This window comes from Triturus cristatus, chromosome 12 (assembly GCF_964204655.1).
Source record: "Triturus cristatus chromosome 12, aTriCri1.1, whole genome shotgun sequence".
In the NCBI taxonomy this organism is placed as follows: domain Eukaryota; kingdom Metazoa; phylum Chordata; class Amphibia; order Caudata; family Salamandridae; genus Triturus; species Triturus cristatus.
In genome coordinates, this window is record NC_140595.1 from 306930365 (window position 1) to 307218722 (window position 288358).

A 288358-nucleotide genomic window follows, 5' to 3' on the forward strand; every position below is an offset into this window, starting at 1 on the left:
AATAGACCCAAATGAGGTAATGAAAAATGTCTTAATGAAATGTAACGATAAGTTATTGGCTTGCCTGAATGAGGATTCCACAAGTAATGAAGTCATTAATGGCTTCATTGCTATTACAAATCAAATCAAGGAGGAGCTTACAGTGACAATTAAAAGTAAGATTGGTTCCAAGAAGAACGAGGGCTGGTTTGATACTAACTGTACTAGGGCCCATAGGAATCTCAAAAAGGCTCTCCACTTGGAAAAAAAAGGCAAGCCCAGGATTAGAGAGGCGCGAAAAGAGTACAATTATGCCCTAAAAGAAAGAAAAAAGGCCCTTAAATTGGAAGCATGGACGGCTTTACATGAAGCCGCCCACAGTAGGGATACTAGCGCCTTCTGGAAGGTAGTTAATGCCCCTTTTTTCATTTCAAAAGATACAGCCACAATAGAGGTGGCAATAACTGAACTGGAGTGGATCGACCATTTTTCTGCCCTGCATAATGACCCCAACGTTGGACCCCAGACCACTTCTGAACAGGAAAGTGTTCAAGTGAATATAGGGGGGCAGGGTTCACATCTGTATTTCCAGCATGATGAGGTAATCCTTGCAATTAACAAAAGCCTGGGTGGAAAAGCCGCCGGTCCAGATGGCGTCCCAGTTGAAATTTTTAAACACAATCTGGAAGTCTGGGCCCCATTGTTGACACAAGTTTTTAATGCATGTGGCCCCGCCGGCCTCCCCCCCCCACATGGTATGAATCCATATTGGTACCCATTTTTAAAAAAGGGAACAGGTCTGATCCGGCCTGTTATCGGCCAATATCCCTGTTGGATAGTACCGTAAAAATTGTAGGCCGAGTGATCCTAAATAGATTACAGGACTGGGCGGAGGAACAGGCAGTGCTAAGTGATTTGCAATATGGGTTTCGTAAAAAATTAGGCACAATAGAGCAAGGCCTTAATCTCAACATTTTAATGAATAAATATATTAAAGCCAAAAATGGTCCAATATACCTTGCTTTCGTTGACTTGTCATCAGCGTTTGATTGCGTCATACACAATAAATTATGGCACATACTCGAGGAGATGGGCGTGGAGGTGGATTTGATCTCCTTTTTAAGGCAGTTATATCACGGGGCCAAGGCGCAGGTTCGTTATGGGATAAAGGGGGAATGCACTAGACACTTTAAAGTGAGGCGTGGTGTGAGACAAGGCTGCGTCCTTGCTCCATTTCTTTTTACGCTATATATAAATAGTTTGGAAAAGGTTTTAATACAGGAGTGCAGGGACCTACCACTAGTTGCTAAGCGACCCATCCCTGCATTATTATACGCAGACGATGCGGTCTTAATGGCTCGTACGTCACAAGGATTACAAAGGGTTGTAGATAGTTTTGCAAATTTTATGTCAGAGAGGGGCTTAACCATTAATTCATCCAAGACACTTATAATGAATTGTGGGACTAGATGCATAAAGCCCCAGACCATTTTTATTGATAAAAAACGGATCGAATGTACTAAAACATTTTCCTACCTCGGCATCCTTTTCGAACGTAAGGGTTCCTGGCTGGAGGCAGTCCGAACTAGAAGGCTACTATTTATAAGAACCCTTTCTGCCCTTTACAACTTTAGTAGGAAAATGGGCAGACGACCAACGGTGGAACTACTAAATATATATAAAGCTAAATGTGTTACTGTAGCCACATATGGAGCGGGTGTTTGGGGATACATGGATGTATATCCCATCCAGGTAGTCGAGAATATTTTTTTAAGGTTTCTATTAATGGTTCCAAATAGCATTTCCTCTTTTATTTGCCACACAGAATTAGGGCTGACATATTTGGAAGACACCATAAAGATTCAACCGATTCTGCTGTGGCATAGAGTCTGGACAATGGAGGAATTGAAACTTAATCGCTTGATTATCACTGATTGTATGGGTCTTGATGGAGTGAAACAAGTTAAATGGTTGCTTTATGTTAAAACATTCCTATATAATCTGGGTCACCAAGAATTTTATGATGATCCTACCACTATGCTCAGGATATCTAGGAAGGACCTCAAGAAAGAGTCCTTAGGTTTTCTTAATGACCAGAGGCTCTGTATAGAAATGAACAAAAAAACGGTCCAGGCGCATAACCTTATTTTAACATCTTTTAAATTGCAACCATACCTAGACCTGACAGTATCTGATTATGAAAAATTTCTTTTAACTCGTTTTCGTTTAGGCATTTTACATAGATTAACTAGCTTCCCTACAGCTAATGATTGGTCAAATGTACTGTGTAAATGTCCTTGTGATGATACGTCAGGTCAATCGACCATTCATGTGGTATTCTTTTGTAAATTTTATTCAGCGCAGAGGAATTTATGGATTATTCCTCTGTTAAAACTAATGGGTTTGAGGCAATGTCGTCCAGCCCTTATAGTCCTTCAACAGTTGGAGACACCTTATGTAATGGCCTCTATATCAACCTTTTTAAAAAATGTTTTTAGGTGCAGGAAATCGATCCAAATGTAATATGTATTGATATAATGTGTTTTTTCTCTTTTTAATTGGACAACTGTTTTAACTAGCATGTAAATATATGACTTTTAAGAAGTGTTGTACTGTAATTTTTGAGATGTAATGTTTTGCACTACTTTGATCCAACTCTGCACACTTAAGCACTAGCACTTTCCCCCTCAAAGACAAATGTATTGCTCCCGGGACAAATCTTATACCCTATATCGCATTTTGTGTCAACATGGTACTTTATGACTACCCTATTTTATCTTTTTTATGTACTCTTATAATTTTTAACGTACCCTCATGTATTATTGATATATTTGCACATGTGTAAATATTCTGTGAGTGTATTCTTTTATGGTGAGATTTTTCACACCGAATAAAGATTATTTGAATTGAATTGAACTGTCCGTATTTATTTATTTTCCTGTCTGTATTTATCTGTGAAAATCAGTAAAAACGTAAAACAGGGAGCCTTAGTTATGAAGACTCTTCCCACAATGCCTCAATGTAAAGTGCGTCACCAGGAACAACCTGACTGAAGCCTCGGAGACGTCACCGAAGGACAGGAAGTAGTGATCTGGCTCCTTGATAAACAGGGCCGGACTGGCCGTAGCGGGCACCGGGCAATCCCCCGGTGCGCCGCACGGGTGGGGGCTGGTTTTGGGCCCCTGAGGGACGTTTTTAGTTACAGGGCCGTTTTTGCATCATAGCTGCAAAGTCGGCCCTGTAACAAAATCGGCCAAAAAACGGCCCTGGCAAAGAGCTCGGCAGCACCCCCAAGCCCCGGAGGTGAGGTGAGGGGGCCGGCCGAGCACTTTGCCAGGTCCGGTTTTTGTACCCAGTCCGGCCCTGTTGATAAATCATTAACAATCCTCAACAAGTTCATAAATAAATCTGAAATTAAAGGGCCAAGTTAATTACTTTTAAAATCCCGCTTGGAATGTAAGATTTTAATTAATCACTCATCTTCAGATCAGAGTGGACTGTTGTATCTTATCTCCAAAATATATATAGCTGTTTTGTCTTTGTCTTGTGCAAATGTGCCATGGTCAGTTGAGCGACCAGCCCGGACAGACCTGTCCGAAGACTGAGGTAGGAAAAGGTTTCTGGTCACAGCTTCGCTATTGACATTCAAACTAAGCTGGTGTTTACAGTTCAGTGGCTGTATATTGTGCCAACAGGGCCGCCGTAGGCTGCTTGTCCTATTAGCTGTTCTGGTCACACCTGCCAAATGACCTGATGACCCTCTTGATAATGAGTAACAATGTGGGAAAGAACAACCTAAGGGAATTTAAGTCCTACCTGCAAAGAGGATCTGCATTAACCTTAGTTAAGGTGATAATAATAACAATAATAAAATAATATTAATAATAATAATAATAATAAAATAATAATAATAAAACAAAAAAACGATAATATCAAAACTGCAAGAACAACCATAATAGTAATAGAACTAATAATAAAAATAATAACGCTTAAAACCATGATGAATTGTTGCTATATCCTTCTCTAAGCACTGCAAATAGTAAACTGTACTAATACATTATAGCTGCCTCTGCTGCTCAGTCCAAGGCCATCCACTCAGGAAAGAATGAGCATTTGAAGCCGTGGTAGTATTTCCAGTTATTTCATTCATTTAGAATTGTTTCATTTTGTTTGGCTAAAACAGCTAAATTGTCCAAATTTAGGAAGGACGTACCTGCTGAATTAGCACGTCTGCCATTGACTTGGGTTAGTATTCCAAGGAAACTTGTTATAACATAAACCCAAAACCATAGCCACACGCATTTCTGTCAACTTGGAAATGCCCAGTGCCATGCTGGGCTTGTAACAAGTGGTCATTTAAAAAGGCTGGCCTTCCTGCTCTTTTCAAGAGTTAGTGGGCAGCAGGGCTTGCACGGTGGCACGCGCCATTAGAGTAGCTCAGATGCTTCTATGTGGACTTCCTATATGAGTAGTTGGCCATTGGCTCAAAGGCAGGGGCGTAGCTTGGTCAGTAAGATTTAGGGGGTGTGATCATCAGATTTCCCAACAATCACGCTGGCACATAATGTTAAAATACATTATAGACAAGCAGGGCACAGGAGAGGGGCTTAAGGGGCAGCGGTAAGAGAGAGGAATGCAGATTGGTAGGGGTGCTAAATGAGAAAATGCAATTTGTTTTATGAAATACCCAACATTTTTGCACTCTTTCCAAACAGAGAGAGGCTAAGAGTGTGTGTGCATTTTTGTCTGTGTGTGTACAAATTTGTGTCAGAATCTGCCAGACACCTTACCATACCCAACTGAAACCACCTGGACCCCACCATTTATCACAAAATACATTTACTAGAGGGGTGTAACGCCACAAAAACACCCCCTGTAGCTACGACCCTGCTGAGGAGGGCCAGATCCATGCCAGTTTCTCTGAATAACTACTTAGTAAATGATTCTCATTAACATATACGGTATTTAAATATACATTATGTGGTTATCCAGAAAGTCTAGCAATTATCCGACTCCAGCAGACCAAAGGCAAACACCGATATCATAAGCAGCATTAGCAAAAATGAGTATAAAAAACAGATTGGGGATACTGGGTACCAAGTGGAGATTGAGGAGTGCTATTTAAGAAACGAGGGGTGAGGGCAGGAAATGTGTTTTCCCTTGCCAGGATGAAGACTCAAGAGCTGGTTGTGGGTGGCTCATAACAAATGGCAGGATGAGTGGCCAAAAGGTAGCCTGCCAAATATTCCAGTAGTAGTGCTCTTCTGCACAATACATAGAACCTAAAGAAAACTGGCCGGGCCAGGGGAGATGCGATCATGTCGTAAGCGTCTTCTTGTCTAGCCATCTGGCCTGAAGGAACTCAAGAAGGATGGCCCCAGAGCAGTCCAGATGGGAGGGTAGAATCCTAGTCAAAACCAAAAGTCTTATTAGAATGAGAATAGAGTTGGAATCCATAGGAAAAGCACATTTGATACAACTAAAGTAGTTTATAGCACAGACTAAATCTAAAGGGACATGAATGTTCAATCAACAATAATGGAAAGTTTGTTTCCCAAATGACAGGAAGAGAACATAGAATGGTGACTAAAGTGGCCTGGAACCCAACACTGAGTGCTAGAGTTGGGCTCCATGGCTACCCCAATGGAAGTCAAGGTGATGCGATCCATTCTTCATGTTCAGGGAGTACCTAGTCAGGATCTGGGATGCGGACTGGTTCATGGCGTTGAGCAATGGCGTTTGTAAACCTGGTTCTTTCTTGCCAGTGGTCGTTGGCGCTGTTCTGGTTGCTCCTCGTCCACCAGTAGAATGGCTTGCTCAACATGTCGTTATACTTGGTGAAGCCCAATCATTATAAGGTGCTTTCTTTGTGGTGATTGTGAGTATATCGAGTGTTGCCTGTGGCTACTTTATAGCTTTTTGTGCTCAGTTGGACTCACCAATGTGTAGCTTGTGTTCGGGTGTTCCTTGTAGTGATATTTAAGACATTGTTGTCTGCTGGTGTTTTTGCCAAAAATAATATTTCTTTAATACTTTGTGGGTTTTAACTGTTCACTTATTTCTGGTATTTTTCCTTTGTTGTTTAAAGTTAACACTGTAAAGATAAGGACCTGAGTTTGTAAAAAAATGCTCTTGTGCACTAGCACTATGCGCTGAAAAGCTGCGCAATAACGTAACTTGCCTCTTGTGTGGCTAGGAAGAAGGGAAGATGTGTAACCGTGTGGCGAAAACACCGGTGTATAACATCAAATCTCCTGAATGCACCCCTGCCGAGGAGGCCTCATGTCTGAAGACGCCTTCCTTGAAGCTTGCACCACGAGTCTTTCGCCTATTTGTGGAGCTGCTAGCATGATGTAACAGTATAGTTGCATCCCTAAACCTCCCAATTACCCTGAAAAGGGCAGTGGAATTCTTAAATTAAATAGGGAGCGTACTGAGGAAGCCACCACCCAAGAAATTTCACTGATAGGATGACCCTTTAAATAAATTTAGAACTGAATATAGCCTCTAAGGAATTAGGAGTCAAAGAATCATTAAACTTTATAATCAGGGTGATCATGAAATGAACCATGGTAGGTGAAGGGTGTGGAACCTCTCAAAAATGATCAGTAACCAACAGCTGTGAACCATGGAATAGAAGAATGGAGCTTCTATGAAGTGGATAACTGGAGTTGGTAAGTTTCAGATACATTTGTTCAGAAATGCCAAATGCTCCCGGAAAGTGTGATCTAAGTTTACAGGAAAGAATTTGGAATATAATCACACTCTATCTCCATGGGTGCCGCTCGTGGAGGAAACTGACCTTTGCCCTGGGAACATTGCACCGAGGACTGCGAGGTCCAGCAGCCCTCCGCTTCCTTCTGCTGCTGCCTGCCTCTTCCTCAGGACCCGCCCCTGGACATCGATCAAAAGCTCGCGGCCCCCGCTTTGCGGTTGCCGCTCGTGAAGGAAACTGACCTTTGCCCTGGGAACATTGCACCGAGGACTGCGAGGTCCAGCAGCCCTTCGCTTCCTGCTGCTGCTGCCTGCCTCTTCTTCAGGACCCGCCTCTGGACATCGGTCAAAAGCTCGCGGCCCCCGCTTCGCGGGAGCCGCTCGTGGAGGAAACTGACCTTTGCCCTGGGAACATTGCACCGAGGACTGCGAGGTCCAGCAGCCCTCCGCTTCCTGCTGCTGCTGCCTGCCTCTTCCTCAGGACCCGCCCCTGGACATCGGTCAAAAGCTCGCGGCCCCCGCTTCGCGGGAGCCGCTCGTGGAGGAAACTGACCTTTGCGCTGGGAACATTGCACCGAGGACTGCGAGGTCCAGCAGCCCTCCGCTTCCTGCTGCCTGCCTCTTCCTCAGGACCCGCCCCTGGACATCGGTCAAAAGCTCGCGGCCCCCGCTTCGCGGATGCCGCTCGTGGAGGAAACTGACCTTTGCCCTGGGAACATTGCACCGAGGACTGCGAGGTCCAGCAGCCCTCCGCTTCCTGCTGCTGCTGCCTGCCTCTTCCTCAGGACCCTCCCCTGGACACCGGTCAAAAGCTCGCGGCCCCCGCTTCGCGGGAGCCGCTCGTGGAGGAAACTGACCTTTGCCCTGGGAACATTGCACCGAGGACTGCGAGGTCCAGCAGCCCTCCGCTTCCTGCTGCTGCTGCCTGCCTCTTCCTCAGGACCCGCCCCTGGACATCGGTCAAAAGCTCGCGGCCCCCGCTACGCGGGTGCCGCTCGTGGAGGAAACTGACCTTTGCCCTGGGAACATTGCACCGAGGACTGCGAGGTCCAGCAGCCCTCCGCTTCCTGCTGCTGCTGCCTGCCTCTTCCTCAGGACCCGCCCCTTGACGTCACATCTATATTCAGCGCACACTTTTCCGCAGCGCGGATCGCAGCGCGGGCAAAGCCCGGGACAAGGGCGGGCCCGTCTGAGCCCGTCAGAGACCGACTGAGGCCGGGACGGGGCACCCCTCTTGGTTCTGCTGTTGAACAGGTGAGCCAGTGAGTGTTTACAACTTCATTGCATAGTTGACCAAGACTAAATCATCTATCCTCGGGTGCTATCGGATCACTTTTCTGTGGTGTGCTGATTTGCTGTTATTTTCTTACGCTAACAACTGATTATGGCCACTGTCGGCGCCAGAAAGGGCGGGAAGTCTGTGATTGGGACCGGAGTAGTTGGAACTCTGGACAGTTTTATAACCAGAGCTGCCTCAGTTCTACAGAGGGAAATCGAACTGACAGAGAAAAGACTGTCTCTCGACTTAGTCCTTGACAAGCGCTCCTCACTGGGCAATATTGCCTCTGCCAAATCACCGGCAGCAACCAATCACTTACATGCATTAGTCCACCACACAAATGTCTCACCGTTGAGTGGGAACGATAATGTGGATGTCGTAGTAAATAACAGCGTCTGTACTGTGACTGACCCCGGTGACTCTCCTCGTCCTGTCTCCTCAATTGCTAAGATATTCGAAGGCACCACCAGATCTGGCCAATCCATCCACCCCGATGCCACCTCTATTAAGTTGCCGGAGAAGGCGGTGAAACGCAAAAGGGGCGGCCAACCAGCGCCGACCAACAAAAGACCTAAAGTACAAAAACGGACTAACGTTGGGACATCTGAACCTGCGCCTACTATAGACTTGAAGGGTGACCGTCCCGAGGCAGCACCGGGCCCTGTCTGGAACAATGACTTTTGGCAAAAGATGGAACAGCTTTTTACTGCAATTTGCCGCCCTATTTGCAACAGACTCGATTCCTTAGAAAATGGTCTTACTAATTTGGAATCTATGATCACTTTATCTATCAGGTCTAAGGGCACAGGGGGCAGAGGGGGATCCACAGAAAGCTCTGTTGAGACTGGTGTCTCTGGTGTCTCTGTCCCAATTTTACCAACTGCTCTGACAACTATTGCAGATCAATCTACTGTACAGGGCCAGAGCCAGGGATTGCCTATTGTCCCCCAAGTAGCTGCCCACGTCCCAGTCAGTATAGGGAGCTCTAGAAACAGAGCGAGCCCTGTAACTTCTAACATACTTAATAATCCACCAACTAAGTTCACTGGGCCCGTCCAATCTCCTAGTAAGCAGCCACAGCCCTCCCTCGATCTGAAATTATCCTGTTTGGATCTTCCACCTGAATCTGCACCATATGTGGTGATCCTTGCTGGTGTTCCCACCCTGAATCAAGGATCAAGGGAGTCATTCCTTGATTTAAAAAACAAATGCATGCACTGGTTAAATTGCCATAAACCCCTTCCGAAACCGTGCTCAAGTGAGTTCTTATTCGCCAGGAGAATTAACTGGGTTGGTCATAGAGCCAAAGATGTTCAAGGAGATTGTGTAGTCATCAATTTCAGGAACCCAAACACGGTCAGATACATTTGCACATTCCAGCCAGGCCCTAATTCTAGCAACCATTCAGTAATCAGAGCTCTCCCCCTTACCTATTTTTACCCAGGACTGTATCATCGTAGTACTAATAATTTAAATAGGGGAAGGGTGGATACTGTGCGAACTGATAGGGTTGGTTTACTCCCCTTAGATCCTAACACAACCCAAGGCCTAGACCGTCCCTGTCCGCCCATGCTTGAAGCTTTCTACCACCCCAATAGATACAGCACCCTTGAGCAAGTGGATTGACGTTTGAACTCTAGTATCTCGAAACCGGCCCTAATCCCAGGGAATAAGCCAGAACTGGAAGGGTTGGCAATTAGGCCCTTGTGGGAAACTACAGAGAGGGCTCTGAGTTCATCATCAGCTATTAACCCCGCTGCTGACCAGATCCCACTCCCTAGTAAATCAAAGACAAGTCCTTGTTTTCTATCTTGGAACGTGGCAGGTCTCAAGAGTAAACTGGACTGCGAGGACTGGGGTGCTTTTATAGACGATTTTGATATCTGCCTGATGCAAGAGACATGGGCATTGGAAAATTTGCACAGGGTAGGTTTCGCATCTTTTAACATATTGGCTGTAACAAGTGGTAGGGGTAGACCCTCAGGGGGTCTTACCACCTGGGTGGCACTCCATCTGGGTGCCTCGGCAAGGCAGATCCACACCAACTCGAAAGATATTCAATGTACCCTTCTAGTGCTGCCAAATAATATCCATTTGGCTCTTTTGAATGTTTATTCAAGACCTTCCCAGGGCGGTCGGGAATCTGAGGTCATGGAATCGCTTAATAAATTTATCCTGACCCTGGACCCAGAATATTCCGTGGTCGTAGGTGGCGACTTCAATTGCCAATTCGAACCACTCTGTGTGTCGGTCTTAGACGATCCAAACACAGAGAACGAATACCGAAATATCCCCGATCCTATGATTCCAAAGGTCAAAGCATGGTCCCCTCTGGCTCTCCAAATCTCCGCTCTCACCCTTTCCTTGTCATTGAAGGCTTGCAACGGGAGATTCGATTCTGACAGACCAGGACGAGCTACCTTCAATAGGGTAGGTCATACTTCCATTCTTGACTATATCCTTATTGAAACCAGATCTTGGGACAAGGTGCTTGACTTTAGGGTGCTAGATCGAGATGACAGCGATCATAATGCTTTGGCTGTAACCTTCAAACTAGGCTGTTGGGGTATGAGCACCTATGATGTACCACTTCCCACCACTGCACAACTCCCCATACTACACAACAACAAACGAAGGGTGAGATGGCCGCACATTGCCGTAAGTCCGAACAAAATTTCAGAAATTTACAGCCTTGCCCTCCCTCACCTTGTGGAAATGTCTGAGGTGGAATTATCTCGATCTCCAATAGTACATGCAACTGGACCCACAGGCATTCACCTACAGCTTGTAGATAAACTCTCGAAGGAGTTTTGTCTGACAGGGCCCGTGAGGCCCCACTTGCCCAAAAGGCAACCGTGGTACTCTGCTGAGTGCAGGAAATCGAAGAGTGAGCTACTTATCACTATCAAAACCCTCGATAGAGACAGGATCAAAGTAGCAAGGACCAAACATAAACAAACTCTAGAAAGGGCAAAAAAACACTGGGAGTCCGACATCTGGGAAGAATTAAGATCTACTTTAATAGCGAAGGATTTTAGGGGCTTCTGAACAACCGTTAGCAAAGGCAGGAAAGAAGCAGGAATGAGCTAATTCCCAAATATAGCCCCATATGTATGGGAAGCTCACTATGGAGGTCTTTACTCAATCCCCAACATCAACACTCCTCCTTCGCCTACTTTTCCTCCCAGATCCACCACCCAAAGGGAGGCTACAACGATGATAACTTTAAAGGAGGTGGAAATGGCCATCCATCTATTAATACCCAACAAAGCACCGGGATTGGACAAAATCCCTGGCGACCTCTACCGCTCTGAACCAATGATCTGGGTGCCATACCTTTGTATCCTATTTAACTCCATTCTGTCGGGAGGTGATCTACCAGAGTCTTGGTTAGGCGCGGAGATCGTGCCTATATTTAAGAAAGGCTGCCCTCTAAAACCATCAAACTATAGGCCCATCAGCTTAATCGACATTACTCAGAAGCTCTTTGGGCGTATAATATTGGACAGACTCCAGGCCTGGGAGACTGAAAATAACATCTTAAGTTCACTGCAAGCAGGATTCAGAAAGGGCACCTCCACCGTGGACCAGATCTTCCGACTACAGGTCATACACTGGAAGACCGTGAGTTTAGAGGGTGGCAGCCTCTATCTCATTTTTGTTGACCTGAGGTCGGCATTCGACCTGGTCCCGCGGGAAAAACTGTGGAAGGTGCTTCTGGCTCTTAATGTCCCCTTGTATCTTTTGGACATCGTTAGCAGACTTCACACACAAAACTTTGCCCAGGTTAGATGCGGCAAACATGGCGAGCTTTCTTCCCGTTTTCCCGTAAATCGTGGAGTCCGACAGGGATGCGTGTTGGCACCCACATTATTTTGTCTATATATCAATGGGCTCATCAAGCACCTGGAAGATATTAGGGATATAGATGCGCCCAGACTTGCCACGGGTTCGGTGCCAGCGTTGATGTTCGCTGACGACACTCTTTTGTTATCGCGAACATCAACTGGCATCCAACGCATTCTGGATGGCTTTGTGGATTTCTGCGCAGAAAGAGGCCTAGAGATCAATTTGGCTAAAACCAAATACATGATCCTAAATCCCCCTAAACACACTCGGCCAAACCCAGTCCTGAATGGTGTCTACCTTGAGCGGGTAACTACATTCAGTTATCTGGGGATTTTATTACAAGAAAACTTTGGTTGGGGTGGTCAAATTGCAAATTCTGTGTTAAAACTCGCCCAAACCACCGGGGGAATATCACAAGTATTTAGGGGTTCGGTCTCCAAACCAGTGTCCCCAGCATTAGAAATGTATAGGACACAAGTAAGAGCAGCCTCCATATATGGATCAGAACTGTGGGGCCATTCCAGAATACACAGCCTGATCGGGTCGGAAAACTCATTCGTGAGGAGTCTGTTGGGCCTTCCTTCTAGTTCCCCGCTGACCCCTATCAGGTTGGACTGTGGGTTACTACCCATGGAACAAGTGGTAATGTTGCGTCCATTGATATACTGGAAGAGACTATGGTCAAACGATGAGTTGGGATTTTACCGTGCGGAATTTAAGGGAGTCTGGTCCCAACTGAAGAGCAAGAATATCCCCTGGCTGAGATTCGTCAGGGATTCTTGCACCAAGATTGGCCTTCCTGAACTATGGACCACTCCAGAGGTCTCATGCCTGGTCCTACCCAAAGCAAAATTGGTTGAACAGTTCAAAAACTACCATCTTGCGCGATTGTATGAATGCCCTAAGATCGGCAGGCTGACGGCCGCGTTCCTCCAAATTAAAAATAATTACAGGAAAGAGGAGTTTTTAGACCTGGTCAGTCCACCGGCCGTGAGGAAGCTTTATTGCCAACTGAGAATGGGTTGTCTCCCGCTCAGGTCATTTACATCTGGATGGGATGCCAACAAAATCACTGCTTGCCCGGCCTATAACTATATACTGGAGGACGAAAAACATGTCTTCTTTTTCTGCCCAATATATCTACCCCAAAGGAAACGCTGGATTAAGCCCCTATGTAATAATCTTGGTTTCAGAGAATGCGAAAAAGCAATGAGAGTCTTAAAGTATGACACTAAACCCCCGATAGTTTTTGCAGTCTCCCGGTTCCTCAACTCTGTTTGGTTATTACGTAGGAAATTCTTATAATCATCCATCCTGTCAAATTTTTTTTTTTTGTTCTACTTGAATGTACTGCAATATTTTTGAAAATGATTGGATTGGTTGTGTTTTATATCTTTTCTTTTATTGTATTATCTATTGTGAAATTGCTTGTTGCTTTTATGGTCATTGAACCGAAATAAAGTTTTATTGATGATGATGATGAGTGTACGTAGGAGAAGGATTCTGAAGATGATTGGGAACTTCTAAGTCTTAGAGAGATTCTATGTTACCATACATCTTTCATTGCTCGACAAATTCAACTGCAGCTGGAACCATTGGATCAACACGTGGAAAATCAGGGAAAGGATGACACCTTTGGAGACAAAAAGGTGACATCTTGCTGACACTTTTTACAGCTCGGTTATATGAAATCTCGACCAGAGCCAGATAACTTGTCCAGTTGTTGTGAGTGGCATTAAAAAACATTGCAAATATTGTTCCAGGCAATGTTTTGCTCTTTCAATGTGGCCATTGGCTTGAAGAAAGAGCTCTAGAGTTCTTTGGATGCCTGGAGCAAAACAAAGTGCCTTCATGAAAAGGGGAAACATATCGATGTCCCTTATCAAAACTTGTAGTAGTCGTGAAGGAACAGAAAGGTCCTCTGCATGGAAAAGACATGTACCCCTGCCCCTGGAGCCCAGCTGCATTGTTGTCCGGATCTCTAATGCTGATTTTTTTTGTCATAGGTGAACACGGATGATGTGTGTGCACAACGACATAGGTCCGGGACACCCAAAGCGCTACCCTCATAGTGGTGGAAGGCTATCGCCTCCAGGAGCTAAACAGCACAAGCGCGGTTGTGGTAGCCTACCACGGAGTGATCAGCAGTAGTGAACAAGACCTTTTTACCCTGTGTCACTGGAGTAAGGCCTACAGGCTCACTTTCCTTTTAAAAGTCCTTCTGCTGTGTGCTTAACTCGCCCATTGCCTACATCAGGTAGTTGTGTAGTGCAGAACAGTGCAGGAGTACTGACCCTGCACTGGTTGTATGTGTGCCTAGGGAGGGTACAGTCCAGGGATAGAGCAGTACTGTGCAGTGCATGCCTGGTTAGTACATTTACTGGGTGTGTATATATGCCCAAGAGGAATACATTACAAGAGAAATGTAGTGTTGTGAAGTGCATGAGTAGATAAAGCACGTGCTGGGTGTATGTGCACTCACGTGGAGTACAACACATGAAGGCTGAAGTGCTGTGCAGCACACACAAAGTGAGGGTGTGTTCTGGCCCTGTGAGTGTTTGTAAAGAGCACACCCTGTTTAAATATAGAAAAGCTTCAGGGCTGAACAGTATGCGCAGACTGAGTATGTGTGTTGAATCGATGTGTACATGTAAGGTTACAATGCATGGAGAAACAGTGTTGACCAGAGAGTGTGCTGTGGATGTACACTATGTAAGTGTGCCTGCAAAGGTACATTACATGGGGGACCATGGGTTCTATTTTGGGAAGCCCATGCCTGCCAGGTGAAGACATGAGAAGGAGAGGAATTCCCCCTAAAGATTTGTGCATTGCTGAATTCCTGTGAGTTCAGTGGAAACACACTGGAGAGAAACCTTTACATTTCAAAAGATTCCTCTTTGATTCATTGATGGTCCACAAGGAAGAGGCCTGGACACATCTCAGAAAGCAAAACGGGGCTGATAAGGAAACCATATAGAGTAGGGCTAGGGGTCTTGAATTAACCCTTTGATGCTCATGTCACTATGGCTGACATCCTGTTGTGAACTTTGGTCACAGCTTCGAAGTCGGGCAGACATCTTTCATGAAGGAAGAAGAAAGGGGGAAGTGCCCACTTCAAAAGAGGCAGAACCCCAACATAAACCTTAGTCATCTGCCAAGCAGCTAGATGGGCTGTGTGAGGAGGGGAAGCTCTGCAAGGCTTCTGCCTCTGATCAGGGCTAGGAGCCAAGGCCTGCCAGCCTTCCTCCTGGGTGAGGGGACGTCGCCCAGGGAAATCAATATCACCTCGAGCAACAGCGCCTTCATGCTTGCCAAGACTAGTGTGCCCTGCGAGGAAGAGGAGAGCATTGAAGGGAGCAAGGTCCATTAAGAAGCCCTACCATGAGGACTCCCTGTGCAAGGTGTATGGATTCTGCTGTGCACCGATCGGACAGTAGCCTGTGTGCAGGATTATTTTCACTGACCCTTGTATGCCAGGAGAGGCCCGCCGTAGACTGAGCCGTGTGTTGAGCAGCATGTGGGTCTTGCTGCACCCGTACCACTGCTCTGTGGTGACCCCGTATGCCAAAGGGGTCCACCTGTAAAGTTACTGCTTCGAGGCGTGCCAAGACTTGTGACAGACTGGGCCAGGGTGCTTTTGCTGGAAGAGCCTGTACCCCCATCTGGGTCTGCAGGTACCAGTGTTGCCAAAGGACTTGGGCTGCCACTCAAAGCATAAACAATCAACTGGTTGGACATGCACTGCAAGGGATCTGCCCCTGCCTGACAACAGAGGACTGCCAGAGAGGCCAAGAACAGCATTGCACCCTCACTGGTTCCATTTGGGAGCTGTACAAGGGATTTTACCACTCTCCTTTGAGTAAAGTCATCTTACCGCATCTTCCTAAGGTATGAGGTGCTCAAAACCTCTGGCAGCACCACTCAGGAGAAAGGGTTTTTCACCACTGGGTCCTGCTATGTGGGCCGGTAGCAGCCTGATTTCTCCGAATTGAGCAGGACTTGTGAGTACAGTCAAAGTTTGCATTCCCTGGATGCGGCCATCCGTGAATGGGATATAACCCCAAACAAGTTACATAAAGGAGAGTGGAACAGGGATTTGTCCAACCACTACTAGAGGCTGGACCTCAAGAGACCTTGATTTTTTGTTTGTAGTGTTTGCACTTTAAGTTAGGAGTCATGTTCACTGACCTGTATCTACACCCCCTCCCCCCCACCAAAGGAGCCTTGACTGCTTGACCACAGCTACCACTGAGAGTTAAGTGCATAAGGGGTAGTAGGCCCAGTGCAACAGGATCCATAGTAAGTCAGGCCCTGGGATATCAGGAGTAAAAGGCCTCAAACGCCACGTTTGGCTTGGGCCTCTGAAATGGGTTCTGACAGGTGGCCAAACCATACAAACTGAAAAATCAATGATAAATCTTCCGGTCATTGTTTCTGCAGAGGCTTTGTCATGAATGAGAAAAGTGGTCCATCTTCCAGAAAGTATCTATTGTGATAGTTACAGCTCTGCAAGTTATAAAGCTTGAGCACACCATAATCTGGTAAATCGTAGCGTGTGTATGGCACATGAGGAGGAATACAAAGTTAGACACTGTTCACCCAGGACTGCATTCTGTGGTTCCACTTCCACCATTCTTGTCTTGTTCTCCAGACAGCTTGCTGAAATCACTTTGGGTGATAGCAAGCACAGAAACGCCAGGGAAGTACCCACAGTGCAGTTGTTCAGCCAAGTGCACAGTGCTGAACTCAGAACACTCAGTCTGACAACATAAGTGGTGTTTCTTCATCTTCAGCACACAGAAGGCCTCTGTAAGCTCTCAACTCTATTCTTGGAAGAGAGGTAACATTAGCTTCCAATCACAAGATGCCTCCCTTCTTCACAAGAATGAACTATTGAGAAACTTTCCCTCTCCAGAATGGATTAGTGGCATTCACACAGTGTTTAAGTGTAAGAACGGTAACAAATTGAATGTTCCACATTATCATCTTCCTGTGTATACAACAAAAGTAGCAACTATTGCGCTTTTCAGAGATATAAGCTTCAACAATAAACTTCTTGGATGGGTCATGATGGAGTAGAATAGGCTGAAGACTTTGGAAGCTCCCTCATCCAGCGTATCCCATGAAAATCCATTTTTAAAGTTCTCTTTCTTGAGGATCCTAATTATGTTAATGGTTCATCAATCAAAGTCATCAATAAATGGACTATAAAAGTTTGCAAAACCCATGAAGCACTGTTTTTCTTTAACGGTAGTGGGAGGAACCTATCAGGAAATGCTTAGATCTTTTTAGGGTCCACAGATATTCCTCAAGGCAGTAGGAGAAATCCAAGATGCTCTATTTGTTCTTTTTCAAATTCACATTTCTTGGGTTTACAGAAAGTTGGCATTGACGCAACCAGGAACGAACTGAAGTTACATGAGTTGTGCAATTGTCAATTGCTTGAGGGAAAATGAGTATTGCCACATAATGATGTGAGATGTCAGAAAATATGTTGAACATAAATCTTTTGAAAATCTTCCAGAATATTGCATTAGCCAAAGTGCATAACTCAACATGCACAAGGAGAGTGCGAAAAATGGCCTTTCACTCATCCCCTGGTTTAATTAGTAGTCCCACAAAGGTCGAGTTTGTTAAACATCGTGACTCTTAATGCACTTTCCAGAATATCTTTAAGTGAGAGTAAAGGGTATCTATCTTTTACAGCAACCCTGTTCAACCTCTAAAAGTTAACACTGGGACTGATATACTTTGTCTTCCCCAGGAACAAAAACATTGAAATACTGGATGGGAAGGTGGAGCAACCAATTAGATGACTTTCCCAGAGATACTCCTTGATTGATTTCTTCTCCATTTTGATCAAAGAATAAGTATTTTCAAAAGAATCTTTTACTGCCTTTGTCTGAGTAGGTATGGCGCAGTCAAACTCTCTGTGTAATGGTAAAGAAAAACATGCAGGTGTTTCCGAGATTTCCAAATAGTCTTGATAATATAGTGGTATCTAATTGAGACAGGCTAAAGTCAAGGTTCCAAGTCTTTCTTGTGAAGTGTAGTTTCCACCAATCAGTAGGAACTGCACATTTGTGGATGACATAAACTTTGGACTGGTGGCAGACTTATTACATGCACCATGCAGGATATGTTGTCCCTTAGACCAGCTAGCTCACTGTGCCAGCGCAAGCTCCCTAACCTAACATGCATTGGCCGCGCGGCCGTAAAAGTAACGCTGCGCGGCCGCGAAAGCCATTGCGATCACGGTGAAAGCGAAAGTGATCGCGATTACTCGCTCTGTGCTCGCAAAAATGAATTTAAAAAACGTGAGTGGTGCGCAAGCGCACAAGCAAAGGGAAAAATTGCTGTGCACGTCACGCGTACTTGTGCACATAATAGCACGTGGAGTACAACACATGAAGGCTGAAGTGCTGTGCAGCACACACCAAGTGAGGGTGTGTGCTGGTCCTGTGAGTGTTTGTGAAGAGCACACCCTGTTTAAATATAGAAAAGCTTCAGGGCTGAACAGTGCGCGCAGACTGAGTATGTGTGTTGAATCTATGTGTACATGTAAGGTTACAATGCATGGAGAAACAGTGTTGACCAGAGAGTGTGCTGTGGATGTATACTATGTAAGTGTGCCTGCAAAGGTACATTACATGCGCTGGCTCAGGCGAGACCTGAAAAGGGAGCAACTAGTTCTGGCAACTACTGAACATTATAACCCTGACACCTTAGGAAACGTGGTGACAGATCTAGAACCTTTCACTCATACATTCATGCTCTGTCTTTCTCACAGAAATATGCAAAGAATACACAGAGGGACGTTTTAAATGCTTATTGAACCAACGTGATCCTTGTATAGAATATATGCACTGGAATGATCATTAGACAGAAGCAGATAAAAGTTATATCGAGCATTAAGACAGTAAATAGAATGAAAAGTTCCACCATCTTGCGGAAACAGCATATATATGCAAACATATAGAAAATAATATAACAATCTGACGTACTCCTATGCAGACCCTAACCTACATGTCTAGGGTGTATGTTCTGCCAAAAATCCCCTTACTGGATGATTGTAATAGGGCGAAGCCGAACGAGAAAACAACCGGCAGGTCATCCAAGGTGATCGACATGCTGTCCCCTCTTTTTTCCCATCAGCAGACTGAGTGGATCCCCTCGGGAGCGCAGTCTCCCTTCATGCAGGAAGAAACTGGACACCGTTCCTTTAACTGGAAAGGGTTCGCCTACAGCCTCGCCCACAGCAGTGACGAAGAAGAAGGCGGGGTTGATATACCAGGAAATGCGCTACCGCCGGTGTGCGTGGACACCAGAGAAGGAGAGGAGGACGACGGAACGAAGAGTGAGAAAGAGATTCTGGACAGGGGAGCGGAGAAAGAGGAGGGAGCCTCGGACAGCAGAGCGGAGAGCGAGGACGCGGGGCTGGACACCGGACGGAGGAGAGAAGGTCGGAGGACGAGACCACAAGAGGAAGGAGTCTACGAGTTACGAGAGCCAGGAGGCCAACGACACCGTGAGCCGCCCAGCCACGTTCCCGGAGGAGCGTGGCTCTCGCAGGTACGCGAGCGCTTCACGGGCTGGGTGGGGAGAAAGGGTGGGCGTCCATAAAGGGGGGGATAAGGGGACGTCTGGGCACTTAACGTTGCTGTGCTGCTGAAAATCCCGATCACAACCCTCCCTGAGCACCCAGTCACACGCTTCTTGACCCCTTGTGCACAGAGTGTTCCCTCACCCCCTTCCCTATCACTATCAAGGAAAGACAGAGTACTCACCTCTGGTTCTTTTTGTGTTTTCCGAGATCCTGGGCGATAAGCTACCCTCAGACGACCAAGCCGGCCCGTATTGGACCAGGACCCGGGAGAGGAAGGATCACGGCGGGAAGGAAGGAACCCCGAGAACGGGCCACAGAGACTCCCCTACCTTATTACCGACCCACCCTCATAAGAAAACGTGTGCATAAAGCAATAAAGACTCTAAAACCTCCAATACGCTCTCCGGTGTTATCTTCCCCTTCACAACTGGTGGAGAATGTGGGCACACTAGCCATCTGTACCCCAACGATGGACTCACTTATTCAGCATCTGGTGAAGGGCCAGGACCAACTGAGCTGGGTCGTAGAACAGCAATTGACATCCGCCCAAGCCGATAGAGAGACATTCAAAACAACGGTGACTGCCCAATTGGAGGGCTTACACGAAATATTACGGACACAGGGGGTCCCGACGACAAAGGAATCTCGCATGCCTACCCCGGGACCTTCCGGGATCTCCCTCCAGAAATACACAGCCGGGGAGGACCCAGATGCATTTCTCCTCAATTTCGAGCGTGTTGCCCAGGCTGGCAGTTGGCCATTCTTTTTGGCCCCTTTGCTTACAGGGGAGGCCCAAGCAGCTTATCAGGTGGCCAATCCGGGAGGAGTGACTCCCTACGCCGAGATCAAGAAGGTGATCCTCGACCGCCTAGGACTAGACGCCGAGGCATATAGGGTAAGGTTTCGGAAAGAACGAGGCACACCGGGGGAGAACCCTAAAACGCTGTTCTTCAGACTGAAAATGGCTGCCGATAAATGGCTGACACCAGCCACTAGTACCAAAGAAGACATAATGGACTGGATATGTCTAGAACAGTTTTTGGAAGCCTTACCCTATAATACCCAAAAATGGTTGCGCCAACACCCTCGTCTCACCACCGGACAAGCCATGGAAATGGCTGCCACCTATGCTCGGGCCCAGCCTAAACAACCGGCATGGGAACCCGAGAAGCCAAACCGCCCTGCCGGGACCCGATACGATCGGAAAAACCGCCCAGAACCCTCAAAGATTCCCTCTCCGCGGCCAGCAGTGCCAACGTTCAGAGGTCCCCAGTGCTTCGAGTGTGGGGCCTGGGGCCACATCGCCCGACTATGCCCACGACGGAAAATGGCGGAGGAGCCCATGGAGGTCGGCTACGTCCCCAGATCGATCCTCTATACCGCCGAGTTGGGGAGTGCATTCCATGTAAGTGTACGGGTGAATGGGAAGACCTTAAAAGCCCTACTAGACTCAGGTTGTCGACAGTCCGTTGTACAGGGAGAATTTGTACGATCCCACCAGATCCTCTCTGACACGCAGGTACACGTCAGATGTGTGCATGGAGACATCAAACCATACCCAGTCGCCATCATACCCATTGGCTTGCCCGACGGCCTACTTTGCTCCGCCAGGGTGGGAGTGCTAGAGTCCCTACCGGAAGACCTTATCCTGGGAACAGACAACCCCAGGTTTCTGGACTTATTCACTAGAACCTTGCAACAACAGGCCGCATAATGGGGCACGAGGTCGGTCCCTGGTTTCCCCCTCTCTACTCTGACCACCCCCGAGCCCTGGGTATTGGACAGGAGTTTTAAGTTTGCACAGGCGAACGATGCCTCACTAGGCAATGCATGGGAGCAGGCTCACCGTGATTAAGATAACCCCGATCCATCATTACCTCGTTTTCTTATAAAGGAGGGACTATTATACAGACAAGGAAACAGGGAAGACCCCCACCAGCTACTTGTCCCGACGACCTTTCGAGAGCAGATCATGTTCTTCTCCCACTCCCACTTAACGGCAGGGCACATAGGAAGCGAAAAAACCACACAGAATGTGCTGCGCCACTTCAACTGGCCTGGGGTATACAGGGATATCAAGACCCACTGCCAGGCTTGTGAAATATGTCCAAAAAAAAACACCCATCGCCACCCAGCGGCACCTCTCCAGCCACTTCCGATCATAGGAACCCCGTTTGAACGAGTGGGGATGGACCTCATAGGACCCCTGCCAAAAACCTGCAGGGGAAACCAGTATGCGCTTGTCATAGTCGACTACGCTACCAGGTTCCCCGAAGCGTTCCCCTTAAAATCCCCTACATCCCATCTCATTGCAGAGCGCTTCTTGGAATTCTTTTCCAGAGTAGGGTTCCCCAAAGAGATCCTAACGGATCAAGGGACTCCGTTCATATCCCGCTTGCTGAAAGAGGTGTGTGGGCTTCTTCAGCTAAGGCAGATCCGTACGGCAGTCTACTATCCTCAAACCGACGGCCTGGTGGAGAGGTATAACGGGACGCTGAAAGCCACATTAAAGAAGATGCTGACGGTGAACGGAAAAGAATGGGATCAACTCCTCCCCTTGGCCCTATACGTCATAAGGGGACAAAGACAGAGCAGTCTCGGATGCTCCTCATTCGAGATGCTGTACGGACGACAACCACGGACGCTCCTGGACATGACCAAAGAGGCCTGGGAGAAGGAAGAAGGCGAACAGGAAAGGGGGATGCTCGAATATACGAAAGCCCTAAAGTCCAAAATAGGAAAACTGAGAGATTTAGCCTACTCCAATTTGGAGAAAAACCAGAAGACCCAGAAAGCCTATTATGACAAAGGCAAGAAGTGGAGACGATTAGACATCGGTGATTGGGCTCTGGTCCTCCTTCCCTCATCCACCAGGAAGTTCCAAGCGGAATGGAAGGGGCCATATAAAGTGGTGAGGACTATATGGAAAACCAGCTATCAGCTCCAAGTTACCGTTCGGAAGCAACAAACCTATCACATCAACTTGCTGAAAAAATGGATAGGACCCCCACCAAAGCCGGCCAACCTGACCCTACCGATGCTTGCCCCTTCCCTCTCCACTCTGACTGACCTAGTGGTGAATGACGACCTTACGGATCCGGAGAAAGAGGACCTCCGAAATGCCTTATTGCCCTTCGCCACCCTCTTTTCGGATCAGCCGGGCAAAACCTCCTTGACCGAACACCGCATTGAAACCGCACCAGGCCGGGTCATTAAACAGCGCCCCTACCGCATACCAGCAGCCAGGAGATCAGCCATACAAAAAGAAGTGGAGACCATGCTGAAACTGGGGGTGATAAGGCCCTCGAGGAGTGAGTGGTCCTCCCCCATCGTCATGGTACCAAAACCGGACGGGAGTACGAGATTTTGTATGGATTTCAGAGCCCTGAATGAAATCTCCTTGTTTGACGCCTACCCCATCCCACGTATTGATGAGCTGATCGAGAAGTTGGGAGACCCCAAGTTCATCACTACCTTAGACCTACCCAAAGGGTACTGGCAGTTACCCTTACGCGAAGAAGACCGAAAGAAAACCGCCTTCGCCACCCCGGACCGACTATACGAGTTTACGGTATTGCCCTTCGGCTTACACTGAGCACCCGCAACATTCCAGCGCCTTATGAATACCGTGCTCGGTGACTACCAGTCGTTTTCATCCGCCTACCTCGATGATATCGTGATTTATAGCACCGACTGGGAACTACATTTACACCATCTCCGAACCATTTTAGAGGCCCTACAACGGGCGGGATTACACGTGAACGCAAAAAAATCCCGGGTGGGATATCACAAGGTGAGATACCTAGGGTACGTGTTGGGACACGGCATGATAGAGCCCCAAATAGAAAAGCTCAGGGCGATAGCGGAAACCCCATTTCCCAGAACCAAGAAAGAACTGAGAGGATTTTTAGGATTGATAGGGTATTACCGTCGCTTCATTCCCCAGTTTTCAGAGATAGCTACTCCCCTCACGGACACACTCAAACAAGACGTGAGGTCCCAGACCCTACTAACTATGTGGAAAGCATTTAATGCCTTGAAGCGAGTGATCACCACCAGTCCCGTATTGTCCTCACTTGACTTTTCCCGCCCGTTCGTTCTTCACACCGATGCCTCTGACTATGGCATTGGGGCTGTCCTCTCCCAAAAAAACCCGGAAGGTACCGACCATCCCATCTTATACATCAGCAGAAAGTTGTTCCCACAAGAGTTGAAATACCCTACGGTTGAAAAAGAGTGCTTGGCGATAAAATTGGCTGTCGACAAGCTGAGGTATTATCTTGAGGGCCGTCCCTTCACCCTTTTCACCGATCACGCTCCCTTGCAGTGGATGAGCCGCAACATCTCCCTGAATCCGAGAGTGATGCGTTGGTTCCTCTCCCTCCAGCTATTCTCATTTACAGTACAGCATAGGAAAGGCTCGGAGAACAACAGTGCCGATTACCTCTCTCGCAATCCTCTCCCCAATCGGGAGATTCCTAGGGGAGAGATGTGTAATAGGGCGAAGCCGAACGAGAAAACAACCGGCAGGTCATCCAGGGTGATCGACACGCTGTCCCCTCTTTTTTCCCATCAGCAGACTGAGTGGATCCCCTCGGGAGCGCAGTCCCCCTTCATGCAGGAAGAAACTGGACACCGTTCCTTTAACTGGAAAGGGTTCGCCTACAGCCCCGCCCACAGCAGTGACAAAGAAGAAGGCGGGGTTGATATACCAGGAAGAGCGCTACCGCCGGTGTGCGTGGACACCAGAGAAGGTGAGGAGGACGACGGAACGAAGAGTGAGAAAGAGATTCTGGACAGGGGAGCGGAGAAAGAGGAGGGAGTCTCGGACAGCAGAGTGGAGAGCGAGGACGCGGGGCTGGATGCCGGACGGAGGAGAGAAGGTCGGAGGACGAGACCACGAGAGGAAGGAGTCTACGAGTTACGAGAGCCAGGAGGCAACGACACCGTGAGCCGCCCAGCCACGTTCCCGGAGGAGCGTGGCTCTCGCAGGTACGTGAGCGCTTCACGGGCTGGGTGGGGAGAAAGGGTTGGCGTCCATAAAGGGGGGGGACAAGGGGACGTCTGGGCACTTACCGTTGCTGTGCTGCTGAAAATCCCGATCCCGATCACAACCCTCCCTGTGCACCCAGTCACACGCTTCTTGACCCCTTGTGCACAGAGTGTTCCCTCACCCCCTTCCCTATCACTATCAAGGAAAGACAGAGTACTCACCTCTGGTTCTTTTTGTGTTTTCCGAGATCCTGGGCGATAAGCTACCCTCAGACGACCAAGCCAGCCCGTATTGGACCAGGACCCGGGAGAGGAAGGATCACGGCGGGAAGGAAAGAACCCCGAGAACGGGCCACAGAGACTCCTCTACCTTATTACCGACCCACCCCCATAAGAAAACGAGTGCATAAAGCAATAAAGACTCTAAAACCTCCAATACGCTCTCCGGTGTTATCTTCCCCTTCACAATGATCCAACTCCATTTCCTGGTGGGTAAGAATGTAGGACCCCGTCTTGGTTACAAGTTAGGCATGCCCTACGGAGAGTTTTCTGCTAGGCCTCCCTGGGACACATGACACTTGGTGATCATCAAAGTGGGCCCAGCAGTCCCTGAAAGAAAAACAATAATCCTGACAGAACTGAGAAGGCATGGAAATGGTCTGAGTGACCGATTTTGTATGGTTTGAGTCTGAGCAACCAAGTACTTCCAAAACTCACAGCATAGCTGGACGAAGCAATTATATCAAAAGATAGCGTTTCATTATTCCAAAAAACACTTGCAATTGAGTAATCTTTTCTTACACAGGGCCAGATTTTTGAAGGTGCGTGAACATCCTAGCAACATTGGAGGTGAAATTGCAGTTCTACATTGGCATGGATGCACTGCAGGGTATTAGGTCTCAGACATAAAGTTGGCATCCCTAACTGTGTTGAGTTTCTGTAGGTAGCAATCAAGTTATACCTGAAAGGGGTGGAGTAAAAGGGTAAATATAGAGACAGTTAAATACAAATATCCCAGTCACAATAAAGATGCAATGTCCATTAAGTATTATTACTTAATTAAAATAACAAATCTTAGGAACGCCTTGAAATATATTTGGATGCATAGAGGAAAATGTAGAACCACGTAATAAAATAAATACACAAAACTTCAACAATGAAAATACGTAGGAAGACTATGCACCCGTGTTAAACATAAAATATACTATCACACTCACTTCAAGATCACAAGTGGTGTGCTGCTCCTAACACACTATGTAAACAATAAGAATCAAAAACGGTCACCAAGAAATCTAATGTCTAAGTACGGTTTGTTATCACTACCTGATCAGGATCTGTAGACAATTTATGAGAACCCACAATATCAGAAAATCATTTGTCTAAAATTAAAGAGGATTTTACAAAATTGAAATATGGATTAAACGGAGAACAGGAGGTTCAGGACAGAAGGAGAGAAAACAGGTTGAGGAGATTACCAGGTGAAATATGAGAAAGGTAACATTAGGAAGAAAACCTAGGAAAAAGAGGAGTTTTTGTTGAAGTTTAAGCAAAGAGATGCTGTTGACTTTCTGCTGTCATCTGTCCCCTTGCCCTGCCCATCATTGCTGCTGCACTCCTCAAGGCTTCTAAATCCTCATCTTTTTTGAGCTCCTCCAGAAGTCTATTCAAACGTCTTGTTCCTGCAGTCTATGCTATGCTCCTAGTATCTGTGTTGTGCTCTTACAGTTTGTGGTGTACTCCTACAGTCTGTTCATCTGCAGTATGGGCTGTACTTCTTCGGTCTGTGCTGTTCTCCTCCTGGAGTTTCTTTCAGGTTGTGTTCCCGCAGTCTGAGTCATGCTCCTGCGTTATGTGATATGCTCTTACAACTTGTGTTGTGTTCCTACTGCATGTTCTCCCAGTCTAAGCTGTTCTCCAGTAGTTTGTGCTGTGCTGGCTCCTGAAATCTGTGCTGTGCTTCAACAGTCAGTGCTATGCCTGTGTGGTTTGTGCCTCTATTTTGAGTTCCTGCAGTTTCTACTGTGTTCCTGGTGTCTCCGTTATGCTCCTGCCACCTCCAATGTTCTACAGCAGTCAATGTTATGCTTCAGATGCCTGTGCAGTGGTACTCCCTGCTGTATTCCATTAGTCTCAACTGTATTCCTGCAGTCTTTGCTGGGCTTTAGCAGTCTGTCCTGGGCTCCATGGGAAACATACATTACAACCCAGTCATTACAACGCACTACCTTTACAATGCAGTCATTACGACGCAACTGCCTTTACTTCGCATGCCATTACAACGCATGTCACTACAACGCATGCCATCACAACCCATACCATTACAACGCATGCCATTACAATGCATTTTAAGGTAAGTAATGGAGATTTTTTTGTTTTAGGGTGGGTATGGATTTTGGGGTAGATGAGAATAGTAATTTCTACTCCTACACTAACCAACTCTTACCCTACTGTTGCACTCACTGGGTTAGGAATAGTAATTTTTACCTCTACACTATCCAACACTTACCCTACTGTTGCCCCAAAAGTTTTGTACATTGTAATGGTATGCATTGTAACGGTATGTGTTGTAATGGAATGCGTCGTAATGGTAATTTTTTAAAAATGAGTTGTAATGGCATGTGTTGTAAAATCATGCAATGTAATGGTAGTTGCGATGTAAAAACTGCGTTTTAAAAGCATGCGCTGTAATTGTTTGCGTTGTGACATCACATATTCGTGCTCCATCCATCTGTGTTGTGATCCTACTGTCTGTGATGTGCCACAGCAGTCTGTCCTTCAGCTATCTCTGCTGTGAACAAGCAATTTGTGCTCCTGCAATCTGTGCTGTGCTTCTGCAGTCTCTGCTCTGCTCCTACAGTTTCTGCTGTGCTTCTACTAGGTGCGACTCATAATAATAATAGAAATAATAGTAATACATTTTATTTATTACCATTTTATTTTTCAGCAAGCCGTCCCGAACTATGTGTCAGGATGGGTGGGGCCAGGGCTGCCGAGTGGCAGCAGCATGGAGCTGTGCGCTTTAAAATGTGTATGGCTCTTTGGCCGGCCGTCTTGGGCCAGCCAGCCAACACATTTTGAAGTTCTCTAACCTAGCTGTCATAGACAGTTGGGTTACAAAAAGCTCAGGTCTCTAGTGCTCTTAGGAGCACTAAGAGATCCTGCTCTATCCAATCCTGGCGCTGCTCTCATGCTGTGAGAGCAGCGCCAGGATTGGGTAGTGCAGATTCTTGGGTCAGGAGCTTCCAGGAAAGAAGACATCCGAGGGAGGATGACATTGTGCAGCCAGTTAAAAAGGTAAATCAAATTTTTGGTGTGCCCTACCACCCTCAATACAAGCCAGCCACCACTGGCTTCTACTAGCTGCACTATGCTACTACAGTACCCTGCAGTCTCAGCTGCGCTCATGCAGTCTGTTCTTCTGCAGTTGTGCAGTACTTCTTTCGTCTCTGCCGTGCTCATGCAGTGTGTGCTTTACCTTTAGACTTTTCTGTGCTCTTGTAGAATGCTGTGTTCTAGCAGTCTGTGTTGCACCCCTGCAGTCTCTGTTTTGCTCCAGCAGCTTGTGATATGATCCTTAGGTCTCTGAAATGGAAGCACTTCTTAGGCGGACTAATGCAACTGAAGGCCAATCAAATGCTGAGCTTCTGGAATGAGGCTGATGAGCAAATGAATGGGTCCAAAGCCCCTCTGTGAATATTCCTTTTTTAAAATGTATTTTTTACATGTGCTCTGTATACGTAGACGGCTGTCTCTAGGTCTAAAAAGAAATATAATACAAATTAGGCATGTTCAGTAGTAGACATCAAATGTAATCAATTTTCCCATAGTAAATTGCCGTAATATATGGAATTTTAATCCATGGTCAAACATGCTTTGCAGTAATAAATTCTAAAAATGATAACGACACAATCAGATGAAACATATTCACTATTTATAAGAAGTCGACAGAAATTTCCATATGTTAGACATTGTTGAAAACTAAGAATTATTAAAAAATCAGATGGATTGTGCAAAAGGTGAATAAAGATGGGCAGTCTTCTAGGAGCTATAGAACTCTTCGAGTACATGACCTGACTGGAAGTTGCCCCCAACTGCTCTTGACCGAAGTGAGTATTTGCAAGGCGGTGTTATGTGGTTAATTTACTTGGGTTCAAGTGTGGTCTATTCACTTGGTTAAGTTGTTGTTTGGAGTTTTATTATTTAGTTGTAACGGACATCCATGGAGGAAAGACAATACCTCAAGAGTTTCTTCTGGGCAATTTAAGTTTAACTTCACATCTGGCACAAAAGGTTTGCTAATCATCGGCAACAAGTAATGGAACACATTCTCCATACATGTAAATAATATGTTTTACTATACTCAAATAACAGCGACCTTCTTTACATTCGCATGAAGGTATTAAAAGAGAATGCTAAAGTGTCTGCGTGTACTTTGGACTTTACAGTCATTGTTATAAGATGTGACGTCACGTTCAGGTTTGTGCACGGAAAATCTTGAGTTTCAGAAAAGGCACAGTGAAGGTTGATGTACCAAACGTGCACGCCCTTCGAAAGCTTTGTTTTGTATAACATGATTTTATCAAAAATAACAAATGTGCTTGTTGAGGTCTTTTGGAAATGTGTCATTGTTCATCAACAAATGTTGATATGAGTTGCCATAGTAAAAAAAAATTGCTGTGCTCAGGACTACTTAAGTTTTTTCTCACTCTTTTTTCTAACTCTTTTTATTGGTTTCTAGCACATATACAATAACTTCAACAAACAAACATGGAAACTGCGCTGAACCCGTCCCCCGCAAGCTCATTCGACCATTGATGGAGCCAGGTGAGTTCGCCAGTGCCGTCCAATATGTCTCAGCGATGCGGTGAGCGCAAGATAAGTGCTTTTATTTTTTTTATTTCCCCTATCCCTTCGGTGTCGACTTCCTCCCCTTCACGCCGCCACACTGCTCTTACCTGTACCGGCCGCGCCTGGCAGTAGCATCCAGGGCCAGCTTTAGAACGGTGCGACCGGTGCAGCTGCACCGGGCGCTGCCCTGGAGCGGGAGTACTGACCTCAGGGGGCGCAGTGTTTAGCAATAACATACGATTTAAAAGCACCTGCTGCAGAGTTCCATGTGCCTCCAGCTTTCAGGCAGCAATAAAAATGTAAAGATAACTCTTCTGATTATTGTTCCTGCTAGAGAAAGAGATCGGAGTTTTGTCTAATGGCAGTTTTGACTCACCATAAAGTAGCGCATGCCTGCTGCGAAGAACAAATCTGTAATTTATGTGGCTAGCTGAGTGGATTAGTAAAGCCAGCCTCTACAAGCGCTTTAAAACAAATGAAATGTATTTGAGAGAGGGACTATGGAGAGATGAGGGGTACTTTTGACGGGTGGTAGTGAGGGAATCAGAGGAGGAGGTCATGTGGATGGGTGCGAAAAAAGATTGTCGCACTGGGCGCCACCAGCGCTAAAGCCGGCCCTTGTAGCTCCTCCGAGCTTGAAATACTAAACCCTACAGCAAAGCTCAGACCGCTTCCCTCACATGACAGATATTTTACCGGTAACTTCGCTGTTTGGCACTGCTGAATGGGAAATTTTGCAGGAACATTTTCAATGTCCGACCACAGCAAAATGGCATTCGCCCTGGTCAATCCAGGCAACTACAATCTTCGAAATGGCTAAAAATGACAGTTTTCCACCGATCAGTCAGTACAAATTCTACTGTAAAATTGCCCTATGACCATTGCTCAAGGATGCTGAGGTTCCAGATATGTACGACGTTAGCAGATGCTTATTAATGTAGTGCATTATGGATATTTTAATAAAGTTTAAAATGTGGACAGTTTCTCGTGAAGAGTGGGATGTGTAGAACAACTCGAGTAATGTATCCAATATCTTAGTTGACAGACTAATTTTTGCTACAGCAATACCATCAGAAGAGTCTTTGGTTTTGGAATCTGGATTTAAACCTTGTTTACCATATTATTGGTGTACTTCTGTTCAGAAGTCGACAGGTTTCACCTACAGTGGCATAGGTTGAGTAGTGCTTTTGAAGGCTGTGTACTGCACATGGCCTGGTTTATTTATACACCGAAAAGGATGGTCGTTCTGAGAAGGAGGTCTGTGTCTGTTAGTAGGATGGCTTTGCCAACACAGAAGCAGACCAGGCCTGTCCTGTACATACCACTTGTCACCTTAACAACGCACAATTTTTTGCAATTGAAAGATTTATATGTGAAAAATTCAAATAGGAAGCCGCATGGCTCTCTTAAGAGGTGAAATGGGGCGCATTTAATATATATTTTTTTTTAAATATACTTGTTTGTATCAGGTTGAGTGGCAAAAGAGCCGAAAGTATCCGGCTTGGAAATATAAAGATATGAGGGCCCACAGGTCCATGTTTGTGGTTATGGAACCCCTCCCCTTTTCTGTAACCGCTTCCCATTGGTTGTTGTAAAGTAACATTGTCTGCCTGAACGCGATACACATACAGTGTCTATGTGTATTTAAAGGAGCCAAGAACATGCACGGCCCTTGTCCGGGAACTCGTCGCCTGGTTTCTAATTTCATGTCACCACTTTGTTAGGGACATCTCACTGGGTGAATAATTTATGCGTCGCTGCTCTTGTATTACGGCAGCGTGAGTCACTGAGAACCGGCGGCATGTCGACTCTGGGCCTGGCAGGCACTTTAACCGGGGTAGAGGCGCAGTGACACAAGAGGCCTGTTTGCTTAAATGCTTTCAGGTGATATTCTGAAGAGGAAAGTCAAGGGTGAGTGTCAACCATGTTCTGAGAAGTCCATAATCCCCTCAAGCACAAATCCAACCCTCCTCTTTCCTGTGATAACATGCAAACACAAAGTAAAGACCGGTGCATGGCTGGAAATCAGAGTAAATTGAGCCTATCGGACCAACTCTTGGTGTTAGAGGCGTTCTGAAGGCTCCAGAACATAAACAAAACAAACTGGATCCATGCCGGATTTTCAGGATAACCACATATTATGTACATGCATTCAATTTAGAATCGGTCCATGAGAGTGTATTTATGTTTAACGTCTGAAAGTTTCATAAGGACGTGCAGTCACACTCAGCGCTGGGAGGCCTCCAGGTAGCCATGCGCTTTATAAATGTTCTTTTCATTTCATTTCATTTCTATCCTGGACGTGGTTGGGTGCACACACTCCTGTAGAACCTGTTCTATGCTGGGATCTTAACTTGAGGCGGCCTCACCCACCGCCCTTGAATTTCTCTGGATAAGAAACCTTGTCAAGGTCGTCCGTGATGCTACCCCTGGGCTTGCAGTTGGGACCCTGGCACTGCCCTTGCTACTCCTGGCCTCTGGGGGCAACAACAAGAACTTAAAGTACACAGAGCTTGGAGAGTGTTCCTTTCCCCCTCTGGTAATGGCCATGGCTCTTCAGCAGCAAACACAACGGTGTAGGGGTGACCATAGTGGCGTAACGAAACTTGAGGGGGTCCCCTTCAAAGTACGTCTAGGGGCCTGCCCCAGACTTACGCAGAAGTTCTCCGGACAGGGTACTGTGCTGAGGGGCCCCCCCTCTAGCTCCCCACCGTGCGCGGGGGGGGGCTTTGTTACTCCATTGGGTGACATGTGACGCCTGTAATGGTATCGGGGTAGGAGGGTGTGTTATGTCAAGTCCTGAACCCCTTGTATTTTGATGAATCGGAGCCCATGGTTTTCATATTCAGTGGCTTTGTGGGTGCAATGATCAGTCCTGGAGATGTGTTATGCCATGGTAACTTCTTGGTAACTTAACACACAGCAAAAATGATTCCCGCTTAACCGGTGTTTCTTCACACTCCCAATCTGACAAGTAATTACTGACCCAGCATTATTCCAAATATATTTATTCCAGTTTCATAATTTTTTATACTGTTTCCAAATAAAGTGCAGTTAAAAGTGTCTCATTGCATAATACTATCTCTAGCCTGCTATTTCTTTGCCTTTATGGGGCTAGAGGACACAAAAGGAGCAGAAAATACCAAAAGTGAAAAGGCCCTTAGAGCAGAGCTTACTTTCCAATCAAGTGGGCGCCTTCGTTGTTCCCGAGACCAGGCACACGCGCCAGCAGATGGCAGCTTATGTCCAGTCCCCTGGCGGCCACCAAGTGACATCCAACTATTTGTGTATCTATCGCTTAGTCTGATTTGGTGGTGTCTGAGGGTAACCATATAGTCATTGTGCCATTTATGTCCCCTAACCTACCTATAGTAATTTTTAGTTGGTCAGCATAAATATCAGCTAATTAGTTCCAAAAGTAAAAACCTCACGTAAAAGACTGCTTTTATTTTGACTGGCATAATTCTACTTTTAACGCTTTATTAGGAAGGGAGATTTGTTCACACTTGGTTAGGTGCAGGGGCGACATTAGACCCGCACTTTGGAGGGGGGCTAACAGGGGTGGCCGCCATGGCCCGTGGATTTGGATAGCGGGGGCGGGCACAGGGAGTCGCCGGGGTTGCGGGGTCAGTTGAGGGGAAAAATAAAAAACAAAAACGTACATTTCCGCCGGCAGGGTCCCGCGTCTCTGGTCCTGCTCCTGCTTTCTATTTCAGGAACAGGAAGCAGGAAGCCAGGCTCACTCCTCTAAGCCAACTAGAATGCTGCAATGTAGTGTTGTGATTGGTCTGAGCACTGTGATGTGCTCAGCCAGGGGCTGTAGGGGTGTGCATGTTCTCCACGCAGGCTATAATGTTGCCTGCTTGCAGAACGGGAGAGTGCGCATGACTGTTTGGGAGGCCCGAGAGGGCCGAAGAAACAGTCATTGCGCACTTGGGAGTGGGCATACCACTCCTCCCCTGCCCTTCTCCCTGAGCAGAGCAGCCCTGCCCACGCACCCACCCGCAAAGGAGACATAAAATGATAATAGCTTAAAGTTATTATCAATTTGTTTCCTTTCCACTGCTCGAAAGCAGTGGGGCGACACTTCTCAGCCATAGCGGAGGAGCCGCCACTGGGGGCTAACACTCTTAGCCAGTACTGGCCCTATTACTGGTCGCACACAATGCAACAGTCTTTTTTGGCGCCCCCTCCCAATCTCCTCCTTCTCCATAAATTTGCTCCCTACCACTCACCAACAATGCACCTCATCTCTCTATAGCACCTTTCTGACAAACATTTCATTTTTTTATATCGCTACTCATAGTTTACTCACACTCAGTTCTGTGATCTGCATGGTACACATTCTTTGTAGCTGTGTGGGTGACAGGAGTGCCCAGGTGAGTGCATGGTAAGCGATGCAACAGTGTGAGAGTAGGGTAAGAGGAGTGACTGCAGGGCGAGTGAGGTGACCATATGAATTTGGGCGCAGATGTAAGGGCAGAGTGGGACAAATTAATGCATGGTTAGTGATGAGATTGTTTGAGTGAGATTGCAGATTGAGAAGTGAGGGGGACAGGTAAGTGAAGTGTTACATGAGTGCAGGGTGAGTAGTGTACTTTTGTGACTGCAGGGTGAGGTACAGTGTGAACAGCACAAGTACGTTGTGAGTGCAAAGTGATCACTGTGAGTGCAGGGTGAGTGGGTGAATGGTTTGAGAGCATGGTGATCAGCGTGAGTGCATTGTGATCGCTGTGAGGGCAGGGTGAGTGTGAAAGGGAAGGGCGAGAATGAGGAGTGTGTCTGGAAATGCACCCTGCACTGAGACACTTGAAATAATTCCGCATGTTATTGATGGCGGCATAGGGTTTAAGATGCAAGTTAAACTATTGCTATTATGGCATTAATAAGGCATTTAGGGTGGCGAAAATAAATAATGTGCTGATCCTGCAACAAACTTCCAGTCTTATTATTAGGGTTGCCAGATCATTATTTTGATGCCCCAGACGGTACAAAAATAAACAGTCACCTAAAGTCGTATTTTCAGCACTTATCTGTGCATACTTCGAACAGCAAATATAAATAAAAAACACTTTTAATTGTGTTCTAGGGCTGCCTGAATGATCCAAGTAATTAAAGGAAACAAAGACAGAAAAGTCACATTACAAATGAATACATACTTTTTATTTAAAACCCTATTTAGTCAAGACAAGGTCTTTGCAGGCTCTTTAAACAACACATAGCTGGCATTTTTCTTTTGACAACCCTACTTTATACTCCTTTTCATGAAATGCATTCTCACACTACGGCAGTAAATCTAAAATACAAATGTAAGGAATAGGCAGAATGGGTGCCCAGGGGGTACTGGAATGAGAAAAAAAACTAAGCATCGGTAACCAGTTTACAAACGTATGTAAATATGCAAATGGTCTCTAAAGACCTGTGAAAAACTCGGGCGTTCCGCAGATAAGACTCTAAACACTGCCCAACCGAGCACCCAGCAGCCTGGGCTGAGACGCACAACGGAGGGGGGGAGGGGCTGCTGAAGCCCTTTCAGCCCAATGGGAATTGCTCGCCTGGTCAGGTGTCGCTTTAGCGCAGACCAGATATGAACTTGGACATTCTGCTGTTTCAGGAATGATTCACTGATATGAGATTTGGAAATGATTCATTTTCCATGGAGAATGTGCATTAAGTTCCAGGGGTTTGTTTGCAGAGCTGTTGCCAATTGTTCCTCTGTGCTTCCTTGGTGCGGCCTGCATGGCCTGCTCTGTCACATTTGGTGTGGTTGCTGATGCCTGTGGTAAATCTGCAAGGCAAATATTTGCCAAGGTTGGTGACTGAGCGAAATGAAACACCGCTTCCTCCACTTGTGTGTGTGGTGAGAGTGAAATGTAAGGTAAACATGTTTGTAGCATTCTACAAGGACATCAGATACGAGAAAAGCTGAACGTGCAGATTCCATGGCATTTAAACTATTTTTTGGGGTGTCACAACAGGTAGAACCTGTGGATCTGGGTTTCCTTTATGTTGTCTTCCTATTTTCAGCTTTTTAACGTGTGAGCAATTCATAGCAGCTTCCAGCAGAAACGATTTGTATACAGGGTAAATCTGACCTTCTAAATATTGTGTGCATTTCCAACCAATAGAAGGTGGTAACCGATTTTTTATGTCTCCAGTATCCAGTATTGGACTGGCCTATAGGGCGGCCAGGCAGTGTCTGATAGGCTGGTCTGACAGATCATTGTGTGGACCCTTTTTTAACAGTTTGTGGGACTGTTTTATGGCGGGTGGGACGATTTTCTCACTTGGTTTCCCTGATTTTACCAAATATTGCCTCCAGTATACACAAATGCAGGCAGTCTTCCATACCTTGAACAAATTGCATACAGCCTGTCTTTACTGTCCAATACTGGCCTAATTTCCAAATGTGGGCTACTTTTTTAACTATCTGGTATGCTAAAGGGGGACACATTTAGTGCCCTGGCCTATTTTTTGTCCCAGTCTGACCCTGCCAGTTTCACAGCTTATATTGAATTTTGTTTATAGTTTTCTATTACTTCATGACTCCACTGTCCTTTGAAGGGCAGGGAGGTCAGTCATTTGACCAAGACCTCATTAGCCAAGCACAATTTAAATAGATTTCTTAAATACCACAAATATTGATCAGATGTAACAATCACTGGCTTGCTTTGTTGGTTGTATTGTTATGTAAGTATTTGAAAATGCTAATAATTTTTTTTTTTTAAAACAGGTTTCTTACGCGCTCAATAATGTAAAAAACGGTGAAAAATGGAACCTTGTTGATGTAGGTGGGGATAAAGGCTAACCACTAGAACACCTTTAATCTATTTTCTATACATCACCAAGAAAAAATACAGAATGGTTACGTTTTCAGAATATAGGGCCTTTTTTTATCATTGGCAGGCTGAAACTAGTGGTTGAAAACTACGCATCAAAATGTTCTACCTGGCGAGTATTTTGGGACGGGACGGATCTGCTAGTCTATCACAAAATTAATGTTTACACAGCAACACAGAACCTCCTGCCTTATGTATATTAATGAGATAGGCTGCATTTTGTGACAGTGTATGGACTGATTTAAATGAAGGGCTGTAGGTCTGTGGAGGACAGCAGATCTCCTGCTCTGCACTTGCACTCTCAGCATGAGAAATGTTTTTTTTTTTTTAATCTCTTTTTATTAAACACACATCGGCAAATAGTACAGCACAGAGGATCGGGCAAATTATACATCTCGACATGATTCGCATTCCCTTTGACCGGGCCTTGTACTTCAAGTTTAGAGTGGGGACTTTACCTGTAGGCGACCTAACAGCCCGGTGGAAATCATCCCTCCAGTCCTCCCCTTTCTGTGCCCTTTGTCCCACGCGGGTCGAGACGGTGGCACATATTCTTTTTGAATGCCCAGATTATTGTACACCTTGGAGGCGCTGGCTCAAACCACTGTGTAGACTTTTAGGCACTTGCCAGCACATTGTGGCCCTACGCATCTTATTGTCCGACAAATCCACCTTGGTGGTTTGTGGGGTGTCAAAATTTCTAAAGTGGTCTTGGTTGATTCGTATAAAAAGGCTGTCAGTCTCAATTTAATTCTATTTTTAACTGTATTTTATTGGATCATGTCACTATTTTTTTTTTCTCTTTTGTATATATTGTAATAACTGTGACTATTTTTACTTGTTGTAAAGCTTTTATGATATTTATATATCGAAATAAAGCCTATCAATCAATCAAACATCACAGTACAGCTGCGTGGAAGGATATACACACATTACAAAGGAGAGGAACATTACGGGGAAGTGGGGTCTTCTTGTTGAGAAATGTTTTTTTTTAAACAGCCTGTGCTTTAAAGAAGCAATTCTGATGCTGGGAATACATCAGCAAGAGCAGGTAGTAGTCCTCTGGATCTGGGTCAGACTGGGCCATAACAAAGTCAGGCAATGCCAGAAGGGCTGGACTGACAGGTCAGTGTGGGGGCCGGTTTATCAGGCAATTGTGGGCCGGTTTTATGGTTCTGTGGGCGGTTTTTACTGTTTATTTCTCTATTACTGCCAACGATGCCTGCAGCAAGCACAAATGCATTCAGTCTCACATACCTTCCAAAACATCTAATCAGTGTGTCTTTACTTGTTAAAAACAGCCCTGATTGCAAATGTTTGCCACTTTTTTTTAGCTATCTCATTTGCTAATTTGGGCCACAGGAACTGCTCCCCCTTTCTGACTCAACTGCCCCCCCAACTCTGGGCTCGGAAGTTTGTGACCACAGCTGCTTTCACAAACCATCATTACATCTCATTGAAACTTCTCATTGTGACTTGGAATAGGAAGTGGATTCACTTTTCAATTCCTGTCTTGTTTGCATTCGAAAACGGTCACAAAATCCCGCTGGAAAGACTTTTCCGACTTGTAAAAGTGTTTGTCTACATTATAAAAGGTATTTTGCAGTCATAAACCACGCATTGCAAATCCCAGGCATTGCAATGGAAAAATACTTTTGCAAATCAGGCACATAATCTTATGAACCAATGATAAACACACCAACAAACACCCTTTAATACAGACTTATCGCCCATGCACAAACACAACCACACATACGGCCATTCGTGCACACAGTCCAACAAACGTACAGGCATTCATGCACTCAGACCAATAGATTTATAAACACCCATGCAATGCCAGGCAAGCACACAGACCATGCACACAGGCTTCCATGCATTTCGACCAACCAAGCAGTCATTGGTATAGGGTGCAGCGGGGATCATGGGTTGATGTGCACCAGGAGAGTGCAGGTGACAGTGGCCAAGGGAGCAAAGATTTCTGTGTACCAAGGAAGTACACATTGACCTGAAATAGTAGTCTGCCTAACTGTAAAACTGGGGCAGGTGCCCCGGGGGTACATTAGGAGATCTATCTCTGACATGTACCACTTTTTGTGTCTCAATGGAGCAACTGTTGATGTGCAGTTTAGGTTCAAAGGGTTGTTTCTGGAGGCACAGGATGACGGACTATAGGGACACAGGAGGTTATGCAGACCGGGGGATATTCTCAGTACAACACTTTAACGGTAATCTGCAGCCCTCTCTTATGCTCCTGCGGGTGATTGCAGTTCTAGTTTTAAATCGCGCGCTTTCTTTATCAGGTTTCGTTTTCCAAGCAAAACATACCTTTGGCCTATATGAAGTTCACACTTGCACCTATTTCCTTGTTCCTGCTTTCAAAACAGTACATCTTTTGTAATGACATTATGCAAGCGAGTAGATAAAATAAAATAAAAACTTCCTACGTGAAGCTTTTACTATGTTCGGCTCTTACTATGTTCGGCTCAAACTTTTTTCGCTGGCAATGATTTTATTTTCTGGTATATGTGTAATAATGTGTTGTAATGGGATGTTTTCAAGATAAAACTCACCGAACCACTTCTAAATTGGTGATTTATTTAAGGGAGGCAATAAAGTGACATCGACAGAGGCTTAAAGAAACGACTGGCTCACAAATGCATTCTATAGGACATTTTTACCCTGACACCAATGAAAATAACATATGCTACCTTATCAGCAAATTCCACGTCATGCTTGACACTTGCATATCTCCCTTGAGTCTCCAGTCACAAATACGACAATTAAACGAGCGCTTGTTTCTAAGACTTGAATTTCCAAATCCTTACCCAGGAATGAATTTGCAACTCTGTATTCAATAAGACAAACATAAAAAACGATTTAGTATCAATATAGAGCATAGCGGCATAAAATGGCCTCAAGGGAGGCACATGTGGTGTCTTGGCCGCTCCTGAATTTTTATCCAGTGTCATTTGCCACTCTGGGACTGGCTCTTGGACGTTTGCCGCTGCAGGTTTGAGACTGCAAGTTCTATCAATCAAAGTATTACAAAGTCAGGACCAGAGAAAAATGCGTCACGTGATAGGTCTACAAAGGACTGCTATTTATTGGGGCGTGTTTTGCCACAGCACGCAGTGCGATGAATAACAGAGGTTACAACTGCACTAGCTAAGTGATGTTCGTTTTCATAGATGGCACCAGACCCCGTGTAATGTGGGACTCATTCAGTCAGTCCTACCTTTCTTATCCCTCCTGGGCCGTATCATGAACACATGCGCTGACTCGGGACAGAGCGCGTGCTTTTTCTTATGCGTTTGCAGTGTCTAAAGTGCATTCATCTAACCCAATATTTCTCTGAGTTAGTGGCTAAATCTATCTATCTATCTATCTATCTATCTATCTATCTATCTATCTATCTATCTATCTATCTATCTATCTATCTATCTATCTATCTATCTATCTATCTATCTATCTATCTATCTATCTATCTATCTATCTATCTATCTAACATTTTTTAAACATTTTAATTTCTTTTTAAAGTTTTAAATAGCGCAAATTAGACCCTACACATCGGGTATCAGAGTGCTTTACATGAGCACCAGTTTCGTTACAGGTGATGGAACAGGTTAGACACAGAAAGAAGCAGACCCTTCTCACTGTTTCTGAGGTCTACGGTTTGAAAATCAAGCTCTAACCTGGAGAAATATTGGGTGAAATTAATTAGTTTTAGACACTGCAGGTGCCATATTATGATGGGTGGCGCTGGCCCAGGCAACAGCAGAGACGCTTTAAAGCTTGTGCAGAATGGGCTATTGCCCAGGGCCTTCATCTTCTGAGCTGTCTGTCCTGTCTAGAGTTCATGCCAGTGGCGGCTACTCCACTGTGGCGGAGGAGCGTCGTCCACTGCTTTTAAGCAGTGCAAAGTACGAAGCATAAATGATAATAACTTTAAGTTATTATCATTTTATGCTTCCTGCTGCTTTGTGGGCGGGGCTGCTCTGCTCTCGGAGCAGGGCAGGGGACGAGTTGTTCGCTCACTCCTAAGTGTGCAATGACTGTTTTATTGGCCCTCCCGGGCCACCCAAACCAGTCATGTACACTTTCCCTGTTCTCCGTACAGGCTGCATTACAGCCTGCATGGAGAACATGCTCACTCCTCCAGCCCCTGGCTGAGCGCCATGTCACGGCACTCAGACCAATCACAGCGCTGCATTGCAGCGTTGTGATTGGTCAGGGGAGCCTGGCTGCTTACGAATCAATTCAATTCAAAGGTTCTTTATTTCGGCCATGTTGGCCATAAAAGAGTACAAGATAACACTTAATAAAAACATGGTTAAAAACCATTAACATTTTAAAAGATACATTTCATAGGAACATTGGACGTCTTTATAAAAATAAAAAAATAAATGTATTTAATCATTAACATTCAATGTCAATTAATTGGCGCCGCTTCGACCACATAGCTAACAAGAACTTAGAAAGTGCAAAGACAATAGGACTTGATGAGTCGGACTTGAGAATTCTAAAAGCAGGTAAACAGTTTTTAAAACCAAGGTTTTTACAAAGGGGAACCAGTCAGTGCCTCCTGGATTTGATGTATGCAGGGCAGAAGAAGAGAACATGAAGTTCATCCTCTACATCACAACTACACCCGGGGCAGGACTTATTTGCTGTAACTGACCAGTTGCTAGTAAAGGCTTTTAAGGCTAAAGTGCCATATCTCCATTGTAAAAAGAGTTTCCTTGCCTGAAGCGGAAAAACAATATCCATGAAATTCTCAAAGAAATAGACGTTTTTGACAGTTAGAAATGATTTAGTAAGGGTACCAATATTAGAAGCACATATAATGGAATTCAGGTGTTTTTCCTTAAAAATCAGAGTAAGGGACTTACTCGAGACTTGGCAACAGGAGCTTTACGTGCTATCCGATAAGGGCAATAATCCCAATCTTAAGAATTCATGTTTAATAAATGCCAACCAGGGGATTTTCCCAGAGCTACTATAAGTTAATATCTGCTTGAGCTCTTGCCTGTAATATGACAAATCTGGTGTTGCCCATAGCCTGCACCAAAACCTTAAGGGCTTTAGTGCTAGTTCGTCTTCTATTGGTCCTAGTCTCAGATCTAACCTGAGGGGGAGGAGCGGAGTCCCCTGAGGGAGTGTCAGGAGCTGCCTAATAAATTTGGTTTCTATTTTTGCAATGGTTGAACCACTGAAATACCCCCACAACTCCCCACCATAGAGGGCTGCAGCCCTTGCTTGGGTCTTATAAATCTCCAGGGCTGGGCTCACTGGCTTGTATGTCGATGAGTTAGAGACCTTAAGGATACCCCCCGCCAACTGTGACAATTTCAATTGTGATTTGACCTGTTGCGGACCCCAGGAGAGATTCTCTTCGAGAGTAACCCCCAAATATTGAAATATCGTGACCCTTTCCAGCCTTACACTTCCCAGGGTCGGGCTAGCACGGGTGGAAGCCGTAGGATTAAATATCATGAATTTTGTTTTATTGACATTTATGTCCAGACCACGAATTCGACAAAAATCTTCAAAGCCATTCAGTATACGTTGGATTCCCATGGGGGACTTAGAGAGAAGGAGCGTATCGTCGGCGAACATGATCGCCTGAACCCTCCTACCTGCCAACCTTGGGGCATCATTGTTTGGTACATTTTCCAGATGAGCAATTACACCGTTGACATAGAGTGAGAACAGGGTTGGTGCCAAGACACAACCCTGTCTCACACCTCTGCCAACCAGGAACCTTGATGACAATGCCCCATTCCTACCACATCTAACCTGGGCAAAGTTCCCCTCGTGTAGTCTCATCAGTACCTGCAGAATTTGTTGCGGAACACCAAGATTGTTGAGGACCCCCCAAAGTTTGTCCCGTTGGACTAGGTCAAATGCGGACCGGAGGTCCACGAACACCATGTAGAGGCTAACACCCTCAGTCTTTGCCATTTTCCAGTATAATAGTATCAGGCGAAAGATCTGGTCCATGGTGGACGTGTTCCTCCTGAACCCTGCTTGAAGAGGAGTTAGAATATCATTTTCCTCTATCCACGCCAGCAAACGATCCAGAACCAGCCGTGCAAACATTTTTTGCGGGACATCTATGAGGCTAATAGGCCTATAATTGGCTGGGAGCAGGGTAGAGCCCTTCTTAAAAATCGGGACAATCTCTGCTCCCAGCCAAGTATCCTGGACTTGCATGCCTCTAAGGATTGCATTAAAGAGGGTGAAGAAATAAGGGCCCCAAATCCCTGGTTGGTGTCTGAATAAGTCCCCCGGGAGTTTGTTCAGCCCCGGAGCCTTACCCACAGCAAGTTTGCCAATCATACGAGTTACCTCCTGCAGGGAGAATTCTAGTACCTCTGGGCAAGTGGATGAAACTAAAGGTGCCAACACAACATCCTTTGGCTGATTGTCTGAATATAGGGCTTCAAAGTGTGCTTCCCATGCCGTTGGAGCAATGTTAGGTTCTATTGCTGATCTGAGTTCCCCCGAGCCTGTACTAACTAATGACCAGAATCTACGGGCGTCCCTAGCTTCCAGAGCAGTCGTTAGGTTAGTCCACCTGTCCATGTCCCAGTCTTTTCTTGCATTGGCCATTACCCCCTTATAATGTAATCGCAAGTCCCTGAGCTGGGATTTGCATGTTGCCGATTTGACTGCCAAAATCAACTTCGACTTAGCCTTCCTGCAAGTGGAGTTGTACCAGGACGCAACTGGAGTTCTTTTCTTCTTTGCTGAAGCCAGGGGATTAAGAACTTCAGCTAGATTTGAAACTAAGGCCGAATGAATAGACCTTAGCTTTTCATTATAATCTGGGATAGGGACTTTAGTGAATAGGACCTCGACCTCCATTAGTCTAAGGAGGACAATATCATATAGTTTGCCTAAATCATCTCGTGATTGCAATAGTTTACCCCATTTTACCCTACGTCTGTTATTAGAGAGCAACAGCCCTTCATCTGGGTCATTCGGGTCCAGCCTTAAAATTTCAGTTGGGCCTAAGGGTTTCATTTCCAAGCATAATGCATTGTGATCGCTATTTGACCTTTGGATTACCCTGAAGTCAACAACTCTAGACCACAACCTTGTTTCGACCATAATATAGTCCAGGCGTGATTCTTGGCCCCTCTTGTTAAAGGTACAAATCAACGGAATGTCGGACGGTGTACGCCCGTTACAAGCCCTTAAAGAGTTATTTAAAGTAAGGGCCAAGATCTGGGTCGCCAACGGAGACCATATCTTTGGTCGGGGGGATTGGCAAGGTGGAATAGCCCAATAGTCGTCCTCTCCCATGAGAGCCCGTTCGTTAATTCCCAAGAGGGGCTCTTAGTGGCAATTCACATCACCAGCTACCAAGAGGTGGCAGTCACCTAACAGTGAACTAAGAAAATTAGATAATACACCTATAGTAGGCGACTCAGAGGCCAGACTTACAGGGCGCGAATACACGTTCGCAATGGCTAACTTGAAAGAATTGGGCCATTCGATAATTATGCATTGAACATCATCGGAGTATGTAAGCAGATTCTCCGCCGTACAACCCAGATGGAGTGCGACCCAAATAGTGAGACCGCCTGAGGGTCTTCCTTTCCCTCCCCACCTAGCAGGGACATGGAAAGTGGCAAATCCTACTCTGAAATGTTCATCCCTGGCCCAGGTCTCCTGGAAAAGACAAATATCGTGTTGGTCCACCAGGGCCCCCCACTCTGTGCAGTGTAATTTATTCGTCAGACCTGCCACATTCCATGATAACATTTTTAGAGGCTTCAGAGGAATAACATTGTTAACAATTGGATCACTACCAGTTACATCACTACCAATTGCAATGCTGCCCACATGTGCTTCTCCCAGAATATTCAGTTCTGGGGTCTGTAGTATGGAAGGCAACACTTCACTCCACGGTACCTCGGGAGCCAGCAACATGTTGGACGCCTGCAATTGGGTAGCGAAATCCATGGAAATGGTAGTGGTAAGTGAACCGATGCTAAAAAGCTCTGGTATTCCATCTGAGTTTGAAAAAATTTAGGATGGGGCAGGAGATGTTCAACTTAGTGTGCCATAGTCAATCCACCATTTCCAAGTTGCTAAACCGGTTATGCGTGGGTACATTACACTGGTCGACTAATCGCCCCTGCCATCCCCTCTCTGATTTTCTTCTATCTGCATGTGTTACCCAAGACCATCCACCTCTACCATCCAGTGATTCAGGATAGAAGAATGACAGAGGAAGGGAGTGGATGGTTGACCCACTGATATTGTGACTCCAACTACAAATGTGCTTCACAGTATGGGGATCCCTGAAGTTGATCAGCACGCAGTCACCTGTGATAGTTTTGGGGCTGCAGCCCACCCAAGAAACCCTACGTACCATCAGAATTTCACTAGTAATGTGGAGGGGTAATGGTCTATTAATATTAAGCCAATGAGTTACTTTATTTTTTTGTGATGCAAACGATTCCTGGGTTGAATTAGTTATCTCGGGGATCCCCGCCAGTACAACCAGATATGGACTGGTTTCCGGCGGTAAATCAATTATAGTGGCCCCCTGAGATCCCACCTGAGCCGGTATCTGCCTAGCTAAGTGTTGGGGTAATGGGGGCGTGAGATCAGCCCTTGTTGGAATTTGGACTTTATTGACATTTGAGGAGGGCAGCTCTAATTGGGACTGGATATGATCTGATCTAGCTGCTTCGAGCACAGGATTAGTTACAATATTATCCACTCTCGGACCAGTTGACTTTATGTTGGCCAGAATACCACTTAAGGCAAATTCTAGTTGAGAAAGCTGATTCTCAATTCGGCCAAGTCTCTCTTCTAGTGGTCCAGGTGTAGATCGCCCAGTTTTGCAAACAAAAGATCCTCTGTCGTTTATATTCCACTAGTGGGCTGAACGACTTCTGCCTCCTTCGACCCTGAGCTCGATACGATTGGTGTTGACAGGGCGTGCCTAGTCGGATCACTGAGGACATTGCACCCATTAATGGGTGGTATTACAATGCCATCGCCCGTCCCTTTGACCCATTTCAACTTCCTAGTACGAGATGAATTTGTGGCTATATGCTTCCTCTTAGATTTTGGCTTGGCACCAGTATGTCTCTCCGTAGGATTCCGGATTCCTAGGTTCTCCGAGGAGCTGGCCAGAGTAGGGGCATCATTGTCCGTTGAGGACTCCGTTGTTTTTGAGCTCAGGATTGATGCTGTAATCTCATTGTCTTGCGAAGAGAGGGGGGATTGAACAAATGCCTGGGCAAGAGTCAGATTAGTGCAGCCGTCGTGCTCCGGTGTGCGCGCAGCGGCAAAATGACCCATTGAAGAGCGTTTGGCCATAACAAGATCTTGCGACACTCATCTCTCCATAAGGGTTATCCCCTGATCAATCACTGAATTGGCCCTAGTAATGAAGTTATCCAAGGTTCCTGTTAATTGGCCTCTAGCAGCTGAAGTTTTGTTCCTCAAATTGCGAGCCATGGTAATACTAGTGAGAAGTTTTCGCTCGCTTGGTTCTTAGGCTCTGCAGAATATAGAGTACGTACTTACAGCAAACAAAAGAGGAATGGCCCGGTCTGGTCTATCTCGGTCTAGAATGGGCTAAAACGGGCCCGCCCTTAGCCCGGGCTTCGCCCGCTCGCGTCCCGCGAAGCGGGGGCGGAGGTGGTATAATACCTGTAGGCAGTGGGCGGAGACACAGGGGAGAGGACACAGCTGTGCTGGAAACCGGGCTTTCTGGTCCTCGCAGTCCCGTGAGCTTCAACAGTCCACAAACACCAGAGTAGTCCTTCTGCTGCGAGCGGCTCCCGCGAAGCGGGGCCCGCGAGCAGTATTAATCAGCAGGCAAAGAGTGGAGACACAGGGAAGAGGACACAGCTGTGCTGGAAACCGGGCTGCTGGTCCTCGCAGTCCCGTGAGCTTCAACAGTCCACAAACACCAGAGTAGTCCTTCTGCTGCGAGCAGTTTACGAATCACAATGCCGCATTGCAATGTTGCGATTGATCAGTGGGGCCTGGCTGTGCTTCCTGTTATTCGAGTCAAGACGAGGAGTGCAGGAGCAGAGATGCGGGACCTGGTGGCAAGGTAAGTTAATTTTTTTTATATTGCGTACCCCAACCCCCTCGGCGACACTCCCCCTGTCCCGTCACCTACGAGCCATGCCGGCCACCATTGGTTCATGCATGAACTCCGAGAAGATCTGAGTAATATGTTTTGAGTTTAGACAACTTACATGCAAAATAACAGGTGTTCGGCTCTGTGCTGAGCCAGCCCATCATAACACAACCAGGTGCATAAAAACAGTCGCTCAGCTGTGCGCCACCTCAGCCTTTAATGTGCAGGGGCTTGTAGACACATAATTATAAAGGAAAATTTGAAATAAAAAGTCCAAATCCAAATGGGTGTTAGTTAAAAAGTCAGGACTGACTCAAGGGAACCCTCAAAAGTCAAGTTAGCAGCCATGCTTTCAATATTTTAGGAAGAATTCAAGTTTGACCAAACCCACCCATGTAACTTGAAGCTGACACACATACTTGACCAATACTTCAGCAGCAGGCTGAGTTGTCTTACCAGCATAGGGTGCATGTGCATTTAAGTACACCATACACACATAGCTGTCATCCTGTCATCAGGCCCCATATCATGAGAGTGGCTTTCAGGGAAATTATCGTTACGTCACTTGAGAGAGGAGGGCAGGCAGTTTGACAGTTTGGCGTGTGCGACACGGAGGGATAGTTAACAGCCTCCTTTTATGCTTTTAAGTCTTGGTGCCGGGTTCACTGAGGGAAGACAGAGGGTGGAGGATGAAATGCTGTTTTGGCGCTCCGAGCAAGTTAGATGATCTCAACTCAGACACACCTGGCGAGGTAAAGAACACCAGAAGACGGATGCAGGCGCCACGCCTTCACCCAATGGGTAGTGGGAACGGCCGTGACGATGCTTTTCCGCTGTGCGCCGATCTGACCGCTTGAAGTGCAAGACGTCACCTGGGATTCTCCCGGATTTCCCTTTCCAGCCACGCCACTTATAACATTTGAGAACTAAGCCTTGTGGATTTCGGAGTGTCCTGGGGGCTTATGTTTCTGTTGGACGCGCGCATTTCTGACCTGATACCATTGCCCTGAAGCTGCAATCCTGCCGTGAGTGGAACGGTGCTTCTAAAGTGTTTTCTCGGCCGGAGGGCTGCCACCTGAACCGCATAGCCGTGAGGGGAACGGCGTACGAAGACTCCAACACCCAGAATCCTCTGCTACGGGCGCTCGCCATCCGCATCATCAGGCAGCGCCCGGGGGGTCAAAAGGCGGTCACTGAACCCGCAGCGCGGGACGCGCGCATTTCTGACCTGATACCATTGCCCTGAAGCTGCAATCCTGCCGTGAGGGGAACGGCGTTTCTAAAGTGTTTTCTCGGCCGGAGGGCTGCCACCTGAACCGCATAGCCGTGAGGGGAACGGCGTACGAAGACTCTAACACCCAGAATCCTCTGCTATGGGCGCTCGCCATCCGCATCATCAGGCAGCGCCCGGGGGGTCAAAAGGCGGTCACTGAACCCGCAGCGCGGGACGCGCGCATTTCTGACCTGATACCATTGCCCTGAAGCTGCAATCCTGCCGTGAGGGGAACTGCGCTTCTAAAGTGTTTTCTCGGCCGGAGGGCTGCCACCTGAACCGCATAGCCGTGAGGGGAACGGCGTACGAAGACTCCAACACCCAGAATCCTCTGCTACGGGCGCTCGCCATCCGCATCATCAGGCAGCGCCCGGGGGGTCAAAAGGCGGTCACTGAACCCGCAGCGCGGGACGCGCGCATTTCTGACCTGATACCATTGCCCTGAAGCTGCAATCCTGCCGTGAGTGGAACGGTGCTTCTAAAGTGTTTTCTCGGCCGGAGGGCTGCCACCTGAACCGCATAGCCGTGAGGGGAACGGCGTACGAAGACTCCAACACCCAGAATCCTCTGCTACGGGCGCTCGCCATCCGCATCATCAGGCAGCGCCCGGGGGGTCAAAAGGCGGTCACTGAACCCGCAGCGCGGGACGCGCGCATTTCTGACCTGATACCATTGCCCTGAAGCTGCAATCCTGCCGTGAGGGGAACGGCGTTTCTAAAGTGTTTTCTCGGCCGGAGGGCTGCCACCTGAACCGCATAGCCGTGAGGGGAACGGCGTACGAAGACTCTAACACCCAGAATCCTCTGCTATGGGCGCTCGCCATCCGCATCATCAGGCAGCGCCCGGGGGGTCAAAAGGCGGTCACTGAACCCGCAGCGCGGGACGCGCGCATTTCTGACCTGATACCATTGCCCTGAAGCTGCAATCCTGCCGTGAGGGGAACTGCGCTTCTAAAGTGTTTTCTCGGCCGGAGGGCTGCCACCTGAACCGCATAGCCGTGAGGGGAACGGCGTACGAAGACTCCAACACCCAGAATCCTCTGCTACGGGCGCTCGCCATCCGCATCATCAGGCAGCGCCCGGGGGGTCAAAAAGCGGTCACTGAACCCGCAGCGCGGGACGCGCGCATTTCTGACCTGATACCATTGCCCTGAAGCTGCAATCCTGCCGTGAGGGGAACGGCGCTTCTAAAGTGTTTTCTCGGCCGGAGGGCTGCCACCTGAACCGCATAGCCGTGAGGGGAACGGCGTACGAAGACTCCAACACCCAGAATCCTCTGCTACGGGCGCTCGCCATCCGCATCATCAGGCAGCGCCCGGGGGGTCAAAAAGCGGTCACTGAACCCGCAGCGCGGGACGCGCGCATTTCTGACCTGATACCATTGCCCTGAAGCTGCAATCCTGCCGTGAGGGGAACGGCGCTTCTAAAGTGTTTTCTCGGCCGGAGAGCTGCCACTTGAACCGCATAGTCGTGAGGGGAACGGCGTACGAAGACTCCAACACCCAGAATCCTTTGCTATGGGCGCTCGCCATCCGCATCATCAGTCAGCGCCCGGGGGGTCAAAAGGCGGTCACTGAACCCACAGCGCGGGACGTGCCCGGGCGAAGCCCGGGCCAAGGGCGGGCCCGTCCTTGCCCGTCACTGCCCGGAGTAGACCGGACTGGGCAATCCCCCTTTCGACGCTTTGTCATCACACGCGCTAAGGTACTGTTGATCTTCTTCCTCCATGAGACTTATTGCGAGGGATACTGTTTTCTGAGGCTGTATATTTGGATGGTTATTTTTTTTTATTATTTCTGTTGTGTTTGGTTCCACACCAACCAACCTCCCGGCTTCTATTATGCCACCAAAAGATATCAAAGGTAGAGTGGCTAATGTACATCTCACTGGAATGATGGACCAATTTGTAACAAAGGTTAACTGTGTTATTGACCAGGAAATTTTGCTCCTGGAACGCCGTGTTTCGCAGGACCTTGCGGCAGACAGGAGGTCCTCTATGGGTCATTTCGCCAATGCGCGTTCCCCTGTACAGCAAGCTTTTAATCATGTTGCCATTACTGGCTCTGATGTGGATCTCACGGGCCAGGACTTGCTACCCAGTGGAACAGTTGCTGCTGCTTCCTTGGAAGATCAGTCTATGGCCTTTGATTCTTTGTTAATCTCTCCTCGCTTGTTGCCGTCTGCCTCTAGCACAGTTCCAGAGTCTAGCACTAGGCAGCTGCGAGAGAGAAACCCCGGGGCAATCCCTAAAAATAAACAAGGGTGTTCCTCCATTAACGGTGGGAAGGGCAAGAATAGCAAAAGAAAGCAAAAACCAGTAAGCCACACCGGAAAACCTAAAATACCTCCTGCCGCCCTCGAGCAGCCTCTATTGGCGGCATTGGCAGATAAAGTTGCTCCCCCACTCCATTTATCATCTACTAGAATGGTGTGTCAGGATGCTATTGGGGGGACGAGTGAAGTGGTTGAGGGAAGGGCTTCAGACCTATTGAATATACATGATATATATGAAGCAATTAGGCTTCTCCTTCGTCCTATGGAGGACAGAATACACAAGCTTGAACAACACCTACTTAGAATTGAACGTGGTCTTGGGGTACTGACTGATACTTCGAATAATATTTATCAATCTGGGGCCCCGAAAACATCGGATTATATTAGAGTAGAAAAAGATCCGGTGGTCCCCCATGTTCAGTCAGTAGTCCCCTCTGAATATCAGGCATCAACTGTAACTAACGAGCCTATATTAGTTCCCGATCACAGGAAACCCACACAGCATAGTACAATTCAACCAAAAGAGGATGTTAGGATATCTACACTTAGGACCCCAAGTGGGGCAAATATCCCTAACTTGCCACCTGAAACTTCCCCATTTGTAGTAATTTTAACAGGGGTCCCCGAATTGGGCAAAAACGAAGTTGAGTCCCCCACAAACTTGAGGAACAGGGTGGTGCACTGGCTCAATAAAAATAGACCGCTGCCAATGCACAAAACATGTAAAATACTCATGATAAGAAGGGTCCCACGGGTAGGCCACTTGGCAAAGAATATAAGGGGGGACTGTATCCTAATTAATTTTAATGACCCCAAAACTGTTGAATACATCTGCAACTGGAGATATCCTAGTCCAGGAGTATCCATTAGAGCCCTTCCCCTGACCTATTTTTATCCCCCTGGTCATTTCACGGATGCGTGGACGCTTGTTCACCGGAATAGGAGGGGTTTTTCGCAAGGGGGCTGGCCTAAACCCCCACTGCCACTAGATTTTATTCCTATGGATAATCGATACAGCAGCCTAGAGGCTGTTGACTGACTACAGGGTAATGGAGGTATACTAAACAGCTCCCTGCCCCCCTCAGGTTGCTGTACATTAGAATCTATTATACCACCAGAACACCCGGGTTTGGAATCATCTACTTTGGCAATTTCACCTCAGAGGCCCATTATTAGCACTGATTATCATCAAGACCATCCCTTAAGTGCCTCAATTCCCCGGGAAAATCTCTCTAGTCATTTAAGCTTGTTTCTTGGAATGTGGCAGGTCTACGCAGCAAGCTCTCTCTCCCTGACTGGAGTGATTTTATCGAGGAATACCATCTATGTATGTTCCAGGAAACCTGGAGCCTCGAGCCATTGTACAAGCCGGGGTTTTGTTGCTTCTTTGTACCAGCTACCTCAATTGGCCGTGGTCGCCCCTCTGGCGGACTCATGGTATGGGTTAGGGTAGAACTTAATCTTAGGATCACCCTTAATAGCTGCTCTACACCAGATATAATGAGACTTACCATTAAAGGTACTAAGAGCGGCTATACATGGGAATTCTTTAATGTTTATGCCCGAGGAACCCAAGGGGGCGCTAAATCCTCCACTATCACAGCCCTTTCAGATATGCTTTCTACTTGTCCCTCTGATTCCCTCTTATTCGTTGCCGGCGATCTTAACTGTTCATTCGAACCGCTTGCTATAGACGATATTCTGGGAACTCACGATGAGGACACTAGATGGGGTATTCCCTCACTTTCTCTTAACCCTGTAAAAAGATGGTCCCCGGTTGTAATTCAAATAAATGCTCTAGCATTAGAATTCGGGCTTAGAGCTGCTAATGGGCGTACAATTTCTGACCCAGCGGGTGCAAATACTTTTAATAGGGTCTCTTGCCAAAGCAGAATTGATTACATACTGGTCGACAGGAGGGGATGGAAACTTGTTGTTGATATGATTGTGATACCATCAATCAATAGTGACCATAACCCTTTGTCCCTCAGTATGCGGGAGATGTGGCACAGGCAAGAGCAAACCCCCTCATCTGGAATGCAAATGACAACTAAGGCACTCCTGCCCTCTAATTGTAATAGGTTCCTCAAATGGCCTAAATTTATTCTGTGTAATTCAAAACTAGTTACCCTGGAGAAAATCCTTGCTGACCAGACCGTCAGGCTTTCCATAGCATCTAGGGACACGGCTGGCTATACTGCTGTAGCCAAAGTCTTTGAGGGAACTATGGACTCGATTGGTATTCTGTTTCTTGATCATAGGAAAAAATGCAAACCAAGTGTCAAGTCAGAAAACAAGTGGTTCAATAAGGGCTGCAGATTGAAAAAAAACAGCCTGGTCCTCGCTATTAAAGCTAACAATCCGGGCGAGGTCAGGCAAGCGAGGCTGCATTATAGACAGGCACTCACATCTGCTAAGAGGGACTGGGAAGAGAAGCGTTGGGACTGTTTAAAATCTGCGAGCCACTCAAAAAATGAAGAGCTTTTTTGGTCCATAGTGAGAAGATCTACTAACCACGACCAGGACCAAATTCCCAACCATATTACGGATAGGGAATGGTTTGACATTTTAGGAATCTATATGTAGAGGTGGAGCATACGGTGGACCCTTGCACTCGAACGGGGTTTATAGCCACGCATCCAGATCAACTTTTATTCTCCAGGATTGAGAAGAAAGAGGTTGAGACCGCCATTAATAAAATTGTACCTGCAAAGGCCCCGGGACAAGATGGTATCCCGGGTGACCTATACAAAGCCAACATTGATGGATGGGCTGCGTATTTTGCGATTTTTATTAATGCTTTGTTGAAAGGCTCACCGGTGCCCGAATCATGGAAGGCAGCTGAAGTAACTCCCATTTTCAAGAAGGGCTCTAGGGGGGTCCCAGCGAACTACCGCCCAATTAGTCTCATAGACTCTGGACAGAAATTGGTCGGTTGGGTCCTCCTGGAGAGGATCCACTCTTGGGTGGATGAAAATGGCATTATGACAAAGTTCCAGGCAGGCTTTAGGGCCTGCACTAGTACAATTGACCAGGCCTTTAGGCTAGTGCTTCTATATTGGAAGGTGGTCACTATTGGCAAGGGCGCCCTTTACCTGGCGTTTATCGATCTTAAGACCGCCTTCGATCTAGTTCCCCGCGATCGCCTGTGGCTGATCTTGGAGGAGATGGGGATTCCACCATATATCCTGAACCTTCTTATTCGGATGCATGAAGATAACTTTGCTCGTATCAGATGGGGGTCTCAGGAACAGAAAACTGATAAAATCCCGGTGAATAGAGGGGTTCGCCAAGGCTGCGTGCTGGCACCCACGCTCTTCACACTGTTTGTGAACGGCGTAGTCTCTTACCTGCTTGAAGTTGAAGCTGATGTCCCCACTCTGGCAGGTGACAAAGTCCCCGCCCTTCTTTTCGCGGATGACACGCTCCTAATATCAAAAACACCAGCAGGATTGCAGAAGCTTTTAGATCGCTTCTCTCTGTTTTGTGAGTTGAGAGGCCTTGTCATCAATACCTCTAAAACCAAACTCCTCTACTTTAACCCAACCAGATCTTTTAGATCCACCCTGACCTTGGATGGGAAACCACTTGAGCGTGTCAAGGAGTTCGATTATTTGGGGATTAGAATCTCTGACAGACTCAAGTGGCAGCCCCATAGTGATAAAATGGTGTTAAACCATAGACGGGTTGTTGGAGCCTTGGGAAAGGAATTTCGTGCCTCCACTACTAAACCCATTGCTCCAGCTCTGGACATATACGCTGGAAAGGCGGTAGGTAGTGCTCTCTATGGCGCGGAATTATGGGGCTTTTGTTGTGTGGATGCCCTTGTGACCAAGGAAAATAGGTTCTTTAGGGACCTTGTATCACTCCCAAGGGGTACCCCGACGAAACCATTATTGAGCGATTTTGGTAGGCGCTCTATTAGAGATCTAGTCACTCTCCGTCCTCTGTTATATTGGGCGCGGTTGTGGCGTACCCATGAGCTCTCCAACTACGCCGACGGCCTAAGGGAGGTCATGAATCTGCGAGGAGCCCACAAAATCGAGTGGCTCACGCATATCAAGAAGCTCCTGGTCGCAACAGGCCTCGCATCCGATCAGGATTTGGGGGCACCATTATCCAAGGAGGTAACTAAAAGAGCTTTTTGGGCATGGGTTGATGCTCTGGAGGCAAGAGACCCCAATCCTGGCAGATTGACAGAGGCATTCCGTCAGCACAAGCTTACGCCCTTCTTAGAACCCTATCTGGACTTTATCACGAAGCCTAAGGACAGATCACTCTTCATTCAGTTTAGGTTTGGGTCTCTTCCCCTTCGCGACCGTACCAGCAAGTGGAATCCCCCGCACAAGACTCCCCTGGATTGCCCAACTTGCTCGGGTGCTATTGAAAATATCTCCCACTTCTTCTTCGCTTGCCCAGCATATGCGAAACCTAGAATGAAATGGCTTAGGCCTGTCTGTCTGCAGTTAGGAACAAGGGACCACCTTGCTGCATTGAGAATCCTTAAAACGGACACAAATACTACTATAGTTTGCGGGGTGGCTAAATTTTTAGGCTGGGCATGGCTGATCAGGCAGAGGCTAATTAGCTCCAGTTGATTATTCTTATCATTCTCAAAGCTGTGAAAGTTTAATACATTTTTAAATATTTATTGTATATAAAGTAAACAGACTCCTTTATAACATGTTTTTAAAATGTATTTTTATGAAATTGTGTTTTATGTACTTTTGTGCTTTTATGATATTTTATGTCGAAATAAAGCTTTGATTGATTGATTGAAATTATTTCAGCCAAAGGTTCTAATCATGATGGGATATGTAGATCCTGAGATGCCAGCATGCTTGGTGCTGTGGACTAAAAACAGGACTGGCTAAAGGCCACCCTTAAGAAAATACTCCAAATAACAGCTACCTATACATGCATGATGTGTGTGAGCTAGCATCACTCAATGCACTGGGGAGAGAACTTCAAACTCTTATCACAACAGCCATGCCTCCATTTTGTACATGACTTCAGCAGAACTCTCAAGCTTCCAGGCTCTAGGAGTGAGTAGCTCATTCAAGGATAGTTTTTTTCTTTGCAACGCAGAACTTGTAGCCCTGGGTATGTAATGGGTAAAACAAACACTGAGTACCTGGAGTAGCCCGTTCCTGATTGTTTGTGTGGCCGCGGGGGGACCAACCATAATCTGCAGCCTGCCTAGCAGCTCGTACACCGCCAACGTTGCCATCCACTCGCCAGGAGGCGCTTAAATTTCGGCCAGGGCTCCCGCAGCACGGGAGCCCGTTCCTGATTGTTTGCATGGCCGCTGGGGGGGGGACAGACCATGGTCCCAGCCTGCCTAGCGGCTCGGACGCCGCCAAAGTTGCCATCCAAGCGCTAGGAGGCGCATAAAGATCTGACAGGGCTCCCGCAGTGCGGGAGCACGTTCCTGATTGTTTGTGTGGTCGTGGGGGGACCGACCACGAATCCCAGCCTGACTTGCGGCTCGGATGCCGCCAACATTGCCATCCACGTGCCAGGAGGTGCTTAAAGTTCAGCCAGGGCTCCCGCAGCGCGGGACACCTGTGGGCATGCCTGGGTGAAGCCCGGGCCAAGGGCGGGTACATCTGCACTCGTCAGAGGCTGGGCTGGGCCACCTCTCTTGGTTTTGCAGCAGCTCCAGCGGGGGACAGAGCCTGGGTTGCATTATGGTTTCCGGCGGGGTTCTGAACTTGGACTATCAGAACTGAGGAACTAAGGTAAGCCCAGGGGGGCGTTTGCCTGCTGTGGACTGTGTGGACTGTGTGTAGCCAATAGGGAAGGGGGCCGTTCGTTAACTACTGTGGGCACGGTCTCTTTGACCCTTGTCTCAACCCAGCCCTCCTATCACACTATTACATTAACCTCTAAACTCCAGGGAAGGTTCTTGTTCACCCCTTGATTCAGCCCACTGTAGCGGCCCTGCTAGTCTTGTTACCGGTGTCCTTGCCTGCCCGGCCAAAAAACTTGTTCCTTATTCAGTCTGACCTCATGGGGAAGCAGAAGCACACCACAACAACCCAATTGGCCCCTCTAACGCCCTAGTACCTGGTCAGGTCTCCGTGCCAAGTACTGTGGATCAGGGAGAGCTGTCTGTAACCTTTCCACCCTCACCTGGTCAAAGCAAAAGCCCCAAAACCCAGGAGAGGGGGAAGGGATCCAACAAGGCATATCCAGCGTCTGTCGTTCTGCCGAGATTTGGGCAGTTGGCTACTTATCCTGAAGCGGCAACAGTATCCTCCAGAAAGGATGTCCAGGGGGAGGGACCTGGTAGAGGCCTGAGGGCAGTGGCTAAACGCAAATGCACGACATTTGGGGCCAAGACAAATGTCTTAAGGCGGATCCTCCAACCTCAAACCATCCAGGAACAGGAGCCCCGTCGAAAGACGAGTTGGCAGCAATGCTGGGTGCCTGTGTGGGGACTCTCCTGGAAGGACTAGATACTAAACTGGAACCCATCAAGCAGCGCCTCACTTTAATTGAGAAAGAACTCTCCTTTTGGTCTCAACAGGACAACAGGGCTATTAATATAACTGGTTCTGCCCAAACGGTCCTCCCAGGCCGATGTGTAAACACGGCTCAGGGTCAACATATCCTGAAGGCAGAATCAGGGGAGTCTGGTCAAGAAGGCGCTGTTAATAACTCTTTGTGCAGGAGTGCTACCAAACCTACTCCCCCCTGCCCCAGTGTTGTAAATTAAGGCAGAATGTGATTAAGCATTTACTGAAAACATTAATGCTTTCCCTTGCGATCATGTTTTCTTCGTTATGTTGACCGAAGTCCGGACTCCATTTTGTATTGACATGCTGCCATGTGTTCACCACGAGGAGAGTCCGACCTCTGTGTTAGTTGCTCTTGTAATCTGCCTAGCAACAGTTTATAAATAGCTCCCTCTTGTCCGTCTGGCGCATGCCCAGACTTGACCACATCTGTTATAATTAGCCTTGCTTGACCATGTCCTTTCACGGGCTCAAGGAGTGTGTTGGCTCCGCCCATGTATTGATTCAGTATTGAGAATGACCATAAATGGTAATGTTCTTCGACCTCATGTTGTATCCACCCACTCATGAGCCCCTCTGTTGTGTATAAAAGGGGACTGTGTACGAATGTTCTTTGTGCTACTCCATGCAATACTGAAGAGTGTTGTGTGGATTGTAGGACCACCCTTAAGGGTTAATAAATGCTGTTTTTGTACTTTGCAGTTTCCGTGCCAACTTCCTTATAGATTCCGTTACAGGAGAGCGAACCCTTGTGTCTTGCGGGCCTAGCTGGGGCCTGTATTCATCAATTGGCGCCCGTCACGTGGGGCTCATCGGCGACTCGGATGCTCGAAGGACTGGTCGCGACGAAGGTGAGGAGTTTGGCCGGGGACGTGATCACTGCCAGCGGCGTCTTAGCCCTGGCATCCCGAGGTTTTTCTTCCTTCCCTTCCGAGCTGACCGTCTGGGTGGCGCCGGTCATCGACTGAGACCTCTTCTGTCGGTCCTGCCGTGAGAGCCGTTTGGGCGATTGTGGAGCTTGGCAGTTGGAACCTGGACTCTTGATTGGTAAGAACCGTTGTACGGTACTTGCTCCGAGTTTTTGAAGCCTGGGTTGGCTATTTGAGTTTGATGGATGATGACTAGTCATATTTTGAATTTGTCTTTGTGAAAATATATGCGTTGCAACACATATAGGCAGGTAATGTGGAGAGATTTCTCCGGAGCTGTGTAAACTTTGAACGGCGCAACGATTAAGTGCCATTTTTCCTTATAATATTGCATATTTTGCATTATTCCTAGCATGCCTGCTTTTAGCGCACTCCGTAAGTGGTGCTGCTGTTTTGGTAACCGGTTGAACCTCGAGGAATCTGCTCCAGCTCCCCCAGAGGGGACTCCTAGTAGGGATATGTATGTGAAGCATGGTCTTTCTTCCATAATGTACAGCACGCTATGGAGGAAATACACGAGGAAGGATCCTGAGTTGCGATGGCCTTTGTATGGATCGTTTGATATACGTAAGATTGAGTATGTGGAACAGTGTATGTGTAAGCGACGTGCTCGTCAGGATATGTTTGAGTGTGTGCGATTATGGGTGAAGGAAGTGCGTGAGCGAGAGAAACGTGAGAAAGCGCTGTTTGATAAGGAGCAACGGAAGAATGACCATGTGCGAGCGCAGGAAGCGAAGCGTCGGGAGGACAAAGAGTACACGGACAGACAAGAGAAAGAGCGTAGGCTACAGGTCTCGGGTCAATATGTCGTTCGCCAGCCACTTTATCCTGTCCTTAATAATCCTGATGATGATTTTTATTTACTAGATCGCTCTCCGCCCCCTTATGTTGGCGCATCTGCTCCGCGGCCGCAAGATTCTGGCCCGGCTCCGGGTAAGGTAGACACACGGTCCATGTTATCGGCCGAGCATATGGCTGAGCTTCGGAAACTTTCCCTCCGTGCCCTTAAGGGCAAGATATCTAAGGAGGAGTTGTTCCATACTTGGGGGTCGTGGCAAGATAGAGAGAGGGTGTATTTTCTGTCTCATTTCGCAGATGAAGTAATTGCTGCTTTCCGAAAATATTCTAGTGTCCTTGAGCCTGACGAAGTGTCTTCGGATGCCGGAGCATTACGTAATGGTGTTTTTTCTCCCCCTAAGGCTCCTGAGGCGGCTTGGCGGTTGTTCGCTTTGCGGGACGAGGTGCTGGCCCTTAGAGAGAAAGCACGCCAACAAACGGAGGAGGAGAAGCAGTCGGATTCGTCTGCAGCAGGGGGCCACCCATCCGCCTCCCAGTCAGATAAGGATGACATAGTGCATGCTAAACCAATGCGAGAGGCGGCGCCTTTGTATGTTCCTCCTAAGGGAGCAGGGACTAGCTCGGATATTAACTCCGCCGATGCAAGGGGATATTTTGTATATAATTGGGTTTACACTCCATGGCATAGGGCCGATGTTATGGCATTAAAGAATGCGCTGCCTGACCCCCGCAAGAATCCAGCGGCCTTCTATGAAGAAGTCGAGGGGGCCTTGAATTCTTGCATTATGACCTTAGCGGATATAGACCTGTTCTTTGGCCTTATCCTACCGCCGGATACGTGGCGCTCTGTCCGAAAGGTAGATGATGCGGTTGCCTTCAAGGCCCGGTGGTCTGACCTTGAGGATGAGGATAGGGAACGGAAGCCTGCACAGAAACCACCCCAGAATATTTTAGATCTCCCCGCTGCTATTGTGACTAAGTTGAAGACGATTATCCCCCCTAAAAAGATTGACTGGAATATGTTAGCTGCATGTAAACAGAAAGTTGACGAGTCAGTTGCGGACTTCTTTACGCGCTTTGAGGAGACGTTTCATGATTTTAGTGGCCAGTCGCTTACTGACGACACGGGCCGCCACCTTTTCGCGGACAAATATGTGGCTAATCTGCTACCGGCAGTTGCAGCCCGGCTAAAAGCGAGCGAGAGTTCCTGGTCCTCCGCGACGCCGACGGCCCTTCTGACTATCGCTCAGTATTATGAGCGTCAGGAGCACGAGGCGAAGGGCCAGGAAGAGAAGAAATCGAAAGACCTCAAGACTAAGGTGATGTTAGCACAAGTATATGGCCCGCCCCGACGGGGTAATAAAAGAGGACGGGGCGGATCTTATGGTCCCCCTCCGGGCCGATCTGATTTGAATAGGAACCAGTGTGCATATTGCAAGCAATTGGGCCATTGGGCCAGGGATTGCCCAGTGTTGCGTGCTTCACGTCAGGGGCATACTCCGGGTGGCCCGAGAGGTAGAGGGGGTTCCTCGAACTTTAGAGGGAATTCTAATGACAATGCCCGTTTTGATACTGCTGGGCAGCACCGAGATAGCTCAAATGTTTTCGATCGCCAGCACCAGTATCATGTATCGGACATCGATCGATCAGGATATCACGATTCGCAGCATGCATAGGAATGCGTTGGATGGGGGTCTGAATCAGTTGAGGTGCCGGTCGATCAGACGGGTCCTTATGTATCGGATGAAGTTTTAGGTTCTACTGATCAGTTCCTAGTAGATACAGGAGCGACACGTAGTGCATTGTCTAGGTACTTGGTTCCGGGGGCTCCCCCATCCGGCTCAGTGGTTACATCGGTAGGGTTTGACGGTACGCTCTCCCGAAGCCCTCTTTCACAGCCCCTTACATTTAAGGTTGATTCTTTTTCTGCGCCCTGTCCGTTTCTGCTTGCTCCGTATACACCGGATAACATTATGGGCCTTGATATGTTAAAGTACTTTAGGGCTACAATCCGCTGCTCCCCTGAGGGTGTGAGGGTGATCTTGAATGACAACTACCCCCGGTCTGGGCGGATGTGTACGATATCAGAGGATGCGTTGTTGGCTACCCTCCCCCGAACTTTATGGGCGACTTCGGACACAGATGTGGGACAAATGGTGATTCCTCCGGTCCACATTAGCGTCCAGGAGGGGGCGGTGTTACCACGCCTCCCGCAGTATCGTATTTCCCAGGAGGGCGAGGAGGCTCTCATACAGATTGTGCAAGACTTGATCGCAGTAGGGGTAGTGGAAGAAGTTCCCTATAATATCTGTAACAGTCCGATTCTCCCAATTTTGAAAAAGGACACGGATGCAAAGGTCTATCGGTTCATAATTGATTTGAGGGAGGTAAACAAGATCGTGATACCTCAGTACCCGGTGGTTTCTGATATCACGACGTTGCTTACCTTGGTCCCGCCTACGGCGACCATGTTCTCAGTGATTGATTTGAAAAATGCCTTCTTTTCTATTCCCATTCACCCTGATAGCCGATTTCTTTTTGGGTTCACATTAAACAATAGATCTTATCGTTTTTGTAGAATTCCCCAAGGCTATACAGAAAGCCCTAGTATTTACAGTCAGGCTTTGAAACGACAGTTGGATTCCTTTGTTTTACTCGAGGGGGTCGCCCTCATTCAATATGTCGATGACATCTTGTTGGCGGCTGACACCCTGGAATTGTGTGAGAAAAGCACGCTATCCTTACTTTCCTTTTTAGCCTCCCACAATCATAAAGTATCTAGGAAGAAATTGCAATTCTGTAGACCAAAGGTGACTTATTTAGGTCACCTTTTGTCTAAGGAGGGGCGTGCACTCACACCAGATCGTATCCAAGTAATTTTGGACACACCGAGACCATCCACGCAGAAGGATGTGCGTGCATTTTTGGGCCTTGTTTCTTTTTGTAGACAGTGGATATTGGGGTTTTCACACATAGCTAAGCCATTACTAGCTCTTTTGACAAAAGACACGCCTATCCCAATCCCTTGGTCAGATGAGTGTGATGCTGCTTTTCAGCAACTGCGACAGGCCCTTTGTTCAGCACCAGTGTTAGGGACCCCTGATTATGCAAAACCCTTTTCGTTGTATGTGCATGAGAAAGATGGATGTGCATTGTCAGTTTTAGTGCAGATGCACGGCGATAAGCAGCGCCCTTGTGCATATTTTTCGGCTGTGCTTGATCCTGTCGCCCGAGCATTACCAGGGTGTTTTCGCTCGGTAGCGGCGACGGCTGTGTCAATACGCCAAAGTGAAGGAATTGTGTTGTCCCATAAATTGTTGGTGTTAGTTCCCCATGCTGTGGATGCCCTGCTTAATCAAACAAAGACGCAGCATTTGACCAGTGCCCGTTTAACGGGATATGAGCTGACGCTTTTGGCTCCTCATATTACGTTGAAAAGGTGCGTGACATTAAACCCGGCCACATTGTTGCCATACCCCGAGACCCAGCCTGAGGCACAGAAAGCGCATGACTGTATTCTTGTGACTGAGGAACAAACAAAGGGTCGTATTGATCTCCAGGATACGCCCTTTTCAGATGTAGATGGAGAGTTGTGGGTAGACGGATCATGCCTGAAGCTACCAGATGGTACGACTTCAGCAGCGTATGCAATTACCACATTACACACGATAGTGGAGACAGCACGCATACCACAGAAATCAGCTCAAGCAGCGGAACTGATAGCATTAACACGAGCATGTGAGCTCAGTACAGGATTATGTGTGAATGTTTATACAGATAGCCGCTATGCCTTCGGAGTAGCGCATGACTTCGGTCTACTCTGGAAGGAGAGAGGGTTTTTAACGTCACATGGAGTACAGATAATGCATGGAGAGTTAGTTCATAATCTTTTAACTGCATTGACATACCCAAAGAAAATTGCTATCGTTAAGTGTAGCGCCCATAGGAAAGTGGTTGATAAAGTTGGAGAAGGGAATGCGTTAGCGGATCGAGTAGCACGGGAGACTGCGATGCAGCCCGGCGCTACTGCCATGTATGTAGTAAAGTCACAGGTGGAGAAGATGGCGTGATGCGAAGGAGGAAGTGCGAGAAATGCAAAGGACCGCTTCTGACAAAGAGCGGGAACAATGGGCTAGCGAAGGAGAACTGGATGACGAGGGTTGTTGGAGAAATAAACAGATGGATAGATGGAAGTTACCCACGGCTTTCGTACAACCTATGGTTCAGATGGCACATGGGCTAGCACATGTTGGAGCTTCCGCAATTGTGAAATTGCTTACCCAAGTCTGGGAGCATCCAGAGATTGCTAGCACGGCAAAGAGGGTGGTGCAGACCTGTATGATCTGTCTGAAGTATAATCCAGGGAAAGGCACTCGAACTCCAGCAGGAGGATTTGCGAAACCCACTGCACCCTTTGAGGTTCTGCAGATGGATTACATCCAGCTTGAGCGCTGTAACAATTTGAAGTATGTTCTAGTAGTGGTTTGCGCTTTCAGCAAATGGGTTGAGGCGTACCCTACGAAAGACAATACTGCAATGACCACGGCGAAGCTACTGCTAAAAGAGTTTTTCCCTCGATACGGCGTCTGTAGACTTCTGTGGAGTGATAATGGCCCTCACTTTGTAGCGGATGTTATAAAGTATGTCTTGAAGGGCCTAGGCATCACCCAGAAGTTCCACGCCGTGTTCCACCCTCAGTCTGCCGGACTAGTCGAGAAGTATAATGGTACACTGAAGCTTAAGATCGCCAAAATCCAAGCTTCAACGTCTTTGACTTGGCCAGACGCCCTGCCACTGGCGTTATTGTCAATTAGGTCAGTGCCACACTCTCGAACCGGCCTTACGCCATACGAAATAGTATTCGGACGCCCAATGAACATTTGGGGTCCACCAAGGCCTAAGGCTGTGTATGATGTACCTTGTGTAATGATGAGCGATTATCTGGCACAGTTAACGGATAACTTGGTTTCTATTCATCAACAGGTCCGAGAGGCGCTCCCTGATCGGTCTACCGGCGAAGGACATGGTCTCCGGCCTGGAGATCATGTTATGGTGAAGGTCTTCGACAGAACGAACAGTTTGGAGCCGAGATGGGTAGGACCTGAACAAGTCCTCCTTGCAACGAGGACGGCTGTGCGAGTCTCGAACCGAAAGAATTGGATCCATTCCTTGCACTGTCGAAAGGTACCGCCCGGATTGGTGGAGTCTGCCGTGCTGACCGATCAACGAGAAATCCTAGCAGCAGAGACAGGCCGTGCTGCTGAGCCACGAGACACTGAGGAGCTCTTTCCGGACCATACGACTTCTGGAGGAAGGCGATATCATCTTCGACCAAGGAAGTAAGGTTTCCAGTGCCGGGACATACTGTCAGAACGGCCCTTGGGTTAGTGAAACGGAGAGCCGATGAGGCAAGGGGGGGGGATCAGCCCTGCATTAGTGTAGTGACACCCGTCTTGGCCCGCTGGTGAAGAAATCAACCGCTGCCCAAGGGGAAGAGTTCTGACAGACTTTTTAATTTCAGGAAGATACCAGGGTATTGTTTCTTTTGACATGGAGAAGAAGAAAATCCTTTGTGCGTTGGGGTTCATGCTAACAGTAGCTATTGTTGGGATAACCACATGGTTTGTGGAGGAGGTAACTCCTGCTCGGAAAACACTTGTGTTGACAACTCCGGTGCCTGAGGAGCACTACTTTTATACATTACCGTATCAAGAGTTGAAGCATCGACAATCTTACTTGAACAACACTTTCATCCAGATGCTGCATCATACCCACGTTGCTACGAACGCTACGAACTGTTGGATATGTGGGATGATGCCGGCCCATCAGAAGAAAGGAGGTACGCCATTCATACCACTTCCTTTCTCTCATAATGGCTCTTGTAGAGCATGGTACACTTTGCTTTTTGCCACTCGGAAACCGACAGTGGGTCGATTGCTTTTTAGACTTAATAGAGAATGCCATCAAGACAAGAATGGGTATCCACAAGCGAATGGGACAATTTGGGAATGGGAAGAGTACCGACCGGACAATGAATCCATTCCCTATATCTTCACGAACACCAGAGACACTGTGGGGAAGGACAAATTCGTAATCCAAGTAGCACAAGCTCAAGCGGACTTGTGTGTCCAGAGTGTGGGTTTTATCCCTGTTGGTGTCAGTGATTGCATAACCGTATTGAATATTGACGGGCTGAACAACAGTACCTTCCTAGCGTCCCATAATACTTACTTTGTATGTGGAAATAAAGGTTATTACCGTTTGCCGGCTGGGTGGTCTGGGGTATGCTATGTATCATTCCTATTACCTCCTGTATTCCTAGCACCCGCTTCATATCATAAGGATTTGAAATTGTTGAATAATGTGACTATAAATAGGTATAAACGTACTCTATCAATTGATGATGTGGATCAGACCGATACCAGCTTGCAACAGTATATTGATTTCAACTTAGGACTGTTTTTCTTTGTTGGAGCCGCTTTGAATAGTAGGAAGATCCGAAGATTGACAAGAGTGGTAGAAGCTGTGACCAATCAGACTGCCGCTGCTCTTGGGAATCTTACGGAAGAGTTACAAATAACTAGGATTGTTGCGTTGCAGAATCGTATGGTATTAGATGTAATGCTAGCTGATTGAGGAGGAGCCTGTAAAATTATTGGAAGTAGCTGCTGTGTGTTCATCCCTGATCATACGCCATCCGTTTATAACGCCATTAACAAGCTGCATAAAATAGCAGCTGAAATCCACACAGAAAACGGCACTTGGTCCTTTTCTGGATGGTTTTGGGCGTTGGTTACTGCCTGGGGATGGAAGGTCTTAACTGGTCTCTGTATTATTATAGCAATTCTGTTCCTTTTCTGTATGTGTATTCAATGTGGACCATTGTGCTGTTCTGTATGCATTTCATTCTGCATTCCAGATAAGAAAGCTGTTGCCGATGTTGCTCACCAAAAGGGTCTAGCTAAAGAGGTTAAAGGAATGATGATAATTGACATATATGATGATTATTCTTGGAAGCCGGATGTCTTCAGTAAATGCTGAAAGGGTCGTCTGTTGTAAATTAAGGCAGAATGTGATTAAGCATTTACTGAAAACATTAATGCTTTCCCTTGCGATCATGTTTTCTTCGTTATGTTGACCGAAGTCCGGACTCCATTTTGTATTGACATGCTGCCATGTGTTCACCACGAGGAGAGTCCGACCTCTGTGTTAGTTGCTCTTGTAATCTGCCTAGCAACAGTTTATAAATAGCTCCCTCTTGTCCGTCTGGCGCATGCCCAGACTTGACCACATCTGTTATAATTAGCCTTGCTTGACCATGTCCTTTCACGGGCTCAAGGAGTGTGTTGGCTCCGCCCATGTATTGATTCAGTATTGAGAATGACCATAAATGGTAATGTTCTTCGACCTCATGTTGTATCCACCCACTCATGAGCCCCTCTGTTGTGTATAAAAGGGGACTGTGTACGAATGTTCTTTGTGCTACTCCATGCAATACTGAAGAGTGTTGTGTGGATTGTAGGACCACCCTTAAGGGTTAATAAATGCTGTTTTTGTACTTTGCAGTTTCCGTGCCAACTTCCTTATAGATTCCGTTACAGGAGAGCGAACCCTTGTGTCTTGCGGGCCTAGCTGGGGCCTGTATTCATCACCAGGCCGTGCCCGCTCCCCCCTTCAAGGGAAAATCCACAGGTGAACCGGACAAGGAGTGTGGAAAACCAAGGTGGTAATACGTCCAAACAGAGGGAAACTGCTGGACTTGAGGCTATTATTTCAGCACCAGAGGATTTGGATAGACAGCATGCAGGCCCAAACCACATCCACTTACCCCCTGAAGCAACACCCTACGTAGTAGTTTTGGGAAACGTTCCAGTGCTGAAGCCAGGTTCCAGGTGGAGAGAAACATCATTATGGTACGATGGGTGGCCTGGATAGGAGGGTCAAGAAAGAGCAGCTATGGGAACTGTGTGATCATTAACTTTAATCAGCTCCACCTAGTAGAGCGAATTCTCCATGCGCCTAATGCTCATGTTTCCACAGGCCCAGCCATTTAGATAACGGCCCTTTCCCTTGGCTTCTTTTACAGACCGAGGTTCCCGGAACAAACACAAAATCCACAGTTCGCAAGGAGACTCTTGAGCACTGCATCTCACGAGCAGCACCAGGCCTCGCCGCCTGTTCCAATCTTTAACGCCTTCGCCCCCTAGGGCCTCCTTGATGACTTTGATTGACTGGGAGGACCCGGGTCCCTGCTTCCCGTTACATTTTCCTCATGCCCGGATCGCATAAACCCAGGGGAATGAGAAACCTTGGGCTTGATTCCAGGGATACAACACACCTTTCCCTCATCTCCTGGAACACAGCCAGTTTGGCAAGCAAGTTCCCAGTCCCAGTATGGCGTAGCTTTGTCCAGGCGTTTGACAATATTTTCTTGCAGGAGACCTGGGCTGTGGACAATCTCTTTTTGTTGGAAGGGTATAAATCTTTCTTCGTCCCTGCAAACTCATCTAGCTCCGGATGAGCTAGGGGGGACTAATGGTCTATGCATCTCTTAGGCTGGAAAGTTGAATAGTTGAACTCAAGCCTGATCATCAATGGCTGCAGGCCTTGCTTTTCTCACGAGGGTCTAGTAGTCTGTTGCTCTTAAATTTTTATAATGCTGTTTCTTCCTTTCCTGAGAAATGTAACATAGCTCGATTAGGTACATTTTTGGATGGCTTTAGTCCCTACATGAGTTATACCACTAACATTGTGCTGGTAGGTAATTTTAATGTTCACCCTTGTGGGGATCAAAAAACCCAGGTTTAGGGGTATCTGACTGTCCACGCTATCCGGGAGGGCATTTTGAAAATCACGGGCAAGGAGATCCTCTTAACACCCTAATATGTGATTTTGATGGACTTCATCCTTGTCTCCACCCCCTTATTCGATTTAATATCAGATTTCACAATCAACACAAGTATTTATAGCGACCATAACCCTCTTTGTCTTAAAACCAGATGGCTTGCTCTAGGTTTTAAGAAGGGGAGTAGGCGTGGAGGTGCCCTACAGCCCACAGATGGGGGCATGAGGCTTAAATGGGCACAGATCACCCCCGGCCTTTTTTACGAGTCCGTTTTAGCCAAGTGCCAAGCGGAAATCTAGATCTGTCTGGCGGCCCAGTGGCATCCGGACACACAAGTGGTGAAAGCTTTTGAATCCATTTCCTGCTCCATTGCTGACCTACTGACGACCCCGCCCTGAACAACCAATGAGATAGGGCCCCAAGATGGTTCGATATACCATTTTCTCGTGCTGCTAGGTCCCTTAAGGCGGCCTTGCATGCTGTCCCAAGAGACAGCGGTCTAGTCAAAACATGTAAAATACAATACAAAATGGCCCTTAAAAAACAGAAAGAAACCTTGGAGGAGGAGGCCTGGGGAAAACTAATGGAACCTATTACCATTAGGAACAGCACTGAGTTCTGGGGCATTATCAACAGCCCATTCCTGGGAGTAGAGATGGCTAGTGCTCTCGATGCGCACATTACAGAGGATGATTGGGTCAGCTTTTATGAGGGTATGTTAGGGGGTACCACAACCCAGATCTCTTAGTGACTACATGAGTAAATGAAAGGTCCCTACTAAGTCTCGGAGAAAGAGGTGAGGCGGGGAATAACGGGCATGACGCAAAACAAGGCCCCTGACCGGAACGGCATTCGGCCCGACTTTTACATGTCCAACATGGAGTTCTGCGGCCCCAGTGCTTACCGCTGTTATTAATGCGGCTGTCAGGGGTGGTTGCCCAGCCTCATGGGCCACCTCCACCGTTGTCCCCGTTTGAAAAAAAAAGGGAATAGAGAAAGCACACACTGTTATAGGCCCATTTCTCTGTTGGACTATATGGTCAAGCTGGTTGGAAGAATCCTGTTAGATAGACTGTCCACCTGGGCTGTAGAGAACAACATTCTGTCAGACACTCAATACGGGTTTCGTTCTGGTCTCTCAACTATAGAGCAATGTCTGAACCTTTTCCTGATAGTGAACAAGTACACGGTTGCCCACTCTGGCACTGTTTTCCTGGCTTTCATGGACCTCTCTTCCTCATTTGATTGCATGAATAGAAGCAGGCTGTGGCAGCCCCCTGCTCTCCTTGGGTGCGGACAAGGAAATAGTCCTTTTCCTACGGGATCTTCATCTAGATATCAGGGCGGAGGTGCGTTACTCTGGAAGTATGAAGACCTCACGCTTGTTCCCTACCAGGACAGGGGTAAGACAGGGTTGTATCCTGGCCCCATTTCTATTCAACATATATACCAATGGCCTAGAGAAGACCCTCCTAGAGATCAGGGCGGATTTTCCGCAGGCAGGACGGCGTGGTCTTCCCGTCCTGCTGTATGCAGAGGATGCCGTCCTGATGGCCAGGACGGAACGGGGTTTACAATTGTTAATAAACTCCTTTATTCAGTTTGTGGGGGAGCAGGACCTCGTGGTTAACAACTCTAAATCTTTTATCATGCAAATAGGGGCTCGCCCGAGTAGGCCATACACCTTTATGGTTGGGTCATCTACGGTCCCAAGAATGAGTGTTTTCTCTTACTTAGGAGTCATTTTTGATGAAAAAGGGAAGTGGGGGCCCCAATTCACTTACAAGAGAAATTATTTCTCCAGAGCGATTGCAGCAATATTTAATTTTACAACTAGACTAGGGAAAATACCTATGGGAGCCCTATTAAACCTATATAGCGCCAAGTGTCTCTCCAAGGTATTATATAGCAGTGAAATCTGGGGATATACCAACACAGAGAACCTCCAAATTGTGGAAAATAGGTTTTTGAGATGGCTTCTGTTGGTTCCTCAAGGCCCCCTTCGTTCACAATACATGAGGAGCTTAGCACGAAATACATAAATGAAATGATAGCGATACGTCCTTTCTCATTATGGTTAAAAATTTGGGCAGGTGAGGGGACAACACGAAACAAACTCATCTTAAATGATTGTCTGGCCCTTGATCACGCCGCACGAATATCATGGTTGAAGTATATTGAAGACTCCTTAACATGCGTGGGGAGACGTGATCTTTTACTAACCCGGACCGGATAACCAAGAGTGATTTGAACCCTATAAAGGTGAGCTTCATGGAGCAGAGGGTTATGGCAAGGGAAGACCGGGAGCTCCTAAAGCCTAGTGTACACCATTTTATCATGTTAAAAACTACCAAGACGGCAGAGCCTTACCTACTGGGATTCATAAATTCACATGACAGATTTCTGCTCACGAGGCTCTGGTTTGACCTTTTCCACCTCCTTCTTCATCTTCCTAGGGGCTGTACCAAGGGCCAAACCTTGCAGTCCTGTGGCCGCGATGGTCAATCTCCACAGGACAGGACTCATTTTATGTTGTCTTGTAGTTTTCATGAAACCCCTAGAAAGTCTTTTATAATTCCAATTTTGAAAAGAGCTAATTTTGCCCAAGTACGCCCAGCTTTTATTTATCTACAAATGCTGACAGGCAGCGCTGTGTTCTATGTACTTGAATTTTTTTATTCTGCTATCAGACTTAGGTCCAGTTGTGATTAATTAACCTGTTTCCCCGAACTGTACCCCTTGCAAAGCCCATGGTGTCTTGTTTTTATCAATGTAGCATCTATGTAATTCATAGTTAGTGGCCTGCTTGCATTTCCATTGGCACAAACTATTTTAATCCACCGGCTGCATGGGTGTGGTTTGTTTTTATTTTTATTTTCACCAGATGTATCATTGGATTTTATATTTATTGTGTGCTTTTATGGTTTTAACACTTGAAACCGAATAACGATTAATGATGAGACTCTGAGTACCAGAATAAAGAGAAAAAACAATAACTGGAGTGGGTGAGGTACTCAAGGATGGAATCAGGACACTTGGAAGCTCTCTGTGACAGATTTCAAAGGGTCCCGTGACACCTGTCAGCCATCTGCGTTTATTCATTTATTTTATATTATTTTTTCCTAGGGCCACTTCACCAGTTGGAAAAAGGGTGATTTACTTGTAACATTAACTGCTGATGGGCATGAGCTTAAAAAGCACAGCAATCAAAAAGCTGGCAATAGTGGGAGGGAACATTGGGGTAGGTGGAAAGGGTGAGGAGGGCTAGAGCAGGGGAAGGTGAGATGGGAGCCTCAGTGAAGAGTAAATAGCACACCATCAGGCCAAGCCAATAGGCTGAACCAGCAATCCCCACCAAGATGGACACTGTAACGGATGGAATAGAGTCCTGGGTGTGGTTTTTTCCCTGAAGGGCAGTCGCTTTATCGAAAGCTCTTAGTTAAGGTTATAGCTGCCAAATACTAACATTTTCAGCTCGTCCTGGCTTTTCAGCAAATACCACAATGCATTTTTTAAATTGTATTGTGCCTTTAACATTGTAATTATGAGCTTAAATATAATTATGTCTATGCAAATTGCTACTGGCAGAAAGCCAGGAGTGTCCCAAAGTGTCACATGGGGCAAAGGGCCAATTGGCAGACGCGGACAGTAATTTACTCAGTCCTGAGAATTTCTCTGCAGTCTGGTCCTACTAATTTTGCATTCCACATCTTAAATGATGGACTAAATACAAAAATATCAGAATCGTAATGGAAAGAAAAAGACAGTAGTGCCTGAGCCACTCCGAGATCTCTCAAGTTTCCTTGGTCAATTTTTGCAAAGCTCATTCACTCCAGTTTGTTTTTTTTTCTTTGCATTCTGGTGCTAGCGGTCCTTTTTACTGCCTTTTGAATTCAGAACTACAAGTACCAGCATACAAAGATAAAAACTGGACTGGAAGTGGAACTCATGCACACTCAAGGAAACTTGAAAGCCCTGCTCACTCTGGACACCATAGCATCACAAGAGCATGTTCTACTCTTATCCATATTAATGCTATGTTGTGTTATGTTATTCACATTTGTGGACTTTCACCCTACCAAGTTTCCTAGATTAATCTGTGAATAGCTGCACAAGGCAAGGATTTTTCTTCGATTTCTGGGACTTGTAGTTTTGTTTATTCAATTATAAAAGTGAGACTAGTAGACTGAAAATTCAAAGAGAAAATCTGTACTGGAGCAGCTCATCAGGAATGGACCTGGGAAACTAGCCATCTATGGACCTTTCAAGTTTCCCAGTCCATGCTTGAGTAGTTTATCCAGCCTGTTGATCCCATTATAAAATTAGGACTACAAATCCTACTGAGCAAAGAAAAAGTTGGACTTGTTTAACTACTCATGCATGGACCTGAGAAGTTAAGAGTTCTGGATTCTTAAAGCTGTTCTTTTTAAAGAATGGTGTGTGTCTCTGAAATGCACCGTTCTCTCACTTTCTGCGTCATTGTGTCTGACCAGGGCTGCTCTAGGGTGGTGTGACCGGTGCCACCGCACAGGGCGCTGACTTCGGGAAGCCATTGTTTTCAAGTACATTCTGATTTTAAAACCACCTCCTGCAGCGTTCCGCGCCTCCAGCAATTTACAGGCAGCAATAACAATGCCAAGATAAGGCTAGTGATTAACGGGCCTGCTACAGTGAGATCAGAGTTTTGCCTAGGGACAGTTTTGACTCATCTAAGGTGGCGCAGGTAGGGTTAATATGCCTTCTACAAAGCGCGTGTAGCATGCAAATCACAAAGTGTATATTATGTAGCTAGTTCAGTGGGTTACTGCTTTTATAAGATACTTTTGTTACTTGCACCTTATAGATTAAAATCCTAATATAACTATTAACTGTCATCAAAGAGCTGCAAATGCTGTGTTTATGCTACTCCAGACCAAGCATTTTTAAACTTTAGTGTCAACCTGTTTGAATGACATGTGACTCTTGCAACTTATGAAATATTGCCAGTTGAATGATGTACACAGGTATGATTCATTGTCTCTGTGTAATGTGTGTGTGATGTAAAGTGCTCTGACACCCTAAACTGGTAGGAGTGGCTCTATAAAACAAAAGAAATGCATTCGTGAGAGATTAGTTATGGAGAATTGAGGGGCTCTGTTCGTGGTGAGGGAATCCGTTGAGAAGGCGGTCAATGGGGTCCGTCAACAAACATTGTCACATGGGGCGCCACCAGGCTAACGCTGTGTCTGACGTCCCTGTAAGGTACTTGCGAGAGATGGCACCCCTCACCTCAGGGCTCTCTGTTGTGTTCCGTGTTCTCAGCCCCTATGCTGTCACGCGGAGGCCTTGCTGGTCGGATACAGAGCTGTTGTCTCCACACAGCCCTTCGTGTTGTTTTTCAGCGGAGGCATGACCTTTTTCAGTGCTTCAGCGAGGAGGAGAGAAAAAAAAACTTGAAAACCCTGAAAAACCCGGCGCTCAGAGGCTGTAATTGCTGGGTGGCACCTGCAAGACATCTTTCGAGAGATTAGAAGTGATGACTGGAATGAAACAACGGGGAGCGGTGGGAGGAACCCGCAGCCACATTTCCAGTTATTGCAGGTGGTGACGAACTTTTAATTGGACGGCTCGCGCGTTGCCTTACAAACCGTCAGTGTGCAGCAGGTCAGGAGACTTGAGGTGCCGGGCATAGAGCTTCCAAACCAGGTGAGCTGGTACCACAGGCTGCCATCTCACAAGGAAGTCAGGAGGCTTCTGAACAGAACAGGGAATGGCCAACAGAGCTGTGGGGAGCGGGCATGGGTCGAACCAATGCGACACAGGGGGACAGGCTCTGTACTGGTCGGCCCCTGTGACGTAAGGCAAAATGATGGGGGTCCCTCCTCTCAGAATGTGATGAGGAGCTGGGCGAAAGGGTGTTCCCTAAAGTACAGAGGGAGGGCACCCCCTGCGCTACAGGGGCTGGATGACCTGCATTGCTCCACTGATCAGCCCTTCCGGACTTACAGGGCACCCCCCCCCCTTTAAAAAAATGTCATGCCAGTTTGTTTTTTTATAGAGCACTTAATACCAAGGTCATCCTTAATTTGTACAAATGGGGGCACCGGGCACTCGTTGCAAAGGGTTATTATTAATACTGTATGCTGACCCAGAACAAGAACTAGAAAGGCAGAAAAAAACGAAAAGGGAGAACGAAAGAGGAAGAAGACATTAGGAAAACACAAACCAAGGGAGAAAAGAGGGATGAAAAAGAACCTTCAAGAGTGAAATCAAGTGATAGATAAAGTGGGATGGAAGAAGAAAGAAGCAGAAGGTGGAATCGTGATTAGGCAGCCTTGGTAGTCAGGGACCCCGGCCGCCTTCAGCGCTGGTGGTAGGCTCCTCAGAAAAACTTTTGGGCCTTATGTTTATTATATTTATAAATTGAGCACTGAAAGTCATCCATGTCTGTCGTCGTCGCTTTCCCAGTTTTGGCAAGAAACGGGGGGGAGGTACAGGCAGTGCTTAATCTGCAAAAGTATAAGTGCTGTGGCCCAAAGTTTTGCTCCCAACCCCCCTGGCAGGTGCGCCCGAATGGTGAATACCACAGCTACATAGTCTTGATTCTACCTCATACCTCTTTTAACCACCATTAAACTCTCCCTGCACCTTTCTTCTCTCGCTCTTTCTGGTTCTTTTTTCGTCCCTGATTTCTTTCTTTGTCACTGTTTTTTTTCATCTTTCACTTCCTCCTTCTTTTTCTCTTTTGGTTGTTTGTTTCTTACGGTGAGTCAAAGTCTGACGAGTTAAAAAATGAAAACCAGTGGGCCCTACCAGAAGCCACCGGCTCAAATTAACCACTGGCTACAGGGAGAAAATGTTATTTGCCAATGATCACATAGCAGGTCAAATGAGAGGCCAGGGTCTGAATTCATGCCTCCAATGTCACTGGCAACAGCTACATCACATCTGCTCTCTGGTTTTCCCTAGGCTGCCCTGACAGTTAGTCACAAATATCTGCATCATGTCTTGGCTTAACCTTCCATGGAAGAAATACTGCAGCAAACTTGGCCCAAAACGAGATGAAACAAACTACTTGATTAAGGTAGTCAAATGTTTTGTTTGCATTCTAGGAGCAACAGATTGATATTGGCCAATTCATAGCCAATAAAAGGAAGGTTGGGGCTTGTAGCTGCACATCAACCATCCGCCCAACTCAAGGTCACCACATCAGTTATGAGAATGTTGAATCTTTCTCTGAATGTGCAATTTTGGGTGATGATTAATTTGTAAACACTAATCATTTTTCTGATGAACATAGTCATAGCTGATGAATTAATAATGTTGCATTTAAAACAATTTTAGTGAGAGGATTAGTAGAGGGTTTATTAACGTAGTTTAGCTATGACTCATTTTCATTCTTTGTAGCGAATATCACAAGATCAGTCGCGAAAAACTGTATACAGGTTGAAATGTATGCTTAACTAATGACATTTGTTCCTCTTCTCTGAACCTCTGTTTCTTTCTGTATTTTGTTCCTAATTACTGCAGTGAATTTCGACATACGTGTACCTCACCAGATTCCATATGCATCCATACTATTTTGTGTTTTTTCTTTTCTTTTTACTTACTGTCACTTAATGCTGACTCAATTTGATCCATCATATTCTTAATATTTACATATAATAAATGTTTCTCTGTGTCCTGAACACCTGGGATTGCTGATAGCATGAAATCTTTCATGCTAACATCAATGTGGTAATGCTGACTATACGTAACATTGACTTGATGCCTTTCTATCTCCCTGTACGTGCCACTCATGGATGCCAAACAGACATTTGTTATGTAATCTTTACTATACCCCCTTGTTGTCCCATTCCCAAATGGTGACTCCCTCTGTTACCTTTTGTACACTTCACAATTTCCCGGCCCATATTAATTTCACCAGCCTTGAAAAAGCTCCAGGCCTGTGTATCGGGAAGGCGCGAAACACGTGTTGGCTGATGTATTTTCTTTGAAATCTGGTTCAATATTTGAACCAACAATTTGTATTTGTTAGGAAAGCAGTGTGTTTGAAATACAGCAACATTGTTTGGACAAATGATTCTCTCTCCGCAGTATGAACAAGAATATTACAAAGTCCGATTGGACCTCTAACCCTCTTAGGGATACTTATTCTCCAGTGGGAAAGGAGATTCTCCTACTTACTGAGACCAGTAGGGAAAACTAGACTCTTAACGTAAACATAAAAGGGTTTGTGACACCCAGAACGAGACACCACAACCTTCAATACGTTATTAATTATTTGTGTGAAAAGTGATCATGGACAATAGAATTGGCTGAGAGCATAAAATTGATTACGAACACTGGAGTGATGGTAGTGAATGAATGAGGCAATATTTTAGCTTTACTCATGGATGGCCATGAACATCCCCTTGTGTGAATGTGAATCTAACACCCATAGCCGGGTCCTCTGGCCCCATCCCCTCCACCACAAATTATTCTTTTTTATTCTTCTCCAGGTCTCTAGGAACTGATTACTTGGTAAATGTATTGTTTATGCCAGATACATCCTAATTGAGTGTTCTCTTGGTGTGCTAGAACATAGCCACTAGGTCACACAGTGCATGTTTGGAGCAGGCAAAACCTCTTTTGCCAGCCACACACTCTTCCTTCCTCAATATCCGAAAATTCAGCCACAACTTGATTGGAAGTCATTTCACAGTCAGAGAAAGCCCTCGCTGTTGTGCCTCCAGCACTCAATTCACCTATTATGTTCTAGGGGTCAGCTGCCCAAGGCTATGCCTCTGTTCATATTCTAACATCATTCATGTATTTTGTGTTGTATCTGCTTGCATATTAACCTCGAGTTTTTTTAGAGTTAGTTTAAAAGTCTGTGCCTTTTTCCTCTGAGGGATTTGATTGTGGTGAAGTTATGCTTTTGTGAGGTCTTGGCAATTCTAGAAACCATAAAACTCAATGTGATTGACAATGGGCTGCTGCCAAATTGCTAAGGATGGAGAACAGAAGCCCTTGGAAGAGCAACATCATAGCCATACTAGAATGCACTCTGCTCCGTTACTTTTTGGACATGGGAGCTATGGCCTTCCCATTTTCTTCACGTTGGAACTGTCCATAAGAAACCTTTGGTGTACTGATAACTGTGAAGTTGAACAGAACACTGAAGATGTTCTCAATACACATCGCCATAGATCAGCGGAGTTCAACCAAGGAACTACAAGGTAAATTAAGGTAAGATTGCTGAAGCCGTTCCACTGCCTAGTGATCACATTCTCCTGCATCAACAGACCATAGGATCATTTTTTGGAACCCCCAATATGCCCATTTCCAGTATGTACTACCCACCATTGACAGTGAAATTGCAGTTCCTTTGGTCACAGTCATGGAAGTCTCCAAGGCAAGTTTGGCAATAGCCTAACCCAGTCTGCCTCTGCAGATGTTCTGAACTTGGTTGGCCTTAGCACTAGCTGCTTACAGTGTTCGCCGATTGAACCTAAGTGGTCCAAGGTGGGCCCTCCATTCCTTTTCTTCATACTTTTAACATCTCCGAGTCAGATCATACCCTTGCCTCCTTCATCTGCAAGGTCTGTTTCACCTAGTTTGGTGCCATTGGGATAGTTTTTGGTTAGCACTTCTGGATTTTAAATAGAATAGGGGCAGTGGCTTCCTCTGTGTATGAAGTTTGATGAACATAGAAAGCATCCTACTTCATGAAGAAGTTTCAAGTTTTCTTACTTCACCGAGGCTACCATAGTTTCACTTCACTCACTCAAGAGTAGTCCTGGCAACAGATGTACTTTCCACAATAGATATGATGCCTCGCTCCTCAGACTTGTGCCTCCTTGCTGTCTCCTTGTAGCAATTCAGAGCACATCCTTGCATCTGTCCTCTGCAAGGTCTGTTTCACCTAGTTTGGTGCCACTGGGATAGGTTTTTTTTAGCACTTCTGGGTTTTAACTAGAATAGGGGCAGTGGCTTCCTCTGCGTATGAAGTTTGATGAACATAGAAAGCATCTTACTTCATGAAGAAGTTTCAAGTTTCCTACTTCACCAAGGCTACCATAGTTTCACTTCACTCACTCAAGATTAGTCCTGGCAACAGATGTACTTTCTACAATGGATATGATACCTCGCTCCTCAGACTTGTGCCTCACTGCTGTCTCCTATCATTTCAGAGTACATCCTTGCCTCTTTTATCTGCAAGGTCTGTTTCACCTAGTTTGGTGCCACTGGGGCAGTTTCTTTTAGAACTTTTGGGTTGTAACTAGGAGAGGGCAGAGGCTTCCTCTGCATATGAATTTTGATGAACATAGGAAACATTGTACTTCATGAAGACGTGCAGTTTCCTACTTCAACAAGGCTACCATAGGTTCACATCATCCACTCAACCTTAGTCTTGGCAGCAGATGTCCTTTCTGCCATGGATATGATACCTGGCTGCTCAGACTTGTGCCTCCCTGCTGCCACCTTCTAGCAATTCAATGTTCAAAAAAATTCTATGATATCTCCAGAGCCGAATCCATCAGTTACCATTGGTTTTGTTCCACAAATTGACTTTCTAGAAGATTTCTTTTTTAAACTGTGGTGTGTAACAGACATTTATTAAAAGAGCTCTGCGGAAGAGGCAGAACGCTGTGAAACAAGTGTTGGTTCAGTTTCTGTTGGCTCCTTCTCTGGCTGTGTTTGATATATAGGTGTGTTCTTTCAATTAGATAATCTCTGGGATTTCCTTGATCTACACATGATCATTTTGGCATACATACTAAATGTATTGCTTGGATTGGACCTATAACCTCACCTTTTACTTTTGAATTAAAGACATCAGATATCTTCACTCTTTGATCTAGAATAAGCAACATTAATGGATGGGATGAACGCTATGCAAATTCCCCATTGCGCAATGTTGGAACACTATACTCTCAGCCTTCAACAACGAGGGAAATGGGGACGTAGACGATACTCGCCCGGTTGAAACATAGTGCGTACGCTAGTGGTCCTGGATCACGGGGGATACGATATCAGTAGATGGGAATCACCACCTGTTAGGAGCCACAGCATAGTTGTAATCTGACGTGGAGGACCCCACACCCCTTCCTGGCAGAATATCCACTGACGCAACACTGCCCCTCAGAATTTCTATGAGTCCGAGCCCCACCCTGGCGAACTTCTTTACTGCGAAGGCGGAGATACACCGTCCTACACACAGTCCATCAAAGATTATCATACTTATTAATCAATGGCAGCCCCCTTTTCTTCTTTGTTTTTAGTACGTTGTTAGTAGATGTTCATTAGATAGTATATGCCTTATTAGTGCATTCCCATTTCCTCTCCTCCTGTTCTTTTGCGAAACTCCTCTGTTGGGTATTGAAGCAACTCTACATTGATTTCCACTACGTCTACTGACGCTTATATATTGTGTATTATCGCATTATTTAAGATAAATCATGCTAATTCATAGAGCTAGTGATTTCAATTGCGAACTAGCAACATGCAGAAACGTGAGCAGGCGATCATAGCGTTGCAAGGTTTATTATTTGTTGGCGCTGCATTGAGAGCTATGACACATTCTGATTATGCCTCTGTAATGTACAATGTTGATCTACATAGTGATCTAATATGGTTGTGGTATGCGGATCTACATGTTGCTCTTGATTATTCTGTATTGTCATGTAAAGTGTAACGAGAAGGAAAACAATTAAAGAAAAAAACAATAAAGATATATATATTTTTTTTAATGGATTGCGATGAACTGTGAACTGAAGTAATCTACATGCCTATCTTCATGCATGCAGAGACAGAAATTCTAATACCTTTTGGAGTATGGTTAATCAAGCAGATCACTGAGAACTAATAGCTATTAACGCTAATATTGCAGAATCCACCTGAGCTTTGTTTCTCTGTGCAAAATACTCAGTAAACAAAACTGAAGAAGGTGACTTAAATAACACCAGAAAAACGGTGTGAATAAGTAAAAAGTTAAGAGGGAAATATTGCATTACACCAGCTAGAGGGACTAGAATTTGAAAACCAGTGACCATATTGGGCCAGGATATATAGTAGATATCCTTCAAAAAAGTTGCAAAGAAAGTGCTCCTGGTCCAAACAGCCTCCCCATGCTTTATTTATAAAAAAAAAAACATAGAGTTTTGGCCAGAAACACTTGCACAATTGTGTAATTTTTCATTGGCAAAATTGATTATACCAGTCTCATGGATGGGTGAAATGGTGCACCTAATCTATAAAGGGGGAGATCAGGCTTCTCTTGAAAATTACAGTTTAATCACCCCTAGATAATGATACCAAGCACTTTGAATCCCTTCTGCTAAAAGATTTACATGACCGGGCTGTCAGCCCAGTTAATTCCTTCCAATCAAACAGGCTTTTCTCAGGATTCAGGGAAGGCTTGCCCTCTTGTTTCTTTTTGAAAAAGCGCTACTGATGAAAAGTTCACTGTCTGTAACTTTTGTAGATTTTAAATTTGCCTTTTATAGTGTGCCCTGAGAGCAACTCTGGGTCGAATTAGTCAATTAAGGGATCTCCAAAGGACTACTTAAATTAATACAACTTTTATAGTTACAGGTAGAGGATGCGGCCTAATGGCTAGAGTGGTTGACCCCGAAGCAGGGGAACTGCGTTTGAGGTTTAAAACATCAACAGAGTTTAAGCAAGGCTGTGTTGTTGCTCTGCTTCTATTTAACTGTTATCTAGCAGATCTCTCCATTGCAATGGATCAAACAGATTCTCATCCACCAAAGTTGGGCAGCAAATTTATTTCTCACCTACTCTATGCTGATCATGTGGTCCTATTAATACAGCCCAAATTAGCCTACAAAGACTCCTTACCTAACAGAGGGGCCAATTCAAATGTCATTCGGAAAGGCTCCGAATGGGATTCGGTATTTCAGAATCCGATTCGGAACCCATGTTTCTGAACGAATCGTACATATTTCCAAACAACCGATTACGATGCCCGGAAACTGGTCGGGCAGTCCAAATTTGTTCTGAAAGGCATTCGGACAGCCCGAATCTTTTGGAGCCGAGGCGTACAGCTCGATGGACATGGTTTCCGAACGAGCAATTACAATGACCGATTCGGACAGCCGTGTCAATTCGGTCTGTCTGACATGAAGCGGTTGTCGAAATCTGTCTTTGGGGGCCCGTTGCAGGCCCCCCTTCACCCGGAGGCATCCGATTGGGCCCGTGGGGGTACACAAGGGACCCCTCTTCCCAGTCATGCACAATGTGGCAGGCAGCCTGGGGTGCCTGCCACAGGTTGCAAGCTTTTCCCCAACCACCCCTTTTTTCACTGGGAGCCTGTTTTCTTGTCCGGAGCACAGGCTCCTATTGAAGTTAATGCGAGTCTGTCAGAACGATGTTGGGAAGCATCGTAATCAGTGGTTCAAACTTGCAAGATCCGATTCGTATGGAAAAGATTCCAAGACCGATTCTTTTGGAACAGTTTCCGATCGACATCGGAATTGGCCCCATAGTGTATACACTAGCACCAGGTGGAGATTAGTCTCAGTAAAACTGAAACAATGATAATCGACAGAAAGATAAAAAAGAAGGGTGCTTGGTTTTTACAAAATAGGATGGTGGATAAAGTTCCAGAATGTAAATACTTCGGTGTGACCATAGATTCCAGCGGATCATTTTTGTTTCATCTGCAGCAGTTGCAGGCAAAGGCATGTGCTTTAACTTCAGCTTTTATTTATTTTTATAAATCATTGAAAGGTCCTATTTTCTATCTAATACTAAAAGCTGTGGATACAAAATTAATTCCTACAATTAGTTACGGCAGCGAAGCACTTCGGGGGCGTGATGCACATACTTTGGATAACATTGTGACAAGATGTTACAAATTACTAAGGGTGGGCGTAGTTCGCGAAGTAGCACTTCGCGAAGCTACGCAAAGTGCAGTTCGCACTACGCGAGCTTCGCGTAGCACTTCGCGAACTGCGTAGTAACATGTTCGCACTGTGCAAGATGTTGTTTTCAATGATTGCACAGTGCGGACAAGCAACCGGCACTGTGCAATCATTGAAAATGGCATCTTGCACAGTGCGAGCTGTAGTTTTCTGCTGCTCGAGGAGATTTTTACTCGAGCGGCAGCTTTCTCAACGCGAACTGGTAGTTTCTCATCGCGAGCGGTCGCGAGCATACGCGACCACTCGCAATGAGAAACCTGACCTCCTCGCGTTGGGAATCTCGCCAGGAGGTTTATTTTCCTTGTTCGCGATCGCCAACTTGATGTTGCTAATCGCGAACAAGGAAAAAGTCTCGCCGGGATGTCATTTTGCTTGCTCGCGGTCGCCAACTTGACGTTGAGGACCGCGATCAAGCAAAAAATGACCGCAGCACTACGCAAGACTATGCTACGCGTGTTCGCACTGTGCTACGTGCAATTCGCGTAGTGCGAAGTAGCGCGAACTTCGCAAACTTCGCGAGCGTAGCGTAGTGCTTTGCCCAGGCCTACAAATTACTACCCCGGTTACTAAAAGCTTGCTTGAAAAAACTACCATGGATTAAACTAACCATCAGCAACATAATCCTTCCCACACATTAATATATGGCAGCAGCCTTGACTCATCTCCAACCGGCAAGCTTATGGAATGCACCAGTCACTTTAACATCTTTAAGAAAATATCTCAATAAAAACAGGAGAAAATTATCACGCTGTGAGGATCTACAGTTAATTGAAAAAACGCTTGCATGCCTGGATCGTAACCAATAGTTATGCGACCTTGCATGTACAAGCTTATCTATTTACATTCGAACTTTATAAAGCATACACTATTATTATACCCTTTGGCCGTCTGCCCTCCCTTGATCATGTAACCAAGAATAAATTAGCAGGGAGGAATAAAATGTGCAGACTCTGTAAACAGTCAGAGCAAAATGTAATTCAGCTGATCTGCATTTGTCCGACTTTAGTGTCAAAAAGGAGAAGGTTACCTAGGTGATGTTTTTAATAAATGAAATATACGAACATGTCGACAGGCCATAATAAGAAGCTTAAATCCACAGGATCCTATTTCAAAAGTTCGTTTTGAAAAGGTGTTGTGCTCCTGGAAAAGAAAGTAATGTTGTGAATGATTAAGTCATATTTCACGCCATTTTTAATTGTGTTTACTGTAAATACTTTTTATATTTATCATGAAATTATTTTAAGTAACCGAACATGAATAAATTGTACTTGGCTAAAAAAACTACATGGATTGAGCAGTAAATCAATTAGAAATATTCATGGTGTTGCAAACTCTGGAAAGAACAAATGGAAATGCAATATCTATATATGTCTTAATGTAGCAATGTATTTATGGTAGAAGTTGCTCCCCTAATTATTGTATTTTGCAATTTGAGCTGGAATTAGTTACCTAGCTCAGGATGTTTGAGTAGGGGTGCAGGGTTGTAGAAGAGCTGAGTTGTGTTGTTTCCGGCTGGTTTTTGACATATTTTTGTTGTTGTGTGAAATGCCTAAATGCAATAGCATAAATAATACAGCGATGTAACTAAATTCTGGTCAGGCAGCCTGCATAATTGTAGTTCAGATGTTTTAGGCCACACCCTTAATTAATAAGGCCATGCCCCTTACAGAGACCCCCCTCCTCTTTTTCTTACCAACTTAAAGCCCTGTGGACCACAATAGGCTTTTGCTCACAGAAAGCTAAAAGCTGACTTGAAGGCGAGATCTAAAAATTGTGATAGAGTAAAACTGTGAAATCCTTGCAGCCAAACCTTAAACTTGTGGAGCAGAAAGGAGGAGTAATCGCTTTGCTCCTCTGCAGAACTGACAGCAGCTCTCTGGGAGGGCATGCGCACAGCTGGTGATATGTGTCAGAGTGGAGTCGTGCACTTCGGTTAAGGAAAGACAAGACCCTAACCTCTTCCACTGCAACATCCCAGGCTGTGATTATAGATCCTAGGGGTCAAGTGGGGCTCTAGTATTTGTTGCCCACTGAAGTTGAATCAAAGGTCAGACAGGCCATTTGCCTCTTGGCCAAACAAATCCAAATAGCTTCAGCTTCTCTGAGAGTAAAGTAGCAGCGATGGCAGATGAAATTAATGCAAAGCTGGGGATTGAAATCAGGCTCTTGAGAAATCTAAGTACATGCTCTGCCTTGCGGGGCCTATCAACGTGTTGAACTGGGAAAGAACACCTAACCCTGAAGGGTTACCGCAGAATGGTACTAAGCGTTTGCAGATACACTGGAAGAAGAGCTGCTCCGAGTGTATCAGGAAGTCTTAGAGTTCGGAGTGTTGTCCTAGTCACAAGGGGGGGCCACCATCATCCTCCTGCCTAAACCATGGAAGGATCCCCACAGCTATGAATTCTACTATACACTCCATTTCAGACAACAAAACACTTGGTACGATCCTAGGTATTTGATTAAAGGATATAATAGGAGCACAGGTACATGCGGATAAAACCAGTTTTATATTGGGCAGGAGAATGGCCTTAAATATCAGGCGCTTGGCCAGTGTACTGGGGTTAGTGGCATCACTACACACCGTAAACACTAGTATGGCATTATTTGTTTGAGACACTTAGGACAATGAATTTCAGACCGCACTTGCGAGAAATTGGGTTATTGGTTGAGAGGGGTGTGACCCATTCTCAAGCAACAGCCACAGTCTCTTTCAGGGTAAAACACAAAAAGTCACTAAATTAACATTTGCTTATTACTCTGGTAGCTTGGCACAAAGCAGTATGACATAATTTAGAGGCAATGCGTGAAGTATTTATGAAGCACTTAAACAGTAATATAGTGAAAACAAAACACAAGTAAGATCCCACAGCAATTTCAAAGAACGTGAGTAAAATTCAATAAATTCTTTGACACCAGAACAACAAGAATCCAATCAATAGAATAGATGTGCAATTTTAAAGATTTATGGAAGGTTTAGAGCCTAATAGAAGAAAGTGCCACTCGTCCTTAACTGGTCAAGCGAGACTGGGTGAAAGTCACAAGTTCAGGCCGACCGTAAGGAGTTTCGGGCCAGATGCAGGGACCAGGTTAGTCCAGCTGAAAAAGTTACCTTCTAAAGTCTAGCGTGAACTGTCCAGTTTGTGTGGAGGAGGCTACGAGGAGCATGGGATAGGGTAATGGATGGTCATCGCTATAGCTCGAAGAGCTGGCCAGGCATCACGGCTGGTCATCGTTGTACTCAAGTTTTTGATCTTGGAACAAGTTCCCATCCAATTGGGAAGAGACAATACACAATTTTTACTACAGAGAGAAACATTCTGGATTAATTATCTTTACACTGTTAACCCCAGAGGTATTAATGAAAGCATGGACCTAAGTTGTTTCTTGTAGCTATATAACAACTAGCTTGTAGAACAAAATGGGACAGGAGTAGAATCATACTTACACAAGTGATATTCATTGTACATACAGCATGAATTGTTTGAAGGACACAGGATACAACAAGAACACCCCGAAGGGCATCAGTGTACATGGGGAAATTACAACAATTGTTTATTTGTTAATCATTACTATATTGGTCAATTACAATCAGAGTATCATTGGTCTTCATAGCATTCCATGACAAGGATTTTAACAGGTTTGAGAACAATGAAAAATGTGACAAATAGAGGGATACAGTGATGTTATATTCCACCTTTTTATATTTCAACACACCGTAATTTTGACCATCACCTTTTTACTAATAGGGCACACAGCCAAATAGGATCAGCACCACGCCTTTGTTGTCATCCATTATTAGGACCATCACCACAGATAAATAAAAGCGTTTTTGATCAGAGTGTTTCTTCTACCTTTAGTCACCCAGTAGTTCCCATACGAGCAATTTTTGGTAGAGTCCCTCTTTTATTTTTACTTACACAGTAGTTTCTATGCATGACGTGAGTTCACATACTTCTTGATCAAGTATATTTGTATCCGTTCAACACCACACATGTCAGAACACTTGTACAATGGCACCGCGGTAATCGGAGTTTGTAATGACACGCACTAAATGGGGTAAGTTTGTCTACAGTTATAAGCAGTTCAAAGTTTTGGTATCTTTCACTTATCGGTAATAGAAATTCATCCAATTTTCAGGTTAAAACCTTGCAAATTGAAAATACGGACAGTCTAATACAACCCTTTTCTACCGCCCTAGTACGTTTTTTAGTTGTGTTTACAAAATATGGCAATTCGCGGTTAAAAACATGAGTTTGCAAGCACGGGCATTATGAAGGTTTACAATTTACAATCCAGCGCAAGGTTCTTGTAACACCCTAACAATATTATAAAGATCACGTAAAAAGCACCAAATTAATTGTCACTCATGCCCACACTATGAGTTTCACAACACTGGCACGATTGAATTTTTCACAGTCTGGGTACGACTGAATCTTGGTTTTCCTGGTTAACATTCACGTTTCAGTTAAAAACCTTGCATGACTGCGGACACAAAGAATCACTCGCACCATAGACAGGTTCATGAATTACATGAATCAAATTCCTGTACCAGCCTGGACTAAAATCTAGTTTCTTCTATGTTTTCAGGAGAAAGCCCCTGACTGATGAAGGGTAATGCCTGAAATGCATTGGGCATATTTACGTTTTGAATATATGAGTTTGATCATTCAGAATGGATGTTACTAAATGAAGAAAGAAAATAAATGATAAAAACAAAAGGAAACAAATAAATAATAACTTTTGAAAAAAACTCCACAATTTTTGAACAACTTTATTTAAAAAGGATAATTGAGTGCGAAATGGAGACGCCCCCCATAATCTAGGGCCAACGCATCAAGTGAATTACCCATCTTCATACTCAGGAGGATCCACCAACCAGCACCAGTCCAAAGGCTTAAATTACTCACCTAATTTACCAGTGAGTGCGTGAGTCTAATCCCTATACGTATTAAACATCGTTGTAGTGCTAACCTCTTGTTGGGCATCGTAGATGGTCGTTGCTGGAGCTTCACATTGGCGGTCACCGCTGGCTGTCGATGCTGTGATGCAAAGTGCAGATCTCATGTCTCTAGTCGTTACTGGCAGTTGCTGTAGCGCAAAAAGTCAGGTTCACTGGATCTTTGTGTTGCTGGTGGGCGCAGGCGGCAAGATATTAGCATGAGCGGACCATTCGTGGTCACAATGAGCCAAAATCGTCAGGATTTCTCCTTTTCTTCAAGGAGGAGTTCAACTGAAGATGCCACACCAAGGGTCCAGGACCTGGGAGGCACATCTTTGGGGTCAAGAACTCACTTCAGCAAAGGGCAGCAGGGCTCAGGCAGGTTCAATTGCAGGTCCAGGCAACAGGTCAGCTGGGTGAAGGCAGAGAAGCCTATGGAGCTTGTTATGTCCCTGTAGCTCTAACAGGAGGTCAGTCAGATGACCCTTGGAGACACTTCAACAGATCCAGTCTTCCTTCTCAACAAGCAGGGCAGGCCTCAAGCAGCAGAGCAGTAGGTGTCCTTCTCTATAGTACCAACAGGTCCAGGAGTGTTCTGAAGAGCTGGATCTGAGGGTCCAATATTTATACCTGGTGCCCACTTTGAAGTGGGCAAAGCTTTTGGAGTTTGCCCCTAAAGCAGTTCCTGGAATTTCCTTCCTCCCTGCCCTGGCTCCAGTCTGGCTAACGTCACAAAAGGCTAGTGTGAAGTTCTTTGTGTGTGAGCAGGGTGTAGCCTATTGATGTGTAAGGGAGGCTGGGCACAGTTCTGTCCACCCATCCTGCCAGTGATGGCCCATTCAGGTACACCTAGTCTCTCTATTGTGTGGCTGTCTTGGAAGAATATAAAAAGGAAAAATGCTACTCACATCTATTCATGTGACCCAGCAACAGACTGCAGGTACCAAATGGTTAGGACAAGAAAATGCCAACCTCCCAAAGTGGAGTTTTCTGAATTGGGATTTAAAATCCAACGTTACCACTAAAAAGGATTTAAAATTACAATTCCTCAGATACCAAATGTGACTTTGCTACCTGCTCCCAATCAAAAGTTAGCACTTGTTTACTGTAATATGATGACCCAATGTTTTCCTATGGGAGAGGTAGACCTCACAGTAGTAAAACATTAATTTGCAAGTTCTTCATTACTAGGACATGTAAAACTTAAAAGTACATGTCCACCTTTTTAATTTTAATGCAGCCTGACCTATGGACTGCCTATGGCCTACGTTAGAGGTAACATATATGCAATACAAATGAGTTTTAGGCTTGGCAGAGTAGGTGTCTTGCCAAGTCCTATTGGCAATTGAAAAGTTCATACAGGCTTCAACAGCAAACCTAAGGCAGGTTTTAGGGGCTACTTCAGTGAGTGGTATAATAAGTGCTGCATGCCCACTAGCAGCATTTAATTTACCAGCCCTGGGTATATGGTATACCACTTTACCAGTGACTTATAAGTAAATTAAATATGCCAATCAGGTGTAAGACAACTTTACCATGTTTTAAGCAGTGAGCACTAGCACTGGTTAGGAGGGGACAACAAAAATGAGTTAAAAAAGCAGGATGCTGAAGGCAAAAGTTTTGCGGATGACCCTGCAGTGAGGGCCAAGTTCAACAGCACTTTATTAAAATGGTTTCCTTACTGTACACCAAACTACTCACAGGGTTCGTACCAATGACATTATTTCAGGGAAATGGGAAGGCAACTAGGCTGAGGAACCCTACCGGACTGTCTGCTTTCACCTCTGTTGTTGGTGCTTGCCATAGAGCGCCTAGTATCCAGCTGGGTGATCCAAACATGGGACAACAGACAGTTTCATTGTACACTGACGATTTATTGGTATATTTAACAAATCCGAGGATATCCCTGAAAGTCTTACTTGGGGAACTGCATACATTTGGACAGCAGTAGGGCCTAAAAATTAACACAAAAGTCATTGATATATCCCATGAGCCAATTTAGTGGGGTAACACAAGACTAACTCCCACTAATCTAATGGGGATACCCTGGGAACTTACATCGTTCAGATTCTGCTGGATTCAAGTGGCCAGTGATAGTGATAGGTGTATAGCATTTATTTATTTATTCATACAGTTTTATATAGTGCGAACATGACCCTTGCGTAAACCCAGATAAACTTTTGGCAGACATTTAGGGAAGACTAGATTACTGGATATCCTTACCCCTGTCTAGACCGGGCGGAATAGCCATAGTTAAAATGCAGGTGCTCCTCAAATGCTTATGTTTATTGCAGTGTAGTATATTCTCAGTCTCCCATAATAAACTCACAAAGTTGAAATCAACATTGATCAGCCTGGTATAGGTGAGAAAAAGAAACAGGGTCAAAATGGAGATACTGCAGTGACCATATGAGTAGGGAGGGCTCCGGGTGCCTGACCTGGAAGCATTTTACCAGGACTCACAATTGCAATTTATGGCAAGCATGTATGGCATGGACAGTGTTTTAGATAGAGTCTTCATGAAAGGAGCAAAAATGCAGTTGGAACATATACAGACCATATACAGAGGGATATCACACAGATGCCCGACAAATGAATCTAAAGACTCTCACTGCTTGTCTGGGGTCTGGTTAGCACTTGCTCAGGATGAAACTCAACCTGCTCCCAGATAAAACTGCTCTGGGACCTTCCTGAGTTTCAACACATGGACAGGGAACTAAATATGAGATTCTGGAAAGGGAAGGATGCCTATACGCCGAACACATATGCTTACATTGGTCCGAGTAAAAGTCCTATTACAAGTGGTAGAGAACAATTCTTGCAATGCTGGACAATTCACTGGTAGCCCAAAAAACATGGGGCACACATGACACCGAACCCTGTAGCTTGGCAATGCTGACATTACTCTTACATATCGATGAGGTAACAGAAGAGATAACAAGCCTTTACTAGACAGTCTGGGCAGACACTACCATGCTAATATTACATACAAAACAAAAGTGGGGAATTAACTGTAACATGCAGTTCTGTGATAAGCAATGACAAGAAGAGCTCACACATATTAAAACTGCATCCAACAATAGAAGATTATGTATGCCACAATTCAACTTTGTACACCGTACATATAGACCCCAGCCATGCCCCATAGGTTAGACAATATAAAAGCACTTTATAGTAAAAAAAGGGACCAAGATGGAGCAACACACCATCACCTGATGTGGACATGCATCAAAATACATGGGTGCTGGGAATAGGCGGTGGGCATATACAAAGACAGTATAGGCCTAGATTTACAAGGCAGCCACCAAGTCTTCCTTCTTGGGATAGGGGTGCCTCCCATGAAGCACCCAACCAAACTAAAGTTTATAGATCTCACTCTACTACTGGCCACAAGAAGACTGACAATCCACTTGCTCAGTAATATGGCCACAATGGTGGAAAGGATCCCCCCTCAGCCCAATGCTCTTCAATGTCTACATCGCTCCTCTCGCCAACATCGCTCGGACACACCACATCAACATAGTATCATACGCAGACGACACCCAGCTGATCCTCTCCCTCACGAAAGACCCCACTACTGCCAAAAACAACCTACACAACGGACTACACGCCTTCTCTAACTGGATGGAATCAAGCCGCCTCAAGCTAAACACCGATAAAACCGAGATCGTCATCTTCGGCTCCAACCCCTCAGCATGGAACGACTCCTGGTGGCCCAACTCCCTAGGCACCGCACCCTCACCCACCACCCATGCTCGCAACCTGGGCTTCATCTTGGACTCCACTCTCAGCATGACTCAGCAGGTCAACCCAATCTCCTCCTCCTGCTACAACATTCTCCTCATGCTCCGCAAGATCTTCAAGTGGATCCCCGTCGAGACCAGAAAAACCGTCACCCATGCCCTGGTCAGCAGCAGATTGGACTACAGCAACGCCCTATATGCAGAAACAACGGCCAAGCTACAAACCAAGCTACAACGTATCCAGAACGCATCTGCCCGCCTCATCCTTGACGTCCCACGCTGCAACCACATCTCCCCCCACCTCAGAGACCTACACTGGCTACCCGTACCGAAAAGGATCACTTTCAAGCTCCTGATCCACGCACACAAGGCTCTCTACAACACCGGTCCAGCCTACCTCAATGACAGACTTTCCTTCCACGCTCCCACACGCCATCTCCGCTCCGCCAACCATGCTCTCGCCACCATCCCCCGCATCCGCAGCACCACCGCTGGAGGAAAATCCTTCTCACACCTCTCCGCCAAAACCTGGAACTCTCTACCACTCCAGCTACGCCAGACCCAGGACCTCCTAACTTTCAGGAAACGCCTCAAAACATGGCTTTGAGTAGTGACGGGTGAGTAGTGCGCTTTATAAGTATATTGATTGATTGATTGATTGGTAGAATGACGTGGCTGAATGGTGTGCATCTGAAGGAGCTAGAATGAAACTAGTCCAGACTGATCCTGAACTCAAGGACAATTTGGAACTATGGCATGAGCTATTCAGAGCATTAAGGTTCCCCCCTGATGAACTTCCGCCGTGAAGGGCACAACATCCCCACATCCTCTCTGGGGAGAGGATGTGGTCCGTCGGCTTAAACTGACGACTTTGGTGCAGGAAACCAGGGTTCGAGCCTCGAGGTCGCGTCCACATCCTGTGATTCTGGGCAAATCACTTAGGTGCACATCCATCAACAAATCCAATAGCGATTCCTTAATAGCGATAAATAAGGAATCATTATTAAGGAATCGCTTTTCAGGATGCATCAACAGATTCGGCAAAAATTAGCGATTCCTTAAAAATCGCTAATATTTACCGAATCAACAATAGCGACTACAGCAAACACCGAAGTAGCTATTTGCGATATCGGTATTTCCGAAATCGCTAATACCGATTGCGGTAATAGCGAATTCGGTAATAGCGAAATCGGTAATTGCGATTTCGCAAAAAACGGGTCGCTCTGGGAACGGTCTAATGACATCACAACCAGGAAGTACAGCAGCCCCACCCTCATTCACTCGGCAGAGGAGCAAACAGGAGCAGGAACTGGAGACAGCCTGAGCCCAGTGATACACCACTGACAGGACTACCACCCTAACCAACCAGGATGGAGAAAGATGCACCAGCCAGCGCTGAATCTGCAAGAAAGAGAAAGCGCAAGTTCTCCGACTGGGAACTGGAGCACATGATCGAGGGGGGGAGCAGCAAACACGATCGGCTGTTCGGGAAGCTGTCCCAAAGGTGCCAGAGGCTGAAAAGCGTCGCATATGGCTGCGCATCAGAGAGAGGGTCAATGCGGTGGGTGTGATGCCCCGCAGCATCGACGATTTAAAAAAGAGGTGGTACGACCTCAGGAAGCGGGCAAAGGAGAGGATCGCTGAAAGGCTCCGGGAGGCTGCTAGAACAGGAGGGGGACCATCTACAGTGCCAGAAAACACTGCCCTGGAGGAGCTGGTAGAAGGGACCATCGAGCCAGAGGCCGTCGTGGGAGTCACACAGATGGACACCTCCGGCGCAGCCACAAGTGCCTAAGGTAAGATGCATGTCTGTGCCCATACTTAGCACTGCATAGAACCATTCTCAAGCCCCCAGCACGATCACAGTGTGCATGCAGAATTGCCCCACACATCTTCACTCATAACAATAGTGCATCATGCGAGTCGTAGTCATGTCATGCCGGTGTGCATGTACAGGGAGAAAAAATATACCTTAGTCAAGACATCTGTAGAAGCTAGTAATAGACTTTAATTCAGTGAATCATAGTAGGACATGTATGTAGTAAAATACACCTTAGTAGTAACAATCCCACTAACCATGCACTGTTTCACACACAGATGCATCTCCTGGCGACTCCGACGACAGCGGCCGGCTTATCATATCAGAGACACCAGCCGATTCGGACGTCGATACTCCGGCAGAGCCGCATTCACCACCTCCACCGCCACCACCACCACCTGCTGATGCGCCAACTGCAACGAGACAGCGGAGACGCAGGTCACAAGTCCCACCCATGCAGGTGATGGATGCATGTCAGACACCTGCCACACCATCGGCCCAAAGTCCAGCATTCGTCCCACCGCCTGCAGCACCATCTGCACGTGTCCGACTCCCACTGCGCCGCAGGTCTCTGCGCAGTACACCATATGTAGGCGAAGATGCAAGCTCCCCAAATGGTGGCATTGAAGAACAGATGCTGCGGGTCCAGCGCCTACAGGGGAGACACATGGCTACCATCAGCAGTCACATAGCGCGCCTAGCAAAAGAAATGCGCACCCTGACTGCGGCAGTGAGGGGCATGACCACTGTGGTGGCAGAGGGTAATGGGAACCTGAGGGAGGACATACAGGAACTCACCCGTGCCATGAGAGCAGGGCATGACAGCGAGAGAAGGAGGCACCGGCAGAACTTGCTCCGGTCCGCAGCCTCTACAAAGGCCATCACTAGGCTGTGCAACAGCACAGCTGTTTTGTCACGCCGCTCGGTGTCACTGCAGGTGGACCTGGGCCATTATTGCGGTGATGTTGCCAAGGCCCTAGGCGAGGTGACCGCTGCAGTGGAACACCTGCAGAGCGGTACTTTCAGTGCTAGCGCATTGGGAGGGGAGGACGGCAGTGAGGCTGCCTCAAGTGTGAGCAGTGTTTCCGTGGCAGAGGCCAGCACCAGGAGGCGCAGTTCGCGCTGCTCCACAGCCACAGGGACAGGCCGTGGTGAGGTAGAGGAGACACCTGAAAGGAGGCTGGGCGTTCGTGGCAAGCGCCACTAGACTGACTGAAGGCCATCCATGACCATGGTGGGGTAACCAGGGTCCTCTCCAATTTGACACTTGCACACCCGTGACTACAACGGGCATGTTTTGTTACACTTGTTTTGGGGAGCTCTTATTTTGTATCATGTCTGCCCGCACATGCCTCAGTGCTCCTGTGCATTAAACAGTAGCACCACAAATGCAATTGTCATGGTACATTCTTACCTGGATCAGAAATTATGTTGCGTGATGTATGTCCGCCTCCTTTGCCCCTCAGCTGTGTTAGGGACGTGTGCCTGTCAGTGTTGTGCGGGTGCTTGGTCATCCCGGTAGACGTCATTCCTGTCCACCTCTATGAGTATCCCCCTTCTGGTAGCGATGTTGTGCAGCATGGCACATACAGCTACAATCCTGCAGCAGGTGTCAGGTTTGTATTGCATGGCACTGCCAGTCTTGTGTAAGATTCTAAAGCGACTCTTCAGAATCCCAAAGGTCCTCTCTATTACATTCCTGGTGCTTATGTGGGCCGCGTTGTATCGTTGCTCCTGTGGTGTTGCTGGATTGATGTAGGGGGTGAGTATATATTAACGCAGGGCGTATGCACTGTCACCTAAAAGATGGAAGCAAAGGCTTAGCAACGTTGTTGTATATACATGTGCGGTGCTCATGTTTGGAAGAGATATGTATACGTACCAAGCAGAAGTCCCTCTCCAAATTCTCCGTTGAGTAGGCGCCTGTGGATGCCACTGTGACGGAATATGTAGGAGTCGTGTGTGCTCCCCGGAAATTGGGCCACTAGGTCTGTGATTATGTGCCTGGCATCGCACACAACCTGCACGTTGATTGAGTGGTATGACTTCCGGTTCCGGAATATGTACTCATTGGCAGAGGGTGGACAGATGGGGACATGCGTGCAGTCGATGCATCCAATGACATGGGGGAAATGGGCCACCTGGTAGAATGCCTGTTTGTTGCGGTCCAACTGCCGTGGGGTTGTGGGGAAGCTGATGTGAGTGTGTATCATTGTCAGCATGGCATCTATGAATTTGTGGAAGATGCGTGAGAGTGCGCTTTGCGATACGCCTCCGGCTACGGCGATGACCCCCTGGAAACTTCCTGAGGCCAGTAGGTGCAGGCTGCATAGGACCTGGACGTGCGCAGGAATTGAATTTGTCCGATGGGTCTGGTGCTGCAGTAGTGGTTCGAGGTCTGCAATTAGGCGCATGATCATGGCACGATTCAGTCGGTACTTGTTGTACACCTCATCCTGATTCTGTCCTAGCACTGTGATACGCACTCTGAAGACTCTCTCCTGGACCCTTCTCCTGCGCTGTCCTGCTGCATTGATTCACATCCTCCTTGCTAGCACGTAGAGGGCTGCCATTTTGTGTAAGCCAACAGGGTCTCCAGGGCCACTTTTAAGGGCTTACTGATTGGTACCATCTGTGGCACATGTATATTTTTTTTACACATATATTTTATTTTTGTTGTAACTTTACCTCCAGGTTCTGATTCCCCTTAATCTGCTCATGCTAAATAGTGAATTGTAGGATTTTCGGTAGCGAATAGTGATTTCGGTGATAGCGAGTTCGGTATTTAGCGATTCTTTATTTGGCGCGTTGGTTATTAGCGATTCTTTGTTTTGCGGGTTGGTTATTAGCGATTCTTTGTTTTTCCGGGTTCTTATTTTGCGATTCCTTATTTTATCCCGATTCGTGTTGATGCATTGGGATTCGGTTTTTGACACTCGCTAACGGCTGATTTTACCGATTTGGTATTTTACCGACTGGATTTTTGCTTGATGCATGTGCCAGTTAATCTCCCCATGCCTGAATGTGTAATGTAAATACAGTTCTCATGTAAAGCGCTCCAATACCTTCGGGTCGAGTTCGCGCTATATAAATATGCAAAAAACAACAAAAAAAAACAACACGTCACTTGTGGTCACGAATTACGTAATTGCAAAACAAATGTATGTGGCAAGTCTGACAGGGGAGGCCATACTTAAAGGCAGAATATTGATGTACTTCCTTGTATCTAAACACCAAACTTGTACAACCCAAGGCTAACTACTTGCCCATGTGTATGATGTGTGTTTTCACTCTGAGACATGCTATGCTTGCTTTACTAGTGCTACATCTGCAATTCACTGGAAAAAGAACCTAAGATTGTCAAATGATTGATTAATGTAAAATTGTGTAACTTGATGAATAACATAAAAATGCAATACAAATATTTTACTAAAAAGGTACATGCTCTGCCACCATGGTACACGCTCTGTGCTATGTTCACACACTAAAAAAACACCCTTAATGTAAAAAAAAAATGCATTAATTAAATATGAAAGAAGCATGTTCTTCTTTAGCAAGTCTGGGTGTGTGGGGCAGCTGGGTTAGGAAAAGCTCACTGATAGTCGCTGGGTGAAGGTGGATGGAGAAGAAGCCACATGAGCAAGAGAATGGAGCAAAGAGAGAAATATGAGTGAGAGCCAGCAATGTAGAGGTAGGTGAGTGGAAGCAATATGGAGGGCATGGGGCAGAATCACAGAGAACTGGAGTGCAGGATACAACAGGAGGGCAGAGGTCAGAGAAATGTAGAGGGTAGGGTGGAAGCAACTCTGGGCTACAGATGAGGAAGCAAACTAATGGGGAGAGAGCAGTGTGGAGTGCCAGGGTATGAAAAATAAATAGATGAGAGAGCAATGTGAACCTCATGAAAGACGCACAATAGCAAGAAAGAAAAACATGAGGGAAGCAAATGAGGGCGAGTGCATCACCGAGGGGGCAGGGGATGAGCACAAGTGTGAGAGAGAGAAACACACAATTCAGTGGAGAGGGTAGAAGTACATGAGGGAGACAAATGAAAATCACATGCACTCTGGGGGAGTGCTTAAACAAAAAGAAAAAGGAAACATCTATTTACCTGGCGGCCAGCCAGATAGTACGAAATTTCTGCTATTTACCCAGTAGCTAGCAAAATAGTACCTTATCTCTGCTGCTTAGCCAGCCATAGACTAAATAGTAGAGATGATGTACAATTTGACCAACGGCCGGATAAATAGTGTTAAGGAGGTCTTTATTTAGCCGTCCATAAAGACAAAAGGGACTCCAGGCAATGCTAGTGTGGTGACCATCTTGTAATGGAAATGCAGCTTGTGTGAAGCATTTGAATGTAAGTGCATATACAAATATACAATAGTTTGTCAAAAGGGTACATGCCTGAAATAAGCTAAGCTGTGTACAAACAAACAAATGGAAAATTAGTTTTGAATAAAAACATTTATGTTGTTTTAATACTCAAATAAGACTTAGAATTTAAGCAGAAGCTTCAGGATATTGCACACAGATATTGTGCACTTCAGTCAGGGAGTATTTAGCTGTCAGCAAATAATACTCAAATTTGGTTTTAAAGAATGCTACATAAATATGTTATTCACTCGTGAGAATTCATTGTTTTTTTGTTTACTGGTCATGATGCTCCTTTTGATGATTTTTGAGGGATGGACTCTTTTTTTGGCTTCTAATGGAGGGCATGGTGCTACCTTTAGGCTTCTATTTAAGGGGAATGCAGAGAGATAGGTGGCATCTGGGCCCCAGAGGGAGGGACACACACAATAGGTAATTGGTGTTTGTGGACACAGTGTTTTGGGCACTTACACTGTAATGGGGCATCTATGGAAGTGTAATTCACAGGGGAAGTTCACTCTGCTACCTGTGAATAAACACACCTTTTCATACTATTCACCCAGCAGAGTTGGCTCAGGGCATTGATGCTTATTGGTTTCATGTCATGAGTGGTCCCTTCCACCATACTGCCATTTTAGTCACCTTCACAATGCATCTGGGGACTGGTAGTTTTGATTTTTAAGATGTTAAACAGGGTAATGTCCTGTCTCTATTAGGACCTATTGCTGTACTTGACAGTGCTGTCTCAGCAAAAGAAGTCGGGAATCCCTCCAAAAAATCTGTGTGACATGCTTGGAGGCAGTACCTGATTAAAGTCACGATGGAAGGGTGCTGGGGAAAGAAACAGTAGGAGGAGGAACATGAAAAGTAAGATAATTAGGGCCGCAAGGTGAACCACTGGGAGGGCTAGGATGACCAGAGTACTGAGGGGACCAGGAACAAATAGACGAGGAAGAACAGGGCAATGAATAACAGCATTAGGGGTGCCAGGGCTAGGGTTAGAACAATCAAAGTTGTAGAACGGGGGATCTGGGCCCAGTGGAGAAGGGCCTGAAAAAACAGAAAGATCGAGGTAGAAAGAGCAAAATGCATTGTAACATAACAACAATGATGTCTATGAGGGCATGTGTGCACCGACGGGGACCAGGTAGATGACGACATCCAGGGCCAGGAGTAGCAGACCCAAGTAGACAGACCAAAGAGGAACAGTACTAGGAAACCAATGGAGAGAAGGACCAGCAAAAGGAGGCCCAAGACCAGAGACATCAGATCAAGGAGGACCGAGGGGGCAGAAGCAAAAGGACAAGGAACACCGCAATCAGAACTATCAGGGCTAGTAGGACCTGGAGACCCTAGATTAGAATAACCAGGGAGTTATAAAGGACAAGGAAGTCTAGGTCCAGTGGAACCCGGATCATGGTTCAGGTCCAGGAGTATCAGACTTGGGGATTCTAAACCAGGGTGACCCACAACATAGGAACTAGGAAGATCAGTACCAGAGGGATGAGGAAGACCAGACCCAATAAGACCATTCCTATGAGGGCCATGATCGAGGGACTCTTGGTCAGATGGACAATAACAAGGTAGAATAGGCAAATCAGGAGACCAGGAGGACTAGTAGGAGTCAGGTAGGGATAGGAGGGATGAGGACTAGGAAGGCTAGGGAAACCAAAGCCAGTGGAACTAGCACCAGAAGACCCAATACATGAGGGCCAGAAAAAGGAGTACAAGAACAAAGACTAGGACTACATTAGATCAAGGTGACCAGGATCAGATACAGACAAGCAAGGGTACTAGATGAACCAGGGGGGCAGGACCAGGAGGACTGATGGACGAGAATTAGAGTGAGAAGGATAAAAAGCTCCAGGACCAGGAGTCTGAAAAACAGGAGTCCCAGGATCCAAAATACATGGGGCAAGAGTACATGGAAAGGACAACCAGTCAAACCAGGACCAGAAAGTATAGGACCAGGAAGTTCTTAGACTAGCATGAACTAGAGGTCAAGAAACATCAGAACTAGGAAAGGCTATGATGATTTGTAGGGGTGACTGGTACCCTTTGAAAGTGGTGAAGTGAGTGAAGTGCCCCAACACTTCCCAAAAAACGAAGTAACCCCCCCTCCAAACACCCAAAATAAAATATTCCCTCCCTCCTACAGCCCAAAATAAAATAACCCCTCCTTCCAAAAGTCTACAAAACACAAGTAGAATAACATTTTAAACAAATAAATAAAATTAAAGGTACTTATCCCCTGCTGCACATCCTCCTCGGTGTTCCACTTCAAGTTTTGAAACTGCTGTGGAAGTCAAGCTTCCCTAACCAATCCAAACACTGCTCTCATGCTGTTAATCAGCATGAGGGAAGTTCTTAAATTAGATGGAGTGTGCTGGCTGGATGCTCCTTCAGACCCTGTAGGCCTGTGCTTGGTCTCCACCTAGCTGTCTAAGACAGCTGATTGGAGAGCTTCAAATTGCGCATGTTACTTTAGTCGACGCAAGACAGCCAGCCCAAGTGACATGCGCACTTTAGAGCATCTAGCACATATAGATAACACATAGAGAGGCAAAACTCCAAAATACAAAAACTGTACAATAGACATTTGAGTCCAAGTTGTTCACTAATACAAAATGTTTTCTTTAATGTTGCAAGATGACCGCGTATAGCAGCAGCAAGACAGCCAACGCGTTTCGCCCAACAACGGGCTTCATCAGGGCTGTAAAGAGCAACATGAATATATCAAAAAATATATCTCATAATAGCATATAATGTGACATGCTCAACAAACAATACGAAACAACATACTAGAATTTGATTATCATTAATAATTAATAATCAATTAGATCCAACTTCTGCTAAAAATAACAGCAGTGAGAAAAGAAGAAAGGGAGAAAAGAACCAGTAGAACCCAAATCCAAAGATTAATTCAAAAGAAAAATTAAAATCACCAAGTGAATATTTAGAAAAAGACCAAATGAAGCCCAAATAGAGCCCAATATAAAAATCCATGAAGATTGGTTATCAAAATAGACAATGCAATAATAAGATTAAACGATTTAAAAATATCTCATCACCCCTACACATAATCTAATACGATCAATGTGCATATAGACGAGGATGTGAATCCAAAAAACCCCAAAGAAAACATAACCACGCAAAATTCTCACCAAAATTCGGAACTATTCCAATCTTGTATCAAAAACGATCCCAGCTTGATTTGCTAAGGAAATATAAATAATAATGCATATATCTTATTACCTTTTGATTTTTATAAATATAGGAAGTGCTTTTGTTCCCCACCCTCCTTTTCCATCCACTCCGCTCGTTCAGTCCTAAGACTGTTGGGTGCGTTTTTCTCAACGATTGCCCGGGTCATCGTTTATTGATGGGTATTCGGTTTGAAACTATACGGTTTTTACTGACATTCTAAATTGTCATGTGCGGTAATAATTAGCGGTTGTTTTGCCTACTATCTGTTGAAACACTACTAATATCATGCCATACACTGTTGCTTTTAATAGTGAGATCGACTGCTTTCTCATCATATTTGTCTCGGATGTGCAGGTGTAGATTATTGGTTTTAAAACCAAATACTATGCTGTTGTTGTTACTTTTGAAACCATTACGATATGGCTGGGACCTTGACGACTTTATAGATTTTAGTACAGGCATAAGATATATGGGTATAATGGATAATGTTGAGATATACATTAGGTCATTGACATATCGGAATAAATTTTTAAATAAACGCTTATTTATTTCGCAGCGCTCAGGAAATTCACCAATCGTAGTGAACGTTTGTGAGTGCCATACAACGTTTAAATTACACGAACGCAAATTGTGGACTTAATTGCTGTACATCTACCTCAAAATTGGGATTAGTTGAAGAATTCCTTCTCTTGTACATACTGGAAATTAAAGAAGAATTTTCGTATGATTGTTAAGGTATTGTTGAATTATTCACTATTATGATGAATTTGTGTTTGTATTTATGGTAATAAGCATACATCATGAATAAGATATATGCATTATTATTTATACTTTCTTAGCAAATCAAGCTGGGATCGTTTTTGATACAAGATTGGAATAGTTTCGAATTTTGGTGAGAATTTTGCGCGGTTATGTTTTCTTTGGGGTTTTTTGGATTCACATCCTAGTCTATATGCACATTGATCGTATTAGATTATGTGTAGGGGTGATGAGATGTTTTTAAATCGTTTAATCTTATTATTGCATTGTCTTTTTTGGTAACCAATCTTCATGAATTTTTGGGCCTACATATTGGGCTCTATTTGGGCTTCATTTGGTCTTTTTCTAAATATTCACTTGGTGAATTTAATTTTTCTTTTGAATTATTCTTTGGATTTGGGTTCTTACTGGTTCTTTTCTCCCTTTCTTCTTTTCTCACTGCTGTTATTTTTAGCAGAAGTTCGATCTAATTGATTATTAATTATTAATGATAATCAAATTCTAGTTTATTGTTTGGTATTGTTTGTTGAGTAAGTCACATTATATGCTATTATGAGATATATTTTTTGATATATTCATGGTGCTCTTTACAGCCCTGAGGAAGCCCGTTGTTGGGCGAAACGCGTTGGCTGTCTTGCTGCTGCTATACACGGTCATCTTGCAACATTGTATTTTGGAGTTTTGCCTCTCTATGTGTTATCTATATGTGCTAGGGTTATATGGTCTTAAGGCAGTGGACCAGAGAGGAGGGCAAACTGAATCTAGAAATCTTTTTCACATTTTGTGTGTATAGGAGGGTGGTGCAGCTGGTGTTTTCCTTAACTGCCTAATTTTGCACTTTAGAGCATCCAGCCACCCACTGCCCCTGTCCTCTGCTGCCAGTCGGCAGTAGAGGACATGCCCTGCATGTCTCTGGACTCTGGGTCAGCTGACTGCTGCAGTGCGCACATCGGAAAAATAATATAGCAATGCCATCTTTTCATTGCCATTTTATGTTTTCCTGTGCGGCTCGCAGCAGGCGGGGTGACGTTCCCTCGCCCTCTTGAAGAAACCGCTGATGATGATCTGTGACAAATCAAGTTATTACAGAGCCATGAGGGCAAGGACCAGGAGGACAAGGACAAGGAGGACCAGGACCTGATAGAAAAGGGCTAACAAGATCGTGACCTCAAGGTCAATGGCCCATGATACAAGGATAAGCAGGACAGGGATTAGGCAGACCGAGGGGGCAGTATCAGGGGCAGTACCAGGGGCACCCAGAACACCAGAGCAAGAGGACTAGGTAAACTAAAATGATCATGACCTAGAGGACCGGAAACAAGCCTAAGCGGATCATAAAGATCAGGTCTTAGGGGACCCGGGCTCAGATTACCCAGTGTGACAGGCCAATCATTACAAGTAGCAGGACCAGTATAAGGAGGATCTGAGGTACGAAGGCCAACCAGCATCTAGAAGACCAAGTGGAATGGACAGTGGCGGGTAGGACAACAAGCATTTGCAATGCATCGGTCTCGCCTTTGGAACCTTATATGCATTTAGCTATGCAGCACGTTAGCCTGGGTGCTGAAACATCTACTAGTGTTTAATATGGAGGGAAAGTAAGCACCAAATTGGGTGACAAGCCAGGTATGGGAACACATGGAGAGAAGTATTGCCTTTCAACGGGAAATGGTATAGTCCAAAGCTCTGTTTTTGCTATAAAATCAGGGCCTTCGGGTGGTTAGTTCATTGAAAATACAAGATTTGAAAGCAAAAATGTGATAATGCCTTAAATAGATTACGTACAGCAGATGTAATTTGTCCATATGAAACCATGATGATCTAATACCAAAAAGCAATCTAGTGAAGAAGGCCTAGCATTGTAACTTTCTCTGAAGAACGTAACATCTGTCATAAGCCAGTCCGGGACTTTTCAATCTCCAGTACCTTCCGTACTTTACTCAGTTTGCAAAACTTGTCACAAACCACAAGAAGTGTAGCTCAGAATTGTGCCAGCCGAAACCAACATATCAAACAGGGACAGCTGCCCAAAACAGTTGTATGTTGGAATAAAACTGGCAATAGTGCTACTTGAAAAATAAATAGGTTTCAACTTCTTCCAAAATAAAAATAGATCACTGAAAAGAAAGTAAGGGACTTATAAACTATAACAGAGCTTGAAAGACCTTATTGCAAAAATATTTTTTCACGCTAAAAAAACATACCTGGTTACATTAAAACTAACCACAATGGAAAATGCAACTAAAAGTTGTACTTTTGGTGCACACTTGGTCATTAACAAATTCTCTTCACCCAGTAAGCAGTTTATGATTATGCGCGTGGGAATCTATTTCTGGTTAACACGTATTAATACTAAATTTGAATCCAAACTGTGCTCATGTTTTAGAACAAAAGCAGCAACGCATATCAACATATTTAAAAGACGACATGAAGCTGCGAGTCAATACCTTTTGGCTCTTTTCCCACGTAATTGAACAAGTCAAAATATTTACTCTGCACCACTCCCCGCCAGCGGTCTACTGCTGCACTGCTGAGCACAGCCGCGACCAGAGTGTGCTGCTCTTCATGATTCACTCATGAAGAGCTCTAGAGCAGTTTCTGTCCATCGGGAAGAATAAAAGCCTGCTTGGAGCTGGCTTAACATGTCACAGCTGTCCACAAAAGGCTGCATTTGTGCCACAGCCCACAGTGCAGGAGGAAAGTGGGGAACACGCTGCAGTATGCAGTCATTCCATTGCCAGCATCGAGTTCCCGGGTGCAGCCCGCGATTCCCTCCCCCCCCATGGGGTCCTGATGCAGTGTGCCCACGACGGGACACAGGTGACAACTCGCACGCCTCCCCAGGTGACTGACCCTGGGTCCGGAGGCCCTCCTCACCCCCTCACCTTCAGCAGCTCCCGCAGCTGGTTGGTATCCAGTAGCAGCTCCTCGAGGCTGCAGCAATAGGTTTCCTCGGGCATGACCAAAAGCGAGCAGTGCCACTTGTTGATTGTCTCGACATGACGGTTGCACCGCCAGAGGGGAATACAGTGAAACAACCCCGGTCCGGAGCAGCGTCTGCGGCCCCCAGCTTCTCGTGGGGAGCTGCGCATCCCAGACTACTAACCCCCAGCCGGGATCAAGCATCGGGAGCCGTAGCTCTCGCATAGTCCTCTCACCTTCACAGTCGGATGCAAGCTTTAAGGGACCCCATCACAGCACTGCCGATCGGCCATCCAGGTATGCCTATCTACGTTACGGCTCTCGTCTCCATTGTCCCAGATATCTACTCACCTTCGGTCAACAGCTGCGTCCCCTTGACTTCCTAGACACCTCCACTGTGATCACTTTAACTGTAAAGGGGGAGGGGGGCATGACTGTCTGTGTGGCTGTGAGGGAACACCAGTATCAGCCTGCTCTTGCACTGACCACCTTCAAGGCCGGCGCCAAAACAAGCCGCGTTCTAATTGGCGGAGTGTATCCCTCTGATAGCCACCTGGGAGGGGGAGGTGGGGCTGGCGGGGGAGGAGGCAGCACACAGTACACTGCGCCTGTGCAGTCCCGCATCAGGGAGGATCCACATTGCTAACGACGGGCATCTTTGGGTCAGGCTTAAAACCATCCGGCACTGCAGTCTGCAGAGTCGCCAGTGAGTGTGTCTACGTGCATCTGGCAGCGAACAAAAAAGCTAATTCTATGCCGGATCCCTACATGGCTCCTAGTGTTCCTGGATGCTCGAGGCTTTAATACTAATATGTAAAACAAGATTACGTGCCTGGAAACCCACTCTGCATAAGCTCAAACGTTAGAAGTTTTTCGAAATGCGTGTTTGCCTTAAAGTGAAAAAAAAACATTTCAACTGTGTCAATGTTACGCTCACGTGCTTGCCTGCAACTAAAAAACATTACAGGAGCAGTGGGAAGCTGAGCCCTGATTGGACCCGGGCCGGTCACGTGCCCCAGAGTTACATGGTCCGGAAGGAAAAAGGGGGTCCTTTTTGGTGTAAATCTGAACTCTTAATTCCGTAATATATCACGGTACCTCGTAAAACTGACACCAACACGTCCCGGCCCACAAATCATCCGGCTGGATTATGAGTTAACTGTATTATGCCTGTATTATGCCAATGTCCTGTTCTCCAAATACCAGGCTACCGGGTCTGTCTTCCCGTCCGGGGTCTTCCCCGAGCAACTTCTTGCGCCTTTGCCTCTAACCCCCAGCGGCCGGGGGCTTATGCGCCGGCCTCGTAGGGCGCTTACATCTCGGGACTTTAAAGCAATGGGACCAGCCTGCAACCCCACAGCACCCCGGGGCTCTACCCGGCCAGCTACGACCTGGAGGAGGCATCCTTCAACATGCAGTGCTCTCCTTTTGACCAGAACCTGCCCATGATGTGCCCGGCAGGTGACCCCTCGAAGCAGGGCGGCAGCGCCAAGGAGCACCCGAGCCGGGAGCAGGAGCTGAAGGGAGGCAGCAGCCTACGCATCTACCCCTGGATGAGGAGCACAGGTGAGGGAGGGGGCACCAGGCAGGACTTGGGGAGTCTGTGCTGGCGCGGAGGGGCCGCCCGCAACCCAAGTCTGGCCGCGCAGAGCGATTTTCAAGCAGCTGCTTCTCAGGGAGGTGAGCGCAAAACAACTTTAGAAGACGGAGGAAAGTAGCCCCAAATATGGTGACTCGCTGGCAGACATGGCGACTTGCTGCCAGGCAGGGTTAATGCAGATCACAAACGCGAGACCGACGCATTGCAAATGCAAAATCTACTCTGCTCCAGTTAGGCTCGCCCTCTGCATTCCGTAAAGCCGTCCAGGAAGAGAGCACGTCATTGCGTGCACGCTGTTGTAATTAGGCTGCAGGCCAGAAAAAAGTGCCGTGAGTAAAGGGGCCGGTAGCCTTGGAAGGATACAAATGACGACATAATCGTCACGAGGCGGGACTAACAAGCCTTATACCAATGGGAAGGCAGCATTTACTGACCTAAACCAATGGAATCGATGGGCGGAGAGTGGGCGGAGCTTCCATGAAGCTTCTACACTAAAGTGTATACTGCATGTCTCGGAGAGACAGCGCAAGCGCTGTCTAGGCGAGACCTAAAAACGAATAGGCTTAGAAGGACCTAAACAAGGAGAACCTGGATCAAGAGGACCTGGACCAATGGCTGCAGTACCAGTAGGACTAAATGTATAAGGAGCAGATCCAGGACAACCCAAACCAGAAGGGCAAAGACTAAGAGTGCCAGTACACATGAAGCCAGATGGACCAGGATCAGCAATACCAGGGCTAGGAGTTTGATGGTGAGGAGTACCAGGACAAAGTGACTAGGACCAAGAAGACCACAAAAGAACAGGGCCAGGTAGGGCAAGACTGTGGGAACCAGGAAGGGCTCTGATGACTAAAGGCAAAGTTTATGATAACACGCATAATAGGACAAGAAGAGCCATGATGGCCAGGACAAAGAAGAACCAAGATCAAGCAGGTAGGTCAAGTCCAGGAGAACTAGGTCCAGGAGAGCCCAACCTATAAGAAACAGGACCAAGAGTATCAGGGATAATGGGCAAGGAATCTTGGGAAGGACAAGGACTATGAAAAACAAGAATAGCATGACCTTGACTAGGAGTTCCAGGTAGCTGATACCTGGGACACATGCAGCCAAAGTCAGAAGGAAAAGTTATAAGAAGACCAGGAAACAATGGACTAAGGGGATCAGGAAGATCAGGGCAAAGAGAATTAGGTCCTTGATTATCAGGAAAAGGAGCATCAGGGTGAGGGGGAAGAGAGACACCAGGACTAGGATGATCACAGCTTGGAGGTCCAGGCCACAAAGCTAGGAACAGGATATAAAAATATGTTGGAACAGAAAGTTACATAGCACTTACTGCATAGATGTCCGTATGTAAGGGATATAGTTTGGACTTGGCGGGGAGGACTGAACACTACTGCAAATTAAAAACAAACAGAACGTGAGGAGGGAAGGATTACAATGCCTTGTAAGGTATGAGGGGGTCTCACTTCGATTACCTGTATACGCTGTGCACCGACAACTGCATCTCTCCTAGCGTCCGAGTGGACCAGGATGTGAATATAGTACTTTCTTCTAAATGAAAGCCCAGAAATGTGGCCAATCTTTAGTAATAGTGTGTCCGACATAGAAATGGGCCTAAAGCATAACGGGAGCGCCATATTGGAATGGATTCGTCATCCATTGTGTGAAAATTGAAAATCTCAACGTTCTAGGAATGTTGGAAATTTTAACTCAAATGGCGCGCCTGATAATGACACAAAGGGTAATTCTTTGTGGGTGTAAATTATTCTTATAACGCAAAGTAAAAGGACCCAATTAAGTTTGTGAATCTTTACAAATTAACAAACTGGGGGTTGAGGTCAAGCAAACAACCGCACCTGTCTAAACAAGTTCTGAGAAAGTAGTAGTGGTGCAGGAAGACCAGAGAGTACAACCCTCTATACTCCCTATTTGGTAACCCAAAAATGCATGAACAACAAAGGAATTTCGCACACAAAGATTATATATTCATTCTAAGTCACTTTAGGCAAAAGTCACAATTGATGATCTGAAGAAATTCTCAAACGTAGTAGTTCTGTTTTCTTTCAAACATTGTCCTTTATTGAGAAAAGAATAAACACCAAGTTGATAAAATCCAAAATCAAGAATCCAATAGCCGACACGTTTCATCCCTATAGGGACTTCTTCAAGGCTCAATGCTAGTTTCCAAGTGTATGTCCACTTTTGACATTCATCATCTTCAGTTGTGTTTTGAAACACACTTTTAGTATAGTATGCAATAATTTTTTGGATAGGCATGATAACCATACAAGTCCAGGATGGCGTCTGCTTCGTTGTCTCAAAAAGACAAAGAAAAGGAGTTATGCCCTAGAAACGGCGGACTAGCTTAATCGACAATGGCAATGTTATAATTGTAGAGACCATTTATGGGATAAAAGCTGACATTCCTGTGCTGGCGGTTAATAATTGAATTTAATCGCTTGATCCCAGGAAATTTCTAGATTGAGGTCCCCCTTCATAGTTTCCAAAAGGAAAATCCAGAATACTTCTGTTTGTTTTCTAACTGCTTCAGGGTTAATGCCTGGTCTAGACTGTATTTTCTCGAGTATGAAACATTTGGTGTCATCAGGGGTATGGTTAATTTCAATGCAGTGCTGTACCAAAGGAGCCATAGCTTTTTTAGTACGTATGGCTGATCTGTGTTCTGTTAGTCTGGTCACTAGGGAACGTGAGGTTTCCCCCACGTACCTTAAATTACAGGGACATAAAAGTAAGACGATTATATCTTTGGTTTTGAAGTTATAGAACACAGTAACGGTAATTGTCTGTCCATTAAATTGTATGCTTGGTGACTCATTAGCTAGAGGACAGACTTTGCACATAGTGCATTTAACATTACCGATCACAGGGTGTGACCCATCAATAGTTTTTTGGACGAGTTGTTTTTGGAGTTTCATTCTAGATCTAACTGTCTTTGAGGTTTTTGTTTCTACGGTAAGCAAACATTGGATTGGATAACCTGTCCTTAGGCTCCTTGTTGGCATTTAATATATGCCAATTAGATTCGACAATGTGCCTTATTCTTTCATTAAGCATAGATTGACGAGTCACAAAGACTAGTTTAGGAGTCTCTTTGTTGGTGGTACTGGTCAACAAATGCTGACGGTCATAGAACCGGGCCCTCTTGTAGGAGTCTCTTACTAGTTTTTTGGGGTAGCCTCTTACTAAAAACTTTTCCATCATGTCCGCTGCTCTAGAATCAAAATCACTGAGGCTGGTACAATTAGGACGGAAGCACACAAATTGGCCAAAAGGAATGCTGTTCTTTTGGGCTGGAGAATGGAAACTATCATAGTGTAGCAAGGCATTGTGTGCTGTTGGCTAAGTGTATAAATCTACTGCCAATACCCCTGCTCCATGTTTGGTAGTGATGTCCAAGAAGTCCACTTGAGACTCGCTGTAATTGGATGTGAAATCGATATTATTATCACACAAATTGAGCCACGCTAGGAATTCTGACAGGGTCTCAACTTGATCCAGCCATATGAAGAAAATATCATCTATAAACCATGACCATCTAGCTACTGACTCAAAATATGGGGCCACTTCGTTATACATGAATTTCTTCTCAAATGAGACCATCTAGATATTGGCTACCTAAGGGGCACATGATGCTCCCATACTTATGCCTTTCGTTTGCTTTTACAGCTGTCCATTGAATTCAAACTTGTTCTCTTAAAAGACTATTTTAAGGCATTCAAGGTAAAATATGCTGGCACAGTCCATGTTCATGTCCTTGTAGTTAGGTTGTCTGCATTGTACGTCTAAACTCAGTTTACGCAAGGCTGATGAGTCTATTCCAAGACTGGTCCCTATGCTGGAATTCTCCCCTGGTGACCGAGCAAAAGAAAAATAGTACACCATGTTGTTCGACTTTGTACAAAATGTTCAGATGAAATCCCAAGGAGAGTCACTAAAAAAATAATAGTATGCATAGCGTGTTGAAATAATATCATGCCACAAAAACAAATGTATTAAAGCTGCTAATACTTACAACCAAGGGAGAACCAGAGTAGGCCTAAAAGGGGAAATACTATCCCCCTCCTTGGTCAGGAAAGTAACTTAGTGACTAAATAAATAATACAAATACAAGCACCAGCTAAGCAAATACAATGCAGCATGTTATGCAAAAATATATATATAATCTTAATAATAAAAAAATGAAAGATAACATGATTATTTGGAAAACTTGGTCAAATTAAGGTGAGCAAGAGGCAACCAAGATTTCCTCCACAAGATCAATGGTTAATGAATACATAACGGATTCCATCCCCGCATATGATAATTCCACAAATGCCCCGTTCCAAAGAAAAGATATGATCCTTGTTATCAGCCGATGCTGAGGAAGTAGCCGGACAACTGCATCCATGTTATTTTAGGCACAGTTCGGTATTCCATGTGCTGAAGTAGTCATCTCCCCCAGAGGGAAAGGCTGGTACCATACAAGTTCATGAGACAACTCCAAAAATTGGCCTTTATCAGACTTATCAACAGGTTTATATCCACAGTAACAGGCAATTGCAGAGCCAAGCAGATATCCAGTGCCCATTTGAAGGGGCACCATAGGCAATGAAACACAGGTTTTACACAGGTGAACCAGGAGGGTTGGAATGACAATTATCAATCAGTATTCAATTCCTGGAGCGAAGGGACTCCAAAGAGTCGTATTATGCACTCACAGCGCAGCTGGACTGGTGGTAGCTCCAGTACCAATGGGCTTCGAAACAGAACATCGATTATGAAGTAGCAAAAATAAAACCAACATGCTGCAAATGAGGAATACCAGCAAGGGTACGCCTCTGAACATGCTGGAATAAATAAATAAATAAATGCCATTATAACTCCAAAAATATTTTGGAAAATACTCAGCAAGTCAGGTCCAATTACTTTAAAAAAATTGAAATCCCAGCACTATTAGAAGCATGAAACTTTGGTGCACTAGCTCGCCGAAGTGTACTGAAAGACTGCTCGTTAGCAAGGACTGTATTTCACTGGATGTCTTTGCAAACTGCAGTTCAAAGGTTTCTCAGCCAAATGTTAGTGCCACATCCTTTCGAAGCAAAAAGGCTTTCAGTCGGCTTAGCTTGTTGAAATCTCCCTAAATGAAGCAATTAACTCCCTAAATAAAGCAATTCCCAAAAATTGTCTATCCCTCGATCACGCATCTAGGGTATTGTGGCTCAAATATGTAGAAAGGAGCCTCATGAGCATGGGAAGAGGAGAACTTTTCTCCAACCCTGATGCGACATATAAGAAAGATCTGGCCCTTACCAAGAAGGCCTTTCTTGCAAGCCAGTCTACGGCAAGGAAGGAGAAGGAGCTGCTGAAGCCCAGCGTACGTCGCTTCATCATGTTAAAGACTACCCTGTTGGTGGAGCCGTACTTGCTGGGTTTCACAAACTCATACGACCGTTTTCATCTGACCAGGTTTCAGTTTGATGTTTTCTTCTTCTTGCCCATCCTAGGGGTCAGAACAAAGGGCAAACTCTTTCGTCCTGCAGCTGCGATGGTACATCTCCTCAGAACATGGTTCCTTTCACGATGTTTTGCCCATTTTATGATACACCTAGAAAATCTTTTTAATCCCTATTTTGAAACAGGCCAATTTTAGACAAGTACGGCCCCCTTTTATATTTCTTCAAATGTTGTCGGGTAACACTGTTTTTTATGTGCTTAACTTTTTAAAATACGCAATCAGGCTTAGGGTGAGTTGTGACTAACCCGCCTGACCCTCGTCACTATTCGCAGCACTATGCACTTTTACCTTGCTCTACTAGCCTGTTTATCTAATAACTTGATCAAGCGGAAGGCCTTATCGTACCATCTAGAATGCTTTGTTTAGAAGGTATTTTATGTGTGTATGTGGAGATTTGGTAATCATACATCTTTAAATTGCATATATTTTTACATTGTATATAATTTGTTTAAACCGGGTATGTTACCGTCTGGATTGTATGTATTTTATCTTGAGCTTTTATAGTTATTTTACATGAAACCGAATAAAGTTAATTGAATTGTTGAATTCTGCCTTCAAAGTTGGAATTGTAGGCCACACTGTAGCATCCGAGACAGTATGCGTAGGGTGCAAAAGCACATTTGAAGACATATAAAATATACGGAATCTCGGCTTTCATGTCGCAACAGTCTTGGTCGCTTAACATTTAATAGCTTCCATTGGAAAGGACAGTGACGAGGAGGAGAACTGAAGGGGCTGGTATTCCTTTTAGATAACAGGCCAAATTCGCTACTGATGCACCATAAATGGTAACATGTTTACAGACAAGTGAGTGACCAACAGAAGAGTTACATTTCCTTTTCCATTAAAAAAACTCTTTTTCAACCAGCTCGCATCAATAAGAGAATGGGAGTGACCCGAGTTAATGAATAAAGCTCCTCCCTAGTGCTTCATATCTACCCACTGGGAAATGTTTCATGCAAGCTGTGAACTGGAATGTTAAAATTGGCAAAGACATTACACTATGTATCAGCCACACTGCAGAAGGTGTTTCTGCTATTGTGAAGAGAACCGTTCTAACTTTTTGAGATGTAACATTGTGTAAGTCGCGTCTTTCTTGGCCATGAGCCATTGTTGGCATGTCAGATTGAAAGGCAAGAATAGCTGTATCAAATTAAGGTAACGACATGGCACGCGGCCACCTTTGAGGACCTGAAGTGTCCAGCTAAACTGTATGTTAGATCTAAGCTGACTTTGCCCATGGTTCAAAGAGACAATGTTACTGTACATAATATTGATAACAGACAATACAATTTTATTCAAGTTGTAAATGCGATAAGACAACGTGTTAATACTATTAACTGCAGCAAGTACTTTATACAAATTATTTTGGTCAATTTGTCTTAAACACGCAGCAGCTTCCATTTGTGATAATTTCCAAATTTTATTATGAGTAGATATATAAATCTTTTTCAACAGGGAGACTTGGGACCCAATAAAAAGTCAGATAGGTCCATGTCTTCCGAATAAAGAAAAAAGGTGCTATTTGACTGCAGACCGTGTGGAATATTCCAACCATTGCACAATTTCCCAAAGGGTAGGAGGTGACTTTACCTGAATGCTGAGAGTGGGAATATCGGGGTAGGGTCTGCTTGCCTTAAAACCCCGGTGTGGAATTAAAAATAATTAGCATACCAACCATTTGTGTCCACTGGCCACAATAAACACCCGCTTGGACATGAAAGTGTCAAATTAAATGTACCATTCTGTAACATGCTATCGAGCTGTTGCTCTGTATAATTTGTGAGATGTTGCCAATTATCAAATTGGGCAGTGGAAGGAATATTTGGTGCATTAATGTCTTTAATTTTTGTGACTCCTAGACACCTAGTCTGTTAACTGTGTCGTCCAGAAAAATCATTTGTGTTGAAATTAAACAGGCTCGTAACAAGGTGTCTGACTCTTGAACCTGCTGAGGTTTGGGACCCCAAACTGATTTCATGTAAATGGTATCCTTCCAATAATAATAGCCTTTCACTGGTAATTGTGTAACAAACAAATCTGTGCATATTATCTAGGTTTGTGTAAGCATATACTTCTTTGGTGGTATAGGGACAAGATTAAAATAAAAAGATTGTGTCTGATGCACCATGCCCAGAAAAATATGTGAATTTATCCCTATATGTTTTGGAGCTCCCTTGAGGGGGAGCGGGACAATGTTCCCATTGTGTATAGTTAAAAAGTGAGTGTTGAACGCGACCTTGATGCAAATAATGATGATAATAATTATTGTAATAAAACATTTCACCATAACTATCAGAATTCAGGTACAAATCCTCTGATTAAAAAATAATATAGTATTGCAGCTCCGAGAGCATGGAGTTTACAGTCTTGACATCTCAATCGTCAGAATGTAACCCAGGTACTACAACATCACCCATTGAAACCCTAATACCACAAGGTATTTGCAGTATTTCTATTGGTCCGAGTATATCATAAGGCACTTTATCCCAAACAATTCCATTAGTTACTGGAACAGCTGAAATGTTCACAAGGGACGTCTATTTTTAGCTTATGTGAAGACCAATGACGTGTTAACACCTCGTCGGCCATTTCTGTAACAGAATGTTCAGAAAGGTAATGCCCATTTATCAGCATGAAAAAAATCCATTCCAAAGAAATAGAAAAAAAACAAGGAAAGTGATATCCAAACATTGATACCAGCTGGGACCAGATAAGCGTGTTTCAAGCATGAAAAGAAAACACAAGCCTTTGTGGACGGTGTCACGTACCGGGTGCTGACGACCGATGTCCACTCCTGGGTATCGCTGCAACGAAGGGAATTCTGGTAGAAGGTCGCCGACGTATATCAGAAGCTGCAGGCGGGCTGGCTGGCAAGACAGAGAAACCAGCCGCTTCTACACCCTGTGGAGGAGATGAACTACAGTACCCAGAAGCTTGTGCGGCGCATAGCGCGCACACTGGAAATGACACAGTTTAGCGTCCCAGCAGGCTATGTAAGCCGGCAAGGAAGGAGGAAATGCCGCAGATTATCCTCTTAGGATCGGCAGTGCCGGGACGGAGGAATCCAGACGCTTGCAGTACCCCGTGGGGTAAGGGTGTTACTGACACCGCTGTTCCGATTTTCTTTTACGCCGAACTTGGTGGCTACAGGCCGCTTTTTGTAAATTCCTGTTCAAAGCCTCGGTTTGTTTTCATGGTGCAGAAACCAATCCTTGTTTCAGGCTTGTGCAAAGTCCAAGTATATGTGTCCTGGAGATATGAACTACAGTAAATACTTGGCTCTCCATAAATACCAGGTGGTATATCATCCTCACATCTAAGACTATAAACTCACCTTAAAAGATTTTGTACTTCTCTACACCAGTGGGTACGGTGTGTTACATACAAGCATTGCATTGGGAAAGATACCCAGGTTATTAAACTAACAGTCATATGCATGTTGCATGTTGTGTGTTTTTCATTCGTCTTCTAGCAGGGGGACAGTGAGAGGTTGTTGACTTAAGCCTTACCCTTCCTCCCTTGTGAAGCTCCAACACACACCATTACTGATGGGTAGTATTACTTGCAACCAAGAGCGTCTCTGGTTTAGAGGTACTTATTAGACGTTGCATAGCCGTATGTTTCTATTCGCAGTTTCTATGACTGAGCTATGAGTATATGCCACTCCTAAGCACTAGAAGACGCGGTAGCCATTGGAAGGTCTTTGATGAATACTAAATTGTCCTTCTAAAATGCTGCTGCAAGAGCTTGTTATTTTTCTTTACAGGTACACATGGGTAGAGTAATCATAGTCTGTTTCTTATATAAATGTACCAGATATTGTCCGATCATTGTTTATATAACTAGCCTTTTTTCTTCACAGGTCTCCCTCCCCACTGTTCCCATCCTTTCCTTCCCCCGATTGACCCCCTTAATCTTTTGTGCTATAATAGCAAGTCAGAATTGAGGATGTCAATAGGTGGACCCATTTGAGCAACAAACCGATCCTGAGAGGCCTCCAAGGGACACGTGACAGACGGAGTGTCTACAATGCAAGAAGTGTCAAAAGAGTCAGAAGAAAAATCATCTGATTCCACAAAATAACCAGATGCAATTAATTGAAAAACTGGTGCCACAGGTACAGCAAGAGAACTGGAAAAAAACTAAAGAGGTGGATCCATAGAAAGAACATCAGCTGCAGTAGACGCAGGAGAAAGTAAAGTACTCACTTCAGTCACATGGCTGGAATTTTAAGCGGTATTATGAATTAACTGAAGTTCATTTTCCTCCCCCCTACTGTGAAGAAACAGATTAGGTGGTGCTCATAAGCTGCATAGGAATTTCCTGTATGGTAGCTAGGGAACTACCAAGGACTCCTCATGGCCAACTGTTTAGAATCGGCCACATGATGTAACTTGATGTGATTGATGGAGACAAAATTATTGTTTCTAGAACCAACAAAGCAGTGCCAAAATTACAATTGCTGTACCTTGAATGCCAAGGACTGACATGGGTGCTCGGTATGATGGGCCAAACCCCTTTACCGCAATTTTTAACGAACAAGATCCCCAACTTGTGGAACCCAGCTGGAAGGTGCTGGCTGCTCCTTGATTCCTGCACAGTCAGACATCTTCAACTGCTTGTTGAACTGGCAGTCATGGACAGGTTTTTAATTCCTGTAAGATAGCCCAGCGATCATTTACGTCAAAGGGCATGGCTGCCACCACAATGTCTGGACTGTCAAGGTCTGGAACGTAATCTTGATGCCAAACTGGGCCTCGTATGGGGTCTGGCCACCCAGAAATCTTTTAGGGAGATTAAGTGCGTGTTGTACTCCATATAGGTGGTGGATCCAACTACACGCTGTACCCAATACTCTAGCTGTTACGGACTGCTTTAAGTCACGGTTAATCCTTTCAACAACAGAATTGCCCTCAGGCTAATATGGAGAAGAATAATGTATGTCTACACCCAGGGTACCCATAGTATCCCTATAAACCTTAGAGGCAAAAGCAGGGCACTGGTCGAGGGGAATGTAGCACATGCATGTGTTCCGATAAAAGCTTGCAGATTTTTAATAACAGTGCGAGCGTCAGCTGAATGTTGTGGCTACACCTAGAGGATCCTGGAGCAAAAATCAACTGCAAGGAGGATACATTTAAATGCGCCAGCTGAATTAAGAGGACCACAGTGATCCAAATAAATGCAGCCAAAAGGTTTGTTGGAAATCAACAGGTGTGTGGGTGGTGGATGTGCATGGTAGAAGCTTTACTTTGTTGACAAATGTCACAACAAAGGATATTTTTTTGGGCTGTTTGTATAAGCCATGTCAACAATAACGTTGCTGTAGCAATGAAATTGTGGCAGCCATATCTGCATTGGCAAAAGCAACACCTTCATGCGCAGCTATCGCTAAGGCTAGCCTGCGGTCTTGGTTGGGAATCAAATGATCAGCAACCCCTGGAGTCAACCAAACAATCAATCAGGGCATTTATAGAGCGTGCTACTCACCTGTGAGGGTCTCAAGGCACTGAAGGAAGGGGGGGGGGAGCCGCTACTGCTCGAATAGCCAGGTCTTGAGGTGTTTCCTGAAGGTGAGATGGTCCTGGGTCAGTCGTAGGTGTGCGGGGAGGGAGTTCCAAGTTTTGGCTGCCAGGTAGGAGAACGATCTTCCTCCGGTGGTGGTTCTGCGGATCCGAGGGACGGTGGCGAGAGCAAGGCTGGCGGAGCGGAGCTGGCGTGTGGGGGTGTAGAACGAGAGGCAGCTGTTGAGGTATTTGGGGCCCATGTCGTGGAGTGCTTTGTGTGCGTGGGTGAGGAGCCTGAATGTGATCCTCTTGCTGACGGGGAGCCAGTGCAGGTTTATCAGGTGGGCGGATATGTGGCTGTGGCGAGGGATGTCGAGGATGAGTCGTGCGGAGGCGTTCTGTATGCGTTGGAGTCGTTTTTGAAGTTTTGCAGTGGTTCCTGCGTAAAAGGCGTTTCTGTAGTCCAGCCGGCTGGTGATGAGGGCCTGGGTGACGGTCTACCTGGTTTCGGTGGGGATCCACCTGAAGATTTTTTCGGAGCATGCGCAGGGTGTTGAAGCAAGAGGACGAGACGGCGTTGACTTGCTTGGTCATCGTGAGCGAGGAGTCCAGGATGAATCCCAGGTTGCTTGCGTGGTCCGATGGTGTTGGCGCGGAGCCCAGTGCTGTGGTCTACCAGGAGTCGTCCCAGGCGGATGGGGATTGTCCGAGGATGAGGACCTCCGTCTTGTCTGAATTCAGCTTCAGGCGGCTGAGTTTCATCCATTCTGCGACGTCCTTCATTACTTCCTGGAGGTTGGTTTTGGTGGTGGCTGGGTCTTTGGTGAGGGAGAGTATCAGCTGGGTGTCGTTGGCGTAGGAGATGATATTGATGTTGTGTTTGCGTGCGATGGCGGCGCGGGGGCTCATGTAGATATTGAAGAGGGTTGGACTGAGCGAGGAGCCTTGGGGTACGCCGCAGATGATTTCGGTGGCCGCTGAGCGGAAGGGAGGGAGGCGACTCTCTGGGTTCTGTCGGAGAGGAACAAGGAGATCCAGTCCAGGGCCTTTCCTTGGATCCCAGTGTTGAAGAGGCGGGTTGTTAGGGTGCGATGGCATACGGTATCGAAGGCTGCCGAGAGGTCTAGGAGGATGAGAACGGTAGTTTTCCCGTTGTCCATCAGGGTCCTGATGTCGTCGGTGGCTGCGATGAGGGCGGTTTCGGTGCTGTGATTGGCTCGGAATCCGGACTGGGATGGGTCGAGCTAGTTGTTTGCCTTGTGGAAAGCGGTCAGCTGTTTGTTGACGTCTTCTTGATGACTTTAGCCGGGAAGGGAAGAAGAGAGATGGGGCGGAAGTTCTTGAGGTCTTTGGGGTCTGCTGTGGGTTTCTTCAGAAGGGCGTTGATTTCTGCGTGCTTCCAACTCTCAGGGAAGGTGGCGGACGTGAAGGAGTTGTTTATGATGTTCCGGAGATGGGGTGCGATGATGGTGTCGGCTTTGTTGAAGATGTGAAGGGGGCATGGGTCAGAGGGGGAGCCGGAGTGGATGGAGTTCATGGCGTTGGTGGTATCTTCAATGCTGATGGGGGTCCAGGCGCTGAGGCGTAGTCTGGGTCCCGAAGCTGTCGTGTATGTCTCCGATCTTGCGGTGGAAGTACGTGGCGAGGGAGTTGCAGAGGTCTTGTGACGGTGTGATGTCGTTGTTGCTGGCGCTGGGGTTGGAGAGCTCTTTGACGATGCTGAAGAGTTCCTTGCTGTTGTGGGTGTTGTTGTCTAGCCGCTCTTTGAATGATGACCTTTAGGTGGAGCGGATCAGCTGGTGGTGTTCGCGGGTGGCGTTCTTGAGGGCTGCCATGTTTTCTGTTGTCCGTTCGTGGCGCCAGGTTTTTTCGAGGGTTCGGCAGGATTTCTTTGATTCTTTGAGGGCGTCTGTGAACCATGAGGTTTTCCTGTTGCCGGTCTTGCCTGGGGGGTTCTTCAGGCGGGCGAGGTCATCGGCGCAGTGGGTGATACTTAGAAATGCTAGATTAGATTTCTTAAATTTGAACTTGTAGCCAGAGTCAGTGAAACCCAATATTATGCGATCCACTCTGGCCAAATGTGTGTTGAACTGATCATCCATCAGGCAGATATCATCTACGTAGGACAATGCGTCTGGGTCAATATCTTGTAGAATTGAAACAATGCAGGCAGCAAACAATCCAGGACTGTTCTTATACCCCATCGGGAGATGGGAAAAGTGACTCAGAAAGCCGAGTGTCAAGAAGGCTGTCCAATCCCTGCATTCAGGCGCTATATATTGGCACAAAAAATCATTGGAAATATCCAAGGTTGTTTTATATTTTTTACACACTATATTATTTATAAGTGCCATCCTTTGTGTATTTTGTTTTGCAAATGTACGTGGTTGCCCTGCCAGTCCAGCTCTTGCTGAGTCAACCAGTATGGTGCGTGAAACATATTGAGTTAAGCGTCTATATAGTCTAACTAGACCAGTGTATAATGCCTGCAGCTCATTAACATTAAGACCCTGCAAGGTAGGGTATGGTGTATAACTAGCTGACGCTGGCAGGGTGGCCACTTTGTTACTATCTTAGTGATCCAAAATGGGATTTCTATACGATTTGTGGGTATTTTGCACATAATTGAATGAACATCTACAGGACTTATAGTTGGCAATGCGGGAAACTGGGGTTGCCCTACCAGGCCAGCTGTTGCTGGGTCAACCAGTAAGGTGTGCGAAATATACTAAGTTAAGCGTCTATATAGTCTAACTAGACCAGAGTATAATGCCTGCAGCTCATTAACATTAAGACTCTGCAAGTTAGGGTATGGTGTATAACCAGCTAACGCTGGCCTGGTAGCCCCTTGTTACTAAGGGGACCCGTGCGTACTGATGCCAGTACATGTACAAGGATGCCTCGAATCAATTACGAAGTTTCCAACGTGAAAGTGGAATTTCTAAGAGCACCAATGCTCTATATTGTTGTGCTGGGGGTGCATTAGCGTATTCATAAAATGTATTTGTATTAGCATTCACAGCCAGAAAGTTAACCCAAGAGTAAAGGACTTCTAAGTGATAGCCGTCATGGGCTTCAACCACAAAGATAAAACCACCCCCGCATTGGTAAGGCCATGTATAGTTACATGTGCGTGTAGCACAGGTCTAGAATATTCAGCAATGGGAATAGTCTGGGGCTGCGCCTTGACTAAACTAGTAAGTGAAACAAAGTGCAAACACAAAATTGACAATTATTTTAAAGGTTCAATCCTGAACAACCAACAGACAAATTAGGTGCTCCCTAAAAATACTTTGGAGGATATATCCCCAACACTATGGATGCCTCCGGTGGTAGGTGTGAGTGTAATATGGGCATACAAAATAACTACTCAGGAGACCTGTTAAATTAGTACCAGACCATTGTTGGTGGTGCCATGTTGCAGGGATTAAGTTTGGAAACAGAACTGTGCCTTGGGAGAACAGGACGTAAGAATGAAGGGACTGAACCTTTCTATCACATCTGTACCTGTAGGCCCAAATCTGACTAGCTCACGGTGCCTCACCTGAACTCCTAATTTTCCTAATTAACATGTGATTTGGGCAAACCTAGAACATTAATCTTTAGTCCCCAAGTGAACCATGGAAATAGATCATCATCTTTTGTTCTCACTCATGCATATCCATATTAAACAGAAGAAAGACTCGAAGAAAGTTTACAATATATTTATTGAGAAATGGTAGTCTTTTTTAGGCCGATTTGCTATGATTAGTAAACAGACATAACTTAAAAAAGTAATTAACTTAACTAACAAGCTGTAATCTATAAACAGCCCGACCATGGCAACTAATATATCTACCTAAATCTACTCTTACTATGTGAGCAAGGCAATATATTAGTCATCTCTGGGATTAGCGCTGGGCCCCATACCTGGTGTGTGTAGTTAGGTGGTCCGCATCGTATGTGTAAACTCAGTTTATGCACTGCTGCTATTTCTGTTTCAAGACTCGTCCCTCTGCTGGAATTCTCCTCTCTAACATCCAAGGGGTCTAAGACACAGTTTATATTCTAGAAACTGTTGTGTAGAAATCCTGCAGCTGTGCTACCGTGTTACGTCTAAAAAAGTTAGGCGATGTTGCTGACCGGGCACAAGAAAAACAGTACAACATGGTGTTTGACCTTGTACGAAATGTTCAGACTAAATCCCAAGAAGAGTCACTGAATAACAAATAATATGCATAGAAGGCTGAAATAATATGTCACAAAAACAAATGTATTATGTGTGACTTCGCAAAAGCCTAAAGCTGCTAATACGTGTAACCAAGGGAGAACCAAAGTAGGCCCAGAAAGTGAAATACTACAATTGGGGATAGTTACATTAAAAAAATATATTGTTTATAATTGTAAATATATTAGTCTTTATTGATATTGGAATTTTAGCACAAAATACTACATAGATCTTATCTCTCTTGTGGCACTCTCACCAAAATGGGAAGAAGGGACGACTCTATGTGTACAAGGCTCTGCAAACGGGAAGATACATTCTATCACATTCTATGGGAGTGCCCCGCCATCAATTATTGGGAGTCTATAATTTCTCAGTTGCAGAGGGTGTGTGGGAGGGAGCTTCATCCAATACCCAAACTGTGTCTACTCAACATATGGGAGACCACCAATATGACTTGCATAGAGTAGACCTGGTTTACCCTGGTAATGATAATAGCTAAACAAAACATTGCCCAAAAATGGGGAGCCAAAGAGGCGCCGACTCAGGTGGATTGGAAGAGGAACATGTACTGTTGCATGATAGCAGGAAAGGACGTCTATAGAAACAGAGGATGCCCTGGTAAGTGGGACCGGATGTGGGATAGATGGAATGCCCAGAGGGGTAATATATGTGTCTCCCCCACCAGTCGGTTGGACAGAGCTGGTTTTAGTGGGACTGGTGAGGAGGGGAATGACTGACACTTGACAGAGGAGTTGTGATAATCTGTATGTGATCCGAACTGTGCCCAAAATGGTACACTGTAAGCTAATTATATGTAGTAAATGCTGTTCTACTTTACCTGAATGCTATATAACTGCACAACTTTCAATAAACAGAATTAAAAAGAAAAAGGATGTGAGCGCAAACAAAATATTTATTTGCCCCTCAAAAAAAATATATATATAGTTATTTTGAATAGTTGTTTGACGCAAATGCTGAAATACGCCGAATTTCGGCGTTTGCGATCGCAATTTGGGCAGTGTGCTATGTAGCACACAAAAACCCACACGCAAAATAAGGAATCGCAAAATTTGCGATTCCTTATTTTGCTAATGCATTTAAGGAATCCCAAATTGCGATTCCTTAAATGCAATGTAGGAAGCACCCAAGTTGTGCGATCTTGGCTTAAGGAATCGCATATTACCACCAACCTCAGGTTGGTGGTAATTTGCGATTTGTTTGTAAAATGCACTTTTTTGCATTTTTCAAAGTGCCATGTGGCACACATACATGCCCTTAGCGCATGTATGTGCGCCACATGTTTATTTCAGGGGTGCAAAAGGGTGTCCTATTGACACCCTTGCAACCTTGAAATTGCATTCTCAATTTGCGATTCTCTAATTGAGAATCGCAAATTGAGAATGTCTTCCTATTCATTCCTATGGGCCTTCTAGCCCATAGGAATGAATGGCAAGGTATTCCTTATTTGCGAATCTCAATTTGGGATTCGCAAATAAGGAATAGGTGGGAATCGCAAAATATTTTGCTAATCCTACCTACATTCCGTTTTGCAATTCTCTAATTGCGATTCCCTAAAAATTGCAATTAGAGAATCGCAAAACACGTTTTACCTACATATGGCCCCATATCTATTATTTAAAAAACAAAAGACTTGGTATGCTGGTTTGCAGTTTTTTTTTTTTTAGGACTTTGGTAGATTAAGATTTATTTTATAATATGCTTTTGGCAATCAAGTAATGTGGTCCTGTGTTATTTATGAAAAGTTTAAATTAAAATTGTAGCATGTTGTACATTCTTTTGATTTGTTTGCTAAGTGTGGGGCCAATTTGACTAACAGGTTTCTCTAGTCTTAGTAGCTTTGCTCTTTTTGTAATGCTTCTATAAATGTGTATGGTGTAGGCTGAGTTCTGCCTGATGTGGATTGGAAGGCATTATGCCATCCTTCCACTGTGCTGTTTATTTTGGATTCATGTGGCAAGGTGCTGTCATAAACATTCCACCATGATATTTTGAGTTTATGTTGGAGTCTGTGCCTGGAGCGATGCAATCTGCCAACCCAAGTGTCTTCGAAATAGTTCATTAGGAGACTAAGTTTGTCTCCATTTTGTTGGTACAAAGGGCATTCTATTATTAGATTGTAGTAGTTGGCTACCTCTGTGACAGAGTTATAGGCTAGTGCTATCATTATTTTGATTTCGAAGGCAAATTGTCTGTTTGTGGAATACTCTACACTTACTGCCGATTTTTGGGGTGTCTCCTTATACTTTGATTGAAGTGATAGTAACAGCCTTGCATAGCTGTGTGGGAGTATATTTTTAAAATTGTTTGAATCATGGCTTGTTCAAAGTCTATTAATATTTTTTGGGGGTAGTAGTTATTTATTGCATGATTTATATGGTTTAAGAGCTCGCAGTAGGTGCTGCTTTGTTTATTTGGTAGTAGGAATATTTGTTTTTTGATGTTCACCATGTACGGTGTATATCTGAGTAAACGGCTAGGGACACATTTTAAAGGTCCTATCTATCATCCTGGTTTGACATTGCCTAAGTTTCATTAAGTTGTTTGCTGTAGAGAATGTCAGCATTTGTTTCTCATTATTTAGGTTGTCATGTAAAAGCAAAGGTTCTCCACTATGTGCAATTGTTAATTGTTCAGATATGTCTATGTCTTGGTATATTCTAGGGAAAGGTGGGATATTGCTGGTAGCTTTTTAGTTAATGCAATTAACCTTTTTAAGTGGGGATAGGTGATAGTAGCCCTATTATGTGTTCTGGGACTCTAGGTAAGATATTTTTCAAGATTTTGATTGTAGGTTCCTGGAAGCTAGTGCTTGCCTCTCTTATATCTTCCAATATTTCTTGTACTTCTATTTCTGTTACATGTGGGGGGTGATTGTGCTCTCTTACATGAAATACATCATAATCTTTTGAGTTGCCCTCCCATATCATGAATTAGAATAATATTTATTTCAATTTCTTTTATTGATTTTAAACAACAACACAGTAATTGTAGCTGCACCGAGCACAGTTCGTAAGCCAAGAGTTACAGATATCACAAAGAATACACAGCATGTTCAGCTAATTCCCTTCAATCGTGTCCCTACTATATTAATCCTGTCATTGCGAGGCTACAAATACAGGATGTGACTATGATTAGTGCTCGGGTACCTTTATAAGGCACATAACTTCAAAGCAAAACATAAACAATAAAACCATATCATGGTGACTTGTGTTAAAGATCTAGTTGGGTCTGTCGGTGGTTGGGGCGGCTGTCGCCCCTCGGGCGCGGCATGCCCTAGGGTCTCACATGTTGCTTCCTGGTAGAGCAGGGCAGTAATCCCGCCAGAAGTGTTGTGGGGTTCGGGGGTTCTCACTGCACGTAGAGCCAAAGATGACATCCGGTCTGTTATACGTGAAAGAGGTGGAGGGATCTCAGTTTGGGGCCACAAGCGAACAGGGGCAGGCCCTCTTATAGATATCCCACCAAAGGAGTCCAGATATAGTCAAACCCCTTCTGTAAGTCTTCTACTATGTCGGTCATTCGCTCGAGCGCCAGCGCCCGCCATAGTCAGCTTGCCATTGCGTGAGGGAAGGAGCCTCCTGTTTTTTCAATGCTGGGGTTTTATTTATTTATTTATTTATTTAACTTATATGGCGCAACAGCTACCCAACAGGGTTTCCCGGCGCCAGGACGAAGCTACTGAAAAGAAGAAGCCTATTGATTAAAAAGCCAAGTCTTGAGGGCACAACGAAAATGGGAGTACGACGGCTCGCTGCGTAGGGCAGGAGGGATAAGGTTCTAAAGAGAAGGGCCCCGGACGGAAAAGGATCTCCCTCCCATTCTTGAAAGCTTAAACCTGGGAACGTGAAACTTTTCAAGTGAGGCGGAGCGAAGGGGACGGGTTGGAACATATTGACAGACAAGGTTCTGCAAATAGTCAGGTGCTAGGCCCCATTTGATTTTGTGCATGAAAGAAAGGGCTTTAAACTCAATCCGTTTGTCAATACGAAGCCAGTGAAGATCTCGTAGATGGAGGGAGATAGGAGAGCATCGAGGAACTCCGCATAGAAGTCGAGCAGCGGAGTTTTGCACAAGTTGTAGCCGACGGGGTACTGCCTTATTTGCACCCAAAAACAGAACGTTGCCGTAGTCCAAACGTGACGTAATGAGAGCATGGACTACGGTTTTTTGGGTGTCTTTGGGCAGCTCCAGATGATCTTGCGTAGCCACTTCAAGATGGTGAAACATGTGCCTGAAACTTTGTTAGCTTGATGGTGCATTTTCAAAGAATCATCAATGACAAATCCCAGGTTTCGGACATGATCAACAGGACGGGGGAGGGAGCCCAACTAATTCGGCCAATGACGAGAGCCCCACAGATCCCTTTGTTTACCCAGAATAAGGACCTCTGTTTTATTTGCATTTAGCTTGAGGTAGTTGTTAGTCATCCAAGCTGCAATTTGACGTAGGCCCGACTGGAGGACAGAAACAGAGGATAGGGGATCAGATTTGGAGAGAGAAAAAATGATCTGAGAATCATCGGCGTAAGAGAAGAGGGATAGTCCTGCATTAACAGCGATGTCGGCAAGAGGCCTTACATACAGATTGAAAAGTAGAGGACTCAGGATGGAGCCCTGAGGGACTCCAAAAGGAGAAGGAGAAATATTAGAACTATCAGATGCAGAAAACACTTGAAAAGTGCGGTCAGTGAGAAAGGAAGAAAGCCAATCCAGAGCTGAACCACAGATGCCAAAGGATTGAAGAGTGTTGATAAGAATAGGGTGAGAGATGGTGTCAAAAGCCGCGCTCAGGTCTAACAATATGAGCGCGACTGTCTCACCAGAATCCAAAAGGAGGCGCAGTCTTTCAGTCACACCTAGCAGTGTGGTTTCGGTCGAAAAACCTGCACGAAAACCAGACTGGGAAGGGTGAAGAAGATTATTGGTATCTACAAATTTAGCAAGGTGAGTGTAAATATGTTTTTCTAAAAGCTTAGAGAAGATGGGAATAAGAGATATAGGACGAAAGTTGGACATGACTTTAGGGTCAGCAGCTGGCTTTTTCAGCAGAGGGACTACCATAGAGTGCTTCCAAATTGGAGGAACAATAGAAGAAGTGAGAAGAATTGAGGGCTTCCATGATAACCTGGAGGTGGACAGGGTCGAGTTGTTTCAGAATGGAGGCAGGAAGAGGGTCATTAGGAGAACCGGATTTAATTGAGCCCAGAATGGAAATGAAAGTTTCCAGTTTCAAAGTGGGCCAGCAGGACAATTTAGGAGAGACGCTGGAGTGTTCTTCATGAGAAGCGTCGGTCAGCGTGGAAGGGGACACAAAACAATTAAGTGGTGAGCTCGCTATTTCTAAGTGGATGAGTTCAATTTTATCTGAGAAGAATTTAGCGAGATCATCACAAGACTGTTTATTAAGAGGCAAAGGTTTAGCTATAGTCTGAGCACCAGCCACATTTTTCACCAAGTTAAACAATGTCTTAGGGCGGTTAGTGGCAGTATTAATGGTTTTACAAGTATAAGCAGCGCGGGAGGATTTGCAAAGATCGTGGTATATCTTTAAGGAGTTTTTTGTATATTATTTTTAAATCGGGAGCACAGCAGCGCCGCCATTTTCTTTCTAATGCTTTGCATTTGGATTTTTCAACTCAAAGGCTGTCAGTAAACCAGGGTGCAGGAGGGTGATGGTAGGATGATTTTTTCTTGACAGGGGGAAGACAAACATCAACCGCACGAGACAGCCAATCTTGGATGCTTTTAGCCGAGTCAGATACCAGCGTAGAAATGGAGGGTGGATTTTCCTTAAGCGAGTTGTTCAGAGCATTAGTATCTACTTTTTTCCAATCCCTAGTAAAAAACATGGACTGCGGGAAAACAGAAAAAGAACTAACAGGAGCCTGAATTTGAAATTTCAATAGAAAGTGGTCTGACCAAGAGATGGGTAACGTAGGTTCACAAACTATAGACGTAACATTGGAAAAAATGGGATCCAAAAGATGGCCAGCTTTATGAGTGGGACCAGAGTTACAAAGAGTTAGATTCATAGCTAAAAAATCAGAAATAAGATTAGAGCATGCAGCATTGGTAGCGTCTTCCAGATGGAGATTCAAATCGCCAAGAATGGTGAAATTTGAGGAGGACAGAAGGAGGGAGGAGACCAAACCAGACAACGAGGCCGACTACAATGAGGAGGGGCCAGGGGGTCGATAAAGCAAAAGCCCCGAAAAAGAAAAATTAGGAGTAAGTCTGAGTTGGAATAATGCGGCTTCACAATTTGGAAGTGTGACAGGTTCCAAATTGCATTGGGAAGACTGTTTATAAATAACAGCAATTCCTCCGCCCAACCCAGTGGTGCGGTCCAGTCTGGCGATGGCATAGTTAGACGGGAGGGCAACAGCTATATCCGGGCCAGAACTGTTGTGGAGCCAGGTCTCAGTCAAAAAGAGGGCATCAGGTGAGTCGTCCAAAAGGAGATCAAAAATGAAGCTTTTATGCTGAGGAAGGGAGCGGCAATTAAGGCTTAAGAAATTTTTTTTAGGAGCGGCGCTATCAGATAGCACGGCCGTATAGTTATTATTGACCGCCAAAGAGTGGGTAAAAGAAAAGGAACAGTGGGCCGCAGGGCAAGTAAAAGGCCAAGCATCTGTGACAGAAAAAAGAGCACAATCAGTAAAGCCCTTCGGTCGTAGTGCAAGGAGTTGAGACGAGGAATACACTACTCGTGAGTCAGCTGCCAATGACCGAAGGACAGGGGTTCTGGCCCCAGGCCCCGAACTGCCGCGAACGGGCGCAGACGGGCTTGCCTTTGGCGCGCCGGCGGCGCGCCCGCTGCACGGTTCAACAGGCATTCCTAAAGAGGCCTGGAGAGGATCACGTGCCCGGAAGGAGCGAGGGAACCCCGCCTCCTAGCAACGAGGCCAAACAGTAATTCTGCCGCTTGCTCCCTCCACAACAAACGGGAAAACCCGTGGTGGAACGGGGAGTGGGCGGATGTACAGCTAAGAGCAAAGAGCAGGCAGTCCTACACGGAAGTGCAAAGAAGCAAACAGACAATGAAGCAGAAGCTAAACGAGTTAAAAACACAGAATCAGGGACATAGTAAGTACATTATCTTTGTTAAAAACGGTACAACATTGCATTTAAAACGAGGACTTAAATGAATAGGACACTGACTTCACAGCGTGCGTCCGCTGCGCGGTTCAACAGGCATTCCTAAAGAGGCCTGGAGAGGATCACGTGCCCGGAACGAGCGAGGGAACCCCGCCTCCTAGCAACGAGGCCAAACAGTAATTCTACCGCTTTCTCCCTCCACAACAAACGGGAAAACCCGTGGTGGAACGGGGAGTGGGCGGATGTACAATAAGAGCAAAGAGCAGGCAGTCCTACACGGAAGTGCAAAGAAGCAAACAGACAATGAAGCAGAAGCTAAACGAGTTAAAAACACAGAATCAGGGACATAGTAAGTACATTATCTTTGTTAAAAACGGTACAAAATTGCATCTAAAACGAGGACTTAAATGAATAGGACACTGACTTCACAGCGCGCGTGCCATTTTAGCTGCTCCCAGGCATAGCCATATAATGGAGCAATCTCCTTGTGTTTGGTACTTCAGATTGGGATCCCGTATCCCAGAAGAGTGTGTTCTATGGTGTCTGGGATTGGGTAGTCCAGGATCACTTTTATTTGGGAGAGTATTCCTTTCCAAAATGGTTGAATAGAGGGGCAGTCCCACCAGATATGACGAAATTCTCGCAGCAGCCCACAACCCCTGCAGCATTTATCTGAAGTGTTAAGGATTATTTTGTGCAGTTTCTTGAGATGAAGATACCATTCATACATAATTATATATTGGGCTTCTTTTAAAAACATATAACTATTATATTTGTGTGACGGGGCAGGGGCGGCAGAGACGACAAAACAGGAAAGTGTAGGTTGGTCGAGTGCTTTATTCTCAAGCTATTATAGAGTTCGGTACAAGAATGGGGTGTCTCCAGCTCTTCAAGTGAGGGACTGTCTGGTCGCTACTCAGGGCGTCACGTTCCTGGTCGCTTCAGGTCAGATGTTGTGGACTCCCCTCTCTGGTTCTCCTCCGACTCTTCCCTCCGCCGTATATAACAAAAAGAGATGAAAAGTGCTGGTTAGGACGGGAGACTGGATCGCCGGGACACACGTAGGGACCGGGAGTGAGGGGAAACCAAGTGCTTTCAGTGCTCTCGCTCTCTCTCTTGTGACTGTGAAGGGGGGGGTGCACGTGTGAGGTGCTTGTAGGAGAGGGTACTGGATGCGGTCTCAACGTTACGGGTCTGGGTTTAACAATGGCGGTGAGCTAGCTTTCCCCAGCCAACCCGCTACCCTTCCACGTACCTGCTCGAGCCACGCTCCTCCCCTGGGAACGTGGCCGGGCGACTCGTGGTACCGTTGGCCTCCTGGCTTGTCGTCTTCCTCCGGTCTCGCTTCCTCCGTACTGCTACCGCCGCTTCTCCACTCTCGAATCGTCCTCCACACTGAATCACCTTCCGCCTCCTGGGAAACGCCGTCCGCCCTCTTCCGGGATCCCACCGCTTTTGTGTAGCCTAGCAACGTGACGTCATCGGTGGGAGTGGCCTCGTCATCCTGAAAGGCGAAGTTAAAGGAGCCCTGTCCAGTTTCCACGGGCCAGTCCTGCGTGTAATAGGGACATGCCTTCTCCAGCGGTCCTGTCACCTCGGGTTGCTGTAGGGGGAGAGAAGGGGTCAACGAGACATCTGGGGTACCACAGTTCTGATTATAGGAGGGCGGGCCTACAGTATCACACGCCCTGTCACACTCCTCCCCCCCTGGATTCTCCCGTTCGGGGAGAGGGAAGACCCGTGAGAGAAAATCCGCGTTACCATTATCCCTGCCCTTCCTATGTCTAATGGTGAAGGCATACGGCTGCAAGGAGAGGAACCATCGTAGGATTCTGGGGTTTTGGCTCCTATGTTTATACATCCACTGCAGGGGTGCGTGGTCTGTATATAAGATAAATGGTTTGCCTTCCAGGTAATATTGAAGCTTCTCTATGGCCCATTTTATGGCTAGGCACTCTCTCTCAATAGTTGGGTACTTGGCTTCCCTCGGGAATAGTTTTCGGCTAACGAATAGAACGGGGTGTTCCAGCCCATCCCCCCCCTCCTGAGACAACACCGCTCCCAGGCCCATGTCCGAGGCGTCTGTGGCTAAGATAAAGGGCTTGGAGAAGTTCGGGGATAACAACACCGGTTGGCTTGTGATGATATCTTTCAAATCCGAGAAGGCGCGCAGGGCACTGGGACTGGGCTGCAGGAATTCCCTTTGTTTGCTTCCCTTGCGCAGCAGATCTGTAAGAGGGGCAGCGGTGTCTGCAAAGTTGGGGATGAATCTCCGATAATATCCGATCAGGCCTAGGAATGCCCTCAGTTCTCTTTTATTGCAAGGAAAGGGGGTATCCTGTATAGCTCGGACTTTGGAGGTTTGTGGGGTGATAGAGCCCTCCCCCAAGACAAAGCCGAGGTAATTGACTCTCGTAAACGCCGCTCTGGATTTCTTTGCGTTTATGTGCAGTCCCGCTTCTTGCAGGGCGGTGAGGATCGTTTTCAGATGTCCCAGATGTTCCTCCCACGTGTCACTGTATATGACGATGTCGTCCAAGTAAGCTGAGCTGAATGACGGGAAGGGTTGTAGGATCGCATTCATGAGTCTTTGAAAAGTGGCCGGGGCCCCATGAAGGCCAAACGGAAGCACGGTAAACTCGAATAATCCTTCGTCCGTGATGAAGGCCGTTTTCTTTTTATCGGCTTCCCTGAGGGGCACCTGCCAATAGCCTTTTGTCAGGTCTAGAGTTGTTATGAAGGCGGCTTCTCCGAGTCGTTCAATCAGCTCATCTACGCGCGGTATGGGGTAGGCATCGAATGTAGAGATGGCATTTAGTGCACGAAAGTCCATGCAGAACCGTCGAGAACCGTCTGGTTTCGGTACCATGACAATCGGCGAGGCCCAGTCACTATTCGAGGGCCTAATCACCCCTAGGTCCAACATCTCTCTGACCTCCTTTTTGATGGCCTCTCTCCGTGCTGCCGGTATGCGGTAAGGTTTCAGCTTTACCTTCTGTCCCGTCGGGGTCTCAATGTGATGTTCCACTAACGATGTTCTCCCTGGTCTATTTGAAAAGATCTCCTGAAAGGGACGGAGAACATCGCGTAACTGTTGCTGTCGGTCTCGTGGAAGTTCTTCACATATAACCAGTTCGTTCAGGGTGGAGGGTTCCTTATGGGGTTGAGGTAGAAGCAAGTGGGCACTTGTTGGGGGAGGCCCTATCCACTTCTTCAATAAGTTTATGTGGTATGTTTGGGTTTTTGACGATGAGAGTCGTAATCGGTAGGTGGTATCTCCAATCGTACCAACCACCTCGAAAGGTCCCTTCCATTCACTCCTTTCTTTGCTGGCACAGGCCGGGAGCATGATCAAAGCCCAATCGCCGACCGCTAAGGTCCGGAGTTTTTTTCCTTTGTCATAGCATCGTTTTTGTTTCTGTCTTTGCATCTCCAAATTAGTGTAGGCCAAGTTCCGTAGTTTACCCATTTTGGACCGGAGTTGTTGTGTGTAGTCTAGGAGGGCTCTTTGTTCGTGTTCTCCTTCCATCTCCCACGCGTCCTTGGTCATTTCCAGCAGGGATCTCGGATGTCTGCCATACAGAAGTTCGAAGGATGAGCATCCCAGACTGCTCTGTTTCTGTGCTCTCAAGACGTAGAGGGCTAACGGGAGGAGGCGATCCCACTCGGGTCCTTCCGCCGACAGCATCTTCTTTAGGGTGGTTTTCAGAGATTGGTTATAGCGCTCGACGAGACCGTCCGTCTGCGGGTGGTACACCGATGTCCGTAGATGTTTTATATCTAGGGTTTTACAGACTTCCTGCATCAATTTCGAAGTGAACGGGGTACCCTGGTCCGTTAATATCTCCTTCGGAAATCCAACCCGGGAGCATAGCTCAATCAACCTTTCCGCTATGTTAGCTGTTGTGGGTGCTCTGAGGGGAAACGCCTCGATAAATCGGGTGGCGTAATCAACCAGTACCAGCGCATATACATTGCCTTTAGAGGAACGGGGTAGCGGTCCGATCAAATCCATGCCAATTCTATCGAAGGGCCGTCCTATGATTGGTAACTGGACCAGTGGTGCTGCTGGGGGGCGATGGAGGTTCCTTCTCTGGCATATTTCACACGTCGTACAGTAGTCCTTCACCTGTTTATAAATCCCGGGCCAGTAGAAATACCGTAGTATACTGTCCGTGGTTTTCTCAGTCCCACTGTGTCCGGCTGTGAGATGGGTGTGGGCGAAGAAGAGTACCTGGTCTCGGAAAGAGAGAGGCACTACCAACTGGGGGTCCCCACCCTCAACCCCCTCCCGGTATAGGAGATCCTTGGATATGATGAACCTGGGATATCTCGGGGTGTCTAGGCTCTGGGACATGTGTGCACTCTCCCAAGCGTTCAATAAAGTGGAGTCATTGGCTTGTGCAAAACGAAAACTGCGGTCTGTGACCCATGGCTCAGGAGAGATAAGGGTAGTTACTATCCTAGGAGCTGTTGTGGTGGCTATTGATCTATGAAAGAGGGTCAAGAACTCCGGGTTATCTACCCCCAAAATCATATCCTCCGGCAGAGAGTCAACCACCCCAACCCTTACGGTGCATGGCTTTTTTCCATGGGGTTTTATTGTGACCTGAGCAAGCGGGTAGGGCTTAACGTCCCCATGAACGCACTTTATGTGTACCAGAACGTCCCTGACATATTGGTGTGGACGTATCAGTTTTCTCTGGACCACCGACTGTCGGCAACCCGAATCTAAGAGGGCCTTCACAATTGTATTATTCAGGGACACACTCACATAAAACGAGGGACCTGTTTCAGCCGCATACATTATGGTCTTAGGGAGATACCCAACCTCCATAGGCTCTTCGGTAGCTCGTTTCTTGGGACACAGGCGGGCTATATGGCCCCACTCCCCACAGTCGAAGCACTGCGGGCCTCGAAGAGGTGTTCCCTCAAATCTTAGGGGCCTAGGTTTTGGAGTGTCTGTCGCTGGTTTCTTTCTCTCGGGCTTGACGGGGGTCTGTATCTTAGTCCCCTTCTCGTGGTCCCACCCTGTGACCTTAGGTTGTGCACGGGCATAATTAGCAGCCATTTCGATGGCTTGTTCCAAGGTCAACCCCTGGTGTTGTTTGAGCCACCTCTGAGAGGCGTACGGCAAGGCCTCCATAAACTGTTCTAAATATATCTTAGTCATTACTTCTTCCGTCGTGCTGGTGGCCGGCCTTAGCCACTTGTCCGCAGCAAACTTTAATCGGAAGAACAAAGTTTTGGGGTTCTCGCCTGGTATACCCCTCTCTTTTCTGAAGCGGAGCCTGTATGCCTCTCCATCGAGGCCTAAATGATCCAGGATAACCTCTTTTATGGTGGGATAGGGCGTGGTGCCCATGGGATTGGCCACTTGATATGCAAACTGTGCCTCCCCAGACAGGAGCGGCGCCAAAAAGAATGGCCACTTGTCCTCCGGCCATCCCATCGCTCTGGCAGCCCTCTCAAAGTTCATCAAGAACATGTCCGGGTCCTCCCCCGGCGTATACTTCTGTAAGGCCAGTCCTGAGGGGTGAGGAGCGGGAAGGGGTCGCGCCTCCGGGGATGTTTGTACTAAAGCGACCGGAGGGTTTTTCTGCAGACTCTCCATGTGGGCCGCGATAGTATTTTGGAAAATGTCCCGGTCGGCTTGTGCTGACGTCATCTGCCTCTGCACTGCCCATTCTAACTTTTCCTGTCCTTTTACGAGATGTTGAATGAGGGCGTCCATCTTGTCGTACAGACGGACTCGATCCCACTTCTGACACCAGTGTGACGGGGCAGGGGCGGCAGAGACGACAAAACAGGAAAGTGTAGGTTGGTCGAGTGCTTTATTCTCAAGCTATTATAGAGTTCGGTACAAGAATGGGGTGTCTCCAGCTCTTCAAGTGAGGGACTGTCTGGTCGCTACTCAGGGCGTCACGTTCCTGGTCGCTTCAGGTCAGATGTTGTGGACTCCCCTCTCTGGTTCTCCTCCGACTCTTCCCTCCGCCGTATATAACAAAAAGAGATGAAAAGTGCTGGTTAGGACGGGAGACTGGATCGCCGGGACACACGTAGGGACCGGGAGTGAGGGGAAACCAAGTGCTTTCAGTGCTCTCGCTCTCTCTTGTGACTGTGAAGGGGGGGTGCACGTGTGAGGTGCTTGTAGGAGAGGGTACTGGATGCGGTCTCAACGTTACGGGTCTGGGTTTAACAATGGCGGTGAGCTAGCTTTCCCCAGCCAACCCGCTACCCTTCCACGTACCTGCTCGAGCCACGCTCCTCCCCTGGGAACGTGGCCGGGCGACTCGTGGTACCGTTGGCCTCCTGGCTTGTCGTCTTCCTCCGGTCTCGCTTCCTCCGTACTGCTACCGCCGCTTCTCCACTCTCGAATCGTCCTCCACACTGAATCACCTTCCGCCTCCTGGGAAACGCCGTCCGCCCTCTTCCGGGATCCCACCGCTTTTGTGTAGCCTAGCAACGTGACGTCATCGGTGGGAGTGGCCTCGTCATCCTGAAAGGCGAAGTTAAAGGAGCCCTGTCCAGTTTCCACGGGCCAGTCCTGCGTGTAATAGGGACATGCCTTCTCCAGCGGTCCTGTCACCTCGGGTTGCTGTAGGGGGAGAGAAGGGGTCAACGAGACATCTGGGGTACCACAGTTCTGATTATAGGAGGGCGGGCCTACAGTATCACACGCCCTGTCACAATTTGGTAATGTCCTTATACAGGGAGCCCCACTGCGTCTCACCCATGGTGGATGGTAAGGATTGCGTCCCAAAATTTTGGATGTCCTGGAGCCGACTGCGGGCTCAACCCCAGGATGAGCGAGTACAAGAATGATATACAGCCCTTAGTTGTACAAATTTCTCAATTGGGAGCAGATTTCTGGTCGTGGCCAGCCGCACCTGAGATTGTTGCACCCAATGTTTGAGCTGCAAATAATGATAGTTTTCTGTGGATGGCAACTTAAACAGCCCTGCGCACTCTGCAAAGGTAAGCAGTTCCCCCCTCTTGTAGAGGCCAGATATCATGAGGCAACCACCTGTCCACCATCTATCAAAGGGTCCATCCTGAAGTGCCAGGGGGAAGGCCAATTACAGTAGATGGGGTATAGGGGGATGGAAAGGTCATCAGAGGCAAGGTCCCAAGTAAGGTTGTCCCATACTTGAAGGGTGGTGGCCGTGGGGGTGCTGAGGTAAACATTAGGCGGCCTGTCTCCCTTCTGTTTCCATGAAAGGTCCCATATGGTTCTGCCCGCTATCTGCCAATCCATATGGATCCAATGTTTCTCGGAGGCTTTGAGGGACCACTCAGTCAGCACCCGTAATCAAGCAGTTCTGAAATACCCAACAAAAATCAGGAAGGGCCAGCCCCCCCTCCAGGCATGGTTCAATTAGTAGTTGTTGGGATAACTAGCCTTTCGTCCCTGCCAAATGAATTTAGTTGTCAACTTTTTTAGTTCCACAAACAACTCCCTATCGACTGGGATCAGAAGGCCCTGAAAAAGGTAAAGTAAACGGGGGAGGACATTCATCTTGATAGCATTTATTCTGTCTGTCCATGAGATAAATGCAGATCCCCATTTGTTAAAGTCAGATTTAAGGTGTCGCAGCAAGGGAGGGAAGTTATCCTTGTAAAGATCTGTTGTATTGGGGGTAATTTAGATGCCCAGGTATGTGATTTCTTTATGTAAGCAGCAAAAGGGGGAAGTCTCCTCGATCCCAGCCATCACTTCCCAGGACAGTGTCAAATGGAGTAGAAAGGATTTAGATAGGTTTACTTTGAATCCTGCTGCTCTTTCAAAGAGGCAGAGTTTGGCTTGGACAGCCGGCAGTGAGATCAGTGGGTCGGTAATGGGGAGCAGAACATTGCCTGCAAATAGGGAGATTTAATGTTCATCTGTGCTGAACCTTGCTCCTCGAATGTCTGGGTTTGCACTTATCCGCTCCGCCATGGTTCAATGCAGAGGGCAAAAAGCATGGGGGAGAGAGGACATCCCTACCACGTTCCCCGTGAAAGTTGAAAGGAGTCCAAGGCTACCCCGTTTACCAGGACTCGGGATCTGTGAGAATGGTAATTGGCTCACACCATTCCTATAAAGGTTTAATTAAACCCAAATCTACTCAGCGTCTGATTTAAAAGGACCAGTCAACGAGATCGAAAGCCTTCTCGGCGTCTAGTGAGAGGAGGGCTGCCAGAATGTGTTTTTTCTGCACTTTCTCTATCATGTGTAGGATTCTGCGTAGATTATAGTGGGTCTGCTGCCCCTTGATGAACCCCGATTGGTCTGGATGAATTAGTGAGGGTAGTACATTTTCTAGTCGACTGGTCAGCACTTAAGAGCAGAGTTTAGCATCCAGATTTAGAAGGGCTTTAGGCCGGTATGAGGCGCACAATTTAGGGTCCTTTCCTGCTTTAGAGATCATGGAGATTAGAGCCTCCCCAATGGTAGCCGATACCTGTTGCGTGGCCACTATGTCATTGAAGAGGTTTGCTAGGTGAGGAGTTAACTTAGGTGCAAATGTTCAATAGAACTGAGCATTTAGCCCGTCAGGGCCTGGGGCTTTCTGCAGTTTAAGCGCATCTATCGCATTTTTAACCTCTTCTATTGAGTTAGGTTTACTGAGTTCCTCGTTGATTGTGGGGTAGACCTGCGGGAGGTCCAGGGCCTCAAGGTACCCTACCTGTTCCTGGGGAGATAGGGCATCGGCAGTATAAAGGGTGCGATAAAAATCCCCGAAGGCGTTTCTATTTCCCCTTCACTAAATTGGGAGACGCCCGCGTCATCCTCTATTTGTATAACATATTCTTTTTCTTGTTTTGCCCTAAGCTGACGCGCAAACAGTGTGCCTATTTTGTTTCCCCCTTTGGAACCACGGGCCTGCAGGCATAAAATTGTCTTTAATGCCCTATTGGTGTATATGGCCTGAAGCTTCTCCTTTAATGTAGTTACCCTCCGCAGGGTCTGCACCGACAGGCCATCTTTTTCAGCCCTCTGCAGATCCCCCTCCAGTAGGAGTCTCTCTCCCTCCTGTTGGTTTTTAAGCCTGGTGGCCAAGGCGATTCATTTGCCTCGTATGACCGCCTTGAAGGCATCCCAATTAGTCACATGAGATGTAACTGTGGGATCGTTCATGTCAAAGTATTCTTAAATAGACCTCCTTAGTTCCTCCCGGAGGAGTCTGTCTCTGCTAAGAAAATTGGGAAAGTACCATCTAATACGTTTCAAGTGTGGGGCTGGCCAGTTGAACACTATCTCGAGAGGGGCATGATCCAAGAGGCATATCGGGTGAAAGTGGGTTCCTGAGATCGAACAGTAGAGTGATTGGCTGATAAAGATATGGTCAACCCTGGAATACGTTCTATGGGAGTAGAAAAAAAATGAGTAGTCTCTTGTCGTGGGGTAAAAGCCCCATCATGCGTCTATCAGACGCATGTGTTGTAGGGAACCCTTGAGCGATTTGTTGAAGACCCCTCCTGCTGATCTGTGCGGATGCGTCGTGTCAAGAGTTAGGTTCCATATTAAATTGAAGTCTCCTAGTAGGATTATATCTCTTGTGGCTAAACCCTCCAGTGTCAATAGAAATGTAAGGAGGAAGTCTGATTGCCCTGTGTTTGGTGTGTTGATTGTGGCAATAGTGCATGGTCGTCCCCGCAAGTCTCCCCGGACCATCAGAAATCTCCCTGCTTTGTCAGCTTTAGTGGCGTTAGGATGAAAGTGAACCGAGGAGTGGTAAAGGAGGGCTACCCCAATCTACTTAGTGGTGGCCGAAGAGCAAAAAACTAGTGGATAGGCTTTATGTTTCAGGTGTCAATCTTCACTTTTTTTTAGGTGGGTACCTTGTAGGGTTGCCATACTAATGTGATGGTCTGCTAGGATTCTCCACAGAAGTTGCATCTTATTGGGGGGAGTTAATCCCCCTAACATTTCATGACATGCAATTAACTGCCATTTAACATTGAGCAGACAATATCTCCACTCGGGACAGCCAGTTAATGGCTTGCTTCAGCAGTATCTCACCCCACTCGCCCCCTGGTGACCCAGTCATAATAAGCACATCTTTGAACAACAAGATAAAAAACATGAAATGCGAATACAAACAGTAACTTTGAGCTGAGAGATTACCCCTTCCAGATGAGAACCTTACGTTAAATAGCTCCAGAGGCAAGAACACTTCTGCACTCCCAGAGCCCCGCTTGCATACCTTCTTAAATGCTTGATGCCTATCGAGTAGTCACTAACCCAGGGCGTGAACTCCACTCCGCTCGCGGAGTTTGCAGTTTTCTGCACTACGCATTAAGCAGAGATCACGGCGTTCCCAAAAACTCTTCTTCGCGTTGGGGAGCAGGGTTTTTTTTCTCGCTCGGGTTTGTCAACGTCATGTTGGCGAGCACGAGCGAGGAAATCCACCTCCCGGAGAGATTTTTCCTCATTCGCGATTGTCACATCAAGTTGGCAAGCTCGAGCTTGGAAAATCAACCTCCCGGCGAGATTTCTCAATGAAGGGGGGTCAGATTTCTCATTGCGTATGCTCGCGACCACTTGCGTTGAGAAACTGTCCATTCACGTTGAGAAAGCTGCAGCTCCAGTAAAGATCTACTCAAGCGGCAGAAAGGAAAGCAGCGCCCGCTTGCGCTGTGCATGGTGCCGTTGCCAATGATTGCACAGTGCAGACAAGCATTCAGCACTGCAAATCACTGCGAACTGCATTTTTCTATTGCACTCCGCCGCTTGCGGAGCACGGCGGAGGTTTTTTTCCACAGAACCCTGCAAACTCCACCCAGGGTTAGTCGTCATCTTCTAGCTTAAAACAAGGCGTAACTATTACAAGGCAAATTATGCTAAATGCTTTTTTCTATTAAAGTCTCAGAACCTAGTTCCTCGGGTGAGGGGAGCCCCCACCGCATCTGCTGTTTTCTGTGCCACCTTACCATGACGCTGGTAGAGTCAGACCTGTGGGGTGAATTGAGTGTAGGTTGAGGCAAAAGTCCAAAGTCTCCACATACGTCAACCCTTTGTCTTCTTGCCTCCTTGTCCAGGTGTCTGCCAGGGGCCCAAGGCAGGTCGCTCTGTCGGCTGACCTAGTCTTTCGTCCCTCGAGATTGTCGCCTGTCTCGGAGTAGTGATATTAAGTCCACGGCTTTGGCTATTTCTGTGCAGTGGAGTTGTTTATTGTCAAGCAGGAAGGCTAGGCTGGAGGGGTAGGTCCACCGCTATTTTATTTGGCGTTCTCTTAGGGCTTCAGTGATGGGACAGAACTGTTGCCTTTGTGCCAGTGTAGCTTTGGCCACGTCCTGAAAGAGGGAGCACGACATGCCTTGGAATGTGATCTTGCTACTGCTTCTCGCTTTCTGGAGGACCATTTCCTTTACTTTACAGGAGCTGAATTTAGCAAGCACGTCTCTGGGCTGCCTGTTATCCCCCTGTAGCCGTGGACCAACTCTGTGGACCCACTACAGCGAAACTTCTGGGCTACCTTCTCCCAGGACTGAAAAGAAGAGACTCACCATGAATGACTCCAGGTCGGGTTCCTTGCAGCCCTCCTCCAGGCCCCTTACCTGTACGTTTTCTCTGCAGGAGCGATTTTCAAGATCTTCGCATTTGAGCACAGCGGCACGCAGCTGGTTGTGCAGGTCGTCTGAGCTTGCCTCCAGGGGCTTCATACGGTCTTCTAGCTCCTGGCATTTCGTTTTGAGGTCAAGTGCGCAGGCATCAACCGAGACTACGTCTGCTAGTAGGGCCCTCAGCTTTACTCCTATCCTCGCCCTGAACGCATCAAATGAGGTGCCTATATCTGCTTTGATGTCCTCCCTCAGCTCTTTCTTGAAGTCCCTCAGGGAGGCCAGCAGATCCTCGCGTGTAAGGGCCATGCCGCCTCTAGCCTGTACCTCTCCCTCCTTGTCCACCCTGGCACCAGATGGGGTGAAGTAGCTTGAGCCTCTGTTGCTGAGAGCCTTCTTCTGTGGAATAGGGAAGAGCGCATTGGTCAGCGCTGGGCCACCCTCCAGCCGGTCAGGCGCGAGCCCAATGTGAAGTTCTTTGGGTAGCCTCCACGCTCTGTGCTGCAGCCATAGGCAACTGAGATAGAGGAGTCCTCAGTGATCCACTTAGAGGGCCCAATATCGTGCTAGCGCTCTCTGCTGCTCACAAAATTTCCCTCTTGGGACCTACAAATATTGTGTGTGGGCTGCCTCTGCAAATCTGTTACACCAGAGACAGAATCCTTCCCACGGCTGCAGCCTCAGCTCTTTGCCCAGCGTTACTGATATTGCTTATCCGGCGCCATTTTGGAGTCGGGCATAGTCTGTGCGAGTCAGGCGGCTAAGCCATCAGCTCCCAGGACCAGAGGGATACAGGTGGCTCTCTGCTCCCCTCCATTTGCCTCCAAGCTCCCCACCTGGAAACTGGCACTTCGGCGGCTCACTCTCCTGCGTTGTCTCAAGGGGGCGGGACGTCTTCACCAGGCTCACTAAGTTCAGGTCACACCTCTGTCCCGTCGTCGCTCTCCTCCTCAGATCGGGCAGACGGTGAGTCTTGATTTGCGGGTCGCAGTGAGCACCCGATCATCACCTCCTCAATCTTGGGGAGAGCAGCGCCAGTATTTTCATTCGCGCAGATCGGGGTAAGCCACGATCTTGAGTTGTTCTCCATCTCGCAGGCACCTCCAATCTGAGCCTACGATTCCCAGGCAGAAGGCAAGAATTTCAGGTGCGCCCCTAGCTCCTCGTTCTTCGGGGCTTCACTTTGTCCTGTTTTGGCGGCTTTACAAGCGCTGCAGCCGTACATTGTATGGGGCTGGAGCGGAGCCGAACGGATTCATGTCCGATCGGCCATGATGGCTGGCCACGGACCCTTAGAATAATATTTAATACATTTCCAGTTTATAGTTTCTGATGATGCACTTTCTTGGCTGTAAGTGTAGCCTATGTGATTTAGTAGCTGCTTTCCTTTCTGTGAAGTGATAAATTTGGCGGCCTCTGTCATTGTATATGTAAGTATTGTAATAGTATAAGTATATATCTTTTAACTTCTACACCTTTGGCATTAACATGTTTAAAAATACCTTTAATTCAATTTTAAATACTTACATGAAGGTTCTGGTGAGATGTTTCACCCAGATTTGCAGCTTTTCCCTTGTAAGTGTTTTAGTGCGCAGAAGGTGCTTTCTTTCTCTTGATTGAAAAAAAAGTTACATTTTAAATGGTACTTTGTTGAAAGTTTATAGGGGTTCAGGTCGTTGGGTTTGTTTTTGTTTGCTCTTTGGTTGAGTTCATAATTAGTTATTTGTTTATGTATACTTGCTTTCTTATCTATTTTTGCTGGTTTGTGATAGTTGATATTTTCCTGGAGTTTATTGGTTTTCAAGTTGTAGATTCTTTCTTTGAGGAGGTCTGTGTAAAAAAATAAAAGTTGGAAAATGTTTTAATATTTATTTACTATTTTATATTTGACAGTTTCCTAACAGTTATGCTTTAGTTTAGATATAAGTGCTACTTACTTGGTTTTGTATTTGTTAAGTTGTACATTTTCTTGTTCAATGGTTTGTAGAAAGAATCTGTAAGATTTTCCTTGTCTTGCTGCATTTGTCTTTTTTGAAGTATTTAGTTGTTCTACTTGTGTGCCTTTTATATTGTTCATTTAAATGTTTGTTTGATTTTATTGGTTAAAGTTGTTATTGGTTGGTTTTGAATTTTTTTATCAGTTGAATCTATGGTAAACGCTCCCTTGTGTTTTACTATTTATGTATAATATATAGTTTCTTATTTTTGTTTATAAAATTATATATATATATATATATATATCAGAGCCCGTTGTTAGGTGGTGCATGGCGCCGGCAAGGCCAAGACCGGCAATTTCAGTAATCCAATTGTGTTCCAAGTAAACGCACACTCGAAGTATCAGGCTACAAGGCAGGTAGCTAGTTTATTGCTCGTTACGCGTTTCAACAAAAGTCTTGATCACACGCACATGTCAGCAAGTCAAGCGTGCATAAATAAAGTGAAAACCACCCATATAGTGAAAATTGACAAAGGACTACATTTTGGGTAACCCTCTCCACCGCTGTTTTAAGGCAGACATTTTGTAGTGTGCAAGTTATAAACAAGAAATGGCGATTTAATATTAAAAGCATAATGCAAATTTTAAATCATAGGTTAATACATGTGGGGTGTTCAAAATTCTTACATTCTTTCCTAGGTAATGTATTTTATAGCCTCGCAATATTTATCGGATTATAAATACTAACATAATTACCGGTATTTAGGTATGGGGCTACATTTGCACGGACGTTAGACGGCTATGTTGAATGTCAAAATTAATTTATCTCGCACTAGTGGCGGTAGCCTGCAAATATTACTATATATAATTATATATAATTTTTTCCATATAATAACGGTATAGTACCCGATACATACTCCACATATTCATAAAGTCAAATTCTAACTCCACATGCAAAAATTGCCAGCAACTTTCATTAACCTATACATGCGGTCTAGTGCCAATTGTTTGACCGGTTATATCAGGTCTTTGTATAACACGTGTATGTCATCTATTCAATAGCCAATGTAAATTCTCATCAAATTATAGAGATTTCATTTACAAAGCAATATATTAACATTCGAAGCAAATCATAAAGTACCGGTTACCATATCTGTACAGTGTCCATATCATCATATAATTTATTCGTGAAAATTAAAGTGCAAGGAAATAAAGTTAAATAATATTCTTCATACAGAGTAGCATCGACGAAATATACTTTTGAACTCAATTTAGAAAATTGTTTTTGGAAATTTAAAATGTCTCTTATCTGGGTTCAGTGCTCGCCCGGGCTTGGGGAAGAAAAGGGTAGGGAACCCGTGAAGTGACCATGCAGATGAGGCCGCTGTAACCTCCTCCTCCAGGGCCACCTCTAAAGCCGCGATCTCATCCTCAACCAGTATCACCTCGCCATCTCTCCGTCGCTTGGCGGCTACTACCAAGGAGAGGGCCTCCCCTCTCAACACGGCCTTAAACGCTTCCCACAACGACACCGCCGAGTCAACTGAACCCTGATTGTCCTTAAAATAGTGGTCAACTGTCTTCAGCAGCGCACTGCGCATCTTGGGATCACGAAAGTACCAGGGGTTAATAGGAGCAACCCTACCCCCTCCCACGCGGCCGACATCAAGCCGGACCCACACTGGCGAATGATCAGATATGCCCCGCGCCATATGCCTAGCCTCCGATACCAATGAGGCATGCGCAGCCAGAGTGAGCAGGTAATCAATCCGAGAGAGACTACCGTGCGCCCCGGAGTGGAAGGTATATTGGCTCTGTGTGGGGTGCCGGAGCCTCCAGCAGTCTACCAAGCCGAAAGTGTCTTTAAAGTCTGGAAGCCACTTCTGAGCCCCCCCGGTGTCCCTGGGCGGGTACCTATCAAGCAACCCAGAGCCAACAGCATTAAAGTCTCCCCCCACCACTAGCATACCCTCCGGGAGGTCCAACAAGGCCCTACCCAGATCTGCAAATGTGGAGGCCTGCAGGGAGGGAGGGACATAAACCGAAACCAGCACCAACGTTCTTCCCTCCCACCTCCCCGCCACCGCCACAAACCTCCCCCTATCAACAATGGTGGAGTCCACCTCGAAAGGTAGTGAAGCTCTAACAAGTATGCCCGCACCCCTGGAGCCTGAGGAGAATCCCGAGTGAGCGATGAATTTGTAACCTTTTCGATTAAGAGCATGACAAGTATTACCTATAAGGTGTGTCTCCTGCAGTAGGGCCACATCTGGCAAAGACTGTTTCAGGAACTGCAAGACTATCCCCCGCTTAATACGATCTCCCAAGCCATTAACATTCCAGCTAATGATATTTAAGCCCCTACCCCCATCCCCACACACAAAGAGGCCCACCCCCCTCCCGAAGAGCCACCATTGAACAACCCTGACAACCATTACTACGCCTTGCAAAAACAAACCCCCCAACAACAACCCCAACATCCCAACTCTCCCCCCCTCCCTGCACCCCTGCGGCAGCTTACAAAGCCCCCCCAACTTGCAGTGTGCCTGTCGCCCTACCAAAATACAAAACTACAAAAAGTATCCTGAGGGAGGAAAGAGCTCCCATCCTCCCCCCGCAACCCTCCGTATTACTGCAGTCAGCTGCAAGTCATTGTCCGGGACCAAAGCAGGACAGTCTGGCTCCAAAGTCATCAACCCTGCCCATCTCGGTCACCTTCCACATCTGTGGCAGCGTCCCCGCCGGTCCGTCGCCGGGGCAAAGCGTCCAACCAGTCTCCGGCCATGGCAGGCGACTCGAAGAAGAAAGTCCGGTCCTCATACACCACACGTAATCTGGCAGGGAAAAGCATGGCATACTTCAGGTCCATCTCCCGAAGACGCCTCTTCACCCCCAGGAAACTCTGCCTTTGCTTTTGCACCATCTGGGTGAAGTCAGGATAAAAACTCACGGAGGCGTTCTGAAAAGGGACCGGGCCCGTCACCCGTGATGCTTGCAGGATAGCGTCCCGATCTCGGAAATGAAAGAGCCGGGCGACAATCGGTCTCGGAGGGGCTCCCGCCCTGGGCCTCCCGCCAGGAACTCTGTGAGCCCGCTTGACTGCAAAAAACTTCCCAAGGCCCTTAGGCTTCAGATGGTTAAGTACCAGGTCCTCCACGAGCAGATCCACGGAGAGCTCGTCCGAGGATTCCGGGACCCCAATAATGCGCATGTTGTTGCGCCTGGCCCGGCCCTCAAAGTCCTCCAGCCGGCGGGCGGAGAGGTCATTCTCGGTCCGCAGCTTACGAACTTCGGTCTGAAGTTCCGAAACATCATCAGCTAGGCCAGTGGTCTTGAGACATCTGCAGGATGCCGTGCATGTAAGGCAGGATTTAAGACAGGATAATCGGCGGAGGGCGCGTGGGTCCCGGGAGCTCAAAGCTCACGCGGCCATCTTGGTCAAGCGCTAGGCTCCTCCCCTAGTGGTTTATTGTTTGTTTTTATTGTTTGTGTTTTAGTGTTTTAAAGAGTGTTAGAGTGTGTTTTAGTGTGTTAGAGTGTTAGAGTTTTAGTGTTAGAGTGTTTGTGTTTCAGCTGTTTATTGTTTTATTGTTTTATTGTTTAAATATTTTAGAGTGTTAGAGTGTGTTTTAGTTGTTTATTGTTTTATTGGTTTATTGTTTTAGCGTTTTATAGTTTTATTGTTTTATTGTTTTAGTGTTTTATTGTTAGTGTTTTCTTGTTTTAGTGTTTTAGTGTTTGTGTTTTAGTGTGTTAGCGTGTTAGTGTTTGTGTTAGAGTGTTTTAGAGTGTTTCAGTGTTTCAGTGTCTTAGTGTTTTATTGTTTAGTGTTTTATTGTTTTAGTGTGTTTTAGTGTTTCAGTGTTTCAGTGTTTCAGTGTTTATTGTTTTATTGTTTTATTGTTTTATTGTTTTGGTGTTTTGGTGTTTTGGTGTTTTGGTGTTTTGGTGTTTTGGTGTTTTGGTGTTTTGGTGTTTTAGTGTTTTAGTGTTTTAGTGTTTTAGTGTTTTAGTGTTTTAGTGTTAGTGTTTTAGTGTTTTAGTGTTTTGTTGTTTTGTTGTTTTGTTGTTTTAGCGTTTTAGCGTTTTAGCGTTTTAGCGTTTTAGCGTTTTAGCGTTTTAGCGTTTTAGCGTTAGAGTGTTAGAGTGTGTTTTAGTGTTTTAGTGTTTTAGTGTTTGTGTTTTAGTGTTTGTGTTTTAGTGTTTTAGTGTTTTGGTGGTTTATTGTTTTAGAGTGTTTTAGAGTGTTTTAGAGTGTTTTAGAGTGTTTTAGAGTGTTTTAGAGTGTTTTAGAGTGTTTTAGAGTGTTTCAGTGTTTCAGTGTTTCAGTGTTTCAGTGTTTCAGTGTTTCAGTGTTTCAGTGTTTTAGTGTTTCAGTTTTTTATTGTTTTGTGTTTTATTGTTTTAGTGGTTCATTGTTTTATAATTTTACTGTTTTACTGTTTTACTGTTTTACTGTTTTATAGTTTTATAGTTTTATAGTTTTATAGTTTTATAGTTTTATAGTTTTGTTGTTTTGTTGTTTTATAGTTTTATTGTTCTATTGATTTATTGTTTTAGTGCTTTATCGCTTTATTGCTTTATTGCTTTATAGTTTTATTGCTTTATTGCTTTATAGCTTTATAGCTTTATTGCTTTATTGCTTTATTGCTTTATTGCTTTATTGCTTTATTGCTTTATTAGAGTGTTTTGGTGTTTTAGTGTGTTAGTGTGTTAGTGTGTTAGTGTGTTAGTGTTAGAGTGTTAGAGTGTTTTAGTGTTTTAGTGTTTTAGTCTTTTAGTGTTAGTGTTTTAGTGTTTTAGTGTTTTAGTGTTTTAGTGTTTTAGCGTTTTAGCGTTTTAGCGTTAGAGTGTTAGAGTGTGTTTTAGTGTTTTAGTGTGTTAGTGTGTTAGTGTGTTAGTGTTAGAGTGTTAGAGTGTTAGAGTGTTAGAGTGTTTTAGTGTGTTAGTGTGTTAGTGTGTTAGTGTGTTAGTGTTAGAGTGTTAGAGTGTGTTTTAGTGTTTTAGTGTGTTAGTGTGTTAGTGTGTTAGTGTTAGAGTGTTAGAGTGTTAGAGTGTTAGAGTGTTAGAGTGTTTTAGTGTGTTAGTGTGTTAGTGTGTTAGTGTGTTAGTGTTAGAGTGTTAGAGTGTTTTAGTGTTTTAGTGTTTTAGTGTTTTAGTGTTAGTGTTTTAGTGTTTTAGTGTTTTAGTGTTTTAGCGTTTTAGCGTTAGAGTGTTAGAGTGTGTTTTAGTGTTTTAGTGTGTTAGTGTGTTAGTGTGTTAGTGTTAGAGTGTTAGAGTGTTAGAGTGTTAGAGTGTTAGAGTGTTTTAGTGTTTTAGTGTTTTAGTGTGTTAGTGTGTTAGTGTGTTAGTGTTTTAGAGTGTTTCAGTGTTTCAGTGTTTCAGTGTTTCAGTGTTTCAGTGTTTTAGTGTTAGTGTTTTAGTGTTTTAGTGTTTCAGTGTTTCAGTGTTTCAGTGTTTCAGTGTTTCAGTGTTTCAGTGTTTTAGTGTTAGTGTTTCAGTGTTTCAGTGTTTTATTGTTTTATTGTTTTATTGTTTTATTGTTTTATTGTTTTAGTGTTTTGGTGTTTTGGTGTTTTACTGTTTTAGTGTTTTAGTGTTTTAGTGTTTTAGTGTTAGTGTTTTAGTGTTTTAGTGTTTTAGTGTTTTAGTGTTTTAGTGTTTTAGTGTTTTAGTGTTTTGTTGTTTTAGTGTTTTGTTGTTTTAGCGTTTTAGTGTTTTGTTGTTTTAGCGTTTTAGCGTTTTAGCGTTTTAGCGTTTTAGCGTTAGAGTGTTAGAGTGTTAGAGTGTTTTAGTGTTTTAGTGTTTTAGTGTGTTAGTGTTAGAGTGTGTTTTAGTGTTTTAGTGTTTTAGTGTTTGTGTTTTAGTGTTTTCGTGTTTTGGTGGTTTATTGTTTTAGAGTGTTTTAGAGTGTTTTAGAGTGTTTTAGAGTGTTTTAGAGTGTTTTAGAGTGTTTTAGAGTGTTTCAGTGTTTTAGTGTTTTAGTGTTTTAGTGTTTTAGTGTTTTAGTGTTAGTGTTTTAGTGTTAGTGTGTTTTAGTGTTTTAGAGTGTTAGAGTGTTAGAGTGTTAGAGTGTGTTTTAGTGTTTTAGTGTTTTAGTGTGTTAGTGTGTTAGTGTGTTAGTGTTAGAGTGTTTTAGTGTTAGAGTGTTTTATTGTTTTAGTGTGTTTTAGTGTTAGAGTGTTTCAGTGTTTCAGTGTTTATTGTTTTATTGTTTTGGTGTTTTAGTGTTTTAGTGTTTTAGTGTTTTAGTGTTTTAGTGTTTTAGTGTTTTAGTGTTTTAGTGTTTTGTTGTTTTGTTGTTTTGTTGTTTTGTTGTTTTAGCGTTTTAGCGTTTTAGCGTTTTAGCGTTTTAGCGTTAGAGTGTTAGAGTGTTTTAGTGTTTTAGTGTGTTAGTGTTAGAGTGTTAGAGTGTTAGAGTGTGTTTTAGTGTTTTAGTGTTTTAGTGTTTTAGTGTTTGTGTTTTAGTGTTTTAGTGTTTTGGTGGTTTATTGTTTTAGAGTGTTTTAGAGTGTTTTAGAGTGTTTCAGTGTTTTAGTGTTAGTGTTTTAGTGTTAGTGTGTTTTAGTGTAGAGTGTTTTAGAGTGTTTTAGAGTGTTTCAGTGTTTCAGTGTTTCAGTGTTTTAGTGTTTTAGTGTTTTAGTGTTTGTGTTTTAGTGTTTTAGTGTTTTAGTGTTTTAGTGTTTTGTTGTTTTAGTGTTTTGTTGTTTTAGCGTTTTAGCGTTTTAGCGTTTTAGCGTTTTAGCGTTTTAGCGTTAGAGTGTTAGAGTGTTAGAGTGTTTTAGTGTTTTAGTGTTTTAGTGTGTTAGTGTTAGAGTGTGTTTTAGTGTTTTAGTGTTTTAGTGTTTGTGTTTTAGTGTTTTCGTGTTTTGGTGGTTTATTGTTTTAGAGTGTTTTAGAGTGTTTTAGAGTGTTTTAGAGTGTTTTAGAGTGTTTCAGTGTTTTAGTGTTTTAGTGTTTTAGTGTTAGTGTTTTAGTGTTAGTGTGTTTTAGTGTAGAGTGTTTTAGAGTGTTTTAGAGTGTTTTAGAGTGTTTCAGTGTTTCAGTGTTTCAGTGTTTCAGTGTTTTAGTGTTTTAGTGTTTTAGTGTTTGTGTTTTAGTGTTTTAGTGTTTTGGTGGTTTATTGTTTTAGAGTGTTTTAGAGTGTTTTAGAGTGTTTTAGAGTGTTTTAGAGTGTTTTAGAGTGTTTTAGAGTGTTTTAGAGTGTTTTAGTGTTTTAGTGTTTTAGTGTTTTAGTGTTTTAGTGTTAGAGTGTTTTAGTGTTAGAGTGTTAGTGTTTTAGTGTTAGTGTTTTAGTGTTAGTGTGTTTTAGTGTAGAGTGTTTTAGAGTGTTTTAGAGTGTTTTAGAGTGTTTTAGAGTGTTTTAGAGTGTTTTAGAGTGTTTCAGTGTTTCAGTGTTTGTGTTTCAGTGTTTTAGTGTTAGTGTTAGTGTTTTAGTGTTTTAGTGTTTTAGTGTTTCAGTGTTTTAGTGTTTCAGTGTTTCAGTGTTTTAGTGTTTTAGTGTTAGTGTTTTAGTGTTAGTGTGTTTTAGTGTAGAGTGTTTTAGAGTGTTTTAGAGTGTTTCAGTGTTTCAGTGTTTCAGTGTTTCAGTGTTTTAGTGTTTTAGTGTTTTAGTGTTTGTGTTTTAGTGTTTTAGTGTTTTGGTGGTTTATTGTTTTAGAGTGTTTTAGAGTGTTTTAGAGTGTTTTAGAGTGTTTTAGAGTGTTTTAGAGTGTTTTGGAGTGTTTTAGAGTGTTTTAGAGTGTTTTAGAGTGTTTTAGTGTTTTAGTGTTTTAGTGTTTTAGTGTTAGAGTGTTAGAGTGTTTTAGTGTTAGTGTTTTAGTGTTAGTGTGTTTTAGTGTAGAGTGTTTTAGAGTGTTTTAGAGTGTTTTAGAGTGTTTTAGAGTGTTTCAGTGTTTCAGTGTTTCAGTGTTTTAGTGTTAGTGTTAGTGTTTTAGTGTTAGTGTTAGTGTTTTAGTGTTTTAGTGTTTTAGTGTTTCAGTGTTTCAGTTTTTTATTGTTTTGTGTTTTATTGTTTTAGTGGTTCATTGTTTTATAATTTTACTGTTTTATAGTTTTATAGTTTTATAGTTTTGTTGTTTTATAGTTCTATTGCTTTATTGCTTTATTGCTTTATTGCTTTATTGCTTGTGTTTTAGTGTTTTGGTGTTTTGGTGGTTTGGTGTTTTGGTGGTTTATTGTTTTGGTGGTTTATTGTTTTAGTGTTTTAGTGTTAGTGTTTTAGAGGGTTTCAGTGTTTTAGTGTTTTATTGTTTATTGTTTTATTGTTTTAGTGTTTTAGAGTGTTAGAGTGTGTTTTAGTGTTTTAGTGTTTTAGTGTTAGTGTTTTAGTGTTTTAGTGTTAGTGTTTTAGTGTTAGTGTTTTAGTGTTAGTGTGTTTTAGTGTTTTAGAGTGTTAGAGTGTTAGAGTGTGTTTTAGTGTTTTAGAGTGTTAGAGTGTTAGAGTGTTAGAGTGTGTTTTAGTGTTTTAGTGTTTTAGTGTGTTAGTGTGTTAGTGTGTTAGTGTTAGAGTGTTTTAGTGTTAGAGTGTTTTATTGTTTTAGTGTGTTTTAGTGTTAGAGTGTTTCAGTGTTTCAGTGTTTATTGTTTTATTGTTTTGGTGTTTTAGTGTTTTAGTGTTTTAGTGTTTTAGTGTTTTAGTGTTTTAGTGTTTTAGTGTTTTAGTGTTTTGTTGTTTTGTTGTTTTGTTGTTTTAGCGTTTTAGCGTTTTAGCGTTTTAGCGTTTTAGCGTTTTAGCGTTAGAGTGTTTTAGTGTTTTAGTGTGTTAGTGTTAGAGTGTTAGAGTGTTAGAGTGTGTTTTAGTGTTTTAGTGTTTTAGTGTTTTAGTGTTTGTGTTTTAGTGTTTTAGTGTTTTGGTGGTTTATTGTTTTAGAGTGTTTTAGAGTGTTTTAGAGTGTTTCAGTGTTTTAGTGTTAGTGTTTTAGTGTTAGTGTGTTTTAGTGTAGAGTGTTTTAGAGTGTTTTAGAGTGTTTCAGTGTTTCAGTGTTTCAGTGTTTTAGTGTTTTAGTGTTTTAGTGTTTGTGTTTTAGTGTTTTAGTGTTTTGGTGGTTTATTGTTTTAGAGTGTTTTAGAGTGTTTTAGAGTGTTTTAGAGTGTTTTAGAGTGTTTTAGAGTGTTTCAGTGTTTTAGTGTTTTAGTGTTTTAGTGTTAGTGTGTTTTAGTGTAGAGTGTTTTAGAGTGTTTTAGAGTGTTTTAGAGTGTTTTAGAGTGTTTTAGAGTGTTTCAGTGTTTCAGTGTTTCAGTGTTTTAGTGTTTTAGTGTTTTAGTGTTTTAGTATTTGTGTTTTAGTGTTTTAGTGTTTTGGTGGTTTATTGTTTTAGAGTGTTTTAGAGTGTTTTAGAGTGTTTTAGAGTGTTTTAGAGTGTTTCAGTGTTTTAGTGTTTCAGTGTTTCAGTGTTTCAGTGTTTTAGTGTTAGTGTTTTAGTGTTTTAGTGTGTTAGTGTGTTAGTGTGTTAGTGTTAGAGTGTTTCAGTGTTTCAGTGTTTCATTGTTTTATTGTTTTATTGTTTTATTGTTTTAGTGTTTTGGTGTTTTGGTGTTTTACTGTTTTAGTGTTTTAGTGTTTTAGTGTTTTAGTGTTAGTGTTTTAGTGTTTTAGTGTTTTAGTGTTTTAGTGTTTTAGTGTTTTAGTGTTTTGTTGTTTTAGTGTTTTGTTGTTTTAGCGTTTTAGCGTTTTAGCGTTTTAGCGTTTTAGCGTTTTAGCGTTAGAGTGTTAGAGTGTTAGAGTGTTAGAGTGTTAGAGTGTTTTAGTGTTTTAGTGTTTTAGTGTGTTAGTGTTAGAGTGTGTTTTAGTGTTTTAGTGTTTTAGTGTTTGTGTTTTAGTGTTTTCGTGTTTTGGTGGTTTATTGTTTTAGAGTGTTTTAGAGTGTTTTAGAGTGTTTTAGAGTGTTTTAGAGTGTTTTAGAGTGTTTCAGTGTTTTAGTGTTTTAGTGTTTTAGTGTTAGTGTGTTTTAGTGTAGAGTGTTTTAGAGTGTTTTAGAGTGTTTTAGAGTGTTTTAGAGTGTTTTAGAGTGTTTCAGTGTTTCAGTGTTTCAGTGTTTTAGTGTTTTAGTGTTTTAGTATTTGTGTTTTAGTGTTTTGGTGGTTTATTGTTTTAGAGTGTTTTAGAGTGTTTTAGAGTGTTTTAGAGTGTTTTAGAGTGTTTTAGAGTGTTTCAGTGTTTTAGTGTTTCAGTGTTTCAGTGTTTCAGTGTTTTAGTGTTAGTGTTTTAGTGTTTTAGTGTTTTAGTGTGTTAGTGTGTTAGTGTGTTAGTGTTAGAGTGTTTCAGTGTTTCAGTGTTTCATTGTTTTATTGTTTTATTGTTTTATTGTTTTAGTGTTTTGGTGTTTTGGTGTTTTACTGTTTTAGTGTTTTAGTGTTTTAGTGTTTTAGTGTTAGTGTTTTAGTGTTTTAGTGTTTTAGTGTTTTAGTGTTTTAGTGTTTTAGTGTTTTGTTGTTTTAGTGTTTTGTTGTTTTAGCGTTTTAGCGTTTTAGCGTTTTAGCGTTTTAGCGTTAGAGTGTTAGAGTGTTAGAGTGTTTTAGTGTTTTAGTGTTTTAGTGTGTTAGTGTTAGAGTGTGTTTTAGTGTTTTAGTGTTTTAGTGTTTGTGTTTTAGTGTTTTCGTGTTTTGGTGGTTTATTGTTTTAGAGTGTTTTAGAGTGTTTTAGAGTGTTTTAGAGTGTTTTAGAGTGTTTTAGAGTGTTTCAGTGTTTTAGTGTTTTAGTGTTTTAGTGTTTTAGTGTTTTAGTGTTAGTGTTTTAGTGTTAGTGTGTTTTAGTGTAGAGTGTTTTAGAGTGTTTTAGAGTGTTTTAGAGTGTTTCAGTGTTTCAGTGTTTCAGTGTTTCAGTGTTTTATTGTTTTATTGTTTTATTGTTTTAGTGTTTTGGTGTTTTGGTGTTTTACTGTTTTAGTGTTTTAGTGTTTTAGTGTTTTAGTGTTAGTGTTTTAGTGTTTTAGTGTTTTAGTGTTTTAGTGTTTTAGTGTTTTAGTGTTTTGTTGTTTTAGTGTTTTGTTGTTTTAGCGTTTTAGCGTTTTAGCGTTTTAGCGTTTTAGCGTTTTAGCGTTAGAGTGTTAGAGTGTTAGAGTGTTAGAGTGTTAGAGTGTTTTAGTGTTTTAGTGTTTTAGTGTGTTAGTGTTAGAGTGTGTTTTAGTGTTTTAGTGTTTTAGTGTTTGTGTTTTAGTGTTTTCGTGTTTTGGTGGTTTATTGTTTTAGAGTGTTTTAGAGTGTTTTAGAGTGTTTTAGAGTGTTTTAGAGTGTTTTAGAGTGTTTCAGTGTTTTAGTGTTTTAGTGTTTTAGTGTTAGTGTGTTTTAGTGTAGAGTGTTTTAGAGTGTTTTAGAGTGTTTTAGAGTGTTTTAGAGTGTTTTAGAGTGTTTCAGTGTTTCAGTGTTTCAGTGTTTTAGTGTTTTAGTGTTTTAGTATTTGTGTTTTAGTGTTTTGGTGGTTTATTGTTTTAGAGTGTTTTAGAGTGTTTTAGAGTGTTTTAGAGTGTTTTAGAGTGTTTTAGAGTGTTTCAGTGTTTTAGTGTTTCAGTGTTTCAGTGTTTCAGTGTTTTAGTGTTAGTGTTTTAGTGTTTTAGTGTTTTAGTGTGTTAGTGTGTTAGTGTGTTAGTGTTAGAGTGTTTCAGTGTTTCAGTGTTTCATTGTTTTATTGTTTTATTGTTTTATTGTTTTAGTGTTTTGGTGTTTTGGTGTTTTACTGTTTTAGTGTTTTAGTGTTTTAGTGTTTTAGTGTTAGTGTTTTAGTGTTTTAGTGTTTTAGTGTTTTAGTGTTTTAGTGTTTTAGTGTTTTGTTGTTTTAGTGTTTTGTTGTTTTAGCGTTTTAGCGTTTTAGCGTTTTAGCGTTTTAGCGTTAGAGTGTTAGAGTGTTAGAGTGTTTTAGTGTTTTAGTGTTTTAGTGTGTTAGTGTTAGAGTGTGTTTTAGTGTTTTAGTGTTTTAGTGTTTGTGTTTTAGTGTTTTCGTGTTTTGGTGGTTTATTGTTTTAGAGTGTTTTAGAGTGTTTTAGAGTGTTTTAGAGTGTTTTAGAGTGTTTTAGAGTGTTTCAGTGTTTTAGTGTTTTAGTGTTTTAGTGTTTTAGTGTTTTAGTGTTAGTGTTTTAGTGTTAGTGTGTTTTAGTGTAGAGTGTTTTAGAGTGTTTTAGAGTGTTTTAGAGTGTTTCAGTGTTTCAGTGTTTCAGTGTTTCAGTGTTTTAGTGTTTTAGTGTTTTAGTGTTTGTGTTTTAGTGTTTTAGTGTTTTGGTGGTTTATTGTTTTAGAGTGTTTTAGAGTGTTTTAGAGTGTTTTAGAGTGTTTTAGAGTGTTTTAGAGTGTTAGAGTGTTTTAGTGTTAGTGTTTTAGTGTTAGTGTGTTTTAGTGTAGAGTGTTTTAGAGTGTTTTAGAGTGTTTTAGAGTGTTTCAGTGTTTCAGTGTTTGTGTTTCAGTGTTTTAGTGTTAGTGTTAGTGTTTTAGTGTTTTAGTGTTTTAGTGTTTCAGTGTTTCAGTGTTTCAGTTTTTTATTGTTTTGTGTTTTATTGTTTTAGTGGTTCATTGTTTTATAATTTTACTGTTTTATAGTTTTATAGTTTTATAGTTTTGTTGTTTTATAGTTCTATTGCTTTATTGCTTTATTGCTTTATTGCTTTATTGCTTGTGTTTTAGTGTTTTGGTGTTTTGGTGGTTTGGTGTTTTGGTGGTTTATTGTTTTGGTGGTTTATTGTTTTAGTGTTTTAGTGTTAGTGTTTTAGAGGGTTTCAGTGTTTTAGTGTTTTATTGTTTATTGTTTTATTGTTTTAGTGTTTTAGAGTGTTAGAGTGTGTTTTAGTGTTTTAGTGTTTTAGTGTTAGTGTTTTAGTGTTTTAGTGTTAGTGTTTTAGTGTTAGTGTTTTAGTGTTAGTGTGTTTTAGTGTTTTAGAGTGTTAGAGTGTTAGAGTGTGTTTTAGAGTGTTAGAGTGTTAGAGTGTTAGAGTGTGTTTTAGTGTTTTAGTGTTTTAGTGTGTTAGTGTGTTAGTGTGTTAGTGTTAGAGTGTTTTAGTGTTAGAGTGTTTTATTGTTTTAGTGTGTTTTAGTGTTAGAGTGTTTCAGTGTTTCAGTGTTTATTGTTTTATTGTTTTGGTGTTTTAGTGTTTTAGTGTTTTAGTGTTTTAGTGTTTTAGTGTTTTAGTGTTTTAGTGTTTTAGTGTTTTGTTGTTTTGTTGTTTTGTTGTTTTGTTGTTTTAGCGTTTTAGCGTTTTAGCGTTTTAGCGTTTTAGCGTTTTAGCGTTTTAGCGTTAGAGTGTTAGAGTGTTTTAGTGTTTTAGTGTGTTAGTGTTAGAGTGTTAGAGTGTTAGAGTGTGTTTTAGTGTTTTAGTGTTTTAGTGTTTTAGTGTTTGTGTTTTAGTGTTTTAGTGTTTTGGTGGTTTATTGTTTTAGAGTGTTTTAGAGTGTTTCAGTGTTTTAGTGTTAGTGTTTTAGTGTTAGTGTGTTTTAGTGTAGAGTGTTTTAGAGTGTTTTAGAGTGTTTCAGTGTTTCAGTGTTTCAGTGTTTTAGTGTTTTAGTGTTTTAGTGTTTGTGTTTTAGTGTTTTAGTGTTTTGGTGGTTTATTGTTTTAGAGTGTTTTAGAGTGTTTTAGAGTGTTTTAGAGTGTTTTAGAGTGTTTTAGAGTGTTTCAGTGTTTTAGTGTTTTAGTGTTAGAGTGTTAGAGTGTTTTAGTGTTAGTGTTTTAGTGTTAGTGTGTTTTAGTGTAGAGTGTTTTAGAGTGTTTTAGAGTGTTTCAGTGTTTCAGTGTTTCAGTGTTTTAGTGTTTTAGTGTTTTAGTGTTTTAGTGTTTTGGTGGTTTATTGTTTTAGAGTGTTTTAGAGTGTTTTAGAGTGTTTTAGAGTGTTTTAGAGTGTTTCAGTGTTTTAGTGTTTCAGTGTTTCAGTGTTTCAGTGTTTCAGTGTTTTAGTGTTAGTGTTTTAGTGTTTTAGTGTTTTAGTGTGTTAGTGTGTTAGTGTGTTAGTGTTAGAGTGTTTCAGTGTTTCAGTGTTTTATTGTTTTAGTGTGTTTTAGTGTTAGAGTGTTTCAGTGTTTCAGTGTTTATTGTTTTATTGTTTTGGTGTTTTAGTGTTTTAGTGTTTTAGTGTTTTAGTGTTTTAGTGTTTTAGTGTTTTAGTGTTTTAGTGTTTTAGTGTTTCGTTGTTTTGTTGTTTTGTTGTTTTAGCGTTTTAGCGTTTTAGCGTTTTAGCGTTTTAGCGTTTTAGCGTTAGAGTGTTAGAGTGTTAGAGTGTTTTAGTGTTTTAGTGTGTTAGTGTTAGAGTGTTAGAGTGTTAGAGTGTGTTTTAGTGTTTTAGTGTTTTAGTGTTTTAGTGTTTGTGTTTTAGTGTTTTAGTGTTTTGGTGGTTTATTGTTTTAGAGTGTTTTAGAGTGTTTTAGAGTGTTTCAGTGTTTTAGTGTTAGTGTTTTAGTGTTAGTGTGTTTTAGTGTAGAGTGTTTTAGAGTGTTTTAGAGTGTTTTAGAGTGTTTCAGTGTTTCAGTGTTTTAGTGTTTTAGTGTTTTAGTGTTTGTGTTTTAGTGTTTTAGTGTTTTGGTGGTTTATTGTTTTAGAGTGTTTTAGAGTGTTTTAGAGTGTTTTAGAGTGTTTTAGAGTGTTTCAGTGTTTTAGTGTTTTAGTGTTTTAGTGTTTTAGTGTTTCAGTGTTTCAGTGTTTCAGTGTTTTAGTGTTTTAGTGTTTTAGTGTTTTAGTGTTTTAGTGTTTGTGTTTTAGTGTTTTAGTGTTTTGGTGGTTTATTGTTTTAGAGTGTTTTAGAGTGTTTTAGAGTGTTTTAGAGTGTTTTAGAGTGTTTTAGAGTGTTTCAGTGTTTTAGTGTTTCAGTGTTTCAGTGTTTCAGTGTTTCAGTGTTTTAGTGTTAGTGTTTTAGTGTTTTAGTGTTTTAGTGTGTTAGTGTGTTAGTGTGTTAGTGTTAGAGTGTTTCAGTGTTTCAGTGTTTCAGTGTTTTATTGTTTTATTGTTTTATTGTTTTATTGTTTTAGTGTTTTGGTGTTTTGGTGTTTTACTGTTTTAGTGTTTTAGTGTTTTAGTGTTTTAGTGTTAGTGTTTTAGTGTTTTAGTGTTTTAGTGTTTTAGTGTTTTAGTGTTTTAGTGTTTTGTTGTTTTAGTGTTTTGTTGTTTTAGCGTTTTAGCGTTTTAGCGTTTTAGCGTTTTAGCGTTTTAGCGTTTTAGCGTTAGAGTGTTAGAGTGTGTTTTAGTGTTTTAGTGTTTTAGTGTTTGTGTTTTAGTGTTTTCGTGTTTTGGTGGTTTATTGTTTTAGAGTGTTTTAGAGTGTTTTAGAGTGTTTTAGAGTGTTTTAGAGTGTTTCAGTGTTTTAGTGTTTTAGTGTTTTAGTGTTTTAGTGTTAGTGTTTTAGTGTTAGTGTGTTTTAGTGTAGAGTGTTTTAGAGTGTTTTAGAGTGTTTTAGAGTGTTTCAGTGTTTCAGTGTTTCAGTGTTTCAGTGTTTCAGTGTTTTAGTGTTTTAGTGTTTTTGTGTTTGTGTTTTAGTGTTTTAGTGTTTTGGTGGTTTATTGTTTTAGAGTGTTTTAGAGTGTTTTAGAGTGTTTTAGAGTGTTTTAGAGTGTTTTAGAGTGTTTTAGTGTTTTAGTGTTTTAGTGTTTTAGTGTTAGAGTGTTAGAGTGTTTTAGTGTTAGTGTTTTAGTGTTAGTGTGTTTTAGTGTAGAGTGTTTTAGAGTGTTTTAGAGTGTTTTAGAGTGTTTTAGAGTGTTTCAGTGTTTCAGTGTTTCAGTGTTTCAGTGTTTTAGTGTTAGTGTTAGTGTTTTAGTGTTTTAGTGTTTTAGTGTTTTAGTGTTTCAGTGTTTCAGTGTTTCAGTTTTTTATTGTTTTGTGTTTTATTATTTTAGTGGTTCATTGTTTTATAATTTTACTGTTTTATAGTTTTATAGTTTTATAGTTTTGTTGTTTTATAGTTCTATTGCTTTATAGCTTTATTGCTTTATTGCTTGTGTTTTAGTGTTTTGGTGTTTTGGTGTTTTACTGTTTTAGTGTTTTAGTGTTTTAGTGTTTTAGTGTTAGTGTTTTAGTGTTTTAGTGTTTTAGTGTTTTAGTGTTTTAGTGTTTTAGTGTTTTGTTGTTTTAGTGTTTTGTTGTTTTAGCGTTTTAGCGTTTTAGCGTTTTAGCGTTTTAGCGTTTTAGCGTTTTAGCGTTAGAGTGTTTTAGTGTTTTAGTGTTTTAGTGTGTTAGTGTTAGAGTGTGTTTTAGTGTTTTAGTGTTTTAGTGTTTGTGTTTTAGTGTTTTCGTGTTTTGGTGGTTTATTGTTTTAGAGTGTTTTAGAGTGTTTTAGAGTGTTTTAGAGTGTTTTAGAGTGTTTTAGAGTGTTTCAGTGTTTTAGTGTTTTAGTGTTTTAGTGTTTTAGTGTTAGTGTTTTAGTGTTAGTGTGTTTTAGTGTAGAGTGTTTTAGAGTGTTTTAGAGTGTTTTAGAGTGTTTCAGTGTTTCAGTGTTTCAGTGTTTCAGTGTTTTAGTGTTTTAGTGTTTTTGTGTTTGTGTTTTAGTGTTTTAGTGTTTTGGTGGTTTATTGTTTTAGAGTGTTTTAGAGTGTTTTAGAGTGTTTTAGAGTGTTTTAGAGTGTTTTAGAGTGTTTTAGAGTGTTTTAGAGTGTTTTAGTGTTTTAGTGTTAGAGTGTTAGAGTGTTTTAGTGTTAGTGTTTTAGTGTTAGTGTGTTTTAGTGTAGAGTGTTTTAGAGTGTTTTAGAGTGTTTTAGAGTGTTTTAGAGTGTTTCAGTGTTTCAGTGTTTCAGTGTTTCAGTGTTTCAGTGTTTTAGTGTTAGTGTTTTAGTGTTTTAGTGTTTTAGTGTTTTAGTGTTTCAGTGTTTCAGTGTTTCAGTTTTTTATTGTTTTGTGTTTTATTGTTTTAGTGGTTCATTGTTTTATAATTTTACTGTTTTATAGTTTTATAGTTTTATAGTTTTGTTGTTTTATAGTTCTATTGCTTTATAGCTTTATTGCTTTATTGCTTGTGTTTTAGTGTTTTGGTGTTTTGGTGGTTTGGTGTTTTGGTGGTTTATTGTTTTGGTGGTTTATTGTTTTAGTGTTTTAGTGTTAGTGTTTTAGAGGGTTTCAGTGTTTTAGTGTTTTATTGTTTATTGTTTTATTGTTTTAGTGTTTTAGAGTGTTAGAGTGTGTTTTAGTGTTTTAGTGTTTTAGTGTTAGTGTTTTAGTGTTTTAGTGTTAGTGTTTTAGTGTTAGTGTTTTAGTGTTAGTGTGTTTTAGTGTTTTAGAGTGTTAGAGTGTTAGAGTGTGTTTTAGTGTTTTAGAGTGTTAGAGTGTTAGAGTGTTAGAGTGTGTTTTAGTGTTTTAGTGTTTTAGTGTGTTAGTGTGTTAGTGTGTTAGTGTTAGAGTGTTTTAGTGTTAGAGTGTTTTATTGTTTTAGTGTGTTTTAGTGTTAGAGTGTTTCAGTGTTTCAGTGTTTATTGTTTTATTGTTTTGGTGTTTTAGTGTTTTAGTGTTTTAGTGTTTTAGTGTTTTAGTGTTTTAGTGTTTTAGTGTTTTAGTGTTTTGTTGTTTTGTTGTTTTGTTGTTTTGTTGTTTTAGCGTTTTAGCGTTTTAGCGTTTTAGCGTTTTAGCGTTTTAGCGTTAGAGTGTTAGAGTGTTTTAGTGTTTTAGTGTGTTAGTGTTAGAGTGTTAGAGTGTTAGAGTGTGTTTTAGTGTTTTAGTGTTTTAGTGTTTTAGTGTTTGTGTTTTAGTGTTTTAGTGTTTTGGTGGTTTATTGTTTTAGAGTGTTTTAGAGTGTTTTAGAGTGTTTCAGTGTTTTAGTGTTAGTGTTTTAGTGTTAGTGTGTTTTAGTGTAGAGTGTTTTAGAGTGTTTTAGAGTGTTTCAGTGTTTCAGTGTTTCAGTGTTTTAGTGTTTTAGTGTTTGTGTTTTAGTGTTTTAGTGTTTTGGTGGTTTATTGTTTTAGAGTGTTTTAGAGTGTTTTAGAGTGTTTTAGAGTGTTTCAGTGTTTTAGTGTTTTAGTGTTTTAGTGTTTTAGTGTTTGCGTTTTAGTGTTAGTGTGTTTTAGTGTAGAGTGTTTTAGAGTGTTTTAGAGTGTTTTAGAGTGTTTTAGAGTGTTTTAGAGTGTTTTAGAGTGTTTCAGTGTTTCAGTGTTTTAGTGTTTTAGTGTTTTAGTGTTTTAGTGTTTGTGTTTTAGTGTTTTAGTGTTTTGGTGGTTTATTGTTTTAGAGTGTTTTAGAGTGTTTTAGAGTGTTTTAGAGTGTTTTAGAGTGTTTTAGAGTGTTTCAGTGTTTTAGTGTTTTAGTGTTAGAGTGTTAGAGTGTTTTAGTGTTAGTGTTTTAGTGTTAGTGTGTTTTAGTGTAGAGTGTTTTAGAGTGTTTTAGAGTGTTTTAGAGTGTTTCAGTGTTTCAGTGTTTCAGTGTTTCAGTGTTAGTGTTTTAGTGTTTCAGTTTTTTATTGTTTTGTGTTTTATTGTTTTAGTGGTTCATTGTTTTATAGTGTTATAGCTTTATAGCTTTATTGCTTTATTGCTTTATTGCTTTATTGCTTTATTGCTTTATTGCTTTAATGCTTTATTGCTTGTGTTTTAGTGTTTTGGTGTTTTGGTGTTTTGGTGGTTTATTGTTTTAGTGTTTTAGTGTTAGTGTTTTAGAGGGTTTCAGTGTTTTAGTGTTTTATTGTTTATTGTTTTATTGTTTTAGTGTTTTAGAGTGTTAGAGTGTGTTTTAGTGTTTTAGTGTTTTAGTGTTAGTGTTTTAGTGTTTTAGTGTTAGTGTTTTAGTGTTAGTGTGTTTTAGTGTTTTAGAGTGTTAGAGTGTTAGAGTGTTAGAGTGTTAGAGTGTGTTTTAGTGTTTTAGAGTGTTAGAGTGTTAGAGTGTGTTTTAGTGTTTTAGTGTTTTAGTGTGTTAGTGTGTTAGTGTGTTAGTGTTAGAGTGTTAGAGTGTTAGAGTGTTTTAGTGTTAGAGTGTTTTAGAGTGTTTTAGAGTGTTTTAGAGTGTTTCAGTGTTTCAGTGTTTTACTGTTTCAGTGTTTTAGTGTTTTAGTGTTTTAGTGTTTTAGTGTTTTAGTGTTAGAGTGTTAGAGTGTTTTTTAGTGCTTTAGTGTGTTAGAGTGTTTTAGTGTGTTAGAGTGTTTTAGTGTGTTTTAGTGTGTGTGTATGCGTGTGTGTGTGTGTGTGCTTGTGAGTGTGCCAGTCACAGTGTGAGAGTGTATGTGTGTATATGGTAGTCACAGGGAGATATTCCTTCTGCCCACCCCTACATATAGTGCTACCCCTGGAATAATAATGGTAATTCTTGACTTATTGTCGGCATCCATGACATGAGGGTGCTCATCACTGATTTACCGCTGATCCTCGTATAGTGTTGTAATTCATGATATATAGTAGGCATCCATGGCATGAGGGAACCCACACCCCACATTTTGCTGGTCTTTGCATAATTGCATAATTGTGGTGATTCTTGGCAAATTGTGAGCAGTTATGCATAGTGGTGCCTACTCCTGACATGATGGCCCTGGCATAATATTGAAAAAATGAATGGCATATTGTGGTCATACGTTGCACAGTGGTGCCAACACCCTGTACCACACTGGCCCTGGCATTATAATGGAAAATCTTGCCATATTGTGAAGATTGATGACATTTAGTATAATGCTGGCCCAGACATAATGGCGTGGTTGTGCTAAGTATCATGTTGCCCATACCAGAGACAATGCTGGCCCTTGCGTAATGGTGGTTATTCATGGCATACGGCGATCACCCATGCCATGTGATGGTGATGTGTCCACGAGAGGCAGACTCTACTAATGCTGGGCAGAAATATGTGTGAATATTGAACTAAAATAACAGGTGAATGTCTGAGCTCTAAACATGTATTTACTAAATGAAAATCTGATGCGTCAGGACAAAAAAAGTGCTTTATGCTTGAAAATGTATACATTTTATTTGGGGAATTGAGTTTATTTTTCACAAAAAGCAAAGGTTTTATCTAAAACTTGTGTGCTCAAAGCAAAAGACTGATGCACAGTAGGGAAATACTTGTGTCACAATTGTCAATGTCAAATATTTTTGTAAAGCACACAAATCACCAAGAGGTCTCAGGGCGCTGGCAACCAAGACAAAGTAGACGGACAGTGACTGAAATGTTCAAGTACCTACATTTATTGAGCGAAAAGCCAAGTCTTCAGCTTTCTGTGAAAAAGTAGATGGTCGGTTATGGACAGCAGCTCCAATGGAAGTTTATTCCAGAGCAGAGGGGCTAAGTATGAAAAAGATCGGCCCCCATTGCGTACCGTCCGAATGCGTGGTTGGGCAAGAAGAAATCTGGTGCTAGACCGCAAAGAACGTCCAGGAACGTACCATTGAAGTTTTTTTGCCAGATAAAGTGGACCAGCTCCATGCATTATCTTATGGGTGAGGCTAAGGATTTTGAAATGCCCTCTTTGGTGAACCGAAAGCCAACGCAACGTTTTAAGAGTAGGGGCAGAGGGAGAGCGGGAAGGGAGATTGAGAACAAGCCTGGCGGCCATGTTCTGGAGTATCTGGAGCTTGGAAAGTAAATCTTGGTTGAGTGCAGTGAACAGGGCATTGCCATAATCCAGGCGACTGATAATAGGACCCTGAACCAAAGGTTTCCTTGCTTCCATGGGTAGCCACTTTTAAAGATCTTACGTAGCATGCGCATAATCCCAAAACAAGTCCCAAGCACTTGGTTTATATGAGTCTTCAAGGACAAAGAGTTATCAATAGTAATGCCCAAATTGCGGACTGCTAGCTTGGGCGTGGGACAAGTACCCAGCTCAACTGGCCACCAGTCACAAGTACAAAGTTGTTCTGCTTTCCCAATAGGATAATCTCTATTTTACCGCCATTCAGTTGGAGCATATTTAGATTCATCCAGTCATTAATCCGGATCATACAACTATTAAAGCGGGCTGGCACATCAACTTGGTCAGAATCACAGGTGACTAGAAACTGAGTATCATCCGCGTAGGATAATGTTTCAAAGCCATAGGTCCTGATGATATAAGCTAAAGGTGTTAAATAAACATTAAACAGCATAGGGCTAAGAATAGAGCCCTGCGGAAACCCCACTGTTACTGGTTATGTGCAGGAAACAATCCCATCCACAGAGACTGTAGTGAAACGGTCGGCCAAATAAGTCTCAAACCAGTTAAAGGCCTTCCCTCTGATACCCACCTCCCACAGACGATGTTTGTGGTGCCCTCCTAAAACACAGTGACAAGGAAATAATCTAGAGTTGGTATAGTGCCAGGAGAAATAACACCTGCACAATGCCCTCATACTCCTCACATTTCATATGGCAGTTAGCACCACACAATTTCTCTATTTTAAAAATAATTAATATTAAAATAGATGCTGTTACATTCCAGGGCCAAATATTTCAGAGATGTGCATATTACATGGTGGCACTAATCAGGTTTTCCACTATGCAGCTAATAGAGTAATGTTAAATGTAGTTTGCTGTGGTGTTTCTTAGATATGCCACAATTCTGCACAATATTTCAGCCTGTCACAGATATTCAGTGACGCACAAATAGGCCAGAGTTGTTGACTGTGACACTTGGCATGCAGCATGCCAATCATATTGCAAAGCCATTGTCTGCGACTGCCCATTCTTTCAATAAAAAGTCTACTTGCAAAATCAGAGGTGAAAGGTCAGATTCTGAGAAATTAGTGTGTCACGTGGCTCAGATGGTGCTGCTATCTGGAATACGGTTTCAACAGCACCTGGTTTACGTGACCAATTAAGGCTTCATCCAAACTGTGGTGGGAATGAAACTAGCGCTACATCTGGGCGTGGCTTCCTGGATATGAGAGGCGCTGGCGCCAGGTGCAGCCAATTAATAAAGGGGCAGGAGGGGCACTCGCTTGATAGAGATGAACAGCAAGGAGCCATCATACTGAGACAATCTCCCTCATCCCCTGTGCTACTAACCTTCTCTCTCTGAGGTGATAGGCACTGCATCTTGAGGAGTAATCTCTTTAACAGATTAACTATGCCATATTTGAACAATGCACCCAGTGCACGGTATTAATGACCCGTAAAATAAATTTCCTTTGGACGCTGTATGTTGAAACTTGGATGTTAATTCATCTAAATGTAGAGATGGCGGATGTGACATCGCTCCCCCTTTGACCACCTTGGACATCACAATGTTGGCCATTTGTCGCACACTTAGCCACGCAACAGACACCTACCAGTGCTTTGAGTTCCTACTACTGCTTTAATGATCCCTGACTCCATGGGTTCCAAGGGCATTGTCAAGGTTCCAGGAGTGCCAGGGGCATAATGCAGGGGGCCCCAAACCTCCAGGGGTCACGAACATTTAAAGGACCTCGAACATTTAAAGGGCCGCCCATGTACCCCAAGGCCAATGAATATCTGCGAGATATGGGGGACTCCGGGGGGCCCTTCATCACATTCTGCGGGGGGGGGCATCATTTTGCGTTAATCCACTGAGGAGGACGGCTGCTATCCCTGGCTACCCCTAATTGACCTCCAGGTCCAGTTGACCTCTATGTTAAACACATAAGAAGGTTCTATTTTTATGTGGCTTTGGAACTGAGCATGCATTGCCTGACCACTCATACTTTACAATACTGGAATACTGGGATGTTGTTCCTAAAATGCTTTTAGGCCTAGGATATGGGTTATCACAGGCAGCCTAATTTCACTTCCGAGCTAAATTTAGGTAATGTGAGGTCTCTCCAAGGGAACTACACACGACTGAGCGGCATCTAGGAAATAACTTAGTATTTGGTCGCTGTTATTACAGTGCCAATATCTATTACCGATCAGTATTTGATGGCTGCTATTACAATGTAAATATTTATTACCGATCAATATTTGATTGCAGACATTACAATGCAAATGTTTATTACCGATCAGTATTTGGTCGCAGACATTTCAATGCAAATATTTATTACCGATAACATGGCAATTTTCACTGACTCAGTTTGCACTAGAAAGGGTGGTTGCCTGGAACAAGAGAAGTGCTAACCGATCTGCATCAACATCAATTCTGTATCTTTAAATGTACAGAAAATTCACATCACGGGCGTAACTTAAAAAAATATCTTGACTGGTAGAAAGTTGACTGATGGCAGCTGAAAGAAATGCCAAAAAGTATTTAAAAAATAGAATGTCTTTCAAAAAAAATGGTTAAATGAATCACTGAAGCAATACCAGTTTTGAATCCTCTAAATTGTGTAAGAGTAACATCTGTTATTGTCAGCACTTAGAAACAGCAGTACTGTGGTATGAACCGCTATGTAAAATAAAGCTTTTTTTAATAGTAGTTATAGTCATATTAATATTAATAATATTAGTAGTAGTATTCAATATGTGCCTCACAGCACTATCTAGTTACTGCTCCTTCTTCAGAGGACCTGTGCCTTACCATGACGCAGCCACTCCCACCTCAAACAGGAAGCAGAAAGTGCTCTTGGCAAGATGCACACAGCCTCTCTGACCACACCAAAAATAAGCCCTCAGACAGGCAATGCTCTATAGCTTTTTACCAGACTCTGGAGGAATTGCCCATTGCCTATGAGGCAGTGTCTAGCACAAGGCACCAAAAGGTCATGCATGTTATGTTATGTTATGTTATTGCAATTTATAGAGCGCACTGTTACCCAAGGGTGTCCTGGCACTGTGTGAAGTCCTACAGAGGCCACGGGAGGGAGACCAAGCAAGATATTATGAAGAGAAAAGCCAGGTTTTTAAGTCCTTCCTAAAAGAGAATAGATTAGCCAACATGGGTCCACCTGTCTCTTCACCTTTGTTTTATAAAATACTTTTTTTAAATCTCAATTTTACCTCCATTTTATTAAACGTAGGACATTGGCAGACCACAACCAAATTCCCAGGGCTTTAAGTGGGCCGGGTCATCCTGGGTCTCAGACCCACAGTAATTTATAACAGACATTAAAATCAGTGGCGTAGGAAGGGTGGTGCGGTGGGTGCGTGTCGCCCCGGGTGTCATCACTGAGGGGGGTGACAAAATGCCAAAAATATGTGTTTTAAACACATATTTTTGTCAAGCCGGGGGTGATAAGGACTTTTCCACACCGGGTACCACCTGACCTTGCTACACCACTGATTAAAATGGGTCCCTATTGAGCCCTGTATTCATGTCCTTAATACTATTGGCAAGAAAACTGATCGATTTGTGAATAATGAATGTAAAAAACGTTAAACTAATCCATGTTAGCAATTCCTGTTTGTAGTTCACATGTTTTACTTAATCTTGTATTCCTTATCTATTTCCAGGTTGTTGTTAGTCTGTATTTTTGTGTGTGTAGATATTACACTTGTATAGTCCACACTTTGAACTGAGGGTCCCCTCCAGGTGTTTATAACTGGCTACTATTGAGAGCACTGGGGTTTAGGTTGAAGGCATTGTGATTTTTTCACAATGCCTGTTAGTGGTGAAAAGGGTGTTCAGCATACATGGTCATCCAATCCTTGGCCTCTTCACAAAGTGCACAAAGCAATAGTTGCATATTCCAGTTACAACTGTGATTCTGTGCAAATGTGTGTCAAGGAGATACACAGTTGTCAAGATATTGACAACACGAAAGTAAAAGAATATGAAGTGCTTAGAGGTGAGTGGGTGTGTTGTGTGTTGGGGGTGAAGGAGAAATGTCACTACACGCTTTAGGATAACCTTGTGCTGTGTCATTTGGTTGCCCCTTAAAATGTAAATAGAATTTAACTCACAGTAGAACACAGTCATTCACTCTTTTTTGTTTAGATGAAGGCTAAGCAAGTAAACTTGATGTACAGCAATGGAGACAATCTTCAACAGGGTCTCCAATAGGCCCTCCCGCACCGGACATGTTTTTACATAAACAATGTGTAGAGGTGCTTACTTGACCTGGAGTTCCAGGGCTTTAAATCCCAAACATGATATCACTATCCAACAGTAGTAATTATGTCAAGCCTATAAAACCATGCTGTTTATTTACTGTATGTGAGACTGAAAAGTAAAACTTTATTTGCATTTCTTGTGCGTCTTTTCAGGGCTCAGAGAAGGAGAGCAAGCTAGCTTTGTCAACAAGAAGCAAGAGCTTCTCCCTTTGCAGAGCTGATACTGTTTGCACTGTTTTTTTGTTTGGGGTCTGTGATTGGCAGGACATAATGTAAACAATCACCATCAGTGTTTCAGCAAAATGCCTTTGACAGGTTCCTGATACCATGAGGCAAACACAAGGAGACGATGGACGGAACGCTGAAACTTTTCAGACACTCACCCCCAGTCACAGATCTGGGTTGAACCCATCATCGTTCTTTAGCTCAGAACGATGAGCATGGCCGGACTGGGAACCCAAACCAGCCCTGGCAATTTAGTTGGACCGGCCCTGGGGGGTAGATGGTGCTAGTGAGAAGCACTGCTGCGGCCCCCACCACTCAAAGAATGTCTCCCACCCTTCCGGCCCACCGGGAAAACGCCTGGTGCCCGCTACGGCAAGTCCAGCCCTGCATCACTAACAATTTGAAGTGCATTGAGATGCACCCTTGATGAATCTCAGACCCTGTTCGGTCACAAATATAGGCTCAATGATCACATGGTCACAGGTGACAGCGGGGGAGAGGATGAGAGCAGTAGACCAGTTTACAAAATGTGAACATTATAGTATAGATCATACCACACATGTCCCCTACCTGGAAAGTGGATGCATCTTGCCGGTATTGTATAATATGTCAAATATTTGTCTGTTACACTTTTATCCAGTCAATTTGTGTGCCTTAATATACATCAAAGATGGTGTAATAACAAGGAAAAAACCGTAATGAAGATTCTCAAAAAAGGAAATTGGTCTTACTAATGCTCATCGAGTTTTATGTCACACATTGATCAGAATTGTATCACCTTTTGTGAAATCAGATAATGTATTAATTTAATTAAGGTTTGCACTGAAATGTATAGTAATTTAAAAAAAAATCTAACGCTTACAATTATTCAAGGAACACACTAAAAGTTAAGATATGGTAAATAAAAGGAAGCAGCCAAACACACAAAATGCTAATTCCACTAAATAATATGCTTTCTCTTATACCCTCATTGTTAAGACCTCTAAAAATCGAAAAACATTAACTATTTGGAGAAAATTAAAGGACTTTGCTAGGGCCTGGGCCAGGTTTCTGGATGCATATCATTAGAAGTTTGTGAAGGTAAATGATATTTGCTAATCAGTGGCAGTGCGTCCATCAGGGCGCTGGGGTGTTGCCCCACTAATATTTTGAGGCCACATTCATCAGAGTCGCAACGGGGCGACGTCACTAGTAAACTTACTCAGTACTGAACTTACTGGAATTAATCCAGGCTGGCCAGTCACCGGCCCACGCCCGAGGCAGTCAGGACGTGCAATGGCTCTGAAGGGGGTGGGGCAGCAGGTTTGAGTGACAACATGCAAGCAAGCGTGGTCTAGCACAGCAGCAAGAGTGCACATGTTAGGTTTTGGGCTGACAATTTTCTGACCAACCCGAACATGCGCACTATGCTGCCCATTGTTTCATGCCTCCGCCCCCGGTCTCCTAATGAGCGGGGAGTATCCCTGCTTAAGCCAATCTTGGCGCTGCTGGAGCAGCGTCTGGATTGACTGAGAGGCTCGCGTTTGCCAAGCCTCTCCGCAGTCCTGAGAATTGGGTGCTGCGCATGGGTGGCACTATGGTGTGTGAGTATGACCAATCACTGTCATGGCTTATGTGAAGCCTTGCAGATAGTGATTGGCCATTTCTACGTTGCTGGGCTCTGCTGCCTGTCAGTCCCTCCTCCTCAGGGTGGGAGCAAGCAAGCGTGACGATGACGACCGTGACGTCGGAGCAGACCGCCACACCTCGTGTTCAGTGCTACTGCCAGACAGTGCCTACTGATCGTGCTCGGGTCACCTCAGCCTTGATTTGATTGATTAATTCATTCAATCAATTGATCAGTCACGATGTCGACGAACTGGCTGCAAAGATCTGATCAAGTAGAGAGTCATTTCAGAGTGACTAGTACTGACAGTCTGAGCTGCGCAATCGCCGCAATGTGCATATTGGATAGGTCTCATTTTTGTCTGACTTTGTTTTGTATGCACAGGCCGTGGGATCGGGGGTGATGAGCATACATCTGAGAATTTATTAAAGTCGTAGTTTCCACGGAAATACACCTTTCAGTTTTGTAAAATGCAAAAGGATTAAATATTCCATATTTTTTGTCAGTCGGCCCTAGAAAGTTTAGATCTCACCACACCTATTCAATTCTCACATTTTCCTTTAGTTTGCCGCTTTGTGTTTTCTTAGAGAAGAGTATTTAATGTGATTGCTTTCCTACTTGTGACCTGTGCTGTCAACTGTCTATCTTGACTTTCGTATACTCCTTTGCACCGAAGTTTGGGCTACCGTAAAGAAATTCAATCATTATGTATACGGAAGAATGAACCGATTGATCTCTCGGGAACCCTCCCCATTTTTACATCTATTGTTGGCGGAAGTAAAACCTCTCTATAAGGCTCAAATCAGATATGGTTGCACATATGCAAATAATATATATTTCAAATGAACGAGAGAGCAAACGATCATTGAGGAGTTGGAAAGATTTAAAAGGTATTATCAACCAACCAAAGGATGAAACTTACATACAGGAAAGAACGCTTGATGTGGTCATTGTTTTAAAATGGATATTGATGGTGTAATTATAGGTTGAGTGATCCAGACAGCTTATCGTTGAGTTGAAAGAATGTGTATGAAGTTCCTGAGTGTAGTATTCCTCGGACTGACTAAGACATTCCCCAGACAGCCGACTCAACCAAGCCGGCAAATAACCTCTAGCATCAGTAATTACACTTCCCGATTGTGCCGGCCACCCACAGGGTCTGAAAGAGCGAGGCTTGCGCGGTGCATTCAGAAGTACACGCTGGGGGAAGCGGGACCATGCACTGCTGTGGTTGAGGAGGCCGTCAGCGGCCATTTTGTAAGTTCATCACTGTGATAAGCTCTAGTGTTGCTACCTTTCTAAGAGAAAAATACAGACGATTGTTGTTTTAAGAGTGTGCAAAGGCCTGGACGAGATACTAAATAGGATGGCAAACAAAATCACAAGTATTCATTTTTAACATGACTTTGTCTTCTTTTACTTCAATTATTAGTTATAGATCATTAACGCAGTTGTAGAACACATGTAAACTAAAAGTGCTTTATTTTTTTACTTGCTATTTGACGTATGTACAGATAAAGCCTAAAAAATAAGGATTTAGGTGATTTTGCCTTTTTTTGGACCGGCTGGGACATCAATACCCATTGTGCCGGTAGGAGGTGGCAAGTGCAACTCTAGATACGTGATAGTTTTGGCTACTAGTGTACATAAAATATTCTTTTAATGCAAGTTATTAAGAAATTGGGTTGCTATTTGACAAACAGAACCCATTTTCTCTCAAAAATGTTACCATTTTGCCTTCACTATGCTAAGGGGTCTTTAGAACCATGACACCACTGTAACTAACTCTTGGAAGTTCTGTATTGCTAAATAAGTGAGGCGACAAATCATTGGAGGAATCAAAAATTAGGAATGTCACTGTCAATTGTGTGCAGTGCCGCTCCTCCTCCACCTTTGCTAATGGTGGCCACTGGGCAGGCAACTCTGTTTCTCACCTGTCACCTCTGTCAATTTATAATCTGATAACCAATCCTCAAACAGTACTTTTTGTGGGTTCAGTTTGCATTTTTGAAGAGCGTGTGCCCTCATGAATAAGTAGGTGGGTGTGGATGGATGGGTTGTCGGATGGACTGGTTCCTGCATGTGAAGGCTGAGGGGCGCTGTCTCATCTGTGAGAGGACCGTCTGTGTTTGGTTGACAAAATTGTTATATTTTTATTTTCAGCACCTGGTAAAGCCTGACAAGCATTACCCAATTTTTGGGCACTTTTTGGGCGAAGAACAAGAGGCCCCAACTTCCTTTGCTGCTCTTTTACCCCTACAACCCAGCAAACACCAGTGTTAAAGGTAAGGAAACTGATGCTATATTTTTTTACATTGGAGTTAGGGCTATGTATGTGGTCACTCTACATGGTGGGTGGGTGCACATTTTGAACATTGTACCCTCAGTGGATGGAATGTACTAATAGCCTTAGCTCTGTGCTTTGGGCCATAACTGTTGTTAAAGGCACTATCTATCCCTTGCCTTGTTAAAGGCCCTCAAGCAGTGTCTGGTGCAGTGCCTTCAGCAACCAGTATGGCACATAGAGGCAGCATGCAGTAAGGCTTATATTTTTAGCAGTCATGTTGTGCAAAGGGGAGCTGTTGAAGATATATTGCGATAATACACAAGATATGTATTTGTACTGAAATTTGATATTATTGCACCAAACCTTATACATTGTACTTTGATTATTGACATGTTACTTTAATATTGGTGAGGTCAGCATCAGCATGAACACAGTAGACCAGCTACTTGCAATGGCATTCTTTGGACGGAGACTTAAAGAGAAACTAAATATAAAGCAATTAGGACCTGATCGGCCAGACCTAAAACTACAACAAATTTCCCAGGACAGAGGGAAGACTTACAAACATACATTCTCAAACACCTGGTACACAAAAGTTGATTGGCTTACAGGGTGCACTCCAACAAATTCTCTGTTCTGCTTCCCCTGCTTGTTGTTTGGTGATGACATTCCTTGGACAAAAAAAGGAGTAACAGACTTGAAGCATTTGTCATACAAAATAAAGAAGAATGCACACACAAGAATCCATATGGAAAACCTGACGAGACTGGGAATGTTAGGAGCCACACCGATTGAGCACCGCACAAACGACGCATACCGCAAAACAATACAGAAACACAATGAAGCAGTTTATGTGAATAGATACATACTATCAAAAATAATTGATTGGGGGGAGGAGCCTAGCGCGCATCCAAGATGGTCGCGTGAGCACAGGGCTCCCCGGACCCTCGCTGGAATTTATCCTGACTTTATCCTGACTTGGTTGATGGAATCTGGGAGACGAATGCTGGCTGAACACTAAACTCCTTTCGGAAATCAAATCGGACCTGGCAATCCGGAGTTATGGCGGTTTGAACTTTTGAGGCCCACCCGACGGCTGTGCCCGATGCGAGGGTGATCTGTGGAGCCGGGGCGTAGTTGAACAACAACGGCAGCGGGGCTGTGCCAGTGGCCGTCACATCACTTTCGGTTTCACTTTTGGTCTTTGAGGGGCTGGACTGTGGACTTGCTTGATGCGACTGGGCTTTCATTTTGCCTTCGCTTGATGCCGGTGGCTTCGTCTGCTGCCAGTGTGCTCATTGACGGTGGTCCCTTCGCTCCGCCATATTGCGGCCTGTGGTGCGACACGCGTCTGCCTGGCCTGTGCCACCTCGATGCTTCCTCGGTGGTCCCCTTCGGCGATCGAGGTTCTCATGGGAGGCAAGGGAGACCCCGAGAGGCGTAAGACCAAAACATCCCTACGTGGGGGACCGGTCCAGACGAACAACATGGACCGCTACACTCAGGGTAAAGGATCCCCTGGGACGGCCAATGTCCCCCCGGAGGACACCAGTGGTGGCCCGTCCGTTTCTCCGGATCTGTCCCTGCAGGACATCATGGGCGCCATTAAGGGCATCAGAGAGACCATCGCTACGCAGTACGAGGCCTTGGCCCGTAAAATCGACACGGTGGCCATTGACATTACGCTAATCCGGGCGGATCTCTCTAAGACCAACGAGAGGGTTCAATCGCTGGATGTGCGGACGTCCGCCCTTGGTACGGACGTGTCGGACCTGCAGGCCGCTCTCGGCGATCTCAAGTCGGCCAATGATCTGATGGCCCGGCGGCTGGAAGACTTCGAGGGACGGGCCTGCCGCAATAACATCCGCGTCATAGGTGTTCCGGAGACCTCCGATAACCGCCCGGTTGATCTCCTGGTCGAGGAGCTCATCCTCGAACATCTTGCTCCCGCTGGCCTGAGTAAGTTTTTCGCTGTGGAGCGGGCCCATCGAGTCCCGGGTGGCCGGCCGCGACCGGGTGCCCCCCCGAGGCCTATCGTTGCGAGACTTTTCCACTACAGAGACCGAGACGCGATTCTGCAGGCCTCACGGGTCCATGGCCCGGTCCGACATGAGAACTCGTCCATTAACTTTTTCCCGGACTTCACCCAACTTGTCCAGAAACAGCGGATGGGCTTCCAGGGGGTGAAGCGGCGTCTCCGGGACCTCGGTCTCAAGTACTCTATGCTTTATCCTGCAAGGCTCCGAGTGGAACATGAAGATCGGACTACCTTTTTTGACTCTCCTGCGACTGTGAGTGACTGGCTGGATTCGCTGCCGGACCGGGGTGACCGGACTGGGCCCTCGGCCGGTACCGAGGGTGGCGGGTCTCCTTTGGAGTGACTTATGGTCCCGGACTCTGCCATGTTGTACTGTTCGGCTGGGTTCTACTTCTTTTGTGCATTTTGTTTCATTATGTTGTGTGTGGGGAGCGGGCGGGGACGGGTCCCTTCCCTCCTCCGGGCTCTTTTCGTAGAATGGGGTTTGTAGGGCGACAGGCACACTGCAAGTTGGGGTGGTTTTTTGGACCGCAGGGGTGCAGGGTGGGGGGTGTTGGAGTTGGGGGGGGTTGGTGGGTGGGTGGGGTTGTTTGCATTTGTGTTTTTTGTTTTCAAGGCGAAGTATTGGCTATGGTTCATCCTTGGGTGTTGAGCTCTTTGCTAGGGGGCCCTTGATCTACTGGAGGGGATGGGGGGGACGGGTTGAGATTGATGTCTTGGAACGTCAATGGATTGGGGGACCGTATCAAACGGGGTGTTGTGCTGCAATATCTGCGTCGTCTGACTCCTGATGTGGTGTTCTTACAGGAGACGCATCTGGTTGGCAATGTTTGTCGGGCTATGAACAGGGGATATCGACTTGTGGCCCACTCTGGTTTCACCACTGGTTCGAGAGGGGTGGGCATTCTCTTGCGAGCTTCACTTCCGTTGGAAATCACCAGGGTGGTCCCAGACGATAGAGGGCGCTATGTGGCTCTGACTGGGAGGTGGGAGGGGCAGTCCCTTTCCTTGATCTCGGTCTATGTTCCCCCGGGCCTCCGGAACTCCACCTTCTCAGACTTGGGTCGTATGTTGCTTGGGCTTCCTGACAGTCTTTTGCTTATGGGTGGGGACTTTAATTCGGTTGTCTCGGGTGACCTGGACCGTCATCCGCCCAGGGCCCTCCCTGCTGCCCAGGCGTGGCTGGGCGGGCTTCTGGAGACCTTCGGTCTGGTGGACTGTTGGAGGTTAATGCATCCGACACAGTGTCAGTACACCTTTCACTCTGGGGCCCATGGGAGTCTCTCCAGACTGGATTATTTCCTTATGCCCGCGGCCCAGGCTACTCGGATTCGAGAGGTCAAAAACCTGGCCAGGGGTATTTCTGATCATTCCCCACTGTGGTTGCTTTTTGACACCGGGTCGCGGTCCGCTGGGCGGATCGCTCCTATTAACCCTTGGTACCTGCGAGACCCCAAGATCCGTGATAGCCTGATTAAGTCGATTGATCAATATTTTTCTGAGAATGAGGGGTCGGTGTTGTCCTCGGTATCCCTGTGGGAAGCTTTCAAAGTAGTGCTCCGCGGGCATGCCCTGTCCCAGATAGTGGAGGCCAAGAGGGTTAAGAGAGAGGCGGTTGTGACGCTGGAGACTGAAATATCGGGGCTGGAGGCAGCCTTGGAGGCGGGTGTCACCCCGGATGGGCTGCATGCCCTCAGCCTGAAGCAGTTTGAATATAAGTCTCTCGTCACTGATGCTGCCAAGACTATGTATAGGGAGCAGCAGGGTAGGTTGTATGACGCCGGAGACAAGGCGGGTAAGCTGATTGCCTGGTTGGACAAGAAGGAGAGAGTGAATCGTGTGGTCCCGGAGCTTCGGGGGTCGGATGGAGTGTGTGTGACTGAGCCTGGCGAGATTGTTGAGTGTTTTGCTGACCACCTCCGTGCAGTGTACTCCCCGGTGTCTGATAGAGATGAGGACGACTCTCGTCTTCTGCTTCGGGATATTGCCCTGCCCGGCTTATCCATCGAGGACCGCGAGCTGATGGATGCCCCTTTGTCTGTCGAAGAGATAGCTACTGCGATTCGCTCCCTCCGCTCGGGCAAGGCTATGGGCCCCAACGGTCTGCCGATTGAACTATATAAGTTGCGCCCGGATAAAATCGCGCCTTTCCTCCGTCATATGTTTCAGGAATCGCTCGGGAGGGGTTCCCTTCCCGACGACCAGCGTCTGGCTACTATAGTGGTGATTCCCAAGGAGGGTAAGCCACGTGACCGCTGTGCCTCCTATCGGCCTATTTCCCTGCTGAATGCCGAACCCAAAATCCTTGCTAAGGTCCTCGCCAATCGCTTGCTGAGCGTTATATGTGACTTGATACATCCGGATCAATGTGGCTTCATCCCACATCGTAATACCGCTCTCAACTTTCGGCGTCTGCACGGCGTCCTCGCTAGGGCTGAGTACTTCGCTGAACCGGCCATATTGGTTTCCCTAGACGCCACGATGGCCTTTGATACCATTGAATGGCCATTTCTTTGGGCCGTCTTGGCGAAGTTTGGTTTTGGGGAGGGGTTCCTTAGCTGGGTGAAGCTCCTTTATGCTGGACCAATGGCTCAGGTGGTTGTCAATGGGCGGGTTTCTCGGCCTTTCGCTCTCGGGAGGGGAACTAGGCAGGGGTGCCCGTTGTCCCCGCTGCTCTTTGCTCTCGCCCTGGAACCGCTCGCTGCCTGGCTCCGTTGGGAGCCCTCGATTAGAGGGCTCCGGTGGGCCCCGGGCTTCGAGGATCGGGTTTCATTGTACGCGGATGATATTCTCTTGTATCTCACCTCACCGCGGAAGTCGCTCAATGTTCTCTTTGATGTCCTTACTTCCTTCGGGAAAAACTCGGGTCTGATAATCAACTGGTCCAAATCTTGTGTGTACCCTATCTCTGGTGGTCTTCCTCTCTTGCCGCCTCGGCTTCCGCTCCAAATATCTCAGTCCGGCTTTAAATACCTGGGGGTGTACGTTTCGTTGGATCCGGCGGTCCGCTATGAGCAGAATCTCCTGTCTCCACTCCGGCGTTTGAGGGCAGATACGGCTCGGTGGTGTAAGCTGCCCTTGTCTCCGCTTGGTCGCGCGGCGCTGTTTAAAATGATGTCCCTTCCCAGATTCCTTTATACACTCCAGAACTCCTTCGATGTCATTCCTGCAGCCTACTTTAGGGAGGTGGAGAGTTTGCAGAGGAGACTGGTTTGGGACGGGCTATCGCGTATCGCTTTGGCCAAGCTGACTCTTTCCTGGTATGACGGGGGCATCGCGCTTCCTGATATTAGACGGTACTATTGGGCCGCCCAGCTGTCTGCCATTAATCATGCTACGTATGCTCCTGGTTCGAACCCGGCATATGAGATGGATAAATTCCTGCTCCCCGGCGGTAACTATAACAGAGCGCTTTACTCGCGGTCTGCTGGTAGGGCCCTTACGGGCCCTACCAGGATTGTGGTCCGTGTATGGAAGGCGGCTAACGTTGCGATGGGCTGGAGTGAGCGCTTAACGTGCGCCACTCCTCTATTCGACTCAGACCGCTTGGGAAGCCTCTGGACAACGAAAGGCTTCGAGCACTGGGATACGATCGGCATCAGCAGAGTGGGGGACCTGTGGGTTAAAGGTGCGGTTAAATCCTTCGCGGCGCTTCAGCGCGAGTATGAGCTTAGTGACAGAGAGTTCTTCCGTTATGCACAGGTTCGGCACGCCCTGCTTTCGGTCTTTGGGGAGGGGACCACGGTCCCTTCTTCTTCGCCTCTCGAGGACCGCATACTCGATGGTCACGTCCCCGACAGTACTATTTCCCTGATTTACAAAAAACTGATAAACAATCGGGCTGACCTCCTGGTGCGTCTTCGGGAGGCATGGACGGGAGATGGGGTGGAGCTGGACGATGAGGACTGGCAGACTGCACTGTCATCCCCTAAGGAGGTGGCCATCCCAGCCCGTCTCCGCCTGGTCCAGCTTAAGATTCTCCATCGTGTATATGTGACGGGCCCCCGCCTGGTCTCGATGGGGTTTTCAGACGACGGACTCTGTAAGCGTGGCTGCGGGCTCAGTGCTACCTTTCTCCATATCCTATGGGAATACCGCGAGGTGGCGGAATATTGGCGCCGGGTGCATGATATTATGAGACGAGTCACCGGGGTCGCTCTGCTGCCGGAGGTGCGTCGTTGTGTGCTGAATGTATGGGAGCCCAATGACTGCAATGCGGCTCAGGCTCGGTGGGCGGCCTTGGGGAACATGATTGCAAAGAGAGATATTGCACAGCTTTGGGGTTCCCAGCGGCCTCCCACCGTGTCCGTCTGGAAGGAGAACATGGACTGGTGCATGTTCAGGGAGAAAACGGTGTGTGTGGCTCGTGGTAAACCGGGGGCTTGGGGTAAAATTTGGGGGCAGTGGAACGCGTATCGTGGGTCTATCTGTGCTCCCCCTTTGGTGGATACGTCCGGGGTTGCCTCGTCCCCCTGATCCTTGAGGGTTCCTTGTGCATCTCGTACTTTGGAGTACAGATTTGGTTCTCTCGTGGCCCCCCCCTCCCTCTCAGGTCTTCTTTTATTGACCGCCCTCGGGTGGTTGGTGTGTTGACTCCCCCGGCTGGTGTTCGCCGCCCTTCATAAGTCGTTTCGCCTTGTTTGTTGTATTTTTGTATTTTTCTTTTGTTGATATTTATATTAAAAGTGTGTATTCTGATTTCCCTTATGTGCAGTCGGATCTACTGTGATAGTGCGGAGCCCCTGTGGGCCAGTCATTGTTTTCTGATATGCTGGAACACTTCGACTACTAGCGGCCGGCCCTGGTGGTTGTAGGCCCGTGTTTGTAACCCTTTTTATGCACAATAAAATCTTTTAAAAAAAAAAAAAATAATAATAATAATTGATTGCATTCGTGTCTGTGGTGCTTTCGAACTGGCATTGCAAGGCCATGATGAATCTGAAAGTTCCTCAAATCCTGGAATATTCAGAGGCCTTGTGGATTTAATAGCAAGCATAGACAATGAAACGGAAGCACATTTAGCAAGTGCTACAGTCATTAAGTGCACCTCTTAAACGATACAAAATGAACTCATTGAGTGTATGCTAGAAATTATGAGAAGCCATATTGTCCAACAGGTGCAAAACACAGACTTTGTGGCTATTCAGGCTGATGACACCACTGATGTGGCCACAAAAACACAGTCCGTATTAGTCTTTTGGTATCTTGACAATAACAGTAAAGTTGTGGAGAAGTTCTATGGTTTCACACATTTAAGGGACTCCAGTGCAGAAACCATTGCTTCAGCTATACTGCGTGAACTGAACTTGATTTTTCCAGAGCTGCCTCAAAAAAAAAACGTATTGCACAAAGCTATGATGGTGCATCCGTAATGAGTGGAAGCCTTGGTGGAGTACAGAAAAGAATTAAAGATGTGTACCCAAATGCGCATTATGTGCACTGTTATGCCCACCAACTTAATCTTATTATGCAACAGGGAGTATCAAAGGCACACATTTTCTTTTTCAATGTAGGAGACAGAGCAGCATTCTCACATCCCCCCAAACGGAAGTATTTCAAGAGATTGTGGCCAGAGGCTTCCAAGGGGAACCTCAACTCGTTGGAACTTTAACATACGTACAATCAACCTAATATATAAACATAGGGATGAACTTGAGAAATGTTTTGACGCCATAGAAGCCAATGAAGACTTTGAATTCAAAAGTCGAAATGAAGCCCGTGGCTTTGCTAGAACACTACAAGACAGAGAATTTTAGTTCTTACTTTTCTTATTTCACGACATAATGACTTATGTCCACAATTTGTACAACCAGTTACAAAAACGAGAAATAGATACTGTCTTTGTGCAAAATGATACCAGTCTGTTTGTCACCAGCATGAGCAAAGTGACAGATGTGGTTGACAATTTAGACAGCAAACTGCCACAGGATTCTACTTTTTCAAATCGCAGGAAAAACATCAGCAGTCTGGTCCGAATTGCAAAGGAGATATGTGAAATTATAATTGTGCATGCACAAGAACGTTTTTCTTTTACAAAACATTTGGTAAGTGCCACATTATTGCTAAGTGAACACTTTGCAAAATAATCAATCAATCAAAGCATTTATATAGCGCACTACTCACCCAGAGGGTCTCAAGGCGCTGGGGGAGGGGGTTCACTACTGCTCGAACAGCCAGGTCTTGAGTTGCTTCCTGAAGGCGAGGTGGTCCTGGGTCAGGCGGAGGTGGGTCGGGAGGGAGTTCCATGTCTTGGCGGCGAGGTAGGAGAAGGACCGTCCCCCTGTGGTGGCTCTTCGGATGCGGGGGACGGCGGCGAGGGCGTGGCCGGTCGATCAAAGCTGGCGTTTGGGAGCGTAGAAGCTGAGGCGGCTGTTGAGGTATCCTGGGCCTTGGTTGTGTAGGGCTTTGTGTGCGTGGGTGAGGAGTCGGAAGGTGATTCTCTTGTTGACCGGGAGCCAGTGCAGGTCTCTCAGGTGTCCGAAGATGTGGCTGCGACGGGGGATGTCCAGGATGAGTCGTGTTGAGGCGTTCTGGATCCGCTGGAGTCTCTCCTTCCTATCATCAATCCTTCCCTGAGCAACCTCTGAATGAGGCTGTGGAAGCTTATCCTATGCTCAACAAAGAGGACCTGAAAACTGAGTTGACTGTACTGTACGGAATGAGTGTGTACCGGCAGGCAGGCTTTAATTCAGAAATGTAATATGGAAAAGTCACTTACAGAGACAGTGGCTTTACTAAAAATAGTCATTACCACTCCTATGACAACAGCAGAGTCGGAACAATGTTTTTTCACTTTAAACAGAATTAAGACTAGGGGTGGGCGCAAAATTCCGTTCTGCTCGCGGAATTTGCAAAAATTCAGCATTGTCGCGTTCCGGTCGGAACGCGGAAATGCCGAAACTTCCGCGATGCACAGCGGAACGGAATTCGGGGGCATGAGGTATTAATTAAACCTCACCAGGAAGCACTTACAGGTATAAATAAAGCAGGTGACCGAGTTGAAGCTCAAATTTCGTAACGCATTATTCAGCCCTGAAAATTCCTGAGCATGATTGAGGCTGGGCAGGTGTGCTTTCTCTCCATATCTACCGACGAAAATTAGCTGTGATCCTTGATTGAGGTCTTTGCATCCATTACTTTCTCGAGCGCAATCCCCATGTAGTTCCTGTGACCTGGAGGTTCTTTCTCCTCATCTGCTGCTCTGATCGGTCTCTGGCCTTTTATAAACAAGAGGCATGTGAACTCGTCGCATAGAAACCCCGCATGTTTGGCCCCACCACACACACACTACTAGCGGTATGCTACTTCCCGCCCTTTTCCCACTATGATGGACAGCTCACTCAAGGGACCCCGGCGCCTTTCAGCGCGGTGGCAAAGTTACAGACACACATGGTCACTGGAGACAACTCTTCTGGCCCTGTAAGCAGCTGTAGTGTAGGAAAAGCACTATAAATTTACCCAACCAGGTAGCACTTACCGATTAGCCAGTAGAAAGTACTCCAGTTGAGTAGAGGTATTGCGCAAAATGGCGGCATCTTCTTGGGATACATATGCAGGGCAGGATTCATTCTGGCACGATGCTCCTGTCACAAAAATTAAACCTCAACAGGAAGCACTTACAGAATAAAGCAGGTGCCCGATTTGAAGCTCAAATTCGGAAACGCATTAATCACCTCAAAAAAGTTGTGAGCACGGGCGAGGCTGGGCAGGTGTGCTTTCTCCCCATATCTACCTGTCAAAAATTAGCTGTGATCCTCGATGGAGGTCTTTGCATTCATGACTTTCTCGAGCGCAATCCCCTTTAATCCCCGTGTAGTTCAAATGACCAGGAGGTTATTTCTCCTCATCTGCTGCTCTGATCGGTGTCTGGCCTTTTATAAACAAGGGGCATGTGAACTTGCATAGAAGCCTTGCCCTTTTGGCCCCACCCCACACACACTATTAGCGGTATGCTACTTCTTCCCCCCTTTTCCATCTATGATGGACAGCTCACTCAAGGGACCCCGGCGCCTTTCGGTGCGGTGGCAAAGTTACAGACACACATGGTCACTGGAGACAACTCTTCTGGCCCTGTACGCAGCTGTAGTGTAGGGAAAGCACTATACATTTACCCAACAAGGTAGCACTTACTGATTAGCCAGTAGAAAGTACTCCAGTTAAGTAGAGGTATTGCACAAAACGGCAGCAACTTCTTGGGATACATGTATGCAGGGCAGGATTCATTCTCGCGCGCAATCCCCGTGTAGCTCCTGTGACCAGGAGGTTCTTTCTCCTCATCTGCTGCTCTGATCGGTGTCTAGCCTTTTATAAACAAGGGGCATGTGAACTCGCATAGAAGCCTCGCCCGTTTGGCCCCGCCCCACACACACTATTAGCGGTATGCTACTTCTTCCCCCCTTTTCCCACTATGATGGACAGCTCACTCAAGGGACCCCGGCGCCTTTCGGCGCGGTGGCAAAGTTACAGACACACATGGTCACTGGAGACCACTCTTCTGGCCTGGCCTGTACGCAGCTGTAGTGTAGGAAAAGCACTATACATTTATCCAACGAGGTAGCACTTACTGATTAGCCAGTAGAAAGTACTCCAGTTGAGTAGAGGTATTGGGCAAAATGACTGCATCTTCTTGGGATACATATATGCAGGGCAGGATTCATTCTCGCGTGCAATCCCCGTGTAGTTCCTGTGACCAGGAGATTCTTTCTCCTCATCTGCTGCTCTGATCGGTGTCTGGCCTTTTATAAACAAGAGGCATGTGAACTCGCATAGAAGCCCTGCCAGTTTGGCCCTGCCCCACAAACACTACTAGCTGTATGCAACTTCTTTCAGCCCTTTTCCCACTATGATGGACAACTCACTCAAGGGACCCCAGCGCCTTTCGGCGCGGTGGCAAAGTTACAGACACACATGGTCACTGGAGACCACTCTTCTGGCCCTGTACGCAGCAGTAGTGTAGGGAAAAAGCACTATGCATCTACCCAACGAGGTAGCACTTACTGATTAGCCAATAAATGAGCCTGCATAGATTACAACAACGGACGCAGCAAAATCTCCGCGAGCACGCGAAATTCCACATGTTCACGGAGATTGCGTGCCGTTTTGCGGAAGTTTGCAAAAGGCACTTCCGCAAATTCCGCCCACCCCTAATGAAGACATTCCTGAGGAACACCATGATTCAGGAAAAACTGAATGCTTTAGCAATGCTCTCTATAGAGAGAGACCTACTTCAAAGAATCCCAGACTTTAACGTTCAAGTTATTGAGAAGTTTGCTGCTCTTAAAGACAGACGTGCTGATTTTGCATACAAAAAGTGAACAATCGGTAATCCTAAAATTTCTTGAACAGTTTGTGGCCATTTCTTGAATGCTGCTCGTTTGTGACCTGCTCAGTTGTTTATCTGCTGTACAGATATTGGATACACTAAAATTAATGGTGTATAACGTATTATGCCTACATTTAATCTGTTTAATGTTCACTTTATGGTTGGTTGCTCTCAATGAGACGTACAGTGCCTTGTAGGGTGCCCTAATACCTTTTAATGTTTATTGCTTGCTGTCTCAACATGTTCAGTCCACAAAATTAGAGTAGCTTGCATTTCCTCAATATGCGTAATTTCAAAAGATATCAATAAATAAAGAAATATGTGAGATACTCATTGTTATTTATCTCAAAGTTTGTAATGGAGATCTGTGCTTATATTGATAAGCAGCAACCTACATTATATTATCATACAAAATCTCCATATTGATGTAATTGCTACACTTTCCCAATTGCTTTAATAACATTCATGCTTTCTGAAATATCCTTGAAAATGTACTATTTGACCGCTCTTTTTTAAAAATGTCCCCGGGGGGGAACCCCCCCCACCCCCGAACCCCACTTGATATGTAGGGGCTCGCTCGCTACGCTCTCTCACCACAGTGCGCCGCCCACAACTTTTACGCTCACCACTTTCAAATGTCACCAGCCACCACTGTTGCTAATGCGAGTAAAAGATAATGCAGAATCAAGCTTATCTGTACCCTTGAAAGTGGACTAGTCATACATCTGTAATTATTTTCCCTACATATTTTACCATTCAAACACTGGAAATTATATGTGGACCTCCATGGCACAATCTGCCTTGGACACAACGATTATGACATGGGGTTGTAGTATCCTCCCTAGCCCGGGTACCCTCCAATGACTACACCACTCACACAGAGATTAGTATTACACACCTTTATTCTGCTGCATGTAACTGGAAACTCAACATTCTAAAACTAGCTTTCATTGCATTACGCTCTGACACCTATGTCACAGCTATACGGAGTCTGTTAGGAGTCAAAAGGGTTCCATTATCAAACGTGCAAAACACCACATCTTCCCCTCTGTGAAATTGAAAATCAATTTTTTCTTTTTACAAATCAGTGTGTATATGTATGTGTGTATATATATATATATATATATATATATATATATATATATATATGTATGTACAATTACATCTCGTCAATCAACCGTCTAGACACTTTAATTATTCAACCTGATATGGTTACTGGAAGCTGGGAGCTGTCATCCTCATTGTCAGAGATTTTCGTAGACAGTGAAGAGGTAACAGCAGTCACTGAGTTTTCAGGTTCAGTCATTCCTTCACTATCTCAATCAGGAGACTGATGAATCAAATGCCGAAATTGAGAAGTGTATCTGGTAAAAGACTTTCCAGGATGCTGGGCAGTCACCATGTGTCTTTTGGTGGATACGTCATGGAAAAGTTCAACATCATCTGGAGTATCAGATGTCCTCCTTCGCATTTGTCGGGCAGTCACTAGATTTCCTCACTTAAACTCAATGTTCTGTGCATGTCCCTTCTTGTCTGCATAGGCTTTCATTTTGTGCTTGTTAACCAAGTCCTTTATATGAGTTGTGTTCTCATTTTTTCTGATTTGTTGGTCCATTGGGGTAACTTGATTGTCATTGCACTCCCGAACATCAAAGTTGCAGGAACAATCGCAATGGACCGCACTCCGCTAGCCCCTCCTCCGGGTCGCCCCTGGGGAAGCTGGTACATGGAGTTCTTGAGTGGTTCACCCCAGTGGGTGCAAGTAAGTACTTGTTGAACTGATGATCTCTAATGGAGTTCTTGAGTGGTTCACTCCAGTGGGTGCAAGTAAGTACTTGTTGAACTGATGATCTCTAGACCCGATACATGTCCCGGGGTTTTAGAATATCGCCCGAGACATGGCTCGGGTTTCGGGATAACTTCCCTCGTCAGTAGAGAAAATAGTTAGGGGTGGAAGAGAGGGCCGCCAAGCAACCGTCAAAGGCCTCAGTGCCCGCACAGGCACGCAGGTGCGTCGTCCAGGAGCTCGTCAGCTCAAGGCTCGAGGGAGCCATTTTTAGAAACAATCGCAATGGACCGCACTCCGCTAGCCCCTCCTCCGGGTCGCCCCCAAAGTTGCAGGACTTTTGCATGTGGTCGAGTGAGGTGTTGAGTGATAGGCTTGTAGGCAGGAATTCAATACAGTTTTAAAACTGATCCTCTCAAGAGCTGCACACTGTATTGCTTTCTTTAGCATGCTTATATAATGCTCAATGAGTCAGTTGGCCTACGGCCACAAAGGTATAATCTTCTGATGCTTTATGTTCAGATGTTCTAAGAAATCCTTGAAATGTCGACTGTTAAATGGCGGACCATTATCACACTTCAAAAGGGCTGGAACTCCCAATGTCGCAAAGATGCCATCTAGTCTATCAATGACTCGCTCGTGAGTTGAGGATGAGACATCTTTGACTAATGGAAAACGTGAGTACTCGTCCACAATTACCATCAGATGACGTTCATTATAAAGTGGACCAAAGAAATTGATGGCTATTCCCTCCCATGCATTCTTAGTAAGGTCTGACATGTTAAGAGTATGTTGATTAATATTTGTAGAAAGGCAGTTGCATAGATGAAAGGCCTTGAGTTCATTTTCAACTCTTTCTTCTAAATATGGAAACCAAACTCGGAGAGCTGTTTCAGTGGCAACAATACCACGATGTCCTTCGTGGACTACTTTCATTATTTTCTGTCGCATACTCTCCTGAATTAGGGTTCTTGACCCTCACAGTATATCTCCTTCATGAGTTATGAACAGTTCATCTTTAACATTTTGTATTTTTGGTATTCACCATCACAGGTGTGAGGTGGAGTGTGTCAGTTCCATGACTGATGTGCAATTATATCTTTCAGCTTCAGCATGCTACTATCATGGCTCGTGGCAATGATGATCTGGGCTAACAATATAGCAGCTGCAGTATTACATTTTACAACAAAATTAATGTCGGCTTAAGCCATCTTGGATGGAGTACCCTGATCTTGTATAGGCACTCTGGAAAAGTAATCAGCAGGATTTTGATCCTTCCTGGATGATGGACAATGGTATAACTGTACACTTGTAATTGTACTCCCCATTTTTCAATGCAAGGAGGCATATTGGCTTTTGGACTGCCAAAGATAGTCAGTAAAGCTTGATGATCAGTTACCAGCAGAGAAAGCTTTCCATAAAGGAATACATTGAAATGTTCACAAGTCCATACTACAGCTAAACTTTTTTACTCAGGTTGTGAGTAAGCACGTTCTGTTTGGGACATACTTATATGGTGCCTCTATATGCCTTTGAGCATTTGGGTGTCCGCTGTGCTGTGCCACGATAGCGCCTAATCCGACTGAGACAGCATCATAGGCCATTTCAGCAGCAGTTTTAATGGCTTGTTTAATTTTATTGAAAGGTCTCTCAAATTCTCATGACTACTTAAATGAAACTTTTTCTTTGTTAACTCTCGTAATAGAGCACTGATAGCAGCAAAGTTTTGTATGTATCTTGAACAGTAACTGGCCATGCCAAGAAATTAACGTATCATAGAAACATCTTATGAAAGATCAGCATTTGAAAGGGCTTGTGTTTTTGCAGGATCAGGTGTCATACCCCTATGTGAAAATATATAACCAAAGAACTTTAACTTTGTCTTGTGGAACTCACACTTGTCTGCATTCCAAGTCAAACCTGCATCAGCAAGTAAAATACATACTTGTGTGAGAGCTTTAGTACGCTGCTGTGGAGCTCCAAAAATCAATATGTAATTGATATAATTGAATGCATCCACAGCAGGCTGTATGTCACATCGAATTAAGTCTGGGAAATATTCTGCACCAAAACTGAGTCTCTTGTATCGAAGATACCAACATGTGTAGAAAAGGTTATATTATACCTATAATTTCTTTGAGTTCTAACTGATGATAACCTTTATTTAAATCAAGGCGGGAGAAGATCTTTGCACCATTTAATTGTGTTTGCAATGTGTGGACGTGGATGTCGTTCTCGTTGAATTGTATTCTTGTTTGAAGCATGTCAACGCACATGCATACAGCTCCTTCACTGTCCTTTTTGGGCACTACCACTATGGGAGAAAGCCATGGCATCGGACCTGTTGAATGCTTAATAATGTCATGCTTAAGTAACGATTCAAGTTATTTTTCAGCAGCTTCTTGTCAATGAAAAGCAATTTGTCTATGTCTCTGAGTAACAGGATGGACATCTTCATTAATATGCAACTTTACTTTCATAGTATTAAGCTTTCCCAAACCATAAACCAATGAATGGCAACTGACTTATTATATCATGGTGAGCATTCATGTTGTATTTCACGGAAATCAGTCCATATCAGCTGCTGTGCTGAAGCTGAGCAGTCAGGCACTTGATGCTGAACCTTGAAGCATGCTAATAGGCACTTGCACCTTTGTTTTCTTGCGTTTCATTGTTGCTACAAATGAACCTTGATTTTTAATGGGCTTTGATGCAGCCCATGTATACATTTTGGTTTGGTGTTCAGACAGAATATCGAGTTGGAAACGTCCGCTTACACAAATATCGAGCTGTAAATATCGCAACACAGAAATATTGACAGCAAGAATATTATGGTCAAGAATATTGAATTTAAGGTAAGAAATATTGTTTTCAAAAACATAGAAGTTATTAATATCTTTTGCAAAAATATAGTTGTTTAAAATATTGATTTTTTAAATTAGTGTTATGTATTTTAATTTATATTTTAAATGTGTGTGATGTATCATTTTTTGTATAATTATTGTTTATGCTTTTAATATGTGTTAAATTTTTTGTAGTTATTAATTTTATTTAATTCAATTTTGCATTTTTTTGTTCCGTAGCGTTTTGTGGGTTTACAGTGGAATAGGGTGGGAAGTAATTTAATTATAATAAAATAATACTTATTTTGTATTTATTAATATGTATTTAATTGAGATTTCGTAGTGTTAATTGTGTTTTTATTTTGTTTCTTGTAAATTTCATGTGTGGGTTATAGGGGAATACGGTGGGAAGTAATTCATTTGTAATTAATTATTAATTGGTTGTTACTTAATAATAAAACCCCCAAGTATCTAATCAAAAATTAGAATTATCTGGAGGTGGTAGACCCTCAAGAAGTGTTACCTCCGTCCTCCTGAAACCACAGATCTTTCGTAAAAAGAGAACTGGTCAAAGAGCTTTCTCTGGTTCTGCCCCGAGGCTCTGGAACTCTCTCCCTCCTGAAGTATGCAGTCTCACCTCCACGGTTGCTTTCAAATTGGAAGTAAAAAGATTTCTTATGAGCAAGTTCTTACCTTAATTGGGTTTGGATCATCTGTTGTAAGATACTGGACTTACACCTTCATGTCTTGTACTCATTTGCTATATTTCCTTAATTAATCTTTTCTTACCCTCCCAGATTCGCTATTGTGAAGTTTTTGATGCACCCTTTGTAGCTGTTTCGTTCGATATGTATTTGACGCCTGTACCCTGATCATCCTTCCTCCTGTAACTGTGAAGTGCTCTGATATCCCTCTGGATCATGTTCGTGCTACATAAAACTTTATAAATACATAAATGGTAATTAATTATGGTAATTGTGTAATTTGTTTTTAGGTGCCAGTTGTGGGGTTTATAGGAGTAAAGCGTGGGAAGTAATTTATTTTTAATTAAGTAATAATTAGTTGATAATAAATAATTGATAAATAATTTTGTTAATTGTTTGATTATATTTTTTGGGGGGTGGGTTTCTAAAGGTTTATAAAGGTTAAAGGTGGGAAGTCATTTATTTTTAATTAATTAATTAGTTAATTAACATTAATTAATTAATTAACAATCAAATATGGAAATTGTGTAATTAATTTTAGGGCCGGGTTGTGGGGTTTATAGGTGTAAAGGGTGGGAAGTAATTTATTTTTAATTAATAATTAGTTGATAATTAATATTAATTGCTAATTAGGGTAATTGTTTCATTTTTTAGTGTGTGGGTTTTGTGTTTATAGGGGTAAAGGGTGGGAAGTAAATTAATTTTACTTACTTTATAATTAGGTCTTAAATACTATTAGTTATTTAGTTGAAAATAACATTTTATGGTGTAATTATTTTTTTACTGTTTCATTTTAGGTGTTGGTTGTGGGGATTATAGGGGTAAAGGTTGGGAAGTTAATTAATTTTTAGGAGTTTTATTTTGTTTTCTCATTAATATTTATTTAATTGATAATTGTTAGTTATGCAAGTAAATTTTTTTTTAGATTTGGGTTGTAAATTGTATGGTGTTATAGGGTAGGAAGTAAAGAAATGAAATGTATGTAATTGTTTTTGTTAATAAATAATTTATGAATAAATATATTTATTTGTTTGAAAAATATATTTCTTACTTTATTTAATATATTTGTTGGTATTTGTGATATGTATTTAACATTATAATATGTTTTTATTTAAATTTTTATTTTTAATATCAAATATATTTGTTTTTTAATTTTTAACATATTTATATTTTTTTTTGTTTTTTATACTTTTATTTTGTGGGTGATATATTTTTTTATATATTTTGAACTGACTGGAGTGGGAATAGTACATTTTACTCCTCCTCAATCCAACACTTTCCCTACTGTTGCACTCACTGGAGTGGGAATATTAATTTTTACCCCTCCGCTATCCACCACTTTCCCTACTGTTGCACTCATTGGAGTGGGAATAGGAATTTTAACCCCTCCACTATCCAACACTTTCCCTACTATTGCACTCATTGGAGTGGGAATAGTAATTTGTACCCCTCTGCAATCCAACACTTTCCCTACTGTTGCTCTCATTGGAATGTGAATAGTAATGTTTACCCCTCTGCTATCCAACACTTTCCCTACTGTTGCACTCTTTGGAGTTGGAATAGTAACTTTTACCCCTACGCTATCCAACACTTTCCCTACTGTTGAACTCCCTGGAGTGGGAATAGTAAATTATTCCCCTCCTGCTATCCAACGCTTTCCCTACTGTTGCACTCACTGGAGTGGGAATAGTAATTTATATCCCTCCGTTATCCAGCACTTTCCCTACTGTTGCACTGACTGGAGTGGGAATGGTAATTTTTACCCCTCCGCAATCCAACACTTTCCCTACTGTTGCACTGACTGGAGTGGGAATAGTAATTTGTATCCCTCTGCAATCCAACACTTTCCCTACTGTTGCTCTCATTGGAGTGGGAATAGTAATGTTTACCCCTCTTCTATCCAACACTTTCCCTACTGTTGCACTCACTGGAGTGGGAATAGTAGTTTATATCTCTCAACTATTCAACACTTTCCCTACTGTTGCACTCATTGGAGTGGGAATAGAAATTTTTACCCCTCCACAATCCAACACTTTTCCTGCTGTTGCACTGACTGGAGTGGAAATATTACATTTTATCCTTCTTTTCTTTAATAGTTTCCTTGGTGTTGTATTGGCTGGAATAGGTGCTGTAAATATTTTCCATGTGTAATTAATGTCTTTTACTACTGTTGCATTTATTGGCGGGAGATTTGAACATTTTATTTTTATCCAGTGTTAATATTTATGTGTTGTGCTCAATGGGAGTGGTAAATTGTTTATATATTTTATTTTAATAGTTTGTGTAGTTTTGTTTAAATTGTAGTGGGAATAGTATGCGTATTAAATGGTATAATGAATTTCGTATTGTTATAATTTAAATTTTTATGTTTTGTTTATTTGAAATTATAATATTTGTAATTAATATTTGTTAATTAGAAAATTATTTTTACTACGTTTAAAGATTGTTAAATAGTTTAATGTTTTAATTTAATTAGACTTTTTTTCATCGACTTTGTTATTGGTATATGTATACATGTATATATTTATATACATATGGGTGTTATATATTTTTTCATTTTAAAATTATAAAATACATTAACATTATTAGTTTAATAATTGTTTTAAAGTAAATATATATATATACATTATTATATTTGTGTTTAACTTTTTTAAATTAAGTTTATTTGTTAAATTTGTTGAAATGTATATTACATCTTTTTTTTTATTAATGTTATTATTTAATATATTTAACATTTATTATTTTACATTCTAAATATATAAAAAACAATATTTTGTAAGACTATATTAATGACATCAAATTTTGGGGGGGATATTTTTGTACTTACCTTTATAAATATAGGATGTCGATATTTTTTACATCAATATGTATAACTGGATATTGTGGTATAGGGATATTTTTGGTGTCGATATTCTGTCAGTGAACCCTTTGGTTTTCAGTGGAGTGAGCTGGGGCAATCATTGCATTTCTCTTCAGGCATTATGTTTATTGACACACCAGTCGATGATAATATAATCTTCAGACAATGTTTATATGACTTTGGTGCTTTGGCATGTTGACTTTTCTTTGACTGACATTTTTCCTCACATGCAGCCAGTCTGACATGCGCATGTTTCTCTCAGATAAACATCGGCAATGCAGAAACATCTTCCTCACTTTCACTTGATATTGAGGCTGAAGAACTGTTTTGCGATGATTTAGATGATGATCGACTTCTTTCAGTGTCAATTTGCCTCAATGGATGACGCTACTTAGCATTGTGGATGTGTGTTGAATGATGCTTCTGGAATGTTTTAGCAGCCATTTTGTCTTTGCGCCATGAAAAACTTATTTTCTCCTTTGCTTTAAACATCACAAAATGGTTCTCTTTCCCACAGCCTTTACATATATCTGTCCAATGACGGGACATTTACCTTTGTGTGGAAATCTACATCTACAACATAACTTTCTTTATGTGTAGCCATCACTTTGTATCCTTCAGTCTTTTGCTTTTGCTTACGTTTTAGACTCATGACTGATTAATTCTGGGCACCCTGGAGTCCATGTCAGCAGCTTGTCTTTAAGCACGATTCTCATCTCTGGCAGCCATCAACACTCACACTCCAGACTAAGAGTTTCTCTCAAAAGAAACATAGCAAGATGATGGCCGGAGTGCTGAAACTTTTCAACCACTCACCCCCAGTCAACAGACCTGGGTTGAATTCATCGTTCTTTTGCTCACTATGCCATCCCAGTTTGGACCCAGCAATATGCAAATCAGTCTTGACCCTGCTCCTCATGGGAACAGTCCAGCACGAACTACCAGGCAAGACCCTCCCTGGACCGGAAACAAGCATCTTGGGACTGGTTTCAGGGTATTACCCCTCATCAGCCAGGCTAGCTTAAATCCAGTGAGCAAGGGACCCACGTCTGGGCATACCCTTGGTCACTTAGGGTGAATATAGCAAACACAACAAGATGATGGACGGAGTGTTGAAACTTTTCAACCATTCACCCTCAGTCAACAGATCTGGGTTGAATCCATCATCCTTTTTGCTCACTATGCCACCCCAGTTTGGACCCAGCCATATGCAAATCAGTCTTGACCCTGCTCCTCATGGGAACAGTCCAGCCCTTACTGCCAGGCCAGGACCTCTCTGGACCAGAAACAAGTATCCTGGGATCGGTTTCGGCATATTACCTCCTCATCAGCCAGGCTTGCTTGAATCCAGTGGCACAGTGAGCAAGGGACTCACGTCTAGGCATACCCTTGGGCACTTAGGGAGAACATAGCAAATACAACAAGATGATGGACGGAGTACAGCAACTTTTCAACCACTCACCACCAGTCAACAGATCTGGGTTGAATCCATCGTTCTTTTGCTCACTATACCACCTCAATATTTCTCTTAGCATTCTTTGTCTGAATGAATCTGACAAGCATTCATCAATAACTCTAAGATGCATAGCTTCTTCATCATTTAATTAGTTGAACTTAAAGTGTTTCATGAGTGTATCGAGTCTCTCCACAAATTCATCAATGGTTTCACCAAATTTTTGGCCTTCTTGACTGAAAATGTATCTTTCATAATCAATATTTGGTATTGCATTTAATTTGAGATTCAGTGTTTCATTTGATGGTATGTGATTTTTTTCAGTTCGCGGTATTTCCTTTATGACTTCTTTCACACCATGAGCTGCAAGATGTTTGAGATACTTTATAATCTTTTTGTTATCCATCTCTTCAAGGGCATCAGTAAAATCATCAAATGCCTTTATCCAAGCAGTCCATCAATCGCCAATCTTTTGCTTTTTGGCTGTATCAAAAGGTGGCGGTGGTGGTTTCAGGAAAGCAGCAGTGCTGTAGAGAGACTATCTAAATATTCTGGAGGCAGTGCGTCTTTTTTTGTAGTTTCATCTTTATTATCAGATTTTTTAATACTGATTGAACGAAAACTGTAACCTCGAACATTGAAAAACTAACAACGTTGACATTAAAAAGGTATATTAATTATGTAAAAGGAAATTGTATGCATTGTAAACTACCAAAAGCGTTTCTGTTTCTATCAATGTGTTGAGCCCACATAGTAGTTTTAGTTTTATTTCTAGTTGTGGTTGAATGAATGAAAAAAATGAATGGGTAGAGGTATGGAAGTGTGGCTGGCTGGACCAATAAATGAATGAATTGCATATCACAGCTCTTCAAGCTAAATCACCTAAACCTCTAACTGTATTAGGCTATTGATAAGTGGCTATGATTAGTATATCTGGTTAAGAATGCGTTTTCTGATTTCACAAGTACTTACTCCTGAATAGCAGACACCACAACATCATTTGCCCTTCTGGGTCATTTTAGGTAGACACACCATAAAAGACAGCAAGATGCAAACACTTATTGTTTGGCAAACTTGCATCTTGTGTTTCTCTGACTACTAAATTAGTTTGCATACATCTCCATCCAGTGCTGACATTGTTTTATCGGGTGTCCTTTCAGTCTTCCTACAATATATGTGTGCATTGTTGGTTCTTTTGCCTTTATTCCCTCCGCAGGCGTTATGGTCACTCTCCCGTAAACAATCATGTCACCTCTAGGACCATTATCCACTGGTTCTGGAGGTGTGTTATCAATAGCTGGAATGCAATATTCTTATTCTTCTATATTCATTGATATTAGCCAGTTCACCCATTTTGCAGAATTGGTGTGTTCTTCGGAATAATGTGTTCTCAGTTTTCCCTGCTTGTCCTTGTTTTGTTTCCTATGTTCCTGAGACCTTTCTTCTGGAGCATAGTGTGTTTAATATTGCTCTCGTGGTTTTAGCTTCTGGGGAACCTGGCGTGTGGCTTCTCAGTACCACTTGTTGTGACATGGTGTATGTCCAGTGTCCCATGTCACATACGCACACACCCTGCAATTTCTTGCCTCCTGCTTTGGGAGACTATCTAGCAATATTATGTACCCCACTGCATACAATAATGTAGTAAATGTTTCTAAATGAGGATCTTCTTTGTTCATTCCAGTTATGACTTCTGTATTTCAGCCTTCATAAGATACTTTTTTGCTAGAAATAAAACACTGAATAACCATTATTGCCTGCTTTTATTAGTCACGATGATTAATCATGTTATGTATCGCTTTGATTAGAAGTCATTATCTTTAACACAGGTTTCATAACTCAGTTACTTATTACTATGACATAAGAACAGTAAAACATGTTTTGTTCCTTACTTCTCTCATGTCATAGTAGTGGAAAACTGGTCTCAGAAGCCTGTGCTACAACAGACACTGGTCTGCCACCACCTACTGCTCTCAAGAGACATGGGGGTGGTGGAGAATTATAGTTGACAATCCATGGTCTGTCCAGCCTCTCTTAAGTCACTGCTAACCTTAGAGAAATGGGAGAATGGCACCTGCACCATCTCCAATCGGTACAGGACTGCACACACCCACAGTGACAGCTGATTCATCGCCACAGTGATGAGCGTCTCTCACATCTGCTCTCAGAGCAGCATCAAAGAGGACAGAGTACACTGGGTCAGGGATGCCTAAATAATTAATTTATTCAAACATTTGGATTGGTGGTGAGGGAGGACTTGAGGGTGGTGTGGGAGGGAGAGTCCCTCGTTATTTTTTAAATATGGGGATGTGAGGAGCAAGTGTGTTTTCAAGGTTAGACTGGGAGGATGCCAGATATGTTTGGTGTATTTAGGGCACATAGGTTAACAACTACGGTAGCGTGATAGTGGGGAAGAACATCAACTATATCCTGTGTATTTGGGAGGAGTGAAGGGTGCTAACAATGGGAGTGGGGGTGGAAGCGGAGTACAGGTCACCATGTAAAATATTCCATATAAAGTGAAGTATCTGGCAGATCGCAGCAAGTGGTGAGGACACATTGTCCATGGCATCCCCATTACTCTTCTTGCCCTGCGTAGCTGAGCCATATGATGTCTTGGGGTTCCAAACAACATCATAGACAATTCGAGCTTTGCTCTCCTTGTCTGTCAGATGACACATGAAACCTCTTGCTGAGAAAAAACCTCATAAATAGCTATACTTCTAAAATCTGAATTTCTTGTCCCTAATTATATTGTCTTTGATCAGTGCATCTCCTCGATTGAGTCCAACCTGGCTTTATTCTCTCCACATGTGCACTGATATTCAATGAAAGACAGATACCTTTTATTAGGGCAGTGCCTCCTGCATGTACAGCCCCACCTTTATCCTGTTTTGTATTCTTTTGTGTTCCAAAATCAGTCTGTGTTCTGTTCCATGCTGAATATATATCTTGCTCAATCAATTCAATTGCAATACTTTATTCAGTTTCATAATAAAATCATAAAAGTACAATAAGTAACATTTTAAAAACCTTAAAACAATTCATAAATCAATTGATTTTTTTAAACTGTACCAAAGTGCTATTCAAGAGCAATGTAAAATGTTCTTTCTAGCATAGAAAATAGCCCACAAGAAACTTAACATGCTGCAACAAATCTCCATAGTAGGCAGTGACTGAAAATAAAGATATTCACGACAGCACTGTTATAAATTAAGCGTTATTAAAATAGGTAAATGTAGTGTTTTCTCCAGTTACTATAAAATGTACAGAAAAAGACTGCATGCATAGTACTCTGTGCCATTGGGCAATCACAAGGGCAGTTTATTCATTTTACAGACCAATCATTTATTTCAGGGAAGCTAATCAAGCAGTGAAAGATATCCAATCTTTTTTTTTTAATATTCTTTTTATTGAACAGTCGTGACAGTACAGCGAGAGGAATTCGAAGCCACACAGCATTTTTAGACAGGACAAGAACACAGCGCTGATCAAATTGCATTATACTAACTGAGCACTTTATCTGTACATCATTACTTTGAGTCAAGTTCAATGCCCCCATTAACCCTTTGCAGTTCCTCCGTTGGGGAAACACATAAATCACCTCTCGATACATTCCATTTCTTTGGACAGCCCCTGTGTTTAAATACCTCTTTTTGGCAATCATCGCGCTGTCCATATCGGTGTCCCATCTGCGATAAGTGGGCTGATCTCCAGTCCCGCATGTTTGAGCGATGTTTCTCTTAGCAAGGGTAGCTCCCAGTGAGGCCCAAGTACGTTCACTCTGGGTTAGATCGGTGGCCTCCCATATATTTAACAGGCAGAGTTGTGGGGAGTTGATTATATCCTTCCCACCCACCTTTGTAAGTGTGAAGACAATTCTTTCCCAGAATGGGCAGGTAGTTGGACACTTCCAGATCGTGTGTAAAAACGTGCCTTCTGCGGCACACCTCCTAAGGCACCCAGCGTCAGGTCTTTGCCCCATTTTGACCAACTTGTGTGCGGAAAGATATGTTCTATGTAGGATTTTTAACTGGATTAACCGTAGCCTCGTTGGAATGGCAACCTCCCTGTGAGAAGAAAGTGCCTCCTGCCAGTCGCCATCCTCCAGGTACCCAATATCCGATTCCCACAGCTGCCGGAGACATGTTAACGGGTCCAGCTTCTTGTTTATTAATTTACGGTATGTAAGGGATATTGCTTTACGTGACATGGGGTCAGTTGAGTCTATCCTCTAGAGGGGACGCTTCGAGTAGAGCCTCGTCGCTCGTGACAGCCGTAGTTAAGGCATGACGTATTTGTAAATAGCGGTACGTCTCTGACCCAGCCAGTTGGTATTCAGCTTGTAGGTCTTTAAATGGGACTACTGCATTTTGTTTCCAAAAGGTCACCAACTGAAGAGATGCCAATTATGTCCCATTTGTCAAAGCCCGGGCAGTTACTCAATGTGCAAAGTTGCTTGGTCTCCCATAAAGGGATGGTTAGTGTTAGTTTCTTGTGCCACCCCAGTGTTTTGGTAGCTCGGCGCCAAATTGCGACTGTTTGGGCTGTGGGGCCTGTAAGGTGTTGGCATTGGGGATTAGAGTAAAGTGCTCTCCGATAACCACCTGGGTTCATTATCCAATTGTCTATTCGATACACAGGTTCGGACGGCGAAGCATAGACCCATTGATTAATGACTGCGAGTTGGGAAGACCAGTAGTATTGTTTGAGGTCAGGCAATGCGATTCCTTCATCTTACCACCCTCTGGTCAATTTATGTGTTGCGATACGTGGATTTTTCCCATCCCATAAAAGAGTCCTAACCTCGCTCTCTATGTTGGTGAAGTATGTATCCGGGACTTTGTAGGGCGTGTTCTGCAACACACATAAAAATCGGGGCAATGCTAACATTTTAAACAGCGCTGCCCTACCCAGGAGAGTCGGGGGTAAGGACCGACAGTGGAGTATATCTTTGTGGAGTCTAATCAGCGGAGCCTTAAGATTGATTTCATAGAAGTGGGTGGGGTGAGGGGTTATATATATGCCTAGGTATCCAATTCCCTCTGTAGCAACCGTAACATTTGTGTCTTTGTGGTGTGGGACCCTGAAGTATATACGGTATAGATTTTGTCCAATTAATAGTGTACCCTGAGTGTGCACTGAAAATGGAAAAAATATGGAGGATCCTATGAATCGAGGTTGATGGGGCCGCGACATATACTAAGACATTGTCGGCATTGAGGGAAATTCTATCTTTGTGATGTTCAGTCCATTTCAGCCCTCTTATCATGGGGTCGCTCCTAACCCAAGTCGCTAATGGTTCCAGGATCAGGGCAAAGATGAGGGACAATAAGGAGCAGCCCTGTCTAATTCCCCTAAGCGGAATAACCTGGATGTATGTTGATTGACGACAATTTGGGCAGTCGGTTCTGTGTAAAGCAATTTTACCCATTTTATGAATGTGGGGCCAAAGCCCATGCGCTCGAGTAGAGCGAATAAGTAAGGACATTCCATAGTATTGAATCCCATTTTTGCATCCAATGACAGCAGGGCACCATCTTCCTGGATAATGTTAATCCTCTCCATTACCCCATGCAATCTCCTAAGGTTGAGGGCCGAATTTCTGCCAGACATAAAGTCCGATTGGTCTGGGTGTACAAGCTTGCATATGACGGGGAGCAACCGGTTGGACAACACCTTGGAGAGGATCCTAACTTCCGCTGTTAATAGTGAGATTGGGCTATAGGAATCGCACCTCATTGTTGATTTCCCCTGTTTATGTATGACGACCACCGAGGCCAGCATCAAATCGTTGGGCAGGGACCCAATTTGGCAGCTCCCCAGGAGAGCAGGTGTTATCTTGGCAGTTACTAGGTTGAACTGTCCTATAGGGAGCCCGTTGGGACCCATCGGTTTCCCTGATTTCATCCCACATATGGCAAGCGCTAATTCCTTCTCCATTAGATTATTCTCCAGGTATTCACAATCTTCTGGAGTGAGAGTGGCAAGAGGAGTGGTAGCTAGGAGGTCTCTGGAGTCAGTGAAGGTAGTGGTGGTGATAGAGGAGTATATCGAGGCAAAGTGAGATGTGAAAGCCTCAGCGATCTTTTGCTGGTCACTTAACAACTCTCCCTGTTCGCCCTCGATGAGGGGCACCCATCTGTGAGTGGCTTCTCGCCTCTCCAGCTATGCGAGCAGTTTTCCCGTTTTGTCGCCCATCTCATATATTTTATGTAATGTAGCTTTCTGTTTAGATCTAGCTGCCTCTGTTGCAAGCTGTCGAAAGTCCTGTCTTTTTATGATAAGAGTGTGTGTAGCTAGTTCGTCATCTGTAGTTGCCACTGTGTCCCCTAACCCCCGAATCTCATGCTCCAGGGTCTCTAGCCTTGCCCTCAACTCTTTCTTGTGTCTGGATATTAATGAAAGAGCTTGGCCTTTGATAACTGCCCCAAAGGCCCCCCACAGGATCTGTTGGGAGTCCACTGTGTTCGTGTTCTCAGTGAAGTAGTGGTCCACCCCTTTTAAAATTTCACTCTTGACGTGTGGAATCTTCAAACACCATGGGTTTATCGTCAGGGCAATGCGTCTGTTTTCGTGTGGCAGTGTTATCTGAGTAAGAACAGGGGAATGATCAGAAATGCCACGCGCTAGGCATCTGGCTTCAGTAAAATTAGAAAGATCATCGGCGTGTGTGAGCAGATGGTCTATTCTAGACTGGCTACCGTGGGCGCCTGAGTGAAATGTAAAATAGCATGCTAGGGGCTTAAGATGGCACCAGAGATCAACTAGGCCGAAAGCCGAGATGAAATCCATAATTTGTGAGGTGTCGTGTGGATCTGGTCTCGGAGGTCGGAGATGGACTCGACCATCAACCGTCAGGTTAAAATTGCCTCTCATCACCAGGATGCCCATGGGAGAGTAAGAAGGATCTTGCCCAGGTCGGTTAATGTGTTTTTTTTTTATTGCAGTGGGGACGTAAATCGAAAGTATATTGAGTGGCCTCCCTTCCCATGTCCCGGCCAACGCAGCTAATCTATCCTGGGCGCCAACCCATGTGTTGTTTATTATGAATGGGCATTGTTTACAAATGAGGATTCCAGTCCCTCTCAAACCCGAAGTGAAGCCCGCGTGAGCTGCCAGTCTGTATCCCCACCTGTCTAGTGCCTTACATGAGTTGCCTATTAAATGTGTCTCCTGCAGCAGGGCAATATCGTGGGCATGCCGCTTGAGGTATTGGAGCACCACCCCTCTTCTTAGTTTATCCCGCAGCCTGTTAACGTTCCAAGTGATGATGCGGAGCATCCTATTCATACTATGGTTGGGCATGATACCTTTATGCAATCAAGGTTGTTTCTCACCCAGGGCGTGTAAGCAGATATCAAGTGCTGGTACGAATATGATGGTAGCTTAGACTGTGTCTGTATCAATGACGTCACTTCCCTCACCGCTGTCACAACAAGATAACAACAAAAACTAAACCAACAAGTCTCCCTTCCCCAAATGACCCTTCCCCACCCCCTCCCTGCATTGCGGGCTCTGAACCTCTCGCCACCCCAATCTTGCAGAGTGCCTATAGCCCACCCTAGAAATCTTGGGGAACGTAATCCAACCCCACTCCCTAAGTGTCACGTTGTTAGGACAAGATGCAATACCATATTGGTTAATTCAAGTATTTAACTGTACCCCGTTTCAGGTTGCGATCATATCTTTAAAGTGTCCCGCAATAGTTCCAAGCGACTCCAGAGTCATGGTATAACGCAAATCAGTGTCAGGTGAAACTTTTGAGAGAGACAGGCAGCAGGCATGCAACATTACTAGTTGTAAGACAGTGACCCGTTTCGTTAAGCCTGTCTGGTTCAATTCCGGCGAGCCTTGCGCCATTGCGGTATTTGACAGGGTTCCCACTTGACTGCCTGGTCTGTCTCTGTTTCGGTCGCCACGGTTCTCTTGGCGATTGTGCTTCCCAATAGTGCACCATCTGTTGAGCCAATCCCATGCGTCCTCTGAATTGCTAAAGAATCATGTTTTTACTTCAGATTCGACACGCAGTTTTGCCGGAAATAACATATTTGCTTTCTTGTTCACGCAAGGCACGTTTCACTTCCAGGAAGCTGCGGCGCTGCTTTTACACTTTTAGCGTAAAGTCCGGAATTTTTTTTATTGTACTATTCTCGAGATTGACTGGGAGTGTCACTCGCGCCATGTGGAGTATAATGTCCCTGTCTCGGAAGTTAAAGACTTTTGCTAGAATGGACCTGGAAGGCGCACCGGGTTTTCATCTATCGCCTGGTACTCTATGCACTCTCAATAGAAAAGTACTTCGACAGGCCTTTAAGTTGGAGATGTTGCATCACCAGTTCCTCCACAAATAGGTCTGCCGCCTGTCCCTCTGCCCGGTCTGGCACCCCCAGTATGCGGATGTTGTTGCGCCGCATCTTACCTTCGTAGTCGTCGAGCTGACGTTTCATTATGTCTTGGCCAGCTTGAAGATCCGCGACCTGGCATTTGAGGAGGGTGGTTTCGGTTGTTAAGCCCTCAGTTGTGAATTCCACCTCCTTGATATGATCATTCATTTTCCGCATATCAGCTCTGATCAAAGCGACCTCTGAAGCGACGGTATCAATCCGGTTTTCCAGGGACGTGCACATGGTCGTTATGGCCACCAGGATGTCTTGCAATGTGGGGTCTGGTTGGTCACCTGTCGATTTTGAGGTTGCCTGTGTGTCTTCTTGGCCTTTTTGCCACGCATTTTTGTCTGATTTCGCTTGCAGTGCATTGCGGCCGCTCACCATTTCCTGTTTACGAATGATGTGGTGCTGAAGCAAAAATTCGGGCCGTGCTGGCTACTCTCTGCCGCCTGCTTGAGGGCCAAGGCCCTGTCTGGCCTGTTGGAATTCGCCAGCATGGCCTTACTGGCTGGAGTTTCAGGCCGTCCTGCACTCAATCACTGAGGAAGGCACACAAGAATGCGTCTCGATGAATGCAGCCCCACCCACAGTTAATCACACTCCGGTCTGCACTGGAGGTGTATTTATGCCTTCACAGTAGCTGTTGAATTCCCGGGCACCACCCATGGGAGTCGTAGCACATTTACCACTGCAGCAGCCAGTTACACAGATCAAGGGCAGGGAGCCGGCAGGGAGCCGGCAAGGAGTCCGCAGGTCATGACGATCTCTCGGCGATAGCGGGGGTCTTCCACGCAGAAAACAAGTTTGGGTGGGTGAATGAGGTCTGCTGCCTCCCCTCTGCGATGCATGAGTCTTGGCTCTGACCGCGGTCGCTGCTTCTCCGCTGTTAGTCTGCCGGGGCTCGCAGTGACGCACTCCGCATCTCAGTTCTAGGCGACTCAATTCAGGCCGAAGCTCCGCTCACGCTGGCAACTATCTTAGTAGCTCTTAGCATGTTGCCGATCTAATCAGCCCCAACAGTAGATTTACACACTCTGGTCGGCACCGAAGGTGTGTTTGCGCCTTCCCCTCGCTTCTGTGGCCGTTGGATTCCAAGGCGCCAATCAGCTGGAGCTCGTTCACCACAGCGGCCACCGGACGCACTGTTCAGGACCAGAGATCCAGCTGGGAGCCAGTAGGGCGGGCCTATCCCTCGATGGTCACGGGGGCCCGGCACTCAAAGACCAGGTAGGTTTGGGTGTCTGAGATCCGCTGCCCCCCGTGATGTATGAAGCGTGGCTCTTACTGCCAGACGAGGTTACTCCGACGTTGGTCAGCCAGGGCTCATCGTGACGCTGTCCGGGTCTCAGCCCTCAGTGGCTCGGTTCAGACCAAAGCTCCGCTCACTCTTGTTTAATCATGGCGGCACTCAACATGTTGGACACCTACGTTGTTGGGATTATGTGGCCCCACGATATAACAGATTACGCTCGGGTATATTGTCTATTTTTGGGAGTGGTGTGCCGGAGCCGAGCTAACACGCTGCCAGTTCCTTCGGCAGTTGGCCACACCCCCCAAAAATATTTCCAATCTTAAGCGGGTGAAAATAAATCTATGCCTGGGATTTAATACAAATGTAAGATAGGGTTGCCTTTCATATGTGGTTAAAATAAGTTTTGTTTTTTTAATGTATAAGTTGACTGTTAAGTTGCTTTTTATGAATCTCCCCCTTGTGAATCCACCCTATGTTTGTTGCCCACCAATTTATGGGTTCCCGAGTAAAGTGTTTCCAATTCGAGCACTGGTGGCATTTGAAGTTATTTGTGTACGCTGGCTACCACTTCTATTCATAAACCAACTATGCCAACTTTATGTTTAACATTCCCACATCTGAGACGTTGCCGTTGTGCTAACAAGGGGTCCCCTGAGCCCCTCTTCTCAACGTCATTGTTCAATCTACATCTGTCTCCACGCCTAACTCAGTTTAACAAAGGTTCTTGCAGCGCCCATGCTTCCTGCGTAGTCCGCCCTCCCTGTTTATTACTGTGACGTTGTATTAAAACAACCAACCCATGGGCGCAAAAGCTCACACACAGGTGACATGGAACTGGCAAGTCCTAGAGAGACGGGGCGGGGCATGGTGTGCAGATGCAACGGCTGCACTTAGCACATGTTCTGTTCTCACACACTATGACTCAGCTCTGGGAGGTGCACTGCTACAGGGGCTCGGAAAGGTGTGTCTCCATTCCTTAGCAACCTCATAGCAACTGAGGCGTATTAAACTTGCCCTAAGTAAAACAAACAGGCTTTGAACAATCAGAGGCGCAGAATAGCAGCCATTCCAGCCCTTCTGATTAAACGAGCGTAATCTTTGATTGAGCAAAAAAGGGCACCGCCCTGCTGCATTTACCATACACAAACCATACAGTGCAACGAGCAACTGTGAATTACACCCTCCCCTATCGAGGGTATATAGTTATGAGTACTTTCTGCAAGATTGTTCGCAGTTCTTTCAAATAATACAGTGGCCTTTAAATGCACATTCCCAGTTTCAGATATCTTTTGTACCGCCGAATTTAAGTGTTCCCTATTCTGATGTATACGGTAATGGGAGAATTGGTGGATAAGAAATATGTGTTTTTAGCAAAGGCTTCTGAATGTGGCAAAAAGCCAGTTTTAGAACTCAGGTATCGTAATTCGGTAACAGAAAATGTAGCCACTACGCTCTATACCGCCCTTCTCGGTGTCTCCTACTCCGAGGACATTCAACTCCAATTAACAGCACCTGATAAACAAATCTTTCGAGGCACGCCGCCGTCTAATACGCGTTACGCAACATCCAGGTAATACGTGAGGAGGCGGAGAATGGAATGGGTTCATGTTGTTTATGTCTTGTGCTGCTCGTGGGTCAGACAATGTAAAAACAGACGTGTCATGCTTTCAAAGAAAAGCAAGAAGTCTCTTCCAACACAAGCCCAAAGTGAGTGTGGTTTGCAGCTTTATCTGTTTGCTCTATCTAACAGGGTATCATGAGGCAAGAGAACACAAGGACACCGCCTTTACTGTGCAGCGACCAGGAAGAGGCTTATCTGGACAGCATTGCGTCACAGCGCATGCAGTGTTATGTAATTGTGCACTAATGCCTGGATTACTTACTGGTAATCTTCATTACTTTGGCTCTTCCTCATTGGAATGCGTATTCTTTAAGTCCAGGCTGGCCCGCTGGATCTTGTGTGTAGCACTAAGCGGTTCACTTCCCCCACTATGAACCTTCGCTATGAGACCTACGCTGTGTCTTCGTGTGGAATTCTTCCCAACGCCTGGCCTTCTGCCAAGGGCATTGATTTTACACTCTCTCTCTCTCTCTCTCGCTCTCTCTATATATATATATATATATATATATATCACACTTATTCATAGGGTACTTTAGCCTGCCCTCTTCGCTCATTGGTCTGTTGTGACATAAACATTTCATTCCACCCAATACAGTTTAAAGCATGGGGCAAACGGGCCAGCCAACAGCAGACAATGCCTGACTTCACTGTAAGTGACCACATTCTGCACCGTCACAACGAGCACATCCGTACAAAAAGTTGTTAACTTAAGTGCCATTGACAATTACAGCAATAAATGCTTTTTTGAGACCAAAAACAAATTTTTGTTTTTCAACCAATGTTTTTATTTTTTTTATACCTTTATAACTGCAAAGTCCCAGCACCTGACCCAAAAATAACTTTTTTAGCAAAAAACATTACAAAGCAAGCATTGATAAAGCCAAAAGGCTGACAGCTAACACCGTAACTCCTGGCTATGCCAATGTGTGTGTACTTGTTTGGCTTATTTCTAGTCTGGAGTAGGAGGAAGCTAGGCTTCTTCTACAAGATGCCACCAAGGCAGTAGATCTCGTTAGGGTGTTCGTTGAGGAAGACAAGACAGCCATGGGTACCGCTCTGTCAAGGTTTGTTCCCACCACTGGGTCCACGTCACCTTTCCAAGATCAATAAGCAATAATCATCTCTTGCTCAGCACCAAGATTCTCCAAGGGGTGAATGTGTGCTTTACAAATACACTTGTTATGTTTAGAAATACAGGTCTATGCAAACTGTTTTCAAAACATAGTTCAGATACTGGTCCAATGTCTTCTAGGCTGAGGAAACGTGCTTCTGGCAGGTGTTATGGCCTTCACCATGACAACACTAATAAAGTGTTGTATGCCATGGCATGTCATCGGAAGGGGGAGATTACAATTCACTACATTCAGCCATCCTGGTGTCTCTGCACATGCAACTAACGCAAGCGTTCCTTGTCTTCAAAATTATGGGTGTCAGGTGCCAGATCTGTATTCTCACACAACTGTTCATTGTTGGCCAGGAAACTGTTAATCACACTCAAGAAACTGGCATGATGTACCATGGCACAGCCTAACAACAAGAACAACAACAAGCATTTGCAATGCAATAGGTCTCGCTTTTATAAGAGTTTGAGCTATTGGCATTGTAAAATTACAATGCCTTTTATTTATGTTTTGGTTTTAAAACAAATAAAAGGCATTGTCATTTACAATGTCAGTAGCATAAACTCGCATAAAAGCAGTGTGTGGAGTGCAGCAGTGTGCGGCATGCAGCAGTGTGCGGCGTGCAGCAGTGTGTGGCGTGCAGCAGTGTGCGGCGTGCAGCAGTGTGCAGCAGTGTTTTGTGTAGCAGTGTGAGGCATGCAGCACTGTGTGGCGTGTAGCGGCATGCAGCAGTGTGCGGCATGCAGCAGTGTGCGGCGTGCAGCAGTGTGCGGCGTGCAGCAGTGTGCTGCGTGCAGCAGTGTCGTGCAACATGCAGCAGTGAGTAGTGCAGCAGTGTGTGGCGTGCAGCAGTGTGCGGCGTGCAGCAGTGTGTGGTGTGCAGCAATGTGTGGCGTGCAGCAGTGTTTCGTGTAGTATTGTGCGGCGTGCAGCAGTGTGTGGCGTGCAGCAGTGTGTGGCATGCAGCAGTGTGTGGCGTACAGCAGTGTGTGGCGTACAGCAGTGTGTGGCGTACAGCAGTGTTTCGTGTAGCAGTGTGCAGCGTGCAGCAGTGTGCGGCGTGCAGCAGTGTGCGGCGTGCAGCAGTGTGTGGCGTGCAGCAGTGGGTGGTGTGAAGCGGCATGCAGCAGTGTGTGGCATGCAGCAGTGTGTGGCGTGCAGCAGTGTTTCGTGTAGCAGTGTGTGGCGTGCAGCAGTGTGTGGTGTGCAGCAGTGTGTGGCGTGCAGCAGCGTTTCGTGTAGCAGTGTGCGGCGTGCAGCAGTGTGCGGCGTGCAGCAGTGTGTGGTGTGCAGCAATGTGTGGTGTGCAGCAGTGTTTCGTGTAGCATTGTGCGGCGTGCAGCAGTGTGTGGCGTGCAGCAGTGTGTGGCATGCAGCAGTGTGTGGCGTACAGCAGTGTGTGGCGTACAGCAGTGTGTGGCGTACAGCAGTGTTTCGTGTAGCAGTGTGCGGCGTGCAGCAGTGTGCGGCGTGCAGCAGTGTGCGGCGTGCAGCAGTAGGTGGCGTGCAGCAGTGGGTGGTGTGAAGCGGCATGCAGCAGTGTGTGGCATGCAGCAGTGTGTGGCGTGCAGCAGTGTTTCGTGTAGCAGTGTGTGGCGTGCAGCAGTGTGTGGCGTGCAGCAGTGTGTGGCGTGCAGCAGTGTGTGGTGTGCAGCAGTGTGTGGCGTGCAGCAGCGTTTCGTGTAGCAGTGTGTGGCGTGCAGCAGTGTGCTGCGTGCAGCAGTGTGCGGCGTGCAGCAGTGTGTGGCGTGCAGCGGCATGCAGCAGTGTGTGGCGTGCAGCTGTGTGTGGCGTGCAGCAGTGTGCGGCATGCAGCAGTGTGCGGCATGCAGCAGTGTGCGGCGTGCAGCAGTGTGCGGCGTGCAGCAGTCTGAGGCATGCAGCAGTGTGTAGCGTGCATCAGTGTGTGGCGTGCATCAGTGTGTGGCGTGCATCAGTGTGTGGCGTGCATCAGCGTGTGGCGTGCAGCAGTGTGTGGCGTGCCGCAGTGTGTGGTGTGCAGCAGTGTGAGGCGTGCATCAGTGTTTCGTGTAGCAGTGTGAGGCGTGCAGCAGTGTGCGGCGTGCAGCAGTGTGTAATGCAGCAGTGTGTAATGAAGCAGTGTGCGCAGCAGTGTGTGGTGTGTGGTAGTGTGCGGCGTGCAGCAGTGTGCGGCGTGCAGCAGTGTGTGGCGTGCAGCAGTGTGTGGCATGCAGCAGTGTGCGGCGTGGTTTGTAAACAACAAGAAAAGCGGACATCAAAGGAAGGGTGGGAGGGAACGAGCATATGGGGTGTGAGTTATAACGAAAGTTAATTGTTGTAAGAGGGGATGCAGGAAGTGAGGCCGAGCGTGTGCTGGCGAAAGCAGTCTGCTGCTTTCAAGTTCAATGCCAGATGCCAGCTTCGCGCTTGAATGCCTCACATGCACTGGCCATAAACCGCATTACTAAGGTCTTGTGCCCCTTACTAAATCTCTCTGAATGCGTGAGGCGGCGCAGGAAGTAGCTGGTGGCAAATGGAATGCGCGTGGTTGTGCACGTAACCACCACCCGATCCGCCTGGGAAGCCTTTGGGAGCATTTTCTGAAGCCCCTACATAAGTCTCGCTGAGCAAGTCTCGCTGGGCGATCGCTTACGCGATTGTTAGGCGAGACCTAAAAACTACAATAACAGAAAAATATTTCATACATGCCTTCTTGGCCTTTAGGCTTTGTCCCAAGGCGTTGCAAAGCTCTCTCTCTCTTTCAGACCATTCTCTGCTAGCTTTCAGACAGGAACTGACATCTCTCCTCTTTAAAGAGTAGTTAGTGAAGCAATGTTCTCACAACTCAGCAGTCTTCTAACCTGCCCCTGCGCTGCTCCTTAGCCCAGATTCCACTCTGCTCTCAATCACTGTGAGCACTTGATACTCAAGGACGGAAGGTAAATGTGTGGCACTGCTTTGAAACAATGTAAGATGGTCTAAAGCTTTTTAAGAAACTATGTATCCAATACCTTACAGAATCCAGCTGCTTCTCGGCACTAGGTTTGTGCTTTACAAACATTTGGGTTAAGTACATAAAAACATGGCAGTCCCAATAGTGCATTGAATATTCAATAGATATTTCTCATTTAAGTTCAGCATGAGGTATAATATTTAAAAACATGGAGTTCTTCCACCCTCTATTTTATTTGAATGGGCGAGATACTGATTTGATCACTCATGCACTTTTAAAATCATTACCTTTTATCAAGTTCTAAGCATACATTGATTTCCTTCAAACGAAACACATTTTACTGTGTTGTGGTTTATTTAATTCACCATACTGGCTCCGCCCAAAGAATGTATGACGTTACTACGCATACATTTACAATGCCTGCCTTTACAACGCAGTTTTTACATCGCAACCTCCTTTACAACGCATACATTTACATCGCATACCACTACAACACATTTTTTTAAGCTACATTTACAACGCATTCCATTACATCACATTATACTTTTACAACGCATACCATTACAACGCATACCATTACATTGCCTTTAAGGTAAGTGTTGGATAGTGTAGGGGTAAAAATTACTATTCTAACTCCAGGGGGTGCAACAGTAGGGTAAATGTTGGATAGTGTAGGGGTACAATGCGTTGTAATGGTATGCGTTGTAATGGTATGCGTTGTAATGCCTGCGTTGTAGTGACATGTGTTGTAGTGACATGGAATGTAATGGATGCGTTGTAGTGACATGCGTTGTAAAGGATGTTGCGATGTAATGACTGCGTTGTAAATGTAGTGCGATGTAATGACTGCATTGTAAAGGTTGTTTCCCATGTTAAAAAGCATATAAAAAATAAATAAATCAAAACAGCAGCACAGTCATCTGAAGACGTGAGGTCAACATCAATCCTAACACAAGAAATCCCTCTATGACACACTCACTGTCTGCATCGTGCATTTCATGTGTACATACATCCCTTGTTTGATGGTTCTGTTTGTTTTCTTTCAACCAGTCTTAATAATTTCATTTTTCAAACGGTATCCAAACACATAAGGATGTGGATCATATCTTTGGCATTACCAACTCACCTACATTGACCATTTCACATTATGAGACGTTTTGAACGCCTATATTTTTCCAGTTCACCTCTCACATACTGGGTATTGTTATTTATAGATTCACGCATTAATTTTATGGTAACATTGACGGCTATTATCTCTAAATGTGCTTATAATATTTAATTTATTTAAATGATTAACCAAAGTGTGCAATAATACTTATGTGTTAATTTCCTATGTTATTATTTACACTTGCCCACAAGTTGTTGCTGCTGGTTTTGGTTTGCGTTTGAAGTGACCAACAACTACACCTCCCAGGTTGCACTGCTTTCATGGTGATGAGGTGGAGCTGAGTGCTATATAGCGCATCTCTTTTCCCTGCTGCGTGGAATGTGCCCAGGCAGCTTCCGGACAAAAACCTGTCCAAGACTAGTTCACTCAGTGACAGGAGATGGCTGGGCTTCGTACGTCTTCTTTAATCTTCTTCTCAAAACTTACCCCCATTTTACAGTATAAGGAAATGCGAGATCACAGTTAACCCCCAGACCTGTTACAAAGAGCTCCACTCATACCACCATTCACTGTTTCCTAAAATGCATAGTAAATGTAACTGAGCAGGCGGAGAGGCAATTGTCTATTGAAGGCTCGACCACCCCCTCCATCCCTCGCACCTCCTGATTTGCTCTGGTCTCAAGCCGGCCGGGGCACTGCAGCCATCTCCGCTCAAGTTTCTGAGTGCTCTGTAGCTTATTCTAATACTAATGAAGGTTCTCCTCTATCCCATTTGAATAGTCTAGCTGGAAAAAACAAGAAAAAATCCATTAACCCTAGAGCAAGCGATGTTGAATGTCAGAGTAAGGTTGATGATGATCATTTGAATGCCCTGTACTGACACCTTTTGATAATTGTTTTAGTAAACTCAATTTAATGATTAACACTGGCTTCAAAACAACTAGCTAAAGGAATACAATATACTGAATTGGCAATGGACAAAATCTCAAAGTTTCAAGTTCTAATTGTCACTCCCCATTCAAGAACATCTGCTCCCGTTGTTCTTCCTTACGCTAATAATGCTTCATATGGCCATTTAACCCAGAACATTGTTGCAGTTGCTTCGAGTGTTTCTTCTCGCTTAACCAGCTCCACTCCTCTTATTACAGCTGCCTTGCCCGACATTGTACTCGGCTATGCTAATCTTTCAGCCACCCCCGGTCACTGCTGCTTCTTACTACCACTTCAAGTATTATAACTTTGCATGCAGGGTTATCTCAATCTACCTTACACCTTCCCTTTAACCCCTTCGGTGCTCATGACGGAACGGTTCCGTCATGAGCGTCGGTTGAGCTGTGCTCATGACGGAACCGTTCCGTCATGACCACGCCCGCGCAAGCAGCGCTCAGCACAGCGGGGGAATCCGCCCCGCATGGAAGGGGTTAAAGTGTGTCCTAATGTTTTGGTATTGGCCAATATTTCTTCTTTACCTTCTAGTATGCTTGAGAATACGTCGCAAATAAAAAATAAAGTGATGCATTGTCTGGCCAAGCATGTGAATTTCAACATGTCTGCATAGGATATGATTCTGTTTGTAAGGCTTATACTATGGGTTGGTTCCTCTGCCAAAAATGATGAAAGGTTATTGTGTGGTAGTCAATTTAAAAAACCCAAAGGATGTGAATGACCTACTGTTCATATTCCAGTTTGCAATACGAGCTTTGACTAGATCAAGGCTTTACCTCTGGAATTCTTCAATAAGCCTTCCTACCCTGATGGACCGCCTGAAAACCTCATTTGCATCATTGACGGCTATTCTGAATGCTGCAGCTAGGCTCATCACAGGTTAAAAAAAACATGACTATATCACCCCTGACATTCAATCACTGAAATGATTACCCTTCAAGGCCAGGATCCATCCCATAATTGCCTGAATGATCCACAAAGCATTACATCACAACAACCCTCCCTGGCCCAGAAACTGACCCTATTGGGTGATTACTGACCCTCCAGAAGCACTAGCTCCTTACTAATTAATTCTCAAAAATAAAAAAAAATAAAAACCTATCTCCGATCCTTCTCCGAAATTGCCCCAGAAATTTGGAACTTAATCCCTACTGAAATCAGATGCAACCCATCCACATCTACCTTCAAGAAAGAAGTAAAACTCTTTCTAGCCAACAAGCTCCTCTCATACTGAAGACTCTCCCCATCTCCGCTAGATCGTTCCCTCCTCCGTATTTACCCGCTACCTCTTATATCGCCGTAATATGTTCTAGACCTGGACTTATGCTACATTATGTGCTCCTATTTCCTTATTTGCCATTAGTCGATGTGTATAAATCTGTTTATACTGTATTTTTATTGTATGTTATTTTTATTTCTGTTGTATCCCTTTTCTTTGTACACTACGTGTAAAGCGCTCTGTCACCTCAAAGGGTCTTGTTCACACTAGATAAAACTCCAAATAAGTATATAAATACCCTCCGCACCAATCCGAATTTCCATCATTTTGCTCAACTTGAGCATCTGAACCAGAAAGACTGATGGTCTAACCCCACAGCAGATCCAGGTCACTTGGACAATTTAAATGTGGCTCTTGAGATGTCCTCTTCTACGATCTATTATTTCTTGTTAGTTGAAATATTGCGGGTATATACTCTAAGTTGACCTAAAATAGCTTGCTTTCTCTCATAAAATCTTTTCATATTGTTATGTTTCTGGGGACATGAGCAACCAAGGATTTAGCATGGGATGGTTTATCTATTAATCTTTACCCTCTGTTTCTTCACCTTCTGGGTTTCTCAAAAATATTGCATTACGCTCACTAGATTCAATCATCTTCAGATTTAATCATTTTCTGGGCTAGGAGTTTTCAATTTTATCTTTTCAATTTATATAATGATGAGTTTTCTGATAATGATTATTCTCATTTTCAATTGTTGTTTACTCTAATTGATTACCTAATCTATTCTACCAAAAGGGGTCTCCATTCCTCTTCTAATATTGTTAGGGGTGGAGATTTTAATGATGAAATTGGTTGGAAAGTGTATTCACTCAACCCTTATTCTTTGTTTGAGCTGGTCATCCCAACTCATTTCTCTCTGATTCTTGAAGGCCTGCCCTCTACTATGATCTAAACTAATGCTATCTTCTTCGTGCTTATGAATTATATCATTTGAATGAGAGTTATCTATCAACATTTACCTGGTGGGGTGATCCCCCCCATTATTGACTATGTTTTTGCATCTAGGAGTCTTTTCAATTTCGTAATTGATGGCTCCTTTTTCACCAGCTGTTATAGAAACAATAATTCCTTAACTGTTATTTTCTGTTTGACTGCCCTGGATATATATTTTTAATTGTCACTTGTTCTCCCAGAAACAAACTTGGATAAAAGTCTGAGACTCATTTGGAAAGTGCTTAATCCTAGTGAATTACATTGGTTTTATTCTTGTCTTTCTATACCATTTAATTATGCGTTGATCCTGTTCTTTTTTTCATTAATTTTGGGGCTACCATTAAGGAGTAGTTAACTAGACTCTCCAATCATGTGAAGTCAGATACACTTAAACTGTTTCCTGTTCGCAAATGGTCAAGACATGCTACTTGTCAATCATAGACCAATTCCTGCCCTGACCGATGTTAATGATGCTGTGTTATTATCTCACACCTTCAATGGCCTAAAGAGGCTTGTAGATGCATTTGTCATTTACATGGAGGATTAAAATTTGGACACTAGCTTCTCAATACCACATGCGATGGTTTGTGGGCCTCGCTCAATAAGATTTAGGACTCTGACTATAAATAGCAAGGTTATTGATAAAGTTTAATACTTTTCTTATTTGGGGGTCACCTTTGGCTCCACTTGTTCATGGTCTGCTTGCCTTAGCTTTAGAAGTGAAAAACAGGTGAGTTGGTCATGGCCCTATTTAATTCTGCTGCTAAGATTGATGGTAAATCCCTAAGTCCATTGCTAGAAATGTATAAGATGCATTGTGCCCCTACTTTATGTTATGACTCAGGCATCTGGGGATATTCTTCAACTAGAGAAATTGTTTTGGTTGTCCATTTCTTGGACTCTTTCCCCCCCCCAGAAGTCCATATTATTTTTGTCATGGGGAACTGAGTCTGTCATACACTGAGGAATTGATTAAAATGGCCCGTGTAATGTATTCAAAGGAAGGGGCGGGACAACAGACCTCTGTGTACAGTTTTTTTATTGAGAACAGAAGCCTCTCCTTTATGTGGCCAGAGTTCAGAACCATAGTCAGGATGGTGGATAGTAACAGAGTCTTCCAGATGGTAGCGGGTACGGAAAGGTCATCTTTTCCAGGGTCTTCTGGCAAGTGTTCAGACCGTTCGGCTTCCCCTGGTCAAGTGGCAGCTGGGATAGCCATGCTCCTCCTGGAACGTTGCGGGGGGCTTAACGTGGTCCCGATGGCCTCCTGGCTCTTGTGGCAGCTCTGTACTCCGACCGGCGGTTTCGGTAGTCGCTGTCAAACCGGCTGGGCTCCAATCTCCTCCCCGCTCTGCGTTCTCCGTCTTCTCCCGTTCTCCACTGCTCTCCCTCGTCTCGCGTTCTCCAGTGGTGTACCACACCTTCTTCCGGCTCTCGTCTGCTCTTGTTAGCCTCCACCACTCCGCATCATCACAGGGGGCGGAGTGTTCTGATGTTGCGCTCCTGTTTAAGGGATAGTCCTCCTGACATACGGAAGGCGGGCATGAGAGGGGTTTCCAGCTCTCCTGTTGCTGTAAAAGAAGAGATTGTTTTGTTGTAGGGACATCATATCAAGACAGTTCATTATAGTCCCCTGGCTGGTCTGCCCCGTGACACACCTCCTCCCCTGGATTCTCCCGCTCCGGGAGAGGGAACACCCTAGACAGGTAATCTGCACTACCGTTATCCACCCCTTCCGATGTTTCACTGTGAAGGTGAAGGGTTGTAGGGAGAGACACCAACGGAGAACCCTTGGATTATTTGCGATGTTACGGCTCATCCACTGCAGGGGAGCATGGTCAGTGTACAAGGTGAAGGGATGATCCTCCAAGTAGTATCTTAGTTTGTCCACTGCCCATTTTACCGCCAGACACTCCCTCTCTATGGGAGGGTATTTTGTCTCTCTGGGGAACAGTTTCCTGCTAATGTAAAGGATAGGATGGTCTACCCCGTCAGAAGACAACTGAGAGAGGACAGCCCCTATCCCGTAACTGGAAGCGTCTGTGTGTATAGGAAAAGGTTTGGTGAAATCAGGGGATGCTAGAACCAGGCTAGAAGTGATAGCTCTTTTTAAGGATGAAAATGCCTTAATCATTGGTGCGGTGGGATGGAGTAACAGCTTGGAACTCAGGTTTTTCCGTAAGTGTCAGTGAGGGGGGCGGCAACCTCTGAGAACTGTGGTATGGATCGCATGTAATATCCGATTAACCCCAGGAAGGCTCGCATCTCTCGTTTATTCCTGGGAAAAGGGGTATCGGTCATGGCCCTGATTTTCACATCTTGGGGGGCGATCAGCCCATGACCCAGCACATACCCCAAGTATTTCACCTTTTGGTACCCCACTCGGGATTTGTTTGCATTCACGTGCAATCCTGCTTTTTGTAGGGCTCGCAATATGGTCTGAAGATGTTCCAAGTGGGTTTTCCAATCTGGGCTGAATACGACAATGTTGTCCAGATAAGCGGACGAAAAGGATTGATATCCCTGTAAAACGGTGTTCATTAGCCGCTGAAAGGTAGCGGGGGCACCGTGTAACCCAAATGGGAGCCCTGTGAACTCGTATAAGCCATCTGAGGTGAGAAGGCCGTTTTCTTCATGTCCTCTTCCCGCAAGGGCACCTGCCAGTACCCTTTGGTTAAGTCCAATGTGGTGATATATTTGGCATCCCCGAGCTTTTCTATTAATTCGTCAATGCGAGGTATAGGGAAGGCATCAAAAGTGGAAATCTCACTAAGGGCTTGGAAGTCAATACAAAATTGTCTGCTTCCATCAGGTTTTGGCACCATCACGATTGGAGATGACCAATCGCTTCTTGATGGTCGGAACACTCCTAATTGCAGCATATCGTGTACTTTTTTTTGGATGGCGGCTCTCCTAGCGGCAGGAATTTGAAAGGGTCGTTTTGTGATGGTCTTCCCAATCGGTGTTCTGCTAGGGTGGTCCTCTCGGGTTTGTCTGAAAAAATGGAGGTAAACGGGGTCAGCGTCTGCTTCAAGGTCCTCTTTTCTTTGAGACCGAGCTCATCATTGATCACAAGATGTTTGATGGTACTGGAGTCCGCATCAAGAGTGGGTAGTGTGAGGTGGGCTGCTTTAGGTAGTGGGCCCAACCACTTCTTCAGGAGATTTATATGATATATTTGGGTGTAGTTCAGGGCTATTTGTACTCTGTATGTGGTTTTCCCGATGGTTTCCACTATCTTATATGAGCCTCTCCCTTCGGCCTGGAATTTACTGGAGGAGGGGAGTAAAATTAGAACCCAGTCATGCAGGGCAAGCCTCCTCCACTTTTTTCCCTTGTTGTAGTAGTGTTTTTGTTTTTCTTGATTTCTTTCCAGGTTGGAATATGCCAAGTCTCTAAGTTTTCCAAGTTTTGTTTTTAGACTCTGAGCGTATTCGAGCATGTCTCGGGTTCCCGTTGTGTCTTCTTTCTCCCAAGCCTCTTTTGTTATCTCCAAGAGACTACGCGGCTGGCGTCCATACAGCATTTCGAATGCCGAACAGTCAAGACTGCTTTGCACTTGTCCTCGTATCACATAGAGGGCAAGAGGTAGTATCTGATCCCATTCTCTGCCGTTTACCGTCAACATCTTTTTTAATGTGGATTTTAGTGTGCCGTTGTACTGCTTAACGAGTCCATCCGCTTGAGGGTGATAGACGGATGTCTTGATGTGGCGGAGATACAGGAGTTGACATACTTCTTTCATAAGACGTGACACGAAGGGTGTACCTTGATCCGTCAGGATCTCCCTGGGAAAACCAACCCGAGAGAAAACTTCCAGTAATTTCTCAGAGATGTTATGAGTGGTTGCCGTCCTCAGGGGAAATGCCTCGGGGTACCGGGTTGCATAGTCCACTCTCAATAGGGCGTATATGTTTCCCTTTTTTGTGCGAGGTAGGGGGTCCAATGTGTTCCGTTCCTATGCGCTCAAAGGGGTTGCCTACAATGGGAAGGGGCTGTAGAGGCGCGGCTGGGGGTCTGTGTGTGTTTCTTTTTTGGCAGATCTCACATGTCTGACAATAAAGCTTTACATCTCGGTAAATCACTGGCCAAAAGAAATGGTGTGTTACATTTTGGGTGGTCTTTTCAGCCCAGACATGCCCTGCAGTCAGATGAGAGTGCGAAAGAAAAATAATTTGTTCTCAGAATGATAGAAGGACTAACAGCTGTTGTGGTTCGTTGGGGCCATCCTGTCGGTACAGGAGTTCTCCTTTAATGAGAAATTTGGGGAACACGACCGGGTGGTTATCTTGGGTGGAATGTGCCTGCTCCCAGGCATTAAAAACGTAGGGTCATTGGCCTGTGCGAACTGAAAGCTTCTATCCCCCAGCCAAGGTTCAGTGGTCGTGAGGGCCGAGACCGCTTTGTCTTCCTCCTCTTCTGGCTTCCTTTTCCTGTTCTGGGTGAGGGCAGCCTGTTGGGACAGCTCTAGAAACTCAGTAATATCAGTGCCTAGTATCAACTCCTCGGGGAGACCCTCCATCGCCCCCACTCTGACCTGATAGGACAACCCAGTTCTAAGAGTTACCTGTATGGTAGCAAGGGGATATGGTTTTACGTCCCCGTGCACTGACCTTATGTATACCGTGGTGTCTGACTGTAGCTGACTAGGTGGCACCAAGGGTCTCTAAATGACTGATTGTCTGCACCCAGAATCTAACAGTGCTTTGAGGGTTTTTCCATTCACTTGTACACTTACGTGAAAGGCACTCCCTAGTTCTGCTTTGTACATGACGGACTTCGGCATGTAACCCACTTCCATGGGTTCCTCCGTGGTTCTCTTCCTAGGACAGAGGCGGGTGATGTGGCCCCACTCCCCACAGTCGAAGCACTGGGGGCTCTTAACACTCGGCACTTCAGGTTTTCCCATTCTGTGCTTCAGGGAGTCTGGTAAAGGACGGTGTTTCCTTTCCATTTTCGGTGGGATGGCCCGAGTTGCTTTTTCGGTGTCTCCCATGGTGATCTGTGGTTGTGCCCGCGAGAATGAGGTGGCCATTTCTATGGCTTGCTCGGTGGTTAGATGCGTGTGCTGGCGCAGCCATTTTTGCATCTGAAAGGGGAGGGCGTCCAACTACTGTTCCAAGTATATCTTTTCCATGATTTCCTCCTTGGAACTGACTGCAGGGGTCAACCATTTGTCAGCGGCCATCTTAAGCCGGAAGAACAGGGTTTTGGGGTTCTTCCCTGGTACTCCCTTTTCTTTTCGGAACCTTACTCTATAGGCCTCCGAATCCAGACCCAAGTGGTCCAGGATTACTGCCTTTATAACCCCATAGGGGGTATCTCCCGTGGTGTTTGTCACTTGGTTTGCAGCCTGGGCAAGAAAGAAAGGCCACTTATCTGTGGGCCACCCACAGGCCCTAGCGGCACGTTCAAAATTCAGCAAATAGGCGTCCGGGTCCTCCCCGGCCCTGTACTTCTGTAGTGCTATCCCTGAGGAAGGATGAGGCGCCATAAGGGGTTCTGGTAGTGAGGTTGTGGGCCGTTTTGCCATCATTTTCTGCAGACCGTGCATCTGTCCATGAATACATCTCGGTCCACTTCAGCAGCTTTCATTTGCCGTTCTACGGCCCAATTTAGTTTGTCCTGTCCCTCCACAAGGTTTTGGATCAGTGCCTCCATCTCTGTGGAACAGATGGTATCTGGATATCCCACTTTTGACACCAGTGTAGTGGATTCAAAGGAAGGGGCGGGACAACAGACCTCTGTGTACAGGTTTTTTTTTTATTCAGAACAGAAGCGTCTCCTTTATGTGGCCAAAGTTCAGAACCATAGTCAGGATGGTGGATAGTAACAGAGTCTTCCAGATGGTAGCGGGTACGGAAAGGTCGTCTTTTCCAGGGTCTTCTGGCAGGTGTTCAGACCGTTCGGCTCCCCCTGGTCAAGTGGCAGCTGGGATAGCCACGCTCCTCCTGGAGCGTGGCGGGGCGTAACGTGGTCCAGATGGCCGCCTGGCTCTTCTGGCAGCTCTGTACTCCGACCAGCGGTTTCGGTAGTCGCTGTCAAACCGACTGGGCTCCAATCTCCTCCCCGCTCCGTGTTCTCTGTCTTCTCCCGTTCTCCACTGCTCTCCCTCGTCTCGCGTTCTCCGGTGGTGTACCACACCTTCTTCCGGCTCTCATCTGCTCTTGTTGGCCTCCACCACTCCGCATCATCACAGGGGGCGGAGTCTTCTGATGTTGCGCTCCTGTTAAAGGGATAGTCCTCCTGACATACGGAAGGCGGGCATGAGAGGGGTTTCCAGCTCTCCTGTTGCTGTAAAAGAAGAGGTTGTTTTGTTGTAGGGACATCATACCAAGACAGTTCATTATAGTCCCCTGGCTGGTCTGCCCCGTGACACCCGTTTACCTTGGATTTTGGTTTGGACCATTCCCAAGACCACATTAAACAGAGCAATCACTCAGGATTGTCCTAATTGTTCTAAATGTCTGAGAATTCCCTGGGTACTTTAGATGAAATCATTTTCAAGTGAGCTAGGTAGGCCCTCTTATTTTCAATCCTGAATATATCAGATAAACCGAGGGCTAAAATCAAGTGAGGCGATGGAACTTGCTAAGCCCTCTATGGGAACTTTTGCTATTCTGCAGAACACATTAGGCTTGGAGTTTTACTTACTTTCTATTACTCAGTCTTGGGAGAGAAGCCTCCTTTGTAGGTTTAGTCTGGGTATCATGTGTAGCTATCATTCAATCCCTAAGGGACAGTTAAGCTCTGACTCGATTTGTCCTTGCAATGAGATTTCTTTACAGTCTAATTTGCACTTTATTTGTTTTGTAAAATGTATAGGTCTTCATCTATTAGATTTGTTGTTTCTCACCTAAAATGGTTTTAATAGATGTATACCTTCGATGATGCATTTCCAAATGTTATCTGATGCTGATCCTGTGGGTTATTTTTTAAAATCTGCTGTACAATCTCGTAAATTACTGGTTCTTTAATATATATGAAGCAACTGTGGATTAACTGTATGGTTTATGTTATGCAGACCTCTGTTTATGCCCCAGAAATGCGATGTCTGTTGTATGTTGTGTAGTAGGGACTTTTCGAATTTTGCGCCTCAGTATAGTAATGCATTATCCATTTATCTTTGATTTAGAGCTTTTATTGTTATTTTTTTCCCGAATAAAGATATTTCACTAACATTTTGTAATACCTCAAATTTAAATCAAATTGAAAGCAAAAAGAAAGCAAAAATGCAAAATGCCACAGGATGAGTGTCCTTTCCCCACTCTTTTGAAGCCTACTGCATTCATTACCTGTTTGATGGAAAGCCTTTTGCTTCCAATAACAAGAATATTTCATACCAGACTTTTTTGTTGTTCTCCTTAACTAACAGTTATGGTTTTCTCCATTAGAAACTGGTGCCATATAATGTATATAGCCTACCTTGTGTGTGAGGTTAATATTACTCTAACAGATTGGGCTTAAACAACTATTCTGTTTGTCATATCAATTAAAGGTAGTCTAATTGAGGGTCTAAAAAATCAAATCGAGTTCGTTTGCCAGAGAGACCACAAGAAAGCAAATAATCTCCAATAAAATTCCTTGCATGCACACTGCAGATCATGTATGACTGACACACACTTGACTACAGTTTGTTCTCACTTTCATGATGTGTGGCTCTAAACGAGTGTTCACCTTGACACCTCTCACAGAGCATGCTACAGCAGTTAAATCCTAAATATTGTCTCATTCTTGGAAAGGTGCGATGATTAGGGAAGGGGTGCGCGGTCTCTAACATTTGTTATAAGAGCACCGTCGTCCATCCTCCACCTGCTTCAGCTTTGAAACTGAGCACTTTGCTTTTGTTTTGAAGCTGTACTTCAGTCGTGTGACCACAGAGCAGTGCTCTGCCTTGCGGTACTGTATGTGGTGCCATTCTTCTACAATATCAGCACAGAAGTTGTAGAAAACCCACTAATAATTATTTTTGTTTTTCTATCTGTAGGTAACATGCATATTTTGTTTGTACCATCATCTTCGCCCTGGGGGCTCTGCCATGGAACTCATGACTAGAACACATCTTATTTATAATACCAAAGAGGCGCCTAATACATGTGTTGGTCTGTTCTTCACTAAATTGAGACTTCCTTCTTTCTGGCCACTTCCATTTACCTTTCCCAAAATAATCTCGCTATCACATATCTAGTTTGAAGGTGAAAAAAGAGGAAAGACACCACATGGAAGGCAGCATTCAGTGTATTTCAGTATGGGGCGTCAGCGAAGTTTTAAGTACAAAACGCTTGCTGACCTAGCAGACAGTGAAAAAAGACTTAACTTCACTCCATTAAAGAAAGGCCTGGAGCCAGAAGACCGTGCAAAAACATGTCGTTCTGTTCTCATGTTAGAGAAAACCAAGCAAGAAAAAAACTGGGAGCTGTGCCTGCTTGAGAGGACAAGTTCAGAGGAACAACTAGCTCATCATCCACTAAATAAAAACGCCAATGGAAATACCTATAGATGATGGACTCAGAAGAATAAATAATCTTTGACCCAATATACAAGACAGTAAATACGGATGTGTTTCTCCATCAAACTCAATATAAGCATCCAGCACAATATTACAATGTTTGCCCCCTAAAATGGTTACATTCAACATTGCATGAGCTCGGATTTAGCTTAGAACTAATGGGGAACTAACCAGACAATGTATACGATTGACTCTCTCATTCATCCACAATCAGAAGGTTTCTTCACCAAAACAGGATTACTCCACCCTTAACACTTAACTTCAGAAAAAATCATGCTATTTGTCCTTCTTTTAAGTCCAAATTAGAAGTTCTGTTTTCTGACTCCCCTCCTATAATTAAAAGTATTGGTCTAGAATAAGAGTTTTTAGGAATTATGGGCCTCATTATGATGGCGGTCGAATTTTAGTCCAACCGCCATCATATCAGGGATGGGACCACCTGACTTGCTGTCGGCGGTCCCACCATAGGAATTACAATGTAACCGCCTTCAAGACGGTCGCAATGTATATAATTTGTACTGCGGCGGGTGCCGCAGTACAAATAATACACATCAGACATATCCGGTGCCTGCCACATGGTACAGGGATATGTATGGTGCCCCCCAAACACCAAAGTTGATGCCCAGGGTGAAGGGGGCCCTATACGGGCCCCCAATGTCCCCTTCTGACAGCCTTTACATGGTGGGTTTATACTTAGCCATGAATGGGCCGGCGGAAAGGAACATTGTAATATCTACTGCGGTGCCTGGCAGGCACCGCCACTATTGTAGGTATTACAGCACCTCCGAGCACGTCGGAACCATGGCGGCGGTCTCTCCGACTGCCAAAAATGCGCCCGCTATCATGATGAGGCGAGCAGGAATGCAGTCACTGATGGCGGTGAAACCGCCACCAACGGGGTGACAGTTTCACCGCAATCCTAATGAGGCCCTATATTCGGGTCCAGTGTTTGGTAAAGAATTTTGTCATTAGATTCTTTACTGCGCTCCCAGGATTTTTATTTTACTATTAAGTACTTTCGAGAACCATTTAACTAAACACTTGTTTTTTCATTCTCTTTGATTTTTGAAAGCAATGTTCTTAACCATGTCAGTTCAGAGTATTGGCAGGTGATGGTCTTACTATCCAGGTCTGTGGCTATTATTTACAGAGCAGAGATGACTGTATACTCCAGGGGATTGTGACTAATGTCTTTTGGTCTCTGTTGGACTTGGCCCTTTTGGTAGGTTCACCCCGAAACGTTTTGCGTTCTCCTAGCCTTTTTCTGTAACCTGGTGTTGGTGATTTTAGGCGTCTGAGCACTTTAACACTGGGGTCCAGTGTAAAGTGCGTGCGCACTCTGGATATGCGTGGTGAGATAAGCCTGCCCTCCCATAGGAATGCATGGGGGATGTGTGTGTCCCTGGTAATTCCTGATGTGAGTGGAGTGCAGGGTCGAGTTTGGTATGTGCAAACTCGTGAGAATAAATGCTGCGCAATGGTGTGCGCAGAGTTATGGTGACTAGTGGAGAAGTGCCACTTCTAGAAGTTGGCCTTTCTGTGTACTGTGTGTCTGCCTGCCTGACGTGGAGTGCATGTCTGGCTTATGATTGACAGGAGCTGAGAGGGCTGGGGAATTCCAGGAGCCAGGGTGAGTCTGCCCAGTGGTGAATGGAGATATCTGCATGTAGATGGGAGGGAGGAGTTGCACCTGGGACCTGAATAGGACTGTGCCTTCCCTCCACAATGCCGGCTCCGCCCCCTGTGGTGTGTCTGAGCACCTAGCCCCCACCTGACAAAGGAGAGAGGAGCTGAGCACAACAAAGTGCTCCAAAGCTCCCCTAAACCAGTTCTGACTGGTATCCCAAGCCCTGTGCTGTGTCACAAAGGAAAAGGGCATATAAATAAGGGGCTGTGACCCCAAGTAAATGTTCTTGTTTTTGGACTTGAAACTACCAGGGGCGTGCTGCTGCTGGGACCCAGGGGAAGGCTTGCCTCCCTGGGCCCTGTCCTGCCCCTGGATGCCTGGAGGACCTTCCTTTGCTGGGAGCTGTTTTGCTCCATCTCTGATGCCCAGGACTTTACAGAGACTTTCAGCCTATCTGCGCACTAGGAGCGCTTTAACTTACTTTCCCCCCAAAAGAGGAGAGCCTGGGGGCTGCGCAGCGCTGCAGCCCTCGGCGAGGGAATCCCCATTGTAGGGATTCCCCCCATGATGCCCTAATTGCGGGGTCCACCCGCTTATTCTTATTTTTATTTGCGGGTGCCCACCCCGCGTTCTGGTGATGCTTTTACTTTGGAGGCGGGTGCCCACCCCACATACTGGTGCCTTTTTGTTTGATGGAGCGGGTGCCCACCCCGCGTTTGGCTGCTGTGAATTACCGCCGCGGCCGGGCCTGGGAGTCAGGCAGCGTCATGCCTGTCTTAGTTTGCTGTAAGGGCCATTGAGGGCCCATGCCTCATTTTTACATTTCCAGCTGCCCAGCAAGTAGTGGGCAGCTGCACCGTTTAGTTTTTTTTTAGGGGGCATGTTTGAATTCAGAGTGAGATGCACTCCTTCGCCCCCTGACCTTCACAGCTGCGCAGCACTTAGTGCCAGCTGCAACGTTTTAGTCTGTGCAAAAGTGCGCACCCTTGACTTTCGCTGCATAGGCAGCGCGCCCTGACTTTTAGGGACACAGGGCATTTGAGCCCCCTCTGTGGATAGCCAGTTGGCCAGGGGGGCGGTTAGATTTATAGGGCGCCAGGCCCTAATGTGATTTATGTGCTAACAGTATTTTGGTGCTAGGAAATGTAATTCATGTTGTATGTTTTACGCACCCTGTGTTATACCTCTAAACTGTGCTTTATGATTATGAGGTTGTTCTGCATATCCTGGTTTATGCTAGTGAGATTATGTTTCACTGTGTGATTTACGCCCCTAATGTGAGTTATACTTAGAAGGTTAGGGTCTAATGCGTTTAGACTTGTGAGATGATTGCCTCATGTGTTTATGATGGTGAGGTTGGCGCAGAATGTAATTTGCGCCTGATGTGATACTGTGCATAATGTAGTTTATGTTACAGGCTGATGCTGAGTACAGTGATTACCAGTGTTTACTGGTTGTACGTTTATGATGTATTTTACTTTTACCAAGTTGGCTTTGTGATGGTTCTGACAGTGGTCCATGTGGCCCTGTCCTGTGTATATAATCCCTTGTAAATATTGCCCAGTGCCAATTGGCACAGTGTACATTGTGTGTTTACTATTCTAAAGTGTTTTGAGAATACAAAGGCTATTTTTGATATAACCTTGTGTGGAGTTCCTTTTGTAGTGTGCCTGGGATGTTGTTGCTGTGTGCGTGCGCAAATGCTTTACACATGGCCACCGGGATAAGCCTGACTGCTCGTGCCAAGCTACCAAGGGGGTGAGCAGGGGTTATCTTTGGCGTGTAACTCCCTTGCCCTGACTAGAGTGGTGGTTTCTGCCTGGCTTTGGCGCAAGCCTTAGCCAACCAGAAATCTCATTTCTAACAGTCTCTAACTCACTGTTTTGGTCTTCTCAGTTGATGTCTTTTGGTAGTCATTAAAGAAGGTAATATGAAGGGTGTTAGGTTGAGATCAGACAACTCAGCTTGACAGGCAATTGTGCTTTTATCATTTCTTTGGGAGATTATGAGCTCTAAAACAGAGCCTTTGATGTGAATGAGTATTACACATTGGTATATGAGGTAATTGTTGCTTATGGATGAATAAATTTGATTTGAGAGACGTCCATTTCTTTTTCACCCCCCTAATGGGTTATAGATTAGAATAGGGAACACAAAACTATTGTGCTACTTAAATATTATAGCCAAAATATAGACTACCATAATTTTTTTAAGGCTAGTAGAGAGGGGTATGTATAAATATACTATTCATAATTCCAGAAGTAGATATTTGGAAGATATACATATTGTCAGGGTACATATATGTCGAGCTATGTAGTAAATCAATGCTTACCTATAAGTACTTACCTTCACAATACGTTGGTATTCAACATTGTGGCTACAATAGTTTGATACTACAATATTTCAAACTCAACATTTTGGAAGTGTAACCCTTAATGCAGATTAAAGTCACACAGGAAAATGTTCTCTGAGAAAATCCTTCGGTTGGTTATGAGCTCAGTGTCAGGAAGCCTGGCTGGAGACATGGCTGTAAGGACACACCAAATATGGGGGAGAAATACTCCAAGCCTGCTCACATTAAGTCTATCTCAGGGAAGGAAAGGCTGGAAACCTTGCAGAGTGTCAGCGCTTTCTGGAGAGTGGCTTTGCATGCAGACAGAATGCACTACGCAACAGCACTCAAACGACAAACTGTTTCCCATCAAGTCATTCACTCCTAGGTAGTTTGGAGATGTGGTTGCCATCTTTGATTTCTGGGTATAACCTAACTCACAGCCCATGCCAACTTTGCTGGGCAATTGTGATGCTACGATGCTGCAGCCAGGGAGTCAGAGTCCTTTAATTTGGAAGCTAGATCAGCCACATCACAAGAATAGCATAACCCTCATGATGAGTAGTAGTACCAACGATGCTTCTCAAATGAGAAGTTCCACTTTCTGATGTTTGATGTTCTGTATTCATCACTTCCTTGTATTCACATCAAGAGTGTGGTACAAAGAAGTCACAGCCAATTCTTATTTCATAGATGCACTTACAAATCTGCTGCACAGAGCCAAAACATCTTGAGATCCTCTGGGTAGTGAGTGTACTGCACATGCTATCTTTTATTCATTTATTAATTCATTCATTACAAGGAGCTGAAGTTGTCAGCCACTCAACCTAGCAGATAGTCTTTGAAGGGTTGGGATACGTTTTTCCTACTTTAAGTATCACCATGCATACTTTAGTAGTGTGACTAGGTCAGTGCACTGCTTCAGTGATAAGATGCAATTGTGGTACAGTGCAAGTTAGCATTTACCTTCTTGGTTTAGACAATTTCCTGGATGTGCCTGCCTTTTAGTCGAATACTAGTATGTGAGGGACAAAAATTAGTTTCCATTACAATGGCATTGTCCTCTATTGAGGAGTGTCCAAGGACTGTCTTAATGTTATTAGGCCTGCAAGTCTGTAATAAGAAAATGACATCACTGCGCCATTGAAATAATTTGAGTTGGAGTCTGCTGCCAAAGAAAGAAGACAGGGCCTGCTCTACATTTGTATACACCTTTTTATTGGCATTGGTTATGTCAGTTTTCATTTCACCCATTACTTTTTACAGGCTTTATGTATTCGTAGCTAAGTCGTCTTAATTATCACAGTACTAAGAAAGTCCTAAATATGCATTGGGTGTCATTTCATCTAAGTAGTATGCTATGATGTCCTGTGTAGCACATTTATTTTATCCTTGTCCTGTATTTGCCAACCCCAGGGAATGGCAAGGGGGTACAGGCCCATTCCAGTGTAGTATGGCTTAGTGCTTTGTTATTAATATTATTGGCTTTTGTCCTGTATTCCTTTGTGTGTTTGGCTGTAGCCCCTATTATTGTTGTTTTATAGGCAGTGGCGTAATTAACTTGAGAGGGGCCTCTGCAGAGTACATAGAGTAGTCCCCCCCCTCGCTCCGTACCCAGTCAGGAGCTCTTAGTCGCCGCCGGTGCAGAGTGCCGTAGGGAGCCACCTGGAGCTGCACTTCGGGGTCTATTGTTACGCCGCTGCTTATAGGGTGGTTTACTGTGTGCAGCATTCCCTCTCAGCCTGTACAACTATGCTAAACACACAAAAGGTTTAGCACACATCTGGTGCATCAGTATTTGTGGCAGTTGGGCTATTCTTGTAGATATTGTTGGACTGAAAATGCGTCTAGCTGACACCTTCTAGCATTTTGCACCTTCAGTTAGCATTTGCGGCGCCATTTTGTATGTAGGCGCTATTTTGTACTGTGATCAAGAGTAAGACTCTGTCACATTGGTTGCCTGCCTCAACGAAGGAGCCAGCTTTGAGTTATTTCCCTGTATCATATTCAAGGCTGTATCCTAATGTATTAATGAATGGCTCATTCTGCCCTTGCATGCTTTTCCTTTCTTGTATCCCTGCTCCCACGTTGGAGCGCTGAGCTCAAGCAAGGCGACCTTGTGAATGCGATAAGATGTACCCATTCTACAGGTGGTAGCTCATCTCTCTGTGCCTCCTTTGTTCATCAGTGCCCGAGCTGGAATTTTCTAGTCTGGGCAGGTTCTTAGGGGCTGGAAAGGTATAATATCTGATGTTATGTTGGGGGGAGTCAGTCCCTCGACCGTCATCTCAGGAGACTGGTCATACTGGACTCCGCTGCAGTGCATTAATAATAAACTTGTTTGGTTTGTATTCTCTACTGATTTCTCGGCTCTTCATTTCTTGGAAGGCAGAGAGGTGGTCACTAGTGACCCGGGTGGCCCGATTCAGGTCACTTCCTTCAGTTGGTGCCCAAACGGGGACTCCACCAGGTGACCCATCTTTTGCCCGCAGACGGGTGGGGAGGATGGGGTCGCCTCCGGTCGGATGGGTGGATCGGGGATCCCCACATGATAGATCTTAGTTCACGCAGCTGCTCCGCCTGATTGATCAGGTGGTGCCTCGCCCAGTGGTCCTCCCGGCTGGGGTCCGTAAAGGCGAAACCCTTGGATCTGACCTTTTGGTCCGAAGAGTCGGCAGTGGAGAATAACCTTGTTCATCCTGTGTGCACCAGGTGAGTTTGTCTCAACTCTTGGTAAATATGGCACCATCTTGAATAATCTTGGGTGTGGTCTGGAGACCATTTCTTGGCTTGCTTGAACTTGTTTGGTCTGCGACCCATTTAGATACAGAGGGTCTGTGGACACTCTGCCAAGAAAAATAGTGTATTTGGCTTACTCTTGAAAATGCCTGGGGCTTCGGCCTGTCTCTCTAGTGCAGTCTGAGGGCTGATTTGTAGTTGCCCCTGTTTGGGATGGTCTGAGGATCAAATTGCTTTTGTTAATTGTCTGGTGTGAATATTGAACGTATCTTATATTAAGATGCCTTGGCTGAGAAAAATGTGGGGTTTGGGGGGCCGTTGTTGTTCTACTGATGCTCAACTGGAGGAAAGTCAACCTGCACCTACAGAAGGCACCCCGAATTTCGACATGTATATGAAGCACGGTATTGGCCCTATTAGGTTTAGTACATTATGGCACAAATATACAAGGGACAATGCCGAGCTTCAGTGGCCATTAAGAGGTACATTTGATGAACAAAAATGTAATTTCTTGCAGGATAAATTGTTTGCAAAATGGAGTAGTCAGTCGATGTTTTATTCCCTTCAGTTATGGCAAAAGGAAGCCAGGCAGAGGCGCATAAGAGCGGAAAAAGAGGCTAGGTGAGGAAAGATGCAGACAGTGACTCAGAAGGCAGTAGCGCATGATAGAGAAAAGATAGAAAAAGGGATAGAATGCGCTGATAGAAAGTTTTGATTGGAATTCGAAAAATCTAATCTTAGACTCTTGACCTCCTCCTCCCTATGCCCTGCAGAGAATATAACCAGTTGCCCTGATGTCTTCGTCTTCTGCCACTCCTGTTTCCATCACGGGCTCCCCTGCCCCTGGCCTGGCTGCTTTGGCCACAGCACCCCCTGTTCTTTCTCTAGCTTCACAGGCTGCAGATGCCGTGACTGCCAGTCTCCCTGCTATGCCTATAGTTTCCGCTTATGCTCTCTCTCCATCACACACCCTCAACGCAGCCATTGTTAATGCTTGTGTCTGCCCCTCCACCTATTGTGTCTTCCTAGAATGTCTCCTCCACAGTATTGTTGGACATTGGGACGCCAGTGCGTGGATCGGATGAGGGTGATTGGGCAGCTGCTCGAGAACAAATGGGATGGGTGCTGATTCGATCAGATGTGGGAAATGAGGAGAAAAAGATGGTTGGCGGACCAGGCCGCACAGTGTGCCCAAAGTCCGATTTATAGTGTGGAAGATGTGTGGAGTTTGATGAAAGATTATGAGTCGTTCGTGCAACAGCACGCCCTCAGGCATTTGTCGGCCACATTAATAGGGTTGTGGGAACAATGTTTTAATGGTGTTGCACCTCAAATAATTTGACATCTGGGACCATGTGTATGCTGCTGACCTTGCTCCTAATGACGTATTTAGTAATGTTGCCACATTGGTAGGTTATCGAGGTAGGCTGCATCAGAACACGCCAACGACAGGGTCTCAGTTTCTGATGAGGGAAGTGCATCCTATTTTTCACCCCGAGATACCGGAGCTACGTAATCCGCAGAACACTGTTGTCAGGCAGTGAGTAGAGGCCCGTTTTCAAGAACAATGGATTTACACTCCGTGGAAAAGGAGTGAGGTTTAATCCCTAAAGAGACAATTGACCGACCCTAGAAAAAATCCGACTGCATAATACAAGGAACTGACAGAGGCTGCCTCATCGGCAGTGATGACGCTGGCAGACATTGAGATGTTTTTCGGATTGTTGGTACCGGTGGACATTTGGAGACAGGTGCATACGCAGGACCACGTTGTGGAGTTGTGTGGCTCTTGGGATGAGATCAGGTCGTGGGATAAGGAGAGGAAATCTGGTGAGAAGCCTAGGGCTGAGATACTGGCCTTGCCGAATCGTATTATTACTTATATGCATTCTCTCATCCCACCTCGACGGGTAGATTGGGACAAGTTAACATCATGTCGTCAGAAGAAGGATGAAAGTATATCAGAACTTTTTACTAGGATCGAAGGTGTGTTTTTGGACTTTAGTGGGCAGGATTTGTCATTTGAGGGAGGTGTCAAATTGTTTGTTAATAGATTTGTTACGAATCTGCTTCCTGAGATTGCGGCTCGGTTGCAGGCCTCAGAGAGCACTTAGACCTCATCATCCCCTTCAGTGATATTGAGTATGGCCCAATATTATGAGCATAGAGAGAACGAGGAGAAGGAGAAGGTAGAGAAGAAGAATAAGCTGATTGAAGACGAAGGTGCTGATGCAGCAGGCAGCTAAGGAGAACGGTAGAGGTCGTGGTTTTGGTTCCGCTCAACAGTCTCCCCGCACTAGTAGGAATAGTGCGCCTATGGGGCCGAATCAATGTGCGTATTGTAAAAGGAGAGTCATTAGCGAAGTGAGTGCCCGGAATTGTTGCAAAAAGTGGCAGCCCCTAGAGGACGGGCTCTAGGGGACGGGTTTGAGGTGGAGGTGGTTGTGATGGGGTGCAGCCAGATGAGTCTTCACAAAGGGAAGCAGTACTATCATGATGACTATGATATGGATGAGGTGACAGGGATGTCCTATAGCTAGGACAGCCAAGGACAGGGTGAGGGACCAGTCCAGATACCTGTAGATGAGCGTGGTCCTTATGTCACAGCGGATTTGCATGGCTCAGAAAATACATTTCTGTTGGATACGGGTGCAATGAATAGCTCTGTTTCTCGTTCACTGGTCCCCGGGGCAGCTCTGTCTGGCAAAAATAACGTGTTGGTAGGTTTTTCAGGTGTACAGGCCGTGAGCCCCATCTCCAAACCCCTTGCTTTGACTATTGGCCCCTTCACCGCAGATTCCCCATTTTTACTGACAGCAAATTGTGGAGAGAACTTAATGGGATTAGATCTGTTGAAGAAATTGCATGCTACCATTTCTTGTTCCCTGGATGGTGTCTATATGACAATAGGACCGAATGTGACAAGTACCAAACAGTGTTTTTCCAAAGATATGCCACTTCCCACTGAATTCAAAGATGTGCCGCCCACGTTGTGGGCCACAGGTGACACAGATGTGGGATTGTTACAGATGACTCAGGTCTCTATTAAGGTAAAGGACAGCGCTGTGTTGCCTCGTATCTCCCAGTACAAAATACCACAGGTGAGGGAGCGAGCTTTGTTACAGATTATACAGGATTTGGTTGAGTCAGGAGTAGTTCAGGAGAAAGCAGCAAATGTGTATAACAGCTCTATTCTCCCCATCCTTAAGAAGGTACCCTCTGACTCCCCTGATGCCCATCCTGATGTCTATTGTTTTGTGATTGATTTGCGAGAAGTTAACAAAATAGTGGATCCCCAATTCCCGGTGGTCCGTGACATTACTACCCTCCGAACAATGATTCCTTCTACTGCAAAATTATTTTCTGGGATTGATTTGAAAAATGCTTTCTTTAGCATCCCTATTCACCCAAATAGCCTGCATCTTTTTGGGTTCACTCTGGCCGGAGAAGCTTTCGATTCTGTTGCGCTCCTCAGGGGTATACTGAAAGTCCTAGCATATATAGTCAAGCCTTAAGAAGTCAATTGGATTCCCTTAAACTTCCCTCAGGTAGTATATTGCTAAATACATCGATGACCTACTGATAGCTTCTGATACTGAAAAAGGTTGCAAAGACGCCACACTTAAATTATTGATACATTTGGCACGTCACAGGCATAAAGTGTCCCTTTCAAAATTCCAATATTGTTGACAGGAGGTCACCTCCTTAGGTCACCTACTGTCGAAGGAGGGAAGGAGACTAACACCTGAGCATATTAATGCTGTTGCTAAAATGCTCATCCCCAAGACGCTGCGGGATGTGCGTGCTTTTATAGGTATTACCTCGTATTGCCGCCACTGGATTCCTAACTATTCCCTACCAACAAAACCCCTCTTACAATTAACCACTAAGGATGTGCATGAACCTTTGCCTTGGATACATGAATGCCAGCATGCTTTTGAGTAATCAAAAACAGTGTTTTGCCCTGCGCATGTGCTTGTCATGCCAGACTATCAGAAACCGTTCGTGTTGTACGTACACGAAGCAACTGGCTGCACGCTCTCTGTTTTAACACAAGCCTTTGGAGGTAAGCAAAGACTGTGTGCCTATTTCTCTGTGCTTTTGGATAACGTTGCCAGGGCCCTTCTGAGCTGTCTAAGAGCGGTCGCGGCCGTGGCCGTCTCAATCTGACAATCGTCAGGGCTTGTCCTTGATACTGATCTCACAGTCATGGTACCACATGCTGTGGACACACTTTTGAACAGAACAAAGACACAGCACCTCACCACTGTGTCATGATTGCCGACGCTCCTGAGCCAAGATGGCGGCCCAAGACTGCGCATGCGTGAGGAAGTCAGGCAGACACAAAAGCCTGGCTTCCCCCGGATATTGCGCTTTGCGTTTGGAATCATAGAACCTCCGTGACCCGAAGCCTGCTCTGCATCCAGTTTATTCCCCGAACCCGAAGAATCCTGCCTTTTGCCTTCACCGGACCTGATCGCCCGCGATATTCCCTCAAACTTGAGACAACAGCATTTTAGGACCGTTGGTAGTTCCGTGAGGTCCATTTATTCCCGAGTGGTATTTAATTGTCCCGGTGGCTGGTTTCCGGAGAGAGGAGTTCCGTGGCGCTTGGGCAGAAGTAATTTTCTATTTTGTTTTGGGCTTTGCGTTCTGTCAGGGAGGTAAACTCTCACCTGTATTTCTGCAGAAACGCCCAGGAACTGAAGACAAGATCCTCAACTTCCCTTGATCACCTCTTGTGCCTATCAGACTCTATGCTACAAAGGTGACCAGGGGAAGAAGGGAGACAAAACAAGGAAAGAAAAAGGGGGCGAATCCCTTGCGCGGCTTCAGCATCCGGGAGACTCTCTTCAAAGGAACTAAAAGAAAGAAGGGTGGGTTAGATAACAGGGTCTGCACTCTTTATATATCTAGCCCTAGGGAATCAGTTCAATACCTTAATTCTCCCTTCTTCCTACTTGGATCTGACAAAACAGTAATTCAGTGCGGTATGCGAGGCTGTGAAAATAAAAAGAGAGAACAGGACTATCATACAATGTATGCCTCAATGTATGTGAATGGTCATTAATATCTATGCTCATGCTCACCGCTCTAGCTACCCGCTGACTTGGTGAGGGTTCTTGTGATATAAGTATCTGTGAGAGCCTTTGCAGAATAGACTAAACTTCGTTACTCAAAATAATGTTTCTTCTGGAACAAACAAGACATTTATAAATGCAAAAGAAAAATAATTAGGCAGTGAATCCTCGCTGTTACCGGTACTCAGTGTCCCCTTGTCAGTTCTGCTGAAGTCTGGGACATGCACAGGAGAATTGCTCGAATGTTCAGGGGTATGTTACTCAGCGACCTGTAGCAGCCTTCCGAAGGGCAGATATTGCTCATGTCTGCCACTATCTTGGCTAGAGGTCTTTGTAACCCCCTGACGAGTGGTAGGAGTGTAGCAATGGGGGGGACGCGTGGCGGGACCTCAGAGCAGAGGTAATCCGGCAGATGAGCCGAGCGGAAAGACCTCAGTCCGGCCAGCGGGCGGAACAAAAGTCCGGCCGGCAAGCGGAACCAAAAGCCTCCGCCCTACTCTACAACGGAACTCCTCTCTCCGGAAACCAGCCACCGGGACAATTAAATACCACTCGGGAACAAATGGACCTCACGGAACTACCAACGGTCCTAAAATGCTGTCGTCTCAAGTTCGAGGGAATATCGCGGGCGATCAGGTCCGGTGAAGGCAAAAGGCAGGATTCTTCGGGTTTGGGGAATAAACTGGATGCAGAGCAGGCTTCGGGTCACGGAGGTTCTATGATTCCAAACGCAAAGCGCAATATCCGGGGGAAGCCAGGCTTTTGTGTCTGCCTGACTTCCTCGCGCATGCGCAGTCTTGGGCCGCCATCTTGGCTCAGGAGCGTTTGCAATCATGACACAGTGCGCGTCTGACTGACTATGAATTGACCCTGTTTGCACCACACATCACCATCAAAAGATGTGCCACTCTGAACCCAGCCACGTTACTACCCCTCACTTCTGAGAATGAGGATGTGGACGTGCATGATTGCATTTTCCGCACTGAAGAAGAGACGAAGGGATGGGTAGACCTGGCTGAAGCTCCCTTGTCTGAGCCCCAAGGGGAACTATATGCCGATGGCTCTTGTTTCAAACTACCAGATGGCACAACAACTGCAGCGTATACCATAACCACTTTACATACAGTAGTCGAGAAATCGCGAGTTCCCTATCATACAGCCCAAGCTGCAGAATTGGTTGCTCTCCTTTGTGTCTGCGAGCTGACTGGCTGTCAATATTTACACCGACAGCCAGTACGCATTTGGAGTCGCTCATAGCTTTGGACGGCTCTGGGCAGAGAGAGGCTTCCTGACTTCACAAGGGTCCAAGATCCAAAATGGCCCACTGATTCACAGATGTTTGTCAGCCCTGACACTTCCCAAAAAGTTAGCAGTGGTAAAGTGTAGTGCCCACAAGACAATTACTGATGAGGTGGGGAGAGGGAATGCATTTGCAGACCAGACAGGTAAGGAGACAGCCTGATCTAAAATGAAAAGAATGTTTGTGGCGGGTCCTGCTAGATGGGTACCTGATAATGCAATGTTTGAAGATACATTGGAAAATGTGAAGGAAATTCAGAGCGAGGCAACAATTGAGGAGCAAGAAATGTGGTAGGAGAGAACAGGATGGCTAGACAATGAGGGATGCTGGGCAGACAAATCAGAGAAGCAGAGATGGATGTTACCAGATGCGTATGTACTCCCAGTAGTCACTATGGCGCATGGGCCAGCCCACATTAGTGTGAAGGGAATATGTAGACTATTGGACCATGTGTGGCAGAATGATGATATTCCTAGGATAGCAGCTCATCTGGTGAAATATTATATGGTCTGTATGATACATAACCCTTGGAAAGGTCCCCTACACCTTCTGGTAACTTTACACCACCCTCTTTCCCTTTAGAGGTTCTCCAGATGGATTTAATCGAAATGGAATGAGTTAACAACCTGAAATGTGTGCTGGTGGTTGTTTGTGCATTCAGAAAATGGATTGAGGCTTATCCCACTAAAGAAAACACAGCCATAGCAACGGCGAAGGCCCTTTTAAGGGAGTCCTTCCCGCACTTCGGCTTGCCACATTTGATTTGGAGTGATAATGAAAGTCATTTCAACTCAAAGGTTATCCAGCTAGTGTGCGACGGTCTACAAATCCAGCAAACGTTTCATGCAGTAAACCATCCCCAGTCAGCAGGTTTGGTTGAGAAGTACAATAGTACTCTCAAGCTGAAGTTGGCAAAGATTAAGGAGAACACAGAACTGCAATGACCAGATGCGTTACCCCTAGCCCTGTTGTCCACAAGGGCGATGGCCCTCTCTAGAATAGGATTGTTCCCATATGAGGTTGTTTTTGGCCATCCTGCAAATGTTCGGGGCGTTCCCCGGCCCTGCTGCTTGTCAGAGATTAAATACCCATTACTTGTGGACTATTTGTGTGAATTGACAAAAAAATTGTGTTCTATTCATCAACAGATACATGAGGTGTTGCCAACAATACCTGAGGGGCAGGGCACAGCATTCAGCCCGGAGACTTTGTCCTGATTCACAACTTCCAGAGGAAGGGGTGCTTGGAGCCACGGTGGAAAGGACCTCTGCAGGTCCTTCTCGCTACCCAGACGGCGGTAAAGGTGTATGGCCGGTAGCACTGGATCCACTCATCGCATTGCCAGCGGATCCCGCTGCCTCTCCCCTATGACCAGTGGGTCCTGGATGGCATAGGGGAACACGAGACGGAGAAGGAGCCGCATTTTGTTCCTCTTTCTGACGCCTGACTGACATGGGCCCAGACGGAAGAGGAGAATGAAGATGCTTTGAATGAGGCAGTCCCCCCAGAAATAAGGGCTGCTCAGGATCCCTCTCCATCTGGCCCACAAAAGCTTGAGTCTCAATCCCTTGCTCCCTCTGAGTTTAAGATTCTTTTCCATGATGACACAGTGCCTGGAGTGGCTAGGTACAATTTGCGTCCACTACAGAGGGACAGTGCACCAAAAAAAAATGAGATTAGTAGGGATGGATTTCATGGATGAAGAATAGGGTGTATGTGCCTTGTTTATGGTACCAACGATAGATTAGGAAAAGGGAGATTGGTGCATTGTCCAAGACACTGAACAGGATATGTTCGGGGTGTCTTCCCAGGAGGTAGGGTGTCCTATCCTGAGCGAAGAGACAGAAAGGGTTGTGATTTCACAGTCCCACCGTGAAGTGCTCAATAGCACCATCGTTGATGAACAACAGGAGTCTGCCAGTGAGGCTCAGACAGACACTGGACTGTGTGCCATTTACACAATTTTTGGCTCCATAGTACGAACTTTTCTCTGGTAGTTTTAATACTTATAAAAATAATAATAGAATTTTTTTTACCCATTTGGCTGCCTTGTTATGGATGAAAAACAGCCCTTAGCAAACGCCCCGTTTTGAGCAAAATAGTCCCAGTTGGTCGAGCTGGTCAACCAAAACTAAAGCAGTTTTTATAATAATTGTTTTGATCGCTTTGGTAGTCGCGTTTGGGATCATATGGTTCCTTGAGGAGAGACATCATGTGCATTCCTTGATTGGTAATACGCCTGTTCCCCCTGAGCATGTATTTGTTACTTTGGCCCCTAACAAGGAGAGGCATAGAGAGACATATGTTGATAATGTGTTCTTGCAGATGCTTCATCAGGCTCATCATACCACTAATGTTACTGCCTGCTGGGTGTGTGGCCTGCTCCCTTCTGTAATGCACAAGAATGATTTATTGATGTCCCTACCTTTATCTTTTTTAGGGAGCTGTGAGGCCTGGTTCCAGTTGTTTACTAAGGTGTATATCCATTACAATGCTGATGCAATGAACATAACGTACAATGATTATGAGACAGTGTTAAAGTATATTACTGTACACCAAGGGTGAACGCCCGTGGAACAGGGTGCCCCCGATACCTTGCATCTAGATGCCTGTATGAATGTGTTTGAGGAAAAAAATATATATTCCATCGCTCCAGAATGAGATGATGGATTTCCATGACTTCAATGTTACTAAATATTTGAGGTCCTTCCACATGCGTAATATTACTCAGGATAAAGCGATGCCTGTGCCAATAGTTAACACAACAGCTAGTTTCTGTGTCGAAGGTTTTGGAAATGTTAAAGTGGGAAAGAGTGTCTGCAATTATACCTATGACTTGAACACGACCAACAGTCCGCCTTTACTTTCACCCCACAGTGGCTATTTTGTTTGTGGGTCTCAGGCTTATGTATGGCTTCCCATGGGTTGGTCTGGCATTTGTTATGTTTCTTTCCTCCTCCCCAAGTATATATAGCATCATCCACTTACCATAGGGAGCATCTACTGTACCGTAGAAGTGTATCCTTATCCAGAGTTAGAAGGGTCATTAACACTGAAGACATTGATCTGACAGACACCACTTTGCAGCAGTTCACAGATACCATGAAAGGCATTCTGCCTTTCTGGGGTCCTATGTCGACTACTCTTAACATTCGCAGACTAAAAAGAGTTGTAGATGGATTTATTAACACAACAGCAGGAATACTGACAAATATCACAGCTGAACTTCAGGCTACGAGAATTGTTGCCCTTCAAAACAGGATGGTTTTAGACGTCATCCTTGCTGATCCGAGTGGGGCATGTCACGCCATCGGAAGTGTGTGTACATACCGGATAATGCCCCAAATGTCTATGCAGCAATACAGAAGTTACACCGACTTGCATCTGATATTCATCAAGAGACTGGCACCTGGTCGCTTTCTGGTTGGTTCTGGGTATGATAGCATACTGGGGTTGGAAAATACTCCTTTTCCTAGTAGCCATTGCAGTTGTTGTTTTCGCTTGTTGCCTGTGTATTAATTGTCTCCCAACATACAGTACATATTGTGTTAGTAAGTTACCCCCTGAACCCCCGGCCCCAAGGCAAGATACTAAGCCCTCAGTTATGATGATGCAAACTGTCCATGACTTCATGAATATCGATGAGGGCATTTTTTAATATTAGTATGCATATGTGTTGTTTATCACCTTGCATATACTAATCTTCCTGTCATGTTAGCATAGACAAAATTGTTAGCAAATGCTAAAAGGAGGATCTGTTGGACTGAAAATCTAGCTGACTCCTAGCATTTTGCACGTTAAGTTAGCATTTGCGGCGCCATTTTGTATGGAGGCGCCATTTTGTACTGTGATCCAGAGTAAGACTCTGTCACATTGCTTGCCTGCCTCAACGAAGGAGGCAGCTTCGAGTTATTTCCCTGTATTATATTCAAGGCTGTATCCTAATGTAGTAATGAATGGTTCATTCTGCCCTCGCATGCTGTTCCTCTCTCATATCCCTGCTCCCACGTTGAAGAGCGCTGAGCTAAAGCAAGGCGACCTTGAGAATGTGATAAGATGTACCCATTCTGCAGGTGGTAGTTCATCTCTCTGTGCCTCCTTTGTTCATCAGTGCCCGCGCTGGAATTTTCCAGTCTGGGCGGGTTCTTAGGGAGCTGGAAATGTATAATATCTGATGTTATGTTAGGAGTCAGTCCCTCGACCGTCATCTTAAGAGACTGGTCAGACTGGGCTCCACTGCAGCACATTACTAATAAACTTGTTTTGTTTGTTTTCCCTACTGATTTTTCGACTCTTCATTTCTTGGAAGGCACAGAATTGGTCACTAGTGACCCGGGTGGCCCGATTCGGGTCACTTCCTTCATCGGCACTGCAAGAAAGTCGGGTTGGTCTGAGTTTAGGGCATATATACTTCCTAGCAGTATCGCACTGCCAGTTAGACACCCTCTAAAAAGTACATATAAATGTTCTTTGTCTACATGTATATCTAAAGGATTGAAAGTGGTATCTTGTCTGATCCAGATTAGGGACCCTCTAGCATATGACAAGAACCCCATCAAAAACAACTGTCCTCACCATCTATGGTGTAATTTAATTGATTTTTGTTTGGTAGGATGGATTTTTTATAAAAAGAACTCTATGCTTGTAGTCTGTTTTGTGTGTGCCAAATGCCAGTTTTGCAGCCCATACCCCATTAATCTATCTTTCTTGCACCTTTTAACATCCCTCATTGTTAAACTTTTCATCTCCTAATTGTCCAAACTGACATCAGAATATATTTCAATTGTGCATGTGCAACCTTTGATCCTTGTAAACGTTATCCCAATTACTATAGCCCAAAGAATGGATGGAACTGCACCTGACGAACAACTGAACATTTGAATAAAAATGGTTCTCCTCTCCTTGGGTGAGAAGATCAGTATATGGAGGGGCATCCAAACTTTTATGGATGTAGCTCCTGTGGTACTCTGCCACTGAGTATATACCAGCTGTGGAGTCTCTGCTATTTGCCTTTGAGTTACATGCTGTATGACAGTGTAAGTAGTTGTCTCTGGGTTTTCCAATACATCATGAAGTTCCTATAATCTCCCAGCTCAGCTCCACAACAGAACATCTGTAGATCTTGGTATTAATCCTGAAAGGCCTTCCTCTGCTGCTGGAACTAATCAGAGCCCATCTTTCCGTCTGTAATCCTAATGGGGCTTTGTTGGTGCTATGTGGCAGCTCCCCTAGAAGTTGGGCACTGTACGTAGCAATTACTGCTTCTCTTTCTGCTTCAGCCTCTCCTTTAGTTGGTTGATTGTGTCTTTGTGTCAGGGTTTGTTTGATTTTCCTCATACATTTCTATCAAAGTGGGCACACTGGTGCTGATTAGTTCCCACTGATTCCCTGTTCATCTAACCAGCCCTACAAATCATTGGGGTCTGTGAAGAACAATGCTTTGTTGTTATGTACCTCAGTACTTGCAACATGGACCTCACATTAATCTCTCTCATGTGTTTCTTCACCACCATAAAAAATGCCCATTGATGTTATACTGCTGCTATGTTGGCCGGGAATATATGTACCTCGTGGTTTTCAGTCTTTAAAGTGCACGCCTCCTGTGCCTTCTTTAGGATTGCCTCTATCCTGGTAATGCAATAATTGCACAATCACAAGTTCAGAGTTGGGGTATGATCCAGGGGGCTTGAGGGTTTTGCAGACACCCTGTGGGCCCTGTCCAGAGCACAGTATTTGGTGAGCCCCTGTAGCACTGTCTTCGCCTACAGCCACTTTTCAAGATAACCCAACGTGTCTTCTATCTGAACTCTCTGTGGGAGACCCACAACTCAGATGTTATCGCATGTGGATTAAACGTCTGCCTTGTGCCATGCTCTCTAGGAAGCGCATCCGTTCTAGACAGAGTTGTTTCTGTTGGTTTGAGCCAGCTGGGCCATATTCTGGTGTCCATCTTATACCAATCCAATGTCTATAATTCCACTGTCTATTTTGTATTATAGCGCTTCACTCATGGGGCAATCACTTCTAGAATCCTGTCTAGTTTATTTGTCTGTGGGCTTTTCTGTTATATACTAGCTTTATCATGGATAGACCTCTGCTCTTCAGCCCAGTTCCTTATGTAGGAGGGATGTGGGCATCACAGCTCTGCAGTATTCTTCAGTTATTTGTCTCTCCATTATCTGGGCAGCCACGGGCTATCGCTGTGATGTGTCAAGAAAGTCAGAGCGGTAGTGCCACCTCAGGGTCCATTGTTTCTGTTCAGTTCATTTGTCAAGATAACATGCTATTTGTTAAATTTGTATGTGACCTGGCGTCAAACTGAGAAAACCAGTTCCCTCTAGTATTGCTCTGTTGCAGGATTATGTGCACTGCTTGTGTGGTGTTAGTTTCCCGCTCCACATCATTTAGCGCCCCAATCAGTAGCAGCTGGCACTAATGGGGCTGGTGGGGTGGGGGGTTGGGAGAGGACAAAATACCCCCCAAAAATACCACTTACCTCTTCCACCGGCCGCATCTCTCCTCCGCTTCTCCAGCAAGTCCAGGAAGCAGACAGGCTCCCCTAAGCCAATCACATCACAACGTTGCAATGCAGCTTTGTGATTGGTCTGAACGCCATGGTTTGGTGCTCAGATGAGGACAGGGAGCATGTGCATGTTCCCCACTAGGCTGTGCATTACAAGAGAATAGAGGTCTCTGGCAAGTCAGTAAAGCAGCTACCTACTTCAGTTGCTTTGTTTATCAGACGTAGGAGGCATCTAGTCTAAGCAGTGTGTCTGTACACTAAGTAATGTGGAGTAGATGTACAAGAAGCCGAAGTTCATAGAGAGAAGGGGCTAGAACAACAACTGCCTAGAGAACAGGTAAAGGGGAGAGGAGATATTAATTTAAATGTTTTGTTATGTAGGATTCATTTTTAATTTCCTATTGGTTTATTATTTTTGTATTCTCCGTTTTTGCATAGAGTATTTGCTAGGACTTGTTATATTTTTTCTTCTTTGCCGAAATGTAAACTAATGGGAAACAAACAAGGAAATGTCATTAAAAGCAATGTTTATTTGGAGAAACCGCTTTTGTTGTTATGCAATAAAAAAACTACCTCAAAATGGTGATTTGTAATGTCTGTATTGCATGCCCCTCTTTCAGTAGCCCTATCTGGGTCCTAATCTAGGTTTGGAGTGGGGGGGCCTTGGCAAGGGAGGAACCCCTTCATCATTTAAATAATCATCAATAGACACATATAGGAAGGCCTATTACAGTTGCTACGTTGTGCAACATTGCCAGCAGGCTATTATTTACATGATGCCTCTGTTGTATATTGAAGTGTCTCATCACTCTCATGGAGACATCCGAATCTCCTCTGAGAATGGCAGAAGTTTGCTCCACAAGTGAGCATGTTTGTGTGCACTGTTGTATCTTCTTTCACTCACAGTATATGCACCAAAGTAGTCAGGTACTGTTGGCATAGGCACTGTCCACTACACACATCTATAAATATAACAAAGCAGGTCTTACTTGTATAAAATCCAGTCCTTTTAACAAGAGAATATATCTCTGTCTAAGGAAGAGGTAACGATCACAAAATATAAAGTGCATAGTGGCTTGGGATGAAAAACTGTCACAACTACAAGGGCCCAAATTTGCTACTGTGTTCCTTCCCTGTGGCTCGGCTAATGCAAAAGGTTTAGCTTTGGTGGACTGGGAACTGTTCCCCTTTATAATCATGAGTCAAAAATTGGGCCAACATCAGAACAAGTATGAAGTAAGGAAACGAGTAGTGGCCTATCTATCCACCATTGGGGGTATAATTTAGTCTGTAGTGGCAGTATGGTTAACGTGTGACTTTGCATTCATGCCTGCGATGTTTCAGTCATTTGTATGTGAAGGATAAAGTGAAATGATAATCCCTCACCCCATAAATAGGACATATTTAAGAAAGTGATATGAAGAGATGTCTCATGGAATGAACAGTGAATCCAAGGGATATGATTATAGCCAATTCATCGTCTCTTTTCAGCACTTCTAAATCATACAATACTACATGTAAAGTTTAAATAGGAATAACACCTTGACCTTGTTTTCCCAGGGTAACAGTGATGAAGGCCTTGGGATCGCTCCCGGAAGGGTCTGGCAAACTTGAGGAGATAAGTTCTGTAGGCATTTCACTCTCAGGAGTTCTGTGTCCTGAAGTCATCTTTCAAGGGGCATCATGACTTGCCTTTCTCACTCGCCATTTTCTCAACAATCTGACGCAGTTCTTCTCTATCAGATTTTATATGCCTAATTTGAAGATGGGTGTCTGTTTTACAACAAGGAATACTTAAATGCTGATGATACAAATCTTCCTGTTAAAGAGATGTTGAACATGTGGGCACTGTTATCTCAATAGATGTTGGTTCAAATAAGTTCAGAAAGTCTTCCAACTTATCCGGCTCTGTATATTTGGATGTTATCTCATTCAGTGGCGATGATAATAACTGCTCAGTTGAATAGACCATATACAATGCCCCACTGCCATCATTTTGGTTGGAGTAAAATGAGTTTTTTTTCATTTTGAGTTCATATCTCAAAAGTAGTCAGTATAAAACATAAACGCATCACCTTTCATGTATAAAAAGACCACCTTTTTCCTTGCTACATTTAGCATTTGTCTGGAGGGATAATAGTGAAAGAATCAAACTATGATGGGCTTCAGTCAGTCTCGGCTTGTTGTCCTTGGGAATCTAATGCAGTGCGCCCTCTTAAGTTCCAGTGCTTCAGTGAATTGTATTCCGAGCAGATGACAAATCAGGCCAATCATGAAGTTCATTATTGTCATCTTTCTCCACTTTTCCAGAATACCGAAGATGTGGAAGATGTCTGTTTGGAATTGGTCGTCCAAGTCAATGATCTTCCACTGTAGATGCCAGCTACCTTGGCCACAGTCATAGTGCTTGTCCTTTCACTCTTCCATTGCTTTCAGGCACTTCTTCGTTGAGTTCATTAGATGGTGGAAATATGAGAGACCTGCTCTAAGAATCGTAAGTTCTGTAGAGACGTTTAGAATTGTGCAGTCTAACTTTGCTATTGTTAAGGCAATCATAGATTTCTCTTTCACTGTGGAGTCCACTATGACTTCCAACTTTTTGAGAGTCTCTTCTTTTGTCAATTCTATCATCTCCTAAGGGCCTCCATAAATAGCAATGAAGTTGCCAGTTTTGACACAGACATGGGTATCCAGTTTCCACTAGATATAGGCGTAACTGTATTATCACACCAGTATAAAAGAAGGGCTCTTCTAAGCCCTTTTACATTTATCACTAGCAATACATTTGTGAAAAGAAAGCTGTGATGTTAAAAGTTTTGAACTCCCTGTGTCAGTGTGCAGCTAGGATCAGCCATGTAAAAGAGTAGTCAAAGAAATGTAAACCCTATGATCTGTATTTATGACCTCCTGTAAGTGTGAGCTTAGTCCAGAGAGCACCATTGAGTTCAGCTTGAGTCCCATAGCACATCTCTCACCATACGAAAGGGTTGTTGAGGATATGCTGCGCACAGCAGAGTATGTTCTAAAAACTATACAACAGCCCATGGATAAGACAGCAGTAAGATTTCCACTCTTCCCTTCACCTTTTTAATTTCTATTTAAGAAGAAAATGCCCAGTGACATGAGCTACTGCAATTATTGTTTTTTTTGTTGGTTTTTTTGCCTCATTCGCCTCCAACCCCAGCTGACTTGAGATCAGAAGATCGCCACTGTTCCTCTATTAAGAGAAGTAGGCCTTAGGGTGATCTTTCTCGCCCTTCGTCCCCCACCTACCAGTGGTGTACCATCTTCCTTCCAGTTGCTGACCTCCCGTTGTTAATGAGAGGGTGGTCGTACTCTCTTCAAGTTTCTTTAAACAGACGACTGATGCTGGTGGCCTACCTTTGATCGAAAGCTGGGACCCTTGAAGTAATAGCACAATCCAGCATAGTCTGAGAGCTCCCCTGAGGCTTAATCATAGGACAAAAAAAAATGATGACGTATTATATTCAAAAACAAAAAGAAGGCTGATTAAACTGAAGTCCAATTTAACAAACGGTCCCAGATGGCTCTCTTCTTAGAGTTCTTCAGTCTGGCCAGGCCTGTCTTTGAAGTTTTATATAGGGCGGATAACCAGTCCGAGTGTGTGGGGGGTGTAGTTTCAACCCATCTCTTACATATTTCCCGTCTGGCTAATAGTATAGCAAAGAATAAAAAACCTCTGTTACAGCCAGTGATGTCACTTAATATGCCAAAAATAATGAGCTTAAGGAAAATTTGTATTGGGTAACCCAAAATGGATGTTAAGGAGTCTCCACCTCCCTCCCAAAATACAGAGAGAGATGGTCAAGCCCAAAACATATGTACATCTGGGACACTTTCCAAATTAAATTTTTTACATCTAGCAGGTGGGCCTTTAGAGATTTTGGAGAGCCTCGCCGGGGAAAGATAGGCCCTGTGTGTGGTGAAGTAGTGGTTCCTCCTCAGCCAAGCTGGCTTAACAACTGAGAAGAGAGTGTTATAAGAGGTTTGCCACATGTCCACCCAGTATGTCTCTGGGATGGATTCCTCCCACAGCTCTCCGGCTAGCTTGAAATCTCCATCAATGGCTTCTTCGATTGCCCAATAAAAGAATGAAATCTTTTTCTTCCCTGCTGGTTTATTAACCAGATGTTCTTCTAGGGGGTTCCCCAGCCCTAACGGACTTTTCAGATTCTTGGACCAGCTTTTAAGCTGCAAGCATTTAAATCTAGACATACCGTACGCTAGTTTATCATTTAGTTCCGCCCAAGGTAAAAGTGATCCATCTGCTGCTAGATCTCCCCATACTAATAACCCGGCTGTTTTTAAAGGAATAGCCAACAGATCTTTAAGACAATTAGGAGTTCCTGGGCTATCCCACAGAGGAGCTAGCCTTGAGTAATATTCGAGACCCATTTGTTTTTTAATTCTGGCCCAAATCTGAGCTGCACAGCTTAGGACTTTCAGTCTTACCTTCTTAAAGAATTTTTTGTCCCCATATTTAAAAAGAAAACCTTTGTATGGAAGTCCCAATTGTTGCAACATAGCTAAAAACATTTTACCTCTCCCTGAGGAATCTGGGGATTTTAACAGCATGGAGTGTATTAGCTGGAAGGCCCAAGCATAATACTGAATATCGGGGAGTGTAAGGCCACCTTTCCCCCTTCTCCGTCTTAACTTTTTCCACGATATTCTAGAAGATTTATAGGCCCACACAAACAAATTGATAGCTTGCTGGAACTTATCTATTAATGGTTTTCAAAATTTAGTGGAATAGTGTTAAATAAGAACGTTTCTTGTGGTAAAATTGTCATTTTTATCAGATTCACTCTACCCAGAATAGACAGTGGAAGATGAATCCAGCATTTCATAAGTTTTTGACTCTCTTTTAAGATATTCCCGAGGTTTACTTTAGCTATCTTGTCTATCTCTGGGACAATTTTAACTCCTAAGTACCGCATCTCATTTTTGGTTTGGTATCGGCACTCCGGCAAGTTCCAAGTTATAATCTCAGTTTTATCTGCGTTGATCTCATAGCCAGAGATATGGCCGAAGTCTCTCGCTAAATTAATGACCTGAGGAAAAGAAGATTCTAAATCCGACAATAGAACAAGAATATCATCAGCATATAGGGCTACCTTCCTCTCCCATGAACCGCTCTTAAATGGTGAAATAGCTGCCTCCTCCCTAAGACGCTGAGCAAACGGCTCTATATATAGGTCGAAAAGGAGGGGGTAGAGGGGGCAGCCCTGTCTAGTTCCTCTTTTGATTTTAAACGATCTGGTCACTCAGCCATTTACCACCAGCCTGGCCGAAGGCTCACTATATATGAGGCAAATGGTTCGACAAAGTCTTGGCCCGAGATTCAACTTCTCGAGAACTGCGGCAGTTACTTCCAGTTAACTCTATCAAATGCCTTGGTTGCATCTAGCCAAAGGGAGAGAAAAATTAGAAGCAAAGTCTATTGCACCAATAAAATCTTGTGTAATTCAAAAAGGTTCCTGCCTTTTACAAAACCCTTTTGGTCGGTATGAAGTAAATTCCCCGCTACTGCCCCTAATCTATCCGCCAATATTTTCGAAAATACCTTGTAGTCTGAATTTAACAAGGAAATAGGTCTGTATGACCCGCATTTTGTAGGGGGTTTGTCTGATTTTAAAATTAGAATGATATTTGCTTCCCCCCATGTAGTGGGTGGTTGAACTCCGTCAATTAGAATTTTATTAAATACCTCAGACATGACAGGAATTATTGCTTCCCCCAGTTTTTTATAAAGTTCAGCAGGAAGGCCATCTGGCCCTGCAGCTTTACCTTTTTTTACATTCTAAAAGTGCCTTCCTGACTTCTTGGTGTGTTATTTCAGCTTCTAAGTTATCCCGTTGGATTGCTCCTAATGTAGTTAACTGAATCGGTTTTAACCAATCTTGAATAGATGTTCTATCTGAATCGATTTCCTCATCATACAGCTCCTTAAAGTAAGCATGGAAGGCTTCTCATATTTACTCTTCCTTGCTTGTTAATGTGTTGGTATGTGCATTGTCTATTTGTTTGATGTGATTTCGAACTCTGTCTGATTTGGCCTTCCAGGCCAATAGTCTTCCAGCCCCCTCTCCATATTCAAAATGGGCGAGCTTACTCACCTCGCACCTATTGGAAATTCTGGTCTGAATTATATTATCCAATAGGGCTTTTGAGGATTCTAGTTCTGCCACTAGTGTCTAACGGAGTTCTTGTTCCTGATCAGTTACATTATTAATCCTCTCCTCCTGCACCTTCATTTGACGCTCAATGGATGCAATTTCCTCCCTATACTGTCTATTCTTGTAAGCAGTTTTATTTGTAATCAGGCCTCTCAAAAAGGACTTCAGGGCATCCCATACAACCATAATATCTGCCGATCCTATATTGATATCTAAAAAAGATGTAGTCTCCTGGATAAAATATCCAGTTACGGCATCGTCTAAGAGAAGAGTACGGTCGAAAGTCTATACCCTCTGTTGTTGTATCTCTACTAGGTCTAAATCTGTCCAAACCGCCGCATGGTCTAATAAATGGGGAGTCAGATAGCCAATATTTTTGATGTTACCTCTTAGATCATTGCTAATTAAAACATAATCGATTCTTGATTTATGTCTATATTTTTTATTATAAAACGATACTCCCAACTGAGAGCCAGATCTTTCTCTCCATATATCACATATGGCATATTGCTTCATCATCATTTTTAAATATGCCCTGGATTTGGAAGGGATGATGGCCTTACTTTTTGGGGATTTATCCAATTTTGGATTCAATACTATGTTAAAATCTCCTGCGAAGATGATCGTATCAGGAAACTCCAAAAGATTTAAGAAGATAGTTTTTTTTTTTTTAATTCTTTTTATTAAACCAATTCGACAGTCAGACAGCAGATATTCATTGGCAGGTGTCGTCGGTTACAATCGGTCACTGAGTACACAACTCAATACATGTTTCAAACAGAGTTTCGTAGCGGCTAGGGGGTTACATGAGCCTCATCAGCAGTTAGTCTGCTCGGTGGGGGACATACATCACCTCTATAGTGGTTCCAAGCTCCCCACACTTTACTCCACTTTCCGGGGCAACCCCTGGCCACAAACACCGCCTTTTCTCTCCACATGCACCAGTCTAGGTCCTCTCTCCACTTCCCCAGACCGGGTGGCTGTGCCGCGCCCCACAATTGCGCGATGTTTCTCTTCGCTATCATGAACGCCAGCGTAGCCCACTGTGTAGTGCACATGTTGAGGTCAGTAGGCTCCCAGACATTGAGCAGGCACCTACGTGCCACTGAGTGGATGTCAACCCCTAACACAGCCCGCATAATTCGGTGTATACCTCCCCAATACTCTGCTATCTGCTGGCACCCCCAAAGGACATGGAAGAAAGTCCCTGGCTCTCCGCACCCCCGTCTACACTTCCCGCTTTCCGGCCGAAGAAGATAGTTTTTAATGTTGACGGGTCAGCCTGGTTAGGGCCATAATAGCCTACTACTGTAATAAGTGTATTTTCCACAAAGATCTTGACTATGACCCACTTACCACTTGTGTCTGTTCTGACTTCCTGGAGGCTAGCGTTCGCTTGTTTTTTTACTAGGATCGCCACACCTCTAACGTTAGCCGTCTGACAGGAGCAGGCACAGTGCTCCACCCACCTAAACTTCCCACAAATCTCACTAATCTCTTTTTTTTTTTTAGAAGATGAGTTTCTTGTAAAATGATTATCTGTGCAGGAGAATCTTTTAGATACTGGAAAATGTTCTCCCTCCTTTTGACTCGCAGGCCATTTACGTTCCAAGACAGACATTGTAATGTTCTCACGGGGGATTGAAACACTGGGTTTTGGCTTTACCCCATCCTACAGAGTTCCGACACCAAACCAAAAACAGTACCGAATAACCATCAGCTAATTTGCAAGGCAAATTAATTTTTCCTTTTTGAACCCTCTGCTCCCACACCCGTGCTCCCCCTTCCCCTCCATTAACACCCACCCACTCCACCCTGGAGAACACTACCCCCATTTACCTGGACAAGTCCAGATTCTGCCGGCCGGTGTGCTCTAATCTGCTCCAGAATTACTTTTGACTATTTCCAAGTTGTATATATAAATTCATATCACTCATTAAATACAAAAAAGGGGCCTGGTCAGCTTTAGTAGAAAGGCCTATATGTATATATATTTTTTTCTTTCCTTCCCTTTTTATTTTTATACAAGAAAAAATGACATAAAAAGGGATGCTGAGATGATTATTTTAGAGTTTGTAGGAGCTCGTCAACTTCCTGCACTGATTTTACAAAATACATTTTGTTATTAAACATGATTTTTAGTTGTGCCGGAAATTTTAATTGGACGGTTGCCTCTAGTCTCTTAAAATCTTCCATTCTTTTTCCCACTGTCTATCTAAAGTGGTGCGTGAGAGGTCTAACCTTATTTCAAAAGAAAAAGAGGAGTCTCTAGGTTTCAAAGACTTCAGTTTAAGGGCTGCTGTTAATATTTTCTCTTTCAGAGAAAAAGTCAAAAAATTAATTCAGAATTTCCTGGGTTTTATCCGATTGGGGTGTCTTCTGAAAGGATCCCTATGAATTCTTTGAATGTCCCTCTTCAGTTCATCTTCCAATTCTTCAATCTATATTGTATCTTTAATGAGGGTCACAATCACTGTTCCTGTTAAGGTGCTCGCGCGCATCTCTATTAAAGTGAGCGCGCACTGCCGTATGTGCAGCGCGCACACACCCACGACATCCCGCGAGTGAATCGCGCCGCTGCTTTAAAAAAGCGAGCGGCGCGAAAATCACTCACTTCCTGGATGCGGTGTGCCGGGATTCGGGAGTGAAGGTAAGGCGGGCTTTGGGGCTTGCAGCTGTCAGCACTTGCGGGGCAGATTGTGGGCTTTTGTTTAAGTATTCATGTTAATCACAGCCCCTTCACGAGCTGTGATTAACATGAATACTTAAACAAAAGCCCGCACTCTTCCCCACCAGGTTCTAGCGGCCAGGCCCAACCAAACATGAGCCTGGCCCACCCAAACAGGAGCCTTGGCCCTCGCAGTAAGATCTTGAAGGCAGGCGCGCAACGCCATTGGGCTCGAAGTGCTTCAACCCTCCCCCGTCGTTTGTGTCAGCCCGGGCCGAGACAGCTTCCCGGGCGCACACAGACAGTTTTAGAGATTATCGTAGCCGCACCCGAGTACTTCACAGGTCTTTAAAAGACCATTTACATGTTAACCTGGCTTTATTTATTTTTTCACCCTTTCATCTCCACATGGCGTAAGGCGACAAATCCTTTCTTTGACAATGGTAACCTTTGACTACTGTTCTGCTGCGTTGATTTTTCTTTTTCTATGCAGCGCAGGGGAGAAGTTTATTTATTCCGATTTACCTTTCCTGAGCCCTGCAGCGGCTTATCATATCAGGCTGGGACACAAAGTTTGACTATTGGAGTAGGTAAGAAAATGTGTTACTACATTTTTTTCTTTTTAAAATCTGTACTGGCCCGTATGTGCTTCATTTAAACAGTTTTTATCATTATCATGGCCGATGCAGGACAACAATAAGACAATACAACATGCCCAGATAACACTGGTGATCCTGCTGGAGAGCAATCATTTGTCTGTCAGATGAACTGTATTTTATGTGGATAGCTCAGTGGGTTACTGCCTTTGTCACAGAGATCCTTGTGTTTCTTGCAGTTCAGAAGTTACAATCCTAACATAGGACAGTGACCAAAGAACTGTCATCAAAGAGCTGCAGACTACATGAATGGTATAGTTAGAACTTGGCTTTTTTTGTTTTGTGATATAGTTAGAACTTCCCCAGTCTTTCATTATTCTAATGTTGCTAAAATGAATATGTTTGGGCAGATATACATTTTTATCAGTAAAGCTGACCCCCATGTAATACTCTTTAAATCCTAAGGTTGTGTTTCCCCAGACCAAACCCTCTTAAAATATACTGCCCACCAGTATGGATGACATGTGATTCCTACACCTTGTAATCCTCATTGGTTTATGTGACATTTCCTGTAGACTGATTTACATACTTGTATGATTCATTGTCTCTGTATAATGTGTGCGTGGTGTAAAGTACTGACACACACTACACTGATGTGGGTAGCGCTATACAACAAATGAAATGCATATGAGAGAGGGGCTAAGTAAAGATGAGGGGCACTGTTGGAGGGTGGCAGTGAGGGAATCTGAGGAAGAGGTCATGGGGAGGGGCTAGGGAGAGATGAGGGGCACTGGTTGAGGGTGGTAGTGAGGGAGTCTGAGGAGGAGGTCAGGAGGTCATGAAGGGGAGGGGCTACAGAGAGATGAGGGGCACTGGTGGAGGGTGGCAGTGAGGGAATCCGAGGAGGAGGTCATAAGGGGGAGGGGCTATAGGGAGATGAGGGGCACTTGTGGCGTGTGGCAGTGAGGGAATCCGAGGAGGAGGTCAATAGAGGGGGCCATGGAGGGATGAGGGGCACTGTTGGAAGGTGGTAGTAAAGGTATTTACGGAGAAAGAGGTTATTGGTGTGGCACCAAAAAATACTTTCGCATCTGCGCTGAAGCCGGCCCTATCATGGCCTTTCTGTTTTTGTTTATTTAATTAGCAGTCGGGTCATAAGGGCTACTGTGGAACATACTTTAATGTGCGTGCTAATTATATTTACTGCTGTATTCAATGTTTTAAGTTTGTAATGTTCCTAGCTCCCAGCTGAAATGCATTGTATATTGTAAAGAGTATGGCAGAAGTGTTTTTGGATTAGTAGATTGAACAGCGCAGAGCCTATATTCTTAGTTAACTATTTTTTGTATGTTAGCAAAGTGTAAACATAGATTAAGAACACACTCAAAAACACGTTTGAGCGTAGGCAAAGACTATATTAAAGTATCTCAAAAAAGAGTAGGGGTCCAAGGGATAAAGTTTAAAGACTCTAATAGTTTTGAAATCCCGTTTTTATTCATTGTCATCAAGGTAGCGTTCTAATAAAGTCTATTTTGTGCCCTGATAGACAATTTTTAAACAGCACTTGCACACTAGCACCCTTCTTTTGCACTGCAGTCATCATCCTCAACAACTACTACCAAAACATCTTTCCTTCATCACCATTTAAACACGATACCACCAAGAGGTCTGGGACATTTATGAGACCAATATCTACAATCTTCAAGTAGAAGATGGTTCTCAACTAAGTCCCGGTTTCCCAGATGATGAAGAAAACCACGTCATGTGGATGATGGGAACCATATTCATACACATATGAACTCACATTTTCACCTCACTTAGCATTACCATCACACCATTGTAGGTCTCTAACGCTACTAGACTCATAGTTTTCTTTGTGTATTATCGTAGGCAAAGACTCCCATTTCCTGCTGACAGTGCTGGATTTTGCCTTGCAATTATGCAAGAGGGGGGGTGGCATTATCCCAGGGTTAGGCATCATCGTGCCATAGATGCCTGGAGCTGCCACCCTAATGCTTGAGCTAGTTTTATTCAAATGGTAGGCACCATCATACCATGGATTCCCTTAACTTGCAAAGAATTATCAACATTATGCCAGCGCCGGCTTTATACTGGAAATGTGCCAGTCACACACATTCAGGCATGTGCTCCCATACTCTGGCACACGCAATCTCACTAATTGTATTACATGTGGTTACTCTGCGAGGCTGCAGTGCGTGTGGTGCAAGCTGCAGCCCCTCTCCCTTGTGGTACCTACAGCATAGCAGGAGGTATGGGGTCGAAAATGCAGCGCTTGAATTCTAGCTAGTCACTTTGTGGTTTGAGACGTATAGAGGTTGGCTGTTATTTAGGCATCTTTAAACGTATCTGCAAGTAAAACATGATTGAAGGTTATTCCTCTTGATGCTGATTTTTAAATTTATGGCTGAATTTTTCTATTTACTGTTCAAAAACACCCTTACGTTCTTACAATCAAAAGCTATATTACTCTTCCGCTCGGGTGGTCTGTCGCAGGTTTTCTGCCATTGCAATGAATGGAAATGCAGCTCCTTGATAGTTAATAGCTTACTGTTCTATATTAGGATTTAAACTTATAAACTGCAAGTAACAAAATGGGCAACATTTCCCCACCCAATGAACAGTGCTCCAGTTAAGAATCTTTAGTAAAATCTTATGATGGTACCACCGTTGGGGGCATATTATCAAGAATGGTGTTAAAATTATCGCCGCTTTAGCAGAAGGAAACTGCCGCTAAAGCGGCGATAATGGGCTTGATATTATGCCCTTCAGCATTCCAATAGAAGCCCAGGTTCACACCAGAACATGGGCTTCTATTGGAATTCTCAAGGGCATATTATCAAGCCCATTATCGTCGCTTTAGCGGCAGTTTCCTGCCGCTAAAGCAGCGATAATTTTAATGCCGTTCTTGATAATATGCCCCTTGGAGTCTTGTGCTTTTCTAAACCTGAAGTGTTTTTGCCTGTGTAACCAATTCATGTCATGAAGTGTTTATCCAATTTGCAAACCGACCTTAAGACCCTTAACGTGGCGCTGTATGTGTAAAAATGCACCATCTTTTCACTTTTTAAAGTAAACGTTTGGAGTGACATTTGGCGCTGCACACGCGCGCAGTCTGGTTCCTGGCGCTGCACACACGTGCGGTCTGGTTCCCGGCGCTGCACACACGTGCGGTCTGGTTCCTGGCGCACATAGCCAAGGTTGCAGCGCACAGAGACCCTCCACTGCCGCACACAGAGGAAAAAAATTAGAGGGGACATTGATCACAATAAAAGATTTAAGATCCTCGCCTTCTTTCCCTTCTGGAATATTTAAAATCCGCAAGTTATTGCGTTTTGAGTTCTTCTCCAATGATTCAACTCTATCTCGAAGGGCGGCATCCTCTTTTTTAAGGGTGGAGATATCCGTTTTAACAATTCCCAGGTCGTCTTTAAAGACTTCCATAGCACTCTCTAAGGCCACTGTCCTTGAACTTAAGTTATCCAATTTTTTCTCTAGCGATTCGCAAAAAAGACGGATCTTTCCCTGGTTTGATTCCGAGACAGCGAACCCTTTTTTTTTTTTTTTTTTTTTTTTTTGGAAAACCTTTATTACAGTTTCAGAGACATACATATATGGGCCTACAACCAACAGGCCGGCCGCTAACGCACAGTGTAAACCTAGGCACAGCTTTACATTCACATCGATGAAGCAACAAAAGAGCTACTGGGGTGCTAATCAACTCCGCCGGCCGCAGCTGTAGTCCATAAACAAGCAAAGAAAGGTTTCATATTTTGAAAAAACGAAAAACATCACACACACAAGGCAGAGGGGGTTAATGGCAATAACATGTGCTCCCCGCATCGAAGGAGTAAACAAACCCAAGGAGACAGGGGGGGGGGGGCAGGCAGAAGAAACCAAATTCGCATGTCGCAGGAGCATATAGGAATGCGCGGGCTAGGGAGACAGAGCAGCATCCATCTCACGCGTCTGGGGCGGGGCGCAAATACCTCCACGATAGGAGTTCCAGGGACCCCACACCTTAATCCACTTCCCAGGCTTGCCTCTCGCCACATACACCGTTTTCTCTCTGAACATACATCAGTCCATGTGTTCCTTCCACGCTGAGACCGTTTGTGGCCTCTGGGAGCCCCACAGTTGTGCAATGTCACGCTTCGCTACCATATAGCCCAGAGTCACCCACTGCGTCTGCATCACATTGTAATCAGTCGGCTCCCAGACATTCAGCAAACATCTCCGTGCCTCCGGCAACAAGGCAACATGCGTGACTTCTTCTAACACCGCATGCACTCTACACCAAAACCGAGTCACTTCCGGACATTCCCACAGGATATGGAGGAAAGTCCCCAGTAGTCCACAGCCTCGCTTACACAGACCATCCACCGAGTACCCCATACGCATCAAACCAGGCCCCGTGACGTACACTCTGTGAAGTATCTTAAGCTGGACGAAACGCAAACGGGCCGGGATAGCCACCTCTTTCGGGGAGGCCACCGCTGACACCCAATCCTCGTCGTCAAGTTCCAAGCCGTCGGCAGTCCATGTCTCTCGCAATGAGGTCAGCAAACCCATTCGATCATTGATAAGCTTCTTATAAATCAGCGAAATGGTGCTATCCGGCACATAGCCGTCCAATACTCTGTCTTCCAACGGGGAATACTCTGGAATAGCCGCCACGTCCGGGAACACGGAACACAAGGCATGGTGAACCTGAGCATACCGAAAGTATTCCCTATCGTTCAACTGATATTCAGTTTTCAGCATATCGAACGTCTTAAATTTCCCTTTCGTCCAGAGATCCCCTACCTTGCTGATACCAATCATATCCCATTTCTCAAAGCCTTTCGTAGTACACAGATAACCCAAACGCTGGGAAGCGTACAATGGCGTTGCCCGAGTCAAGCGATCCCTCCACCCCATCGCCGCATTTGCTGCATGCCACACCTGCACCGCGACCCGCGTCGGGCCAGTCAACCGCGCATCAAGGGACCCCGAGTATAGTGCTCGATTATAATCCCCGCTTGGCAATAACAATTTGTCCATCTCAAAAGCCGGGTTCAAAGCAGGCCCATACATCCCGTGATTGATAGCAGCCAACTGGGAGGCCCAATAATATCGTTTAATGTCAGGGAGAGCGACCCCCCCATCATACCACGGTAGGGTTAGTTTAGCGAGAGCAATCCGCGGCCGCCCATCCCAGAATAATCGACGCTGAAGACACTCCACCTCCCGAAAATAGCGGGCCGGCACTACGTCCATAGTGTTCTGCAGGGCGTACAAAAAGCGCGGCAGCGACATCATTTTGAACAACGCCGCCCGGCCGAGCGGCGAGAGCGGCAGCCGCCGCCAACCCGCCACATCCGCCCTGAGGCGCTGAAGGGGGGGGAGAAGATTCCGTTCATACCGGGCCACCGGGTCCAGGGTTATAAAGATTCCCAGATACGTGAACCCCGACTGCGCAACCTGGATAGGGCACCCCCGCGGAAGGGGGGGGGGCCTCCCCGGAGAGAACGTACACACAAGACTTAGCCCAGTTAATGACCAATCCGGAGTTGCGACCAAAGGAGCTCAACACATCCACCAATACAATAAGCGATTTGCGCGGAGATGCAAGATACAAGAGGATATCGTCCGCATATAGGGAGACACGATCCTCGTATTCCGGCGTCCATCGAAGGCCACGCATCGAGGGGTGCCACCGCAGCCACTCCGCAAGGGGCTCCAAACAAAGCGCAAAGAGAAGAGGCGACAGCGGACATCCCTGTCGGGTGCCCCTACCCAAAAGAAAGGGAGCCGACACCCGTCCGTTGACCACCACCTGTGCCAGTGGGTTATCATAGAGCAATTTCACCCAACCGATAAACCCCGGGCCAAACCCAAACTTCGCCAATGCTGCCCAAATATACAGCCATTCCAAGGTGTCAAACGCCATGGTAGCGTCCAGGGACGCCAAAATGGCCGGCTCACGGATGAATGGCGCTCTAGCGAGGACGCCATGCAGTCGCCGCAGGTTCAAAGCGGTATTGCGATGGGGTATAAAACCGGATTGATCTTGATGAATCAGGTCGCCCACAACCCGGATCAGGCGATTGGCCAGTACCTTGGCAAGGATTTTGGGCTCCGCGTTTAACAAAGAGATAGGCCTGTAAGAAGTACACCGATCCCGCGGCTTCCCTTCCTTATGGATAACAACAATAGGAGCAAGACGTTGGTCAGGGGGGAGGGAACCCGCCACCTGAGCCTCAAGGAACATGTCCCGGAGATACGGCGCAATCTTATCTGGGCGCAACTTATATAATTCGATGGGAAGGCCATTAGGACCCATGGCCTTACCAGAGGCAATAGAGCGAATGGCCAAAGCAATCTCATCCGGCGACGGGGCCGCATCCATCAATAATTTATACTCATCAGATAGAGATGGCAGAGCAATGTCTCGAAGCAGTAGTCGAGAGTCTTCCTCCGATCGCTCTGAGACCGGAGAGTAAACTCCGTGAAAATACTCCGCAAAGCAATCAACAATATCACCGGGGTCCGTCACACGCACACCATCCACCCTCTCAACATCCGGCACCACTCGACTCGCTCTCTCCCTCTTATCCAACCAGGCAATCAACATCCCGGCCTTATCACCCATATCGTACAAACGCCCCAGTTGCTCCCTGCTCATACTCCTAGCAGATTCGGTAACCAGCGCCTTGTAGTCGGCCTGTTTAAGCGCCAACACATGCAGTCTGTCATCCGTAACATCTTGCTCCAAATCAATCTCCAACTCGGTGATCTCATTTTTTAGCCGAACAACCTCCTGCGCCGCACATTTTTTGGTATGGGAAATGAGAGACAGAGCCTGGCCCCGGAGCACCGTCTTAAAGGCCTCCCAAAGGGAGATGGCGGAAGACACCGACCCCACGTTGTCATTAAAATAGTGTTCCAGGGACTTAACCAGGTCTGCACGGATCGTGGGGTTTCGTAGGTACCAGGGGTTGATCGGCGCCACCCTCCCCTCCGCCCCCAAGGCGATATCTAGGTGTAGCAAAAGAGGGGAGTGATCAGATATACCGCGTGCCAAGTGTCGCACTTCCCCGATCATCCCAGCTTGGGCCGCAGGCACTAGCAGATAGTCAAGCCTCGAAAGACTACCGTGGGCCCCAGAGTGGAAGGTATATTGCGCCTGTCCAGGGTGTTTCAACCACCAGCAGTCTATCAGTCCCAGGGTATCCAGAAAGCCCCCCAGCCAGTTCTGGGCCCGAGGGAGGTCCCTAGGGGGGTGTCGATCCTCAACTCCGGAAACCACGCGTTAAAATCCCCCCCCAAGACCAAAACCCCCCCCGGAAGCCCAAGTAGCAGGCGCCCCAAATCAGCAAAGGTGGCCGTCTGCAGGCCCGGCGGCACGTAAACCGTGACCAGCGAAATCAGCTTACCCTCCCACCTCCCCACCAGCGCAGTGTACCGCCCTCTGTCATCATGGAGCACCTCATCCACCACCAACGGGAGAGAGGTCCTGACTAAAATGCCCACTCCCCTCGAGCCAGAGGTGAAACCAGAATGGTCCAGAAGGCGATATCCACGTCTGTTCATGGCATGGAAAGAGTTCCCTATGAGGTGCGTTTCCTGCAGAAACACAATGTCAGGCGAAATACGTTTCAAGAACTGCAGGACTACCCCCCGCTTTATCCTGTCCCCCAGTCCGTTCACATTCCATGAAAGAAGTCTCAACCCCTTACCCCCAATCCCTCCCAGCACAAACTATCCCCCTCCCGGAGAGCACAATCATAATAGCACAACAAAAAACATTACCCCGCCTTGTGAAACAAACAAACAAACCCCAACCCCACCCCATCAACCCCAACAGAACTCCCCCCACCCTGCACCCCTGCGTGAGCCTGGACAGCCCCCCCAACATGCAGTGTGCCTGTCGCCCCAATATGAAACTCACTACAGAAAGGACAAAAAAAAAACCCTGAAGGAGGAAAGGGCCCCAGCAAGCCCCCCGCAACCTCCAAATACCACGGGGCAAAGAGTTACAAACTGGAGTACAGTGCAGCCACAGGTGCAAAACGTTACCAGTCCAGTCCATCGACAGGATCACAGTTCCATTCCTACTCCGTCAAACCCTCTCCGCTCTCCGCCATCCGACCTTCCCGACCTCGACTCCTGGGTAGGGCGTCCAGCCACTCTCCCACCGCCTCCGGCCGGTCGAAGAAGTGTGAGCGACCATCTAACTCGACCCGCAGCTTAGCCGGGAATAGCATCGCATACTTCAACGCCATGTCTCTCAAGCGCCGTTTGATGGCCGAAAATCCCATCCGTTGCTTTTGAACCGCTTGCGTTAAGTCTGGGTAAAAGCTAACATTAGAGTTCTCAAATTTTACTGGCCCAGTCACCCTCGATGCCTGAAGGATAGCGTCTCTATCCCGAAAATTAAAAAGTCGGGCAATGATAGGCCGCGGGGGGGCACCCACCTTCGGCGCACCCCCTGGAATCCTGTGGGCCCGTTCCACGGCGAAGAACTTGCTCAGCCCTTTGGGTGCTAGATGAGTCACCACTAGATCCTCCACAAAAAGATCCACAGCAGACTCCTCCGATCGTTCGGGCACCCCGATAATACGGACGTTATTCCGCCTGGCCATGCTTTCGGAGTCCTCAAGGCGACGATCAGTCAGGTCACTGGCGAGCTGCAACCTCCGCACCGTCGTCTGCAAAGCGGCCACATCTACCGTTAGGCTCGACGCCGCTTGAGTCAATGAGTCGACCCGGTCATTAGTTTTGGACAGGTCCGCTCTGACCAAAGTGACATCAATCAACACCGAGTCCAATTTATTAGCCAAGGTATCAAATTGCTAGTTCACAGTCGCCTTCATCTTCTCAATGGCCCCCATGACATCCAGCAGAGTCAATTCGGATGATGCGCCCGAGGCCTCCTTGGGCGGCTCAGGCGATTTACGTGATCCACTAGGGGATCCCTTTGGCTGCGCATAGCGGTCCATATTGTTGGCCTGGGAATAGGCTCCCCTCCGGGTAGACTTGGGTTTCAGCTTATCGCCGTCCACTCTCGTCGTCATCGCCGGCGACCACCAAGGTCAGCACCCTCCAGCACCCGGAGGAAGGCCAGGAGATCAGGGCCACCAACTGAAATAGGCCCGTTTACAGTTCAAGAATCAGGCTATGCACTCCGTCCTCGGCGCTGCTCACCCAATGTCCCGACGTCAGTTTCCGCAGATCAACACGAAACCGAAAGTGAAAGCACGGGGTCCGGGGCTGGCCCAGCCTGGCATGCCGCTGTTGTTCACTTCGCACCCGGACACTTCACCAACTCGAGTTCGGGACCAAGGCCGAAGAAGGCCGCAAACTTCAGATCGCCACAAAACCGGTTCCCGGAGTCCAATTTCGATTTGGAAAACGAGTGGCACCTTAGCGCAAGATCATAAACAGAAGCTCATCGAGAAAACCAGGATTATGACAGGATAGACGTGGGAGGCTGCGGAGGCCCTCGGGAGCCACAAGCCTACGTGGCCATCTTGGTTGCGCGCTAGGCTCCTCCCCCAGCGAACCCTTTTTTAATGTCTGAAGCCATTGTGAAAAAGAGATTTTCCAAAGTACCACTACAAACATCCACTGCTCCCACTACCGCTGTGTCGGACTCACCACAGTCTTTTGCTGGATCTCCCATGCATGCTACTGTTGGCATGTTGTTCTCTGGAGAAACCGAGTTTTCAAACTCCTTTAATGGATTAAGTTGCTTGGCTTGTAGCTTAGTTTGCTGCACTACTAATCCAGAGAGATTCAAAGAGGGGTCAGAAGAGGAGCAAGAATTAAACGAGGGGTCAAGCGTGGGAACAGAGGTCGAGGTCAAGGGCAAAGAGAGAGCTGAATCCATACCAAAAAGAGAAGGCAGCTTTACTGACCCTGCCGACTCGGAAGCCTCCCTAAGAGCCTCTCCCTGTTTTACTACGTCTAACACTTGAGGGAGAACTTTAAAATACGATCTCAATGAGGGAGTTATTCTGATTTTAGCATCTGCAGGTGTACCTCTCTTCCTGGAGTTTTTTGCGCCCTTCCCTTTATATTCCCGGTAGGGCGGGGAGTTTTTCCCACTGCTCTCCTCTGAACCTTTAGTTGGAATGTCTTTTTTATCCAAAAGTGCTTTGTTTGTATCTTTTTTCCCCTCAGAACTCTCCTGAACCTTAAGTTCTTGAGCATCGATATCTTGGACTACCCCACACTTCCTGCCCTTTTTAGCCGATTTATTTTTTATAATTTTGGGAGTCTTGATGACTTTCCCTGCTGCTTTATCTTTAAACTCCTGTGTATAACTACTGGGCAGGGTAGGCAATGTGGGCAGTGTAAGCAGAGAGGATGGCATCAGCGGCGTAGGCACACTGTACTTGACTGTTCCAGAGCCCCCCCTCCGGGTCACATGCCTCAAACAATACGGTGGAGAGGACTTACCAGCTCTACCAGGCTTAGAGATACCCCGGGGCCCCAAAACCTCACAGGCTTGGTCTTCCTCTTCAATAACAGCCAGGCTTCGTCCACTTTCCTCTGCAGTGGCTTCTTCTTCTTCTCCTGCTGTCTCCTCTTTCTCCAGCGTGAACACTACGGCAGCAGCCGCGTTCCTTGTTCTGACTCTGCCCACCGCTCTCCCGGAAGCGCTATGAGAGAGACCGCCATGGAGGAGACCACGCGCTGCAAACCCCCGGCCTCTCCTCAACTCCAGAGCGGCCCAGTAGCAGCGCGGGAGATCCGACCGAGATTCCAAACGCATCAGGTAGAAGGAATATTCACTGTAATATTTAGCAAAAAAAAAAAAAAGCTAACTGACTATCCCCCGTATTTTAGCTATTGCTATAGCTACAGCATACTATATGTTTGATAGAGCAGAAGAGCTGCCGGCATGCGACCGCTCAGCTCACGGCCGCCATGTTCTCCCCCTTTCTTTCAGTATGTTTTAATCTGCAATTATTGGTTTGTTCCATTTCCCTTGATACTGTTTGGTGTTTACTGACCTGCTGTTTGGAAAACCCTTGATTCTATGTGGCGTAGTGCTTGTTGTTTACATGGTAGGTTTAGTGGGAATTCTTTAATCACATTGATTTAGATGACGTTTTAATGTATATCAATGAATAGTTTATGCCCTGTATGTAACACTCCCTGTGTTTTGAGATTAGGCCTGTTTCTTTTACCCATGGTGGTGGGCTCATCTGTTGCGTGTCGGCCCAGTCTTTACTTGGAGTGTTGATTGTGCTTTTGATATGATCACAAAGAGTTGGCAGTGGATTTCACCTCCAGTGTTAGGGTGATGGGTTCTGTGTTGTGCTCGAGCACCATCCTTAAAACAGGAGCTCTTCATTCAGAGGTGGCAGTAGAGTCAATGTCCACTGTTGCTCTCAGGTCCCTACCAGTCAAACCACAATCCGCCAAAGAGTGCAGACAACAAAGCCTTCTGTGAGGGGATTTGAGTAGGTACGTTACCGTGAATACTATGTAATTCCCATGGACTTGATGATGTGGGCTAGTGCCAAGCAATGTTAGTGTTCTGAAATTATGGATACATGTCTTGGTGGATTTTTCAGTGTTATAGTTAGAGACCCTCTACTGGGGTGGTACATGGAGATTGACTAGTGAGCGGCCATCTTAAAAAAATATATATATATATCTATCTTCAGAGCAACTCGGCAGTGTCCCCCACCAGGGTATCCACAGCACAGAGGGATTCCACAGCACGGCAAGGTAGTTCAATTTGTGTTTATTTCATTTTCTTCAAACACCAGGTGCAAAACAGCAGGGACGGTCGACGCGTTTCGGCGAATGCCTTCAACTGGACCATAGAGTCCCATAGTCTAGACAGTGATAGAGTGCAAAACATTTTTTAAAAAGGATTACCTTGTTTGTTTCAATAGACTAGAATGTTAACCCCACATTCGACTTGTGTGAGTCTGGCATGAAATAAGTGCCATTTTTAATTTTACTTTTTTTTGTTATATGTAAATATACAAACAATGTTGGCGGGGTTTTCAGTAAAGTACTCATCCTTATATCGGCATAAGAGAAATTTGGAAAACTTTCACACATAGACTTAAAACGTGATGAACTCGAGAATTATTCAAATCATGCTCATGTTTGTATACACATTCAAAAAGGAGAAGACCACTGGGTTGAAGCTGTAACTAGATTATGGATCGGGCTTTAGACTTAATTGATATTTAAGAAAATACAGTTAACACTTGAGACCATGGCCTCAAATAGCTCTGTCCCAAGCAATTAAGTTCCTAAAAGTGTGGGATAAAATGAGAAAGTGACCTGTGCAATGTGCAAATTGCATATCAACAAGACAGGGTGCTATAATCTCATGAGACATGTTTTAAAACCTAAAGATTAAAGTAATAAGCACTAAGTGCAAGTAATGTTGTGCAAATTAGCAGGTTCAAACTCATAAGTGCAAATTGCAATAACTGTCGCATAGTGCAAAAATATTGTGCAAAATAGCAGTATCGGCCTCATAAGATATGTATATTTTTTGTGTAAGATGTATCTTTAAATCCTACAGGTTAAAGTAACTAACACATAGTGCAGATATGTTGTGCAAGATTTCATTTTCAGGATTAAAAAATACTTTGTCATTTTCCAAATTTGATATTTTCAAAATTCCTCATGACTCTTAAAAAACTATATTTTATATATATTGACTTGGGATATGCCACAATCCAATTATTCACTGTATATTTCTTCAAATTCAGTCTATTTTCAGTCTTATTCTTGCAGCCATGATTTTTTCCAAAACTCATACTTGTCATTCTCCCTGATTTCTCCATGAGCAAGTTGATTGTCAAAATTACGACTAGGACTTCCATAGGTTTTATAGGTGAACATGTAATTCTTTATCCAAATTGTGGCCAAAAGGTTTTTCTGTTCCCAGAGCTATCATGAATTTGGACTCTGCTCTTCTGAGTTCCAGGGTTTTATCACCACCTCTTTCATTTTGTTTAATCACTTTGGCTCCGAAGTAGCGTAACCCTTGTGCGTTCCCTTGATGTTTTTCGGAAAAATGCTTGGCCATTGGGTACGCCAGATCTTTATTTTTTATTGCTCATAGGTGTTGCAGGATGCGTAGTTTTAATTTATTGATGGTGCTCCCGACATACAATTATTTGCAAGGACATTCTAAAACATATACCACGTGTTTTGTTTCACACGTGATATGTGCAGTAATCCATTCCTTTTTTCCGTTTGCCAATGTATACGAGAGTGTATTAATTCCATGTTCACACGCTTTGCATTTGGAGCATTTCCAAAATCCAGGCGTTGTCAACCAGGTTCCTTTTTCCTTTCCGGGTGTATTAAAATGACTTTGTGTTAAGATGTCACCTAGTGAGGAAGTCTTCCTATTGGTTATTTTAGGAGTCGATGGTAAGTTTCTCTTTAACGAGTCATCAAGCAAAAGTATGTTCCAATTCTTTTTGATGATTTTCCTTAGACACTTGTTGTCAACATTAAAATCCAGAATGATCCGAATTGTCTCATCATCATCCAGATGATCTCGTTCTTTCAGTAATTCTGATCTAGGTTTTTCCATTATTCTGTTCTTTGATTCTTCTATGACTTTCAGGGGATAATATATATATATATATGTATATACTGACATATCCACTAGAACAGCTCTCTTCTTGGAGCATGAAATACCCACAGTACGATGGTACCAAAGCAGTGGTCTGCAAACTTCTTAATGCTGTACCCACTGTGTATAAAAAAATCATTGCCTCCCTCAAGTTTTCACAATTATTCTGTTAAATAGGCAATGTTTAAATATGTCTAAACATATTTAAACATTGCAGATGAGTTTTGTTACCCTCTTTGCACATACTCCCAGTCATGATATACTGAAAAAAATATGTTATTGATGGCCCAACACTTGTGACCTACTGCTGCTAATTTTTTATTGATTAAAACAGGGTTCTCCAATGTTGTTCCTGGAGGGTCGGATCCATGTCAGATTTTTTGCAGATCCACATATAGTTAAATGTAGTTAACATGAAAATCTGGCATGGATCTGGCCCTCCAGGACCGACATTGAAGAACCCTGACTTAAAACAAAGCATGATGCCTCTCTTGACCAGACCCTGGGATCACATAAGGACCCCCCCCCCCCCCTTCCCGGGCAGCCGCCCCCCAGTTTAAAGTCCTCTGTACCAAAGTGAAAGGGACTCAGTCTATGGGTTTCATTTCGTCTGAACATTAAAACTCACTCTTGTGTCCCTCAGATCACTCCTCGTACCGCTTCAACACAATGATTTGATAGCATTGTGGTAACGAATGTGTCAACCTGAAATTCAATCTGCAGATATCCATCGTGCTGGATGTTACACCTGGTGCTTTTATCTCATCAAGCATTGTCTGGTGCAATTTCATTCAAAGTCGCCTGCCCTTCTCTAAACCACCAAAGCTTTCCCCGACAAAACCAGCAGAAGTTGCCTTGCTAAGCCTGATGTGGCTTGACAGTTACACCCCACTGTCTAGAGGAGAGCCTACTGGGACATCCAGTCCCCCCTACTTCCTGCTTTCTGCCTAAAATTAATTGCCATGTGTTACCTTCCACAAATTTAACTTGTTTGACAGTCTAGGTGTTTTCGCTTATAATAGCACTCATTATAGGGAATGGGTTTGTGTAACTTACTACTCACCCTATGTTATATTCCTGCACTTTCTTGTGATTCCATTGTATCGGTTGCATGAAACTGAGTCATGGGGACTCCGCCTTTTAGCGAAGTTAACTAGAATCTTATAATAAAATTAATCAATATTATTCCTTGTAACTCACTCATTTTTATTCCCTGGAGGAGTAACACAGACCCAGCAACAAGGCTCAAATTCGAGTGGGCATGGCCCTCCCTCCCTGTGCTTAAGGCCTGGGGCAGTGAACACTGTCTATGATGAAGGTAGATCTGTCTGTGAGTACCGCGCGCCACGCCCTATGACGAGAGACGGTTACTTGTAAAAGGTCTCGATAACGAAAGTAGGAGGGGGAAGTAGAAGGGTCTGGAAGGGTGACAGGGGACATCGGCTATTGACTCGGGCAATCTTTAACAAGAACACAGGGTAATACGGCCGGCAGAGGTGCAGCGGGAGTAACGCGGAGCTGTAGCGATGCTTCTTGCCGCGAGATTTTGGTTACAAATTAACCTTGGCGAGTCCTGCGCACACAAGCGAGGTGCATGTGCCGAAGCAGGAAGTGGATCCTGTTGGTGTTTTTGGCGGGTGCGCCGTACCACTCCTCTCCATTGTAAAGATAAGGCGCAGTCCGCGCGCCTCTGGAGGAGGAGGGAGGGGGCGTGGCAAGCTCCCTTGTAAAACACCAGCAGAAACTAAACTGCAAATGTGTATAACGCCAGCGGTGCGTCCAGAGTGCAACTTGGGTGACAAGGACCCGAAGCAAGGGCAAGAAAATGGCCTCGCATGTCCCCAGTAAGGTATGAAATACAGATACCTGTGTGCTACGGAGAGCCCCTCACATCCCCGGTGCCACTGCACCTGCTGCACTGTTGATAGCTACGCCTCTGGGTGCGTAACTACGGAAGGTGTGTTGTCCTTAAAAGATGGAAATACTAGAAATATCTCCATGGTTACCATTGTAATATTGAACTATGCATCTAGCATACAATATGAAATAGTTGCTTTACATTCGTTTCCGTTTCTTCGTGTTTTTCACATCATGTGTTGCCAAGCAGGATCCTGGTAGCAGGCCTTGTTCGGGAGAGCTGATCCTGCTTGGCAGACTTCTCTTGGGTCACAAGGGCACTTTGAGCATCCTCGTGCATAATAACACGTGGCACTTAGTGAAATATAGCTGAGCCATGGTTCCACCCAGTCACTTCCGCACAATGCTTTCCACAGAGTGTACCCTGCACTATGTGTAAGTATCCTGTCCATCACTCCTTTAAATTCAAGCTCGTGCATAGCCACAGCGGCTAAGCAACATAAGAGCACAGGCCCAGCCCTTATGCACGAAACCTACAGCACAAAAAGAGACCATATAAGACATGTACACATTTCCAACCCTGGTGCTCCCCTAAGTATGGTGCTACCTGTCAACAAAGTGCTTCAACGCCCCAACAGCTAAAGGAAGCGCTATTGAAATACAATTACAAAACAGTACAGTGCAATACAATCATCTCCTGTGAACGGATAACAACTAAGGGTGATCAGACATTCATTGGGGCTGACAAGGGGGTATTCTGTCACACCTGTGGTCAGTTGATCCTGGGTTTAGACTCCTGTGCACGATTAACATTCAGACACAAGAAAGAAGAACAGCTCTGTAATGTACCCGGCGTTCTGAATTTAAAATGTTCTCAATTAGTAATATATGAAAGGCTATTCATAGAATAATTTGTCAACATAAAATATTAGATGATTCTCGTACAAGTTGTACCGGTGTAATGAAAGGACCTGTCTGTGCCCTGTGAGATTGTTGAATGTGTTTTCACTCGGGCGTCTAGGTCTGTTTGGCCGCTGGGATTGGAGATTGACAGTGCACCATCTTGTTCATTTTTTTCATTATTAACCTTCACGTGTATTTATTTATGTTTTTGTGGTGCTTCGTGCATTTAATGTCCTGATTTGTGTCTGCAACTTATTGCAAAGCATTGCCACCCTGAGGAAGACACACACCGCTATGAAGACTGAAACGCTCTTAGGGGCATATTTACAAGCCCCTGTCGCCACCACAATGTCACTTTTCCGACGTACCCAGTGCTTAATTTGAGCCGGAGCTTTCCGGTGCTGAGCACCGGCACTTAATTGGTTACCGGTGCTCGGCCCCGGCACCTAATTGTCAACAACACACTTAGGGCAGTCAGGCACAAGGTGGCGCTGCTCATGTAATTTAGAGATGAGCAGTATAACAGTTGTTTAGGAAAACAATATACATTAAAAAATTACTCATACCTGCCTCCCCAGTCATTACTTTAGCTTTGGGGATCTGGAATAATCTGCACTGCCGCATTTACCTGCGAGAGAGATGGTTAGTAGTTATTTTGTCCTCCATGGCAGGGGTGATGGGTGCTGCAAGCTCCAGTGGCCTCCTGGTCCGAGCCCCGGCACTTAATATTTTACACATTAAGCACTGGGCGTACCTGTGAAGATTCGGGCTTCATGCTGCCTGTAAAAAGTGCCCCTTTCACACTACAATTAGCGTGAAAGGGGCGTGCAATGGGTGTTGCGGTAGGCGTTCCGCTGCAACACCCATTGATTTTGACACAGCTCCATATTTACAAGGGTGGCGTAAATATGAGGCAGCGCCAAAATTAGGACCAGGGAAAACCTGGTCTGAACCTGGCGAAATGAGGAGAAATGCTTAATTTCTCCTAGTTTTTGCTGTTTCTATGTGTGCTGCATTCTACAGCATGCATAGAAACAGCAAAACACCATTGAGTGTTTATGTGCAGGAAGGTGTCCTTTCAATCATTTTAAAAAATGGCGAGTTGCAACTTCTATGTATGCTGCATTCCGCACACATAGAACTTACCAAATGCCATAAGTGATTATTTATGTGCGGGAAGGGACATCTTCCTGCACGTAAACAATCTTTCCGTGCAATGCGGGCACCCTTGCACAATGGTAGCACGAGTGCCTGCATTGGTGCTAGGCGCCTACATTTACCACAAGCACTAAGGGAAAGGCAAGGGTGCACCGTATTCTTGTGAATACGGCGCATCCCTTCATTTGGAAACTGTCATAGTGCAGCATTAGCCTTCTTGGCTTAACGCCGCGCTCCAACAGTTTCCCAGTAAATATGTCCCTTAATTTTTTTGGTTACTGACATTTAAGAGAAACACATTTCTGATATGAATTTTATATAGAGCTAACTTCTTTTAATTGAATCTTTGGGTTTTCTTTGTACTTCTTCTGTATGTTCCAGTTTCTCACCAAACACTGATCAGCAGGCCATTTCACATAGCTTTCCGTGCCAACTGATTTATTACGTATGTGCTGTCAGAATGAAACTATGATTCTATAAGCACATATGCCAAAATGCTTTTGACATCTTCCCCTTAATCAATAAGTATCACAGGAGCATTGATTGCACAACCATTTTTTTTTAATTCTCTTAGGAGAGACCTTCTTAAACAAACAAATCTTTAGGGAACATTGTCCATGAGAGAGGTTTTATGGGATATTAGGGTAATCCCAAGATGGTCATGTGACCCTATTTGTTGAGGGAAAATCACTAAGAGAACAAAGAGTGGCATTTCAAAGCTGTAGGACAAGCAGCTCGCTTAGAAAGAGTGCAGTAACTGCATTAGGCTCCTGTATTACACATCTCAGATACATCTGATGGTAGGTAGGTAAAGCTTTATTCGATATAAAATATCATAAAAGCACAACATGCAATGATAAAAAAGAGGATCAAGTGTACATAAAAAACATCAGTAGTCGCGAACGTCTTAAAAAGTTATAAAAACAGTTAAAAGCATCATATAAGAGACAAAGAATAAAGTGCTTGGTTATTTGGAGTTCGTTAAAATACATGGTGGCCGTCGATCTCATAAATGGGTCAGTGCAGTTGGGATGGAATGTTTTTCTTGCGCAATAACCACGCACAACCCAAGTACTTGGCAATGCCGCAGACAATAGTAAGGGACGAAGTATCCGTCTGCAGAATGCGTAGCGCAGTACAGTAGTCACGACATCCCAACATTCTGCAGATCGGACGGAGCCATTTAGCTCTTGGCCCTCGATAATGATGGCAAGCAAATAGGAAGTGAGGAATAGACTCACTAGGTGCTGTGCAACTCGGACAACCAGCAGATGGCGGTGAGGATCCCTTCCAACCAGCAGTCACACAATTAAGGGGGAGGGACCCTAATCTAAATCGTACATACAGGGATCTGTCCAGAGGGGACTGGATGAAGTCGAGATATGCCTCAAGTTTACAAACGGGCTTATGTTCTAAGAAAGCCACACTCAACTTCCCCAATTTGGGATTATTCAGATCTCTTGTATTTACCCAACTCCAATATGCTTCCTTAAGATCCTGTTTCTGAGGGGGTACCTGAGATACCCAGGAGTCTTCGTATCCAATGGATTTCAGTGTTTGCTTTATGTGGGTGAACCATTTTAACCTCCGCCCAGTGTCTGCTAATAGGAGATCATCCAGACCTGCCGCATATTTAGCAAGTTCAGGGGTCCTCCGCAGTCTAGCCCAGAATAGTAAAGGGCGTAGGCGTGCAATGTCCTGGATTGAGTGTCTCCCCAGGTCATGCAACAAAGGTTTTAACGGGGATGATACTGGGACGGAGATGAGGTTCCTCATAAAATTGTTCTCTGAGACTACCAAATCATGAATGTTTTCGTAACCCCAAATTTCAGCCCCATACATGGAGCTAGACAATGCCTGGGCCTCATATACCACAAGAGCCGGAGCCACAGGTCGGCTAGTAGAGAGGTGTTGTTCTCTTATGATGGCACCGGAAACCCTCTTGTGGCACAGAAGCATCTTGGTCAAGTGAGGACTCCACTTCATCCCTTTTGCAATGCGTATCCCTAGATAATCAAAAGAATCTACAATGTCTAGGGGAGTGCCATCAAGGGTAAAAGTATAACTAAAACGTCTTGGAGGGTTTATAACCATTAATTTGGTTTTTTCAGTATTGATAATGAGCCCATAGGATTTGCAAAAGAGAGCAAATCTATCTAGATTTCTTTGAAGGCCAGCCGGGGATTTTGAAATCAGGAGAGTGTCGTCGGCGAACAGGAGGGTGGGGATATTTTCACCAGCCAGGGCTGGCGCATCGGCAGGGACCTCTCTAAGGAAGTCCACCACCCCATTAATGTATAGAGAAAACAGGGTGGGTGCCAGCACACAGCCCTGGCGTACCCCCCTATTCACCGCGACACTCCCTGTAAGCTGGCCTTGGGCCCCCCATCTGATATTCGCATGGTTATTTTCATGTAAAAGCTTTAAAAAGGCAAGAATCTCATGGGGAACACCTAGTTGAAATAAAACCTGCCACAAACGTTGGCGGGGAATTAGGTCGAAAGCCGACTTTAAATCAATAAAAGCTAAATATAGGGTTCCCTTGCCTAAGACTACCGTTTTCCAATATATCATAAAAAATCTAAAAACTTGATCCATGGTGCCTACCTTTTGTCTAAAACCTGCTTGAAAATGTGATAAAACATCCCCATTCCCAATCCAGCATCTCAGTCTCATTAGGAGAACCCTGCCAACTACCTTCTGTATTACATCGATTAGACTGATAGGTCTATAGTTAGCAGGGTCCTCCTTATTGCCCTTTTTAAAAATTGGCACAACCACCGCGGCTTTCCAGGACGCAGGTACTATGCAGCCCTTAGCTATGGCATTCATGACAACAACAATGAATGAGGCCCAGGGGATTGGGTCATGTAGAAGAAGGTCACCTGGTATACATCTGATGCAATACTGCTTCACCATTCGATCAGAAGGTCCCTTTTCTGTTGCTCGCAACCTCATTTCAAGGTACACATTGCCATGTTACCACAAAACGTGTCAATTGACATTGCTCAGCATTTTCTAAAAGCATTAATGAACTTTGTGTGGGGTATTATGATTGCGTTAACTGCCCTGCACGCTCATTGTGCGGCTTTGCCTTCCGCATGGGTTGCATAACTCTCTGGCGGGCTATTATCTCATAGGCCCCTCCAGAGTGCTCATGAAAGAAATAATAGCACAGTAGTGTCACCAATGAGGCACCAAACGTGGCCTGATTTGTCTGACTATATGTAGGCCGAATTGTGTGCCTTAAAGATATATGTACCATGTAGGTACAAATATGTGGAGTTAGGTATAGAAAATCTAGACTTTCCGGTTGATATTGATATTTGTTCTCGATATTCTGTGCTCAATATTACATCCTATCGATATTGTAGTTCCAATATTCAGGGTGCATATCACAGTGAAGACATAGCCAAGGGTCAGGTTTCAATGTATTTAGTTCCTGTTCTCATTAATGCCTACCTTAAAGACATAATTGGTCTACTGAGAACTCAAAAGATCACCCCACATAACATAGGAAGTACAACCTGCCAGATCCCAGTGACAATATTTTTCTGATCACACAGTCACAGAGTGATGGGTGTCTTCAAAACATTCACTTCAGTGGGATGCAGATAAAAATGCAAAAATCAAGAAACTTTTAGGAGACCTCAAGTTAGTGATGTTGGGATTCCTCCGACTAGTTAAAATAATGGGTCTGATTACAATTGCGGTTGGACGAGTGTCTGACCGCCATCACCATGGGCAGGGGACCGGCGACAAGAAGTCGGCGATTCCACCCACCCTATTACTATACGACTGCCGTGTGGGCAGTTGTAAAATGCGTTTTTCTACTGTGGCTGCTGCTGCGGCCCAGAAAAGGGCCGCAACACAAGCCACAGTAGAAAAGGTGCTTTTCAAACATCCATGCATTGTGTGTCAGGCACAGCATGATGTTTGGAGTGGGGCACAACATGTGCCCCCCTGGACACTTAGCAGTGGCCCACGGGAGATGGGGGACCTACTTATGGCTCCCAAAGTCCCTTTCCGACCGCCTTTTATTTGCGGTGGCCCACTATGAAAAGACTGTTGGAAATGGATATCCTAATCCATATGGCCGTGCCTGCGCTGGCACCACCTCCATTGTAGGGATTAGAGTCCGACCACTACCCCAACGGGTACCATGAGCCTGTCAGAGGCAGTGGTCTTCCCCCCTGATGCCCTTGATATCTGGTAGACCTCCAACGACAGCCTGTCGGTGGCGGTCCACCCGACATTAAAGTGAGGGCCAATGTGTTTTTAGAATATCCTGTTACTGAGAAAGGCAAAGTGAGTCAGACGCGGTCATGACAGGAAATGTATATTTGGTTTGATGATGTCAGTATCTGGGTCCAGCATAAGTGAGTATCTGGGCATAGTTGTAGATGGGCCAGAGTGATTGGGATGTGTTAGTGTGGTGATCCTTTCCATGGAGACAAAGAATAATGCAGGTCGCATCATAGACAGCTCTTTAAATTAAATTTCCCTTACCAAAATGTCAGACAGCAGTGGATTGTTCCCGATCTAATATGGTAGATAAAACTACTTTCATGAACAAAGGGAACTAATGGTGAGGTCACCACTGACTAAAAAAGTACAGTGGAAAAAAGGAATGCCTGGAGTAATCTAATGTTGTGGTGTTATTGTTTATATTCTATCTTATTCACATTTTGAGCCAGAAACTTGTAGCAATTCCAGGAAGGTCTTCAATCGTCTGTTCATGTTGTCGAAATTGGGTTGCGTTGTAGTAAAATTTGAGTAGCATCTGGCTATTTCCACAGTAGTAGTCGCCAGAAAGCGATTTTTAAATCCAATTCAAACAAAGTGTAATTCCACGAATGTACAGAGTTTGATTTCCATCCTCAAATCACCCCCAAATGAATTTGTATGCTATAACCTGTTTAAATTTTTTAAAACTTTTTAAAAATTGTATTAACATCAGTGTTTACAAATATTATTAATTACGAATGTAGTTTTAAGGTTTTATTGAATTATTTGTTGTTCTCAGTAGAGAACTAAATCAAATAAAATAAATTTGAATTTGAGTAGCATCTGTCTAGGCATCATCAAATCTGTTGGTGCCTGATAGTGGTGTGGTGTTCTCGAGATGTTTTTAGTAGGAGTCTGTAATTTACCCGAAATGTTGTCAAACTCCTTCACATTCAGTTAATTATTTACATTTAGCAATGTTTGATGGAGTGTAGAAATGCACGTAAACCAGTTGAAGGAAAACATTGTGCAACGTAATTCCTTTCCAGCTTCAATAAAAATTATCTTCAGACAGAAGACCATAATGCTTGGAACATCAGCTACAGCATGGAGGAGAACACCTCCCAAAATCAGCTATAGAAAACTGTGGGACCGAGGGATAAAACTATCTTCACAATATCAAAACTGTGATAAAAACTAACAAAATGATTCCCAAAAGAAATTGCCACCAGTGATGTTCGAGTATGGTGCATCTTAAACTATTGTTCATTAAGTAGAAAAATAGCACATATATGCCATTTCTGGGGGACACACAGTAACTGCCCTAAAAGAGGTTTTATTCCACAGTACTCCAAAGAACATCTGTAGTTAGTTATTCAAACTATAGCATCACTTCTGACCTTTGCTTTGATGTTTTGGTACATCTTCTGTTCCTATTCCCATTGGCTGTCAACTGAGCAAATAACCGTGGACTGGAATGTAGCCAGAGCGGTTTCCGGTGACTGAGATCAATTCAAGCACTCTTCGGTCACTTTATGTTTTTTTTACGTAACACACTGAGTAGCAACCTCATCAAGCTTGAGAAAACAAAATACAGGAAGAAGAAAAGATGACCAACCTCCTGTTGCTACTCTCCTAGGATCTGAAACCCCGCCCCCATGCATATCTTCTTAGCTCCCTTACTCCAACATTTTTTGCCTTGATACTGATTATGAGCATTTATATATGAATCACTTACAACGAGATTACTGCTGTTGTTGCTTGTCCTGGCAAATAATAGAAGATCTATGAAGTGGAAATCAGTGCTTAAACTCCTTCCGGAATTCAGCATAGAAGTACTGAATTCTTCGGGATACATTTTACAGAAAGGTCCAACTGCTCACAAACGCACTGAGGAGGAACACGATGCACACACTGTGAGAGTGCCTTGGCGTCCAACTGAACCATGTATCAAGAAACATATTTCTCCAGGGTGTGGAACCAATCCTTGGTTTGATAAGGAATTCTATCCGGTACATTGCTATATTCATTACAAGAGAGAATATTCATTTATCCAGATATCTCATCATGAAATAATAAAGACACAAATTATCAATTGTGTCCAATCCAATGATTTCATGAAAGCTGGAGAGGTGTCCAATTGTTTGAGATTAAGTATTTGCAGGTCTGAAAATAGTATAAGGGTTTAAGATAACGCTATCGAGTCCCAGTGGCTCGACCAGCAGGAATGCACCCCGTCTTGGTCTTCACTTGCCACCTCTTCCTACATCTTCCTCATTTCTGTCTCTTGGCGGTCAGCTATATGCCATTTGAGCCTGCAGGTGACTTTCCTGTTTAAATGATTTGTTGTTGGTGCCTGGTGCCTAGAGCATGGTAGTGGACAAGCCATGGAGTCTAAGACCAGACCGGGGGAGCAAAGAAATCTCCATTGTTGCTGGATTACGTGCCATGATAGCCCTTACAAGAGTACATGAAGAAGATTTACCCAGAGTTGTCAGAAGGCTAGAATATGTGCAAGCCCTTTCCAAGATGGATTGCTCAATACAAAAGAATAGGATCAGAACCCAAATCAAAGCATCAGAAGTAAACTTTCAGGTCAATTGAGTCAGTGGCATCGACCAACTTATAGTTAAAGGTGTTTGTTACAGGGAAATGGGGACATACACACATATGTGCGGACACGACACTTCGGGACGTGGACCTCACGTCTCCGACATAACTGGATCGCACCCACATACAATGCAGCACTTGGGCAACGTTCTCTCCTCATCACTTTGCTCCCATAACCGTATCTAATACAACAGGGCCCCGCCAGTCGGCACCCTGCACGAGTAGCATATTATGCAGATATATACCAACGACATATATAGCATAGACACACTAGCACGCTGGTATCAAGTTTGACAGTTTTCTATGTTTTTTATCTTTTCTTTTTCTCTTTGGCATTGAGCCCCAATATAGCTAAGCACAGTATTATTTGTTGCTAACCTTTGAAGCGACTTATGCTTCCAATGTTTGGGAGACAAACTGAATGCAGTACGTTGCCCCCCCCCCCCCCACCTAGAGGGCACAACCATGCTAATGAAGATGTATTATATTTTGTACTTCATTATGACGTATATAATGCTGTATGCTGTGCTGAATAGAAAACGAATAAAGATTATTAAAAAACAAAAAAGAGTTAAAGGTGTTTTAACTACAGGGATCAATCTCTGTCACGCTCATTGCTTACACACAGCATTTTCTTATTCCTCCATGGGTTCTCTTTCTCTGCATTTGTTGTTCCTATGTGTTTTTTCTTGGTTTTCTTTGAATATTCTTTTTAGCTTACCCTTTCCCTCTGTAGGTGTTGTGTTCTTCCTTCCTCTGGTTATCTTGTTGTTGGCATTATTCTGATGTTTAATTTTTGCTCTTCTATTCCTCAACAGGGTTGCATGGTAGGGTAATGGCTGGAGGCTGCATCTGCCAATCTAAATCCAAGAAAGCCCAGTTATCTACTACCAACAAGTGTTTTCAAAGGCTTCAATTTGAGATGTTATTCGTACAGTCCACTATCTGCGGCAAACATGCGCTTCCTAAAAGAGGCCCTGGAGCTGAATGAAATAACGGGTCTTAACTCCAGAAGGATAAGATGTTAAGGAGTAATCAATGTATGGGCAGCCAAGGGTGACAGGTAAACACTACAAATATGGGTGGCAATGCATTGTCATGCAGATCACCCATTGTATACAGATCTCATTCATATAGGAGGAACAAAGTGCAGTAAGCGATTGAATCAAATACAGTCCATCCTTGTTTAATCCCACTTGTCCAAGCCAAGAAGACATTTGTTTGAGAGGAATAGGGAACCATTGCTGTCTTTATCCACTACAAGCCTTAGCTCCTCCATGACACTTAGTACAGCAAATTCTGTTCCAATACTAATTTTAACCCGGTTATGACAGTGGCAGAGACAATCAATTTATTTCAGAATGTATTCAGTCTAGTTGGTTACTGTCTTCTCTATAAGTTGTGAAAGTTACAGTAGATCAGATATGAGTCGATAGTTTGTGAATTGAGCGGTGGATCCAATAAGATTGTTTTCAGGCGGCGTTTCACCCTGCCTTCTTCAGTCCATCTTGTACCACTCCTAGTGCTAATGCATTGGCCAGGCCGTGTACGATGTTTGCAGGGCACGTGTGGGAAAGGAGTTATTTGCAAAGAGCTGCAGAAAGAGGGTCGTGGTCTGGGTCCACTCTTCCATCTAACAGTGAGCAGCTTTTGGGGCCTTCATAATGGCGACTGCAGTGTAGATGTGTGCAGCAGACATGCACATTTATGGTGCACCAAAGGTGCACATGAGGCATGCCTGTGTGTGACCATGAAACAGCCAGGGACCAGCCCCTCTGCCTCTGTAAAACCCACACAGAGCCTATGAAGCTGACAATGTGATTGATATATTTACATCTGATTATCTTCTTAACCCCGAGACACTATCATGTTGCTCTACTAAGGATATTTGTTTCTAACTTCACTGCTAAAAAGGCCAACTGGCACCCATTAAAATTCCAAATGGCATTAAAGCCGGTCTGATGAATGTCAGATGAGCGGTTACAGGCATTCGATAAATGCTGTGATATTGGAACATCATCTTCAGCTGTTTACAGAAGCCTATATTTCTGCCCATGACCAATCTGAATCTGGTGCCTACAAAGCTCACACTGTTATGCTGTGGTCCTAATAATAAGAAAGGCAGTGGTGGTGGTGATGTTTCATGAATTCCTTATAAATACTGGTTAAGCATGTCAGCAATTTTCTAGCTACAGGAGGGATTAAGGGACACCAAAATAAGCGCATGTTGTTGTATCATTCTCTCGCTCTCTCTCTCCTCTCCCCCCCTCTCTCTCTCCTCTTCTCTCTCCTGCTCTCTCTATCCTCCCCTCTCTCTCTCTCTCTCTCCTCCTCCTGTCTCTCGCTTGCTCTCCTCTCTCTCTCTCTCTCCTCCTCCTCCTCCTCCTCCTCCTCCTCCTCCACCTCTCTTTCGCTCCCCTCCTCTCTCTCTCTCTCTCCTCCCCCAAGTGTTCTTATTATTTTGAAAGTTTGACTATGTGTTGGCAGTAGATTTTTATGGACTTAATGAATTTCTGCAAAGGATTGCAAGGTAATACTCAATCACACCACTCTCTATTGGACAGTATGAGTAATTGAAATCTCATTTCAGTAGTAAAGAGCTCCAGTCATGTACTGGCCCACACCCTTCATTTAATATTTTGTGTTCAAAATTGCGTTAACGTTGAATTTTCTATACCAGTCCTCCGGGCTGATCTCTCCTTTTTTTTATAAACATATTTTATTGATTTTACATAACAAAAATCCAGGAAACATTAGCTGGTATCGCTTACATGACAGCATAAGAGTTCCATAGGGAAGGTAAGTGCAAGCAAAGAAAAAATATACCACCCATCATATTCAACAACATCATTAATCGGTATTGGCAATAAAAGGTATCCACAACTCAGCACCAATTTTCCGTCATTGTTCAATATGTTCTCTTCTCAGCTGAACATGTAATGTTATATATCTGACAGTAATAATAATCCCTGGTAACCTTTTCTCTCATACGAAGAGAGGCTAAATACTAACAACTATATTCACCCCCCCCCACAGACTCAGCCAGAAGCTCCCACATCTGAATGACCCGCTTCAATACAATATATTCATTTAGCTCCCATGTCACCTTTTATGAACAATAATTATCACGGTATATTATAAACGTACATCAGCACATAGTTTGCATAGCACTTTGGTAAGAGGCTCGAGTGAGTGTGTAATAATTCCATCAATATACTTGCACATCTACTGCTATAAATTCTTCCAACATCGCATTCCATTCCATGGAAATGGGTCTTTTATGCAACCCCTGTGTTTTTTTAGTTCAGCACCCTTTGCCCTACCCCACCTAATCATTTTGTTGTACCATTCTAGCACCAATGGCGGCTTAGCGGCCTTCCACCTCATGGTAATGTTTCGCTTGGCTAGGATTAAGGCCAGGTTAGCAAATTTATTAATAGGGCTTCCCTTCTTTCCTCTTGATCTCAACCTCAGTAGGCAATATTCTAGTGAGTCATTATTTCGCATCTGGGCGACGTCATTTATTATCATATATACCGATGACCAATAGTGTCTTAATCTTGGGCAACCCCACAACATATGTATTAACTCCGCATCCGATGAGTGACAGCGGGGACAACTATCTACTATGTCTGGAAACATAGAATTCAGCCTGTGTGGAGTCAGATAGGCCCTATGGATAATCATGAACTGTATGAAATTTAAACTTAGGGTTCCTGGATACTTTCCAACAAAGTGTCCCATTCTTTATTGGAGAGTGCATGACCCACGTCCATGGTCCATTTGGCACAGAGGGGCTGGAGTGACACTGCTGCAACCGTAGGAATCCCTCGGTATAGCCATTTTCTCAAATGGCTACTGTTTCCCTTAAAATATTGCATATTGAGTAGTGCATGTGTTAAGGGTTCTGTACCCTCTGGGGCCCAAGTGGTGCGTATGTAGCGAGAAATGTTTGCATGCAGAAGAAACAATGTATTCGGCACCCCATGTTCTCGTACAAAGACATCATGTGGCATCAGGGCACCGTCCGTGAAGAACATGCCAACTGCGTTTACACCCGCAACCCCCAAGCCAATATTCTCCTACTGGTAACAGTTCCTAACTGGGAGGAGAGTCCCAAAATGGGGATATTAGGGGCATAAGGAGCCACTGTCTTCGTGTATTGCAAAGCACTTCTCCGGTATAATAATGCAACTCTCAGTAAGTGTGGCGCGGTTCGAGGGATCTTGCTATTAGGTAGCAAGAGTGTATGTAATTCCCCACGTTCCCATGACTGACGAGTCATAGCAATCTCTTGTAGATTACGGCCTGCCACCCAGTATGCCTGCCATTGTAACTGGCTCACATAGCAATAAGCTTTCAAATCCGGTGCTCCCATTCCCCCTTGTTTCGTGTCCAATTGTAGTTTCGCGAGTTCAATTAGCCTGCGGGCCATCCCCCCATATCAATTCTATCAATAGGGAGTCTAATAATTTGAATACCTGTGTTGGGACGATGATGGGTAAATTAGTGAAGTAGTATAATAACCTAGGGAGCAGCACCATTTTGGCAAGAGCCACTCTACCCGCTACCGATAGGGGCAGGAAAGTCCAGAATTTTATTTGGGGTTAGAGGGCAGCTATAACACGGTTTCAGTTACCATCTAAAATATCCTCTGTTTCCCTGTATATCTGAATTCCCAGATATTTGAAGGTAACGGGTGCTGTATGAAACGTCCAATTACCAAAGCGTATGGGGTCTTTATGTTTTATATCAGTAAAAAAATATACATAGGACTTGTTCTCATTTATAGAGAGACCAGAAAGCCGTTGGAATGTATCAAAAATAGTAGGTATGGGTTCATAGTCCTCATGTATATTATTGAGATATAATATTAAATCATCCGCATATACTGAAATGATATGTATACTGGTTCCCATTATTATCCCTTTGTGTCCTGCCATATTTCGAAGTTTATGTGGGAGAGGCTCTAAGGCCAAGATAAATAATAAGGGTGACAGTGGGCAACCTTGTCTGGTGCCCCGCGCTGTTCTATATTGCTGCGAAATATGAGTTCCCGTACGTGCGTGCACCGTTGGGTTCGTGTACAGTAGCCTCACCCAGCTTACATATTCTTCCGGTATGCCAAATCTCTGAAGGGTGTATAACATATTTTGCCAGTGTAGGGAATCAAAGGCTTAACAAAGATCAAGTGAAATGCATTCCTGTGCAGTCACTGTTGCAGGTGTACCAGTCATTATTTGGTGCAATCTCCTAATATTAAGAGCCTTACTTCTTCCCGGTACAAAGCTGCATTGATTAATGTGTATCAATTGAGGAGTAAACTGAAAAAATCTAGCCAATAACTTACTCAGGATTTTATAATCCGTATTTAAAAAAGTGAGAGGGGTCTGTAACCTGCCATATCTACACTATCTCGTCCTGGTTTCAGGAGCGAGACCACCGTTGCTGGTAACATGGTAAGGGGAAGTGTACCAGTATCCAATGAGGTTTAATACAACCACTGTAAGTGAGGAACCAGTAAGTCAGAGTATGTTGCATAAAATTCGATGGGTAGGCCAACACTGCCTGGTGCTTTATTACGAGGCAGATCTTTTATCGCCCCTTTAATTTCCCTGCTAGTCACTGGCTCCTTTAGTTCCTCCTTGTGATCATTTAATAATTGCAGGAGTTGTAGACCTTCAAAAAAGGGCTCAAAATCCACACCATCAAATTCTGCCGGTTTCTCGTATAACTTCTCATAGTAATTTTTAAAGGCAGAATTTATTTCTAATTGGGTACAGACAGTGTCACCTTCCATATTTTGAATTTCAAAAGTAGGGGACACCGACGGGGCATCTTTAATCATTTTAGCAAAAAGTGGGCCTGCTCCATCCGCTGTTGCATGTTGTTTCTGTGTATATAGACGATAGTCCAAAATGCGTAGGTCTTCTAAGAGTTCAGCGTGTTTTATGCGTGCTTCTTGTAACGGTGCCTTCTGTGCCTCGTTCAGTGCTGTTTCCTGTTCTAATTTACCCAAGCGGTTTTCGACCTCCGTAAGCTTTTCTATTAGAGCAAGTTGTGCTCCCACCAGTGTGCTTATTGCTACCCCCCGTATCACAGTTTTAAAAGCGTCCCATTCAATTTGACGTTTGCTCGCTGTATCTGCATTTTCAATTAAATAATGCCTATTGCCTTAGAAAGTGTACTGTGAAAGACCGGGTCTTCTAACAGCATGAGTCGCAGTTTCCAAGTTGGTATCAGTGCAGGGACTCTTTCCCACATGAGTGTGAGTTCTATGGGATTGTGGTTCGACAAGGTTTTACCGAAATGTGTTGTGTCACTAACCAGGGCAATTATATTCAACGAACAAAATATTTTGTCGATGCGGGTATGTAGCCCATGTGGTGGTGAGTAGAAGGAGTACTCCTTGCTAGTGAGGTGAGCCATGCGCCATGCATCACCTATTCCCCACCCGTCTGCCCACCCCTTGAGTGCTTATGCTAATTTTCTACAACCTGTATTGTGCAATGGGGGTGCGACCTGTCCAAATCCACATCCATCACTATATTAAAGTCGCCTCCCAACACCTAGGGGTATTCTTCCCATCCCACTAACACAGTGCTAAGAATCTCCAGGAATTCTTCCTGATCTGTGTTCGGAGCGTATATACTTCCTACCACAATGTGCTCCCCTTCTAGCAAACCATGTACCAGGACATATCTGCCATTCGAATCTATCTTCTGCTCTAATAATTGGAAAGGGGTACCACTCTGAATCCATATCGTGGTCCCACGAGCAAATGCAGAGTAGGACGTAAAGAACTATTGACCCCTCCATTTCATTTGCAATTTTACTGCTTCATCATGCTTCAAATGGGTTTCTTGAAGGAATGCAATATGAGTTTTCCTACGGTTTAGCTGCACCAGTATCCTATGCCTTTTATGAATGGAACCCGGCCTCCTTACATTCCAAGAGTTGTACGTATATTTGCCAGGGTGTGTCATAAATCCCTGTGTATGCTGATCTGCCATATAGAGCACAATAGGCCAATCAGGGAATGCATAACCTATAGCTGAGTCTGTATATCTGTGAAAACCCCCCAATACTAGGTTCCCCCACACAACCTTAGAGGACCAAACCATGAAAAAAAGTTCAACAGGTACTCTGTGTAATATGTAACATAGTGCAGTCGCCAAAGGGGGGGGCGGCAACCACCAGATTCTTGACATACATTGCCCTGTATGCAATTGCATTATTCATATCGCTCCAGCACAAGCCCCATTTTCGTAAAAGAACCATGGATAGTAGGACCATCAAATATCAGTGTATACAGCGATTCATACTTATCTACACAGTATACTACACCAGTATCTTGATGACTCAGCTTTCAACCTAAGTAGTCGTTTGCAATCTGTGGAGTCACCAAAGGAAACAGTGCCAGGCTATTTTCAGAGTCTGAGTGAATAGTGGCATCTCCCGAAGAGTTTATAGTCTCAACAGGGGATTTGGCATCATGTTCCGCTAATGCTGCCACTGTCAGGAGAGCATCTTTTTGACTTTCCGAAATCTGTTCCAGTGATGGGCTCACACTAGGTCCAGCTCTAGGGTGTCGATGTTTATCTGTTCTGGCTCTATCTGTACGCTGTGACAAGGACTGAGTAGATTGGCTCGGTGGGAGCGAGTTCTGGGATGCAGTAGGCATGAAAGTGATTTCTATCCAGTCCGCTACTTCCTCAGGGTTGTCAAAGAACAAGGATTTTTGTCCAGGAATAACTTTCAATCTGGCCGGGAATAGTAAAGCATATTTCAAATTGTGCGCTCGTAGTTTCTTTTTAACTTCCTTGAATGTGTCTCTCGCTTTCTGAACCGCCAGCGTGAAATCTAGGTACAGGGAGATTCTTTTATTTTCAAATTGTATGGGAGCGTTCTCCCTCACAGCACGCAGTATCATATCTCTATCTTTATAGTTCAGAATGCATGCTATAAGTGGTCTGGGCAGCACCCCCGGAGGGGGAGGTCTAGGTGGCACCCATATGTGTCCTTTCCACACTATAGAGTTCTGTGAGGCTCTCCCGTGCCGCATGATCTCGCAGACATTTTTCAACAAACTGAGTGGGATTATATCTCTTACTCCTCTCCAGTATTCCCAATATACGTAAGTTATTTCGGCGGGATCTCCCTTCTGCATCATCCACCCTATCCTGTAATCCTTTTAGCTGTCGTTGTAGTTGTTCCACTTGGGAAGTATGTATTGTTTGTTGCGGTATCAAATCATCTAAGGCAATTTTATTCAATGTTACTTTGTCTGCTAACTTCTTATGATCCGCCTTCAACAGGTTGAGACTAGTAGATAATGTACCTATTTGAGTTTCAATCGCCACACGTGAGTCTCTGATTTCTTTTAGTATCAGGTCCAGTTTCAGTGTTATTCTCAGGTCCCGTGGGTGGCACTACATCTGTTTCAAGACTTTGCACTATTTCGCTACGTGTTTCAGGATTCATGTCGTCAAAGACAGGCGGATCGGGCTTCTTAGCTTTAGTACGTTTCATTATGAAGAGGAGCTTAGACCCAGCACACCAATCCCTCACTGTAACTTGGGCGTGAAGCACGAGCAATTATCACATTAATGCTGCTCGCTGAGGTCTGTGAATGGATCCAACTGCAGTTAGTCTAAATCCGTCCTCACGGGAGCGCACTTAACAATGAGGTCTGTTTTAGCGGTTTTGCACAAGGCTACCGTGCCAGGGAAGTGCTTGATGCTCTGTATTCGTGCACTTAGTGGTCCTGGCACGTCTCTATATATGCTTAGGGGTTAATATGGCTGCTTTACATTGCTGCTCCGCCAGCAGGTACCCAGTGAACAGCAGAGCAGCCCAAAGCTCTCAGATCAGCCAGTATATTATCGCTCTCTCCAATCTCTCTGGTATCCTCTCCTCCACGGAAGGTCGGGTGCCTCACCTTGTGTGCCCCTATATATACCTCGTCTGTTGATGGACGCTTGCAGTGAGTCAGGCCCTTGTACCAATGCTGTGGCAGCGTTCACATATATCGCCGACTCAGGAGGGCCGCACAACTACGGCCGTATTGCATGCCCCGACCGTTTCACCTCAGTTATTTTCACTCCTCTCAGCCGTTCAATAGCATGCAAGAAAAAACTACTTGGTGTACCTTCTCTGTTGCTCCATAACACACTAGCCCGTTTGTTTGTTATATATCGATCTCTTTACGACATCAGTATCCACGTTACTACTCAGTTGCTCACGATGTATTCACATGTCCATACATCAAGTTAACATTAAAATCATCCAGTGATATAATGCCACCACAGCGCTCCACTCCGTGTCTGTATTTTAACTGCTCAAGCTCATGACGCAGTTGGTAATAGCACTGTTGTGCATCCTCATTGCTCGCTGTTGTGCAGTCGGAGAACTATATGCACTAGAGCAGTCGGCACTGGGTACACTATTTAGTAGTGTGGAAGAGGGGGGCCTTTGTACTGTGCAAGCACCTCTCCTGAGTCTGGTACAAGCCCGTTGCCCTCAGGCGCTGCCCTCCGCCACATTGAATCCCACTAGCATCTCAGCCACCCAAAACTCAGTTTTTGGCATATTCAGCACTCCGGAACATACACTCACCGCTAGTGTGTTTAAATCAGTCCATTGAGGACTGCCGTGTTTATTCCAGCTCCGCCTCACTCAACCCACAGTATGTCGCTTGGTCTGGCACCTCCCGGCACCCTGCCCTTTCTATACCCACTGTCTCTCAGTTCACATGAGCGTCGGCATTTTCACTCTGTATACAGGCACAGTGACCCTAATTTTCAGAGTCGGTGCCAGCCTCAGGGTCTCCTCTGTACAAGACGCTGCTTATTAAGCACGGACGGTCCCAAATCAACAGGATTATTGGCACAGTGTCGGGGCTCGGCGCAGAGCTTTTCTATCTCGCGTCCGCCATGCTTGGCAGTTGGCCACGCCCCCAAGGTCTGATCTTTCCTTTATTCTTTTTCAGTCTCGGGCACAGGACCCGACACAGAGCCCCTTGCGTACAACACCATCTCCGTAGATTCAATCTAATCACACCAGGACAGCTAGATGTTAGCTTTGACAAAGCCTTACAGGAAACGGGGAACAAGCAGGATGTGGAAGTTTGAGTGAATAAGCTAGCAGTGCTTACCACCATACTGCCCTGTGTGCTTGATTGTAATTGCATTAATATAGCGCTTAGTACCCCTGACAAGGCTTTTAAGCGCTTTTCGGCGAGTAGCACACTACTCCGGAATCTCATAAAGGATTAGTGGTGACTTAGTATAGTGAAATATGAAAGTAATTTGAGTGGTGGATATTAGTCAGTTATTTGGAATGAGAAGGATAGCGGATGGATAGAAGAGGGGAAAAGGTTTGTATTTATATAGCGCTTGTTATCCCTGATGGGGTGTTGAAGTGCTTTTTTGGCGAGTAGCACGCTACTCCGGAACCCATAAAGGATTAGTGTTGAAAATTAGTACAGTGAAATATGAAAGTAATTTGATGTGTTGTGTGTGCTGAGTAACGTAAGTTGGTTTACACATTTTAAGCAGACAAGGAACTACAACTATCAGATTAGAGATGCAAGAAAGACCATTTTAGGAAAATCCAGCCAGTGATGAATGTTCCACATGCCGTCTTCAAAACTTTAGAACACCTTGCAGCATGAGAAGATACCCAAAATATTGGGCTTTTGTCGCTGGTGTGGTGCAATTTGGAGGTTTCAGTATTTGTCAGTTTTAAAAGAATTGGTAGCAAAAAGTAAGCAATATGGAGAGCCATGGCTAACCACCGAACATGGAAGTGGCATAAGTCAGAAGCTCCTGGGCTCCGTTATTCGCATAAATTTCCTCGTATTCAGCAGCATCGAACTACAAAATTACAGAACTAACAAACTCAGTGACCGGACGGACTCCGATCAGTGGTTCGAGAGCTGTGGCAGTGCATGGCACATTGACTATTACCAACTTGATGATGGCGCTTGAACCGGAGTAAGGCCCGGAAGGAAGATCTGAGCGGGGGCTGGGTGTGGTGGCTGCAGAGGCACGCAGACAGTTTGGCCCACTCACTGTGAAGCCAAGACACGGACTGGGGGACTAGTCACATGCAACTCCAGAGATGTCCAGGTGAGGAACGGTGCAGGTGGGCTGCGAGCGTGGGCCCCACTGGTTGGAGCACTATCGTGGCCCAATGGGGGCTCTGGTGCGCCTACCAGCCTGACGTGGCTCGGTGAACGAGTCTGACCTGCCACGTACGGTGGTGAAGAAGGGGCCCCACAACTGCATTACACTGCTGGGGATGAAATACTGAAACAATTGGCAACCACCAGCAAGTGGGCCCATGAGGCCGGCACACTCATGTAGCCCCACAACTGTCATGGCTAGGCGGAGATAGGTACACGGGGCACGTAGATGTTACAAAGAATGAATGGATAGGCATAAAACTACACCTCCCATGATCCTTCGGGGAAGAACCATGACCCCTGACTCACTTACATAAGCCCCGCCCACGTGGGGCCTGGGGCTTGTCACTTGAGTACTTCACCCGGCAGAAGCAGCAGCCTGTTTTCTGCACCTACGGACGAGCTGGATTACTGGTATGCCGACAGTTCCTGTCGGAGGACTTGAGCCCTCCTACCTCGGCAACTTCTTGACTTTGATTCACGTGTAAACCGCTAAGGCAGTGAAGCGGTCTGGTAGACGTCCGTAGCGTCTGCCTGCTTCCAAGCTGCATGGAGCAGCGGTGCTGATGCAAGGAAGGATTATTGGTATGCCGACAGTTCCTGACGGAGGACTTGAGCCCTCCTACCTCGGCAACTTCTTGACTTTGATTCACGTGTAAACTGCTAAGGCAGTGAAGCGGTCTGGTAGACGGCCGTGGCGTCTGCCTGCTTCCAAGCTGCACGGAGTAGCGGCGCTGAAGCAAGGTACAAGAGCGTCCCAAACTCTGCGTCCGCCTATGCGGAGATACTTGCCCTGCAATCACTAGCGGAGCTGCGCGTTGGCCCTCAAAGACAGCCTTCGCTCCTACGCGCAGAGGACGCGTCCTGTTTATTTTGAATCCCGGCAACTCTCACTGGTGAAACCCGGAAGCGTCTATGACCCACGTGCTCCTCGAGCCTCCCAGAGTGAATGGGCTGAAGCGTGACGCAACGCATCATTCCTTTGTTCTTTTGCCTCCGCACTACTCGATCTGGAGAGCCAGACCGATTGGGAAATCCTCTGGAACTACGCCCAACTCATCTGGAGAAGAAGAATCCAGCCTGACGGCGAGCTCCATAGACAAGAGGGTTATCTCCAGTCAGATAAGTACCTCGAGCTAATATGGAGTGACACTGTTCCTTATTTTGTTTCATCCTTTGTTTTTTCCCTTTCTTGGGCCCTATTTATATGGAGAACAGTACCGCTGACTATTAAGTGAGTCCATACACATAGGGGCTGTGAGGGATACATTGCCAATCAGGACGGATGTATTGATGTTTGTATTGTGTTTCACTTTCAGGGCACACAGAGTGGCAGATAAGAGGATGACATCCCTTTCCTAGCAGCTGCACTCTTCTTAATTCTTTTGTCCCTTTTTTTTCCCTGTCCCCGGTGGTGATATTATGCGTGTAGTGTCCTATGTGTATACATACTGATGGATATCTCTCCGTGGGGGACGGGATCAATTAGCATCGACATCGTTCCAGCTGTATCCGGCTGTAAGGTGCGAGTGTAAGCCTACCTCTGTGTGACAACAACACTACGGGGGCAATTCAATATTCACTCACCCGGGCCCATCTCAGCTCCATGTGGTGCTTGAGTGGGGTGTCCTTGGGAACCGCTGGAACACAGAGCACTATCAGCTGGACAGTTGATAATGACTAGGCCTGGCCGGTAAGTGCTTGCAATGTTCAACACTCCGTCCATCATCCCCTTTGGTTTTGCTTTGTTCGCCCTAAGTTGGCAGGGTATGCCCAGACTTGGGTCCCTTGCTCACTTTGCCACTGGATTCAAGCTAGCCTGGCTGATGATGGCCGTGTCTGAACTGGGGTGACGGAGTGAGCTAAAGAATGATGATGGATTAAATCCAGATCAGTTAACTGGGGGTGAGTGCTTGCAATGTTCAACACTCCGTCCATCATCCCCTTTGGTTTTGCTTTGGCTGGAGTCTTGACCAGATCCCTCAAAATTGCACAGGCACTGTGGAGGGGGAGTACCACTGGGGTGTTTGAAGATGGTGCCTCGTGATGTGGCCCAGGTGACTAGTGGTGGCATCCCCGCTTGCTCCTGCATGCATACCCCTCGCACCGTGGACAGTAATTACAGCCTTATCCTGCCTGGTCTGTCTTGTATACCCACCTTCAGAGCTACCTGCATGATAAGCCATGAAGCAGGGCTGTTCAATCCAACAGGAAGTGTGCTCTCTTTCTCTTTTGCTCTGTGAAATGAGACTCTGGTGGGTGCCGCAGAACATCAAAGACTAGTGATCTGCCTAGAGGGCTGATCTTGTGCGTAATACCAATTCACGCTCCTGTCCTGGAGATGTCCTACTTGCCTCTCCTTCTCGTCACAGTATCTTGCCTCACTACTGAGGTCCCGGTCATCTCATGGCCTGAGGGCCTCCCTGGACCACTTGCGACCACCCAGAGTGGGGTTGAGCACAGAGAGACACAAGCATCTCTTGCGAAGTGTTGGGCCTAAAGGTCATTGGCATGTGTCATGGGGTTCACTAGGAATAAACCTGACAAACTAGACCTCGGCTCCCGCTCGACCCCCCCAGAGAGTTCATTGAACCAGACACCAGAGGATTACGTACCCCCTACAACAGCAGCGCCCCAAGTGGAAAAACTAGACATCATCCTTCAGGACATACGTGACTCTCACATGGAATTAAGCAACACCCGGGGTCATCACAACTGATATCAGCCTTCTCAAAAATGACCAGCGCAAGTTAGCAGGTACAGTCAAAATGAATGAACTGACCCTCTGCGCCCTATCCCCATGTCAAGTGGATCACTTGTCATAGATTACCCACTTGCCCCGGCAGGTGGAACTACTACAGGACCGAGTAGATGATGCAGAGAGGAGAGCCCGTAGGAATAATGCCCATATCATGGGCATGCCACTCAATCCATAGTGGACTGGCTCTGGACAGAGGTGGCACCATCCGGCCTGTCTGAAATTGCTATTGTAGAAAGAGTGCACAGAGTCCCCTGGAGACAGCGTATAACGAGAGCGCCACCGCGACCCATGTTGGCCAAGATTCTCAACTTCAAAGAAAGAGATACAGTGCTACATACTGCATGTGAGAAAGCACCCATCCTGCTGTAAAATGCCAGTATTTCATTGTTCCCGGATTATATGATCATTGTCCAATGTAAACGCGCTCCTTTCCAGGAAGTCAAGAAGAATCTGCATGAAGCCGGCCTCAAGTATGCACTACTGTTCTCAGTCAGGCTCAAGGTTATTCACCAGCAACGCACCATATGTTTTTGAAACGCCAGAAAGAGTATCGGACTGGGTGGGACAACACTTCCCAGATTCACAGCTCAGTAGGCCTCTGAGACCTGAGCAGCCAAAGTCCCAAAGAGCTCCATGGAAGCGGCGACAGTGGACGTCTGGTCAGAATGGTCCCAGAGTGGCCCTCTCCCCGTGGCAGGTCTTAGAGGCAGGAGGCGACCCAATCGGCGACCACCCTATGACTTTCCAAGAAGCCCATCAGCTCCAACTCATCACAGGGCTGTGCCTCAGACTGATCACCCCGCAGATGACGCATGACTTATTGAGTTTAAGGTTGTGAGTAAATAATATGCAATGCCTTTTTCCTTTCGGGTTTGCTGCCTGCGGCTCTGGTGTTTAGGATAGCTCCATCTGCCAGTAGGCTGAAATGATGGCTGGACATCTTTGCTAGCGATATACATGTTTGATTTGATGGTACATCTGGGGTTCCGGATACACAAGGGTCACACTAGTTGGAATGTTTTCATTAAGTACCCATATAACACGCTATGGGTTACAACTTGCATGCCCCTTAAGCATAGGCACACAGGTTTTCATGGTTGATATGTTATTGTTTATATGTTGATAACATTATCCTGTATCTCAAACACCTCCATGGAGGACTTGATAGTGTAGCCCAGTTGTTAACCGAGTTTGGAGAGTTGTCGGAGCTCCATGTAATTCAGATAAATCATGTGCATTCTCCTTTGCTGCCATATATACGGAACCCAGCTGGCACTGGGGCCGATGTCTATACTGGTAGCGCCACATGCATTCAGTACCCGGGTATCCAAATCTAATGTGAAACACAGGACCTCCTACAGGGCAATCTCGTTCATACAATCAATTCACTGCATTTCGGTTTTTGGATCTCATTGCCTCTGTGCTGGGGAACCTGGCCCTGGCAAAAATGGTCATTCTGCCGGGCCTGTTGTATCACTTTGTGAACTTGAAAGTTATAGTACCAGCATGGGTGTTCAGATTATTGAACACCATGCTAGTGGAGCTCGCTTGGGGACTCGGATGTCGTAGAGTAAGCCTTACTAAGCTACAGTTACCGACGGACGGGGGTGGCCTGGGAGTCCCTGATTTTACGGCATACTGTGTAGCTGGACAGTTGCAGTGGCTGTCCTACTGGTTGGCTGGACATAACCTGTTTGAAATAGATTACACAGCGGCATGGACTGACCAGGGCCACCTCCATCGTTTAGTGTGTCCAGGTGTGGACATACCCCCAACTGGCTCCCTTTTACTGCACGTAGCCCTGACTTTTTGGAAGATGCCAAGAAAATACACCGACTCCATGACGCCATATTCACTGAATACACCACAGCATGGTCTCCCTACACCCGCAGGTACACTGACGGTGTGCTGGCTCGGCTCCTGGAAGTGTGAGGGGGTACTGATGTTGGGCTCCTTGTTTCAGGATGGTGTACTGATCTCACATACTGATTTTGCACATACACATGGGCTACCGGAAACTCTCTTTCTCTCAAACGCCAGCATTCTCCGTTATGTTCAACAGCATTGTGCACTCAAAGGAAGGGAACCAGCAACACATGAGCTGCTTCAGGTGATAGATACTAAGGGGGATGGCAGACACCTGGTGAGCTGGCTCTGCCGTGGCTCCGGGCCCATCTCATGACACCGCTCTTATCTTCACAAACAAAATGGGAGGCTGATCTCTCCAGGGAGTTGTCGGACAAAGAATGCACCAATCTGTTGGAATATCCCAAAAAAGTCTTGTGTAACTCGAGATTTAAATCCATCCAGTTCTCCATATTACACAGAGCATATTTGACCCCACCCAGGCTTAGTTCTATGTTTCCAACAGCCTCTCCGGCTTGCCCTCATTATCATGTAGGGCATGCCAACCTCTTGCATATGCTATGGACGTGCCCCTCATTGTCAAACTATTGGGCGGAGATTGCGACAACCTTAGATGAAGTGACTGGCATTGCTTAGTTGGATACGCCAGCACACTGTCTCTTAGGGCTTCATCCTAGACCGAAGAGCTCAAAAGTGGTACAAGGCTTTATTCATTTGGCCCTATTACTGGCAAAGTGGCTAATAACCAGACGCTGGAAATCCCAGAGGGCTCCAGGGGTAGCTCGGTGGCAGGAGGAGGTTGCACACTGGGGACTAGCGGAAAGTGAGGTACTGCGGTGGGAAGAGTTTAGAGGTCTATGTAAGAAGCCCATCTTGCTTGAAGGATTCAAGGTGCAGGACAAAGTATCAGAGGAGGAGGGATGAATACGGATGTCCTATCTATACATACTGGAGAAACTTACCCACACTACAGGCCCCACCTCCTTCCCTCTCTCACTGTTGGCAACAGCACAAAAACGACTCCTTTTCCTATACTTAACAGATACTGTAACCACCCCCCCAGTAGAAAGGTTGTGCCTTACAATTACCCACTACTATGCAGATAGGTGGCACAATGTTGTTAACTAAAGGGGAAAGGAGG

The 288358-nt window shown here is 44.9% G+C and overlaps 1 long non-coding RNA gene across 1 annotated transcript; it reads left to right on the forward strand.

The window, feature by feature from the left end:
* Nucleotides 1-29152: 29152 nt before the first annotated feature.
* Nucleotides 29153-217665, forward strand: LOC146775940 (uncharacterized). Its single transcript, XR_014972070.1, has 3 exons — nucleotides 29153-29243; nucleotides 168747-168868; nucleotides 217430-217665. It is a non-coding gene; the product is annotated as an uncharacterized LOC146775940 (long non-coding RNA).
* The last annotated feature ends 70693 nt before the right edge of the window (nucleotides 217666-288358 follow it).